Source organism: Equus przewalskii, chromosome 18 (assembly GCF_037783145.1).
Source record: "Equus przewalskii isolate Varuska chromosome 18, EquPr2, whole genome shotgun sequence".
NCBI lineage: Eukaryota > Metazoa > Chordata > Mammalia > Perissodactyla > Equidae > Equus > Equus przewalskii.
The window spans coordinates 8,778,641-9,066,998 of NC_091848.1; the positions used below are offsets into that span (position 1 = coordinate 8,778,641).

The 288,358-nt window shown below is 34.7% G+C and overlaps 1 pseudogene; it reads right to left on the reverse strand.

Annotated features, from left to right (window-relative positions):
* Window positions 1-37,768: 37,768 nt before the first annotated feature.
* On the reverse strand, window positions 37,769-38,384 carry LOC103548452 (mitochondrial calcium uniporter regulator 1 pseudogene; annotated as a pseudogene).
* Window positions 38,385-288,358: the final 249,974 nt, after the last annotated feature.

Below are 288,358 nucleotides of genomic sequence, written 5' to 3' on the forward strand. Positions count from 1 at the left end.
AGTATTGAGATTTTATATAAAACAGCGTGTTTTGACCAGACATAAGAAACCTGGACATCCAATTACTATTTTTTTCTTTATTTAAATGAGTATCAGTATACTCCAATAGTTAAAAGTAAGCGAGGACTATATATTTCCTATACTTACTACCTTACTACTAGATGAGAATGAAAGCAAATTTTAGTATAAACTATTACAAAAGTAGACTTTACTTATTATCAGGTAGGAACAAAATTCAACCTTGTTAGCTTTATCAAATCATAGGTGCTATATTAGTCAGGTTTCTCCAGAGAAACAGTCGATAATCAATAGGAGAGATTTCTCCCTCTCATTCTCTCTCTCTCTCACTGCACTGTATAAACATACACAGAGTAATTGGCTCATGCACTTATGGGAGCCGGCAAGTCCAAAATATGTAGAGAAGGCCGGCAGGCTGAAAATTCAGGCAGGGTTTCTATATTACTGTCTTGAAATACAATTCCTTCTTCTCCAGGAAACCTGTTTTAGCACTTAAGGCCTTCAACTAATTGGATGAGGTCCACCCAAATTATTCAATACAATGTCCTCTACTTAAAGCCAACTGATTATAAATGTTCCTCACATCTACAAAATATCCCCACAGCACCATTTAGGTCAGTATTTGACCAAGCAACTGGGCACCACCATCTAGTCAAAGTAACACATAAAATTAATCATCACAGGTGCTAATATCATTTTCAAAAAAGGTTCATTTGAGACACCTGCAACTGTCTATTAGTGCTAGGATTTAGCTGAATATCTAGTTGGAGTCAAGTAGAATACACTCCAGAATCAATGTCTTGATAGATCCATCAAGGATACAAATGTGGTCTATCAGTCAGAATACAGTCAGAAAAACATAAGGAATTTAATCTAGGAAATTGGTTATACATATATCACAGATGGTAGGACAGTAAAAGGAATACAGAGCTAGAGGGGAAAACAGAAGAATGGGAAATTCACAAATGTAAGTAATTGTAAAAAGCAGCTACCAGCAGCTATCACGACAGGGGCTTGGGTAAAACAAAACAGAGGAGGGAGTGCCAGAGCCTTGGAGTTTACTTACTTCTGAATCTGTGAGAGTGCTCTTCGGATGGTGCTGGGACTAGAAGAGGGACCTTGAAGCCAATGGTAGGAGCAATGTAAGGATACACATACTTCCAGAGATGCTACAAAGGTGCAAAGAAAAAGAGAGAGAAAGAATACTTTTCATTCTGATGGAGTGGAGAAAAAGGAATCCTCATACACTGCTGTGGAAATATAAGCTAGTGCAGTCACTATGGAAAACAGTATGGAGATTTCTCAAAAAATTAAAAATAAAAACGCCATATGATCCAGCTATTCCATTTCTGGGTATTTATCCAAAGAGCATGTAAACACTAATTTCAAAAGATGGATGCACCCTATGTTCACTGCAGTATTATTCACAATAGCCAAGACTTGGAAGAAACCTAAGCGCCCCTCAATGGATGAATGGATAAAGAAGATGTGGCATATATATATATATATATTTATATACGTGTGTGTGTATATATATATATATATACCAGCCACAAAAAATACAAAATTGGTGGTTGCCAGAAGGGAAGGGTGAGCGCAAAATTTACATAATGTCATAAACCAATGTTACCCCAATATAAAAATAAAAGAATATCTTTTATCCACCTATTATTTCACAGCCCCATCTTCCAATAACAGTACATCCTGGCAAAACCTAGCAAAGGAGTTTGGGAAATATCGTTTGCAGACTTCCAGCTCCAGCAAATCAGAGAGGACTTATTTGAGGTTAAGGCATTATTGGTACATAACCAGAGCACCGGAAGTATCATTCTGGTTAGAAAAACATTGAAGAAGTCTTTAGACGTTTATAAGAACGACTCCAAAATATTTCTAGCCAACACCACAAATTTCACCAGTAATAGTGCAATTTTGACTCTCATTACACTGATGATACAGATAGCTAAAGTGTATTTGCTGCCTCGGGTGCATGGTCTTCAAATCTCTTGGAGTTTTATTTCTTATTAGGGCAACAGACTATTCAAACGCATAGGTTAAAACTCACCTCCATTTAGATCACACTGCCTTTACCAAAGTATTTTAAAATAAATAAGAAAACAGCATTACCAAATTGTTTTCTTGCTCTTTTAGTATCTTATTCTAACTCAGCTGTTTCACCATAGCAGTAAGAATACAACTACAGCAAAACCAATGAAATCACTTTAATTCAGTATCCACTGATATTTGAAAGATTTTAAAGTACTTTTCTTCTACTTCACAAATATTTCATCAACTTGCTCCTCCTGGGAGAATGTAGAGCGATATCTCATGTTTACTCTAATATTTCTTTAGACTACAATGTGACATACACAAATTTTCAAGTTCCCCTGCTGATATCTACACCAAAGCTAGCAGTATCACTTCAGTGCTGAAATAAATCATTGTCAAGTAACTTCCTCTGGTAAAGTGTTCAGCTCCATGTTGCTAACAGCCATCCATGATGATATTTATTATTAATATCTAATGAGAATTTAACACAAAAATTACTCTTATTTTTGCATTCCATCTTGCTAGACATAAGCAAGAGTTCACTAAGGAAAATATGAGGGACTTCAGGAGTCTAGATGTGTTCATTTGTGACTGAACCCAAAAGCAAATTTAGTAAAGAGTGAATTTGTAACCCCTAACATATTTGTGTAGCTTAACGTCTAGAAAAACCCAAAGTGGAAATATGAGTTTAGTTGTTTGTGGAAGTGACCTTTTCCTGCCTTTATGTGCAAATCTTAATCCAATTGTGAGCAATATGTGCTTTGAAGAAGAAGGTGTGATTGCTAATGAAAAAGTAGAAGGGACAAGGACATTGGAGGGAATTGAATATCTTCTCTCCCATCTGGGAAAATGGCTCTTTAATTCTCCATGTAGAGAAGGATCAAAGGCAGCAGTTGAGAGAAACTGTATTTATGCCCTCATAATATTTTGTTCCTTTAGGATAGAGCTGACAAATGCCTTAACAGAGTTGAGGAAGGGCCATCAGGCCTCCCCGCCCTCCTCTACTTCTAACAAAATGCTGAAGAATTGTGGCAGGCTCACCTAGCTGTTGTGGCTTCCCTCAGGTCTTGGTGTTTTCACATGTGACACTGACCCCATAGGCAGTTGAGGGCCTCCTGTTGAAGAAAGCAAAATGAAAGGATGTGAATGAACTTACTCAAATGCACTTGTAAGACACGCGTGCTTGGGTGTGGAGGTAGTACTTATAGAACAGAGACATCAATATTAATGTTACCCTGTTTTTCCTCATTTGCAGGTAAATCAGAATTATTAGACTTCCAAGGTCTGGACAGATTGCATACATCAACTATAGTAATGCTAAGTGCTGAATATCAATTTTACTGTTTGCTTGGAGTGTCCTCAAATAGGGTATTTTGCCAGTTCCATAATTGTATACAAAGAGTGCCTCTTTCTGGAATCAAAATCTATGAAATTAATTTATCCTAGACTGTCCTTGTGGGAAAAAGATAGAATTAGAAATTCTCTGTAGGGCCTCTAAAAAAAGACATCGTCAGCATGCAGTGAGGCAAGAAATAAACAACAGTTATCGAAGAAAATTAGTCAATCACTAGGCCACAAATGTATAATAGGGTTTTTATTTCTAACCAATTTACTAATCAAATTACCCAATTAACAACTTCTGTAGGAAGATATTGGCCTATTTTTGGAAAGACTATGGAAATGTTCAAGGAAAATTCACTTTATAAGATAATTAAACAATAAATGCTTCCTTTCAAAGTATACAAACGTGGTGTTTTGTTATGAACTTCTTTCTTTCTTAAAACTACCTACAAGATATGAAAATGCTTATGTCTTTTAGTTTGATATTAATAAAAAACCATGAAATATACAGATATCCCCTAAACTAGCATTGTCCCTTCCCTATAGAACCCCAAGGCTTTAAAAAGATACTACAAATACAATTACATGAAATTAACCATTGTGCACAGGATGCTTTACCTGAGAGAAGAGATTATGTTGGATAAAATTAGGCAAAAGTGAATCTTTTACCAAGCACTCATCGTTAGATGCGTGTGTGTGTTTGTGTGTGTTCTCACGGAGTTTGTATGTCCTTGAGTAGTTGTGACTTCGTTTAAAAACAAGAACAAAGGCAAAAGAAAAAGAAAGAGAAAGTAAAAGGGATTTGTATCTATCGAACTCTTATCGTGTCCCAGTCACTGTGATAGATGCTTTACATATATTAACTCCTTTAATTCTAACAAAACAAAATTATGAGGCAAGGAAGTGTTATTGCCTCTATTGGTTGCTCAAGAAGTTAAGATTCACTGGGGACGTCCAGCCCGTGGCTGAGTGGTAAAGTTCACACACTCTGCTTGAGTGGCCCAGGGAATTCCCGGTTCAGATCCTGGGCGTGGACATAGCACCGCTCATGAAGTCATGCTGAAGCGATGTCCCACATAGCAGAACTAGAAGGACCTACAACTAGAATATATAATTATGTACTGGGGGGCTTTGGGGAGAAGAAGAAAAAAAGAAGATTGGCAACAGATGTTAGCTCAGGGCCAATCTTTAAAAAAGAAAAGATTCATTGGTTATATTCTTGTTAAAAAATCTGTAAAAAATTTTTTGAAGTTCATGAATTAAAATAATTAGTTGCCATGTTTTGATCTATGAGATAAACCTACATTAGATTAATTTTTGTTAATGGAAGACATGAAATGGGCTCTCTTTCATCACTTGTAAGAATTTAGATTGTTCCAAACTTTTTGGAAGGCAGTTTGGAAATAGTATCTCACATAAAGAATATACATACCTTATAACATAATTATTCTCTTTCTAGAAATAAATCCTAAGGAAAGAATACAAGTATATAATCTTATTGTTTATTATGATAGCTAAAATTGCAAACATGATATGTAACACGGGAAAATTATTTTAAAACTATACTCTTCACATAATTGTCACCATCTAGTTCTAGTTATAATTTTTAAAAAGGATTATATTTAAAAAGTTGTACTTTTGTAGTAATTGAAACACATGTAAACTTTATTAATAGCATAACCTAATTGCAGAATCCTATTTTATGTGCAAAAATATATTTCAGTGCTATTTGTAATAGCGAAAGCTTTGTGGTGAAAAAAATAAACCTTAAACTGTTAAATTCAAAGGATGTTCTACGATATCATTATGAAAAAGGATATTTCCTGGAAAATCATTATATTGTTAAGTTTCTATTTTAAGATATGTACAAAAGTACATGATCCTGATTTTAAGAACTACATTTTAAAAAATAAAAACAAATTGTTACAAATGGAGGAAGGTAGGAAAATTACTAAATCTTCTTGCTTCTTTCTCTTATCCCAAATCCCTCAAACAAATTGTTACATACATGTATCTCTTACCTAGACATATGCCATGCTGGCACAGGAAAACAAGAGGAGAACCATCGACAGAAAAATTATTTTTCGGCACTTCCTAAAGATTAAAAGCAGATAGAAGATAGGATTTTATTAAAGAAGGAAACAATGGCCTAAAAGGAAACTCCTAGTTGGCTCCCAACTTGCAGGTTTTAATTATGAGTAACAGGCTAGAAACTACATTGCAGATGAAATTTAAGAAAAGTGAGGGAAGAGATCAAAATTCAAAAATCTTGCAGACAGGAAAACAACTAGCCACAAAGCAAAAGTTATCAGATGTCTCAGATTTAAAGTTGATGAAAAATTAGAATTCTGTACCCAGCCAAAATAAGATTTAATTCTAAGGACAAAATGAAAAATAAATGATAAATACAAGGATTCCATGCTGGCAATCCATAGATAATCTTCCAAATAACTCATAGATGATATTTCCAAGCCAAATTAAGATTATGAACACAAAAACAATGTATGGAGTTTAAGAATACAATGACCAAAGAAACAAATAAAATGAAGGAACATATTACCGTAAAAGATAATTTAGCACAAAAAATCAAGTTACTTTAGAAAAATGGAGAGACAAGGAAAAATGGAAAAATTCAAATATACCATAGTTCTTGCATTTTTGAATGAGAGAATAGAGATACTGATCAATTTTATATTTTTACTTAAAGGGTGTTTACAGGTGTGCTAAACATTTCAGGCTGAAGACTTCAAGAAGAGATACATAATATATTATTTTCAAAATACTAAAGGAAAATTGTGTAACAAGAAGTTGACCAATGCAATAAATCTCAAAAGTTATGAAAGTGTGTGTTTGTGTGTAACCGGAAATTATCATGTAAACAGAACAATAAGAATACAGGATTAATTCCAAACATATCGGTTAATCATAAATTAAAATTAGTTAAAATACGTTATTAACATACAGACACTCTAGTATAGGTAAGAAAACAAATACCAGCTATATATTTTCAAGGTTCACATCTAAATAGAAAATCATAAAGGGAGATTGAAAATGAAGGGATTAAACAAAAATACTAAGTGTAGCAATATTCAACAAATTAATTGAACAAAAAAGTAATTATAAATGATATAAGTTATTTACAAGGACAGAGGCATACAGGGAGTTGCTGCTTCCTGGAGCAGAGTCTCACAAGCTGAAACCTCCACAGGAACCAAAGCCCTGGGAGGAATATCTGAATGGTAATTGAAGAATTTTTGGAGGCTCAGGGCAGACAACTCAGAGTTAAAAACTCCAGGGGCACCCACTACTAAGGGGCCCCACAATATTGTGATATTTACCTCTGGGAACTTGACCAGATCCTAACAGTAAATACCAAAGAAAAATTCCCTCAAGCTTCCTGAAGGTAAGGAAAAAGGAACAATCTTGAAATATGGTCAGAGCATTCTGTTCTTCTTAAGGCCTTCCCCGGGGGAGAAACTCGTTAACCAGAGACTAACTCTGTGGGGTAATATCAGAGCCTAATTGAAGAGGGGGCCTGGAAGTACATGACTCCAATTGGCTCTAACCTTCCGCATAGGAGAATAGAAATATCCACCGCCCGCTCTAGTCATCCTGTTCCATTGAAAAGGGAGGAAAGAAAAAACAACAAAAAAACAGAACTGAGGAACTCTTGTGACACAAGAGTTCATAAATGCAGAGGGGTGGATTCAGTACTTTTTGAATACCTCATTTAAACCATATAAAATTTTTCTAAATTAAGTGCCATTGTCCTGATTTCACAGGTGAACCTTAGAGGGCTTTACATGATTTACCGAAGATCACTAGGTTATAAGTGAACCCAACCTTGAACCCAGGTCAGATTTTCTCCAGATCCAATACCTTATCCACAAAGTGGTTAATGGTTAAAAGTTATTGCAAGCAATAATTTTGGTAAGATCTAGCAGCTTGGTCAGAATTGATAAAATATAGATGAAATTTAGCAGCTATATGGTAAGATTTAAATAAGAGGATGGGGGCAGCATTGGAATTATAATTATATAGAGAAATATACTATATAGTAAGAGGCAAAGATCTGTATTTTATAATCTGCTACCGAGCAGCTGAAGTGTGGCTAGTGTGATTGAGGATTGAATTTTGTATTTTGTTTAACCATAATTTCAATCTAAATAGCCACACGTAGCCAGTGACCGCCATATTGGATGGCACAGCTCTAGATGCCCAAGTCATTTTTAAAAAATGGAAAATGAGGAAAAAAAGAAACATAGGTTTTAAAAAAAGTTTATATTTAGCTGATTAATACTTTTCATACACAAAACCATAAAGACTACAATATAATTTGTCAAAATTATTATGATCTATTTTGCCATAAACCTTCTTTCTGGGTGTTCAGTGAATTTGAGAAGCTTAAGTAGAATTTTAAAAAGACAGTATGTAATACATTGTAAGAAACAAATAGCTGAATTTTCTTAGAAATAAATAGGAAAAAAATCTGTACAAATTAACGTTTTAATTTTAAGCATATTATCTAGACAGATTTTCAATTTCAAAGCACACATAAAAATAATTCCACTCAAATTTTGTTCTGTTTCTTCTTAAATATAGAGAAATGTTGGAAACTAATTTCATTCAAAACACACTAAACCAGTATCTCATTACTGTGAGTAAAAATTCCAAATCTCTGTGATTTTGTTGCCTAGAAAATGTCATTATAACTAAAGTAGAGCATATTTGATTATCCAGTGTTATTTTTCTTTTAGTGAAATAGAATTTTGTAAAACCATTGCACAGACGATATTACATACTCAATGTATCTCCAACAAAATTCTCTGCTTATGTTATTACTCCTAGATATCTATGTATTTTATTAAATAAATCTGGCTTGTTCGAAATGTGATTATTCATTTCTAAGTTACTTTGAGGCCATTTCCTACTATTTGAAAATAGCTATTTTTATTTCTTATTTTCTCCAACATTTTAATTTAGTTTACTAAAACGTTGCATTGACATCTATTAATGAAACATTTGTCTTTTTATTTGACTGAAGACTCTTAAGCTTTTCAATTTCTCTTGAGCATCAGATTGTTCATGCAGTCATCATAGAATTTTAAAAATTCTACTGCTTTTGCAATACAAAAGGAAAAACTTCTGAAGAGGGGGAAAAAAGCAAAGACTTCCAATATCCAAACAAAAATAAAATTGTTTGGGGAAATTTTCCTCCAAAATAATGGTCTTCCCTAGCATTGGACAAGGAACTCTGAGTAATTTTACGCAGTAAATAGCAACTTCAAAGAACATTAAAAATAACTATCTCAACATTTCAGTAGATTGATTATAAAGATAGAATAAATAAAGATATATGCATGCCAGTAAAGCATAATTTATTAAAGAATAGATTTGGCAACATATTTCTGTCTGTAGGTCATTAATATATTCTTTACTTTCAGAATTTAGAAACTGCTAAAATTCAAAATGAAAACTTTTGATGGTGATTATTTTTGAGTAGCAGTTAACACAATAAGACACATTTCACATGAAATAAACATTTCTCAATTTTTCAGGTCTTAAAGTTTCTTATAATGAAGAGCACAGCTTAAAGTGTCAGATTAAATGATTGTCATAATTCACTGTTGTTGACAAGACTAATGTTCATTTATTAAACTGAAAAATGAGTCTCTTCAAATATAATTATGATAATTCTTGGAAAATAGTTTTACTTTTAATTTGAAATAACTAATAATTATAGAGTAAATTTTATTTTATGCATAGCATAAAAGAACTGTCCAATTATATATTTATCTACAATGTGATTATATAATATATAGAAGTATATATATATATATATAATGGCCTTAATTCTGTGACATGGAGATTTTAATCCTCCTAACTTATAAACTAAACTAAAATTCTTCCCATCACAATTTTAGTCTGTTAAATATATGATATATCATTCATATTTATTATTTTCAAATCCATTGTATGTAGAAATGGTTGATAAAGAAATAATATGCCACAAGCATCTAGAAAATAAGAAAGACAAGAAAAAATAGCATTCTTCACATGAGAATTTTTTTTTCCCCTGCTTTTACTCAGACAGGAGAATCTACTCTTTCTATAAACAGATCTTTCTTTTTTTTTTCCTTTAAAGATTGGCACCTGAGCTAACATCTGTTGAGAATCTTCTTTTTTTTTTCCCCCAAAGCCCCCTAGTACAGAGTTGTATACTCTAACTTCAGGTCTCTCTGGTTGTGTTATGTGGAACCCCTTCTCAGCGTGGCCTGATGAGCAGTGCCATGTCTGCATTCAGGATCCAAACTGTTGAAACCCTGGGCCACCAAAGCAGAACACCGAGTGCAACAACTCATCCACGGGGCTGGCCCCTAGATCTGTCTTCTTAATGGTGCCCTTCCTAAGTGTCATCATGTTGCTAAACTTTTCATAGCACATTTTTTTCTCTTCTATTGGAAGTGAGCATTATGTTTGAAGTACTGGATTAAAAACAAAACAGAAACACCCCTTTTTCTCCTCTCTTAAAGCAGCTCAGTTACAGGCATGCAAATGTTCCTTAGAGTTGGCAGTGATGGAACTCACTACAAAACCTAAGATTCTAGGAGACAGTTCAGACCATTATCGATTAAATCGATGCTGCCTCTCCTGGCACAGCGTTTTACTATTTAGCATGTAATCAAATTCTACATTGAAAACATTTTATAATATTTAACCAGTAAGATGTACATGCCATCTTACAATGTATTCATTCATCGCATAGGAAATACTGGATTTATCCATCTTACCCACATCCAAAGTTCTGATTCTCTCCTGTCATTTCCCACTGTTCTCTAGCACATATTCTTCACTTCAGAAAAACAATAGTCCCCATTTATTATTAATATACTATGCTTGTTCCCAACTCAAAATAGTTATTTCTATTACGATCTATCTTGAAATTTTTGTAGCCTTTTATCTGTTATATTACTATTCATACTTAGCCATCAACTGCCAATAAAAGGTTTCTGTCCACTGACATTTGTTCCAGCGTCCTCTGGCTGACATCAGTGTCTCACTTCCTGAGCTCTGATGCTCCTTTGTGTTATGACATACCCACATCAAAACATGTCTGTGTGAATTGGTTTTAAATATATAGAAAGTCAGCCCTGCATCTAATTTAGAAAATGAAAATTCTTCAGTGCTTAGAAAAGATACACATGAATGCGCTCAATAAATACCTGTGGAGATAATGTATATGGCATTCAAATTATAGAGGGATAGAGAAATGTATTCTTTTCCTTTATTAATTGTGAATATAGAGATGGCTTTGGTTTTGTCTACTTCTGAATGCACCATTGCCACTGAGAGGAGTGCATTCTAATTCCCATGCTTATGACATTTAATATTTTGTCTCTAAATGGATATAACATTTCACTATCCATGCCATCATTAGATTACTTTTATCTTAAATAGAAAGAATATTTTATTTTTGAATTTTAAAAGGTCATTTTTCCCTTAACTGACTAAACCACATCCTGTTCAAGTAATTTTATTTCCAGCTCTTTCTACTGGAGGTTGAATTAATTGAGGCACTGTTTTTTTATAACGTACAATAGGCCTGGAAGAAATGGCTGCAACTTTTCCTGCAGCTGGGGAAAAAAATGCATAGATGAGGCAGTGGCAGCTTCACCAGCCAAATATAGCTGTATGTCTTTTAAAATTTTAGTGAAGATTAAAACTTTGTCATTTCGGTACATGACTCAATTTAACATGTAGTGTAATGTTCTCTAGTGAATGATGCAGGATAATGACATGATAACTGGAAAGATATAATGACAAATAGAAGTTATCCTTGTTTGAATTATTATTTTCTTTTTTAAAATGCAAAGGGTCTTATAAACAAAGGTTTCTGAATATTGTTCTCTGGTAACCAGCTAGTGAAAGTATAGCCTCATTGGTAAACTGAGAATGATGCTACTTCAGACAAAAAATTAAGGATACCTTCTATGACAGATGTTCAATAACGCAAATAACTCGTTAATTTATTTTTTTACTGAAGCTAAACTGATATTGCAGTTACATTAATGCATCTAAAAATCAGCTTCAACAATAGAGACTAATGAATTATACTTTGAATCACTAACTAAGACATACCCCAGATTCATTTAAATCTCTTTAAATTTGATTTCAAAAGGATCTTTCCTAAATAAAAGATATTGATTGCATGCAAACACTAATTGATTTTTTTATTGAAGTTATGCATCTGTTTAATAAGCTTCTCCTGTGATGTCGAACACTGTACTTCTCTATATTTATCACCTAATATATGTTCGGAGTTCTTCCTGGTGTACACAGAAACTTACTGAGTGACAGGCTGCAAAATGACTAAGACAATATCTTCCTATTACAAAAGAAATTCAGTTAATGTTGATTAATTTTTCATAAAAATAAAAAAATACTTTTGCAGCCAATGGGGATAAAATTTTGAAGATGCAGTTCATGTGTGAAGAAGCAACATTCCTTTTCCCCATTTCACCTTTACAGACTCTTTACCCTCCCCCACTCCACCATCTCTCCATGGGAAACTTTATTGGAGTCCTCTCATTGCACTGCTCATCAATTCCTCTCTCACCCTCCCACATTCCTCCTTTCACTGCCTATAGATTTTCAATAATTTATCCTGCGCTGATATTCTAGCATTTAATTGAATATGATGTTCAATATCAGGAACAAAAGGAATTTTCCTGGAATATCAAAATGAGATACCCAAATGGCTACTGGATTCCCGTATGTCTTTGGGTACCCAAAATGCTGCTTTACGTCTTTTGCTGCAGAGAACAGTGTCCTTTCCTATTGAAAAATGATCTGTACCTCATGCCATTAAGTTTTATTACTATAATCTACTTTACCTGTGACAACTGCAAAAGATCCCAAAGACACTGTAATTGAACCACAATGTGACTCTCTACTTCTCTCACCTTGGGAAGTCATGCCATGTGATAGTTATTTATGTTAATTACTAATAAAATGCAAGACATACACAGTCTAAATGCCTGACTAATACAGGTCCTAGTGTTATGACTCAGTCAACGCTAAATGAATGCGAGCTGATGATGATAATGTTGCTATGCTTCTTTTGGCTTTGAATGGAAATCAAACAACAGGAGCATTAAAGAAACTTAGATAAAAGGTAGTTAAATTATTGCAAGTGCAACATAAGTGGGTAAAGTAGACACGTGAATTTGTGCATAAAAGCTGATAAGATTTCCAGAATCTAAATTAAGGGAAAAGAAAATGTGAGGTGGAAATATGGGTAAGAAGCTACTACTGCGTAATATTGCCTTTGAATATTTGAGATATTAAGATAAATGTATACTGGACAAAAAGTTATCGTGTGTGTGTGTTTATGTCATGAGACAAACTCCTATTCAGCACTTTTATTTGAAAATATCTTGCTGATTTTAATAGTTAGAGATCTTATCTTGTAGATGGGAGGAATACTAGGAAAATATAGAATGTTCTGTCTCTTTGTAATTCTGAGACAATTTTTAAAAACTCTTGTAATTCAGAGGAATTCATAGGAAAGAGCATCTTATAAATGAGATCAAATGATAAGAAAATGGTTGATGATGAAGAGATATCACAAAACGTGAGAAGCTTGTGACACTCAGAGACGCAGCTGGTAACTCTCTAGAACATTGCTGTAAACTCTCATTACCCCAGCTTGATGACAATTGTTCACGCTTTTCACAGATGTTTGGATTGCCAGAGCAGCTGTTACCTGTAAAAGATTGTATGAAGAGATTAGTCTCCTGTAGACTATCCAATAGCCCTCTTAAAAAGACTGAGATGTAGAGGACAAATAATGCAGCCACACAAGTAAAACAGATACCAAGTTAGGTCTGAGGCAACAATTGAAGAAACATCGGTAATTTATGGGGATTAGTGTTTTGATCTCTCAAACTTGTCTCTTTCAAGCTACTGCAGTGATTTTTGTAATCAATTTCTGACAGTTTAAAGGAAGAATAACTTTGGCGAATTTATAATTAATTGTGAATTGGTATCTAGCACGGATAAGTTGTGTTAATTACTATTGTCCCGATAAATTTTAATACTAAATGCTGATTTTTTTACGTTTTGTGAAAGAAATAAAAGAATCTTCACAAAATTATTCTTTTCTGAGAATTTAGAAATATCTTTCATTTCCTTAGTTAACTTTTAAAACTTTAGCACTGAGCTAAATGCTAAATGGCTGATGAGCTGCTGAAAACCCATTGGTAATTTTCCACCTATCGTGGAACTCTGTTTTGAAAAGACTGTAAATGGCTAATTGTTACTGATAACAGTATTATTTTTCTTATAGAATCTGTACACACTGAATGGTACTAATCAAGTTCAAAACACTTTGTCAAATCTAGAGAATTTTTGTTGTTCTGTGTGCTTACAGTTTTATGTAAATTCGATCTCTTTTCTTTCAGCTGTTTCCTTCCATTTCATTATTTTTTTTAGAAGCAGTAATAAAATATGTTATTTCATGCAAGAGTACTTTTTCTCATCTCTCTAATAATACAAGGGTGTAAGAGTATTTTGCGAAGGCTTTTCGATAGGCATATTCACTTGCTAGTAGCCTCTTCAATTTTGTACATAAAGGGTGATATGGCAAAACAACAAAGAGGTATTTTTTACTGTAATATAAAGAGACGGCAATTTGTAAAGGCTAAAATAAAATTGATTTTCAAGTGACTGAGTTTGCTATGTATTAAGACAGTGTAGGATTAAATATATCTATTTTATATCTCGGAAAGTAATTGTGTTATTATGCTTTTGTCATAAAATATCTAATACATTTGTTCCATCTTTATAATTTGCAGCTAATTTTTTTCAGTCGATAAAATTTAAAGTAAATATCTACAAATAGTGGCATAATATACTCCCTTTAATATATTTCCTTCTTATAGGGCATGTGTACATCTATGTAAAGTATTTCTTGTAAAATTTAGATATGTAATTGCTTTCAGTGGAGACATTCTGAAACGTAGATATGAAAATTTATTTATCTTTTTAAAAACAGAGTTGATGACATCAATTCTATAAAAAGATCACTTTTAGAAGTGGTTATACAGAGTTTGCAGTGTTTGGGTTTGTCTAGTAAAAGTTAAAATCGGGATTCATGTGATCACTTTATCGTAAAATAAGGCCCATTATATTGGGACAATGAAGCATTAATAATGCATTCAGCATTTCTAAAGTAACTAGTCTTGACTTGGGAATGGACTACAAAAAATAGGGAATAGACAGAGCCTAAGAGAACTATGCTGTCTGTATATTTGACTGGAATTTTTAGATATTTTCACTTTGTTATAACTTTTTGCTTGTTTGTCCTTCAGGGAAAATAATTATTTTTCAATTAATTCTAAGTTTAAGCCAAAAGCTTGAAAATGAAAATAAAACTAATCTCTTCTCTTCCATTTAAAATTTGTCGCGTTTACTATGTTTAGGTTACTCTACCAAATGTTTATATGTAATAAATTATTCAATTTTCATAGTCACCCTAAAATGCAGGCATCATTCTTTTGGGGGTTTGAATGTCTTTTCAATAAATTTGCATATATTGGAAAGCATAAATATTAAGTTTAAAATTTCATAAATTTTGACAAATGGAATCAATAAACCCCAAAATCAATAGTCCTCTCAGAATACATATATATACACACAATTTATGTACATATTTTTCATATATATATGTTTACACATGCACACAAACATACACACACATTTTTTTCTCCTACTCACAGAAATTTCCCTTATATTTCTTTCTTCTTGGTCAATTCATCTACCAGAAACAACAACCACAGGTCTTTTTTAAACCATAGGTTAATTTTTTTCTTTTCTAGATCTTAATAAAAATAGAATCATATACTCTTTTGTGCCCAGCTGCTTGTGCTGAGTGCAGCATCTGTGAGATCCATTCATGAGGCTGTGTATCAGTAATTTTTGAAGTGTTCACTAGTATTACCCTTTCCATGGATATACCCAAATCTCTTTATGCATTCCCTTGTTGATGGATGTTTGCATTGTTTCCACTTAGGAACGATTGTGAACATTCCTATGCAAGTTATTTTGTCTATATATGTATTGAATTTTTCTTGGATAAATAAGTAGAAGTAGAATTGCTGAGTCAAGGGTAGGTGCATGCTTAACTTTAAAAAAAGTTAAGTCATTCAGGTTTGGACTTTTCCTTGTGGATAGACTTTGATTACTAACTAATCTCCTTACTTGGTATAGCTCTATCAGATAATCTATTTCTTCTTGCGCTTGTCTTTCTAGGAATTTGTCCATTTCATTTAAGTTATTTAATCTGTAAATATACAATTATTCAAAATATTTCTTTATACTTCTTTGTACTTCTGTAATGTCTATAGTAACATCACGTCTTTCATTTCTGATTCTAGTAATTTGAGTCTTCTCTCTTTTTTTCTTGATTAATCTAGCTAAGTTTTGTCAATTTTCTTGACCTTTTTGAAGAATCAACTTCGGTTTCACTTACTTTTCTGTTTTTTTCATTCTCTCCTTCAGTAACTTCTGCTCTAGTCTTTAATCTTTCCTTTCTTGTTCTTGCTTTGGGTAAAGTTAGCTGTTCTCGTGTCTTTTTGTTGCTCTATTCCTCTTGTGCCACTTGATTTTGTGTTTAGTGCATATTTTCTACTATAGTATTTTAATTTCTTTAATAATTTCTTCACTATAGTTTTTTTTAATGATTGCTCTAGGATTTTCCATATATATCCTAAGTTAGCAGCATCAGATTTATACTATATTTAAAAAGGTGTCTTTTATAGTTACATAAGTACCTTTACAGGTGTTTTTTGCTTGTTGATGTGGATTCCTAATTACCATCTGGGGTCACTTGCTCCTGAGAGACATTTCTTTCTTTCTAGGGTGAGGACAGGGCTCAAGAGTAAGTTAGACTGCTACAATTTAAACTTAGTGGAGCAACCTTCCATGAAAGGAGTGGTTCCATTGCATGGTTACAGGCAGACATTTAGAATAAAAAATCCCTGTATTAAACTTCAGGACTATTTTGATAATCTTGCTTTCTGTTTCATTTTGATTTTTCTTTGATTTAATTCATTTGCTTCTCTCTATCCCACTTCAATCACTGTCTTGTCTCTTCTGTCCGCTGAAAAAGTCTCTAAACGAGACTTTGTGGCTCCAGTTTGTGTTTGTGCCCAGTAGTCTTCCATACTACAGTCAGAGTTGCTTTCAGTTACGCAAATCTGAAAACATTTTCTCCTGCTTAAAAATTTTAGATAACTTTCTATTACCCTTATGATCAAAATAAAACTCATTTGCTGTTTAGAAGACCGTCCCATATCTGATTGCTACTCATTTCTTTTCTCTCATATTTTGACTTTCTTCGCTTCTCACTCTAAGCTGCGCCTATGCTGAACTGTTTTCCTTCCTGAATACACCACATTCACACTTACCTCTGAGCTCTTGTATGTCTTTCCCCCGTGTGGAACTAAACCTCACCTCTCCTTTCTTCTACTGTCTCTGCTTACCTGGCCTGTACCAGCTTCAATATCACTCTTTCTGAGCAGGTTTTTGTAGATAATTCCCACCCTGGATTCTTACAAAAAAACAGCATTCATCTGTGGAGGTAGCAACCATTGGTCCTTTGTACACTGTTGTTTCCAGCAGCTATCACTGTGCTTAAATCAATGTTAAACACTTTTTTGAATAATGTTTCCAGACTAGTAAATCTTTGAAAAATAATTGTACATCAAAAAATGTTGAAAATAATGCGCACCTGAGAATAGATGCTTTTGAAATTCTAAGACGTAATCTGAAGTGTTGCTGCTGCAAATAATTCGTGTGATTATTTATATATATTTAAATTTAGTAGAATTTACCAAAATGTAAATTTATGCAAAATGGTGATTCAAAACTCCAGATGAATTGTTATGCAAACATGAAACCTAAAGAACAAACTTCAATTAAGTTACACTCTTACGTAAAAATTATAAATTGTATATAATGGGAAATATGGTAAATTTGTTTTCTCTTTTTTGGACAAGAATATTACTACGATAGTAAAAAATTTATTATGAGAAAATCTAGCACCATTTCACACTTCTTTGACTGAAGAATTATTAAAAGATAGTTGCAAAATGTATAAGATGGTTTTTGGCTCTTTATCAGAAACTTCTTACTTTTCCCTTTCATTTTCATTTTGAGTAATTTTATTGATTTCCCAATTGTCATCACTTTTTTTCCATGGTGGTCTGTGAGATTTTTCCTGACTGGATAAGATAATTATACATTTTATATACTGATGAATTTATTTAATACAAGATCAATGAGGTCATATTCAGTGGAATATTTACAGAGCACAATTTGTGAATAAATTTATTTTTTCAATAGAAGTTTTTAGTTTGAAGAAGAAATGAGACTTAAATGACATTCAGAGAGAAGTCTCTTAGGATTACCAACTTGTTCTTTTCAGGTTTGTAGAAACAATTAAGGCAAAGAATCTCAATAATTTCTTGTAATCAAGTGAAATCATGCAACCCATATAATGATGGAGATATAAATCAATGAAAATGCATAGTGAGTATTCAATAGTATTCAATAATAGAATAATACGTGAATAAATTCCTTTTCCCACAACATACACTAAAGAAACTGCAATGATCATAACTTACCATTTAATGTGATTTTGTTTAAAAGAAAATAGTAATTTTTTGTTGTTGCTAAGAATATCAGCAAGATATCTTATTTTTCTTTCAACATATTCATTATATCCAAAGGTGGAGTCGTTTTCCCCCAAACTAGTTTTCCTCATATTATAGTTTATAATTACATAGTTTATAATTATGATTTGTATTACTAGTTTTCCTCCTGTATTATAAATCTTGATTAATGATACTTTCATCCACACCTAACAAATGCAGCTCCTCTTTTCTCACCCTTCTTTAGTTCAGTTAATTGTTGAATCCTTTTTATTCTACCATATTAATCTTCATTGATTTCATTTCTTCTTTATCTCATCTGCTACCACCTTCTTCCAGAACTTTGTATTTCTCCTTAACTACTATGATGGATTTTTATCCAGAATATCTTATCATTACTCTTTTTTTTCACACTGTTGCTAGAGTTAGCTTCTAAATCTTGTCACTTTTCCTCTTAAAACCTTCAGTGACTCCCTACCACCATCAAGATAAAGTCGAATTTCCTTAGCATAACCTGAGATTATATTCTTTGACTATTGTATAAGCTGTATCAAGTATACTGGTCAAGTTGTTTGTTCTAAAGGAAGCTTTTCATAAAGAAAACAGGAAGAGTTATTTGTGTATAAAGGACAAAAAAGAAGACATGTTACTTTCTCCTTTTATTCCCTCACCTGTCTCTTACCTTTGGTTCTAACCTAAGGTAAGTGTACAGTCTGCTGTAAGATAGGTACCTATTCTGCTTCAGGATAGATGCGGTAACAGATATAACATTAGGGAATTCTCTTAGATCATGCTTTGACTGGTACAGGGTTCCTATTTTTAGTTGTTTTATACAAAAGTGAAAAGCTATTTCTGGTCAGGTGTCAGTGCCTCACCTGAATTCACATGGATTGCATGGCCACTGGGTTTAATTTTCTAACATGTGCCTGTTTCTGAATTGGTAACTCATTTGTCCCTAATGCATTCACTCAAGAAGTGGAATTTATTTATTGTTTGTTTATTTACTTATTTGCTGCTGAGACTTATACTTTTTATGGGGAGTCTTATTTCTTATTCATTGAACTCACTTTACTTGCACAATGAGACAATCTTATGAAAATTTGAAAGAAGAATATTCTCCTTGTTAACATAGGCTGACCAGGTTGAAGATGTACATTTTTCCTTCTGCTGCTGTCCAGGGTGCTCACTTGTATGATAGAGACATAGTTAGTTTCTACTTCAAATCGAATTTTCCCACAGGAATAGTCTTGGAAGATAGGAACAGGGGATTCCTAGAGCTCATAAATTTCAAAACATTGCAGATTACTTTTTTTAACTTATGGACGCCTTTTATTTCACCAACACCATGTATTTTGTCACAGATATTCTCTCATATAGTGGTGATGCTTTGACCTTATTCATAGTGTATTATCATATCTTCCTTCCATTCCAAAATTTATGGATTGTTTTCAGGGTTCATTTTTCAGCAGCAAGACTGGTGGATTGTAATAGATATAAAATGTTTATAGTCTAGGAGGAAGATTTTAAATTATAAGGGGGAATATTTAAATAAGAGAAAAATATTTGCTAAAATTATGGCAGAAATTCTGATTCATATAAACAGCAACCTGTTTCAAATTAAATTTACATAGTTTGGTTGCTATTTTATGTTTGCCAGCTGAAGTTCACCCTTCATATGGCAATAGTGTATGTATGCAGCTTTCAAACATTTGATCTGCCAATTTTTAGTTTATGAAATTACAGATGAATTTTCAAACGAAGTTTGGGTTTACATTATTTCAAACTTTGTGGAAGAAAGAGAGAGAGTAGAACTATAACACAGTGTTTCAAATGTGCTGTGATAGATATTCTCCAAAGTTAGCTGCCCAAACTTCCTCTCCTCCCTGTACTTCAATGCCCTGTGTTCCTTCAAGAGGTGGATTTGCTTTCCTATTTTCTTGCATCTGGATTGAACTTGCTTTGGCCACTAAAATGGGCAGACTTACCCTGTTCTTATTCTTTGCCCAGCTCATATGAAGTCTGGTGGCTTCTACTGGATGACCATCTATATTATGAAAGGAAGAAAGCCCATGGAAAGGGAAATCAAGGCTCAGAGCCAGCATCAGCTGCCAGTCATAAGAATGAAGCCTTCCTGGACACCTAGCTCCTGTTCTGTTCCAAGCTGAATACAGCTTCATGCATGGCCCAGACAAGTCATATGGAGCAGAACCCTGCATGACTTCCTGACCCACAGAATTGTGTGAGATAATATGTCATAGTTTGAAGACTCTAAGTTTTGGGGGAAGTTTGTCATGGGGGTCTGATATATGCAGAATAGGCATTCACTTTAAATGAACCTATGTTGTCTGTGCAATTCATAAGCAGATGATGTTCTTTATTTTCTCCTTAGTTGAAATAATTATAAACAAAATTATAAATATTTTTAGGGACAGTTATGAGTGGTCATTTCTTTTTTTGTTTTTTTTAAAGATCGGCACCTGAGCTAACAACTGTCGCCAATCTTCTTTTTTTTTTCTTCTTGTTCTCCCCAAAGCCCTCCAGTAGGTAATTGTATATTTTTTAGTTGTGGGTCCTTCTAGTTGTGGCATGTGGGATGCCACCTCAGCATGGCCTGATGAGTGGTGCCATGTCTGTTCCCAGGATCCAAACCAGCAAATTCCTGGGATGCTGAAGAGGAGCGCACCAACTCAGCTACTTGACCACAGGGCCGGCCCTGGTGGTCATTTCTAAACACTAAAATCTTTTAAATACAATAATTCTGCTTCCCAGGTAGTAAATTGTAGAGACCAGGTGAATAATCTGGGGTATAGCTATATAAATATAGCCTCTACTTATATGTAAACCAAAGATATCATTCAAGGAGAGAAAATCTCCAATTCTCAAAATCCGTAGGTATTAGAAGTCTATGACCAGTTTTTCCCTTTTACCTCCTATTTATCTTCTTTTTATCTACTCTGAATTTTATAACTATTTTTGTTTTATTTCCTAGACATTTGATTTACTATCTGTGCAGTACTTTGGCAGTCTGAAATCACATGGTTTCAATAAGGCCGACTTTTTGGCCGTATATCAGGATCCATTATATCAGACTGTTCTAGGTAAAGCCCCAAAATGGCATTTTGAACCAACTCCCTCAAGTGATTACACACACATGAAAGTTTCAGCACACTTATTCTCTAGACTCTGTAGAGAAGGGAAATTATCATATCAGTTTAGCTATCCTTATGTAACAGAAAAATACGAAGATAGAATTTGTGCTTTTGATGAGAAAATCGTGTGAGCCTGTTTTATGTTCTGGGTTGTGAGGCTGTCATACAGACATGCTCAGTATTACCAGAGTTTTCTGGTATATTTAATAGGAAGAGTTAGAGTTTTTAGAAATGCTGGATTAATAGTGTCTTATCTAAATTTATTTAAAAAATTGTAAGAAATCTTCCATAACCTACTAGAAATTAGGCTTTTCTGTTTTCTTTTTAATTGCCAATTTTTTTATCAGCTAGTTTATTTTATAAAAGATGTCCTAAAATTTTCCTATTGAAAGTTTTTTTTTAAGTGATTAAAATACATCATCAGTGATATTGGAGAACTTTATATTAGCTTTATATTCATTTCTCACATTTTCTTACATTTTGAGAACAGCAACCATTTCATATATTTTTCAGAATCTCTCCAAAAATACCATCTCTATACCATGTTTTATACACTGTCTTATCTGACATTCCACAAAGATTCATTGAATATCATCATCTATAGCCTCTAAATAAAATGCTGGTTTTTGCTTATCCAAACAAGTATCAGTCAGGGACCTGGAAATCAAGGTTGATCTGTTGTGGTCAAGGTTAAGGGAACCAGTAGTGAAGCCTCTCAGAATCAGAAATATCCAAATATTTTTAACACCAGTCCCTCTCATTGTCACTTCAGCCTGGATGGTAACAGGGTCTACTACGAGCTGAACTGAGAGAGGAACCACTCAATGAAAGACATGGCCATTGGTAGAGGAGCAGGTCATGACAGAGAGATGGAGGTGGGGAGATACGAGTACCTCTACCTCCTTCTTCCCTCTGACCTCATTCTTGTGCCTCCCCTTGGTCAAAGCCAACCAGATGCCAGAGAAAGCTTTCAATAAGAAAATTTTAGGGCTTCCTTTATAAAAGAGTCTGAATGATAAGGTTCGTAAAGGAGAACCTCCCAGAGCACAGAGCAGGTCAGAGAGTAGGGAAAGATGGATTTGAAGGGCAAAGATCTGTGCTTGTTCTTTGTTTAGATAGAAAAAATAATCAGGTTAACTACCTAGATAAAATATAAAAATCTCATCAGCCTCTCTATCTTTACAGGGGGATTTTAATTCAATCATCACCTGTAGATATCACGTCAGGTAGCAAGAAAAAGCAGGAGATATGAAATAATTATTGCTACACTCTCCACTTGTGTTGTTTGTCTTGACATCTAAGATGATCTTCACACAGTCTTTCTACCAGTATTCCATGTTCCCTTACCCTCATCCAGCCTTTCAGTGTACTGGCAAATTTTACTTGGTATGCTTTAATGGGGCAAAAATAACAAGAGGCAGCCCAGAAAAGGCCCAGAGTCCTAAGTATGGTCCTGTTTGTCTCCATTTGTCTCCTTATAATCAAGATCAATCACCTAGGCCAATACTTGGAGGATTTTTTCTTTCATTCTTGAATTGAATTGAAAGCTTTTCCTAATTCAATAACTGCAAATAACTGCAAAACAGGTGATGTGTTGATTTGCCATAGCTTTCATATCACATCTGATGTCATGTCACAGCTCTGATTAGTGTCACTGCCTAAATAAGTTTATGATAATCCACAGTTCTTCCCCAAGACCCATCTGATTTTTGGATTGGTCAAACAGGCAAATTAAATAGGCATGCGACAGGAATTATTATCCTAGTATCATTCCGGTTTTTGATGATTACACTAATATCTGCAAATTTCTTAAGTAGTCTTCAGTGTTGCTTTCGGTAATTATTTTGGGGAGAGATGGGAGGCAGTTCTATTTGGCCCTCCTTACAAAATTAGTCTTCACTATTCTTGTGAGATTTCTGTCTGTTAATAAGTATATGCCACCATTATACACTTTGGAATGAGAAAATGACCACAGCTTGCTTCTACAGTCCCACCAATCCCTCTGTGAGATGGACTGTGACTCAGACTCCAACTCTCACCTGAATTACATTAGCCACTGTAACTAGAAGACCATGGTAGCATTTAGGTTCCCCAGGAAATGGGAAAGAGTGTCAGTTCAGAGACAGAAGGTCTTAGTCTTTCCCTTTCCAGAGTGAAGAGTCACCTTGGTATATGGCCAACGTTCCCTGTGGCGGTAGCTTAGACTAAAACGAGGAATTAGAGTGTACATTTAGTGTTTGTATTGCAGAGTTCATTTTCAAAGGAATGTGGCCTGCTCCTTGAGGGTCTCTGTGCCTCTCAACTGGTTTAATACCACAGAAGATACGGCCAAATATGATACAATCCAAATGTTCCAAAAAAATATATTCTGGAATGGGCAGAGCCAGGGACTATAGCACGACCCCTCTCATCTCCCTCCTTCTACTCTCTTGCTGGTGCCCGTCTTTGATTAATTTCAATCAAAAGATGGATGGCAAGGGAACACTGGTGATACAGTCTTTATAGATGGGTTTCCAGGACACTAACCAAGGCAGGGAAAGGTAGAGACTGAGGAGACAATGGCTCTGGAAGAGCAAAGAGAATAAATAGCAGAAAAGTAAGACGATTATTTGCAACTGACTGTTCTTTTAAATGTGAGGTGAGGAATCAACTATAATTAAGGGAATGGCTTAGATAGATCTTTACACTTCACAGATCCCTACTCATAAGCCTAAACAAGTGAGAAAATGATTAGTCAAATTACTAGGAAATTTTCCAAACATTTGGAAGCGTGTATATTTTCTTTTTTTAGAGTTGTGCAGATTGAATAATGACATGTGATAGTAATTCTGTTAATAAGAGTAAAAACGCTATACGCAATTGAGAATAAAATGTACAGTGCAACACGCACAGCTAAAATTTGTGCGTAACAATTCACTTAATTATAACAAAAATTCTATGAGATTGCTCCTGATTTCACAGATATGTTTTATATTTCACTATATGGAATCGACACCATTTTTAGTAAGCACATATTCTCAGTACCATCTCAGTTAAAAAAAAAAAAGAAAATACAGGAACTGCCATCCTTTTCATGTTTAAATAGAACCTAGTGATGCAATGACTTTATCAAAAGCAATCCACTGCCTTAACTCAGAGACCGTCTCTTGTTTTTTCAACAGTATATCTCAGTTATGCTTTTAGTTCCATATATTTTGACAAACATTTATCAGCACATTTTAAAGTCAGTCTAAGCTACTATTCCAAATATTAATAATTCCTCATAATTTATAATGTAAAAAAGTCACTGATCCCATCTGGATAATCTGGCACGCAAAATTTTATAGAATACATTTGACCGCAATTTAAACTATAAATATGGATTCCCGTCTTCTACGCGAGCTGCTGTCGGTGGGAGTGATTATGGGAGAAAGAGGCATGAAGTAAAACAGAACAGATCTGGCATATACAGTGATTCACGATGTGACTCAAAAGTAGGAAGAAACTTATAAATCATCCCTTTTCCTTCTAAACATAAGTGTTAGCAGATTTTTACTGATGCCATTCAAAATCCTCCATGTGTCAACATCATTATCTAAACTCAGAAGCAATATTCCCACAGGTGAAACAAGGGAAAACTGCAAATAACATTGACTGTGTTTGGTTGAACGATCCAAACTGAAAGATTATCTTGGATCCTTTGAGCCTTTTGAAGCAGTAACATGTTTGTTTGAGTTCCACAGAATGGAAAAATGGAGCCCTGTGAGGACATTTGCTGAGCTTCTGAACAAAGTAAGGTATTCCTTACATCAACATTCCTGGGGAACTTCTCATTTCAGTGTTGAGCACTTAGATTTGTTCTTGTCATCTTCACTTTTCCACAAGAATTGCCTAGAGATTCACAGAATCACCTCTTTATACAAATCTGTAGCTTAAATCCATTGTTTAGACATTTTCAAAGGAAAAAAGTCATATATCATCCTTAGAAAAATAGTATATAGATTTATAATATTTGTTTACCTAAAAGCATGGGAGTCCATGTTTAAAATTAAATGTAGAATCTTTACTTTCCTGGTCGACAAGGGAACTTTTAAAACTCATAACCCACCTCCTATTATCTAAGTTGCTCTAAGCTCAAAAGAACATCTGCCATTCTTAATATATGTCTGTAATCTCTGTGATCAAAGAGGATGTTCCTGTGATGTTCATTTTTTTCAGAGAGCAAGAAGGGGACAGAGAGAGTGAAGTAACTAACTTTGCTTGCAAGGATGTGACTCAGAAGCTCCACACCTCACTTTTGCTCAGTTCAATTGACCTGACTTTAATCACGTGGCTACCTGTAGCTGCAAGGGAGGATAGAAGGTGTCATCACCAGCTCCAAGGCAATGTGCCTGGCTAAAAATCAAAGTGAATGAGAGGAAGGAAGAGAGAATGGATATTTGAGAACACGAAGAAATCCCTGAGACACAGCGCATATGCTGACAATAGGTTACTGTTAATTTTTAAATTCTACTTAAATCTAAACACATTCATGGCCCTACATGGGAATTTATTTTACAATTTACTGGAACACATCAAATCACTGGTACAACTATAAAGAAACAAGTCTATTTTAAGGGAGTTTTGAATTAAATTGTGAACCACACATTCTTCAGATCTGTGATAAAAATATATGCCAGTTGGTATATTCTTTTAATATATTTATTTTTAACTCCCTGCTTTGTTATGTCTGTGTTTATGATTAAAGTAATTGAAGAAAGGAAGTATTTCTAATACATTATCCTCCAACTTCAATTTAAATTTTATGTAACAAATGGATTTTAATTCATTCTGGGTACTAGTCCAACAGAAAACCTTACAGCCCAGATCTTATGTATATAATTGTAGGAAGTTCCTAGTAAAAAAAATGTCTTTAGGATGTAGCTTTAAAATTCCCATTGATTATTTATGTGACGATTCAGTGGGACATGGAAAATGGACTCAGAAAAATATGCTCCAAGCTCATTTTGAGGATGTTATTCCCGAGAGACATCATTGACTATATTACTACAGACTAACAGCATTGCCAGAAGATAGGTGGTTTAAAAGCACAACAGCATAAATAAAATGTTTGAAACTAACTGTAAAAGCTCTTAAGATCTGCTCTTAGAATATGCATGCAGTCACTTTCTGCAACTCTATTGCACGGCACAGAGAATATCAGATTGAAATGGAAAATGTACCAAATCTGTAGGAACTCACGGGATGGTCTAATTTGCATGTGAGACAAATATGTTTTCCACTTTTCTACAAACTTCCCAGAACAATTGGAACAATTTAGACTCTAAGTCATGTGAGACCAGAGCACAGAGTTGGGAAGCGAGAGATAAGAGGCCTGGCTCCCTTTCTTTCATTTAGTAATTGTGTAATCTTGAAAATCACTTCAGGTCTTTAGGTCTAACAAAAAGATTGAGTGCTTTGGACAAGACTATCTCCAAGGGCCATTCTAGCTCCCATAGCCTGTGATTATGACCCTCTCAGCTCTACATCCCAGCATTTCTTTCCAAAATTCTTTGCTGCCTCCATTTTTCTACCTTCTCTTTTAGAAGGTTTCTTGGGATCTTTTATTTTGTGACCCAGAGGAAAAATACACTGCCTCTTTCTACCAACAGATTTTACCCTAGAGGGGATAAACTAATTACATCTTCTTTGTATTGGAATGGTGAATTTTTCACAGGAATATATTTCATATCACTGCAGAAAGCAGGTGATATACAGTGACAAATCATTGTTTTCTGCTGTATTCTACATAACTTGTGGTTGTTTTTAACATCGTCAACTTCTTTATGACTCTAATTAATGCTTATTTTTTTGTGTTATTCTTCACATTGACTCTTTATGGTATTTTTCTTATGTTGAGGTTGGACTCCATTTTACTAAAATAAGGGGGGGATGTTCAAAATACTTAGGTATAAACATTATCTTTATACTCTTTCTTCAAATTTTTACTCAAAAATAAAATTTGATTAATCAATGGATCATCACATATAAATTGACTTTTTAACTTTGCATTATACTTTAGTAACATTGTACTTGTTAGCTTCATCTTGCCTATGGGGTCACCTGACACCCGCCTGGGGGCTCAATTTCTTTGGATCTCTTAAGCTAGGAGAGATAGGCCAAGAAACCCCCTCTTCATCAGTTGGCAGGTGAGTATACATGAGATTATTCCTTGCTATCCCTCACTGTGCTTGCTCAATCCATCTGATTGCATTTTTTTCCCAGCCTTTCCTCCCAATACACTTTGATGCTACCTCTAAAGCTGTGAGATTAAAAAAAAAAAACTTTTCCTTTTTTTGTTTTCTTGCTGAGGAAGATTAGACCTGAGCTAACATCTTTTGCCAATCTTCCTCTTTTTTTATTTGCTTGAGGAAGATTCACCCTGAGTTAACATCTGTGCCCATTTTCCTCTATTTTCTCTGTAGATCACCACCACAGCATGGCTACTGATGAGTGGTTCAGGTTCACACATGGGAACCAAACCCTGGCTACTGAAGGGGAGTGCCAAACCTAACCATTATGCCACAGGGCTGGTCCCCTCATTTCCTTTTAATCTAGCTTAATCCTACATAAAACAAAAATATCCTTTTGTAAAATGCTACTAGTACACCAATTAAAGCAAAGATAGCTATCAATGACAGATTTCTTTTCCAGAGTTTCTTTCTTTTGAAGCAAGATATGATGAAACAATCTTGTAAAAGAAGAGGGGCAAGCTCCCGAATAGTTCCCAGATTTAAATTTTCTCATATTTTTAAAATGTTATATATCATTACATTGGGCATTTGAATTATGTTTCTCAGGCTAAGTTTTATGAGGATTCTATAGAGTCAGAGATTTTGCCCTTTTGGGGAGGGAACATAGGTTATATTTTCCAAGTTAAAATTCTAAACTCGTATTTTATCCTTGTATGTTGCTAATGCACTACATTAAAAACAGGGAAAAAGGTTGTAGTCAGTTCTGAGAGGATAATTTTCTGTGCTGACCGTCCATCAAGCAGTCATTGGCTGTAGCCTCCCGCCAGAAAGGGAGCGTGATCAAGAGTGAGACATTTCTCTCCAGCGGAGGAGAATTCCTGGAAAGGTATAACAGCCAAGGGCAGTCAGCCTGCGGCACCCCGGGATCTGGAGGAAGAAGTCCAGATACTCACTGAAGGAGAATCTGGAGAGTGGATCACAGCACCAATGAAAGTCCGTTTTTGTACTGCTTGGACACATTTTTTTAAATAAAAACTTCTAGAAGCAGAAAATACAGAATTCTGATAGGCTTTTCTTTCCTGGGAAAAATTTTTAAGTTTGAATTTAGTGGGGCAGACTACAGCACCTGTCCTTGAAGTTGGTCTTGAGGCAACAATTATTACTAGACTGTTCCTTCCTCTCCCTTTACTGTCCATTTTAGACTACCCTCAGTCTCAGTTAGCACCTATGGGGTCCGAGTGGCTCATCTGGTGCAACAAATTAAAGCTTTCATCCCTGAAGGTAACACCTCAGGGTCACCCATTGTAGCCATTGGCCATTATGCCATCCTCAGGCCATCACTGCTGAACTTGTCTATTTACGATCAAAACCAGGCAGGAGGGAATTAAGAGGTGCCATGGGATCACCTAGAAGAAAGTTGATTCCTCCCTGCCTGGCCCAACTACTATGTAACAGCAACTATACCTCTTGATTATCAGGGGTCTGATTTTAAAGGGCTCAGATACAAATTTCAGCAACATTTCTGATTTGACCCAAGTCCTTTCAAAATTGTGATTTCTCAACCAAGGCACTTAATATGGATAAGGAAAAAGATGAATGCATTCAGACATCACTTTTGCTAAATATTAAGCTGGAAACCAATCAGAGACAATAAAACTAGCACCAAAATCAAACTTTGTGCTTCTAATAAAGAATGTACACACAAACAGGTGGTGCTTATTAATGGAGCAGTAATAGTGTAAAAGGTGTTCAGGCAGCTTTAAAGAAGATAGCAGGTGGTGAGTGGGTGGCAGAAAGGGAAATGCTAGACAGTGGAAGAGCCCGCAGTAAGAAGGAACTCTGACTAATGGATGAAATGGAAAGACAAATATATTTGCTCATTTGATATGCTGTTTTAGGCATTTGACAATGATTATTTCTTGTTGCCTACAAAGGTGCATTTTGAGTATCAAGTTATGACTAATTTCCCCATGTGCTGGGAAGGGGCTGGCCCCGGGGTGTAGTGGTTAATCTCAGCATGGTCTGGTTAGGGGGCCCAGGTTCATGGGTTTGAATCCGGGGAGCAGACCTATACCGCTCATTAGCCATGATGCAGCAGTAACCCACATATAAAGTGGAGGAAGATTGGCACAGATGTTAGCTCAGGGCTAATTTTCCTCAGCAAATAAGAATAAAGTAAAGAAACAACAAAAACAAAGTTGTTATCTGGAAATTTTTCATAAGTTTTGTCTTTTGCCTCCTCTTTGCTATGACCTAATGTTTGCAATCATCTGAATATTTGTAAGATAGAGTACAGCAGCAAGAGTTTTGATGTTCTGTTGAGCTATCTAGCAAGATTAATAAGCTTTCTAGTGGATAATTCCACAAATGGACAGTAAGTATAGCTTGGGATAGAGAAAGAAATCTTGCGCTCTGAAAGAGGTAAAAGAAAAGTCTCCATTACATTATAATATTTCCTAGGGAACATGACCTTTAAAAATTTTTTGTTGGAAGGAATGCAAAAAGTAACCATAAGAATAATTTACTAGGGCGGGGGGGGGGGGTACTATTTTGGGTACAAAAGTTCCAGTATGCCATTAACACACCAACCAGCTACCACTGAAACAAAGTACTCTGAAACCAAAAGTATGGTACTGAGATTGGGTAAAGTGGATTTGAAGTTCTTCTTTAGTGTGAATTATTCAGATAATGAAGGCATTGTGCCTTTAAATGGAGCACCCAAATTCTATACACACAAATAATTTTATTTTTTTTATGTTTCTTTTCCAGCTCTGTCCTTTTTTTTTTTTTTTATGACAGTAACATTGGATTATAACATTATACAGCTTTAAGGTGTACATCCTAATATATCTTGAATTCTGTGTAGATTGCATCCTGTTCACTACCCAGAAACTAATTCTAGTCCATCACCTCACATGTGCCTAATTACCCCTTTTGCCCTCCCCACTCCCCCATTCCCCGTATGGTAATCATCAATCCAATCTCTGTTACTATGTGTTTGTCATTGTTTTTATCTTCTACTTTGAGTGAGATGATATAGTATTTGACTTTCTCCCTCTGACTTATTTCACTCAGCATAATACCCTCAAGGTCCATCTATGTTGTCACAAATGGCTGGATTTCATCATTTCTGATGGCTGAGTAGTATTCCATTATGTATATATACCACATCTTCTTTATCCATTCGTCATTTCTTGGGCACCTAGCTTGCTTCCAAGTCCCTGGCTGTTGTGTATAATGCTGCAACGAACATAGGCGTGCATGTATCTTTATGCATTTGTGTTTTCAAGTTCTTTGGATAAATACACAGCAGTGGGATAGCTGGATTATATGGTAGATCTATTCTTAATTTTCTGAGAATACTCCATACTGCTTTCCATAGTGGCTGCACCAGTTTGCACTCCCACCAGCAGTGCATGAGGGTTCCCTTCTGTCCACATCCTCTCCAACACTTGTTGTTTCCTGTCTTGTTAATTATAGCCATTCTGAACAGAGTGAGGTGATATCTCACTGTAGTTTTGATTTTCATTTCCCTCATAGCTAATGATGTTGAAGATCTTTTCATATGCCTATAAGCCATCCATATAACTTCTCTGAAGAAATCTCTGTTCAGATCTTTTTCCCATTTTTTAATTGGGTTGTTGGTTTTTTTGTTGTTGAGATGTATGAGTTCTTTGTATGCTTTGGATATTAACCCCTTATCTGATATATGATTTGCAAATATTTTCTTGCAACTGTTGGGTTGTCTTTTCATTTTGTTGATGGTTTTCCTTTTTGTGCAGAAGCTTTCTAGTTTGATGTAGTCCCATTTGCTCATTTTTAATTTTGTTTTCCCTTGCCCGGGCAGACATGGTACTTGAAAATATGCTGCTAAGACTGATGTCAAAAAGTATACTGCCTATGTTTTCTTCTAGAAGTTTCATGATTTCAGGTCTTACATTCAAGTCCTTAATCCACTTTGAGTTGATTTTTGTTCTTGGTGGGAAATAATGGTCTACTTTCATTCTTCTGCATGTGGCTGTCCAGTTTTCCCAACACCATTTATTGAAGAGACTCTCTTTCTCCATTGTATGCTCTTGGCTCCCATGTCGAATATTAGCTGTCCATGAACGTGTGGGTTTATTTCCGTGCTCTTGATTCTGTTCCATTGATCTCTGTGTCTGTTTTTGTGCCAGTACCATGCTGTTTTGGTTACTATGGCTTTGTAGTATATTTTGAAATCAGGGAGTGTGATACCTCCAGCTATGTTCTTTTTGCTTAGGAATCTTTTGGCTATTCGTCGTCTTTTGTTGTCCCATATAAATTTTAGAATTCTCTGTTCTATTTCTGTGAAAAATGTTGTTGGAACTTTGATAGGGATTGCATTGAATCTATAGATTGCTTTATGAAGAATGGACATTTTAACGATGTTAATTCTTCCAATCCAGGAGCACAGAATATCTTTGCATTTCTTTGTGTCTTCTTCGATTTCTTTCAACATTGTTTTATGGTTTTTGGGGTACAGATCTTTCACCTCTTTGGTTAAGTTTATTCCTAGATATTTTATTCTTTTTGCTGAAATTGTAAATGGGATTGTATTCTTAATTTATCTTTCTGCTACTTTGTTGTTAGTGTATAGAAATGCAACAGATTTTGTATATTGATTTCATATCCTGTGACTTGACAGTATTCATTTATTATTTCTAAAAGGTTTTTAGTGGATTCTTCAGGGTTTTCTGTATATAAAACCATGTCATCTACAAAGAGTCATAGTTTCACTTCTTTTCCAATATGGATCGCTAATATTTTTTTTTCTTGCCTGATTGCTCAGGCTAGGACTTCCAATAATATGTTAAATAGGATTGGTGACGGTGGGCATCCTTGTCTGGTTTCTGTTCTTAGGGGAATAGCTTTCCGTTTTTCTCCATTGAGAATGATATTTGCTATGGGCTTGTCATACATGGAGATATTTTCCTTTTATGGCCATTTTATTTAGAGGTTTTATCGTAAATGGATGCTGTATCTCGTCAAATGCTTTCTCTGCATCTATTGAGATGATCATGTGATTTTTAGTCTTCATTTTGTTAATGTAGTTTATCACGTTGACAGATTTGCAGATGTTAAACCATTGTTGCATCCCCGGAATGAAACCCACTTGATCATGATGTATGATATGTTTAATGTATTGTGTAGTCAATCTGCTAGTATTTTGTTGAGTATTTTTGCATCTATGTTCATCAGTGATATAGGCCTGTAATTTTCTTTTTTTATGTTGTCTTCATTTGGATCTGGTATCAGGATAATGTTGGCTTCATAGAAGGAGTTAGGAAGCCTCCCCTCCTCGTCAATTTTTTGGAAGAATTTGAGAAGGATAGGTATTAAGTCTTCTTTGAATGTTTGGTAGAATTCACCAGGGAAGCCATCTGGTCATGGACTTTTGTTTTTGTGGAGGTTTTTGATTGTTGTTTCAATATCCTTAGTGGTGATTGGTCTATTCAAATTCTCTACTTCTTCTTGGTCCAGTTTTGGAAGGTTGTATGTTTCTAAGAATTTATCCATTTCTTCCACATTATCCAATTTGTTGGCGTATAGCTTTTTGTATGGTTTATTTATTATCTTTTATATTTCTGAGATGACCATTGTAATCACTACTCTTTCATTTGTGATTTTATTTATTTGAGCCTTCTCTCTTTTTTTCTTGGCAAGTATAGTTAAGGGTTTGTCAATTTTGTTTATCTTTTCAAAAAACCAGCTCTTGGTTTCATTATTTTTTCTATTTTTTTTTTTTTAGTCTCTATTTTATTTAAATCTGCTCTGATTTTTATTATTTCCTTCCTTTTGCTGATTTGGGGATGTGTTTGTTCTGCTTTTTCCAGTACCCTTAGATGTGCTGTTAGATGGTTTATTTGGGATTTTTCTTCTTTGTTGAGGTAGGCCTGAATTGCTATTAACTTCCCTCTTAGAACCGCTTTTGCTGTATGCCATAGAGTTTGGCATGTCGTATTTTCATTTTCATTTGTCTCCAGGAATTTTTTTGAATTTCTCCTTTGATTTCTTCATTGACCCAATCATTCTTCAGTAGCATTTTCTTTAATCTCCACATTGTTATGGCTTTTCTTGTTTTCTTCTTGTAGTTGATTTCTGGTTTCATACCTTTGTGGTCAGAAAAGATGCATGGTATTATATCTATCTTCTTAAATTTATTGAGGCTTTTTTAGTGGCCTAATATGTGATCAATCCTGGAGAATGCTCCATGTGCATTTGAAAAGAATGTGTATTCCGTGATTCTTGGATGGAATGTTCTCTATATATCTAAGTCCGTCTGGTCCCATGTGTCATTTAAGGTCATGTTTCCTTGTTGATCTCCTGTTTTGTTGCTCTATCCATTGGTGTAAGTGGATGTTAAAGTCCCCTACTATTATTGTATTACTGTCTATTTCTCCTTTTATGTCTGTTAATAATTGTTTTATATATTTAGTTGCTCCTATGTTGTGTGCATAGATATTTACAAGTGTTATATCTTCTTGTTGGTTTGTTCCATTTATCATTATGTAGTGCCCTTCTTTGTCTCTTGTTACAGTTTTTGTTTTAAATTCTATTTTCTCTGATATAAGTATTGTTACCCCCACTTTCTTTTCTTTGCCATTTACATGGGATATCTTTTTCCATCCTTTCACTTTCAGTTTGTTAGTGTCTTTAGGTCTGAAGTGTGTCTCTTGTATGCAGCATATATATAGGTCTTGTTTTTTTATCCAATTGGCCGCCCTATGTCTTTTGATTGGAGCATTTAGTCCACTGACATTTAAAGTAGCTATTGATAAATATGCATTATTTGCCATTTTGTTACTTTTTTTTCTAGGTGTTTTAGTAGTTCTTCTCTGTTCCTTGCTTTTTCTCTTGCTCTCTTCCATTGTGGCTTGATGGCTTTCTTTAGTGATATATTTGATGTCTTTTGTCTTACTTATTTGCTTACTTATTATATGTTTCTGATTCGTGATTACCATGAGGATCCTATATAATATTCTACATATATAACAGTCTATATTGAGTTGATAGACTCAGTATCTTGATCTTTTTCTAAAACCAATACTTTTTCACTCCCCTCCTCCCATATTTTATGTTTTTGAAATCATATCTAACGTCTTGTTTTGTGTGTCTATCCATTATCCTCTTATCATTTAAATAGATGATTTTAGTACATTTGTCTTTTAACCTTCATATTATCTTCACAGGTGTTTGATCTGCTACCTTTACTATATTTTTACCTTTACCAGTGATTTTATTGCCTGTTTTTTTTTGGTAATTTTTTTATCCTTATTTGTGTTCATGGCATCTCCACTTAAATAAGCCCCTTTAGCATTTCTTGTAGAACTCGTTTCTTGATAGTAAACTTCTTTAATTTTTGCTTGTCTGTGAAGCTCTTTATCTCTCCTTCCATTCTGAATGACAACCTTGATGGATATAGTATTCTTGGATGTAGGTTTTTTTCCTTTTAGCACTTTAAATATGCCATGCATTCCCTTCTTACCTTTAGGGTTTCAGCTGAGAAGTCTGCTGATAGCCTTATGGGCCTTCCTTTATATGTCACTCATTTCTTTTCTCTTGCTACTTTTAAGATTCTCTTTTTATCTTTAATTTTAGACATTTTAATTATAATCTGTCTTGTTGTGGGCCTCTTTGGGCTTATCTTGTTTGGAGCTCTCTGTGCTTCCTTTACTTGGATGTCTGTTTCCTTCCTCATGTTAGGAAAATTTTCAACTATTATTTCTTCCAATAGATTTTCTGCCCCTTTGTCTCTCTCTTCTCCTTCTGGGACACCTTTAATACAAATCTTAGGCTGCTTAATATTGTCCCAGAGTTCCCTTAGACTGTTTTCATTCTCTCCTATTCTTTTTTATGTTCAGCTTGGGTGACGTCCTCTAGTCTTTTGTCTAGCTTGCTGATCCATTCTTCTTTATCATCTACTTTGCTCTTGAGTCCCTCTAGTGAGCTTTTCATTTCCAGATTGTGTTCTTCACTTCTGATTGGTTCTGGTTTATATTTTGCAGTTATTTGTTGATGAGCTCACTCTGTTCATCCAGTTTTCTACCAATATCTGTGAGCATCTTTATGAGTTTTTTTTTATCTCTTTTTCAGGTAGGTTGCTTATTTCTGTTTCATTTAGTCCCTTTTCTGGGATTTTTTCCTGTTCCCTTATTTGGAATGTATTCCTTTGTATCCTCATTATGCCTCTCTCTCTGTGCTTATATCTATGTATTAGGTGAGTCAGTTATGTCTCATGATCTTGGAGAGGTGGTCTTATGTAAGAGATGACGTTTGAGGCCCAACAGTGTGCTTCCCTCTCATCACCAGTCCAAATGATCCAGGAGTGACCCCTTTGTGGGCTACTTGTGTCCTTTTACTGTGGTAGGGTTGCTCTTAATTCAGGTACCAGGGAATCTATTCTTTCCTTCCCTGGCTGGTTGTTTGTAAATGTGGTTTGGGGACCCTCAGCATCATTGGCTACAAAGTCTAACAACACACTCCTGTTGCAATTTTCCTCTTAATTGGATAGGTACCCAGTGTAGCTGGTTGCTAGGCTCAGGGGCTTACAGTTGCTATAGGCCTCAGGCCTACAAGGTTGTTGTCAGTTCTCTTAGGAGTGCACCTGAGTGGAGCTGGCCCTAGGCATGGAACAGTCCATTGTTTCAGGCTTTGGAAGTTGGGGCTGATCCTTTTTATGCATATTTGTAAAGCACAGGTTTTCTGCCATTTATAAAACTTAGCCCCTCAGAACCACACACATTGTCAACACAGTCCTGGTCTGTGCACATTTCCCAACTCCCTGAGCATACCTCGATGCTCCACTGCAGAGGCTCCCACCTCTCCACCAATTCCCCCCACAGTGGGCCTGGTCCTCACACAGGCCCTGCTTCATAGAGGTGGGCACACTCTCCTGACTGTAGAGGATCAATGCACCCAGTCAATGCAGGCTGACACATAGCTTGAGGGTTTGCTTTTGGGTAGCATCGGTCCCTAGGGTGGGCTGCCTACCCTGGATAAGCTAGATTAAATCTGCACTCTTGTGGGTGTTACACATCCTGGACTAACAGGCCAGAGGAATAACTTCAATGGTGTCTGCCTGTCTGTGTTAACACACCTGGACTAGGTGACAAGAATGGCCACCACTAATGTCTCCATCTCCAGTGATGTCTCTCCTCTCACCAAGATGCACCCAGAGCCCACCAGGTGAGTCTCTTTTCACCAAAGGACTGTCAGCCTACTTTCTTGTGATTTTAGCGTGCTGAGATGGGTGAGTTTGTATGTGGGGTCTTTTTTCTTTTATTGAGGAAGATTAGCCCTGAGCTAACTGCTGCCAATCCTCCTCTTTTTGCTGAGGAAGACTGGCCCTGAGCTAACATCCATGCCCATCTTCCTCTACTGTATATGTGGGACACCTACCACCACGTGGCTTTGCCAAGTGGTGCCATGTCCACACCTGGGATCTAAACCGGTGAACCCCAGGCTGCTGAAGCAGAACAAGTGCACTTAACCACTGCACCACTGGGCCAGCCCTTGTGTGTGGGGTCTTTGAGACCTGGGTCTTTTCAACTTTTGGCCAATGGCTTTTCTGGGGGTATACTTGCTGCAGTTAATAGCCTGCAAAGCCAGATAGTAAGACCCTCATCTCACTTGTACTGAGTCGGAAGGATGTTTATAGCAGTATCAGTCCCCTACTCAGGACCTCATTTCTCCAGAGATGGCTGTGTACCTTAGGGTGGATTTTGCCTGGCTGGCTGAGAAACTCCCCTGCTCCTGAAGGTGAACTTTTTTCTCTCCAGAAGGAATTTCTGCCTCTTCCACCTTAGTCCAGACTGTCCCTTGTTGTGGGGCTTCTTTTTATCCAGTTTCCAGTTTTCTATCCAGCGTAATTTTTCCAAAAATAGTTGTATCTTGCTTGTGTTCGTGGGAGACAATGAGTTCAGAATCTGCCTGCACTAGCACCTTGACTTCTTCTCTGCAAATAATTTTAAATTGTATGATATTATTCAAGTATTTACTACTACTGTGCACTACAGGTGAGGTGAATTTCATTTTCCAGCTGGATGGACATTGTCCAGCAACATTCATCATTATAAAGCCAACGAAGCAGAAAAGATAAGGGAACTGTTATGAAGTTCATGACATGTTTACATTGGTTTTATATCCATAATTTGCATAAAAGTAAATAGTATGAATAAAAGCAAAAGCAAGTTTAAACTTTGAAATGAGGGGAAATGATATTTCACATTTTAGTAAAAAGAAAACAAAGATTCTTTACATAGAAACTTCATTGTATCCATGGCCAATAAAATCTCAGAGCTATTGTTAGGCATGTAAATACAGACTCTGGTAAATATTTAATATTAAAAAATTTCCATGATGCCTACAAGGTTTTAAGGCCAGCACCCTGAATACACACTTCCTCTCCATCTGATGACAGCCCCAGCTTGCTGGGCATGCAATGCTACCACTTTTGTCCTCATTTCACATAGCTTCCTTTCATACAGTGAATATGATATTTTTTTAATGCAGCTCTTTCCTAGATTGAAGTTTAATCTTTTATCTATTTGGACTTTGATCACTTCATCCATTACTTTCTGTTTTCACTGATGTCATTCAAGTTTTATTTTTTCTCATTTTCTGCTTTGTGGGCTGAAAACTTACTCTTCTCCAAAATAATCATATCCTTTTTCAGAGTAGCAATCTCAGACATTTTCTGAAGAGCCATCTGCTGCATTTTGGTGATCACATCTTTGTAGATGACATCCTTGTTGTCATACATGATCTACTCAAATGCAGATACATTTCTGCTTGTTGAATAATAAACACACTAAGATCTGGGTGTCAAAGAAGAGCTTCTTTCTCCCAGAAGTGACATCTCTCCTTTTGCGCTTTAGCTGCAGTGATTGGCAGTAGGATTAGCTCACTTGGAGGAAGCAAGGGCTGCAGCTGCCCCTGCAACCACCAAGAAGCTGTTCAGACAGCACCAGACAGGACTGCGCATGATTTAGGCCACAACTTGCCTCTACTCTTAAGGTGCACACTGGCTGGAGGGTTCCCAGTCTCCAGGTCCTAACTAACTTTTAGGTCTGGTAATGCTGAGCTAATTGATGACCTTTGATGAGTGGTGGAACAAAAAGCCAGATTGCACTGGATGTCCAGAGAACAGGAAGCAAGCAACGTTCTCATGATGTTTGGTTCTAAAGTGGAACTTAGTGTTTGTCCAAAAGATAAAGGGATAAAAGATCTAGGGGGGTTTTTTGTTTTGTTTTGCAGTAAAACATAGTACATCATGGTTGTATAGGGAATAATGTAACTGAGGGGTAAAATTAATGATTCTTTAGGGAAAGGAGATACTTTGAAGAGCAAAATCTCTGAGTACATCAGAGAGTTGGGGTCCAGGTCAGGACTAGAGGAATGGATCTGGGAATGTGCAAGGCCAGTTTATCCATTGTAAAAAGGGATTGCAAGGCAGGAAATATGGGTTCCAAGTGTAGTTTTATGTTTTTAATCTTGAGTCTTTATTTTTTGTTCCTGATTCTCCCTAAAGGTCTAACAGTTCCTGGATTTGGGCTCAAATTTTAAGGAGATGATTATTAATTGGTACAGATAGTTTAAGGATGTGTCATTGGAAGGAAAGGCTGCTTCCTAGCTCTAGGGATGTGCGTGGAGTGTCTAGACTGGAGGTCTGACTGAATGGGGTGCTGGCAGAAAGCAAGCTGGCAGTGTGCCCCTCCACATTCCCTTACAATATGAGGGCGTCGAGTGTGCCATACTGGCCACTCCATCCTCACTCTGGGCGACTTGCCCAGCATATTGTTCAGTATATTTTTATATGATGTGGTTAGTTTCAGTTTTGGACCAAATCTACTTTCCCAAGACAGAGGAATGGGGAGAAGAATCCTGACATTCCTGACCTTCCATCAACTAATTCCTCTCAATCCAACATTATAACCCTACCTTTGTATGATAAAAACAACTCCACTTCATTTTCAGAATTGAGACGTATCTGGGAAACCTTTATCTTGAAAACTTCTTTCTCCACTTGTCCACCTTTAGCCTCCTAAACCTGCTGTATACTGTTTTGAATATAAAAATTGGTTACGAGTTTGAGTAGAGACTTCCTTATAAGGTTTCTGATTGACCATTTTCTCTTTTAAAATCGTGCAATAGATTTCATTTTTTAAACCCTTCCTCCTGAATGTGTTTTCAAACAGGTTGCGTTCGTTAGTATTTTCTTTCATGACTCATTTTAAATTCATTGAGTTCATTCACTGTCTTTTGTGTTATTTGTTTGGTTCTTAATCTTGCCTAATTCCTCTCTACATCTTAGATGCTATAAGAATGTCATTAAGCATGTTATAAGAAAGTTATTGTTGATCTTTTCCTAGATGATAAGATATAATATGAAAATATCTTTAATATTTTCATGAACTTTTGCATTTAAAGCAAATATGTTCTGGGTTTTGATTTTTTAAAATATATGTTGAAGAGCTTCATTGATACTTTGTATATTTTCTCTTTTTACGTGCCAAATAATTTCTAAGAAGTTTTTTTCCAAATCAAGCAACTCTTTTCCTTCATTCCCAACAAATGCTAAAAGTGGAAGTGTCCCTAGTGTCAGAAGTTTTGCTTGTGTAAACTGCCGCATCAGGTCCTGTGGGTGGAGTTTGATAGCTGTATAATGCCATACTGCAAATTTCTCGACTGCCGAGCACAGGAAGAAATTCCATTTGAAGATTTGAAAGTTCAGGAGAAATTTAGTTGAGTAGAAGAAAATTTCACGAATTGGAGTATACACAGGCTTTTCAAACTGTTTTTGTTTTTTTCCTTTGAAAAGTGTCAATTACCATAAATGATTAAGACCTCAGTTTTACATCGCAAAGCATATACTGTTCCAAATCCTTGTCTGTCTAATCTTCCAGTTTAGTGACTGAAATAATTCATGGTTTCAATAGCAATTTTAAAAGTCCTTTCTGGTAAGAAATTGATTACCTAAGATAATGCCTTTCATTTTGCATGTTAATGTAGAATTTTATATCTTGGAAAGAACATGAAGATAATGTGTACATTTCGATGTTAGAATTAAAGCTTCCATAAATAACTCCTTTTGGAAGGAACTCATACAAATTAAATACTCAATTCTTTCTCTGGCGATGCTAAAATCAATTATATTGTTCTTTCATTCATTTATTAATTATTAACTGTAAGCTATCTGCCAAGCGATAGTTTAAAAACTAGTAGTCAACCATAATAGATAAAGTTTTCGCTTTAGGATTTTAGTTTATTTCAGTCTATATCAGGAATCATCCAGGCAATAAATTTTCAAAACAATGTATAATTGGAATTATTACATATGGGCAGTGAACTAAAGTCTTAAAAATCAGATAAACCTTGATTAAAATGGTAGCACTACCACTTACAAATATAATAATTTTACATATTCGATAATGCTATCTTCAGAATGATAAAAGGTGGTGCTTTTTTGTGCTTAACAAATAGCAAATATTCAATAAATTTTATCTATTATTTTAGTATTAGCATCAGCTGAATTGTCCATAGATATGAATAATGTGCTACGGGAGTGCAGAAAAGGAATTCTTAGGATTATCTTTAAGCTTCAAAATTTGACTTTATTTCCCTGGAACTTCAGATCCTCTAATGGGAGCAAGGATGGTCCTGAACTTCTACTTAGTAATGTTGGTCCTGAGAGACTATTAAAAATACTTGAACAACTCTGCAACTTTACTGGATCTCTTGGTTTGAAAACACTAGTTAAAAGGAGCTTGGTGGACCAGTCAGGTGGCATAGTGGTTAAGTTTGGATGTTTCACTTTGGTGGCCCAGGGTTCATGGGTTTGGATCCCGGGAGCAGACCTACATCAAGCCATAGGGTGGCAGCATCCCACATACAAAATAGAGGAAGATCGGCACAGATGTTAGCTCAGGGTCATTCTTCCTCGCCAAACAAAAGGAAAAAGGAGCTTGGGGTTGAAAGTAACAAAAATATAAAGAGCTGTTGATCCTACAGGAAAATAATACAATTTTGATACTCAAATTTAATTTAAAAAGAGATAAAAGACATTGCTACATCTACAGCTGGGTGAAATAAACAATAAAAAGAGAAGAAACTTTAGATAACTGATAAATCCAAAAATTTAGAGGAAAGTGAGTTTCTCATCAATTTCTTGTGAAATTATGAAATTTGAGTTTTAATCACTATTGATATCTTGAAAAATATGAATGGAACATGTGTTTAAGGAGGCAGACGGTATTCAAATCATCAATCATCAATAGATTAGTCAGTTTATACATACTCTGAAACTAGCAACTACTAAGAAGTTATTTAGGAAATCTATTTTATAGGAAAAAATGAATACTAACCTAAGTTGATGAGATTTGGAAAAGAAAAAGAAACTTCTTTGGTTGCCATTTGGTGGAAACAAAACACATTTCTTTGGCAAATCAATAACTTCTGAAGAGTAATTCTCAGCCTCAATGGACATTGGGGCAGTTTTGACCTCCACCTCTTAGCACAACCTGAGGCAGCTATCGATGATATGTTGTTTCATAAATGGAAGAGAACATTTATTATACTTTAGTTCACATTGATTCCTTGCAGACAAAATTAACTCCTCTAATGTTTCTGTGTTTCTTGAAGTTTTCTGAGGTCTGTGCCGGCTCTCAAATTGACCTCATTTAATTTATGAGTGAATTGTACAGAGTGGTTCATGGGCACAGGAATTTAATATTGTAATAATTGTATTAAAAGGATTTTTATTATGTAGTTTCAGCTAAAGGCATGTCTGTCCACGCACTTGAGCAGGTGTCATTTTCAGCTGCCCTAGGAACAAATTGTTCTGTTACATGTCTTATTGTCAGAGGGATGCTAAATCTTGCCATAGCCGCCCAATCCACCAGGTACTCAGCATTGACAGGGAACAAAACTTGGCATGTCCCAGAAATACACCAGTTGCCACGTAGCCACCGTTAACAAAGAGACAGTAGAAGTGTTCAGAGCTTATAAAGGCAGAAGAGCTCTCAGATTGAAAAAAATAACTGTTTTCTTTCAACTTAAATTTTTCTTGAAGATAATATTTTTCTTAAAATAAAATATGTTTTTATGCAAAGGGCCACAAACTTAGAGCTTTCTACTCCCAGCAATCCAATGTGAGCATGTCTTCAGCCCATAGTTTTCTTCTTCAGATGTCATTTTGTTATGTCACAGGCTTGTGACATGTAGCACAGTCTTCCTCTCATGTGAAGTTCACAGGCTGTAAACTGTAGAGAGGGCTGCCGTAATGCAAAGATTCATCCATGTCTCTGAAAGGGCAGACATTGTTGCTTTGGCAGATCAGTATTTACCTGAACCAAGGTCACACCTAATTTGGGGGAAAATTGTGACTATGGGATGTTTGATCTGGGCCATAGTAACTATCTGTTGATGTATTTATCATGTTCTTTCACAATTTCACAAGACACAAAGAACAGAAATGTATTGAGATCATGATAATCTTTACCATAAATGGCGATACAAAATAGTGTATCATTTTCTATAAACAGTGTTGACAAGCTGGTTCAGCATGCCCTGTGATCTGTCTCAGATTTCAGTACAAGATTATATTAATCATTAGTTAGTTCATTTCAATCAAGTTTGGCCAAAATTAGCACCATGGCTTCAGGCATCCCCAGAAATAAACTCTTGGTTGCCACAAACCAGCTGATATTAATCCCATATCTACAGAAAGAGAAACTGATATATGGGACATTTTCACACAACAAAGGCAAAAACATGATCTATAAAAGGAATGTAGGATTAAAAAGACAAAATTACAAGCAGTTTGGAAAGAGTAAATTTCAACCATTTAGGAGGGTGGTAAATAATAAGCCTTTGGCTGGTAGAGGAGTCAGTCTTAGCATTCTATCCTTGATTAAGCTGACCAAGGGTATGAAAAAGAAACAATTTCAGTTGTTTACAAATTCTGTATATAACATTGATGTGTGGAAATGTCTCTGGAAGTATATACCAGGTACTTTGCTAAAATTTCCATCTCAGTTTACCTGATCTACACCAATTTCCTTATCAGAATTTGTCAGTCACATCAGGAGAGACAGAGAGACAAAAAGAGAGACAGAGAGATAAATCTTTGCATCTTGGGATGCGTATATTTAGACAGAGCCCAGTACTTTCAACTGTGGCTGCTTTTTAGACGTTACCTGTTCAGAAATTCATTCAGACATGGTTTTGTAATCTAAACTACACCTTTGTTGTAATAAATACATCTCAGAATATCAATCAAATTAGTACAAAAAGTTGTTGCAAAGTGTTAAATGAATTTGTATTTTTGATTATTAAAAAAGTCTAGAATTGCTATCATAAACTGTTTCCCTGGTCAACCACAATATCTTCGTTTTATATCCAACATACATTTTGAGTCTCAGCAAAGCAAATTCTTTGACTTTGAAATACCTTTCATGTTTCTTTACTCAACATAATAGACACAACTAGCAAATATACTTTGGGTGTTTTAATACAAAGTCATCACATTGATCCATTTTAGAATCAAAAAGTCATTTGAAAATAATTCATCATTGGAGGGATTTTACTGGGTATCTTCAATTTCCTGCTTATTCTTGAAACACAATGGTAAGCAGCTAATTATGTAGATTGACAAGCCTTAAAAATATCAATGGCGCCTTATTCAATCTCATCTTTTGGTCTCCCACCCCTAAACACAGGAAGGAAACAAAATAAATGCAACTAAATGTTGAATTAGGCCATTGAAGAATTTGATCAATTGTTCCAGTATTAATTCCTTGTTAATATGTATTCATTAACTATATCTTTCTGAAATATATTTTGTATTGGCTGAAATTACTAAAAATTAGTATCAACAATAATTCAATTCAAAAAATTACTTTATAAAAGATTGGCCTTATGGGATTGATTCTAAAGCAAATAGAATAAAGGATATGGAATTTTACCTTCCTTCAAAAATGTTCTTATTCTGTATTTTAAAAGACTTAGGAAAAAGTAAATCTGAGTTGCAGTGTATGCATGATAGATGTAAAATGAAAATGATCACAGATGAACAGTTTCTGTTGACGGTAGTAACATTTGTAATACTTCCACTGACCTCCTGCACAAGTTATTTGGCCCTTGTCTTGCTGCATAACTATCTGGAATAGCTCCTCATGGTTTTTTGTTAGATATAATGGATTATAAAAAACATTCTTATGGAATACTTGTGATCCACAGACAATCTTTAGGAAAACACAAATTTTTCATTACAATAGAAGAGCAAGCAAACAACAGCTTTAATCTAGAAAAGTATATTTAAAACAATGTATAAAATTCCAAGATATATAAAATTAATTTTCTTGAGAAATAGTTGACTATCACAAAATCAGGCAGATTTGGTAAAGACGAAAACGATACTATCGGTCAATATGCCCACATTGGCCAACAAGCAAAAGTAGGTAATAAGTCCATGAAAAACTAAAATTAAATACTCTCGTCTCTTTTTTCTTAAGTGAAAATGATGTTTTAGGGTTTTTTCCATATATGTTAATTTCCTTTCTCTCCTGTCATCAAAGGTTAAGTTTCTGCTCCTTTACTGCCATTTGATAGATCAATATCTAGATAAGTATTCTCTTTCTTTCTATAAACTCTAGTCTTGTAACTTTGAAGTTAAATGTATGCAGCTTTTGTTAAATGTATGTAAAAATCATGGTAATAAAATGGCAGAGATTCATATGTTTTATTTTACTTATTTTTCCTAGAATTATATACATATACACACATCTAATACAGAATTTTATGTGTTGTGTATATATATATATATATATATATATATATATAGTAAATTAGTGTGTGTGGCAGGAGAGTTATACACCAGAAAAAAAAAAGACAAATTGTAAATACTACCACTACTTCATTATTAGCTTGACTGTGTCTTACATCCTAAAACAGACCCTGTTAAACTAAGTCACGGTATTCAAGCCCTAAAAAAGGCCTTTCTTCCTTTTGAGAGTATAGTTGTCACCTGTTGGTTAGCAGAGAGCACACAACCTGTGCTGTCCAAAATAAAAAGCTCACTGCTATTTTTTTTTCCGCAGGAGGAGGTAGGTCCTTATCAATCTCTCCTTTCTTTTGCCTAAAAAGGGTGGAAGTGTGGCGTTGGGAGGATGCAAGAAAAGAAGGAGAGATGAGAGTGCGATGGAGAGAGAAGAGGGTGTGGGAGGGAAAGCGAGAGTTCAAGAGAGGATTTAAACGCGGGAGACAGTGGAAGTGCAGGAGTTTCAGAGGGACTGAGGGAGCAAGAATTATTGAATGAGGGAGAATTAAAGCAGCTGAGAGAGAGGGAGAGAGAGAGGTTGAGGGGGTGCGAGTGTGAGGGCAGGAGAGGATGTGTAAGAGTGAGAAGGAGGGTGTGTAAGCAAGAAACAAAAGTGAAAGAGCAGAGAGAGACTGGTTAAGGATGGGGGAGTGCCCGTAAGAGGGAGTGTGTGTGAGAGATTGAGATGGTGTGAGTGTGAGAGCAAGTGAGGAAGAGTGAGAGAAAAATCAAAGAGGATGTGTGTGTGAGAGAGAAAAAAGTGTGAGAGAGGTAGAGAAAGAATGTGTCTGAGTGTGAGAGGCAAGGATAAATCTATATTCTCATGGAGAACAAAGAAGTTGAACCTGTTTGGAATTTTCTTACATTGATGGCAATGTAATGAAGCACGACCACACCCAGCAGCGAATGCAGTCCTGTTAACGCTTATGAGCGCATGTGTGTGTGGGTGCGTGACGGTGCGTGAGAGGGTCAAAGCCAGGGTTATTAGGAAAATGACTTTCTGGACTGGGAGAAGGACTGAGAGCTCATCTCTCTCCAAGAAGCCTAAAGATATTTATTTCTGTCACTCTTCTCCTTCTTGGCTAGCTCACTGAAAACCAGAATTTAAAGAGAAATAAACACTTGTCTACGTGAATACAGCATCAAACTCTACACGTGGATGTCGAGACCAAATTTTCCATGAAGTTTTTTCTTTAATCTGTTTTCTCCTTCTGTTTTGGCTTTCTTGATATCAGGTGATAATAATTAGAACTGGTGAAACTCATGAGGTCTGAAAATGAACTAGTTTCTTGCTGGAATAACTGTAGAAGTGCTATAAGAACAAACTCAAACGGTTGAAGATCAAATCACAAAAAGAATATTAAAACCCCTTATATAATGGTGGCATCAACAAACATACCTAATTTCCTTATCTTCTTGGTTGTGCCTTACCCACCTTTTGTTGTATTTAGTTTTGTGAGGGTGAAAACTCTTTGAACAATAGTAAATATGAATCCAATAGTTAATCATTGAAATATTCAATGATGAGGTTTCACTGTATTTGAAGATTCCTACCTCCATACTCTTTGTCTGGCTTTGCAATTGCTGTGACATTTTTTAATATTACTTTTGTTGCTTAGCAGTGGTGGGATATCGAATGTTTTTTCATTGCAACAAGATATATTTTAAAATTTAAGAATAAGCAATGTAAGTGTGTAAATGTTAAAACTGTCAGGAAAATGACTCCAAAATTAGAAAAAGGAATGAAGATAACACGGGAATGGGATTTTATGTTAGAAACAACATTGAGACTGACTTGTGATCATGACTAAGATACAATCCAGACTTTGTAGAATGGATATTAATGATATTTATGAAAATGGAATTAGTTTTACTTCTTTAAACATCTTACTGTGTTGGATTTTGGCCAAACTCAAGAATTCTGGCTGAGGAAATTTTTTCCCTTGTCTGTTTCTTTTCTTCTTAGACTAAAATGTACTTATTACTATTCAACTGAGCAAAACAAGCAACTCATGCTACTATAGTAAACGTTGTGCTCTAACGCAGTCACTGACTACTTTGACTTACTGTGCAAATAGAGGACTTTTTTTTCTTTTTAATCACTAATAATTTCCACCTTTCATTAAAAATTCTAATACTCTATATTCAATAAAAACTATTTTTCCTAAGTAGGGTATTTTATATCTCTCTGTTGATATGACAGTCAATGTCATATTTCCTAATGTGTCCTTTCACTGATCACCTTCATACTCAGGGGGACAAAAAGGCACCTGACTCTAAGTTCTCAATGTAAGGGGCTACCTTCTGTGCAGTTGGGTTCTCTACAGATGTATGAAGGCCATTTATTAGGGAGTGCACTTGAGAACAACATGTGTAAGGGTGTGAGGAACACGAGGTTGTGCAGAGGGAGAGTGTGAACTGTGATGCATCTGTGACAGAGGTGTCGGCCAATCCCACAAAGAGTTCAGAAGCTGGGATGACCTCTGAGACATAACCTGAAATGAGCCACAGGGGCTAGGCCTTTGTTCATTAACATCAGCCAGTCATGGGAGGTAGGCTGCTCCCAGGAAAGGGCATAATCTCGGATGTCCTTCAATCAGGGAAATTCCTGGGGAGGAATTTAACTATGGCCTTCAACAACCAATACAATGTAACAATAAATTCGCTTTATGGTACTTATATACTTCTCTCAAGTGTTTTCTAGGAGCTTGGTTCTGGGATAAGCATAGGCATATAGAGATGAGTCAGACATGGTGATGCTTGCTTTCAAGAAGAGAATACCATAAAAGGAGATGAAACGCCTCTAAGCAAGCAAGAGCAATAGAAAAAATAGGCCTAGATCGGTGATTTAAACCAGGGATGATTTTTGTCTCTTAGGGGCTTTTAGCAATGTCTGGAGATATTTTTGGTTGCCAGAACTTGGTGAGATGCTGTTGGCATGCTAGTGAGTATAGCCCAGAGATCCTGCTAAACATCTTGCAATGCACAAGACAGTCCTCCGAAACAAGATTTATCTCGTCCAAATTGTCAATAGTTCCAAGGTTGAAAAATCCTGACTTAAATGCATTTACTGAGATATGTATTGGATGCAGTGGGATAAAGCAATGGTGATAGGAATATTGGGGTTTAATCAGGAAGTGTTTCACAGAGGAAGTGATAGAAAGATGTTCATTATGTTGAGAAGGGGAGGGATAGAATTCCAGCTATAGCAGCAAAGACAAAGATGCGTGAAACACTCAATGGCTGGAACGTCGTGAGAAGAACAGTGGTTCAAGCTGATATCAGAGACATAGTCAGGGCAAGAAAAAGTATTTAAATCTCGTTCTAAGCATTAAACAAAGTCACTGGTTGGTTTAAAGCAAATTAGCGTGTATTTTTTAAACTTGTCCTCACCAGCCACATAGCAGGTACATCTATTTGCACTTTTTGTAGGATCTCTTATCTTATTCACCCTGCTAGCTTGCTCCTGGATAGGCATTTGACCTTTCTACTACTGAAGTGGGGTGCTGGAATGGTCTGTCTCCTCAGATCTGCCATTGATAGAAGAGGAGAAAAATAATTGATAGTTCAGAAAAATTAAATGTAAGAGAAATTAACCAGTTAATTGTGGGTTGCTGTTATAATTATCTTATGCTAATCATTAATATACTACACTGGATCAAAGACACTATTTTCTCTCTAAAAACGTAGGGACTCACATCTTGACAAGCTAAAGTTTCTCTTCTCATCCCTCTTACGGCTTTGTTCCCTTTGTTTTTTGAGCTTGCACATGATCTTGTTTTAATTCTACATAAATAAATCAGTGAGACAAAGAGTTAATATTTTATTGGATAACTATTATCATCCCTCTGAAAGAGAATGTGTTGCTTCATTATCAACAGTATATTACCTTAAAAAAGTATTGTTCTCTGGCATGCAGGTCAACAGCAGAATTTCCATCAGGAAAGTGAGGAGTGGTCCGGATCTAATGCAGCACTAAAATTCATCCCATTGATTTGTGCATGTCAACAATTTTTTTTAAATTCCTCGAAATTGGTAAAACCTTCTGATAACATATATCACAGTCTTAAAAATCTACATACCCTGGGCCTCTGCAAAAACTTTGTAAACCATAATCCGTCTTACTTTTGAAGATCCCACTCCACATCAAATATATTAAATAATACATCAAGTAAATCAAAATACATGCGTTTACTTTAATTACAATATTTTGGTTATAAATATTTGAATAATTTTAAAATGTTCCTCATAAAATGGCTTGCCTGTGTGGAATGCAATTATATGCTTGTCTCTGATTCTTTTTGACAACTATGCCTACTTAAAATTTCTTATGAAGTAAGAAAATTGAAGCAACAAAGTGAGTCTATGAGGTGAAATTTTAACAATATTAAATATAATTAGTAAATTAGGAGTTACCTTTAGGGCAATTATTAATTTTGATTTTCTTGCTTTATTTAAACATTTTTAACTAACTCATTAGTCCCTTCATTACTCAAGTATTTTCACAGTCCCTTGAAAGGCTTATGGGAATTAGGTGGCTATATGTGTGAGGTGACCATAAAATTTTATATATAAAATGGCCCCATATAGATTATTTCCTTTGAAAATTCCACCCATAGGAATTTATACTAAAAATTCAATAAAAGTTAGGATAACAATTTGCCTATAAATACACTATTGCAGAGTATTTATTGTATATAATAGCAAAACTAATGTTTCAAGAGATGAGTTTAATGCATAAAGCTCATATTTACAACAGTATAACGTGTAGTCATTGAATGTGATTGTTGCAGAATTTATTCCCTATGGAATAATAATGGAAAAATAATTTGTTAAACTTTTAAAACACAGTTTATAAAATAATATTCACACCCCTAATCCTTTTATAACATATGCATAAATATATCAAGTCTAAGGAATATGCACTGACATGTGTAAAAAGGGTATTTCCTTCGGTGAGAGATTTTGTGATTGTCATTTTCTTCATTTTTATTATCCGTATTTTCTACTTTTACTGTAAGCGTGTGTTATTTTCTTTTGGTATAATCATTCAGTAAATATTTATTCAACAATAAGCACTGTCCTGTCCAGTGCTCAGAAGGAATACAGACATACTCTCAACGCGTCTGTGGCTAAGTGAGGAGACAGATATGTCCACATACAAACCTCATAGAACCTTTCAGTGAGGTTGAGAATGAGCCAAGTGCTAGGGGGGCACGTATGAAAGACGGAAACAGTTGTAGTTAAAATTACTAAAATATTTATGGGAGGATATTAAATTCATATTTTTAAAATAGCCCAATAGCTGGTCAATGGCTTCTAAAGCTAGTGTTGCATAGCATTAGCAATGCTTTATATTTGTACTTTGATATTTATGTGCTATGTCTTAATAAAATATTTTTCAAATTAGGGAAAAAGCACCCACTAACCTTCGAGTAAAATGTAATAATTAAAAATAAATAAATAAACCAGAAAACTACAAGTAAGTATACTGGGTTTAATTTGCACGTTCTAATAATATTTTCAAGCCATTCAGTTGCATATGTTGTATAAAAGTTGCACCTTTCTTTCTAAGTTTCAAATAACAATGCAGCCCTGCCTTGTTTGATTGTGCTTCGCTTTTTGTGCTTCTCAGATATTGCATTTTTAACAAGATCCTCCACTAACAAGAAATTTACAACTCTCTGAAGGCTCAGATGATGGTTAGCATTTTTTAGCAATAAAGTATTCTTAAATTAAGGTATGTACATTATATTTTTAGGTATAATACTATTACACACTTAATAGAATACAGTATGGCATAAACAGCTTTTATACACACTGGGAAAACAAAAAATCCATGTGATTCGCTTTACTGTGATGTTCACTTTATTGCGGTGGTCTGGAATCAAACCCACAAGATCTCTGAGGTATGTCTATATTCTTAAATTGCTGCTTATTGATTATTCACTCCTGCTTATTCCATTTTTTTTGTCTTGTCAGAGTATCCTAATTAAAACTGTTTATAATTTTAGTTTATGCACATTTGTTCTTTATTGCAAAGTTCACACTTTCCTTCAGGAATGCGATGCAAGTAAGACTCTATAATTAACTGTGAAACAGTCCTTGTTTAGTGATTTATTCTTCAGAGATTTACCAAGGCAGAGGCTTTAAGAGTGGTCTACTAAATTGATGAAGAAAATTGTATCACTCACATTGTTTAGAACTTATAACCTATGGTGATAATAAAAAGCAGACTGAAATTAGTAGTTTTATGATTGCTTTTAAATGGTCTCCTGACAATACTTCTCCCTTCCTGGCTGCTTACAGTATGGACCTCTCCTACCTCACTCCCTAGGTGCCATTATGCTTATTGAAAACATGTATGAATTTCAAAATTCATGAGTAAAAATGTTATATGTTAATTATGTAATGATACATAATATTGTAAGCTTTCTAGGGAAGCTAAATTAGACACCTGTAGAAATAATTAACTGAAGTACCAATCTAATAATTTGTGAATTAAAGTTTATAATAAAAGTGCTAATTTAGCATTGCCATCCTCCTGATCTGAGAGGATTCTGCTATTCAACAAGTATTTTTGAGCATCACTTTGTTAGTTTAGAAATGCAAGTATCAATATGATAACCATGGCCACTGCTGTAAAAGAAGCCTTTATAGTGAGATAAGTAGATGCTGGTTGAGAAATTCCAAGAGGTTTTGAGTGCTGTTTGTGAAAAATCTTTGATACCACAATTGTAAATGAAGAGAATGCCAAAAGAAGGATTCCTTTTTAAGCTTTGGTGAGGATAGCTATCTTCATGATATAAATATGAGATGAGACTAAACAGTCAATAATTCAAATTTTACATATTCATTTCTCAAAAATGTATTTTTATTGATATTTAGCATGAGTGTGCATAACGAATTCCTGCCATACAATAGTTTAAACAAAATAATGAGGCCATGGAAAACTAGAAGAAATGTTCAATTTCCTAAATTATATTACACATACAAGAAGGCTAGGGGCCGTCCTGGTGGCATAGTGTTTAAGTTAACGGGCTCTGCTTTGGTGGCCCAGGGTTTACGGGTTCGGATCCAGGGCACATACATACACACCATTTGTCAAGCCACACTGTGGTAGTGTCCCTCATATAAAGTAGAGGAAGATTGGCACAGATGTTAGCTCAGGGCTAATCTTCCTCACACACACACACAAAAAGAATGCTAGTTTCTTTCTCTTTTCTAAGAATAATTTTTTAAGACAAATACAATAAAGAAATAATTTTGTTGATTTTTATTCTCATTGTCTTTATGGTTCACACTTCCCTGAGGCCACAAATGTTCTTTGCTTTGGAAAAATTTCCTTCTACTTTCTCCTGGATAAATGTAAGCAGTGATGCAAGGACTTAATTAACCAGAATAGGTGACTTAAAGAAACATTAGAGCAAGCTTTGCGATTTACATGGTCTGAATGTTGATACGAGAAAATGAACTCTTTCTTAGGTGGGACAAAAATAAAATTGACAGGTTCACTGTAATGGCTTACTAATTGAAAGTCATCATAGGACATTAAAAAAAAAGAATTATCTGCTGTAAACACAAATTTAGTGAAACAACTATTGGGGGAAAAAAGCCTCTACCAAAGCTTCCCTTGTCCTGGACCATGTGGTGTGATGTGCATTCACAATTTTTCAAACTTACTCTTTTAACTACACGGGCATATATGCCACATTTTCAAATGTCTATTAATTTTAGGTTTGCATTAAAGTGCATATCACTAGGATGATGCATATCCAAATAAGGAACTATATGACATGCTTTTGAAAGCCTCTTTGTTTGGGAAAAGCCTTCCATATGCACACAAAAACACATACAGATGTCCCAATTTGTAAGTTCCTTTTTCGTTTTTTTTTTTTTTTTTTTTGCTGAGGAAGAGTCACCCTGAGCTAACATCTGTGCCAATCTTCCTCTATTTTGTATGTGGGTTGTCCCCACAATATGGCTGCTGACAAGTGCTGTAGGTCTGCATCCCGGAACCGAACCCAGGCTGTAGGGAACCGAACGCGGGCTACCAAAGCAGAGTGCGCCAGATTTAACTACTAGGCCCTGGGGCTGGCCCTGAGAATTCGTTTTTAAAGCAATCACTTCAAGAAACTATCAGTCACAAGGTTATATCCAGGGTAGAAAAGCTGTCGTGAGTTCTGAGAGAGAGATTCTGTTAGCAATGTGCTTCTATTTCTAAATAATAGACCACATAAATATATTTTAACAAATACTTTAAGGAGTATTATTTATGGATGAATGAAATATATCAAAGTATAGTTTTAAAACATTCAAAGTATGTTTTACTTATCTATTGCTGTCTAGAAAGTTATCACAAACAGATTAAAACAACACGCATTTATTGTCTCACTGTTTCTGTGGGTCAGAAGCCTAGGCACGGCATGGCTGGGTCCTCTGCCAGTTTGCTGTCCAGGAGATGGCCTTGCAGGCTGTCAGCCTGAGTGCTTCCATTTCTTGCTGGCTATCAGCTAATGGGTTCTCTCAGTCCTCTGCCATGTGACTGTCTTCCTAGGTATCTCAAAAGAAGTCAGCAGGCTTCTTCAAAGAAAGGAATGGAGAGTCTGTCCACCAAAAATATGTTTCCTTCTTTTTACTTTAAACATGAAGAATATGGGGTTTGTGCCCCTAGCACATGACATAACTCCCAAGAATTACCTAAATCACTGGATCCATTTGGGAGATACCCAGCAGTTCCTGAGTGAGAATGTACAACAGTGATTCTGAAGGAGCGTGGAGATATTGGACACGGTGGTGGTAGTTGTAGTGGAGCATAATTATTATTATCATTATCTATTTTAAGTTTAAAAACACAGTAACTGTATCTCTGATATTGTGGCAGACACTGCTGCTTTTTTTCTCCAAAGACATTTCTAATCACGTCTCTCATGACTTTCCTCTTTATTACCTCGAGAGCCATGTACTTTCACAATTTCCCTTGCAGCTAGTTGTGGCCAAATTACTCAGTTTTAGCACACAATAAATACACAGATAAGTCCTGGGATGGAGATGCTTTGGAGAAAGCTTCTACTTTTTTGATTAAAACAAAGCCATGCCTGATATATCCCTTCTCTCTTTTTCAGCTTAAAGGCAAAAACCACCTTGTAACATTACTGAATATCTAAGCTAATCAGAGAAATATCAGTAATGATGCTGCTAAGGAGCTAAAAGAATGGCAATAACTTTATATATGTGCTTCAGGGTTTTCTGTTTCTTGCAGCTAAATGAAATCTTAACAAAATAGAGGAATTTATGATGCAAACCACAGAAATAACATTAAGCAAAGATAACTTTGAAACAATCATGAATTAAAATAATTGGTAAAGACTTACCTTTAAATTATTAAAGGTCAGTATTTTTATATAATTTCTCGGTGGATGTCTTCTGTTAAGAATTTTCCAGAGCTTCCTAAACGTTACTGTGTATTTCAGTAACCTGGGGATCTTGGTAAAATGCACATTCCGATTCTGTAGTCCTGGCCTGGGGACTGATATTCTGCAGTTCTCACATGCTTCCAGGTAATGTCACTGCTAGAAGTCCCAGAATATACTGTGAGTAGCAGGTTCTATGGCCTTCATTTTTCCTGCTATCTGATTTCTATTCTTAAGAAGAAAAAAGTACTATCCATCTCATGGAGGACGAGGGCTTGGTCTGTTTAATTCATTGCTGTATCCTCACTGTGCACTATGTTTTCTTGCAAGTAATGAAAGCTGAACAAATGCTCCTTTAAGGGATAAATGCGGTTGTTCAATACAAAAATGAACTGTTGCCTTAGTGGATACAAAAGCCTGATGATAATGGGTTCAAGAAACAGTGGAAACCGAACAAGTAGAAAGTCTGTGTGTGGAAAGCTTTTTGCAGATATTTAGGAGCAATATATGGAGCGATATTAGAGTCAAGGGAGGTTTTTATTAAATTGAGAATTTATAGTATGTTTGGACTCTGATGGGAATGATCCCGTATGGAATAAAACTGATGTTACAGGAGTAAAAGGGAAACTTGCTAACGCGTGTCAACGTCATGTTGGGGAGAATGCATAGGTTGCAGTAAACAGGCAGAAAAGTTTTCTTAGCAGCAACCATGGTTCATCCATAGAAACTAGAGAGGAAAGGAGATATCTGCATACAGTTACAAATAATTTGTAGTGAGGGGAAAATGTTTAAATTGTCAATTTTGTCTGTGAAATAAAATACATGATCAGTAGTTTAGAAGAAAGAGAGGGACTGAGAAGATTTTTAATAAGAAGACTATGTAAAGAGTTAAAAGTTGAGATTAACAGGCAGAAAAGGATCTATGGGAAAAAATGCAATATACAATTTCTCTCACTATATTAAGATTGTTGTCATTATTCAAATTTGCCTAGTTTTCATGTCTTCTTCATCTTGTATAAAATCATTCTTTCCCCAAACCATTCTGTTTCATGTTATAACATTTATTTATTTTGTAATTTTTAATTTCATACTATATTAGTTTGGCAGGGCTGCCATGACAAATATCACAGACTTGGTGGTTTAAACAACAGAAACTTATTTTCTTACCATTCTGGAGGCTAGAAGTCTGAGATTATGGTTTGGTTTCTTCTGTGGCCTCTCTCCATGACCTGCAGATGACTGCCTTCTTCCTGTGTCTGCACATGGTCTTTGCTCTGTGTACACGTCTGTGTCCTAATCTTCTCTTAGAAAGGATACCAGGCATACGGGACTAGGACCCACGCTAATAACCTCATTTTAAGTCACTCTTACAAGACTCTATCTCAAACTTCAGTCACATTCTGAGGTATCAGGGGTTACAGCCTATATGAATTTTGGGGTGATACAATTGAACCTATAACACATATCCAAGGATTATAAGCCACTGTTTGGTGTTGTGTAAATTGCAAAGGTACAAATATACTAAAGAATCAGTGCATGAATAGTCTCTTTTCTCAAAAAGAGATCAAGAAAACATATATAATCCAAGTGTAATATTATACTTCTTCAATAAATCTATAATTTATTCTTCTGGTGTTGTAGGAGAGTACAAATGAACATTGCCATTGTGAACAAATAAATAAATGTCTGTGCCCCCAAAATAAATGGTTAAACAAACGAAAAAGAACAATTTTATTAATGTGGCTTTTTAAATACAGTTTTTTCAGTGTATCTATATCAGCACAGTTCCTTACAGTGATGCCTCTGGTAATTGTACTCTGTGCTTAAACTGTCAGCAAACATGGATAATTGGAGGAAGTAATTGTGTATCGAGAGTTTCCATTTCACTCGCGATAAGTTTAAACCTAGCAGTGGTCACTACAGCTGAATCCAAAACAAACGTGATAGGTGAATTTGAGAATACCTGTGTGTGACTTACCAAGCCTAACATCCATTGAAAGATTTTACGATGTTTAATTTGTTCTGCATTGTATACTTATGATTCTAAAAGGTTTAAGATCAGCATCGGGAATGTCTCCATCTGGAAAGAACAAAGGATTTGAATTGAGAACCACAATGGTGGGAGTATTTAGCGTTTTTCAAACATAGCACATGTACACTAGTAGGGGCTTTCCTAAGTCCTCACTGGCATCTAGACAGGGAATAGATTTAAATTGCAAAAAGAAAAGTCAGACATTAAAAATGCTTATTGACTTTCATGGTTATAAAATTGAATAATAGCTTTTTCTACAAATTATTCATATAGATAATTTCTATGTTCTTAGTGTTTTCAATATAGATTTGCCAAAATACCAAATGAACTTGGTCTTTTATCTTTAAATACCTCCAGGTTCATTTATCAGCAACACTAATCAAAACTAATTCAGCTAAATGCTCTCAGTCTTGAAGATACCTTTGGTTTAATATATAGTTATTAAACTATAATTAATCAAAATAAACTGATTATATTCAAAGCACTATGCCTGACATTTAGGAAGTCAAGTTTTGCAAACTTGGAAGAAAAAAGTCTCAGGATAGTTGACCATGTTATTTATTGGATGGAGACACCTTCAAATAAGCTAGAAGCCTCAAAATGAACCTAAACAAAATATATGATGTATGTAAGTAGAGAAAAGGAAAAACACTAACACAGGAGGAGAAGTTACAAAATATATTCAAGGTATAATTAGTAGATACTTTGAGCTACAGAATTTATATAAGAGAAAATGTGAGATGAAAGGTTGAGGAGTGAACAGCCTTTATTAATGTTCTAACTTCTTATCTGAAAATATGTCCATTTTTAATAGACATGTGAGGTTAGGAGAACTGATCAGTGTCCATGTTAATAACAGTAATAATAATAAAAAAGAGGGGCCGGCCCATTGGCGCTGTGGTTAAGTTTGCACATTCCGCTTTGGTGGCCTGGGGTTCACCAGTTCAGATCCCGGGTGCAGACTTGGCACTTCTTGGCAAGCCATGCTGTGGCAGGCGTCCTACATGTAAAGTAGAGGAAGATGGGCTTGGATGTTAGCTCAGGGCCAGTCTTCCTCAAAAAAGAGGAGGATTGGCAGTGGATGTTAGCTCAGGGCTAATCTTCCTCATATAGTAATAATAATGATAAAGAAATACACTGCAAAATGTATGCAAAATGAGATAATTTTAAATTTTAACTGTGTACTTCTGGTTGCCCGATATTTCTACTTGTCAGTTTTTACATTGGGGAAATACGCAGCAAGTGGAAGGAACCATATACAAGGATATCCAAGGTGGTAGTATTTGCAACAGCAAAAGTGCTGTATAAATACTTAATGCCCACCAGTGGAGATATAAATAAATAAGCTCTAATTAATCGACACTATGGAATACTATGCAAATCAGTGTACTACTGTGCCAATATCGCTATGATGTAGTGTTATATTTAAACAATCATAATAGACAAACCATTACCCAATATTGTATTACATATTGTGTTTCTTAGAGGATACATATATTCATTTAAATGAAAAGAAGAATGTAGACATATAGGAGAGTCCAGAATTGAAAGTTAAAAGACATTGTCAACTTTAATCTCATTCTAATATTTTAAATTTTTACTGTGAATACACACAAAATAATTTGTGTAGCTAAAAATTAACTAAAATTACATATTTTGAACTTAATAAAATTCACACCAATGGAAAGTAACCATTTGGATGGCAGGATAAACTAAGGTGAACCATCAGCTACAAACAAACATTGATTATCAAATTCATCTGCATATGCATTGTTTAATAATTATTTATTAATCATTTACTATATACAATTCACTTTTTGATCATTTATTTCTTTACTATTAGAGCATTTTAAGAATTTTTAAACCAGAGAGAATTTATCATAGTAACATTTAGGCTTAAAATCATACAGAAAATACTGGTTGGCTTAGATTTTGTTCTTATTTTTTACCCTTTGTGTGGTTGACTTGATGAAAATTCCTGGAGTCCTTTTCTCCATCTGAAGTATCTTTCACGCCCTATTCAGTGGAAATGATCTGCCAAAAACATAGATAAAGAGATCCATCTTTAATCTTACAAGCTTTCTCCCTGCACAGGATCAGGAAAATGATTTTTCTTTTAACAGTTGTCAGCATGCTTGACATCTGTCACAAAGGCTTAGGCTCTATTTTTATTTTTCCTATTGAAATCATGCTCCAACACCTGCCCCTTTGATACTTTTAGACTGAGGCAGTGAAGAACTGAGAGCTTTGCAGTGAAAGAACTCACCATAGTTCCTTTCCTTTTTGTTTGGTTCAAAAATAAGATTAAAAATACAACATTTTCAGTAGGATAGATATGTGGAAATATCCAAATTAAATAAAAATACACCGTTTTGCTACCAACAACATTTCCTTAAAAAATATAGCTGATCTGAACATATTCAGTCTTCGGAAAAAGTTTTAAATAACATATTCAAAATTATCTTCTATATTTACCTGAACACCATTAGTGACACTTAGCATAAAAAATGGATATATGTTTCTCAGTTGTTTCTGAGTAAAACCTAATGACTAATGCTATAGTAATCATATACACAGATGCAATAAAAGATCATAATATGTTTATGATTTTTAAAGTGTCTTTGAACTATTTTTTAAAAATTCATTGTTTTATCTGACATGGCAAGAGGTATAAAGAACTGAGGGGTTTGCATGAGAAAAAGTAAGACAGTATTGAAGGTCAAAGTGTATTAGCGTCACCTTCTAGCCACAAAACTGCCAAAATAATAAGCCTTGGAAAGGAATCATTATGTATAAGGCTGCCATTTTGTTCTACAAAGTAATAGGATAATACGTTGGAGAGTGGCATCAGAAAAATGATAGATTAGGCAGCTCTAAACTCTCATCTCCCACAGAAAAATTTTTTTTAAAAAAAGGCATAAACTTTCAGAACCAACTTTGTTAGAAGTGGAGAACACTCAAACATTTACACCAAACAAGCAAATACTGAATCAGGAAAAAGGCACCTTGAAAAGAGTAGGAAAGCTGTGGGTGTTTTCACTTGCACTTGCTCCACCCCATTCCCCGGGCAGTAGCAGTCTTGAAATGACTACAGACTCTGTTTCCAGTATGGAACCCTGATCCCTGGTCTTGATGAAGCATAACAGATCTTATTTACAAATTACCGTATATGTCTGTACTAACATGTCTCAGTGATACCTGAAGGATTAATACAAGGCGTTCAACTTTGTTTTGCTTAACTTAGAACTCAGTCCAGAAGTGGCAGGCATTGCTCAAAAAATGCTAGCAGGCAAACTTGCAACCTACACACATTTAGGGTTAAGATATACACTAGACCAGCTAAGTCTTGGAGGAAAAGTTGGGGAATATTCTTGGAGAAGTTAGGACATTCAAAAACACCTAGGTATACAGGGAAATTTAGAGAGCCACACACATACGCAGGGCAATATGGCTGCTCAGAAAAGAACTGAGAAGACCATAAGCTTCTACTTTGGGTTTTTACCTAGGCTCAGTGCAAACCTGGATAAGTGGTGAAGGAACATGCCAGAAGAGAGATAATCTGCAAAGACTAGGAGAGAAGTTTGTTTGTCATTGTTTTATTGTATTTTTATTGCTGTCTTTGTGTTTTGTTGTTTTCTTTTTAGCTCTATCTCATCAAGAAAATATCTGTGAAAACGCTAGCTAAACATGAGCTAGGGAACAGAGACTTTAGTGACCACACGTGAGAAAGACTACTGTCTTTGCAAAGATAGTTTGGAAAAGTCACTAAGAAAGTGGACTACCACAGGCTTCCAACATTACAAACAGAAAGCTAAACCTTGAGAATGGGAGAACCTGATTTCCAGTATTACCACACTATAATATTTAACAGTCCATTTTTCAACAAAAAGATCACGGCACATACAAAGAATCAGGGAAGTATAGCCCATTCACAGGCACAAAATAAACTGATAGAAATCATCCATGAGGAAGCCCAGACATCAGACTTACTAGGGAAAAAAACATAAAACAACTGTATTAATTATATTCAAAGGACTAAAGGAAAACTAGGACAAAGAGCTAAGAAAATCAGAAAAATGAAATATTAACAAAATGAGAATATCAAAAAAGGGATAGAAATCATAAAAAAGAACCAAACAGAATTTCTGGAGCTGAAGAGTACAAAAACTGAAATAAAAAAAGTTATTAAATGTGATCAAAAGCATATTTGAGCAGGAAGAAGAAAGAATCAGTGAATTTGAAGATAGTACAATTAGATTTTCTGAGTCTGAGGAGTAGAAAGAAAAAAAAAAGACTGAAGAAAATTAAATAGAGCCTAAGGGATAGGCTCAATAAGCCGATCTACATGTAAATCATCAAAGCCCCAGAAGAAAAACAGAGAGAGAAGGAGACAGGGAAAATTTTTGAAGAAATATTTGCCAAACATGTCCCACATTTGATGAAATACAAAAATCTACAAATCTAAGATTAATGAGCTCCAAGTAGTTTGACTCAAAGTCAAGGAGACTTATATGTAGACAATCATAATCAAACTATCAAAAGCCATTACAAAGAGAGGATTTCAAAAGAAGCGGAAGAGAAGCAATGCATAATGTACAACAAAATTAAGAGCCAATCTCTCATCAGAAACCACGGAGGGCATGGTAAGATGTCAAGATGTTAATACCATCCACAGTGACATACAGATTGAGCCCATCCTGTTCAAAACTCAAACAGTATTTTTTGAAGAAATGTGCCTCAAATTCATATGAAAATTAAAGGGGCCGTAGCCAAAGCAATCCTGAAAAAGAGAAAAAATTAGGAAACTTACACTTCCTGTTTTCAAAACTTCCTACAAAGCTACAGGAATTGAAACAGTGTGGTCCTGACCTAGGATAGATGTTTGATCTGTTGTCCATCACTGGAGTCTGTCTTTTAAAAATGTCAAAATATATACGGACTCATACGCTACATAACTTTTTGAGTCCAGCTTCTTTCATTCACATAATGTCTTTGAAATTCATCAGAAGTATTGGATGTAAAATGTTTTGTTCTTTTTGTTTTCTGAGTAGTATTCTATCACGTGGATGTGCCACCTTTTGTTGATCCATTCACTCATTGAAGGATGCTTGGATAGTTTCCTGTTTTGACTCTTATGTACAGATGTGATATGAATATTTGCATAAAGGTTTTTGTGTGAATATAGATTTTCATTTCTCTTGGGTAAATACACAGGAGAAGAGTATTTTCCAGAGTGGCTGTACCATTTTGTATTCTTATCAGTGTGGAAGAGTTCCAATTGTTCCAAATCTTCACCAGCCCTTTGTATTTTAAGTTTTTTGTTTTGTTTTATTTTGTACTTCTCCATTCTAATATTATCTCATTGTGGTTTTTATTTGTATTTCTTTAATAGCTAATGATTCTAAACTTACTTTTCTACACTTATTTGCTATCCTTCATTCCTCCTTGGTAAGGTATGCATTTTATTCTTTTGCCCACTTTTAAATTGCTGCTTATGTTCTTAATGCTGAGCTTTGACACTTTTTTATATATTGTTAGTATAAGTCCTTTGTTAGATGTGACTTGCAAATATTTTCCTTCAGTTTTCAGCCTTTTTGTTGTCTTAACATTGTATTTCGCATAGCAAAACTTTTCTACTTTGATAAAGGTAAATTTATAAATTCTTCTTTTGTGCATCATGCTTTGGGTATCATGTATGTGAAACCTTTGCCTAGTCCAGGTCATGGAGATTTCCTCCTATATTTTCTCCTAAAAATTTTATAGGTTTTTTGGTTTTGTTTTATAATTGTATCTATGATGAATTTTGGATTAATCTTTGTATAAAGTATCACAGTTAGGTCAAGGTTCTTTTCTTTTACTTTTTTGTATATGATAATAACAAATTATTCCTACTCCATTTGTTGAAAAGATTATTCCTTCTCAAATTAATTTATTTTGCACTTTTGTCAAAAAATCAAATGGCCATATTTGTCTGGGTCTATTTTCAGACTCTTTTATTCTGTTCTGTTGATCTATTTGTCTTTCTCTTTGCAAATATCACACTTGTTTGCTTTGCTAGCTTTATAGTAAGTTTTAAAATCAGGTAATGTGTATGTTAGTTTCCTATTGTTGCTGTAATAAATTAGCACAAACTCAGTGGTTTAAAACAACATGAAGTTATTATCTTATAGTTCTAGAGTTCACAAGTCCAAAATCAGTTTCACTGAGCTAAAATCAGGTTTTGGCAGGGTTATTCTTTCCGGAGGTTCTTGGGGTTCTGTTTTCTTGCCTTTTCCATCTTCTAGAGGCTTCTCACCTGCCTCAACTTGTGGCCCCATTGCAGCAAAGCCATCACACTGACATCTACTTCTGCAGTCGCATATCTTTCCCTCACTCTGACCCTCCTGTGTCTTTTTTATAATGATCCTTGGACCTATCCAGATAAATCAAAATGATATTCCCATCTCAAAATCCTTAACTTAGTCACAACTACAAATTCCATTTTGATATGCAAGATAATATATTAACAGATTTAGGGAATTAGAATGTGGATATATTTGGGAGAGCATTTTTCTGCATGGTTCATGGTCAGAGAACCTATTTTATAAGATTGTGAGTCTTTCCAATTTTTAAGGTTTATTTTATGACCCACAATATAATCTACCTTGAATATTCTATGTGCACTTGAAATGGGAAGTATTTTTTAAAGTACCCTACTGTCTTGAATGCAAGTCATAGCTATTATGACATAATTCTCTAATTCTTAAAAATCTGTATAATGGGTATTGTTTTAGATTCTTTTCCTGAAAACATTCACTCCATCCCCTTATCATACCTCCATGGAAGACATAGACTTCCTTACCTCATTAATGTTGGACTTGGACATATGTCTTACTTTGACCTCATGATGAGTGGAGTGAATTTCCCCACTTTTTGATTTTTGATTTGACCATACGACTTGCTTTGGCCAACTGATTTTAACAGATGCCATATCAACACAACTTTGAGCTGTGCTCATTCATTTGGGCTATATATTTTATACTTCTGCATTGAAATGAAAGAACATGTCTCAGATTGTCTCTGGTCCAGAAGAATAGGGGACAGTTGGAGCAGACCTGAACTCAACTTTCTGATTGTGGACCAGTCTACTCTAAATCATTCAAAACCCTGACTATCTAATCAGTCTACACAAAATCAAGATATTAGTGTACATGGCTGTATGCTACTGCATTTGTGGCTGATTTCTAACGCAGCATTATTGGGGTGATAACTGACCAATTCTATGATCAAATGGAAATTTTATTAATACATATAATGCCTGAAAGGAAGATCCTTTATAATAAAATGCTTATTTCAATACATAAATGCACAGGCATAAGTGTACAATAACAACATATGCAGAGAGATACAGATGTGTTGGCAACTCCAGTGAAAAAATCTTGGTAAAATTTTAAAACAAGAACCACTATTAACAGTATCAAGTAACTTTCCCTCAGTGCTTACATTCTGAATAGAAGATCAGTGTATTTGAACTTATGCAAAAATATTTCCCATTTATATGTGAAACAGCATTAAGTCTTAGGCTCAGATACATTATAAACAAGTTTATCATCCATACAGTGTCTTTTTGGCCATTGGAAAGCCCCATGGCATAGTACTTACTGTGTAAGACAGTCTTAATGCATACAAAGACATTTAGCATCATTGTTCCCTAGTTATTCGGTATGAGAACACCTCATCAGCATTATGACAAGCAAAAACACTTGTACAAGTCTTCCTAGTGGGCTGTAAAAACCACAAATGCAAATTACTGATTTAAACGTATAGTAAACATGAGACTCACTCAGTCACTTGAAGTGAATCTGGGTATACCTACATGAAGAAATATTTAAAACTGTATAGAAAGGAGTATTGTCATGATATAGTATAGGGGAGAATTCAAATTTCAAAATATTTGCAAAATATATTACAAAGGTTCCCCAAAATGAGCACAGGAAGTAGAGTACTCTCAGAACATCAAGTCTACTCCCGGCTACTGCAAGTATAAAAGGAGAATGCATCAATGGATTTAGCACTTAAATAGGAGAATGATACCTAAGGAAAATAGGGATTAGCTGGAAATTATCTTACTTAGCAGTGCAGCTGCATAAACCTAGAAAACCCTCCTGTTACATTTACACGTATCTCAAAGGGGAAGCTTAGTAAAAAAGCAACTGTGTTCCCTGACACACATTTCAATTCTAGATTCATTTTGAAAATTATATCATAAATCCAAATAACTATCTGAGCAAATGCTCTGATGTTAATTAACATACACTTAATGGATATATCCCAACCCTCAGTAGTGTTGACAGAGCCACTTTTCCGTGCAGTTGGAACAAATTGAGTAATAGAATTTCACTGTAGTCTGTGACTTCAGATACATATGAGGTGGGGGAAGGAAGGCATTTCAGAAAATAAAAACGGAAAAGGAAGAAAACTATGAAAATACTTCTTAATTCAGGTTAATTATTTAGACTGCTGAAATAATTCCTGGTTGAATAGACAATCATGCCTATGGATCATTATTCCAAGTATTGAGAGGTCCCATTTAAATTTGATTTGTCCAGGCGAGAGAGCCAAGAATAATAGCCTGTAGGATACAGTAGAGAGTGACAGATAATTTTAAGCATATTTATTAACAATCTTTTCCTCCATCTTAAAGAACTTTTTTTTTTTTTTACAAATTAATGTCTCTAAAATTAGATTTCATCTTATAAATTATGGTTTCTTATAATAGATAAAATACAGTAGTATGTCAATCTTTTCTAATTTAAGTAGTCTATTTTAGGTACTCCCTTAAGTAAGAATCTGTTCTTCTGGAATGTTCTCTCACTCCCTAAAAGGGCATACTCAGGACGTTCACGAAATTGCAGTGGAAGGGGTGTGGACACCTGGGACTCACATATAAAAGATCCACTGCTTTCCTCTTTGCCCTTTGGTTTCCACATTAGTGCCTTTCTCAGGTTTCTATATAGATTGCTGGCATCTGCTACTGAAAACTCAAGTGTTGAACCCAGGATCTGTTCATTTGGCTAATTCAAGGCTCACTGTCTGTCCTTCTATATTGCCTTGTTCTTGTCTCACAGTGCTGTAGACATCCTTGTCTTTTAGCCACATTCCATACAATCTCTGGTCCAGTTAGTGCCATACAAGACCCCTGCAGTCTCGTACCACTCCCTCTGCCATAGAGACTCTGCTGCCTGGTGCTGGATCTCAGCTTTGCTAGCTTTCATTCGGCGAGGCTTTGGGGATCATATGCATAACTTCCATGCTACACTGACAACTAAGAGAGCTCCAGGAAGGCTAATTCATTCCTTTAAGCTGATCTTCTCTGTGCTGACAGTATAGTTCTCTGTTCCATCTATGCTACATTGATATAGGTCCACTCTGTGCAGCTGTCTCCTCTCATAGTTACAAACTGAGAGTTAGTACAAAACTCTGCCCCTTCTTTTTTTACTTCTCCCATAAATATATTTGTCAGCAGCATTCTGGTTCCAAGAAACAAAGCAGCAAAAGGAATCTTAATGAAAACATATCTTTTAATCATTTCTGGGTAATAGGGAATTTACCAGCAAGATTCAGGAAGATTTAAAGATTACTTTTAGCCTTTTACCTCTGTTTCAGAGATAGATATATCCTACTGTCAGAGGTCAATGCCATACAAAATTAAATCAAGTAATTAATATTTTTATTCTAAGTCCTTTCTCATCAAGAGACTTTTTGACAATTTCCTTTTCTGTAAAGTAACCTACTCAAAATATCCTACTCAAGCATAGTCAAAGAACTAATTTCTTAGGTCCTATATTTATAATTTAGCTTAAAAATATGTAATATACTATATGGTCTGTATATTTCAGGCTTTTGTGGGTTTTCTTTTTTAGCATGAATTAACATTCTCCAAGACTCTCTGAGACACTAACAAGTAAGAATTTATGAAACTACAAGTCTGGGATCAAAACTGAGACTATAATGAATTCACAGAGGTAATATGGCTCTTCAAGGATACATCTGAGGATACAGATTCCTACAATTACCATCTCCCTGTTTACTTGCAAAATTTAATTGGTCTTTCGCATCCAAATTCTCACAAATATTTCTTATCTCTACCACATTATAGCTTGCCACAAATCTCCAGTCTAAATTGTTCCTAAATGGATTTGAGCAAATGAGAATTTAGGCTAAAGATTAAAAGTGTTTTACCATATTGGACCAATTGTTAATAAACAAGACAAACAAGTGCTCAAAGCATGCTGTTGTCCACAATAAGTAATACAATTTTCATATTTTCAAAGTATTAAAAATGATTTTTAAAAGTAGGTTACTGTAAGATAGTTTATGTTACTGTAAAAGTTTATTTTATAAAATTTAACCACAAAGAGACATCAATATAAACTAAACGGTGTGACCCAAATATTAGCTTGACACTTTGAGATTTAGCTAAACTTAAGTATTTTATCCAATGACCTGTAGGAAGTTCAAAGTCACTCCACAGTTATGGAATTTTCAAGAAAACTCACGATTATTTTTACTTAAACATCTAAGTTTCAATCTTTGGCTTCAACAGAATGTTATTGTGACCTGGAGTTTATCTCATTCTGCTATTCTCTTTACTCCACAGCAACTCAAATTTTCTCTTTTTTAAATTCCTGCTGGGTGATCATGGTGGTGGAAAACTTATAAGGCATGTGTAGGAAACAAAATTTACTGTAAGATTATGCAAACAGAGGGAATGTATATTGCAGAAAAACAAGCTATGAAAAATTGAATATTATCCATCTATGCTTGTAAAAATTGCTTAATTACCTTGCTCCTTCACCAATGGAAATTTCTCATTGGCCATTGCTATGGACTAAATATTTATGTCCCCCCAAATTCATATGTTTAAACTCTATCCACAATGTGATGGTATTTGGAGGTAGTGCCTTTGAGGGGTACTCAGGGTTAGATTAAGTCATGAAGGTGGGATCTTCATGATGGGATTAGTGCCCTTAGGATAAAAAGATAGGACATATCTCTCTGTCTCTGTCTCTCTCTCTCTGTAACCTCCGGCTCCATTGGAGGGGACAGCAAGAAGGTAAACTGTCCACAAACCAAGAAAAAGGCTCTCACCAGAAACCAAATCTGCCAGCACGTTAATCTTTTGAGAAATAAATGATTTTTTGTTTAAACCACCCAGTATATGATATTTTGTTATAGCAGCCTGGACTAAGACAGTCATCTTTTTCTCTAGGCTCCAGTATTCTGGCATATTTCATAGACTTTGTATGCTCTCCTCCACTCCTACTATGCTTCCTGCATCAGTTTTTTTCCATAACCATCTGGTAAATAAAGTTTTGTATCACATGCCAAAAATGTAATTATACAAAAATTATCAACGTACAAGTTTTTGATTTCTAAATTTATCTTGATGGTATTGGTCTTTGGCCAATTCAGTAGTACTGTAGGGCATAATTGGTCTATCTTAGACCTGTATTATAAAATAAACAAACAAAAACTAGCAGAAAACTAGAACATTTCATTACATAGTTGATGAATTTAAACATCCTGGAAAAAGTGATTATTTTCTAATTTACATGTTTGACAGTTGCCCTTTTCTATGCGCATACTGGATCAGTTGAAAGCCAGAATTACAGAAGGATGATAGAAATGATTAAATTATTAACTAGATTAACTTAATAACCAGGCATTAAATGTGAATGTATGAAGTAGCTTCATTCTTAAAGGAGAACAAATACAGTCTAAAACTTATAAATATAAACACTAAAATTAAACAAATTATGTGAATTAATTTTGTCTTTCCTCTTTCAATAGAATATTTTCATCCGAAAAAATATCTTGATTTTTTTCCTAAGGTGAAGAGAAATATAAAAAAAGTAGAGAAAACATGCGTTTATATACCACATAGGAAGTTGTATAAGCTAATACATATGTTCACATACATATCCTTCAAATGAAATTAAAAGCCTTCAAGAAATTACATTTAGGGTATTTACAAAATGAAGATTAAGTTTGAGCTCTCCGCTCCCCTAAATATATCATTCTCTTTGATCAGCGGATTAAACCCTCTGACCCAATTGGATATTGGCTGCTCCATTTCTCCATCAGCATCTACACTGCCAATGATAGATGCATCCTTTTACAAAGAGAGAAGAATTACCCTTCAGGCAAATATCTTCAAGTGGCTATTATTCCCTTCCAGGAACTTATTTCCATGCTTTGAAAAAATTCATATGTTTATTATTGAACTTCAAGAAACAATTCTTATTTCAAAAATATAAGTTTTACAAACATTTGTCAAATAAAAATATATTTCCTTTACATTTATATGCATATTTCCTATTTTTTAAGACAGTAAGTCTGTCATTTAATATTTTATACATTTATTTGACTAATGAAAGGTGGTTTCCCAAAGGATTGTCAGGTAAATTGGCTATGCATCTTTTTCTCTTTTATACATGCCCACATTTCATGCCTGTATCATGACAGCTGTGTTAGTTAGTTCTGATTATTAGTATGATCTAAGAGTAGCAAAATAGCTATAAAAGAACTGTTTTTCTTTGGAAAACAATTTTTAAGTTTTATTTGAATAGCTGCCAGCTCATTAATTGCTTTAAATACATTGTCAGAGAAAGCATGGGTTTTGGGAATTTCAATTGCAGGAAAGTAAGCTATTAATTTCTTAATATTTGTCAGTTTGCTTACAAAGAGCAGCACTAACTTCTAAGGAAGAGAATGAATTAGCAACAGGCACTCTTCCCTTTCCACTTCTCTTTTAACTGTGGGGTGAGGAGCATCATGCAGGTAGTGTTAAAGAGTCCTTCAACTGCTCACCTCTCTTTCTAGAAACGCTTTAAAAGTCTGCAGAGTACAACTGATAGGCAGATGCCCATGAGCAGGGAGGAGCAGCAACCGTGCCTCTTCTAACTTTTTTGTTCTAGTCATGAAGGTTAAGAGGCAAAGAGGCCCAGCTTTCTCAGAAGCTGTGTCTGCATAGTGAAATGAAACAAATTTTTACTGAACCAAAGTGGGCTTGCCTCCTGCGGAGTTAAAATCAGCCCCACCAGAAGTAGTTGTCACACACAGTAGAGCTTATTTGCCGTAAACATGGCATCATTTCCAAAGTGCTGGCTCCCAGAATAAAGGGAAGCAGGCACCTTTTATTTCTGGTGGGGAATGAATATTCATAATGGAGAGGTGGGTATTTGCTTGTGCAGGCTCACTTGGCATCTCTGGGCTCATCTGCTCTGGCCTTGCTCTTGAGGTGGGGCTCCGTCTGGTTCAGGGTGGGTGATGAATGCATCTCTTAATATAACAACAACAACAAAAACTATTTGGAGAAACAATTAAGTGCTCCTGAAACCGCTCTTGAGTTTCTCAGGGTGATTAGTCAGTGACAAAATCTTTTGTGAACTCGCTTTAGGTAAATTGCCCACTAGGACTATGCCTGTCCTACATTTTTTTGTTATTCCTTTTTGAATGATTTTAGGCCTTTTAAGACACAAACTATTGGTGGACTCAGACCTTTGTTTCTTAGTTTTAAATGTGCTTTATGATAATTTGATTCAGAGAATTGTTCTAAAATATGAATTGTTGTGAGAATCCCCAGGGAATAGTACTCACAGGGGTTTCCACTTGCAGCTTTGTTTCATCAGAATTTTAAAAAATTCTTAGGTTCATTTAGGATAGGGATTTTGAATATTCAAGCCATAAGGTAGTGGGAAAGAGAGTGGCCTACCCATTCTCTCTCAGGCAGTTTTAAGGTTACCCTTAACTTTCTTGAGAGCAAGCACAATGTTTTTTTTGTTTCTTGCCTCTTGTTCATTCTTCTTTTCCTTTTCCATTCTCACTTTTTCTCCATCCCTCCAAATCAAATTTTAGAACAGATGGTAGGACAGGGGACAAAGTTATAAAACCAAAAAATCATAAAAGTGGAAATGACATCAGAAACTTGATTTTTCAGAACACAGCTTTCTGTGCCAGCAAATACCTACTTTCATCTGAAATACTATGAAGAAATTGCTTTGTCTTATACAGTGAATTTTATCTGATAAGGCTTCATCATAGCATATTCATATCACTTATTTTGACTGAATTGGAAAATAATATTATTGATTATGAATTGCGAAAAAATAAGACATTAAAACATCACAAAATTAAGAAAAAAATTTTAAGAACAATAGATGCTTCAAAGTAAAGTATTTCAATATTCCTTTGAGGGATAGGGCAGAGCTAAGAATACAACATACCTCATTTTCCCCGCAATATTTTAAATCCAGTTTTAAAGTCCAGGGAGTTTGATTACAAATACCTGTGCCCAAATTCGAGGAAATTATTGTAGCATTGCTTGTTCTGCTGTTTACTTTATAATGTATTTACCATATAAATATTCTCAAAAGAGTATATGAGATTTTTACTTGCTTTTCTATATTTTTAAACTGATTTTAATTATCAATCCAAAATCACACTCTAAATTTTCATTGTTAATATTTACCGTTTTTCTTTGACACACAGTTTGGGTTTTCTGAGTGTACAAATAAAGTTTTCTGTTGTTTAACTTCTGCATGCTTTTATGATTCAGATTACTAATATACAAAGTAAGGGGCTTCCATTTTTTTGTCGATAACTAAATTGTCAACTGTAGCTAAAATAAATCATGTACCTATCAGTTATAGACAACATGAGTGAATAAAACTTGCAATTTTTTCATAGTGAAATATATATCTATTTAACCATGATTGTTTTTCACCATTATCTCCAGATTTCTCATGTGAATGTTTTTTCTTTGATAAATGTATACTAAATTCAAGGTTATTTATTACTTAAATGCACTTGCCTATCATTTAGCTCTGGAAAGACCTTTTTTTTTTTTCTGACAACTCAAATATACTTAGCATCCAATGTACTGATTGTCAAACAATCTAATTACTATGTATATATAAGTTTCAATAACAAGATAATATTTTCTATAGAGGAACTAGTATTTTCTACATCCAATTTCCAAGTAACAACTTTAATATTTTAACTGATAAAGATTACAAATACAATGTTTTTGTGAATCATTTATACATGAATTTCTGGGTCATCTTCTGCTTGTCAATTAATCAGGATAGCAGCTACTCAAGTACGGTTACTTTTGCTATCAAAAATATGTATTCTTTATCCATATCCAAATCTTCAGTAACTTCTACTTTTATCTTTCCCCTTTCCCAAGCAACCCATATTAACATCCTTTATTGGACCTGTGTGATGTTTTTGGCTTTACTCCTCTTCCTTTAATTCCCCTGGTTGTTGCCCTAGTCCAGGCATAGAGCATCTCTGCCCTGGCTTATGGCAGTAGCCTAGTTGTCTCTATTGGGAGACAATTCTCTATCGGTCCCTCACATTTCTGCCTATCTTGGGAGCAGAGGCGTGGACACTGACTACCTTTGTTCCAGACTATCTTTTCAAAGATGTTTGTATAGCAAACGGCCTTGAAATATAGAGACAGTGTGTCCTTCCAGATCAAAGAGCAGGTTTGCTTATGGTGTAGCATAAAAAAGATATGTCTCCCTGTGGAGCGAAAGTCAAGAACACTTATTGGCCTATACAAAAGATCACGCCATGAAGCTCTCCCTGTTCTCCCGTTACCGAGATAGAAGGAAACATTTCCTTCCATGCTTTCCCGATATTGAGTTTAAAACTCCTTCAAGCAAATTCTAACTTGAATTATCTCATTGCAAACATACCTATTGCTTCTAGCACATTTTGAATTTCTTCTAGAACTTAACAAATGTTTGAACTAAATCTAGCTAACCTCTCCTTTATGAACTTCAGAGTTTTAAAAGGTCTTAGATATCAATGTGTTGAGGTGATGAAAGAGTCCCTCACTGAGGCTGTTGTCCTCCCATGAGATCAATGGCCATCTCCCTCGCCTAGCGAGAACAGGTAAAGGATATTTGACCAAGAAGTATTTATCCTACCACACAGATAAAAAAGGATTAATAAGAGACAGTACTCATATGTTTGCACCTTTCCCACCTCCATCAATCTGTGACCCTGTCTTTGAAAAGGAAACACAAAGATCGAAATAGGTGGGGTAGAGATGAAATAACCATCAAGGTTCTGGGGCTGGTCACAGATACTGCGCAAGTCTCATCCTCTTTGAATCTTTGTTTTTGGTTTTATTCAGTGATGATGTTAGACTAGATTTGGAATAGATATGTCATTTACTTTTCCTCTTTTTTCCATCCTGAACTTGTTTGCTGCTGCTTCTTTTTGATAAAAAAGAAACGAGGAACTTCAATATATGTTAATAAAAAGAAACCTGCTTATTTTGGTTAAAGTGGTAACAAATGCTCAAAATTCCTGTTCTTTCTATTTTTTTTCCTTTGCTCTTTCAAAGCAATCCTTGTGGCATCTCCATTAAATTCTAGTCTTCGTTGAAAATGATTTGAAGTTCAAATCCATGAGTTTCTTTTTAGCTTTAAAAGACTTATACAAATGTCAAAAGAAAGTATTTGGGCTTTCAATAAAATCCATTTTTGTTTTTATGTTCTTTTTGTAATAAATATAAAATTCCTCTTCATTTGTATTTTTTTAAAAATTTTGTATTAGTTATCCAAATTGTCATAGCAAAAATATCTGAAACTATTTGCTAGAGCTCTGAATGTGTATGTGTATGTAGGTGTAAGTATATGTGCATATGTACATGTGTATATATATCACACATACTTTATATATTATACATTGCATATATGTGTATTATATATTATATTTAATATTTTATAACTTTTATTTTATATGTGTATACAAATACTAACTCCTTGGTAATCAGTTACATACTGGGTGACTCAGAAATACATTCTTTCTCTCAAATCTCTAACACACTAATGTAGAAGCAATTATTTAAGAATTTAAAAGCAACTTGCACATAGTGACAAATTTAAAATGATTTCCTTCTGAAACTGCCAGTTTAAGACACTTTCTGTAGTGTGAAAAAAACACAATGTTGCAAGATTTTAAGTGTTTTGGCCTTTTCTAATTCTTGAAAATAGCCTTTAGATTTCCATTTGACTTTTAAGAAGTTACCAAGATGATCTTTTCCCTGAAAACTTTGTCTGCTAAAAGGTCAAGAAAACGATAGAGATCACTTACGAAGTTGTATAGGTGAGGTACTTCATTTTAAGAGCCGTTATTAGGAAAATGATCTATCTAAGATGATACATATTCTTCAACTTGTAGAAACTGATGAGACGTTTTCAGACTTATTTGAATATTCTCTCTGTTTTTGCAAGAATAATAAAATTGCCATTGAAATTGGGGTTTAGAAAGTTCAAAAACAAATAATTTCTTTATTTACTGTCAAAGTTTTAAATTCATAGTTTAAATTATCAAATATTTAAATTGTGACCCATCAATAATTTTAAACCTTACAGGTGAGCTTGAGACTGTGATCCCTACGATTCTCATCATAGAGCACACAAGCGCGTATGTTGCAATATCAGTTTCATGGAAACTGGCTCGGTAGCTCGCCTCCTCTGTCCTTCTCTCCCGCACATCAGAACCAGGTTCAGCTGTGCATGCAGATTGCTAAGATATTTGGAAATCTGTGCTAATTTTTCATTTCTTTGCATAAACTCTAGACAGAGAAACTAAAACTAGTTTTCTTTGAGGGATCCCATCCACAATCTTCTTTCTCCAACTTTGTTAGACTAGAGGTACTGATCTTCTTTTAGTCACAGCTCAAGCATCACTTTTTCCAAAACGGCATGTATGACCCCCAAATTATGCTTAAACAATTTCATAGCATACTATGTTTGTCTTTTTTGGTATGTATTGCAAACTTTCATTTAATTGTGCAATGGCAATTTCTCATGCTACATTTTTACTTCTTGAGGCCGTAGATTATTTTTTTTCCCACTGTATCCCCAGGGCCTAGTTCAAAAGCCTAGAACATAATAGGTGCTGAAAATGGTTTGTTGGCTGAGCAAACGGCCTATGCTTTTCTTTGTTGGCCGGGACATGATCTTCAGGCTCCCTTAGGCTGCCTTCTTTCTACAACTCCCTAAACACTTGCTGTGTTATTTTTCTCTCTGCTTCTCTTGATGCTTCAATCTATGCTTGTTTTCTGAGTTCTCATGTTCTATTCAGACTATTACATGATGGAATTTATCAATGCTCTCCCTCTTTTGGCCCATCTTTTCTTCTTACTCCATATTTTTATTCTTAGATGACTCACTCTTCATTTTACTACAATCACTGTCCACAGGTCCAAACTTCTCACTATACAAGTACAATTGTCTATATATGCATTCTCATGCATGTCTTGCAAGGAATTCAAACTACTAAAGGTCAAAACTGATGTTATGGTGTCTATGATGAAATCTATTCATCGTGTTCTGTAGCTTATTAAATGGTAATTCCATTCATTTAATTTTATAAATTAGAAAAGTAATCTCATACATTTTGTCAATTTACAGTCCTTTTGACTTTATCCTTTAATATCTTTTGAATCTATCCATTTTTTTGTCACTCCTCCACATTTCAAGCTAGAATGGACCATCACACTATCCTTATAACCATTTCCTGCCATATCCATTCTTAATGTAAAAAATGGGATTTAGAAGAATGAACTTGTATGTTGCAATGTTAAAGAGAAATGGTTTGTTAACAGTTCAAGATAAAAGGATCAAGCAAGCGATATTCGAGAATAGAATGCTCCAAATAATCAACAATGTTCATTGAAAGCATGCTAGTAAAAGGACAATAGACTTTTTTAGGGCAAAAGATTAAGAAAGTAAGGTCATTAAAGAATAGTGAGTATAATTAAGTATGAATTGGAGTCAAATATACCAAGAGTCATTTGCTTCACGCCCTGAGATGGGGAGGGGAGGGTGGAAAGTTACTATGAGAGTTTTATCATCCATACGTGATTCAAATTCAAGAAGGTAAACTCATCACAGAAAACTTTATCTTGTGTCTATTAAAGTCTCATATAAATAATTAGATAAATATAAAATAACATAAATCTACAATAGTAGAGTGTTACTATTAAAAATATCATTAAAAAATTTAGGAATATAAACAGTGGATCTGAGTGGAGAAGTGGATGAAATAAAACAAGAGGCTACCTTCCAGAGTGTAGGCAAGAGAAGACTGACGTGAAGTTGGGAGCTCATCTTTTCAGAGTCCTGGAGAGGCTGGAGTCAGGAGATGCAAAGTGAAGTGAAAAGTAAAGAAGCACGTTGGGTGATCTGGACAGAAACAACTCTATCTTCGCTTTACCCTACTCCTTCCTTAGCACTGCTGTCTTCCTTTTGGTCTCCTGGCAAAATCTCTGAGGAAACTGAACAAACTACTTCAGGGGCTCGAGGAGTTTCGTGTGAGCACCTCTGAGTAAAACTCTCCCTGTTTTCACATTTTGGGGGGCTCTGTTTGCTTCTTGACCCCCTCCCCATGGCCCCTAAAGTGAAACCTGCTTGGAAAAATACAAATGGGTATTAAACTTCTAGCTAGTTACCCGTTCAAGAACTATTGAGGAATATAACAGCAAAGGGATCTCCTGCCTGCTGTGATTTTAATCAGCCTATTGTTTCCATTTTCAGTATAAATGCCCAAACAAGCATCAACAGATACATAAAAGATACACAATTTAAGAAAAACACCAAAATGAACAGTGACAATAATTGAGGAGAGTTTTTATAAAAGTAATTAGTACTCTTAGATAAATTTGTTAAAAGATAAAATCCATTAACAAAATAAGGATATTTTGAAGAAAGAAGAGAATAGAATAAGCACTATTTGACATTAGTAACATTATTTTTAATATAAAGTACTGACTAGAATGGTTAGAAGGTTGAATTCAAGAGTCTAGAATATAGCAAACAAGCAACGAAATGGGAAATACAAGAGAAAAATAAGTGCTACAGGGGCAGTTACCTAATAGTTCAGCAAAGAAAAACAAAGCAAACAGATAACATGGGAGAGGGAAGTTAGTAATGAAATAGTTAACAAAAATGAGTTATTTTGAATTAAAGAAGGAAACAAATTTTAAAATTCAAACAATTCCTTGAGTAGAATGCATTAACAAAAATAAAATTACCTGTGGCATTGCAGAACACCAAGGATAAAATAGACAACTTTAAAAGTTTTTAGAAGATGAAAAATAAACTTAACTAGACAAAGAAGGAAGATATGCTACAGAAGAGTGACACTTCATAATGGCAGCAGTCGTCTCATAAACAAATTCGTTTTTACCTAGAATTCTAAAACGTAAATTATCTCTTAAGGGTGAGATGATATATATATATATATATATCAGATATATCAAATATATATAGCACATATATATATACATATTTGAAAATTTGTAAAGAAAGCAGCAAACAAAAGATGCAACCAAGAAAAAAGAAAATATGAGATGTGGAAAACAGAACATCTAATACAAGATCATAGTGTCGGAAAATGCAATGCCAAGCTTAACTGGAATTTTGAAGCAAGTCTTTTTAACACCTGATCTGTATTGGGGCAGAAAGAAAGAAGTGTCCAAAAGGAGGAACACTTTGGTGAGAATATGGACCTTATGATTCAGAGAATAAGATCGATGATGTGGATAAACTTGAGGACACGACCAACACAATCTTCCATTATCAGCAATAAAAATGCTTAACAAAAACATTAAAAAAAAAATAGAAAGGGGCCAGCAGGTGGTGCAGAGGTTAAGTACACACGTTCAGCTTCAGCGGCCAGGGCTTCGCTGGTTCGGATCCCGGGTGTGGACATGGCACCGCTTGGCAAGCCATGCTGTGGTGGGCATCCCACACATAGAGTAGAGGAACATGGGCACAGATGTTAGCTCAGGGCCAGTCTTCCTCAGCAAAAAGAGGAGGATTGGCAGCAGATGTTAGCTCAGGGCTAATCTTCCTCAAAGAAACAAAAGACAGAAACAAGATTAAAAAGTGTACAAAAGAATTGTGAAGAAATACAAGGAAAATTAAAATGTAGCATAGTTTTGCGCAATTGACAGAATGTAAAAGAGCCTAATCCATGTAACACTGAAATCCTCTTTGGCTTTTAATCAGGATGATGACATAGGTGTTGGGAACATTTGCATAGTAATAATCATACAATTATTTTCCTTTTTATAATGAAGCTACAGGAAATCATCATTCGGTATTTTTAATTATGGCTACTATGAGGGCATTCAGTAACAGAGTAATGACAGAAACTTAAAAGACAAAGTTATTTATGTCTATGAAAGTATTTCTTTTAAAAGGTGAAAATCAAAAGAATATGAATATCTGTATATACAGAGGCAGTTACATGAAACCAGACAGTGAACATACTCCCGTTAAAGAGTCCATGGCTCCTGGAACTCCGTAAGGGACCACAGATACAATAGTACCTTCTGGTCCCACCAAGTACTTTGGAAAGCTCTGTTTTGCCATCCTCAGGTGATCTTTTTCTATCTGCCTCACCCATCCTGACTGTTTTGCAGATGCTGAGCTTGTCTGCTTAAATGTCGGGTAACTAACGTAAACAAAACTCAGCAGATTGGTGAATGCCTAGATTGAGACCAACTGAATGAAAAATTCATTCCTGGGCATACCTAGCTTTATCACAGAATCAATCTTGAAAACTGAATGTATATACTATTAATATTATCAATGTGAAAATGATAATGGAGTTAACTGAAACCTGAAGTAGAAATGGTGAGTAAAAGTCAGAAGGGATGTCTAGGATGTCAATAACCACATATCATAGATGAGGGGGTCAAGAGACAGTGTCTGAAGTTAATAAAATAGGATATGGAAATTGAAATATATTATGAAGTGTTAAAAAAGTGTTAAAAATAACATGGCAATATAACTGTCAAAAATATGGAGGGAGTGAAAGTTATATGAGAGAAATCTGCACCTATTCTATTGTTGCATTAATAAATAATATCTATAGTTAACAAAATCAAGAGACATACAGAAACACATTCTCCGGAGCTATGCAAGGATCCTCATTGGGAACAGAAGAATAAATTTAGGAATGTGGGGCAGTTGATCTCTTTTTTAACTTTAGGTTCTTCTGGGTAGATTTTTTTTACCGTATTATATCACTTAGTTACTTTTTCAATAATGCTGTACAACAAAGACTCACAAAATCAGTGGCATAGAAACAATAAGCACGTATTTCTGACTAACATAGCTGCCGTTTAGCTGGTACAATTCTACCCCGGGCTCTGGATCTGCTAGTTTGCTAGGCTGCATGTGTCTCATTCTGGAGGCCAAATTTCAGTCAGCTGTTACCCATGGTGTTCTTATTGAGATGGCAGAAGCTCAAGGGAACAATGACAGTCGTGTAAGTACAAGTACACAGCCAACCTCTACAAACATCATGCCCACTAACATTCCATTGGCCCAAACACAACAAATGGCCTAGGCTGTGAAGTATTCTCCACTGTAAGACTTTGGCAAGAATGTGTACAAGTAATTCTTATATAGGAGAGTGAAGAATCAGGACCACTAATTCAATTTATCAGACATGTACATAAATTACTTTGAAGCAAAATAATACATTTTACATTTTAAATAAATATAAAAAAATACAACTTGTCATGTCACTATTCTGACCAAAACCTTTCAATGCCTTCTCTTTTCATCTGAATAAAAAACTCCAAAAAAGTTAATGCATCCTGAAAGACATTCCATGATATGGCTTTTATATATCAAATCTCATACAATCTCTGACTATACAGTTATTCAATTTTATCAGCACAATACCTGTATGTACTTATGAAGATGGCCCAGTAATTTGGTGATTTACATCTTATTAATTTATATTTGCATAAAAACCAGTTATCAGTTTTTATCTTTTTACGGGAGAATAACTGTGCCGCTGACCATTCAGGGGATTTATAGTCATGTTTCAAAGAAGAGACTGAAGATTCAAGAGTAAAGAGAGAGATTAAAAGAGATACAAGAATATTTATGAAGAACAGATTGAGAAAAGTAGAGAATTAAAAATTGAGTAGTTTCCCATACCTACAACGTAAATGAATACAAAGAGCCTATTTGAAGCAAAAGAATTTTATTAGGAATTTACCAAATTTAAAGTGTGATTGAAATGAGATTAGGCAACCAATAAAACAAATGAAGAGAGAGAAAAATAATCAGATAACAGCAGTATCTTGAAGATAATTGCAATATAAAGACCATATAGTTTTTCTTGTTTAGGAAGATGGACATAATATGTGTTCATCCGCATTCCCTTAGAAACACACCATTAAAACGATGGCAATTTAAGAAAAAGGTAAAAATTTCAAGAATGAAAAGAACTGACATGGTTCATCATTGAATGAAATATTTCAAAAGAATTTTGTAACATGAAAGGCACATAAAAGACCATGATGAGTGAAATTGAGACACAGGTAAGAAAGTCAAAATCTACGCATAAAGCAGGAGCTCATTTGCTCTGCAGAATCTGTAGGAATTTAAGTACTAAGAAACTCCATGTCTGACAGATGGTAGGAGTAAGACGGAAGCCTGAAATTGCAATTAAAGATCTATAAATGGAACATCCCCCCACAACCACACACACATAAGCACATCATAAGATGAATGCCCATTCATTGAGGTTCATTTCTACAGAGGTAGAATAAACTCTCTGAGAAGAAATTGTGCAGATAATGTGGACATTAGTTTCTCAGGGTACAGACCTCCCGATTTACCTATTTATGGGCTCCAATTCAAACATTTACTTGGCCAATTTATAGAAAAACATATCAGATACTGAGTTACAGTTAACTGAACTAGTTTCACTATAAATTATGATAAGACAATCAAAAATCCCAAGACACCTTGGGAAAGCTTGCAACATGAAGGGGAAAAAACAGAATAAACACATAGAATACATTACTTCTTAGAAACTATGAGTTATTCAAAGAACATGGAGGAACAACAAAACAAATGCAAAAAAATCTCTGATTATCACCTTAGACTTCTTGTTTGTTTGTTTTGATTTGCATCTGCTAAATAAGTTTCTAATAAAAGGAAATTCTAGTACAAGAAAGGGTCGTGAGAAATTTTTTAAAAAGTTTTCAATAAATAGTGTTAAACCAACTGAACATTTACGTGAAAAAAAAAAGAATCTAGACACAGATCTTATATCCTTCACAAAAATTAACTCCACGTGGATCACAGATCTAAATGTAAAATGTAAACTACAAAAGTCCTAGAAAATAACATAAGACAAAATCTAGACGACTTTGAATATGGCAATGAAACAAATAATTGATAAGCTGGACTTCATTAAAATTTAAAACTTCTCTTCTGTGACAATGTCCAGAGAATTAGAAGACAAGCCACAGAGTCACAGAAAGTTTATAAAAGGTATATCTATGAAAAATGCTGTTGGAATTTTGGTAGGTTTTCCATTAAATCTATAGATGACTTTGGGTAGTATGAACATTTTAATAATATTCCCTGTTCTGATCCATGAACATGAGATAACTTTCCATTTGTTTGTGCGTTCTTCAATTTCTTTCATCAAAGTCCTGTTACATTCTCCGTACAGATCTTTCACTTTGTTAAATTTATTCCTAAGTAATTTGTTTTTGATGCTATTGTGAATGGGATAGTTTTCCTTTTTTCTTTTTCCGATATTTTGTTGTTTGCATGTAGAAAATTAACTGATTTCTGCATGTTGATTTTATATCTTACAACTTTACTGAATGCATTAATTAGTTTCAACAGTTTTTGGTTGAGTCGTTAGGATTTTCTATCTATCAGATGATATCATCTGGAAATAATGACAACTTTCCAATGTTGATGTCTTTTAGTTCTTTGAATTGCCTAATTGTTCCAGCTAGGACTTCAGTACTATGTTGCGTAGGAGGGCTGAGACTGGGCACCTTTGTCTTGTTGCTGATCGTAGAGGAAAAATTTTCAACCTTTCACCACCGAGTATGATGTTAGCTGTGGGTTTCTTATACACAGGCATTATTTTTTTGAGGTATGTTCCTTCTATACTCAATTTCTGAGGGATTTTATCATGAAAGGATGTTGTATTTTGTCAAATACTTTTCTGCATTTATTGAGATGATATGATTTTTATCTTTCATTCCATCAATGTGGTGTATCACATTTATTGATTTGCATGTGTTGAACCATCTTTCCTTCCCAGGGATAAATCTTACTTGGTCATGTTATACGATCTTATTCATGTGTTTTTGAATTCATTGTGCTAACACTGTTTTCAGAATCTTTGTATCTATATTCATCAGGAATATTGGCCTATAGTTTTTCTTTTTTCTTTGCACACAAATAGAAAAAATAATCCTAAAATTTGTATGGAGCCAAAAAAGACTCCACATAACTAAAGCAATCCCAAGAAAGAAGAACAAATCCGGAGTCATCGTGCTTCCTGACTGCAAACTATACTACAGAATGGCAGTAATTAAAACACTATGGGAATGGCATAAAAATATATACATAGGCAAGTGGAATAGAACAGAGTCCAGAAATAAGCCTTCCCCAATATGTGGTCAACTGGTGTTTGACAAAGGAGCCAAGAACATTCAATGGGGAAATAATAACTTCTTCAACAAATGGTATTGGGACAACTGTGTAAACACAGGCAGGAGAAGAAAATCGGACCCTTATCTCACACAACTCACAAAAATTAACTTGAAAGGGATTAAAGACTTCAAGATAAGACCCGATACAATAAAACTTCTAGAGGAAAACATAGGGAAGAAGCTCCTTCATATTGGTCTTGGCAGTGATTTGTTGGATGTGGCACCCTAAGCACAACAAACAAAAGCAAAAATCATCAAGTAGGACTTCACCAAACTAAAATGCTTCTGCACAGCAAAGGAAACAATTAACAAAATGAAGAGGCAACCTACAGAATGGGAGAAAATAGTTTCAAATCATATGTCTGATAAGAGGTTAATATAAAAAAATATATAAGGAACTCATACAACTCATAATAAAAAAATGTCCAGTTAAAAAATGAGCTGAGGAACTGAATAGACATTTTTCCAAAGAAGACATCCAAATGACCAACAGGTACATGAAAAGATTCAATATCTCTAATCATCAGGGAAATGCAATCAAAACCACAGGGAGATATGGCTTCACACCTGTTAGAGTGGCTATCATCAAAAAGACAAGAGACAACGTGTTGGAGAATATGTGGAGAAAAGGGAACATTTATGCACTGTTTAGTGGAATGTAAATTAGTTCAGTCACTATGGAAAACAATATGGAGATTCCTCAAACATTAAAAATAGAACTATCATATGATCCAACAACCCCACTTCTGGGTATATATCCAAAGGAAATGAAAACCGTATATCAAAAAACATATCTGCACTCCCACATTTATTGCAGCATTATTCACAATAGCTAAGACATGGAAACGACCTATGTGTCCATCAATGGATGAATGGATAAAGAAGATGTAGTATATATACAATGGAATACTATTCAGCCTGGAGAAAGAAGGAAATCCTTGTATTTGCAATGTATGTGTTGCCCGCAGCCACAAAGGGCAAAGAATGACAGGTAACGCCAAGGCTACTTGGTTGTTTAAGCAATTAGAGTTTATTGATAAAGGGGAACAGAATGAGGAGCGGGGAAGCAAAGATCAACAAATCGGTACTTATAACATCCACACCACAATCAGCCAGGGAAGTCCCAATAGTTTGTACGGCAGGCAAGAACACCAATTGTCTGAGTCTAAGGCAAAGCGTCCTTTCCTCAGTGAGACTCCCAATTGTTCTATGCTTGGGACTCCCTTTTATCCTAAACTTATCTGGGTTCTGACTCAGGGTTTAGGACATGTGATACTTTAAGTTATTTTCTCTTGTTCTCACAGATGGGATGTTTCTATAGTTCAGTCAGGTCCTGGTTGGGGTGGCTAGCCCAGACAAGGAACGTTACGCAGGACATTTTCTTATTAACTTGTGCCTTGGGGCCAGGGCCAAAGTGACCATCTCTGGCCCCAAGCCCAGACACATTCTTTCATGTAGGCCCCAGATCCTAGTGTCCCTGGAAGGCTGGGAGGTCAATGAACTCTGAAGAGTATGGATGGACCTTGAGGGAATTTGCTAAGTAAGATAAGTCAGAGAGAAAAAAACATAATGCATGCTATCACTTATATGTGGAATCCAGAAAAGCCAAACTTACAGAAACAGAGAGCAGAATGGTGGCTACCAGAGCTTTGGGTTTGGGGGAATTCTAGAAATGCTGTTAAATGGCACAAACTTATAACTAGTACATAAGTAAGTTCTCTAGATGCAATGCACAGCATAGTGATTACAGTCAACAGTATTGCATTATAAACTTCAAAGTTGCTAAGAGACTAGATCCTAATTGTTTTCACCACAAGAAAAAGATGACAATTATGTGACTTGATAGAGATGTTAGCTAATACTATGGTGGTAATCACACTGCAATATATAAATGTATCAAATCAACACATTGTACCCCTAAACTTACACAATGTTATGTATCAATTATATCTCGAATAAAAAGATACTTCAGATAAAGGACTGTTATTTACAATATACAAAGAACTCTTAAAACTCAACAATAAGAACACAACTTGATTAAAAAATGAACCAAAGACCTTAACAGACACCTTACCAAAGAAGATATATAGATGGTAAATAAGCAGATGGAAAGATGCTCTACATCATACGCCATCAGGCAAATGCTAATTAAAACAACAGTGAGATACCATTACAGGCCTATTAGAATGGTCACAGTTTACAACACTAGCATCACTAAATGCTGGTGGAGGATGTGGAGCAACAGGCACTTCTCATTCATTGCTGGTGGGAATGCAAAAATGTACAGCCACTTTGGAAGACCGTTTGGTGGTTTCTTACAAAACTGAACATACTCTTACCATATGACCCAGCAAGTGTAGAACTTGGTATTTACCCAAAGGACTTCAACACTTATCTCCACATAATAACCTGCACATGGATGTTCACAGAAGCTTTATTCACAACTGTCAAAACTTGGAAGCAGCCAAGATGTCCTTCAGTAAGCAAATGGGTAAACAAACTGTGGCACATCCAGCCAACGGAATACTATTCATTGCTAAAATTAAATGAATATCAACCCATGAAAAAGCATGGGATTAACTTAAATCCATATTACTAAGTGAAAGAAGCAAATGTTTTAGGTATATATAAAATTTATTGTATAGTTAAGAGTTTAAGACAAAAAGAATAATTTTGCAATACATAAAATGTCAAATCATTATGTTGTACACCTGAAACTAATATAATGTTATATGACAATTATATCTCAAGAAAAATACAGACAAGAAAAATAAAAGCTTCTCCCTTTTCTAGTTTTTATACATATACCACTTAAAATTTAAACAAATTATAAAAATATGTTAAAAATATTTCAGGAAAGAGGGCATGTAGGTAAGAAATCCAAACTTGATTATGTAAATAAACACATTTTCATGTACCTATATTAGTAGTATATACTCTTTGTTATTAAACTTGAAAATTTTGTCCTCAGTTGAGCTAATATTGATTATTGTTTTGAGAAAAAACTTGGCTAAACTGAATTAATGATAAAGTAGCTACGTGGTTGTCAACTCTGTTAAGACCAAATGATTGACTTTATGTGAAACTCAAACCCTCTAAAATGTCTTACCTTGAATAATCTTCTCTACAGCCTTGAATAATCCACACATGAATAACAGTAAAAGAGAATTAAAAAAAATCATAAAGCATTTAGACATAGAGGGAAAAATAAATAAGTCATCTGATCTGAATAAAATATTTTATTTCATGAACAATTATACTATAAGTGAATTATGTTTTTTTTTTTCAGTAAGATTAGCCATGAGCTAACCTCCAGCGCCAATCCTTCTTCTCTTTTTTTTTTTTTGCTGAGGAAGATCAACCCTGACATAAAATCCATGCCCATCTTCCTCTTATATGTGGGACACCTGCCATAGCATGGTTTGATAAGCGGTACGTAGGCCCATGCCTCGGATCTGAACCGGCAAACGGGGCCGCCAAAGCGGAGTTGGCAAACTTAACTGCTACCCCACTGGGCTGGCCCCATATAAATGAATTATGTTTTAAAAATTTGTCAAATATAGTCTAAATGTTGTTATATTTATTTATTTTCTTGAGTTCTGTGTCAAAACAGGTAGCTTAATCTTATTAAATTCATTTTGTTGTGAAAGTTAAAAAGTTTGATACATTTTAATATTAAACCACTCAGTTTTAGAAATAAAGTACTTTTCCCCAGTCTTCAGAAACAATTACTTTTCATAAGTCGACACAGTTTTTGATTGAGTCTGTCAGAAAAAGCTGTATAATTCTCTTGCTGTAATAAATGGTATATTCAGGTTCTAATTTCCATAAAAATAGATTTTAGAAAATAACTATTCTGGGATTTATTAGATTTTCCAGCAAAGCATTGTAATTATCTCATACGTCAACCATACCCAGGGCTTATTACAATTGCCATTTGTAATCATTTGCTGATTTTGTTGATGTTCAAAGAATACCGAAGCTATATTTGCAGTTTACCTTAAAATGATGAGTTCAGAGCCCTAAGGTTAAATTTTTTGAAAATATTCGTATAGAGAATGTAATGATTTTCTATCAGAGTTTACACAACGAAATGAAAATTTAATTGATTCTTTTTTCCTTTTGGTCCTAGAAGGGCATTTAGTATCTATCACTTTGGATGTGAAATTCCAAACCCCTCTCCTGTTTTGCTTCACACCGTCTGATTTTTCTGGGTGTGCACTTAGATGGTATGCAAATTATCTGAACTGCTATTTGATGCAGATCTCGTACCAATGAGAAAGCTAGGATCTAGGGACAAATATAGGATGACTTCTTGTAATGATAAAGTATTTAATAAATAAAGTAATTAATAGAAAGGATCCCAAATATAACGTTTCATGCACCCCTCTCACCAACTTATAAGAATCAAAAACATAAGCTACCATATGATCACTCTGCATATCGAATATTCAGGTGTGATATGCTCTATTCAAGTGGTATGTAAAGTTATACATTTGTGAACGGTGAAATAGAAACATTTTGCATTAACCATCTTCCTTTGATTAGTATACTGATTTATTTGTAATACTTTTCATAATTGTACTTATATTCTCAGTGAAATCATGTGATATGTTTCTGGATACATTGTACCACTTGATGATAACTTATATTCAACATTCCAGCATTCAAATGAAATAGACATTTCTTTACAATTCTCAGTTGATTTTCTTCTAATTTTCCTTGTTATACAGAGTAATTCTGCATTACATGATAGCAGATCTTACTTTCTATATGAATTCACTTCTACTTTGTCAAGTTTTCTGGCATATTGACAACATAATAACACCATCCTTTTCAAATTATTTTAAATCAGATTAAAAACATTTATGCATCTGTCTAGAGGAAATACTTTGTCTTCAATGCATTAGTTTAAAAAATTTAGTACAATCTTGATTTCTCTTTATATGGTGAAGCTTGTTTACTGTCTTATTTTTCTGTATTTAGATTCTTGTAAAGGATGTGAAGATGTCCCTACAAGGTTTTTATGAGTGCATGAGTCTAAAGATTGAAAATATACATTTCATTGTTAAATTCTTTGAAAATCACAATAAAAAGACTATCCTCTTGATGAGGTTTTATAGATTATTGAATAGAAGGCAGATACCCAAAATCTGATATGTGTCTTGATGAGAGGATATCACGGAAATTATATTCTTATTAAAAAAGATGAAAAATTTTCAGAAAATCTCAGAGGTAATTATCCAGGCAGCTTTTGGCATGTGATTGATAGCTTTTGAAACACATTAGTACCCCTTGAGCAGAAGCAGAGTTAAAAGCATAAGTCTAGACATGAGGTCATCATTCTTCATTATCACTTTCTATGGAAAGAAAAAGTGATATCTTGATGATTAAAATATAGGTACTTATTGATAGAGATTTCCACGGAAAACTTATTTATTCTTGCTTGAATCCATTGTGATTCCTGAATCTGAGTCTTCACGGCTTTAGCCCAACCTGGAAAATCATGTGTTCTTATCTCTTCAAAAAGTAATTATTTTCAATTCTCTCTACTCATGACTTCCAGAATGCTGTTAAATTGGTGTTGGCCCATCTTTGAGCTTTGGAAGCCTATTTATCTTGTCTTACTTCCAGGATCAACGTGAATAAGTTGTTTTGTCTTCTTTCACAGGATCCAGGACTATAGTACCTTTGCCAAGATGAAAAAGGCCTGAGACTGGCAATTATGGCAAATTAGCTGTGGAAACACGTGTGCTATTTGGAATAGTGTTTGAATCAGTTGGGAGTTTTGCTTGCAGGTAACCAGAAAACTCACTTCCAACTGACTATTGAAAGAAAGGGCATTTATTTCACAAGTACGTAACTTCATAGGTTACATGTTCTATAGGGGCCCTTGCCATTTGCTTCTGTTCTTTCCCTTTTTCCTTTCCATTTTCAGATACAGCTCATTCTTCAAACTTACGTGTCATCAGGTCTCGCCCTGTGTACATCTCTTGATTTAACTCACTTACGTGACATGGTGAAAAATGGCTGCTAGCAGGTATGCCTACATCCTCCCGGCTCCAAAAAAATGGAGAGAGTTTTTGTTTTGTTTTGTTTTGTCCTTCTGACAAGCTGTTACACATGTCCAGGATTGATTCTGATTGAAACATCTTAACGGTTATGTCTCAACAGATATGAATCAAGCTGGGCAGAGTGATCAAACGGCATGGTTTGGATAAGCACATGTCACACTGTGGCTATAGAGTATCTGTGCTCTGTGACCAGGGCAGGGTCACATGAACCAAACTTGGAGTTACATGTATAGCACCATCTAAAATACGTGCTAAATACACCACCTAAAATAAAATTCCCAAAATGGGAAAGATGTAGTTCCTAAAATACATTTCAGGCACCCTGACAATTAGAAAAAAGAATGGTTGTCAGGTGAGCAAAATCACCATATATTCCCCTTGGTAAGATATTGAGACAACTGACCAGAAATCAAATTTCACAAGTACTTAGAAAGTGTTAGAAAAAAAGGATATGTATGATATATGTTAATAGAATTCAAAATTACCTAAATGTGAAGTTAATATGTTTATTATATGTTAAATTAGCATCGTGATAGGTTCTATTAATGTTTGCTAAACATCCAATTTTTCTTCTGGTTGTGCCCTCTGTGTAGCAGGATTATGTATTTGTGCCCTGGAGATCTTGAGGTTGACTTGGCTTGGCCAATGAAATGTGAGTAGAAGTGCCATATTCCACTTCTTGGTAGAAGCTTTAAAGCCAGTGCGTGATTTCGCATGTCATTTTGCTCTCATTCACAATGACTTGAAATGCACCCAGATAGAGGCTGGGTACTAGAATAAAGATGTAGTGGAGTAAGATGCTTGATAAGGATAGACATGGTTTTTTGAGTAAAAATTGAGCATTTGTTGATATAAGCTGCTAAAGATTGAGTTTATTTGTTATTGTAGTATGCCAGTGCAAATCCTGACTAATACAATCTCTTTTTATCTGAAAAATGTTTATCAAGAATTCTTATGGTCAAAATAAATACAAAGATAAAGTTATTAACCTACCATAGAGTATTTTAAGGTTCTCTTTTATCAGTTTTGTAGGATAGCAAATTAACACAATTTAATTGTAGATTGAAAACAATGACAGAAAAAAATGAACATCAGCTGTGTCCCCAGTATCAAATTATCTGAGGATACTATTGTGGAGAATAGTCTCTGAGGAGAAGCATTATCCTGAAACCAAAAATAGTATTACATTTCTTTCTTCAGTTACACACATTTGTGTTATGCAAACCTCCACCCTGCTTGACTACAGAAGATTATTTTATTCCATTAACTTTGAGAAACCTCTACACATTTGGTCCATAAGATATTTGGTCCTTGACATTTGGTCCTGTCCAATACACCCATGAGCAGATTTAGTCCATGCCAAATGATTTTGTACAGGACCAAATATCAAGGACCTTTTGGCATAGACTCAATATCTCCACGGATGTTTTGGACACGGTCAAATATGATGAGATATCAAAGACCTGTTGGCATGGACCAAACATCTGATGTCATTTTGGACAGGACCAGATGGTCCTGCAAATATCAAGGACATTTTGGTGTGGACCCAATGTCTTATGGACATTTTGGACAGGACCAAATGTCTGGTAATCACGAATTTAGTATTTTCTAAGTTATTTCATCTTTAATCTAATTCAGTTTCAGATTTCCACTCACCATCTCATCTTCCAAAGGATGGCAAAGTCATTAGAGCTATGTGAATTCTGTATATCAGTAAGGAAGGAGTGTCTTATCCAAAGCCATCCTTGGTCTTCTCACCATCCCTGGTCATTGATCCATGAGCTCTTTTTCTTATCTTGTTACATGTGTTGGTGCCCTTCTTAGCCATTCTTCACCCTTCTGGAAACACTTACATGCTCTATCATACTCTTGTCTGCAAAGAGGAGACTCAGGGCATCATCTTGGCACAACAAACTCCCGTGACATCTTTGTATTTTCCCCACACTTCAACAGGAAAAAAAAGCAAAGCAGTCTGCTAGACCTCGAATCCTTTTTATATATCTAGGACTCCCATAGCATGTGCTTTCTCCTCCACCGGGGCTTCTAACATTTACAAGGACGAACAGCAAACCAATGTTTCTTCTATTGCTCTTTTTTTGGGATGTGCTTCATCAAACTGAGTAGCATTTACATAAACATAGAGGGTGAAGTAATCGTCTCCCATCCGTTCTTTACCAATCTATCCTTGTGGCTTAGCTGGGTCTGTATCTTACACAGCTTAGACATTCAACTCAACAGTTTCTTTTTTAATAACACACATACTAAAGAGTTTAGAACAGAGTATGCTGATGTCTTCAAATTCCTTAGAAAGAAATGCACAAAAGATGAGTAGAGTTATGTATAAATGGATAGATTTGTGATAAAGCAAATAGAGTAAAGCATTAGTGGTAAAATCTAGGAAGAGCGTATGCAGGTGATTACTATAAACTATTTTCAATATTGCTGTAAATATAAAAATTTTCATGTAAATTTTGGAGAAATTTCTCAAAATCATCATCTCTTTCATGAGGTTCAAGAGTCCATTTTGGCATGTAAATCACAAAGACTTTGGTGTCTGACTTCTGAGTACTTTCCTGAGGCAATGCATGCCTTTGACTTCTTAAGCGGAAGTCACAAGGTTATAAGAAAATGTGTGAAAAGTAACAGAGTAGAATCTTGGTTAATATTCTAAAATTGTATTGAGATACATGTATGAATTTGTATATGCATATGTCATATAGATTACATCTGATTTTTTTTAAATGTAAGCAAACTAGATTTTGAACAGCTTAAATTCCTGTTTTCTTGTTTTTGCACCATGGTAGGAGGGGGGAGTTTCCCTCCCACTGACAGCATATCAATGAATGCAAGTGTGGTTTATTAATAGTGAAATGTAATATTAAAAGGCAGCGTTCTTTCTTTGTCTCAGAATTCACCTAAATACACTCTTGACAATAGGTGTTACATATCATCTAATCTAAATGAAAAGTTAAATTGCTGTCAGACATCCTCCTGGGTTTACCAAGAGGTAGCCAATTTGATACTTAAACTGTTTCTCCTACTATGTACCTAAAAGTTATTTGCCAAGGGTTCCATAGGAAGTGGCAAAGAAGGGATTTTAATTCAATCCTAATCAATATCAATACTCATGATACATAACACTACCAAATGGTGTTTCCTATAAGACAGTGTTTCAGGTAAGTGCTTTAATTGAAAATATATTACCAAAATCACTAGTTTTCATTAATGTCATATACAAATATTTAAAATAATAAATATTAAAAAAAGACACAAATCATAGCATTAACAGGAGTATCCAAACACCATTACAATTCTCTCTATGAAGTATTTAAATGGAGAAAAAAAAGCTTAACTAGACAACATGAAACCAGAATTTAAAAATAGTTTCCCTCCTGTGTCTTTGCACAAGCAAGTCCTGAGGACGTGAACTGTCTTGTGCCCTCTATTACATGTGTTTAATAGGCGTGCCAGCCAGTCAAGCACATAGGAGAAAACACTAGGAAAGTGATAGACTATTGTGTTCCTGAATAAGATGACATAATATTATAAAGATGCTAATTTCCTATAAAACGCTATACAAATTTAAATTCATTCCATTTAAAGCTCTGATGATAAGACTAAAACTTTACAAAATTATTCTGACATCATCTGGAAGAGTAAATGGTTGATAACAGCTAAGGAAAACTTTAAAAGAAAAATAATTGGAGGGAATTGATTCACCAGATATTAAAATCTTTTATGCTAAAGTAAAATAAAGCAGTGTTTTACTGGCCCAAATATATTAAAGCTGGTAGAACAAAGTGAAGAGCAAGAAATCAAACTTACTGTTTCTTCGTTACATACCTATTGAGCTGCTAGGAAAAGGCTAAGCTCTGTGGATGCACACTGGGAACAAGATGAGGTCTCTTTTGTAAGTACTACTAGTAAATTTTTTCCAAAATATTTTATGTGCTGCAGTATCTTGAACATGTTCTATTTTTTCAAATACAAAGAATGTTCCCCACTGGTCTCTTGTACTTACTGCCATTTAAAACGTTTTTGTTGACCTAACTGGGATTACAGTGGATATATTCTCCCTGAGTACCCTGAATACCATTACTATCTACTCATAGCTAGTGAACATTCATTTCAAATAATAATTTAGAGGGATGGTCTATTTGTTCATGTACCCATCTACTTTTGACACATCTGCAGTTGTAAGGAAAGACCCCGGGACCCTACTCCACACAAAGACAAGTGCTATTTGCTCTGAAGTAGTCACAGTATTTATCCTGCCCCAAAGAGTGAAGGCATAACTCTAATACCAAGAGTATTCCAATCATTTATTCTTCTAGACTTTTCCCTATGTCCTGCCAGTTTCAGATGTCCAGACTTAACATAGCATCCTATATTTACTTCTGTTGCTAGATATGTTACTTTGCTTAATATTTTTTCTATTTTTGAAAGTAAAGAATATAGTATTAATGTAGAAAAACCAATAGACTATTCTGATTCTGTTAATACTAAGACCATTTTCAGACAACAGAGGTTTTATTTCTCCCCTGTCCAATGAGATTTCTATCTCTCTGTGGTAGAATGGATAGAAATATTATACCGTCTTTGACCTTTCTGTGGTCTTCCGTTTTGACTCATGGCAACTAAGAAGGTTGTTTAGAGGTCATTCCACCTGCTGCTTGCCAGCTTATTGATCAGTATTACTAGTTTACAAACGTTGAAATTTTACGTCTCTTTTTGTGGATCTATCAGTAATTCTGAAAAAAATTTCAGAGGGGGAAAAAAGGAATTAAGTAACATTGGCCTTCTAGAATCATTGTCTTTTAAATCTAATTTGGATGAAGAGGTTGTTCAATAACATCATATCAGCACCCATGGGGTGGAATGAAACATCCATAAGATTGAAGGAAGAAAAGTATATTCCTCTTAAATGTTATACAATGTGGTTTCCATTTATTTTTATTGGAAGGCTTAGTTTTCATCATCAGATCTAATAACTATGATCTAATGTATCATATTTGACCATACAGTATTGATATGACATTAAAAATTTGGTTCTCAATTATTTCTCCAATTGAATGCTGTAGATTTGTTCTGTTAAGTGGGTTGGAGAACATTTAAACTGTGAGTTTTATTTCTGCATTAAATTTAAATGAATTTTATTTTCTTTTGAAATTTTGAGATTTATTAGTGCTTGTGTACATTTAATGTAAAACACAAAAACACCTTGATTATTGACATCCCCAAAGAAAAAATTAATATTGTATTTCGAGTCTAAAGCTCTCTAGCCCTAATCCCTTTTTCTCTAACAACTTTAAGTATTTTAGAATCATAATTAATGTTTCATACTATAAGAGATCTTGTGTGTGTTTGTGATATATCTGAATACATGTCTATACTCTAATAAAAATATGTATACTACACACAAATTTTCTTCATGTTTATTAATAACACTGATGTGTTTAGTCTCAAATTTGTCCTATTATTCTATTCTGTATTTACTATTATGTATAATGTTGTTTACTGTATTTCTCTCTGTATGTATTTTGTTCTCTTTGTTCTTTCTGCATTCCTTTGTTTTTATAGGGATGATGTTATTTTTGCTTTATGTTTATCTTTTTGTAATGCTTTTGCCCTTTTTGTCACCTGGATTTCTTTATTTTTTTAAGTGAGGTAATATTGGTTCATAAATTTCAGGTCTGCATCATTATATTTTGTTTTCTGTGTAAACTACATCATGTTCAACACTCAAAGACTAATTACTGTCCACCACTGTACACATGTGCCCTATCACCCTTTTTTGCCCTTCTTCTTACCCCCTTCACCTCTGGTATCCATCAATCTAATCTCTTTATCTATGTGTTTGTTTGTTCTTATTTTTATTTTCCACATGAGTGAAATCATACAGTATTTGGCTTTCTCTGTCTGACTTATTTTGCTTAGCATAATACACTTAAGGTCCATTCATGTTGTTGCAAATGGCAAGATTTAATCTTTTTTTTTGACCAAGTAGTATTCCATTGCATAGATATACCACATGTTCTTTATCCACTCATCCACTGATGAGCACTTAGTGTCTGTCCAAGTCTTGGCTATTGTGAATAATTCTGTGACCAACAGGGGTGCAAATGATTTCATGTTCTTTGGATAAATATCCAGAAGTGGAATAGCTGGATCACATTCTTAATTTTTTGAGGGATCTCTATACTCTTTTCCAGTATATCTAGCTTACCTAGATTCCTAATTGTTGCTATAGAGCATTAAAAGGTAAACTTTGAATCCTACCTGTCTCCAATGTAGCAATCAATAAGTTTACTTTACTTGACCTTTTCTCTCTACTTTCTTCTTCCATTTTTAAGCTATAACTCTTCTATTATATTAGAAAACATAATATTCACATGTCATTATCTACCCCCATCCTCATCATAGTATTAGTCTTAAATAGTCAACTAAATATATAAAACATTAATGGTCAGTCTATTTGCCAGATTACCTTATCATTTCTTAGTTTAGTAAAGTTTATATTCTACTAGATATCTCAAAAAGAACTAATGATTACATTATTCTCTAAATTCTTAAACATTTCAATCTTTTCTGATAGCTATTATGCTTGAGAGATAGCTCAGCTCATATAAAATCTTTGACTCACACGTTCTTGAATTTCTTTAAAAGGGTGCCCTACTGTTGTATGATTTCCATATTGCTACCAAGATGTTGCATGCCCAACTGACTATCTTTCATTTGTAAGTGATTTTCTTTTCTTCACTCTTCAAGGATCTTTTAAAAAGTTTTGTGTCTCAAAAACTTATATTAGAGTATATGCAAAGTTGGTCGGCTTAAGTTAATGTTTCCATGCAAATGATTGATTCTTTAAATATGGAGATTTAATTTCCTTTTAATCCTGGAAGCTTTCTTGGGTTAGGATCTATTGTTTCATTCTCCTCTCCTTCTTTTCCCCCAACTTCCCTCCTTTCCCATTCTCTTCCTTCTCTTCTTCCTCCTTCTCCTTCTTTTTCTTCTCCCTATAATAAAATAGTTAGATCTTCTTTGTCCATTTATTGTCAAATCTTTACTTTCGTTTTATTATTTTATCTTTTTAGTCCTGGCAGTTTTCATTCCGCTCTTCAGGGTCCTCATTACAAGTTCAGTCAAATTTCTCCTCCCATCAGGAACTTGAAATTAGTCTTCAGTTTTTAGAGAATTCATCTTAATTTTTAAAATTTTATGTCTGAGAGCTGTCAACATTCATTTCACCCCTTCTGTGTCTTATGCCATCTCTATATTATTGTTTAGCTTTATGATCCAGTTTTGGCTTATATCCAATTGCTTAAAAATATTTAGCTTCTATAGAATATTATATTATTTTTGTTACTTGGTGGTTAGTAGTTTGGAGAATATTTTCAACTGCAGAATTTTTTTGATTCTGATTTCTCCTTTCTTTTTAAAATAGCCTTTTTCTTAGAAGTTACCTGCTATATCCGTTAATTTTGAAAGATCCTGTATTTTCTTGCAGGAGTAGTAACAGTTGTTTCAAAGTAGGCAAGAGTGATGGTTTGGGGTGGCTGACTAGGTTTCTTAGCTCATAGCAGACTTTTCTATTGCTATAGAGAAGGGTAATTTCTTAAACAGATAACGTCTTTATTGAAGGGGAAGTGAGGGATTAGAGTTTCTTTTTATGTTACGCTGTTTCTGTAGGATCCACAATTTTTGTCACATGCTTCTCTTTTTTTGTCATTACCAAGCCTTCAAGAGACATCTCCTTTCGACTTGCTTCCCTCTCCTCTAAATTTGTGCTGTCTCAAGACGCTCACCTCTGGTCTCATGCTCTTTCAAGCCCATTCCTGTTCAATTCCCCAGTGCAGGGGTGGAACCTGCACACTCTGGGCTTTATTTCTCCTCAATTCACTTTTCGGGAGGTTTTTATTTATTTTAATTCTTTCACAGTTGATGATGTATTTTACTGCCAACTTAACCTCTTTGATAGATATCTTTTTTATTCCTCCTCTATGTTCCTGAAATACTTAAACTGATTGTCGTAGAGCAGTAAATGAGATTTTAAAACTTTTGATCCTTTTAATTTTAGATTAAATAGTGCACACTGTTCACAGCAGGGATAACTTTTCTTTAGATAAAGATTTTTGGTACCATGCATAAACGGGGTCTTCTTAATTTATAGTAGATGATGTACCCTCTCAAATAAGTAGGCTCAAATTGTTGTTCTAGCTTCAGAATTGTTTATTTTTATATATTTTATTCCACCAATTTAGAGATGTATAATCAATTGAGGGTAATTTAACAGATAAAATATAGTAATTTTGGATAGTATAAAATAAATCATGAGATTCTTCACTATCCCAAATTCTTCTGTTTTGAACCATGAGATCTGGATCTATGCTTAAACTCACGAGGAATTAGTACATTATAGGTCATTTCATGATGACTTCTTATTCAAACGTTTCTACTTATTTGCCTATATCATACAAAGTAAATAAATCCCAGGATTACTACTCAGTTGTATACCATTGTGTATTGCTATGAAATATCAAGTTAATATGAGCAAAGTTAAGACAGGTCTAATGGCAGCAATTGTATACAAATCTAGTAAACTACTTTCTATCTGTCTTCATTTTACTAATTTACTTAGCAGCACTATATTCTTTAATAGAATTTAATATCCCAGAACATGAATTTCCTTAGGCAAATATAAGGGTAATGGATGGCATAAAATGTACTGGATAAGTGGAACAACTTATCACCTATTACCTAAAGTAATGTGATGAAGCTGGAGTGCTAGTGAAACTGATGACAACCTCCTTCTTCTCATATCTTTACCAACTTGTATATATGCTTTGGAACATTCTTTTGCCTTCCTTGTTTTCATTTTGCTTTTTGTAAATACTTTAGGTTTTATCTATGTTGAAAACACTGCTGTGACAGATTTCGGTACTGTAATGCACCTCTCTATTAAAATAGCTTTCTATATCTGAACAGCTAAACACAACTGCTTACAAGTTTTAGAAGTTTGGGAGGCAATACGCTGTTTTGAAATATTTCATACAAAGAAACACTTTGAGAGCTCTCATTCATCTTTTTTTCATACTATATAGATTAGGACAGATGTTACACATAAATTAAAATGTAACAACTGAAGAATGGGTTAAATTAAAATTCATTATTGAATATCAGACCTCTAAATGGCATATTTTAATGTGAACTACTTATTTTTTAATCTTTTGGAGCTTGTTACATAGGATATCTTTATAGAAACCTGTAGTTTTCCTAGAAGTGTGTGAAAAGGTAACTCTATATGGTCTTTAAAACATTAAATTCTTTCCGATATTATTTTCAGAAGATTTGAGAGGTGCTCAAGCAAAAACGCTATAGAGCCATATGCTTCTGAAGACTGTAGTAAAACATTTGATAATGGATGGATGGAGTAGTCATAAATACTAAAACAGCAGCAAGATTTCCAACTGTATCAGTAATATCTCTTCCACTGGGATTATCTTTCTAGTCTGGAGGTTCACATTTCCCTCTTTGCTATTTTCCTGGGAAGGCTCAGATGTTTTTAGTTATGTGATTTTGCTAAACATATTGAAAGTAATGGAAGCATCATGAACATAGAGTATCTCGGGCACTTCTTCAAAAGTAATTCATCAATATCTATTGAGTTCTTGCTATGTGTTATACATTTGGTTGGTACAGATTCATATGTGGCCCTAATTTACAAAGAAACACTATGAAACAGATGTACAAACATTTAGAGGGGCAATATAATGTAATGGTTAAGAGGACAGACTTTTAAACCAAATTGCCTGAGTTCAAATCCTGGATCTACCATTTGCCAGCTGGTGTAAAACCAGGTAATTTACTTCACTTTTCTGCATCTGAATTTCCCCACTGAGAAAATAGGGATAACGCTATCTACCTAATAAAAATTGTGGATTAAGTCATTTAGCTTATGGAAAGAGAAAGTACTGAGTTCATTGTCATAAAATAAGAAGTCCTGGGCCAGCCTGGTGGCGCAGTGGTTAAGTGCACATGTTCCGCTTCAGTGGCCCAGGGTTTGCCAGTTCAGATCCCCGGTGCGGTCATGGCACCACTTGGCAAGCCATGCTGTGGTAGCCGTCCCACATGTAAAGCAGAGGAAGATGGGCATGGATGTTAGCTCAGGGCCAGTCTTCCTCAGCAAAAAGAGGAGGATTGGCAGCAGTTAGCTGAGGGCTAATCTTCCTCAAAAAAGAAAAAAGTCCTCAATAAATGTTAGTAATTGTTATTTAGAACTATGAGTCTGAAACTGTGGCCTGTGCAGCTCTTAGGTCCTCAGTGCATTTTCAGGGGATCTGCATGTTAATGCTGTTTCATTATCATATCAAACAGGACTTTCCCTTTTCAGTGCTTTGATATTTTCAAGGATGGTGAAAAAGCAATGTAGACTTTTGGTGTCTTGGTCCAAATAAAGGCAGGGGCACAAAATTTAACTAGTAGTCATAACATTCTTCTTTACCATGCACACAAAGGGAAAAGAAAAATCAGTTTCACTTAGGAATGTGCTGAAGAAGCAGTAAACTTATTATTGTTGTTAAATCTCGACTATTGAGTATATGGATTTTTAAATTGGAAATATACATAAGTTCTTCTGCTGCAAACTAAAGTATGATGAGTGATTTGACAAAAATAATTTGTGCAGTTGTTTGAGTTGCAAGCTAGACTAGCTTCATTTTTTCCAAGGGAAAACCATATTCATTTGAAAGAATGGCTATCAGACATTGGGTATTCGAGAGGCATGTTCTTGATAATAAACAAAGCTTGTCATTTCAAGGAAGAAAAATAGCAGTATTTGTTGCCAGTGATAAACTTTGGGTCTTCAAGAGAAAATTAAAGTTTTGGAAAACGTGTATTTAACACCTTGAACTGGAGAACTGTCTGATACGTAAACACTCTCCTGATGAGATTGCTAGCAATATCAACATATGGCATTTTTTTACATTACATAATAAAATATGTCAGCATTTGAAAGATATGCGTAACAGTGAGCAGTGTTTTCAAAATAACTTTCGATTAATGCTACAAAATCATACATTAAATGAGTCATTCCAAATGCAGTCTAGATCAATGGATTTTAATGTAACTGAACAAAAAAGTTCACTGATAATGTTCCACAATCCACATTGCAACTAGCTTTTAGAAGCTAGCAACTGCCAAGCTTTGGAATAGTGTCAAAGAATAATATCCACTATTATCTAAAAAAATCATTAAAATATATCTATTTCTAATAAGATATTTGAGTGAGGCTGGATTTTCTCTGTATATATCAACAAAAAATATATGATGCACATATTAAATAAAGAAGATATGAAAATATAACTGTCTTCTATTAAGCCAAACATTAAAAAGTTTGCAAATAAGGAAAATAATGCCACTTTTCTCAAAACTACTTTGTTTTTCAAAAATTTAGTTTTTTAATGTAATTTCTACCAATATTTAATAGATTTATTACTGTTATTTTTATATAAATTCATAAATATTTAAAAATAACTTTCATTTCTAATATATAAATATTAATACATCTAGTCAAGAATGCACTGGAATTGGGTCATACTGGCACAGGAAAGGAAATTGTTTAATATTCTGGAATTTCGAGAGGCTGTTGTCAAAGTATTGGCAGCTAAAAATCAGAGAAGATAGAAATATTTACTTGATGCAAATCACAAATGTTACAAATCTGAGCCTTTTTTTTCAGATATCTGGTTTACCAGCCACCTTTGACACAAGTCACATAAACAAAAGCTCTGTGGAGTCCTTCATAATCTTTCAGAATACAAAGTGTTCTTGAGACTAGAATGTTTGAGAATGGTTTCAAATATAATATGATACTTATTATATTTACAATTAATCACAATTTCTAAAACTAAATATAATTCAAATTCTTTGACAAATACTAATAGTTATGGGATGACTAAGGAAGAGTATTTTAACTATAGACAGTGTCGAGAAGGGAACTAATATTTGTTGAACATTTAACAAGAGCCAAGACATCATGCAATATGATTTTCCGCAATGTACTTCGCATATGAAGTAACCACAGTTGTAAAGGAGTATATGAGAAATATTGGGAATTCAGATATAAAGCGTAAGTTTCTGGGAAGCTTCCTTTGTGGCACTAAAACTTAGAGGACTTTGAAAGATGAGAAGGATATTTATGTGGGGTTAGAGTAGAGATACTGAAATATACCCAGAAATTAATCACTTCTCTGCTTTTGATGGTATCACCTTAGTTCCATTTTATTATCCCTCATTTGGAATATTGATATTTCCTTTTAACTGGTATCTTTGAATCATTTGTGTCTTCTCAATGGATTTTTAACAAAAGTAGCTAGAGTGAATTTTTGAAAATGTTATCTAGATTGTGTAATCTTCTCAGAATTTTCCAATGGCACCCCATCATATTCAGAGTCAGTCTAAATCTTGGTAGGACCCTCCCTGCCCGACACAATCTGGCTCTGAGGTAACTGACCGCTTTTGTCACTACTCTTCCACCCGCCCAGGCACACACAATCTCCTGCTCTTATTTGAAGAAACTAGACATGATGCCTCATCAAGGCCCCTGAATATGGTGTTATTCCAGCCTTGGACTTCTTTTACATAGATAGCCTCACGGCCTTTACCACACCATACCATACCACAAGACATCTTTACTCTTATCGCTTCCTCAGCCAGTCTCACCCTGACTACTCTATCTAAATTGTAACCCTTGCCCGAGCCATCCTTCTCTTTCTTCCCTGTTTTATTTTTTCTATATTTAATTTCATATCTTCTAACAAAAATATTTCATTCCTTTTGTTTATGTTCTGTCTCCATCACTAGATGAGGTGATTTTCAAAGGGAAAGATTTTGTCTTCTTTTAATTATTTGTATGTAAGTGGTGTTTACAAAATATATTTTGAATGAATGAATAAACAGACAAGGATATAACACCAAAGTCTTAATCTAATATAGTGTTTAGGGGGCATCCAACAATACAAGGTTAGTAGAACTTAAGAATATATGTGTGCAGAGGGATAGGGATGGGCAGACAGAGGATGAAGCAGACAAGGTAAAATCACAAAGGGTTATTCCTACCATATCTAAGATATGAAATAAGGACAGTTTGAATCATGGGAGTGTGAAGGGATGAAAATTAAATCTTTTTTATTACTTTATTTTATTTTTTTTTAAAGATTGGCACCTGAGCTAACAACTGTTGCCAATCTTCTTTTTTTGTTGTTCTGCTTTTTCTCCCCAAATCGCCCCAGTGCATAGTTGTATATTTTAGTTGTAGGTCCCTCTAGTTTTGGTATGTGGGATGCCACCTCACTGTGGCCTGATGAGCGGTGCCATGTCTGCGCCCAGGATCTGAACCAGTGAAACCCTGGGCCGCCGAAGCAGAGCACGTGAACTTAACCATTTGGCCACCGGGCCGGCTCCAAAATTAAAATTTTTAATATTAAGAAGGAGGAGAAAGAGAAAGAGGAGAAAAGTAAAGCAGAAGAAAAGTGAGGAAAGAAGAGGAGAAGAAGGGAGAGCTAGAGGTCAGGAGGGCAGAGGGCTGTCTAACTAAATTGAGTGATGATGAGGGCATAGATGGAAGTTGAAGATGTAAGATGGATAGAATTGGTTCAGTTTCCATTAAAGCAGAAGGAAGATAAGTCTGAGAATGGAACCCTTGGAAAATACGTTTAATAGATAACTAAAATAGTAAGAGCAGGGGTGGGGGGAAGACACAAAGAGCTGTGGTGGCATTGTCAGGGAAGCAGATATTGGAGGCAGTGGTCCACCTGGTCCATTTAGTTTGGCATCCAGGAAGTCACGCATACCCTTGAGAGTGGAGTTCATTAGTGTGGCAGAGAGAGAAATACCTAATGGGAATGACTTATGCAAGACTGCTCACAGGTTATTTCCCAAGATCTTCATTTTGTTGACATCTTGCTTCTCGTCATTTGTCTAAGGGTTTTCTCTATCTAGAAATCCTTTAGGTGTGTGGATAATAGCAATAATTGAAGCCAGGATCTCCCAACAATACTCATTATGTTATATTAACCTCAACTTCTGGGCAACCTAGTTGTAGCAGACATTACTGACATAAGCAAGTTGATGACGGTAAATGAAGTAGAAGCAGCAAGACTGGACTTTATTGCGAGAGGTATAGAGGCCATGGGAAGGATAAATAAGGAATGATATTTTGAGAGAAACAGTAAACACCTTTTTAAAGGCAAGTGTGCTTTAAATTATATGTGTAGTAAGTGTGTATATATATATTTGTATGATTGTGATATATTGATCAGACATCTTATTCAAGAGAAGAGAGGACACAGTACAGTGTCTCCTTGGCAAATCCTTTAAATGTAATTGTGTTACTTAAGAAAGAATTTCATTCAACTGTGAAAAAATGATATTATTTGCTACATATATTTCATCTACAACATCTCCTCACCATAAAGCTGGTTATAGGCATTAGAGTTAGTGAGGGAAGTCAAGGACAACTTTATTGAACACGTTTCACAAACAATCCATTAGACTGACAAGAGAAGATGCTTCTCATTACCTCATAAGAGCACTTTGATATTACTTTAGTGCTGTGCTAATGAAAAATGGGAAACGCAGCATAAGCCTATATTCCCAAATAAGAAAACCTAAGTACTGATGACCAACTGATTGAAAAAGAAATGAGCACTCCACCTTTTGTCCATGACCTGAATTTCACAGTCTGTTATTCTTCCTCCCTGCCCCCAAATAATAGGCGTGTGAAAATATAACAAAATGAAATCTTTCACAACAGGCTGACAAACTAATAACCACTCCAATTCCAACATTAATTTTCCTCATTTGACACTACTTGCAACCTGCCAAAAGAGCTATGAAGTTGAAAGATTGATGGAAGAAAAGAGTTTGGAGAAGCATTCATCTATATCACTAGGTAACTGCAAAGAAAAAACCTAAAGATTTGTTGTCTTTAATTCAAAATCCTACTAAATTAATTTAAAAATCATTTTCCATTGTCCTTTTTATTTTGTTTTATGAGCTATAGTAAAGGGCAGTGACTTTGATCTGTATAAGAAAGAAGTGGATGCCACCAACACAATTCTTCTCATGGAAAAATCTATGTGACCCTGCACAATAACTGTCTCAACAGTGACTAATGTTTACCACAGGCCAGTAGTTCCTCCCCCATTTTACTTTTGGTATAAGTCCCAGGGTCTCAGAATAAACTAAGGGAATGGGATAAAATATACCAAAAGGATACATATTATGGATTTCTCACTAACCTTTGCAAGTGGAAAGCTAGAGCCAAGTGTGATTTAAATTGAATAAATAAACGCCACAAATTTTGCAACTCAAAAATAATATAGTGGGGCCAGCCCAGTGGCACAGAAATTAAGTTCCCACATTCCACTTTGGCAGCCCAGGGTTGGCCAGTTCGGGTCCTGGGTGCAGACTTACGAACCGCTTGTCAGCCATGCTGTGGCAGGCATCCCACATATAAAGTTAGAGGACGACGGGCGTGAATGCTAACTCAGGGCCAGTCTTCCTCAGCAAAAATAGGAGGATTGGCAGCAGATGTTAGGTCAGGGCCAATCTTCCTCAAAAGAAAAAAGAAAAATCATAGAGAAATTTATGCCTGTATCATTAAAATTCCCTATAGTCATCTAGTACTTGTTATTCTGATTATAGGTTACCAGGAATAATTTTTTATAGATAAAGTCTTGTAATAAATTTAACCAGAAGTGAAAAGTTAGACAAGACCGAGAATGATAAATTAGAAAAGCTAAGAATCTATTTTATTTCAAATGTTTCTTTTAAAGCTATTGAGCAAATCATTTTTAAAAAATCCACAAAATGTCTATTAATAATATGACTTGGTACAATAAAAAATATAGCAAATAGTTTGAGGATTTTTCATTAATGAAGAAACGGAGGAAAGAGATTTTTTCCTTTACCCATTAATCTTTGCTGATACAAGAAAGCAAATAAATTCACAATCTTTGTGTTCCAGCTCTATGCAAATTCAAATATTCAGGCTTTAATTAACAATGCTAAAAAATATCACATCAAACTGAAATAGAGGTGATTATTTTGCATGATTTAGGGTGGAAATGTAAAGAAAAATAATCTTATTATTTAAACCTCTAATTATGTTATTTGGAGTGATATTTTGCATCATTGTTATGAGGAAAAGATTACAACATTTTAGAGTAGAAACTGAAGAGGCTCTTCGTAGATCCATTATTTAGCATGTAGGTTTAACTTCATTGAACAAAGGTCCCAAATAGCATCATCATAAGCAGTATGGATTATTTCTATCTGATAGGGTAGCCTAGAGCCAGCCCTGCTGGTCTGGGGGTCTGGTGGTCTCACCACCACAGCCAGATTTGTTTCCCAGTCAGGGAACCACATCAGCTGTCCGTTGTGATGCTGTGGGGACTGCACATTGCTGTGATGCTGAAAGCTATGCCAGCAGTATTTCAAATACCATCAGGGTGACTCATGATGGACAGGTTTCAACGGAGTTTCCAGGTTAATACAGACTAGGAAGAAGAATCTAGTTACCCACTCCTGAAAAAATTGGCCACGAAAATCCTATGAATAGCAGCGGACCATTGTCTAATCTAGTGCGGGAAGGTGAGAAGATGGTGCCAAAAGACTGGGCAGGGTTCTGCTCTGCTGTGCTGAAGGTTACTAGGAGTTGAAATCAACTCAATGGAACTAACAACAAAAATGATCGTGTAGACTCTGGAAGTATGATATTTTGACATACTACACAAAGTTGACTAGGAATTCAGGCTCCTTCCATATGGTGGCATTATCATCCCCAAAGTGGTTACTTTGTCCACATGGTCTAAAATAGCTCCACCACCAGAACATGGTCCAGAAACCTGAAGAATGGGTAAAGAAGGACAGACATGCTCTTTTCCTTTAAGGAAACAACCTAGTAGTTTCAAACAGCACATCTGCTCTCAACCTATTGGCCCAAATATGACACAGACCTACATACCTGCATATCATGCTGGGAAACCTATTCTTTATTCTGGGCAGCCACGTGTCCAGATAAAATTTTCAATACTATGTCTATAAAATGCAAGTGGAGAGCGAGTGCTGGAGAACAATAGCTATCTCTGTTACATTGTCTCTGCATCATGTTCCCTTTCACTTTTCAGTTTTTATCCTTATGTAAATAATCCTCTGGAATGAATTCATTTGTATAGGAGAACTGAATTCATAGCAAGGACTTTTCACATTTTTAAGCAGGTGAATAAAAAGCACTTTGCTTTCTTGAAAGTGAAGTGTATAGACGTTAAATAGGGAAAGAACTAATTAAGAGAAAATCAAGGATACTCTTTAAAATTAGGAATTAATTTAACTATGAACTCTATAATATTATGCTAGATTAGTCCACAGTGGAGATTAAAGTTAAGTAGTTTGAACACATTGATTACTCTCTGCCACTTTCCACAAAAGGCTTAAATGTGAGTTACTTAAGCTTTGCAGCACAATAAATTAGACAGACAGACAGATGATATAACACCCGGATGATGAGACATTAAAGTCAACATTCTGGACAGACTAGAGAGCCAGTTGATACACAAAACTTATATTGTAGTATTCTTTATAATTTTAAAATGAGAGTTTTGATTAGGATTTGGATTATTTTTTTCCGTAAAAGTTACAAAGTCAAGCTGGAAACAAGATCAGTAATGTGATTTATATTGTCCATAAAATAAGGGCAGATTGCTTTTCTAAGTAGAAGTTATGATATAAATCTATCTTAAAGTTCTTCAAGATGACTTTTGTGTTTGTGTGTGTGTGATATAGTAGAAAATATTTTCAACAACATTCATGATGAGGCAACATGAATAGTCGACAAACCCTAGAATTTAAATTTCAAAGTGGTGAATTCACACATTTAGCCACTGGCCAGCTGTGCAATTGAGGCGAGCTGCTCACCCATCCAAAGGCTGAGATTCTCAATTTTGCAATAATTATACCTACCAGGTCATTGTGGCAATTTAACAAGATATTTTATATAAAAGACAAGGCAATTCTCTCTCTAATTGGTATAGCTAATGCCTTATACAATTTAAAATATAAAATTGCCTAAATAAAAACATTTCATTATCAGAAGCTGTGGAACAAGAATAAAACAAGCATGTGGAGTGCTTAAGGTGGAACCAGTAATTTTTAATCTATAATAATATATACAGGCTGTACCTAGCACATTAGTTTACCAGATGCTGACAGGTACACTTCACGTAAAGTAACTAAATTCTGCGGGGTAAAAAAATCTTGAGGTGATATTGTCATTGTTTCATTATTAATTTCACTCTAAATATAATCACCCCTCTCAATGAACATCAACAAAATAAATAACGCTTCTTGACCACCCACCCTTCAACATTTTCATTTTCTATAATCACTTCCTATTTTCTCCAAAGTTTGCTTTACCTATAATTAGCCCTATTATTTTCACTTTTCACTCAGTATCATCTCTTATGCTTTTGACACATCTATCATTTTCCACTCTATTATTACTTATCATGTAGCTTTCAATCCTTTTTTCTTTTTATAAACCGCTTATTTTGAAATAATTATAGATTCACAGGAAATGTTGCAAAGATAGTAGAGAGATGTTCCATGTACACTTTGCCCAGTTTTCCTTTATTATGACATTTTATGTAACTGCAGTACGATATCAAAACCAGGAAATCGTCATTGGTACAGTGTGTGTTTATAGTCCTTGGCATTTTATCACACGTACAGATTTTTATAACCACCACCACAGTCAAGATACAGAACTGTTCCATCATACGCACCCCCCTTCCCCTACCATCCTTAATCTCTGCAACTACTAATCTGTTCTCCATCTCTAAAATTTTGTCACTTTGAAAATGTTATGACTTTGATTTTGGCTTTTTTCACTCAGCATATGCCCTTAAGATCCATCCAAATTATGGCATATGTCAGGAGTTCATTTCTTTTTATTGCTGCATGTAGTAGGATTATGATTTTTAGTTTTTAATCCAATCTGCCTATATTTGTCTTGTAATTGACTTTTTTAGAGCCTCTCATTTTATTTTTCTCTGTTTTCTATATACTTCTGTTTTTATTTTCTGTTCTCTTTTTCTTGCCTTCCTGTGGACTATTTGACATTTCTAGAATTTCATTTCAAATTATTGCTACTGTATTTTTGGTGTATCTCCTTGTATGGGCTTTCAAGTAACTGTCTATGTATTATTATACATGCGTAATTTAAAGTCTGCTTGTGTCAACATTTTATCAGTTCAAGTGAAGTAGAGAAATCTTACCCATTTTATCTTACTTCACCTTTCCCTATTTACAATATAATTATCTTAAACATTTCCTTTTAATAACTTAGAACCACATAAGGCAGTGTTATAATTTTTGTTTCAAAATCAAATACAACATAGAAAACTCAAGAAGGGAAAGAAAATCTATTATACTTACCTGTATTTCTACTCTTTCCTTTATACTTTCTTCTTGACCTTAGAAGATTCTTTCTTTTTTCATTTTCTTTCTGTTTAGAAAACTTCCTCTAGCTATTATTTTTGGTCAGTCTGCTAGCAACAAATTCTCTTCTTTTCCTTTTATCTGAAAATGTCTTGGTTTTTCCCATCTTTCCTAAAAGATATCTTTACTGGTTATAGGATTTGGGGTTGACAATTCTTGTTTAGCATTGGAAAAATGTGTCACTTTCTACTGTCCTCCATGGTTTCTGATGAAGAATTTACTGTCATATAAGTTTTTTTTCTTCTATAAGTAAGATGTTATTTCTCTCTCCTTTTCAAGGTATTTTTCTTTGTCTTTAGTTTTCCTAAGTTTGATTTCGATAGGTCTTAATTAGACTTCTTTGGGAAGATCCTCTTTTGGAGCTCACTCAATTTCTTGAGTCTGTAAATTTGTACATTTCATTAAATTTGGGAAATTTTGGTCATGATTTCCTTGAGTTATATATTTTACAGCCCCACTACCATTTTACTTTATTTCCAGGACATTGAGGACATGAATTTTAGATCTTTTCTAAAAGTCTCACTTTTCTTTGAGGCTGTATTCATAATTTCTCATTCTGTTTTATCTCAGTTGTTTAAATTGTGTAATTTCTGTTGTGCACTCTTCATATTCACAGATTGTTTCTTCTGTCTTCTCTATTCTGTTTAGCATCTATTGATTTTTAAATGTCAATTATTCTATTTTTCTGTTATAAATTTCCATTTGGTTCTTTATATCTTCTCTTTCTTTGCTGAGACTTTCTATTTTTTCATTTCTTTCAAGTGTGTTCATAATGGCTCATTGAAGCATCTGTGTCATCGTGATCTTAGCATCTGTGGATCATCTTTTCTTATGCAGGTTGGGTTTTTCCTGGTTCTTATGATCAGTAATTTTCAGTTGAATACTGGATATTGTGGGTATTATGTTGTAAGACTCTGTATGTTAGTTAAATATGCCATTTTATCAGTTCTTGTTTGACATCATGCTGGCATGTAAAGGGGGTGCAGTTGCATTACTCACTGATGAGGAAGAAACTCCAAGTTCCTTCCTTGAGCTTGTTACTGCAGGTTGATGCTCCCAACTTGGCCTCCAGTGATACCACTCTGGCTTAAAAGGCTAGGAGTGCCCCTTTACTGCTTCCCATGTCATCTCCATTGAGGTGATATCAGCGTCATGGCAGAGTGAACCTCCCCAGGTCTCTCTCCCCTCCAACATACAACAAAAAGAGGCAACCATTCTCCAACAGAAAACATCTTAACGACACAAAAAATTCAGAGAGACATGCAGCCACATGATGAGGGCAGAGAAGCTGGAGCCCCCCTTGCAGGAGCTGGAACAGGGTAAGAGAGAATTCGCTCCCTTCCCTAAAGACTGGGATCACAACCAAAGGAGGGTTCATGAGGGAAGGAATTGGGCAGAGGTCGCTCATTCACAGGATCACCAAGGACTCCCTAATGCCTTTGCAGCCTAGATGGAAGCCCTCTAACGGAGTGAAAGCTTTCCTGGGGTCTGACCTCATCAAGCCAACACCCCAGGAGACCATATAGGGAGAGCTGATTGAGAAAGTCCGAAGTGTATGCAGGAGGAAGTACCCCTCCCCCCACACACCCTGCTCCATGCTGCTTCAATGCCTGGGATCTCAGCTGAAGGTGGATGGCTCAGAATATGTGGCTCTCGACCCCCACCCAATGGCGATAGGGGCTAACTGCAACTGAAAACTATCAGAATGCATAAGACCTGACCTTCCAACATCAGACACTACAGCAAATCTCCAGACCAGAGAGAAAACGACAAGTACGCAGAATTCACTCCTGAGGACACATAAATATGTAATCTAAATGACAATGAATTCAAAATAGCTATCATCAAAAAACTCAATGACGTAAAAGAGAATGTACAGAAACAATTCAATGAGTTCACGAGTTGCTTCACAAAAGAGATTGAAACTATAAAGAAGAATCAATCAGAAATATTAGAGATGAAAGACACAGTGGAAGAGGTAAAACAACATACAGATTCCCTGAATGCTCAGGTGGACTTCATAGAGGAACACATCAGCATAATCGAGGATAGACATGCTGAAATGCTCCAGACAGAGGAGGAGAGAGAACTAAGACTAAAAGGAAATGAAGAAAATCTCCAAGAAATATCCGACTCAATGAGGGAATGCAACATAAGAATTATAGGTATTCAAGAAGCAGAAGAGAAGTAGAATGGAGCAGAAAGCACGTTCAAGGAAATAGTAGGAGAGAACTTCCCAAACCTAGGAAAAGAGAGGGAAATCTGTGTGGAAGAGGCTTCCATACCTCCTAGATTTGTCACGTAGAAAGACCTACTGCAAGGCATATACTAGTAAAACTGTCAAAAATGAATGACAAAGAAAGAATACTAAGGGCAACAAGGCAGAAGAAAATAACCTACAAAGGAACCCCTATCAAGCTTTCAGTGGATTTCTCTTCAGAAACTGTACAAGCTAGGAGAAATGGAATGACATATTAAAATCTTTAAAAGACAAAAATCTTCAGCCAAGAATGCTCTATCCAATGAAAATATCCTTCAGATTTGAGGGAGAAATTAAAACTTTCCCAGACAAACAAAAGCTAAGAGACTTCATAGCCATGAGACCCTCCCTACAATAAATCCTGAGGAAGACCTTAATACCTGAAAAAAAAAGGGGGGAGAAAGGGGACACAGAACACACAGTAAGGAGAAAAATAGGTAGACAGAACCAGAGTAAGATAGCAAATATTCAACTATAGCATTAAGCTACAGGGAAGGAAAACACCAAAAACAAACATAATCCTGTCATTTTATCCACAAACTTACAACACAAGATGGAATAAGATATGGGAAAAACAATTTAGGAGGGTAGGAGGAAAGGGACTGAATTGGTTTAGACTAAGGAATTAAAAGGCCAACAGAAAATGGACTATCTTCTACACAAGATTCTGAATACAAATCTCAGAGTAACCACTAATCAAAAATGCAGAACAGGGACACAAAGAATAAATAAGGAGAAAACAAAGAAACCCATCATAGATAAACTATATAATTCAATGGATAGACCAAAACACACAGGACAAGAAACAAAGGAAATGCAGGAAAACCAGAAAACAAGTGGTAGAATGACTGCATTAAGCTCTCATACATCAACAATCACCCTAAACGTAAATGGATTGAATTCTCCAATAAAAAGACAAAGAGTGATGAGATGGATTAAAAACCAAGATCCAACAATATGCTGACTCCAGGAAGCACATCTCAGATCCAATGACTAACACAGGTTCAGAGTGAAAGAGTAGAAGATCATACTCCAAACTAATGGCAAATGAAGGAAAGCAGGTGTCATGATACTTATAACAGACAAAGTAGACTTCAAGATAAGTAAAGAGAGACAAAGAGGGTGGTGTATAATGTTCAAAGGGACACTCCATCAAGAAGAAATAATGCTTATGATTATCTATGTACCCAACACAGGAGCACCAAAGTTTATAAAACAACTATTAACAAAACTAAAGGAAGATGTTAACAATAACAAAATAATAGTAGGGGATCTCAACACTCCTCTCACATCAATGGATACATCATCCAGACAGAAAATCCACAAGGAAACGTGGAATTAAATGAAAAGCTAAACCAATTGGACTTAATAGACATATAGAGAACACTCCATCCAGAAACAGCAGAATACACATTCTGCTCAAGTGCGCACAGAACATTCTCAAAGATAGACCATATGTTGGGAAACAAGATAAGCCTCAATGTATTTAAGAAAATTGAAACAATAACAAGCATGTTTTCCAATCATAATCCTATAAAGCTAGAAATTAATTACAAGAAAAAAGCTGAGAAAGGGACAATGATGTGGAGACTAAACAAGATGCTATGAAAGCAATGGATCATTGATGAAATTAAAGGAGAAATCAAAAAATATCTGGAGACAAATGAAAATGATAATCTACTATACCAACTCATATGGGATGCAGCAAACGCCATATTAAGAGGAAAATTCATTGCAATACAGGCACACCTTAACAAACAAGAAAAATCCCAAATATCAATCTCAAATTACCCTTCACTGAATTATAAAAAGAAGAGCAAACAAAGCTCTAAGTAAGCATAAGGAAAGAAATAATCAAAATCCGAGCAGAAATAAATGATATTGAAACAAATAAGGCAGTAGAGAGGATCAATGAAACAAAGAGCTGGTTCTTTGAGAAGATAAATAAAATTGACAAACCCCTAGCCAGACTTACAAAGAAAAAAAGAGAGAAAGCTCAGATAAACAAAATCAGAAATGAAAGAGGAGAAATAAAAACAGACATCACAGAAATACAGCAGATTATAAGAGAATACTATGAAAAACTATATGCCAACAAAATGGATAATCTAGAAGAAATGGATTAATTCTTAGACTCTGACAACCTCCTAAAGCTGAATCAAGAAGAAACAGACAATCTGAATAGGCCAATTACAAGGAAAGAGATTGAAACTGTAATCAACAGCATCCCAAAGCATAAAACCCCAGGACCGGACAGCTTCCTTGGGGAATTCTACCAAAATTTCAGAGAGGATTTAATACCTATCCTTCTCAAGCTATTCCACGTTATCTCCATTGACATGCTGAGGGTATCCTCATTGCTTCTGGGCAGTGTTGAAAGCCTGAACTCTCCACCAGACCTTTTCTGACACTGCACAGCAGGTAATGTTACTGCCAGGTGAGAGTGAAACTTTGGGCTCCCAGCATAGTCTTCAAGGACACTGAAAGTGGACAGTTGCTTATTGCCAGTAAGCAAGAATGAACATTACAGAAAAACATTTTTCTGTAATGTTTCCCTAAAGTAGGTTACTGTCTGGAAGTTTTGTGTCTTGCCACACTTGCCCCTCCTTTTTCTTTGGCTAGAAAGATCAGTCTTTTGGGGAGGCCTTTTTAGCCTTTGGTGTTTCCAGGTTGCCAGTTTCTTTAGTACCTAGGCCAGGATATACAAAGCAAAGTGAAAACCCAGGGGACTCACCATCATGTTGTTCCTCAGATTCTGAGGTCCCCAGCTGCTCTGCCTGCTTCTCTCTGCCTTTGAGAGTCTTCTTATGTCTGTCTTATATATGATGCCCAGGGATTTTAGTGATATTAATGGGAGGAATGGGGAAAAGTGCATCTACTCCATTATTCTAGAGGTGAAAGTTCACTCCTTAATCTAGTAAGTAGAATATTTGAAAAATACAAAATAATACTGTAACAGTTATGGAATATTTAAAGCACGTTAATATAATTAACATATATCAATTCATGCCCAGTCCAAAAAGCACATAAACCTATACCTAACCCCTGCTTACTGGTGTAAAATAAGTTTTGTATTTTCAGTCCCTTCATTTTAATAGGTTTACCGAGTTTCAGCTATACTTTATCCATTTAAAAATACTACTCTGTTCACATACAAGCATATATGTGTCTTTGTTTTTTTTTCTCAAGTTAATGGGATCATCTCTGCATACTGTTCTATAATTTGCTCATTAAAGTAACTATACTTTGATGTCTTTGCAAGCTCTTCCTGCAAAACATATATTCTGGAACCATATTATTCTTGACAAAACATTTGAAACTGAGAGTTAATATTAATGTATTACACTTGGCTATAGTCACCCTGGCAAACATACTGCTGTTTTTCATTTGACTTTGCCTCATTTGACTTTTTTGCATGTCCAGCATTCCTTTGAGACACCTACATAAACTAGATAAAGAATTAGGATATGCTAGTTTTTGTTCACTGCTGCTCGTTTTCTGGGTAAGGCAGATTTATCCAGGCATAGTTTTAGCTGGCTTAATATTATTCACATGTGCACTCACAAGTCATAAATTGTATCCTGAAAGAGGTCATGGCACTGAACCTATTCCAAATGCCACTTCTCATTTCAGCCTGTCGAACTGTGGCGTAAATAAACTTGTTTGGATTTCTCACCTGTCACACTTTTTAAAATCAAAGTCCAAGAGCACATTCTAGTTAATGAGCACAAACTTTAACCAAATAACTTCATGAAATTCATAGACAGTGTTCCTCAGCTCCTGCTTCTTCATACACCTGCTAACTCTTCGTTCGTTTAAACAAAGTCTGCAGTGCAGGGAATTCAGAACACAAGCACGCATCAGAGGCTGGGACATAAAAGACCATTTTTCAACCTTATTAAAAGTGAAAGGACCTATGAATCTTAATTGTTTTTTTGATTGAATTATAGTATATTATCCATAGTTACTTCTATTAACACAGAGCATAGAGCTATAATTTATCAAACTTTGAAGTTTAGATAAATTTATAAGAAAAGTTTATTATGATTAATATTTAGAATATTGATTAGGAATAACATGCACATTGGTTTTTATTTTATACTTTTAGATAGAAATATAATTTGCAGGAGGTGTTAATAAAAGAAGTAGAAATGTAATATTAATGAGAAAAAATGTAATTTTTGCCATTAAAATCATTGTTTACAAAATTCTATAAATCCATTTAAGAAATACATATATATATACATATTAGTACTCACTGTGTCAGTAACTTTTTAAATATTCTATAAACATTAACTTAAGCCATCTTCATAGCAATCCTTTGAGGTAAGCACTATTAAGATCTCCATATTATAGATGAGGCATAGAGAGGTTAAGTTCTTGCCAGAGGACTCACAGCTAGTTAGGGGTAGAACTAAGAGACATACACAGGCAATCCGCCTCCAGATTCTTTGTTTGTTACAATTAATCCATGCTGTTTCATTTATCCACACCCCCCAAAATATTGAGGTGATATTAAAATTAAAAACAAGAAATTTGATTATTTTTAAAATAGTAAACAAGCAAAGTTCTTAGCAACACATTTTTTGACTCATATTTTTGTTTTTTTTATCTTTATGCATAACTTTTCAACTTCTGGTTAACACCAAATAACCAGTTACGTTTCTGATCAATATTTGCTAATCTATGTCTTTATCTCCATTGAAATTTGACTATAGGGGCCGGCCCCGTGGCTGAGTGGTTAAGTTCCCACACTCTGTTGCTGTGGTCCAGGGTTTCTCAGGTTTGGATCCCGGGCACGGATATGGCACTGCTCATCAGGCCATGTTGAGGCAGCGTCCCACACAGCACAACTAGAAGGACCTACAGCTGGAATACACAACTATCTACTGGTGGGGGTGGGGGGGCTTTGGGGAGAAGAAGAAGGAAAAAACAAAAGAAGATTGGCAAGAGATGTTAGCTCTGGTACCAATCTTCAAAAAAAAACGAGAGATAGAGTATAATCTTAAAAAAAAATCTGACTATAATTACCTTTCTTATTCAATATTTCCTGAATAGTTTCAGTCATTTCTTTACTATTCTGTAATGTTTCTTCCATATTTTTATCACCTGAGTATGCACTGGTTGACTTTACTCTTTGAGTGAATTTGTGTGAATGCTGATGTCAGTTCAGCATTTACTTAAGACTGTTCATGACAGGCACTGATTAGAGGGACCGTGGGAAAGGCTTGCTCCACAGTCTCACTGAACAACAGCTAGATCATGAGAACAGAGAGAAAAAGCAAGTGGAGCTCATTTTCCCTGCCTGAGGGTTATTTTATAATTTTTCTTTTCCTTCTGTGAGAGGAAAGACAACTTTTCTTGGCTACCTACAGAAGTGGCTTTAGATTTCTGGACAGAGAGAGTACACAATTACAGCAATGTCCTTAAGAACTCATATGTATAAAGGTGGTTCTTGTTAGGCAAGAGTAAATAGGCCTGTTGATTCATAGCTGCACTTCATATTCACCAGTCAATTGCAAGTAGTTTATGTTCAAACAAAATCTTAAAATAGCGTGACAAATGTGTTTATATTTGAAACCTGATAGTTTTACAAATTTAGACAAAAACGTATTGACTATATATAAAAAGGATAAATGAGATTAAAGCTCAAAAGAGAGTTTAACAGTATATCTTCCAAACACAGTATTTATTTCAGTGATTTGCATTTGGGAGACAATTATCTTTTTGAAACAAATAGTGTTTGAATCAATAAATGGATGTGTGGATAAGTAAATGAACATTATATAGCTCAGAAATGGTTTTTGTTGTTGTCCATTAGCACTTGTCAATAAAATTATATCTATAGACAAATAAGCACTTTTTGGGGTTAAATGACACAAGGATAGAATGTTCTTCCTGTATTGGATTCCCCCACCCCCCCGAGTATTAGTTTCCTATTGCTGCTGTAACAAGTTACCCCAAACTTAGTTGCTTAGACAACACAAAGCATTCTCTTTCAGTTCTGGAGGAAAGAAGTCCAAAATGAGTCTTACAGGCTAAAATCAAGATATTGGCAGGGCCTATTCCCTCTGGCAGCTCTAGGGGAGAATCCACTGCTTGCTTCTTCCGGCCTCTAGACGCTGCTGGCATTCCTTGGCTCCTGGCTATATCACTCCAAATTCTTTCTCCTCCCTTCCACTTGCAAAGTCTTTGTGATTACCTTGAGGCCACCTGGATAACCCTGCCTCCCATCTCAAAATCCTTAACTTAATCACACCTACGGAACCCCTCTGACAAGTAAGCTAGCATAATCACAGGTCGCAAAGATTGGGATGTGGAGGTCTTTGGGGAGCCATAAGTCAGCCTATTCCCTCCCCCTACCAAAATATACCCAAAATACATGTGTTTCCAACATGTTGGCGATCATTAAAAATCATGGAAATTAAATATGTTTCTGCCTCAATCAAAGAAAAATCTTCAGGAATCTAGAGTTTTCCAAGCTTTTGGGCTCTCCCATATTAACTGCAGGTGTAGACATGACTCAAACACCACTGCGCATTTCGGTTCTGCCCCTAACAATACTGTACAAGTTATTAGTTGTAGAGAAAGATCAAAGGAAGGCTTAAGATCAAATAAAGACAGCTGGCAGGGGAAATGGATATTAAAAAATAGGACAGTGAGAAATACAAGAGGAACAGACCCTATTTTGAGATAAAGTGGAATTATCATGTGATCTTTCAAGAATATAAAAATATTTTGTCAGTGTATTACTCAGGAATATATTTAGGTGTCTGTAACAAAAACCTGATAAGGTCTTAAACAAATGAGGGCTTTACTGTCTTTACTTAGAAAGCAATCTGCAGGTGTAAACTTTAGTGCAGGATTGACAGCTCCTTCTCTGCCATACATAGGTTTGTCATAAGATGGCTGCTGCATCTTGCCGGTATCCTATCTTCATTCCAGAGATCAGACAGAAAGAAAGGAACAAGAGCATAAGTATGTGCTGGTTTTACCTGTTCCTTTTTATCAGGAACACAAAATTTTTCCCCGAAGCACACACTGCCAACTCTTTCACATTGCACTCTCAAGACACTGTCACATGGCCACTCCAAAATATCACAGAATATAGGAAGTAGCTGGGCACACTGCTTTCTCCAAAGTAAGAGATTAGATTTTCACCAGGCCATGACTAATATCTGACAAGGTTTGTTAATATTTTTCTTACATACCTGTTTTGTCGTGTAATTCATAATCAAGGCTGGTGGTCCTCAAGAGAAGTTCAGTGGCCAGCATTTTTAAATCACACAGGAGGCTTGATCAAAATACATGACCTCCAGCTTCCCCATTATGATTATGGCTTTATGAGATACACTGTGGGCATAAGGGCATAAACATAGGTATGCTGGAGAGAAATTCCCTACCTCCTATTCCACAGCCCCCAACACTTGAGAACTATCACACTATACACGTGATAAACAATGAATCTCCCACAAGCAGTGCACCAAAAGTATGAGTCTCTAATCTTTGTACAAAGATCTGCCCTGAGAAAATTCAGAAGTATTTCCTACTCTACTTTCTACCTTTCTGTTTAGCCGCAAACTAAGGTGAGAGATACCTAATTAGTGAAATTGAGGAGATGTAATAACAGATTCAAAACAGGTAACTCTATATTACTCAATACGAGATAATGACTCTTTTAAAGGAAGAAAAACTCTAATGAAAGTCTCAGTTGTTGAGGAGAACATCCAGCTTAAAATGATTTACATACCTGTAGCAAGAAAGAGCATGTTGTGAAATTCATTAATTATTATCACTTTTATTTCTTCAAATTTAACTTTGGGGGAAAAATGGCAGTCCATTTTATGGTGTACTATATTTATAAAGGATAATTTGCAGTTCTTGTTCAAGGAAGAACATGATACCTTGCAAAATGTAGCATATGTTTGGCTATGTATACTTTTTACCTATTTTATAGGTAAAAATATCTACAATATTTTCCCTGAAATAAGAAAAAACTTGACATATTCTTTTACTAAGCTTTAGAGGTAATAGCAGGACCTATTTTAACTTCTTCCTCTAATTATCTCAGCAATTTCGTAGTGTTTAATATAGCAATAAATTAATAAATAAATAATTTTATTTTATGTGACCTGTAGAAACTATGGTGAGTGACAAAGCAAATGCTTCTTTTCCCTAAATGAAGCAATTTAAAGCTATCTTCATTTTTTCCTTATATGGGAACCTATAGAGTAGGTGAACTTTTGAGATGCAGTGCTACACCTTTGCATTTCTATTCTGTTGGCTTGCTGAGAAGGGAAAGAGCAATCAGAAGAAAATGGAAACTGTAAGACTTACAGTGGAACAGAGTAAATTCTAATTGGGATAATGAACATTTTTTGGCACCAAGAAGATTGTTTCTGCATTTCCGTAACTTTTGACAAGGCACTTTAATATTTTAACAGCTTTGTTGTTCATGAATGAGAGACACTCCTTAAAGCCATTAATTTTTATACCAAAAGACATTTAAAAATTCTCATTTACTAGAGGTACTATGTCTGAGCAAATAACATAATGAATTTGAACGGACATACTATGTCATATTAGAATATTACAGGAGATTTAAAAACATATTTTAGAGTTAAGTTTTCAGAAGTTGACAGTGGTCTAGAAAGGGGTCTGTTGGGTTTCATTCACTTATCATAGTTTAACGTTCCTTCTGAGGGGATTGCCTTTGCAGCATCCTCAAGAGAGAGAAGTTTAAGTTTGTACTTATACACGTGTAACTAGGTTCTATAATATGACTCCATTACCAGGCTACAGCTATTTTTAACCAATGATTATATGAATCATTGAATCAATGATTCAATGAATATATATATATATATTCGTTCAATGTATTCAATGAATATATATTCAATATGATCAATGAAAATATATACACACATATTTATGGTAACATATATACATAAATATGGTAATAAGTAAATTTAACTAATCATATTGGCTTGCATATTGAGTCATGTTAATGATGTAGTACTAAGTGTGCAATCAGAGACTTCAAGCTTCTCTGGGAACAACTATTGTTCTTCAGAAATTAATCAGTAGAGTTGTTGTTAACATGTTAGGACTATTGCTGTGTGTTATAATGATATCACAGCCTCTGTGAGGCTCAACCAAAGGGTCAAGTTTCCTGCTACTGTCATTTCCATAAGTATCCATATTATTAACCTGAATTTCTAGAAATAAATGGAGTGATTCTCTGTTTCTCACAAACTGGAAGCCTGTGTAAAATTACACAAATACATGTCATTGTAGCAAACTCTCATTGTGACTTTTCAGGGTTTGATGTTAGTTTAGATAAAGGCAGACAATGAAGAAATTTTGTGCTTGTGGTTTAAAGTAATGGAAAATGTCTTATCACATTTTTGAGAATGCCTATGTACCAGAAATGTTGTAGTCTCCAGATAACAGCTTGGTAACAGTGCCCAACGATTGTGTCTATGGTACACTAATAAAGAACATCATGTGGAAGCTGAGATTTTCACACATTCTATATTGTTAAGCTTCTTGAGAGAAATAAAAATGAAAAGGACTGATTTTGAAATATGACATGGGGACTCTGAGCCTCCTACTAGAACTCACACAGTTGGGGACCTGTGGCTTTGCTGTTTATTAACAATAATGCTGGTTTACATGACACTTTTATGTAGAAGTGGGAGGCTATCTGGGATTTTAAAATGTGAATTATAGTTCCATTGTACTTCCACTGAATTATGAGCCAGGGAATTATTTAATATTACTGGAGTTGCTCACTAAGAAGCTGGTTATATGTTCTCTTTGGTGTGTTAATGAAGTAAGGGATTTCTTGCATCTGCAGGACAACTTAAATGTCATTCTGGGAATTCTTTCGCAGGTAAATTGCATATTTCACTGTTAGTTTGGTAGAAAAAAATCTGATATGAAGATAATATTATTGACACTAAAAAAACCAAGGGAATACTATAATTTCTTAAATTATTCTCAGACTTTGGAAATATAATTAAATATTTGGTGACTCTTAAGTAGCTATAGTATAGGAGGAAGATATAAGGTACATTTTCAGAACTGAATGTGGGAGGAGTGATTATTCTTAAAAATTAAAAGCTCTGAGTATTAGATACAATACAACTTGGTCTTAGTTTGCAACCCAGTATAGTTCAACAGAAAGACTCAGAGCTGATTTGTACACCGTAAAATGGCATTCCATTCATCTTTGCCTCATTGTATCGTGTTCCCATGTTACAAACATGTAGCATTTTTCTCTTCATTCTGATTCCTTTTGCTCTTTATGCAATCCTATCATTATATTGATGATGATAATTACAATTGTAATTGGTATTATTATACCTGGAGTATTTACTACATAGCAGGCAGTCTGCTAAGCTCTTTATATGCATGATTTCATTTCATACTCAAATCAACCCAATGCAACAGGCATCCACAGAGTGGTTAATTCGATCGGCTCTGGAGTCAGACTCACATGCTCTATTTTCTGCTCTACCAGTAATGAGCTCTGTGACCTTATTATCCACCTCTCTATGTGTTAGTTATCTCCTGAATAAAATTAAAATGATAATAACATGTACTATTAAGACTGTTGTGAAGATTAAATAAGTGCTTGGCACATAGTAAGCAATTCATAAATTGGAATTATTATTAATATAATTAGCTCCATTTGGCAGTTGAGAAAACTAAGGTTTAAAGATGTAAAGCAGTTTCTCAGCATCATATAACTACTAAATGATTTACACAAGATTTGCATCCAGGTCTTCTTTCTGACATCAGAACTACACTTTCAAATCCTATGTCTGTACTGTCTAATATCACTAGTCTAATTTTGTTAAATATTTTCGATATTTTAACCCTTTATCCATGGAGAGCCCTAAACTGTCTATACAGAGAAGTTGAGTGTTTTAACTGAATACAATTGAAGATGGGAGTATGATGCTTCATGCCGGATATAGCAAATATTGACCAATATGGTATGCGAAAAATGAAGAAGGTATAATCTTCATTCCTTGAGAAATTCCCCTTTGCTAGTATATATGCTTACTAAAATATTTCTTGTTGGAATGAAGAAATAACCACAGGAACAGATGCATGTGCTCCAATGTATAAACTGAAGAATGAATGCAAATTAGCAATTGTGAATCATGGGATGGAGGGAACACGCCAACTGATATTTATGGAGCAATGAAACTAGTGAGTACTGACAAAATACTGTGACTCTACACATTCGTTCTTATATCAGTTATCAAGTGACTCTATAAATCATTATTATTCCTGTTTTAGAAGTAATAAAACTGATTCTCATAGGTGTTGGGTAACTTGCTCAACATCACAGTAATGGAACAAAAGATTACTAGAGACCAACAAAAGAAAGAGAAATAAAGAAAAGAAGGAAAATTTGGTTAAAAATACATATGTCTATTGCAATTAAACCTGAAGGTCACCTAGAATGGTATTCTGACCTCTGGTGACAGTTTTAAATAAATACCTTCCAGCTGCGTTACTTGATGGTTTTGGCTGGTCCCATATCAGCACTGAACCAATGATGAGCTCCGTTTTCCCAATACCACTTTGTGAGATAGTTCTTTGATTCAGGAGGCATTTCACTTATCTTAATGTGCAATCCTTATATACTTATCACAGTTTGATTGTGTTTTTAAGATAAATTTGTTCCTTTTGGTTAACTTGATCTATTTTGGGGATTGGTTAATAAATTTCTGAAAACAAAACAAAAACTGCTGAGATAGAATCAGTCATAGCTGGTCCTGGTAAAAATCACAAAATAAAAATAGGCCAGGTAGGTACATTTGTGCTGAATAAACCCCATATATGAAGCCTGATAATATTACAATGAGTTTGAAGGTGTGGGAGCATTGTCTCCAATTCCTGGACGGAAAAGTCATTCAGCAGAAATGTAGGGGTCAGTTGGCATCCCCTGAGAGAGTCCCCTGGAACCCAGCCCAGTTTGCTCTGGTTGAAAGATGGAAGAAGGCAAGCAAAAGACCATAGAATAAAGTATTTAAGCTGTTGAATGCATTCCTTCAGTTTTGGGAGACAATATCCATTTTGTCCCAAGAACAAAACTATTATTGAAAGAAACAGGGATGCAAAAGGGAAGATGAGTTTCAGATTAGAAAGGAGGATAATCAAGGCATGAAGATTACCCAGTATTATTATCCTTAAAATAGAGAGAACTATATACTCATCACAGGATTGTCCAGAAGATTAACTTAATCACATATAGGATAGTCCCTAGCACATAATGCAGACTAAAATTTTATTTTGTTTTCCTCTCTCAAACCCCTCTACACAGATCAAAATAAAAACACCCATTTATGGATTCAGTTAGCTCTTTAAGTCTCCTCTCAGGATTATCAGTAGAACCACAATTTTTAAGCATTCTTGTCTTTTGTGATCTGCTACTTGTAGTAATATCTCTTTTGCAGAGCCAGGATTCTTGACAGGAACTCTGCGTGTACTTTGGGACTAAGAGACTCCAAATTAAAATGTAAATCTCCTTTTCAGTAAAACTTGCAATTTCTGTAGGCAATAAGAAAGCTAATGGCGTGCTGACTTTATCCAAAATGGTTCAATTTTTTGTGTTGCCCACAGATAGTCCTTACCTTGAGGCAGCTGGGATCCATTCCCCCAGATGAAATGCCTGAGCTGAAGCCTAGGAGGACGGAGACAGAGACAACGGGGAGTCTTATTTCCTTCTCTATTTCTTGATTTGAAGTCAGCTGCGGTTGAGTGGATGCAGACTTCACAGATGGTCCACTGGCTCAGAAACTTTAGGATCCTCATTGAGGCTATAATTTGGAATAGAGATGGCTTGTGTTATCAATTAAATAATAAGAAAAATAGAAAGCTACCCATCTTTACATTTTAAAATAGAAATACAGTAGGATGGTTGGAAGACAGTGGATAACTTTTAATTTGAAAAATTTTCAGTATTTGTTTTTGTTTTGAATGTGGCTTAAAATTTTTGATCCCAAATATCTTAAAGTATATATTGTATTGCTTTTCTTTTCCTTCTGTGCATGTTATATTCCCTTGCTTAATCATTTTTATTCTTATAAATTTCAGAATTTTTTTTTAAGAATCTACATTCTAACTTCTTATTTTTCGTATTCATATGTTTCAACAAACCCATGGAACTTGACTGGTGTTTGTTGTAGTATTGATGTATTTTATATATTTCTTTTATTATACAACATTATTTTCCATGCAATTCATTTAATGTACAAACTAATAGATGTTTACTCTGCTAGGTGTGAGAAATACAAAGATGATTGAGATATTAGGCTCTTCTTAGTAGGACTCATAATCTGGTGCATCACTGTTCAATAGAAATGTATTAAAAGTCACACAGATAATTTTAAATTTCCCAATGGTAACTTTAAAAAAGTTGAATTACATATTACTATAGGTAAAATATTATTTCAGAAGATTATCAATGCAAAACTTCACTAAGTTTTTATATTTCACGTTCTTTTTTTCAAACTTAGTCTTAGAAATCTGGTATGAGTTTTATAATTACAATACATCTCAATTTGGACTATCTTATCAGGTGCTCAAAAGCCACATGGGGCTAGTGGCTACTGTATTGGACAATGCAAAACTAATTGGTCAATAAAGATATATGTAAATATATATGTGCTTTGTACATTTTGATACAAAATGTACTTCAAATGAGTTACTTTGAAGAGTGCTAATGGTATATTGAGGGGAAATTGTAAAACAAGTTTACGGTGGAGAGAAACTTCAGTAGAATAAACATGTCTGTATCATGAAAGTGTTTTCTTATATAGTCATGGAAGCAGGATGGCCAGTAATGAAATGGAGTCAGCTTTAAGTTATTTAAATTTACTCCCACAGCAGCAGATGAAGAAACGCTGAGTCAGTAAATTTGGATAAACTAGAATTTAGAAAGTCTAGCTTGCACCTTAGCCTTTCAGAAACTTAACTTTGGAAAGGTAAAACAGGCACACTCATGAGTGGTCATAAAATGGAGGAAATTATGTTTGACAGAACTCTTACATACTTGGCAAAATATACCAGCTTTCATAGGCTACTTCCCTTGAGAGAAACCTGTAGATGAAAGTGAAATTGAGCACTGCACAAATCCATACTCTGTGATGCTGCGACTCCAACACTAGATATTGTTCCTAATGAAATAATCTGACATATATCTGACAAGAAGATGCTGAAAAAATGGAGATAATTATCAATTCTGCTTTCTACATAGTAATGTGTAAATATTTCAGTGTAAGTGTTTTCAGAGCTACTATCTTTTTCTCTCCTTTTGGAAAACTTGTCTTTGATGAATATTTTTATAGGACATTTGTCAAATAAGTAGTCTTTATGTATGATTCTTTTGGCTGTTCACTAGATGGTTCAAAATCATAGGCCTTAATTTCATTCAATTCTGGAATAAATGAGAAATTTTTCCAATGAAAACAGCGTTTCTCAACCTCAGTAAACTGAGATTTCAGAACAGATCATTCTGTTCCATGGGGGTCTGTAAGTGAATTGCAGGATAGTTAGCAGCATCCTTGGCCTTTACACACTAGATGGCAGTAGTACCATCTAAGTCATAACAATCAATGGCTCCAGACATTGCCAAATGTCTTCTGTGGTACAAAATCACCTTTGATTGAAAACTGTGAATATAAAGTAGTAGATTCATCAAGATTCTTTCAATATATTGAAAAATTCCAAAGCTTAATTATAGATTTTCAAAATTAAACCTTGTCTACTATCTGTTCTATCAGCTTTTAATTTGGTTAGTTTTACTCTGTTTTGTGGAGATAAATCTCAAGGTCTGTCCCATTTACAAACTTTGTTTCCAATCATTGCATTTCACCAGAATCTACAAAAAATGAAGTTTTTTAAACTCCACAAATTGAATAATTGGTTTCAAAATGTTCACATACTTTTAACAAATTACAATCAAATTTAAGAAATTTATGAAACTATCCAATGCCATTGTAGACTTACATTTAGTAAAAACATAGCTTTTCAAAACCTCAAATGTTTGCACAATCTTAATGAAAGGTAGTAAAGAGACCAAGTGAATGCTGATCTCTTAAAATATACATTTTTTAGATTAAATATCTAATTAGTCACAAAATTTTTCTAGTTAAGATACTCTATTTCTCTATATTAATCACACTTAATTTCAAAAACTATGCCTCCTATTTTGACTGATTATCATGTCTTTATTAGATACAATTATAAATTATGAATGCATTCCAAACAATTCAATATACATTTTATGCTATATTGAGGTTCATAGTATAATAAGAACATTATCCTGACCATGATTTCATTAAAACTTGTATTTACTTTAATGTTGAATTTTTTAGATTAATTTTCAGTAGCATTTATAATATCAAATATTTTATCATCAACCAAATCTCCTTCCAAAAGCTTTGATTACATGAATTATATAAAATGATGGAACCATTATTAGAATAAATTAATTTTCTATTGGAAGTAGATGACGCTGCCTTCATTTAAGTGTTTGCAAAGCTTTTCCTATGCTAATAAAGCCGACACATCACAGCTATGGCTTCACTTTTTGTGAAAACAAAATCAACGGAATAGAAAATTAGTAAAACGTTCAAGGTGATATGTCAATGTGATTCCTCTGCAGCTAAATGTGTTAAACCATCAGTTTCCAGCAATTTTCACCATTCCTCATTATACTTTCATCATCAAATTTCTTGAGAAAAATATATTTAGAGTGTAATTGATTATTAAACTTTCTCTCTTGTTTTCTTAAATTCATTGCTTCCAAAAGACTATTTATTTTCCTACAAAATAAATGCTATCCAACATACAGAATGAAATAACGATTGCTGATTTATTTCTGTGGCAAATTTCCTGTGACACAAATAAAGCTTAAGCTTCAAGTTTCTTGAATTGCACCAGACTCTTACAATGTTCTGGAATTAGCTCTAGCAATGTATTCACGTATTTTTTTTTAGTTGCAGAACTAGGGAATTTTAACCACCATACATTAAAATCAATCTTTGTTTCTATTCCCACTTATTCTACCCCTTTTTTCCCCTCTTATTGGGCAATGTTGCTGAAGCTACATGCTTTTCTGGGATCTAGCAGAATTTGCACTCCAAGCACCTTTAGTTAAGTTTTACTGAGCTACATTTGGATAGCTTGAGGCCCTTTTGTGTATATTGTATTTTTTTGTATATTTTCATGGTGCAAGGATGAAATTACAGAAAATCTGCTGCAAACTGTTCAGATATATCTGATATCATTCTGTTAAAGTGAAGTGCCAAATGCTGCATTCCATTGTGAGGAGGACCTACAGAGTCAAGCATCAGAACAATGTGAGGAGTGGAGGAGAAACAGGGGTTGACAATTGAGGAACCAGAAACTAGTCTATGAAAAATTCTTCCAGTCATCAGCTGTGTAAAATTATAAGTGGAGGGGGCCAGCCCGGTGGCACAGTGGCTAAGCTTGCATGTTCTGTTTCGGCTGCCTGGGATTCACTGGTTTGGATCCTGAGTGCAGATCTATGCACTACTTGTCAGGCCATGCTGAGGCAGCATCCCACATACAAAGTAGAGGAAGATGGGCACAGATGTTAGCTCAGGGCTAATCTTCCTCAAAAAAAGAAAAAGAAAAATTATAAGTGGAGGATTCAGCTTTCATTGACATTAGCCAGAATGGAAATTCTTTCCAATCAGGAATATAGGAATATACTCAATATAAAGTGTACAGCAATAAATATCACATACACAAACAGGGTTTATTATAAAGAAAAAGCTTATCAGAATAGTATTTTAGAGAAAAAACGGGAGAAGTTCCATCAGCAGCAAGCCTGTCTATGCATGGAGTTTCACGCATTTTGCATTTTAACATATCATATCTTGTCTTAGTGTATCTAATGCATCTCTCTGTAATGAAGACTGCTGATTTCAGACAAACAACATGCCACATGTCCACCATGCGTGGTGATATGGCTTGAAGAAAGAAGTACTCCAATGACAAATCTTTACATGGATTTATCAAGAAATCAGTGTAGATAGCATAAGATACATTGATTAAAAAATTATGTAGCTCAAAACAACAAAGTAGCAATTTAAAAATGTATTTGAACTATTCCTGTGTATGCTATAATTTGAGATTAATTTTATATATTCATGCAGAATTACTGATTACCTTCACATTCAAAATGATTCTTGTAAAAGTGTATCATACAGTAAATTAATAAATGCATTATGCAATATTTCTAGATTTTGAAAAATGTTATAATTCATTTTCCAATAATATAAAAATACTGATTTTGTACTTAACTTTTTTCATCATGATACATTTTTCTGAAAGAGGCTCTATAATTTTATAGATTTCCTGTCTCACAAATCCTAGATCCATTCCCTGATTTAAACTACAGAAGATGACAACCCTTTTGCCAAGACCGTTTGTATTTCTCTCTCTCCAGCTGGGCTGCTCAACCTCTACTTCCCAAGTCTTTTATGCCTATTGTATAATTTCACAGAAACAAGCATAAACCATTACCTTTGTGAGCAAACTAGGGAGTAGAATCACTCCTTCTGGAACAGCAGTAGCCTTGCATTTCTGCCCTTGTGAGTTTTCCCATTTCTATAGTGGAGATGATAATAATAGATGTTTAACAGTGATGTTTGAGAATTACATTGAATGGAATTATTTTTTACCCTAAACTTCAAATGAATATCACATATTACTGGTAATTTCTTGTTGTGTTTATTTTTTCTGTCCATGAGATCTGCTTTCAAAATAATTTAGCACAACCTAGCCTCCTACAGTTCCAAATCCTTTGACCCAATTTTGTCTTTCATTGCCCTTTACGTACTCCAGGCAAGAACCACTTATGGCATTAAAAATTGTTCCATTCCTTTCTTTTTCCACCAGCATGTGTCCATCAAACAAGAAAATATTTTTCTCTCTTATCCTTTGGTTTGTTGGTTGAATGCCAGGTTACATTAGGGTAAAGCTAACTTTAACCAACATTTTCTTTTAAAACTGTTATTTTTGTTTGTGAGGTAAAAGACTTTCTCTCTTTCTAAAGTGAATCAATCTGAATTTACCAAGTATGGGGAGAGTTTCTTTTCTTTTTTTCTTTGTTGACTTATGTAGTTCCCTGAAATGATGCTGTGTTTACTTATGAACACTTTATTCTCTTTCCTATTTGTCCAGGGAAAAGAAGTTGAGGGTTGCCCTGGAAATATTTATTTGATACCTGTTTCTGACTTCTGCATGGAGGCAGTGAGGTCTGTATCTCTTTCTCGTAGGCACCTTCTTTTCAGTGTCCTTTCCTTCTCTTCAAAACTCCTAGTCTAGAAAAGATTTAGTTAGATTTTCAAATATGTTGGTTTCTATTCTTCTATAATTTCATATACATAGTATATCAAAGTTTACCATCTTTTGTTAATGGATGTGAATTATTTAGACAATTCATTCATTTAATATAATCATTCCCAACTGAAAACCAGTGTGTCAGACACACTCTAGAACATCATGAAGGTCTTCATAGTATAATCCAGAACAGTTGTCCATACTTGTTTATGTTTTCTGTTCTTTTCCTGAATGAAATAGTAGACACTTGTATTAGCCTGTGCTGTTTGATTTTTCTTCAAAATCACTGCAAGGTCCAGTACACTTCTCATATCCAGTACACTTCTCCGTGTCTTTAAAAAGAAAGGATGATGATGAGTCCTAGGTACAATTTTAAAGTTAACTTTTGGTAGACTCTCTCTTGGGATGTGACCAAGCCTGGCCTGTAAAATTCCTCGGACAGTGAAAATTAGGCAAACCTGGGAACAGAACCCAAGAACTATTTCCAGCCATGTAGACAGATGTCTAGAAAAGATATTTGAATGTCTGTTTTGCTGGGAGATCAGTTCTGTTGTAGATGAAATAATATGGGAAAAGATACTTTTGTTGAAGCCGGGCATAGGTGTTGGAGCTCAAGTCAAAGGACAATAGAGGATTTCCTAGAAGGAGGGGAGAACACAGAGACAGGGGAATCAGTGGCCAGGAAATTTATAGGTTTAGGCCAGCAGGTAACAGTATCTCATCCATTAGACTTGAATTTAGGACAAATTTAGTTCCTCTTTGGGAAGGAAATTAAAAAATAATAATAAAAAAAGCTCTGACTTGGAGATCTGATGTATTTTGTAATTAATAAGGCAAAAACTGTGGCCTAGAAAAGTGATGCTGGAAAAGGAAGTTACTACCAACCTACCTACAACCTTTACTGTACTAAATATGCAAGGTATTACTTTGGTTTATGCATAATACATATATATATATGACTTCAGATCTTTCTTGACTTACAATGGGGTTATGTCCCGATAAACCCACCATAAGTTGAAAATGTCATGTCAAAAATGCATTTAATATACCTAAACTACTGAACAGCATAGCTTAGCTTAATCTACCTTAAACATGCTCAGAACACCTACATTAACCTACATTTGGGCAAAATCATCTGACAAAGCCTATTTTATAGTAAAGGGTTGAATATCTCATGTAATTTACTGAATACTATACTGAAAGTGACAAACAGAATGGTTGTCTGCGTACAGAATGGTTGGAAGCCTATTGGTTATTTACCCTCGTGATCAATGGCTGACTGGGAGCTGTGGCTTGCCGCTGCTGCCCACCATCATGAGTAAGTACTGTACCACATATGACTAGCCTGGGAAAAGAGCACAATTCAAAACTCGAACTACGGTTTCTACTGAATGCCTATCACGTTTGAACAATCATAAAGTTGAAAAATCAAAAGTCAAACAATTGTAAATAGGGGATTGTCTGAATATATATTTTCAAGCATGTGTTGCATATTACTGTGTCTATTTTATCATTTTATAAGTTAAGTTCAAATAAAATAGTTAAAGTACTATGTGGAAGACCTGCAAGTTAAATAAATGGCTTCACTGAACAAAGATGCATTATGTATCATGCTTTACACACTGGATTACGTCCTCATTCCTCTGAGGATAGTAATGCACACTCACTGCCTTTAAGGAGATCAAAGTCCAGTGGGAGAGAGATTAGAAGAGAAAAATTACACATGGAACTAAGAAGAGGGTAGATTTTTGAGGACCTCAGGATAACAAATTACCAAACCTTGATCGTTGGAATAGTCACGAAATAGCTCTTGATCAAATCAGGAGGTGATATGAACCTGGATCTTTTGTGAATACATACTAATACTTTTAAGAGTACATACTGTACCTTTAAGAACATTACTCATAACAATACTAAAATCCAATCACCATTTCTAGGATGCAAAGAGGAAAATGAAAGAGCATCACATGACAACTCTGAGATCAAATGTTGGATTGAGACTATTTCGGACCCTCTGTCTCAGAAAAGCTTTGGTCTTAGGGACAAGACCGGGTTCAGGCTAACAGAAGATTTAAGTATTTTCAGCTATGGAGAAAGGGGAATATTGTGCCTGGAATTTAATTAGGGCTTGCCACCGACTCTAACAATAATATGTAATCTTTTTGTCTCAAAAAGATATTTAAGTTGTCACTAGTTTGGACTATTTTGAAGCTTAGACTTCACAAAAAAAATGTGAATAAAAATGTGTCCCATTTGGAATGAAACATTTAACAGCTGGAGTGTGATTCTTTATGATCCATTCTCCTATTATTGCAAATGAGGAATCTCATAATTCCCAGGGGAAGACAAGAAATAGTGGAACTTTAGTTCACCTGGATCCTTGAGTGTGTGAAGTTTAAATGGACCCTGGTCAATCCACTTTGCAAATGTAGTAAGAACAAGATATAAACTTTTGTCGTTTTAAGGGACAGAACTTTTAGAGTTGGTAGATTCTTTGGCATAAACTAGTCTATTCTGGCTGATTCACATGGTTTCCATCTTTTTTCCCTTCTTTTCTGTTTTTTTTTCTTTTTCATTATCATATCAATAGGTACACATCATAAAAAAATTATACAATCGTCAACTTCCAAAAATTGTGACTGAGTGACATGATCTCACAACCTTCCTATAGATAATTATTGCTAAAAGGTTGAAATAAAATTTGGAGAAAAGTATCATTCTCCTTTCAATGTGAAATATACCCACCTAGTTCCACAATTATTGCCTTGCTTGCTCTTCTTGGATAGACAAATTTGTAATCATATCATGTATGTTTTCACTGAACCCAATGTTTCAAGATGTGGTGGCCTGCTGGGGTCTAATATGGCTCAAAATATGTCCCCCACAAAAAATATGTTGGAGTCTTAAAACCTAGCATCTCAGAATGTGACCTTATTTTGAGATAGGGTCTTTGCAGAGGTAACCAAGTTAAGATGAGCTCATTGGGTGGGGCTTAATCCAATATGACTGATGTCCTCATAAGAAGGGGAAATTTGGACACAGAGACAGACATGTACAGAGGAAATACGATGTGAAGACTCAAAGATGCCTTCTACAAGCGAAGGAATGCCTAAAGCTACCAGAAGCTAGGAGAAAAGCACAGAACAGATTGTCCCTCACAGCTCAGAGAAGGAACCGACCCTGCTGATACTTTAATCTAGAATTTCTAGCCTCCAGAACTGTGAGACAAATAATTTCTGCTGTTTAAGCCAGTTTGTGATACTTTGTTACGGCCACCCTAGGAAATTAATACGGGTCCAGAGAAAAAATTCTCAGCCCTCTTGTGTACACAATTTTCAATCAATCTCTTAAACTTGCATTAGTTTCTGTTTTGTTTTACTATCTCTTGGAAATTCTTTTACTAACTTCTTAGTATGAAAAAGGAAAAGAAGTTACAAATTATTACCTTGGAATTCACTTTAAATCTTAGCAATTGATATTATGTGTAAACCATAATACAACTTTAAACTAAATTATTCTGTCCAGAAAAGACTGTAACTGTTAAGAAATAATGCTGTACTATGGAACTAATAAAAGTTTTAAAATACATACTGAATACAGATTGTGAGTCAGCACAGATCCTTTATGAGTTATGTCACCAGATTACTTTATAGGATACATTTTTAAAAGCTTGAACAGTACAAATAACTGATTTTCAATGATGCTATATATCTTTTCTATGCCTGATTAGCTGCTTGCATTATTTATAGCTCTGAGTTTGTGATGGAAACATAGGTTAAGAGTCATGAATCTTTATGCCTCAGTTGACAAGGTAACTAATACATCACTAGGCCTCCCCATTCTTGTTAAACTTACCTGTAAACCAATAGTGTCAGTCCTGAATTATTTCTGATATTGAATCTATTGATGGACTGCAAAGGTTAAAATTAAAGTGTGATTTATTCTGTGATCAAGAGCATGGTGCTAGAGCACCAAGTGATCTGTGTAGATTATAACCATAAATACTCTTCAGATTCTGTTTTATAGCTCTGGTATGAAGCTCTAAGTTCCTTTCTTTCTCCCTCAAGGAGATTCCTTAGTTTAGAGTGCTGATCAAAATCAGTCTCTCAGATCCTGATGACTTTGTGAACAAAGCGTCTGTTTTTCCCCCTTTGTAGTTTCATTCAGCTGGAATTTTAAGACTTTGAACAGATGAATTTGAACAATATGATCTGTTCTCTATTACCGGTAGGCAAGTATTACAGATCAGAAAAGCACTCACTGGATTTCATGGTAGTTCAGAAGAACTTGATATCTCTCCTAGTTAAGGGAATACGTGAGTCATTGAAAGCTTTACTTTTCCACATCTCTAGGCTTTATTTGAAAGCTAGCATATCAATTCTTTCCAGCTTATCTCAGTTAAGCAGACAGGTTTCAATGATAGCAGGTTATCAGGAGACATGTAGGCACAGATGAATTCAAAAATGAAAAATAAGGATGAAGCCCCTAGGCTGAGATGGCAGAATATCAAAGGTTGTTTATTAAGTGGGAATTTCTATTAGATTATCTTAAATGTAAATGATTAAATATCACCAAGCCTGAAGATGCTGACAGCAGGAGCCCCTGAAATGCCATTACTTCCTCCCAAATATCAAATATGACCTAAGTAGCCCATGAGATTGTATTAATAGCTTAATCATTATATCTCACTAACAGATGAAAGAAATGAGATTTTTGCCTTCAATTTCCTTTTCTGTTTTTTGATCTTGAAATAAAAGTCAATGAGCAGCATTTCCCTTGCATTAAGTACTTAATTTGTGCCTACTGAAGGAGAGTATTTGATGAAAATTTTAAGTTTAAAAAGAGTCATTTCTGGATTTATTCATATTTATGCATATGAAAATACACATGCAAATACATTTTAATTATTATAATGAAATCACATGATGTAATGGGCTTCCTTATCAGACTGCATGAATAGTAGTAAAAAAGAAGTATTATTTACTTAGCACATAAGTGGTCAATTGCTGTGTATCAAAATGGTTTAAAAATAAATTATTTTCAATTCACTTGGGAGACTTGGGATTAAAAAATATATAACATTAAGAATCCTTTTGCAAAGTGAAGAGGTCTATCAATTAAAGTTTTAAAAATTTTTCAACAATGAGGAAATTTATATTTTCTTGCAGATATTATAAGGCTTTGTTGAAGGCAAACAAATTCTATGGAGAAATGAGTCACAAAAAGATTTTTATTGAAAAAATATATAGCATTTCAATGACCAATTTTATAATTTGTGGTCAATAGAAAGTTAAGAGGGAGAATAGCTCCTCAGAGAATGACACCTTCAGAGTTGTTTCTTCTCTGCCTTAAATGGGGTAATACATCTTTGATTTCTTGAAATAAACAAATTCTCATCATCCCATAAATGCATAAGACTGAATGGCTATATAAAATTGTAGCATTATTTATTCAAAATTTACATTTTAGGATAATTAATATTATCCTTTTCAGTGATAAAATGTTTAAAAATTTTGCTGTACGTACCTGTTCATTTTAATCCTCAGAGGTTTCCCTTGCATTTTCTCATAGGAATAAAGTTATATATAGGCTAATAAAGTGATTCTTTATCGCTTGTTTGCTGTAATATACCTTAATTCATCCTCCTGTCAGTAATATTGGCTCACTAAGCAGTGCCAATCAAACCAAAAATGAGGGTTGTCAGGCCACATCCTCCTCCTTTCCTCACAAAATGACATATGTTTCTGAAGAAGTTTCACATTGCCTGCCCTCATTCCTCACTGGAAATCACTGGTCTATGGAACAGATGTATTTATATGTGTGAATATGCATAAATATAAGCTTTAGTGTAGGATAAACATGTCTACGTTTTTTCAAAATGTGTTATGTTTAAAATGTGTTTTAGTTTTTAAAGGGAATGTTCTTTCCTTATATTACAGATGTTTAAGTGAAGCTATTCAATTAGGACCAACATTTCCTAAATTTTACTTATCTCACTAGATGCTAGAGACATAAACATAAATAAGACAGTATCCCTCTTCTTTAAGAGAGAGGGGGCTCACCAAATGTTCCATCTGCTTACCTATTTTTTCAAGTTTCTCTTATAGTTAGGTTGGGGGCCATATGACTAATTTTATCAAATGGGCCTTGAGTAGAAGTGATGTTTGCCACTTTTAATTCAAGTGCTTAACAGCTCTTGTCAGTTCTCTGTGTTACTACCTCAGCTGTTGGAGTGACAGCTGGATCAATGTATTAAGATGGTACTGAGCATACGGCTGAAATGATCTGAAAACTTGAATCACCACCTGGAAGGGAAGGGCCCTGGGGAGACTTTGGGCCTTGCGTCAAGCCGCTAAGACAGAGTGATTTGCTAGTTATTGCAACACAGCTTGTTCTATTCTAACAAATAAAGTCCAGACTACTTTAATTGCAAGGGATAGAAACCCAATTGGATTTAACATAAGCAAAATAAATGAAAAGTATTGTAATGATGCTGAATTATTTCATCTGAAACCTGTATCACCTCAACTATAGGAAACGTGGGGCTACAGATGGGCCTTAAAGAGAACTGGAAACATGTTTTGGAGACCTCAAAGAAGAGTTTGATCTCCAATCTCTGCTTCTCTGCATAGTGGCAATATTCATTTCACTGCCAACCAGCTTCCTCCACATGGGAGTAAATATGGCTCTGGGAGCTCCAAAACTTTAAATGCACAATGCCTGTCCCCAGATGCCTCCTTTTCCTTAGTAAAATAATGAAATATCCAAGAGAATACACTAATTTAGTACCTCTGATCAATTGCACATACTGAGACAAATCACTTTTAGCCACTTGAGCGGAGTTCAGTTTGAGTCACAAAATCAAGTCTTGATAAGAAAATTATGGCAGATATGTAGACTATGTTATCTCACATTCAAATCACTTTTCTTTTTCCTTAGGAAGATTCACCCTGAGCTAACATCTGCTGCCAATCTTCCTCTATTTTGTACGTGAGCCACCACCACAGCATGGCCACTGACAGATGAGTGGTATGGGTCTGCTCCTGGGAGCCAAACCCAGGTCACCAAAGTGGAGTGCACCAAACTTAGCCACTAGGCCACTGTGGCTGGCTGGCCCAATGAATCACTTGTTTGAAGTGATGAGGTAAAATTTTACCAAGAGAAAAAAAACCAGTTATTTCCAGGAGTGGAAGTGGGTGGTGCTTTAAAAAAATGTATAGTTTTCCTCAACAAATAATTTTTAAATTAGAAAGATCTAATTCATCTGATTTTTTCATCCTACAAATGTTAATGCAGCTTCTACCATATGCCAGATGTTGTTGTAGGTATTAGGTATAAAGTAATACACAAAACAAATAAGATTTTTGCCACTACTGATTTTGTATTCTAAATTTTTGTCTTTGATTTTCTTTTGGAATTAAATTTTGAGAAAGAAAGAATAATCATGACATTGTCAGTTCCAATGGGGTTGAAAAAGTTCCTTAGATAGTTAACATTTAAATAAAACTATTATATAAACCCAAACAAACTTCCTCTATTAAATATCCACACTTCTGAGCATCAGGAAAAAGAACCAGGTAAATAGTCATGCACTGAGAAAACATGAGAGCATGAGGCTTAAGATTTAGCATGGCTTCTGAATAAACAGTAATTTTAGTACATTTTTCAGTCAGGGTTCAGTCAGGAAAGTAATGTTACCATGAGTGAGGTAAGTATAAGCGATTTATTATGAAAACTACACCTTACACAGATGTGAAGAAAGCAGCTGAAGGAAGTGTGGGAGGATCAAGAAAAGATTCAACAACAATCTGACTGAAGCACTGGTATAAGTAGACAGGTAACACTCTCAGGGAAATCTGAGACATCCATCACTTGTTGCCCCTGCAATGTGTTCAAGAAAGGGAGCTTGTAGAAAGATCTGTGGGAAGCTGTTGCCTCTATATACCTACTGCATCTATGGACTCCATCCAAGCATCCAGTGATGAGCCTGGGGACACAGTTGGATAACAGATGCAACAGTTGAAAAGAGATGGAACAGTGTGACTTGCCAGGTACCTCTGTCACCATATTTGACTACAATAACCTTCCAATAATGAAGACTGCTACTTCACCATCCAAATCTTCTGTGAGTATTTCTTTTGGCCAACTCTAATTCAGAACCATACAGGGAAGAAGATACTGGGAAACACAATTCTTGGTTATATGTATGTTGATAAAGAAAAATATGGCAAAGTAAGAGAATAAAGTAGTATGAATTTTCCCATAATAACGATTAAGGGCAAATAACTGATTAAATAAAATATAGTGTGTTAAAGTACCTCCACAGTGTCCTCCGTTTTATTTAGAAATGTAATTTTATTTTTATTTGAAAATGTGTCAGACTGACCATCAAAAGTATATAGAATGTTGACGTAAAAACAGTTCAAATCATATTTGTATATTTAATCGTGTCATTGAGGTTTCATTGCTGCATAGATACTACATCTGAATACACTTTTGTATTACTGACACTTTGCAATTATCAGTGTACCTGAGATTTTGCCCCTGACTGGTCATTCAGGAAATGACTTTGGGCAGATCATGTCTTAGTTTTAGATGCCAGAAATCCAAGCCACACTTGTTTAAATGCAAGAGGGGAATTCATTTATTTATAAAATGGATTGTTCAGAGGAAAGCTCTCAGGTACAGATAGATAGAAATTATTAAGTGTATCAGAACGCTCTTTTTCTCTCTCAGTGCTCCAATTTTCTCTGTGTTGGCTTCATTATTAGTCAACCTCTACTCAAATGGTAGAATAAAGAATTTGGTCAAGAGTTCTTCTAAGATTTCATTTTGACATCAACCACATGAGGGTCTCTTGACCCATACTTGGAGCAAAACTTCAAGCTATGGTGCTCATTAGCTTAGCTTAGTCATATTCCAGTCTCCAGAACAATCACTGTGGCTGGAGATGCAGCACTGATTAGCCTGGCTTAAAACATATGCCTGTTTCTGCAGAGGTAGGTGAGATTCATTCATATTCAGGCATCTTAAATGGGTTCCCAAAAAGAAAAAGAGCTAATGTTGCTAGTACTAGCAGGAATGAATTGTGGGAAGGTGTAATGGGTTGAATGTTGTCCCTCCTGAAATTCATGTGTTGAAGTCCTCAGAATGTGACCTTATTCAGAAATACGATCATTGCAGATGTAAATAAAGTTAAGATGAGATCATTTGGTTGAGCATTAATCCAATATGACTGGAGTCCATATAAAGAGAGGAAATTTGGACAAAGAGATATTCACACAAGGAGAGTGCCATGTGAAGATAAACTCAGAGAATGGGGTGATTCTTCTACAAGCCAAGCCAAGGAATGCTAAAGATTCCCAGAAAACCACCAGAAGCTAGGTGAGAGGCATGGAACATATTATCTTTCATAGCCCTGAAAAGGAACCAACCCTGCTTACAACTTGATCGTGGACTTCTAGTTTCTTTGATTGTGAGACTACAAATTTCTGTTGCTTAAGCCACCCAGTTGGTCGAACTTTGTTACAGCAACCTAAGCAAACTAATACAGAAGGTGAAACCAATAATTCTCCATTACAGTAGCTATTCTAGATGAGCTTTCTTGGATACATGGTAGTATTTACTATAATATGCTAAAAGCCTAATTATGCTATTTTTCTAAACTTTTTTAAATTTTAACATCAAAATGTGAGCTAGTAAAGTTTCAAATCTTTATTTGTGTGGTAGCCTATAGGAAGTTTTGTGTCTGATTGATCTCATGACGTCCCCCAGAGTCTAATGGAATTCCTTTCATAACAAAATAGGTGTTCAATAAATATTTATCGGTTTAAAGAACTATATTTGTAGTCTTTACAATAAGAATCTACTAACAGCAGTGTTAAGGTCCATTTCCTTGCCTTTTCCAGCTTCTAGTGGTCACCTACATTCCTTGCTTCCCACTGGGTCCCCTTTCTCCATCTTCAAAATCAGCAGAGTTGTATCTCTGATCATTCTTCCATAGTCATATCACCTTCTGACTCTACTCTGCCTCTCTTTTCCACTTTTAATGACCCTTGTGATTACATTGGATTCACTTGGATAATGCAGGGTAATTTTCCTATTTTAAGGTCATCCGATATGCAAGTTTAATTCCATCTGCAATCTTAATCTCACTTTGTCATACAATATGATGTATTTTTCACAGATCCAATGGATTAGAATGTGGACATCTTTGGGTAGCCATTATTCTACCTACCACAAGAAGCTCACACTCATTTCCTAGGGGTGAGGTAGGGAAGAGGGAGAAAGTAACGATAAATTTATTTAAGGTTTCCAAGGGACTAGTATAGGTTTTTCTCCTTTTCATTGACATAATGGATACTTAACTGAGGTAGTGTGATATAGCACTGCCCTAGTTTTCCATTTCTCCTTTGGGAGTTGTTAGCAGAACAAGAATAATTATACATTTGTGTTGTCTCTTTTCTACAAGGCAACATATTCAAAATTTTTATGTCTGTCATATTTTATTAATTCTGATACTTTCAGACCATTTTAATAAATCATTTTGAATTCTACTCATATCCTCTAAAGTGTTAACTTTAAGTCTGTACTATATTAATATAAAGCTTAATTGTGAATTATGTTCAGGAGTATTCTTTTAGTGTTTCAACGATATGCAAAATCAACCAAAATATTTTCCTAATCCAAAGGAGTACTAAACTATGCAGAGTTAATTAGATGAGAGATGTTAGAGAATAAAATATGGCCCAGAGACATAGTAGGAAAGATGGAAACTAAACCTTTTACTTATTTTCTCTACAGTATTTTTAGCAATTCAGAAAAGCTGCAACCAACAAAATGCCCAATGGACAGTAAGACAGAGTGTTATAGTTCTTTTGCCCTCAAAGATGAAGTTATGATGAGAAATCACACTTTTAGGACTTTGCAGAATCAGGGTGACCTGAAGTGCAGGACAATATAATTCCTAAATCTTCTGGTTAGAAACCTTTTTAAAAGAGTCTAATCCATGATAGGTGAGTAGTCAGGGTTTTCTATAAATAAATGCCTTGCTATCAGGGAGTTCAAAACCAATCACAGACTCCGAAGGGTTAGATGAGTTGAATTTGGTCTAAAGTTGTGAGGAAGATTATGAGCCATTGCTTAAGACTGTCCCTGCTTCATCCTTATTATGATGTATGTTAGATCTTACTGTTGAGATTTATGATGTGTAAGAAAAGACTCTTCTAATATCTTGAAGACATTTTGTGCTAATTTCTTACTCCTGATAGAAATTTTTTTTTAATTCCATAATCTGATTTCTGAGCCAAAAGAGATCAATATATTCAGGTTAAGGGAAAAAATAGCCAGCTCAACCTTTTACTTACTCTCTGAACTAAAGCTTCAGAAAACATTTTGTGAATCATATCCCTTCCACACTTTTTCACACCTTATAATATCAACCTTTTATAACTCAACAGAGTAGCGTGACTGGTGTTTATAGCTCCCTAATAATTAGGACAGCAAGATAGATTGCTTTGCTTTTATAGGACTTTCTGGGGCTTTCTAGGGTCATGTAGAAATATTGCATTTTCTCTGTGCTATGTTTTTTTGAGGGCAGAAGCTGAATAACTGCTATGGCAATGACAGTGATATGGACAATTCTGTTCTCTGAACTTTGCCTCAGAGTCTCAATATAGATTAGAACATAAAGTTTTCATAGGTGACAGGAGCAGAGATCATGGAGAGGGGGAATTATGATTCAATTTAGTCTCCATTGATTCCCATTGGCATAAAACTTCAATCAACCTATTTAATCACAATAACTAGATCTTTCTGGTTTTCACTGAATTCAGGTTGGCTGGTATAGCTTTGATATGTTAATAGCTGGCAATCAAAAGATGTTCAAATATTAATAGATTGATTTAAATTTGCTACATGAATTGGAGGAGGAAACAATGGATTTGGCTATTTATTTGGGGTCTGGAAATGCAAAACGTATTATTCACATACGTTGAATACCCGATCATTTCCTGTAGCTGAAGAAAGTAAAAATGGCAAGTTCTAGTCTGTACAATCTACTCATTTCTTTTTTAAAAAAGTAGAATATGACTTAAAGTTGAATAGCAACTTCTTAAGTAAAGACTTAACTTTGTCAAATAAGTGTCTCCAAATACTTTTTAAAATACATGATGTAACACAGGGAAAAAACACACACAATAGGTTATAAAATGTCACTAAAATGTTGTTGTTGTGTTAAATTCCAAAGCATCAAATGTTGGCTCTGACATCCCTTTCTGATCAAAATGACTAACCTAAGGGACTCGCTGGTCTTTAATGTATGCTTTTAAACATATTTTTCTTCATGCAACAATAATTATTAAATGCCTGTTATCTTAAACTTTGGCGGAACAAAGATAAAGAAGACATGGCCATGTTCGTTAGGAGCACCACATGTGATGAAAGAGGGAATGTGTATAGATATTATTTCAGTACACTTTGACAAGGATAACAAATGTATGCACAAAGTGAATAAAGAAGAGTAACGGACTCTGTTTGTGTCCCACTCAGACACAGAGGGAATTTAGGTCCGGAAGAAATTGTCAGTTGTATCTTATTGATGTGAGCATAGAGGGGAGAAGATACCAGGCAAAAAAAAAGTCCCTCTATATTCATCAGAGTCTAGTCAGGAGACAGAAACAACATTGGTTAATGTGAACAGGGAAATACAAAGAATTGTTAACTACACAGGTACCTAAGGGAGGAAAAACAAAACTCAAAAGTCTACTGAAATAGCAAATATGGAAAGCAGCTACTACCTCTAGAGCTGAGGGAGAGTACCCAAAGAAGGAAAACATTTGAAGAAGTATACCTCCTCTCTATTCCTCAATGCTACCTCAGGCTGCAAGTCAGGCCTCTTTGGAGAGAGTGAACAAGCAACTTTCTGATGGGGAAAGAATCTGCCACAAGGTGGGGGCTCAAGCTGGTTTATGGGAGCAGACTCCTGTGAGGCTAAGAAATCTCACAGCGGATGAGGGTAGGTCAGAGTTGGTTCACAAAAACCAAGGCCGTGTGGCTGAGATGTTCACTGGGGTGCCTGCGAGCAGGAATTGGTCCCAAAGACGGAGAGTGAGTGTCACTGGACCTCCCTCAAGTCACTGGCAGCTGTGCTGGAGGAGCAAGGAGTAATGCCCTTTGGACCAAGAAGAGAAACCCATTCCCCTGTTCTGGCCTCGCAGTGGTCTTCCGGCACTCTTTATTGACAAAGCCTTATATTGCACCAGCTGGCCAAGGAAAAATGCAGAATCAAGTCTCACAAAGCAGGGTAAAGACAAGCGGATTGGAGCTAAGAAGTAATATGAGTTGTGGATTTTGGCTTCTGAGGAGCATGGAAAAGCATGGAGAAATTGGGAAACATCAAATAGTTAAGCATGGCTTGAAGGGGGTCACTTTGGTAGGGTGTATGTTGGGGCTAGGATAGTTGAAGCCAAGGAATCCAAGAATTGTAGAACAATTCTGAGCAGATATTAAGGTCAGTGACTATGTGAGATTTGTTCTTCTGAGTGCTGTCAGAGTGGAGGATGCGCTAAATGGTTTTAAAGCCTTTAAGGAAATGAATCTCCCTCCTGAAAGTGCATCAGAATCACCTGGGAAGATTTAACATCTCACGGGATCCTCTGTTCATTCTACAGCTCCTGTATCAAAATCTACAGCGTGGCACTCTTAACCCAGGAAATCCTAATGCTGATTGAACTGGTTTTTCCAGCAATGGTGAGTATATGACCATGACCCAAATCAAGGCAGTAGTAGTGAAGGTAGAATTGGGAAAATGTGATCCTCTAAAATTGCATATTTTTAAGTGACTTTTTCTTCTCATAAGCAACTTCATATATGAAATACATGTAAAGCTGTCTCTAGGCAAAATTTCGTCTTCTGTACCCTTCCTCTTTGCTGTTCTCTCAACAAATAATTCAAATACTCACCTATCAAGATCTGTCAGGAAAGGTTTTCATGCCAATCAGTTCTACATTAGTGTGAATTAAAGCCCAAGTGTTTCTTTTTCCTAGGTGTATTTGAATTTTGTGCCTGACTTTTCACTGCAGAATATAAGCCATGGTTCATATTAAAGGAATTCAAGCATCATGAGACTGAGAGCCAGGTGGCCTCTTCTGGTACACCAAAATTACCTAAAGAAGTGATTACTCCCTCTGCCACCATTTAAGGCCGATTTCAGTGTTGTCCAAAAATAAAGAGGAATATTAAAACTCAGAACCAAAATTCTCATGATCCTGGATTAACAAATCATCTTGTATAGATAGATAGAGAGAGAAAGAGATTTCTTTTCACTTTAGTTAATTCATTTGTCATTTTCTATCTGGTAAGGTTTATAAAGAAGAGACAGTTTACTCTAATATACCTGGTGTATTTGAATGTTTGGTCATACTGAAGCTGGTCTCCTGTGCTTAAAGAAACAGAAAAATAAGATCCTAAAGAAAGAGTAGACGCTTATTTAATGATTAAACTTAACAAAGTTTGAGGATCTTGAAGCAAAGACTATGTTATCTAAAGGTTTTTTTAAGTACTCTGGTAGAATAATTAACAAGTCATTACTGAAGCAAAACTCACACGGCATTTTCTGACATTTAATTATGTTTAAGGTCTGAAATAATGTGGTGTGCTATGTTGACAATTAAAAAAAATAGATTTGAAAAGGTTCCATGCTTCAGTGCAATTTACTTTAGTGTCTGAAAAATTAGTTTAATCAGAAAATGGTTCCTCCCTTCAAAACGGCCAGTACTAGCAATTAAAATGAAAATAAAAATCTGCTTGGTTTACTTACATGTGAAACGTATTGAGCAGATCTGCCTTAGAAATTAAACGGCTTTCAAATCTGCAGGAAATGTACTGCACTCTTGATACCACTTTATGTATTGGCTCATTGGAAAATAGCTCACAAGGTTTGGAATCGTAGTTAATTAAAACAGAGGCAAAAAGGAAAAAGAACTGCTATTGAGTTGCTGTCTGGAGTTCCCAAACAGTTTCTGACTCATTCCAGGAGCAGAACTGCCACCACCCAGCACTTCACGAGCAACATGCAGAACAGCTTTCAGGACTACCCAAGACAGCAGAAACCAAGGCTGCTTATCATATGTTTTATCTTGACCAGCTGTTCAGAAGTCATATCAAAGCCAAATATATTTCTATCACAGACCCATTTGTGGTCACTTGAACTAGTTATCCTTTGGCTTAATCTACAAAGGGCCCAAACTAATATGCATCTGTGAAGGTAACAATGATTGCTTACTATTTTCATGAATTCTCTGATGTTTCCTAGTCCATCATCTTTTCAGGGTCTCTGGATAATGGAGCCAAGGTATGGTTGGTGTTGATTGAAAAGGAATAAATAAAGCTTACCACCACAGGAGGTAATCTGTGTTAGATAAATAAAGGGAATCCTAGAGTCTGGTTGAAGGAAAATAAGACTGATATTTAAAAAGTGAAGAGATATTTTGAAGATATATTTAGTTAATTAAGAATTTAGCTCAAGCAATCTATGCAAAAGGCACTGTCAATACAAGAAGGATGTGGAATGAATTGAAAACCATTGTGCAAATGGCTAAAGGCACACCATTAGTGAAAATATAGGGAAAAATTATTGGGAAAAAAAATGTAAGCAGACATTTGCACAGCACACATAGCCCTTCTCGCCCCAATCCTCAATACCCCATGGTTTAGGCCAGGCATATATGGTCAGCATTCATCATGACCACCATAGCGTGTCCATCAGAGAGTGTCCCTGTTTCTTTAATACTCTCTATATTTATTGTATCAGAGGGAAGACAACATCTATAAAACTATAAAATGGGAACTCACTGGTCAAAGAAGTGGACATGTGATAAAGGGAAGGTCTCTGGTGTTTACTGTCATGTGTCCACTTGTTCTTCTGTTGACTTCACCGAGACCTGCTATGCCAGCTCTCCTCTAAGTGGGGAGACAATGAGTCTCCAAACCTTCAGTGACTTTCTTCAGGAACCCGATTGTGTTTACCCTTTATTCCCTAGCCATGTACTTATTACATCATTGCTTACTTCCATCATTGTTAATTTCTATACTGGGTAGGTTTTGTGTGTCCCATGTGTGCAAAGCTCTGCAGCAGGCTCTGCTTTCTAGTGCCATCCTTTCTTACTTTCTTCTCTTCGTCACAAAAGATGTATTAATTACCTGTCATTCCAGAAGCTAGAAGGACCCTGCTGTGGTGCTAATTTATCTTTTAATCAAGTGCTTGTGGCAAGGTGATCATTCTGTTCAGTAGATCTCTTCAGTGGCAGTCAAAGAACTAACACTTAGAAATTTGGATGGCCAGTCTTCCACTTGTATTTCTAAGTGCTATGTATTTGGATTATCCTTGAAAAAAATGCTGTGCTTGTTTTCATCATTCTTCTCTAATGCCTTAAACCAACGTCTCTTTCAATCTCACCTCAGTTAGGGGCCTAATATTCTCCTGGTATAGCTCTGGGACTGAGTATCTCCTTAGTGTTCCTCATAGTGTAGGCATGTAAAATCATGGGCATGATTTTGATTGAATCTTGGAATATGTGTGTTTCAGGCATGACTCTGGCCTGGCTATATTTTAGTCCATATGGGCTAACACCATGGACTGATTTATTTCTCACAGTTCTGTAGGCTGTGAAGTCCAAGATCAAGGGTGCCAGCAGAACCCTCTTCCTGGTTCAGAGATGTCTGTCTTCTAACCTTGCATGGTGGAAGGGAGAAAGCAACAATTTTAGGATCTGTCTTATAAACGCAATAATCTCACTCACAAGGGCTTTGCCATCATTACTTAATTACCTCCTAAAGACCCCACTTCCAAATACCATCACGTTAGGGAAACAGGTTTCAACAAGTAAAATTTGGGAATATGAACTTTCTGTCTATAGTACACAATCTGAGGGTAAATTAGTTAACAACTAATTAGTCTCAGTTTTCTTAACAAACTGAGTTTGAGGTTTTCTGTTTCTTAAGGCGGAATAATGATTTGGTTATTTTGAGGATAAGTTAAATATTTCGGAGTAGAAACTATTGATGTCCTGCCCCCTCTCCCCATGGACCACCTCTGAATTCCACGAAAACTGCAGTAGACATTCCCTCTTCATGCATCTCCCTGCTTCTGTGCCTGAAGGTTTTTCCTTGCCTGATACCACAGGAAATTGCTCAGCTTGTGGGAAGGGTTGCCCGCAGAATAGGAAAGGATTTAATTGGACAGGTAGCTCAAATTTCCTGTTTCATTAGAGTGAAATATTAAGGCATACTTTACATAGATCCTCAGAGAGTCTCCAGCAGAATGAACTCTATTTCCCACACTAGACACTTGCTTGTTAATGCACCCCTTACTGTTTTGTTCTTCTGTCCCTGTCTCACTTGCACCACTCTCTTAGTTATGCTATTTACCTTTACTTGACTCTTTGTTTTAGGGTCTGCTTTGGTTGGAGTCAAAACTACAATATACTTCATATAATGTACACCACCTCGTGCCTAGCCCAGGGGTTCTTGAGCAAATTTCAGCTCCCAGGCTCCTTTAGCTCTCCTTTGGCATCGTGAATGTGTATCTACTCTGTGTTCTATCTCCAGATCTTTGAAGGGGTTTGTTTATAGTCCCCTCCCCAATAAACTCATTTCAACTTGATTTTATCTTAATATTGTTAGACCTTTCCTCTAGTATATTTTTACTTAAATAGGGAATCATGAAATGAAAAGCCACAGGCTAAAAGAACAAATCTCTATAATGCTTTATCTGTTCTGTGGCTGGTTCATTGGGAAAACAGTCTTGGGTATGGATCCTTTTTGAAAAGTTCCTAAATAATTCCAAATAGGTAATGAACTGTTCTGAACTTTATCTCCACCAATATATACATGAATAAGTGAATCATTAATGTCATAATGGCATGGCCCAATAATTCCAAATAAGTTTTATGTGAGCCCCACATTGTGGGTTTTCTTAAAACATTTTGTTGCAAAATGTAACAGAATAAACCTGAATTTGCTTCACACTTAGCAGACATACATTTTAAATGTGTACTTCACTTCCTTAATTGTAATAAAGTAAAGTTCTTGGTAACAAGAATATATCTTGGACTTGACATAATTCTCCAAACATCATTTCCATTTATCGGGGCCATTTAGGGGGAATATAATTATCATTACCTTTATGTAAAAAAAAATCATCAAAAGAGGTTTGAGATTTCTGTTTCTTTAAATGGTTATACAATTGGCTAAGCAGTTAATTATAGAGAAATATTTGGATAGATTCACCAATAAAATTACATAAAAATATATAAAATGGTAATTTTTAAAGAATATTATTACAGTTTTATGGTGCATAGTTTGTCAGATTTATTAGGCTGTAAGCCTCATGAGGAGGCACTGCTGATATTTATCCAAATAATTCATTGCTGCGAGAGGCTGTCCTGAGTATTACAGATGTTTGGCAGCATCCCCGGCCTCTGTCAACTAGATGCCAATAGCAATCTTCACCAGTTGTGACAATTAAAATTAGCTCCAAACATTGTGAAATATTCCTGGGAGGCAAAAATCATTCCTTACTGAGAACCACACATATGTGTGTGTGTGTGTGCCTGTGTGTGTGTGTGCCTGTGTGTGTGTGATATATATCACACGCACACACATATACATAATATTATATACACAGATTTTCATCCCATAGTAATAGCATAAACCCCAAAATAAACAGATGTTTACTACATGCTGAAGGGAGGAAGGGAAAGAGTCATGGTAGGAGGGGAAAAAGGAGGGAAAGGAAAGGGATTAAAGAAGAAAAGAAAGGATGATTTACTAAAATTTACTACTACATGTGCTATTGTTTTCAGTTATATTATTCTTTTCAATAATTGACGAGTAAGTAACTTATGGAATCTCTCAACAAACTAAATACAGGCTACAAATATATATTCGCTCAGAATTCCCTGAACATGTAGCATCTTCATGTAAGTTTTACAATGGGTATTGTCTTGACATCTATTTTTATTTTGTCCCGCTCTAGTTGGCTAAAATAACTTACTGCAAAAACACTAAACCTGACATCCTTGCCTTGTCTCTCTCAGAACTCTAAGTCAGTCCCCCAGGTTCTCTTTTGTTTTCTAACTCTCGCATCTTCAGTTACTTCTCTATCTCCTACTATTTCCCTGGCCCTCAGTTGCCATTCATTGCTATCAGAGTCTATATTCCCAAATTTCTTTCTGCTTCTAGTTGACTCTGTTAGTTAAAAATAACTTGAGAGTTGCCTAGATGAACAAGATTAAATTACTGACAATTCCTTCAAACCCATTCAAATTGGTTGAAAGTACTGTTAGTATCAGAGTCTAAACAGCAGGCCTGTCTATTAGGGCCACAGTAGATGTGAAACTGAGTAACTCCAAAATTCCATATTTATGTCCCAATAGAGTCATGGTAGGTCATGCATTCTCCTATGGGGATAATGCACCTGGTGGTGAATGCAGTGGTAAGAATTTGTCAAAGACTTTGGCTTGTCAACTACTGTGCTCCCAACTTGTCACTGCTTCAAACGGGAAGTCAAAGATTCTAGTCTCAAACATCTGATCAACATGGATGAACGCCACAATCGTGCAAGAAGATGTTTAAAGCTACGCAGGGTCTCTACTCTGTTCTATCACTAGAAGCAGGACTCACGGGAAGCAGGGTCCTGCTTTTTTTTTTGTTTGCTTTATCATTTGCTTATGAACGTCTAATATCTACTTATTAGACGTCTGGATCTACTTCCCACTGGATCATTAACTTTACCTTGCTTAGTGAGGAAAATTTAATCACCCTAGGAAGTAAAATTTGGGTGTCAGCAGCTGCTGTTCAATACAAAGTTCTTACTTTTGCCTGCTTAGCACAGTACATGATGTCAATAAACTGAGAGATATTCATTCACTGTCTCTTACATCCCAAGGGGGAGTAAGTGAAAATCATTTTAGGAATCCTCTGCTTACTCCATAGCTCAGATCCCAGCTTTTGTCTTTCTTTTCCATTCAATTAACTGAAAAACATAGCAGTAACAACTCAGAACAAAGGAATACTGCTTTTGCTTTTAGGGTAATCTCTTTTCCTTTGCAGACACGGGCAACTCCCTAACTATGAAGACTGATATGAATCACATAGGCTCACATGTATTTTCCATAGAAAAAAAAATGAATAAAAGCTTGGTGCTAATACTAGTTGGTGTTTGTGTTAACTAGACTTCTGTTTGGACACAACATGGACTAAATTTGTTTTGATGGAATTATCTTGGACTCGCTCATCTCATATCTCATTGTTTCCAACGGAAAATATTTTCCAAGTTTGAAATAACTTGTATAATAAGCAAACATTCAGAAGACAGTCTGTTTGAAAATTGATAAGAACAGTTCTCTTTTCCCGTTTCTGTCACTCTCAATTACACATTTACATTTTATATAGATAAATATGTATATGTATATAAGCACCTTGTAATGTTGTCAGATGAAAAATATTAGCATCAAGTCAGAGATTCTATAGTGTTGAATTATACAAAAATACATTTTATGGAAGATAAACGCAATATTGTAGATACACTTTGGAGATGAAAAGGGAAAATAGCCTTGGACAACATCATTTAAAGAGCATCACATTGTTAAAGTGTGCTAATAACACTTAGTAAGGATATATGTTCTATATGAAATGTGAAACACTGATAATGCCATATTCTATAACTTAAATTTTAAATTATTTTTGTGAATACGTCTAGAAAAATTAATTTTGAATTGTTTTGCAATTTTGATTCGTGGTTTTATTGATTTGCAGTTTATCATTCTATGCAAAATTCAATATTAACTCAATTATCTTTAGTCATTACCTGGGGAACAACTTCAAAAACCCTCTTATTTCCACTATTAAATAAAGGCAATGCTAATGATATTCTGTCAGCTTCAAATTGACTGATTTATCACATCATTACACAGCCATCCTGCATCTGCATTTTGTTTGTGGAATGGCATAGCTTCAAGATAACAAATCACTGTGCTCTCTGTTGTTGAACTTGTTAGTAAAAAGGCAACTCACATGCCAAGAAACAAATGGTGCTCGGATGTTTAGACGCTTTGACTTACATGTTAGCTATGCATCAGTCACGCTTCTAATCCTTTACAACTGCCCAGTCTCTAAGATTTCAGATTCTCTCCTCACTCCTGCCTATTCTCTGCTTGGTTTGACTGTATGATAGGTACACCACAGAAATCAATCTACCTATATAAAATATCAGTTTCTGGTTGGTTCTGACCATTGATCTTATAGAGTTTTATAACCGCAGCTTGTAAGTTGATAATAGTCATCTATTTAGGATGTTGATGGTCAGAACAACAACTCGAATTCCTAAAAACGCTGAGAAATTCTGTCTGGTAAACTTCTAAACTTCTGACTCAGACTATGGGTTTTTAGTAAAAATTAAAAAAAAATGTCAAACAATTATCTATTCTAGATTCAGAGAGACACTTTTTTCACTTCCTTTTAATTTCCCAGTTATGGAGATATATATATATATATATATATATATATATATATATATATTTCCAGGTAAAATGTAATATAAAAGTGTGGGGTTTTTTCTTTAAATGATTAAATTATTATATCAACCATATGCTTGCTTTTGGTTTTAGACCATTCTTGAAAGGATCCTGAGTATTCCATTAACCAACTCGAACTTGGATTTGGTTAGATTTCATAAGAGACACATTATTACCTGTATTATTTAATAGTTTAGAAGAGAAGAAGATCCTGAAAACTTAAATTGAAAGAAATCACTAAAATTTCCAATCATTTTCCTATAGTAAACTCTGTTCATTAATTTGAAAATAGGATTGAGTCTAGCTAGTATCCTATTCTAAATAATTTGTTCACCATATTTGGAACAATTTCCAATTGACTTTAAGGAACCAACTTGGAATTATTGAGTAGCTTTTAAAAATATTACACTTTTAAGAATTCACCAATGTTAACTGTTGTTATCTAAAACATCAGTCTTAGGCTATAACTCTAATTACTATGTATGGAATATTTTAATGGAAGCGTTTACTCTTTATTTTATTAAACTTTCTCATTATGCTGTAGACATCTCCCTGAGTATTTAAACATTATCTGAAAAAAATGCACAGTATTATGTAAAATTGTTGTTATGGCAACAATACCAGCTGGAGTAAATTGTTTATAGAGTGTCCTCAAATCTTCAAATATGAGGTAATTCCAAACCACATTTGTTGAACTATACCTGTTTCTGTTTTCGTCACTTATTTGCTTTTGTTCAAAAGTGATTCTAAAGAGAGACAATTTCCAATAGCAAGTATGGTTATATATATATATATATATAATATATATGTGCGTGTGTGTATGTGTACATACATATACAAATATATATAATTAAATGTCAGATTTTAGGTTTATTAATGGGCACTATTTGTAGCTGTGTTAAGAAAAACACCTGTGGACTGAAAGACAGCACGTGTATGCTTTACTGTTCCACAGCTTTGGAATTTGTTCCTCCCGCTCATACACTCATGACACTCATTACATAATGCAACAGACCATCATTTGACTATCACCAATTGCTAAGAAACTACACACATCGAATTTTGCAAACGCTAACAAACATTAATATTAGCTTGGCTGAAAGATAAGAGTGGTTAAATCACATGAGAAAACAATCTCAAAATGCATGGCTCCTGCCCTATCTCCAAGAAAATAGAATACACTCAATGTTCCTTGAAATATCTCTGAGTCAATATTGTGACATGACATTGATCTGAATTATATGGCAATATCCATACTGACACTTAGATTCAAAGCATAAGCAGGCCACAGAAATTATTCTAACAGAAATTGTCATATATTTTTAGTTTTCTTTGTTTCAGTCCTTCTGCCCATTTAAATATATATTTCTCATTCTCTTCCACCCTATCCTTTACAAATGCACATGAATGCACTCACTCTTGCCTGTTGAACAACGATTTGATTGTACTCACCAAGCTGGGGCTCCATCATGCCTCTTCCTTTGTGACAGAAGGCTATATATAATTTGCTTTTTTCCTTTTCTCTTTTCATCCCGTTTATATTCACCAGCTATCCCAAACATCCCAGAATGGGAGCAGTCAAAAATCTCAGCTACTGTATGCTTTCCAATTTTTTTTTTTTTGTCTGGGGAAATGGAAAATGGCACATTTCCTTAATGCAGGACTACTGACATTGTACTGGGGATAAAAAAAGATAGAGTCCCAATTCTATTTGGTTGTTTATGTGTGTACATATGCATGTTTGGATGCATGTATATGCTCATGCATGTATTTTGTCTTGAACTCTTGGGGGAAAAGTGGGTTGAGAAACAGTTATACTGAAGGTACTGGCAAAAGGAGTTTACATTTGCTTGATACATATTCATGGTTAAGGAGCTTTAAGAAGAAATAAATGAAATTTAGAGTCTGAGAAGATCATTCTTTAGAAGCTTAAAGAATAATTTGGGTGTTTAATTCTTTAGAACTTTTCATTTTATTCTATTGAATGATATATCCTTCATATATGTGTTCTCCAGACGTAGAAAACAGAAATAACAATGTTCGAAACACCTATATCTTATAAACTTTGACTACTATTTTATTTATATAAAGAAAATTCTCTGGCAATTTTCATTCTCCCTCACATTTCAAAAATCTAGAATTGATTAAAGAAAGGCAGTGTAAATGAAATGTCACAAAGTTTATTCAACAAAATTTACGCATATTACTTGGTCAGAATCTCTCAGATCCCCAATAACAGATAATTTGATTTTATAAACTAAATACCCAAATAGTAATAACAAAGATAATAATAATGAGAAGGGAGATGAGGAGGAGGCAGGAGAAGAATACTGGGGAATGAAGAAAGCTAGAACCAATTACAAAGGGGCAAATTTCCCAAGACAATTCTGAGAATTTTGAGGACATCAACGTATAAAAGGTAGGCTTCATGAATTACGTTTCCTATAGTGTGTTGTAAAGATAGAGCAGTATGCATCACAAGGTGTTAATATTTCAATATACCTTGCTAAAGTATGCTTTGTCTTCTGTTTGACATATGCTCGTTTAATTTATATTCAAAATCAGCCCTCTTGGGATGTTTGTTTCTTGAATAAGTAAGATAAATGCCACATTTCTCTTCAACAAAGTTAAGAGATTTCCTGGAATCTCTGATTCTGGACTTTAAGGAGAGTTTTACATGGTCAGATGCATTTTGAATTTGAAGAGGAAGGTACTGCATAGCGTCTCCAAAATTATTTGCCCAAAGAACTCTCTTTGTGGAGTTCTCTGACTTCACTTTGAAAAATACTGCTCTGTTGTTTATTTAGCTGTCTTTAATGTGTCTCTTTTGAGCTTTTGTGTGAGAATGTGAAGTATTATCCAAGAAATTACTAAATCATTTAACATGTTATTTGTACCTGTTACTGGTCATGCCTGGGGCATGTTTCTGAAAATACAAAGATGGATGAGAGAGCTCCTGCTCCAAAGAGCTTATATTGTGGTGGAGGAGAAAGGTAGGTAAATAGGCGGTTGTCACACACACTGGTATGTGCTGTACCAGAGCATGAACGTGGAACTCTTGGGCACAGGAGAGCATTTAACTCAGAATAGTAGGTTCAGGCCTGTAAAGCATTCTCTGAGAAATGACATGGAATTGAACCTACAAAGTCAGGTAACTGTAGTCTATGCAATGTGGAGAGGGTGACAGTGTAGGGAGAGAGGAGAAAGCAGTTCCCAGGCTTCGGGAATAGCACTGATTGAGCCCTGGAAGTGAATGAATTGGTCATGGAAGTTTCTTATGAATTAACAAGGAGGAAGTGATGAAATTATAAGCCAGGGTCTGATCACAGATAGCCCAGTGCACCAAGCTAAGACTGGTAGACTTTGTCTGAGGGCTGTCAGGAACTAGAGATGTTTAACTCGAGGGTAATGTGATGAGATTTACATTTCAGGAAAATCACCCTAGACACTGTTTGGATATTGGCGTGTAAGAGCCAGCTGAAGAAAGGGAGGCAGGTTTGATGAGGTAGGCATTCATTCAAGAGATGAAGAGGACCTGGAAATGAGATCAAAGTCCTCACACTATTTACAAACATTTTGCATTGTGAAATATATAATATAGCTCTGAGACAAAAAGGTGTAGGTAAAATACATGATGTTTTTCTACAAAGAAAAATCAATTTTAACACTCATTTATAAAAGGAAGGGTTTTAAAATTTTGAAATTTTACAATCTTATTGGGTTAATTTGTTTGGGACCTTGTACATAGAAATTGGAAGAAAGATGCTAAGTAGCAACGTAATGCAATATGCCATGATTTTGTAATTAGAATATACAATTGAAATTTTGTTTTGCCCAAATCAGAATTACCACTGTAAAACATATTCTCCCCATGGCAGGTTTTTAATTACTTCCTACTATAGTAATCCTATTAAGTATTCCTTTGTAAGGTAAATAAGAATATTTTTAAGTCTATGATAAGATTACTTTATACAAATTTGCTGTATTTTTATTTTTATTTAACACTCTGAAATACAAAATGAATTGCTAAAACTATTTAGATATAATAGTAAGATTTAATTGTATGCTAATTACATATATATATGTGTATCTATATTTGTATATATATTTTCTATTGATGGAACTCCTCTGAAAAATGCATATTTATATTTACTGTCAATAGAACTCCTCCAAATAGATGCAAAATAATTTAATTAATCTGCTACTGATGCATAGTTTGTTTTACATTTTTTGCTTTTAAGAACAATTCTACAATAAATTTCATTGTCCCACCTGTATTTGCATATATATGAGATTACATCTACAGGTAGTGTATGGAGACAGAATGGCTCAGTCAAATTATACATTTTTTCTTAAATTTTGATAATTGCCAAAATTTCCTTCACTTACACCAATTCATTGTACCATCTACCCATGCTAAGAATGTTTATTTCCCCACAATCTCACCAATCCTTCCTATTACTAAGCCTCCTGTTCTTGCCAATATGATAGGTGAAAATGTCACATGGTTTTCATGTGCATTGTTTGATGATAGGAGAGGTTGAGCATGGTCTTCAGGACAGCCATGATTATTCACTGCCCAGTGACGCCCAGCTGAAGGGATGACTTAGAGCTGAAATCTAGCCTGCAAATAGCTTCTCAAGCTATGTGCTGTGATGGGGACTTTTGCTGCTGGAGGAAGGAGAGCTTTGTTCTAATTCACAGCAAGCTATCACACTGGCTAGTAGGGCACTGATTTGCTTAAATATTCTTGGGCTCTTATGCTACGAAATTGTTCAAATTGATCTTATTGATATAATTTATTTAATGCTAAGCATATTTATCCTTTGTCATATGAGCTGCAAATAAATTTCAAAGTTTCCTTTTGATTGGTTGTTTTATTCTTACCTTTGGTATTTTTTTTTACCATATGAAGTCTTAAATTTTTGTTTGTTTGTTTTGAGGAAGATTAGCCCTGAGCTAACTACTGCCAATCCACCTCTTTTTGCTGAGGAAGACTGGCCCTGAGCTAACAACCACGCCCATCTTCCTCTACTTTATACGTGGGACGCCTACCACAGCATGGCTTGCCAAGCAGTGCCATGTCCATACTGGCCAACCCCGGGCCGCCAAAGCAGAACGTGGGAACTTAACCGCTGTGCCACTGGGCTGACCCCAAGTAGAAGGAATTCTTACACAAAAATACATTTGATAAAAAAGAGCCATCAAATAGGAAATATAGACTATTTATAGAAGAGTTGGATGAAAGGAGATAATGCTTAAGGAGTCCTACTGCTCATCAGTGATGCATTACGGAAGCTTTTCTCTTTCATGAATTCTAACCTTGCTTACTATCCAGTTTTTGTTGGCTTAACTGCACCCATCCTCATAGGTCCTGCAAGATCACCTGATGTCTTGGCAAATGTAGTATTATGGTGATGTTTGACTGGGTTGTTGAGGTCACACGCCTTTTACTCCCTTGAAGTGACCTATTTGTAGACTTATTTTACAAATTCATACCCTATACTTCTGTCTCTAAGTATTTATGCCATGCCCATATCCTGACATTTAGACTCCCAGATTTTATTTCACCCTGCAGATTATCGTAGATCCCACCCCCAGGTCCCCCTGTCAATGCCAACTCTCTGCTACTAGACTGGGTGGTACAAATCATAAACGTAAGCATGCTCCATGCTGAAAAAGACAGGGGATAAATGCAAGACATAAAACTTATAAGCAATTAGTTGAAAAGCTTGCACTAAGGAAAATTTATTTCTGCAGAATCACTAATTTGTAACAGCTGTATTATACCTGCACATCAACTCAGCTATAGGTACTGAAAAAGTTGACAGCACTGATATTAAATCTTACTCTTGCATTTGGGCCATCAAGTAAGGTAAAAACTAAAAAAGAGAAAAATATTTGAATTTTAGGATTTAATTATGATATATGGGAACGACTTGAAAATGAAAATTATCACCAGGACTGCCTGATCATCCTCCCCGCCTCCCAACCTCTCATCAAGCCCCTTCGATCTCCATTTCTGGATCCATTTCCCATCTGCCACTAATTCCTAAAACTCGCTCACCATGCTCTGTGGAGCTCACAATAATGAGTTATGTCCTCAACCTTATCTTTAGACTTTCCCTTCACCTTCTTGTACTAAAAGATTGATTGAAATCAGACCATTTCTTGAAGACAACAAAAGCAACAACAGTATGTAAAAACTCTTTCCACACATATTTCTCTCTAGTTTCTGCATTATTTCTTGCTCCCCTTTATAACAAAATTGCTTCAAAGAGTTGTCTACAGAATCTCAGCTTCTAATTTCTCTCCTTTCATTCTCTCTTAAACCAATTTCTATGAGGCTTTTCATGGAAAAGCCCCCAGCATTTCATGGAAAGTACTCTTACAAATGTCAGTATTTGACCCGTCATTACCATTTGACAAAGTTGACCCACCTAACTTGGAGTCCTGTTTTTGCTGTTCACTCCTCATTTTTCCAAAGTTTTGTCTTTGGAATAGTCATGCATTTATCTGTTTGTTTATTTCTTGATCTATCTGCACTCTCTCTCTTGATGATCTTACCTGGTCTCAGGGCCTTCCTCTGTACACTAATGGCTCTCAATTTTGTTTTTCCAGCCTGACCTGTCTTCTCAACTCCAGGCTTATACACATAACTACTTTATATTACTATTTCCCATTCTTAAAAGGAGTTTCAAACTTACACGCCCCGAACAGAACTCTCCATGCATCCTTCTACCCTGCTCTTTGCCACTCTTCCCCTCTCAGTAAACTACAAGTCTGTTCTTATATTTGCTTATGTTATAGCTCTTGCTATCATTTTTTATTCTTCTCTTTTTCTCACATTTGTTATCCAGGCAATTGAAACTATCTTCAAAATACCAGGATCTGTCCACTAGTAAACATCGCCACTGCTGCTACACTGGTCCAAGTCACTGTCATCTTTCACCTGGATTAGTGCTATAGACTCTTCATTGTTTTTGGTGCTTCTTGTCCTGCTGCTCTGTGTTTTATTCTTAGAAAATAGTCAGACGATACACTAAAAACCTTAAGTGTTGTAGTGGTCATATGAGTCTCTAACTGTTACAATTTATGCAACTGTATACAAAAAGAAAACATCTTTTTGTGTAATAATTTAACATGTGTATATATGTACATATATGCACACACACATTTATACATACACATAGATATATATTTAACTTAGAAAAACCTTTTCAGATTATGTCACTTCTGTGCTCAAATCTGCTTAATAGCTCCACGTGTCTTTCCTAGTAAAAGTCAAAGTCTTCCCAATGACTGAAAGGTCCTCCTCCATGATCACTTTCCCCATTACTTTAGCTCATTCTTTTCCTAACTCATCTTATCTCTTACTATCCTCTGCCTCACTTACAAATATATAGTCACATTAGTCACCTTCTTATTCCTGGACCATGCCAGGAATGCTCCTATCTCAGGGCATTTACACTGTGGTTCCTGCATTCTGGAACATTCTTTCCCAGATATCATCATGACCCATTATCTCCTCTCCTTTAGGTCTTTGCTCAAATGCTCAATGAGGCTTTCCTGACTCCTTTAAATTGCAAAATGCATCCCTCCTTCCTCATCACTCATTTTACTCTGCCTCCTTTATGTTTTTCCTGTAGTTCTTATTGCCATCTCCTCTGCTATATGGTCTACAGATTTTCCTTGTTCATTTTCTGTCTCCATAATATAAACTTCACATGTTTTGTTTGCTGGCATATCCCAGAGCCTAGAAGAAGCTTTCTACCACACATGCTTTATGGTAGACGCTCAACAATATTTAATGAATAAATAAATAGACAAGGATCTAACTTTTGGAATGATTAAAAGATAGTTTATTTTAAATTTTAATGATTTTTGAATCTTAATGTAAAATATTAGAACTTTTATTAAAATAAAAATCAATATAGTACAAATAAGGGTAAATGTTAAGGTGAGAACGTGTAAAAACGAGTTTTCCTTATGTCATATGAACTCTGTTAGAGAAAAGGACTCATCTATTTTATAAAAATATATTTCTTGTTTAATGACAGTGTATCTATTATTTTTATGTAATTTAATAACTCATGGAACAAATAGGTGTTATGGCTGTTGAAGGTATCCTATCGAATAGCACACACATGGCTGAGGCCTGCAGAGATCACATCTACTGATCTATGTCTGGTTCCGATGGAGATTGTAATCTATCTTAGAATGTCTCCAGTTTCCCACATATAAAATGTTTTTCATAAGACCAAGGAAATGGAAATACATACAAGATGGAATTCACAAAAATTCAAGTATTCAGTTCATCTTAGCTGGGCCAAATAGAACTGATACAAGACGCAATTTTAGCAAGATTGTGAAACCAGATCACAGGAAACTGGACAAACTTTCTAGCTTGTCTTATCAGCCTGTTATATGAATAAAGTGGTGAAAGAAGAATTCATAATAGATAAATCCAAATGAAGCCCAATGAAGGTGTAAAAACCTGGTATCAATTTTTTTATTATTTTAAGAAAAGGCCTGAGTCCTGACAACTCCATTTTCTCAATTTGATGACTGGGAAATAGTTGTCATCTGGCCAAAAGACTAATTTAATCACTTGGATGTGAATGTCCCCATAGTGAAGCCATTTCAGTATTGGCACATTTTTAGTTCTCTGCTTATAATTAAACTTATGCATACAATTTTTACATAATTTAAATCTATTTTTTGCTTCTAGTAATTGCATATCTAATTTACTGTGAAAAGCCAATACTGCATCTGCTAAAATAACTAAAAAGCACAACTGAAAACATCATCCACTAATGATTTTTATCACTTAGCTTTACTCTGTTAACTTTTGGAACTTTGAAAAATGTAGTTACTTTTGGCCAGAACTTTGAATTATTCAACTTCGATTTGGAAGAGGAATTTCATCTTGGCACAAAAGAATATTTTATTTTAAACACCACTAGTTTCTTGTTGATAGTTATGTAAAGAAAGCAATCCAATAACCACCACTGATGGAAAACATTATGCTTAAATAAAGCTGATTTTCTTTTCTTCTAGCTAAAGCCCAAGGGACAAATATGGAGCAGTGGAAAATATTTTGAACAGCAGTGTAGTTGTAAAATATGCTTGAAGAAGTGCTTACTTCATTATAGTTAGTTTCTCCTTTGGTTCTAAATCATCCTGCTCCAAGGAAAATTATCTTGAGCATAATGCTGACTTCTGGTCATGTCAGCATAAGACTCAACAGGTTTGCTCCATGAAATTAAGGGTTCATTGGAAGACTCACAGGAATTTGTGGCCAGGTAACACCCAATTCATTTTAATAAAACTTCCTGATTTTCACAGTACTTTCAACTTTTCAGAGAAATTTTTTTTATCAGCTATTTCATCTGGCTTTCTTCAGTCTGATGTATCATCAAGTAGCGGTATCAAGAAAAGAACTTGGTTCCCTGAAAACCTGTCCCCCCAAATCGCTAAGTAATTTAATGTATATTAAATTATGCTAATGGGTATAATTTGCTGGTATTATCATCATCAATCTCAAATTCACAGCAAATTAAGGATCTATTTACTCCATAGATTTTGAGAAATAAAAAATTACGTTTGTTTCATTTTTCTCTATAGAATCAATAAACTTAATATGATTTTTTTAAATTTATTTTTTTCCTTTTTCCTCCCTGGCTGTAACATCTCCCTGCCCATTTATCTCCTAAGTTGGTTTCTGATGTGGCTACTTGATTTCCAGTGCTGCCTAACACTCTTTGAGTCTTTTACTATGTGATGATTTCTTGCCAGACAGAGTAAGATTTTCCTTGGTAAGAGATATTCTGCAAATTCCCACTGGAAAGCCCAGTTGAAATCCTGAGGTTCCTGTGGTATCAATAGCCCTCACATCAAGTTTCATCAGGAGCATTTGTTTTCTCACAAGTTTACTACTCAGGGTTTCCTCACCCCAGAGCAGCAAGCTACTTCCGCTTGTGTGAAAATCTTCATTTTCCCATCTTTTCTTCATTTGAATAAATGGTAGTGATTTTTGAACCTAGACAATCAGCAAGGAATTTCTTTTAACTTTTTGCTTCATCAGACTTCATATGATATAGCATGGACTAATCAGAACCTTGATAAAGATTTTCCATTGGTCATAATTCCTAACTATTGCTTAAATTTGAATTCCTGCTTCTGCCTTAGCAAATTCTTCTATAATTTATCTTGGCTTTCATTATGGGCAGCAGGATTTGGAAAATTTAAATTTCATAGAATGTGTGAAGTTGTAAATGAATTCCAGTTTGAGATGGAATGTCAGATCTACTAGTTATTTACCTGATTTTTCAAGCCCAAATTCAGACTAATAGATGATCTTGATTTCTTGTTTCACGCGAGAGGTTTAGCAGAAGAGATTAAAATACCACATCAAATCCATTATATTCCTATTTGAAATATTTTCAAGTAAAGAAAAAGGGGTATACTTTACAAATTCATGTGAAAGCATTTATTCCAGTGCTCGGCTAAGTCTTTGGTTTGATATTTGACTTCTATGTGACCTTCAGCCTAAACTTTATGTTATAAGTAGGCGCTATGATTTCGCAAAGGCATTCTGCAGTTTATCCTCGAGCTTTATGGATAGGCTTCTGTGGGAGCAATCAAAATAATCACCGAAAATTAGTTATGTTCTTTTGGATCATATGTCACCTTCTGAATTATATTCTATTATTTTCTCATCAATAGGAAATATTATCCCGTGACCCAATGATATAAGACAACAAACTTTACAAACCCTAGATTTCTACAAATATATTTTTCCACTGCAACACAGAATGCGAAATATGTATGCAACGTATAGTTTTAATATCTATAAATGTTCTAAATAGCATAAATTCTATGTATAAGACTTATCACTTTATAATTTTAAGAAAGTGATGGAAACTTTGTTCACATCTTCATTTCCACATTTTGAGTAGGAGTGTAGCATGTTTTATTAATTCAGAAGAACTCAGAAGTATATCATCCCTATTGAGCAGACATATCAAAACTTGAGTAAAAATTTCTAGCTATATATTGGATTATTTTAAAGTATTCTGCCCATTAAAAAAATCCCAACTGTTAAAATGTCAGACATCCCTATTTATTTCAATTTTAAAAACGTATACTAATATTATGGATTCAGAGTTAGATGTTTGCTTTACCTCTGTTACTAGGACAAAAGCAAAGTCCTCTAGATTTATTGCAATTATTAGTGACTTCATAGAAGAGCATACTCTAAATTCTTAAGCATTTGGTTACTATTTTACTTTATATTTCTTAGTATAGACTCATAGTTTTACAATATTTTCATAATTTTATTGGAGCATAGCATCTAAAGTAAATATATACATTTACCTTTTTCCATAAAAATTAAAACATAGTCATAATTAATTTGTTAAGATTAAAATAAGGACAGTAGTCAGAGTTTAGCTTTTACTTTAATGTTGTTCCGATTATGTTTCCTATCAGTTAATGTTATAAAAAGATTACAAACATTTTTAAAAATATATTCATCTAATTTTCTTGTTCTTCCTAATGTATCTTGTAATTATCAGTTTAGAAAATAGTTGTAGACCCTTATAATACATTTCTTTATCTTATTTATTAAATTCATATGATTAATTTAAATGACAATCTTGTCATTATGGAACACAGCAATTCACTGTTCATTTTCACCAATTTTTACACATTTTAGCCATGAATTTTAAACAATTTACCTGCTCAATTTAATTAGGCTGACATGGGAAGGAAGTAAGGCTACTTGTAAGATTTCTTTCATAATAGATCTTGAATTATTTGCTCCTTCTAATTATGAATCTCTCAAAGAATTTTTTTCACCTACCATACAAATATCATTTATGAAAATACTGAAGTATCTTTCTCTGGTATATAATATTTGTTCATGATTTGAACATGATCTTGAAATTGTCCCTGGAATTCAAATATACTTACTTACTTACTGGTGTTTTAAAGCTGCTTAGTGGGAAAGATGTGCAACTAAATGCTCATGCTTTTCAATAATTGCTTTTGGCTTCTCCTTTATTCAACTTTCTCCCTCATTTTAATGTATGCTCTCTGCTTCTGCACCAGCAGAGGCCTCTCCATTAGTCATTTGGTTAAATTCCAATTCTCCTGAAGCCTCACTTATTTAATAACACTAATTTCAAATTCAGTTAGCAGATTTCCTTTTGCAATGGCCAACTCCAATCTGCGACATGTTGTTTATTTAATCCAGCGATCAACGCAGAATGCTCAGAATAAATCTCTGGTCTATTTCTAGTCTATATCCTGTCATATCATATTCTGATTGGTTGGTTTCAAGCAGGTAGCATATTGTGTTCTTCTTCATTTCTTGGGGGTATATTATAAACTTTCTGAGCAATTCTGTTCCAGTCAGTCACTGGCTTGTGTCCACTAAGACAATTTGAATTACTACAGTTTGATACTTGGACTATAACATTAGTTTTTGTGGTTTATAACAATTGGATCCTGGCACTCATTCTATTTTCTAATCATGAGTTTGACCTTTGTTGACCTTTGGCAATAAATAACTTCAGAATGAGCTGACAATGAATTCACTGGTGGTCAGAGTCAGCTCTGGTTAGCAGATCTGCTAGATGGTACGCGTGTTTACACATAGGTGAATTAAAGTATTACTTGAATTTAAAGTTTTACTTTCTAGTATCTCATTATTATTTAACCTATATCTCTATAGCTTATAACTAATATGGTTTTCTTGACTTATAAGCCATATACAATATGACGCATTTCACTTTTAGATATCCTACCCTATTTCCTAATGGCATGAAAATGTCTTCAAAATTTTTTAGGGTCTTATTGCATTGAGTCACTTTCATAAATGAGTTATTTACTTAAAATTTAAAAATAGCCTATCAATTAAGTTCTAATTTACACAAACAAAACAATGTAGATGCATGGGATAAGTGAAACTGGCTGACATATGTCAAAGGGCCTTATTTATTTTCTTTCAAGGTACATACTGATGCTCATTCTGTTATACTTGAGTATTTATATTGTACACATCAATAATAATTTAATTTTAGTTACATTAATTTATAACAAAATGCATGCATAAAAATTAGTCTTTTGCTTGGCCTAGAATTCAATTAAATTTTCTTTGCCATCAGTGCTAATAATTCATTGAAATAATACCTGGAAATGTAGCTAGATATTTTAGTAAAAAACAAAGTCTTCATACAACTCATTTTTTCCTAACAGAGACTCAAGTAAATAAATTGTCTAACACTTGATTTCTGAAAGTTTGGCATTTCTGCACATCTTTTGAGCTGGTGAATTTCCTTCTTTATTTGGTGACAGGGTGAATTGTTGCAATGAAATTGAGAAGATTGGTAATTTTTGTTTCTAGTATAACAATATCTAGCTGTTTTTAAAGAATGTGAGTAAAAGTTTTGTTTTGATCCTATTCAATTATATTGCTATGACAAATACAGAACAGAAGCAACTTCCTGCTTTGCCATGCTTTTCAAGTCATAACATAGTCTGCAGCCAGAAAACAAATAAGCAGTAGGACATTCAGTCTGTTCAAAATTGTTTAAACATTGATATTAGGCATTTTCACAAACTCTTCATTTAGTCCATGAATAATATAATCAACAAATTATTGTATATATGTGCATTTATACTTATGGTTATCTTTTAATAAAAATAATGTGTTTGTAATATATATGTTTTGGGTAGTCTTTTAAAAAATAATGTAAATAAATAAAATTAAAAATTAAATTAATTATTTAAAATTGTTTACAACTAAAATTTTAATAAAATTAAAATTAAAATAATTTTTAAAAGAAACATGATTATCAAATATTAATAGTCTACTATTTAGCATGAACTGTTCCAGGCACTTTATTATGTATTTCATTTAACATTAACAGCCACATTAAGTCTAACAATTTCAGAAAAATTTTTTAAGATTTACTAGCCGTCTTATGTGAAAAATTATTCTGATTTTTATATTTGGGATTTTTGTTAATTTAACTTTTCTTTATTATGATGTATAACTGTGTGTCAAAACTAAGATAAAATGAACAATTTTAATGATACTTTTGTATTTAATTAAATTAGCTCTTTAACGATTTGAAAAGCATTACTAATATAGCAATGTGTTCCAGGACAGTTCAAATCAAAGTATTTATCTATTAGAATGTTTACAAGAATCAAAGTTTAATTATGAGGATTACTCACAACAAAGATTTCAAATTTTGCTCATCTTATAAAAGGCAAAGCCAAAGGGTAAAGTGTAGTCAAATGATTATTAGAAAATTTGTTTCTCAAATCCCATAAGTACCACAGCATTCAGATTATTGCGTTATATGTTACTCCATTAAACACTTTCAGCCTTCACACAATTTAAAATGAGTATTTTATTTTTTGCTTATCCTGAAAATACTGTTTGAGAAGATATTATTTGCTAGATAAAATACATATTACTAAAAATATTTTATATGGCTAGTGTAAATAAACTTGTAGATAAATAATTAAAAGTTTTGATAATTATTTTCAGGGGAGGAACAGCGTGCTATAATAAAAAGAAGTACTTTCCTAAAGATTAAAACCAATAGTAGAGAATAAGACAGAACCTCTAAGATGTCTAAAGACCCATTTGTAGGTGATCTCCTTGAGTGAATACTGGAGAGGATTTCTAAAGTGATACTAATTTCTGTCTGTCAGATCTTAAGCAATACAGATACTAGGGTCTCTTCCCATAGTCCTGATGGGAGTGATGAAAGGGGTGATGCTGAAGAGGATTAAAGAGCATTGCAAAGTTCCAAATAATGTCAGGGCCAGAAGGAAACCAGTGATTCGTGTTCAAGTCAAGGAAGCAGAACTGAGAACCTGGACATAAATGAAAGGTTAGTGTATCAGTCTGCTTAGGCTGCCATAATGAGATACCACAGACTGGGCGGCTTAAATAACAGAAAATATTTTTTCTCATGGTTCTGGAAGCTGAAAGTCTACGATCAGGTGTTGACAGGCTTGGTTTCTCCTGGAGGCTTTGTCCTTTGCTTGAAGATGGCCACTTTCTCACCGCGTCCTCGCATAGCCCTTCTTTTATACACACATATCCTTGGTGTGTCTTCCTCTTCTTATAAGGACACCAGTCCTGTTGGATTAAAGCCCTACCCTTATGTCTTCATTTAACCTTAATTACATCCTTAAAGACTCTATTTCTTTTTTTTTTTAATTAAGGCTATAAAAGTTAACATCCTTGTGAAATTACAGTTGTACATCATTATTAGTCATGTTGTAGGTACACCACTTCACCCCTAGTGCCCTCCCCCCACCCCCCTTCCCCCTGGCAACCACCGATCAGTTCTCTTTGTCCATATGTTAACTACCACCTATGAGTGGAGTCATACAGAGTTCACTAAAGACTCTATTTCTGAATGCAGTCATGTTGGGGATTAGAACATGAACATATGAATTTGGCAGGGACGCAATTCAACCCATAACAGTTAGTAATGTAAGAATCAGTATAAAACCATGCTGAAATGTGACACACTCTTAATCTTCATCCATCAATTGTATTCTCAATGGACTCTTGACACAATCTGAAACTAAAATGTATATCAGCTACAAATACCAAGGCCAGGAAGCAAAAGAAACTATGCAGCTAGTGGAAAGCCATAAAGTGAAAAAGAGTTGGAACTCGTGTCTTCTATGAGATTTTCAGTGTTAAAATCTCTGCATTAATACCAGCAATGAACAAGTGGAATTTGAAATTTAAAACACAATACAATTTACATTAGCAGTCCCAAAAATGAAATACTTTGGGATAAATCTAACAAAATGTGTATAAGATCTATAAGAAGAAAACTACAAACTCTAATGAAAAAAATCAAATCACTAAATAAATGGAGAGATAGTCCATGTTTATGGATAGGACGACTCAATGTTGTCAAGATGTCAGTTGTTCCCAACTTGATCTATAGATTGAGTGCACTCCCAATCAATATCCTTGAAGGTTATTTTACAGATATGAACAAACTCTAAAATTTAGATAGACAGGCAAAAGATCCAGAATAGTTAACACGATATTTGAGAACAAAGTTGGAGGACTGACAATTCTTGACTTTGAGACTTACTATAAAGCTACAGTAATCAAGATTGTGTGGTATAGGTGAAATGATAGACAAATGGATCAATGAAATAGAGTAAAGAGTCCAGAATTAGACCCCAAAAATATCATCAACTGATATTTGATAAAGTAGCAAAGGGAGCAAAGATAGCATTCAACAAATGGAGCTGGAACAACTAGATGTCCACATGCAAAAAAATGAAACTAGACAGGGAACTTATCCTCTTCACAAAAATTTACTCAAAATGTATCATAGACTTAAATGTAAAATATGAAACTATAAAAGCCCTAGAACGTAACATAGGAGAAAATCTAGACGACATAGTATTTGGCAATGCCTTTTTGATGTAACCCCAAAGGCATGATTGGTGAAAGAAATAATCGAAAATCTAGACTTCATTAAAATTTTAAAAATTCTGCTCACTGGAAGACAATATCAAGAGAGACAGAAGACAAGTCATAGACTGGGAAAAAAAATATTTGCAAAAGATACATCTGATAAAGGGCTGTTTTCTAATATATAAAAAACATCTTAAAACTCAGCAATACAAAAAAAATCTAATTAAGAAATGGGCTTAAGATCTTAACAGTTTGGTAGTTTCCTACAAAACTAAACATGCTCTTATCACATGACCCAGTAATTCTGTTCATTGGATTTACCCAAAGGAGTTGAAAACTTATGTCCACATAGAAACCTGCACATGGTTGTTTATAGCAGCTTTACTCATAATTGCCAAAACATTGAAGGGACTAAAATGTCCTTCAGTACATGAATGAATAAATAAATTGTGGTACATCCAGACAATGGAATATTATTCAGCACTAAAAAGAAATGAGCTATCAAGCCATGAAAAGACATGGAGGAAATTTAAATGCATATTATTAAGTGAAGGAAGCCAATCTGAAAAAGCTCTATACATTATGATTCCAACTATCTGACATTCGGGAAAAGGAAAAACTACAGAGACAAGAACAGATCAGAGGTGAGATAGGAGGAAGGGATAAATAAGCAGAGCACAGAAGATTTTTATGTCAGAAAACTACTCTGTATGAAATTATAATGATAGTATATGGCATTATATATTTGTCCAAACCCAAAGAATGCACAACACCAAGAGTCAGTCCTAAGGGAAACTATGAATTTGGGATGATTATGATGTGTCAATATAAGTTCATACTTGGTAATAAATGTGATCTTATAGAGAGTGATGTTGATAATGGAAGAGGTTGTGCATGTGTAGGGTAGAAGATATATATGAATTCTCTCTATCTTCCTTTCAGTTTTGTTGTGAAACTAAAACTGATCTAAAAAAGTTAAGTCTTTTGTAAAAAATCTACTACTCTTCTGACCTGGCACTAATGATGAAGACATAACTGTATATCCTTTTATCTTGGCTGCCTCCAGTAGTTCCTTTCAATGAACAGATTAACTGCCTTTATCAACATGGCAACCTAATTGAGACAATTAATGCTTCCAGCAACCTGCCAAACAGAGGGATGAGCTTATCTATGGAGAGGTAACTAAAAAAAAAAAAAGTTCTGAAGTGACTCTTTTTGTTTGATGAGTAAACTCAGTCTCTAGGTGTCTTTTAAGCATTTCAAAATCAAGGAGACAAACATGAGAACATATTTTTCAAAACTCGATTTTGGTGTTTTGTAAGAATGTAGATCTCTTTTACTTAACTTAAATCCATTTATAAGATTGATTTTAAAAGTAGAGAATTCAAACACAGGTTTACTAGAAAGGAAGCATCAGAATGGGAAAGATTGTGTCTACTTTTTCCTACAATATCCCAAACTCCCAGGATAGCAGACAATTGGGTATTTATAAGTATTGTTCAATAAATCACTCAGGTTAAAATAGATAGAAAATACTAAAAACATGGTATTCATATGATTTGTTCATTTATTAAGAAATTTTTGCCAAGTATTTTTTAATCAAATCAGGTAAGGGTGAGTGTGGTATTCCCAAAGCAGTGTTCGATACTGTGGATGGAGCTCATGAGGGAAATGCTGTCATTCTGCAGTCATTCTAGGCATAAAAGATGGCTTCAGAATTTCTATTAAACAGAGACAGAATTAATCATCACTTACCACATTTGTCCATGCTAAAAATGATTATGATTAACGAGAGAAAAGGACCCCATTTTCTGAATATGGGGGCTTTGGTATAAATGACCCATATGTTGGCTGGGAACTCATGTTCAATCCCATGCTCAAAGAAGTCACTTGTCTTTTTTTAAAGATTTTATCTTTTTCCTTTTTCTCCCCAAAGCCCCCGGTACATAGTTGTATATTCTTCATTGCGGGTCCTGGTTGTGGCATGTGGGACGCTGCCTCAGTGCGGTTTGATGAGCAGTGCCATGTCTGCACCCAGGATTCGAACCAACGAAACACTGGGCCGCCTGCAGTGGAGCGCGCGAACTTAACTACTCGGCCATGGGGCCAGCCCCCAAAGAAGTCACTTTTAAACAAAACATCTCCAAGAATATTTCTATATTTCAAAACTATTAAGATCTCACTTGCATTTATAGTGTACAGGCATGTCTTTTATATTGAGAGTTGTTCGTAAGACGGGAGAAAAAGAATTTGCAAGAAAGTGGCCTAATAGGGAATGCAAGTCATTATTTATAATTTCCTGGAAATAAATATTATAAAATTATCCTTAAAAACACTGCTCCTATTGGATCCTGAGATCAACTGCTTATGAGAGGGCCTCCAACTAGGAAGAGAGTATAGTTTATAGGGAAATTAAGGCTGAGTATCTTTCTCTCCATGAATTTAAGGAAATAATGAGGTCATCGAAGTATGAGATACTATATAAGAAACAAAGAAAAGGAAAGGAAAGAAAACAACTCCAGAGTTCCATACCAAGAGTAATATAAATAAGAATGTTATAAAATTCTAGAGGCTTGCCATTTTCCATGATTCTTTGCAATTTGTGTTGGCCCCTATCTGTTTCCACAATGTGATTACAGGAAAAGCCACTCTTCTGTGAGAAAACAAATATGTAGTGTCTCAGCAATATACAAGTTGGCCTTGTCCACTTGCATAATTTTGAATAACTGGTCCCTAAAGGCAGAAACACAGCTCTAAAGCATGCGCTTACAAATGTGTGTGGAATCACATCGTAGTAATAAGAGAGTTAAGTTGAATACTTTCAAGTGACATACATTATAATCTGAATTGGAGAAATCAAGTATGGGACCCTTGCAGTAAGCAAAATAATAATCATATATACTGAATTTTAAGATGCAATAATGCAAGCAAACTATTAATGGATTCACATTAATGTGGGAAGGCTATTCACAGAAATGATAACATCACCTTCAAATTAGCATCAGTGATGTTTTTTGATGTTAGTTTATATGCCAGATATGAAGCCTCTAAGTACCATAAGGCCTGCCAAGAATTTCAAAATAAAAGAAGAGAAAAGAATAAAATGATTTAAGTGATATATAGAGAAGTAATTTATAAACAAGGTTATGAGGGGTTATTAAAATACCATAAAGTAATTAAGCACATTCCAAATTATTAATTGCAATGAATTGAAGTATACCTGTTTTGCATTTTGAAAACTGAATGAATATTTTTTTTAAAAACTGAAATGGCTTCTCTAGTTGTTCAAAATGGGAAGGCAAAACAAAGGTGCTATGATAGAATGAGCCACGCTAATGAGTTCCTTCCAGGCAAGGACTCCGTTGTATTTGCCTTCACTTCTCTAGAACTGAAGGGTCTGTGACTAAGACATAAAAGACGGTAAGTAAATGTTTAAATAATGAAATTGAACTGAGCCCTAATGAACATCATCAGAGTCACACAGTTTAGTTTAATTCTTGGAGCCATTATTTACATGCTGGGCTGTCTTGAAAAAAGTTATTTAATCTATCTGACTCTTATTTTCCTCTCTTGAAAATAAGAATAATTGTCCTCACATTGTCAGGACATTGTAATGATTAAATGAGGTTACGTAAATATTGAACAAATATGACACACAGGAACATATGGTCAGTACTGAAATAATGACAGCTGTTGTTCCTAATCCCCTCTGGTTTTTGGGGCATGCCTATTCCCCAGGACTGCTCTCTAAGCCTCAGCTAAAATGCTGCCTGCGTCGGGGGGCATACCTTGCCTATTCCCAGGTTAAACTGCATCTCCTCTCTGTCACTTCCAGTGCATTCATTTCACTTATGTTAATTCTTATCAGTGCATATACTGTGATGCTTACAAATGATCTACTTTTTCAGAAACCTGCTCCAGTAATATGCAAATTTCTTAAGAAAAGGAAACATGTTGTATGTCTTCATAACTCCAGTGACTGATACAGTTGTATTACATAGTAGGAGCAACCATTTGATTAATCAACTTATTAAGACACAGGAAATAATCTTTCCTTATATTTCTCTTTTAGTTTTTATAGATAAATCCTTGTTTTAGAGCAAAATTTGATTTGGGGGCATTATACTATATATTATTAAAAGAAAATACATTACGATAAAGAATATTGTTATCAATTCACTTTGACTATGAAGTTTTGTATATCTTCTTAAGGAAATTGTAAAAGAACTAGAAAGGCCAGAGAAGTACTGCTAAAATATCAGTCCAGATATAGGAAGACTTCTTTGGTTATTCTTATACATGAATTTTGATTGTGTTTACCTAGAGTTAGATTAATGCAATGCTTATTAGCCATGAGATCCAAAAAGAAGGAAGAGGAACCTCTGTCCTGACTATGTGGGAATCTAGTCAGCCTATCACATGGGATAAACACACTTTGGTGCATCTTTAGAGGTCAAGGAAAAGAAATTTTAATTTACTTTGTGAATCATAAGCTTCAAAAGGTATTTGAGCTCCTTATAAAAATGAATTTAGGGAGGAATTGGGAAAAGCCATGAATCGTAGATGCTCAGTAGAATATTAACAGGAAACTTAGGATCAGTGAGGAGGGAGGATATTCCTCACCTTTGGAAATTTTCCTCCTGAAAGGCTATTTCTATGCTGTTCTACAAAACTGTTTTAGTGTTACATTTAGATAAGTTTAGATTAATTTCATCAAGCGTGGTATTTCTTGTATCTTTACATGAAGAAAATTGGAATATTATTTACTCTGTTTTGATGTTTTAGAGGAAGAAGAATCACATGACTCAAGTCTCTGGAATACATTTAATAGATTTTAGAGATTCTCTTATGATCAAAGTTCTCAAAATACAGAACCTTAGGACAAAATAAAATGAATAAAGAAAGGAAGGAAGGAAGGAAAGAAGGAAGGAAGCATAAAGTGTCTTGGAATAGTTTTGTTAAGAGTTTTGTATAGATGATCTGTGAAAATTGATATTATATTAGAACTCATCTCTAAGGGAGACTTCAGGGAGATTTCAGGCCAATTCACTAGGAAAATCTCAAAAAAATTATACTTCAAATTTCAGATGTGCAGAGTGTGGTCATTGAAGGAAGTATTCCAGGGGCCTGAAAGATTTCAGCTCTGTTTTTATCTTGCTTAATATAATCTCATTATACACATTCTATACAGGTATGTGCTGCATAATGACTTTTTGGTCATTGACAAATGGCATATACAATGGAGGTCCCATGATATTAATACCATAAAGCCTAGGTGTGTATTAGATTTGTCTAGATTTGTGTAAGTACTGTAGGGGAGGAAAAATTATCCTCTACGCTTCTAGGTTCTTCAGGCTGGTTTAAGAGTTAAATTGACATGAGACAGATTAACAACAGAAAAATAAGCACAAGTTTAATAATATGTGTACATGGAAGAAGCCTAGGAAAATTTTGTAACTTGGCAAGATGACCGAAGCCCTCGCCTTAAATACCATCCTCAGCTAAAGACAAAAGAAGATGCTGAGCAGGGAAGAGTCAAGGACTTAAAAGGGAAGGAAGGCAATTCACAGGTAGGTGAAAAGGAGCAAAGGTATGAAAAACAAGTGTTTGGCCAGGCAGAAACAGAAGAACACAGAGGGGAGCCCAAAAAACAAGCTTTTCAGGTCCTCCCTGTTTACCACCTAGTTTATGTTATGCTAAGGTGATAGCTTGCTTCCTGAGATAGGTTTCTTCTCTGAATTCTTTTAGGCAGTTAAGGGGGAGGTAACAATAAAAACTTTCTGAGTCTTTTAGTTATTAAAAATAATCAGCCTAAAATAATCTTCATGTTAAACAAGCACATTTTTGGGGGGCAATTGTGTTCCCCTTCAGTACACTCAGTGATGTTTGCACAACTAGGAAATCCCCTAAGGATGCATTTCTCAGAATGTATCCCTGTTGTTAAGCGAGGCATGACTATATAGAAGCATATTTCTCAAACTGTTACAGCTCTCACACAAATAGACAGTGAAAATGTTTTGAATTTTAATTTAATCCATTAAGTGATAATCTCAGCAGAATAACATGAGATGGTCCAAAAAAAGAAAATAAAGAAAAACAGAGATGCACACAGTTAACTAGGGCAAGTAACAAGATATGCGTAAACTAATTAATGTTCTGTAGGCTAATTGGACTGTAACTATTGAGGTCATCTTCCCTATGGGAAAGAAAAAATAATTAACATACCTTACACTTTTCTGCAGTTAACCTGTAACTACACAGAGTTGTAAAACAGCAGAATCCTAATCAATTGTGAAATTATTCCAGCAAAGTTCAATTCCCCAAGAGAGACAGATGGCCATTACAGAGGCTCAATAATAGAGCATGATCTAGCATGATATTAAAAAGTCTCACAATCATCATTTGTTTCGTTTCCAATTATTAGATAATTTTTTGTGTGTACCAGCTAAAGAAGATGAAATAGTTCAAGGCACAGCTCCAAATTATTGATTAAATCAAGGATGGGGAAGAAAAAAATGCATGGATGGAAAAAAAAGATTCCAAATATTTGGAAGAAAGTAAAATTCCATATTGATACTGATGAGTGGAAGGACAAAGATGTGTTTTCCAGAAAGCAGTTTCCAATTACTACAGAAGAATCACAGGGATTCTCAGCAGATATGGGAATTCCACTAACATCTGGTAGATGAAAACATAGTGGTGATTTATAATTCCTTCCAGAAAATCAGATAGACTTGGTCAGACAAATCTGGTGGTGTAATGCTTTTACAGAATATGTATCAGATTGACAAACAGGCCTGACTTACCATCGTATGTTGAGACAAACGACAGAGAGACTTTGCAGAGATAGAAAGTCAACTTTGCCCTACTTAGAATCCAACAACTTGTTCAGTAGCATGAATGTTTCCTCTGTTTACCTCTTAACACTAGCTTGCTTCAATCCTTGTATTTCTAAACCAAGCAAGAAAGTTGAAATTTCCTCCCTTAGTTTATTCTTGGAAATCTTTATGGCACACCCCTCTTCCTTATTTCTCTCTCCTTCTGCTACTTCCAGTTCCTAGAAAATCACTTCTATCTTTTAATCAAAACTCTACATTTCCTCACCTAAAGTGAATCCAGTCTTTCCCTAATGCTGTAGAATTCTCTGCACCCTCTCCGGAGACTCTGCACTCTTCCTGATCTGTGCTGAATCAGGGGCATGTGGCAGATTGACAAAGTCCTCTTCCTCCGTTGCTGCTCCCAGACCTGTGTTACTTTGCCCAAATCTCTTATCATTCTCAATACCTTAATTACATACCTACTTCGATGCATTCCTAAGGAACTTTGGTACTGCTTCATAATTTTCGTCTCATGGAGTTTCTGACTTTATCATCAATAATATTTTTCATTAACCAAAGATTACCAATTAGGCAAAGAGGGGTCTTAAAGAGACAAGTTCCTGTCAGAAAGGTATTCTGTACATCATGCTCCAGTAAAATCATCTAATGGTGATTTAAGGAATTGCACATCTAGAAGACAAAGTATACTTGCTAAGAACAATAAGCAATACTAATCCATTTGATTTTTGGTAGGGTTAATGAACTGGGAATTGCATGAGGATAAGGATTACACTATTGTGCTCATCACTGAAACCTCAGTAGTTAGCAAAACTTCTGTCATTACATAATAGGCATTTATTAAAGTTGCATTGTATGAATGTATAAATGACTGAAAGAATGAATCATTAATGAGTGAATCAAAAACAACTTTCAAGCATCATATGCATGGATTTATGCCTGGTATTTGAAACAGCTTGCTAATAAAGTTTCGGTAAGATAGATGTTATGAACCAGCTGGAAGATAACTGCTGCCTATGTTCTTTTGAGTAGCCAAACCTAGGACAGCTCAAAAATAGTGCACATGTTATCTATTTCATATTATTTTATTTGGTTAGAATATGAACTAGGTTAATATTGAGGTGTCTAGTCTTTCTAACATTCTGAATTCTTCTGAAGCTTTTAGGATATATTGTTCAAAATTAAAAATTAATTGATTAAAACTGAATTTATTTTTGAATGCGTGATTCTTCTTTCATATAAGAAAATTTAAGTGATACTCGTTTTTAATGGCTCATTAAATGGAATAGAAATGTCAACTATATGGTACTGAGAACTCTATTCCCTCTTGAGAAATTAAGAAAAACACGAAATTTACATATTCTATCATCATCCGAATATCTCACTCAGATGCCTCAACAGAACTGAAATTTTTGAAGTTCTGAATTCTTGCGGAAGTTCTGTTATTATTTTATCACATTTCAAAGTGAGAAGGTTACTTAGTTTGTTCGTTGGTGTTTTGATGTAGAAGTCATTGATTGTAAGCAGAAAATTACTCTGTTTAAAAAAAATACAGTAAAAGTAAAATAAAAACCATATATCTTCCTAGAGGCCGAGATCCGTTTTTATTGTGGATAACATGATTTCATTTTGACCTTTTCCCAAGTAAACAGCACATTCATTGTTTGAAATTCTTCCTAGATAGTAGATACACATGATGTTGTAAAGCCATAGGAAAAGATATCAAGGACATTTCTTTTTCTTGTTTGTCACTTTGAAATATGAGTCATCAAATGTCATCAAAGCTAATTAAAATATTGAAACTTCTGAAAACATGAAACAATCTGAAGTGGAATCATGATTTTCTTCTTTAGACTAATGACTTATTTTTAGGAAAAGCAACATATTTCAGAGGAATTTAATATTTTTATAATACTAGGTATATTTAAATTCTAATGATACCATATTGATTAATTATAATATTAATGCAAATATGCGTTATGTAAGATGTTACATTTTAAAATACTAGCATATTAGATTTATAACACTATATAGATTACTTTGAGGAAACTTGAAAATTTCTGCTGTATTGCCAAATAAAAAATGCATGATTTCTGTAAATAAATTAATTTACCATGCCTTTGCTTGATCAGTTTTACTCATTTTTCAGTAACATCAGATGAGGAATTATGTATTATACCTTCATTATGAGTTCCTTTGAGAACTGAAAACTGAAAAGTTATCCACAATAGTGTCGCACAGACTGGTCTGTCAACAGAGAAAAAGGCATTTTAAAAACATGAATTTTCTGGATTATGGAATTTTAATTATTTAAAAGCTCTGAAGTCCAATATTTTTGTCAATGATTTTTATCAAAATCTTTCTAAAATGCTAAATATTTCTGTACTTTTTTGAAAAGTATTCTGAACATGCAATTGACTTCTATTGATGAACATTGCTTATAATGATTTGCTAGGATATGTGTGTGTGTGTGTGTGTGTGTGTGTATGTAGTACAAAAGAGTAGACTTAGACTTAATCTTAGTCCACTTCAGTGTTTCTATAATTTTTGAAGCTGCTTTCTTTTTTCCCAACTACTGATTATCACTGTTCTAACTTCTGTGATAGTAACTTCTGCTTATATTAATTTGCCTTTCCCCAATTCTCTGCCTCTATGATATTCTATACTTGGAAATCAAATAAAGCTCATCATTGATTTTGTATATAATCAAGTTAGAATCTCTGGATAAGATTTTGAAGGCAAATTCTATGACCAGAAAGAGTATACATTTTCAGTCAATAGGTAGGCTTTTTACTAGCTTTCTTCGATGCTAAAAATAGTTTTCTATTTTTGGGTTCTTGCCTCTGTTGTGAGGTTACTGCTGTCAAATCTCAAGATAAATGAGGTGTTTGTATACACCTTAGTCATTGTTACTCTATAAGGAAACCAAGTAGAAGCATAAACTATTGTAGAAAGGAATCTTCAACACACAAGTTAAAAATATCTTATTTAAGTTACTATTGGTATTGTGAAAGAAGTATATTGAACTTTTAGCAAACAAATCTGTCATTTAGAGGTTCCAGGGTCCTAAAAGGATGATGCACTTGGAAAATAAAATAATAACGGAAGATGAACTGAATCAACAAATATAGAAAATGCAAATAGATGATAAAGAAAACCTGCTTAAACTCACACTTGGTTGGATGCCATGTGAGTCAGTTTTGGTCAATAAGATGAAATAAGGAGTTTGGGAAATTATCTGCTTTTCTGATAAAAGAAATAGACTTGACTGTCATTGCCCCTTTCCCCTTCATCCTTCCTTGAGCATCAATCAAATGTCTGTTTGCAGCCAGAAAGGAAAAAATAAGTTGAGGGGAATCAGAAAGATACTGTAACTGACATCATCAAGGTGCTGAACCAAGTTCAATTACAGGGTGCCCCCGACTTCTTGTCAGTGCTGTCGGGCTGACTCTGTATCAACCCTGCATACAGCAGAGCAGAACCATGCCCGGTCTTCCTGCACTGTCATCTCACCTTCCCACGCTGTATCAGACAATGCTCCACTGCTATTCACAGGGTTTTCACAGCCAATTTTTTCAGAAGTGGGTGGCCAAGTCCTTCTTCCTAGTCTATCTTAGCCTGGAAGCCCTGCTGAAACCTGTCTAGCATGGGTGACCCTGCTGGTATTTGACATACCAGTGGCATAGCTTTCAGTATCACAGCAACACACGGCAGCCACAATCTGACACCCGAAAGACACGCTGTGTGGTTCCCTGACCAAGAAACGAACCTGGACCAGAAGTGCGAGCGCTGAATCTTACTCTAGACCACCAGGGCTGGCATATGACTTATTAGGCATTTGTTAAGGGCTTACAAAGTATCGGAAACTACCAATTTCTGGAAACAGAGAGATAACAGATAACTAGAACATAATTCTTTCAGGAGATCTGGAATATTAGGAAAGACAAAGTTGAAAACATACCATGGTAAATGCTAAACTACAGTTGTGGACTAGGTATGGAAGGAGTAAAAAGAGACATATACTTCATTTTCCTACACACACCAAGGCAGGACCATCAGATATCTGTACTGAGTATTAAAGGAAAACATCGGATAGAGGGACAAGGGAGAAAATGACATTTCAGGTAAAGAGACAGCTCGCATAGAAGCAAGGAGATACACAACACAGTGGCACGTTTTGGAAAACAGAACAATTTATGCATGGCTGTGACAGAGGCTTATGTGGATAAGTGGCAACGATGAAATAGAACATATTCCTGGAGTCAGATTATGAAAGTCCTTGTATAGCGCTTGAAGCTTGGATTTCAAATCAATATAGAGAGTGGTTTTCAAATTATGTTCCATAGAATCCAATTATTCCACAGAAGCCTCTCAGGGCCTCTAGCTTGCGTGAGAAAAAGGACAAACAGGTGCAGTTTTAGGATTTGCTCCTCAATTTAACCAATTTCTGCATTATTTTTATTAAAAACGTACACACGCACACACACGTAGATAGGTACTCGTGCATGATTGCAAAAAGGAGAGAATGCTGCTGAAAAAATAAAGACCTGATCATCAAATGACATGGTTACATTTTCGTATTTCCTATGCCAAAGTTTACTCTGGCAAGGATGTGAGGAATGTTCATGCAAGGGACATTAATAATCAATGTGAGAAATTAGATAATGAGGATTTAAACTAAAGCTCTGACAGTGGGAATGGAGAGGAGTTGGCAGTTGTGATAGATTTAGGAGATAGAATCTACCATTTGGCAGACTTAACACAAAGATCTTCAAAATCTTTTCTCTGGTATCTCCTAAAAATAATTATGAAAATTTTGCTATGTCTTCATACCTTATTATTTTGATTTCTGTTTTTTGTTTGAGGTTTAAATGGTTACAGAATCTAGATCCCATAGCAAATTGATTCCAGCTAGTATTTACCTCAAATGAAATGAAAAGATTTTCCTTAACAGTTGTAAATTTTATCTCACTACTGTTACTCCTTGAATGTATTCTAATAAAAATATTACATACTTGAAAGTCTTTTGGGTCATCATATCATACTTTTTGTACAATATTGAAATTTAAAAAGTCTCTTCGTTTTTGGTGGCCACAGATGCTTAGTGTCATATTTTACAGAATGAAATAATATTTTGTCAAAAATAAATGAAATGTACCAAGTTGTAGTTCTGTAGGATGAAGAAGTCTAGAGATCTAAAGTACAGCGTGAAGACTATAGTTAATAATGCTGTAGTGAATACTGGAGATTTGCTAAGAGAGTAGATTTCAGTTGCTCTAATCATGCAAACACGTTGGTTACTATATGAGGAGATATGTTAATTAACCTGACTAGTAATCATTTTGTTATGTATATGTATATCAAATCATCATGTTGTACACTTTATATAAAATTTTATTTAAAAAATAAAATAAAGAAAAAATATAAATGAAAATATTTCTCTATGAGTATCAGTAAATATTTAAACTTAAATATTCACACTAGTGCAAAATTAGCATTTGGACATATGCCTAAGAAGTCAATTTGTTTCTAAACTTTTTCTAACGGCATATTATTTTGTTAATAAGAAATGATAGAAGTTTATGATTCTAATAGTACAGCAAAACTGTGCATTTTTAGCTACCAAAAATTTTTAACTAACATTGCACCATTTCTTTAACTTCTGGACCATTTGATTGTAAAGTAAGATGCTTTTTTCGTTAAAATGAGGGAATATTCAAAATTATTACTTAGCATTTAATAAGTCTTTGTAAAATATCACATGTGGCAAAATAACAGCTAAATGATCATTCTAAATAAAATATATATTATATACCCTGCTAAATAAATAATAATTTAAAAATTATTAGTTTAAGTACTTTTTTTTCATGTTTTTTTCTAAGGAGAAAAGTTGCTTCTACACAACTTTCAAGGAGAGGGATGGACTAATTCTTTACCTGCCACAAACCTTCAACTACAAATGATCACCGAGGATTGGATGAAAGATGTAGCATTGCTGAACACCCACTGTGAGGGGCAAATGGAGGAAAAGAGAACTTCCAAAATCCTTGCTAGCTGGAAGTATCCAGTGGGTTGTCTCCTGGGAAATTCATTGCTTTAGGGAGGTAGGAAGAATAGGAAATCTGTCTATTTGAGTGTTTTTCTCCCTGATGTGAGCAGGAAGCTGTTGGAACCTAAATAAAAACCACAGAGGCAGAGGTGTGTAATTTATGTGAGAATAAAATTGTAATTAGCTATAGGAACCTGACAGCTGACTGTGTGTACTTTTCGAATGGCTGTGTTTTATACTGCCATTTCCCCTACGACAAAAGAAAAAATCATAGAAAGGATGGAATGTAATTAAAGGATGTTATTAGGACATAATAAATGAGATTCTCAATAGCTAGATGTAGTCCTTAAAGGTTGTTGTCTTATTTCATGAATTTAATTTTAGCGAGGAAGAATTTCTACTAGTGAAGTTGATTTAATAAGCAGGAATATAGCCTGTGGTGAAAGATAGGTGCATGTAACACAAAATGTAAAACTAGTGATGCTGAAAAGAATGTTTTAGAAAATACTGACAATTGTGAATACATATTCAAAATACAATAGGATTTGGTAGGATTTTATACATAGAGTTGAGGCAAAGTTGCAAATCTCACAGGTTAACAGTGAAGAGCATTGACATAGGATGTGGACTCTGTGCTGATACTATATACGCTTTTTCACAAATATTCAGTGTCCTGCATTCACTTCTGAAATCATTCCAATCTGAAATGACATATTAATTATTTTAAAGGTATTTTAGCAAAGTTACATATATTTTCATATATTTTATTTAGAAAATTTATGTTGTATTCATCGATGTTATATCTGTATCTCCTAGAAAAATTCTATTAAACATATTTGAAAGAGTAAAATTTAATTACATTTTTCTCTTCTTCATTAGCAACAGTTCATGATTTTGTGACTGCACACGTGCATTTGTGTGTGTGTGTGTGTGTATTTGAATATAAATGATGCACACATTCTACTTTCGTAGGTTTGTTGTCGCTTCTAAGTTTGGTTTACTTCTAAGAGTACCAAAGGTGCTATGACGCGAAGTGATATTCGGATTGTGGCAACTGTTAACGGTCTGAATACTTGCGTTTAAACTCCATTGAAATTAACTGTGATATTCCACCATAAATTATTTCCAACAAAATCCCACTGCAATGTAAACACGGGGTTCAATTGGTTTTCAAGGATGTATCTACTTCTATACTGGAGTGATTCTCCTTATTCTCTTTCTCCTTCTCCTTCTTATTCTTATTGGAAAATATTCTTGAGGTATGAAAAAGATTATTTAAAATGAATCTTTCTAGGTTAAGGGGTATATAAATGTAACGTATAATGTGATTTAAAAGTGGAATTTTGCAAGCAATACTTTGGTTAGTATGATCTTTCCATTAATCCATTTGGATTACAAAAACTGGTTAAGTACATGGAAATTAAGAACCCTAGCTTTGGAATCAAATTGGCTAGGTTCCATTTTAGCACCTCCAATAATTTTTAGGCAAGACACTTAATCTGTCTTAGCCTCATTTCTTCATCTGTGAATAGGAGATAATAATAGCGGTAATTACTAATGTTAGTGTATATTTGAATCATTATGATGACTACTCAGAATAATATAGGAGATTCCCTTGATATAGTGGCTGGCGTATGTTTAATAAATTGCATCATATGTAAGAAGCAAAAAAGTATGACAATATAAGAATAAATAGTAATAAAATTAACATGTGTAGTATATATCGGCGATCAGGGAAGAGCAAACTGAAATATTCACAGTACAACTGTACGATTGGTTAAACTATATTTTACTCATTTATAAAAATATTGAGTGCCTATTTTATACAAGGACTATGCTAGATCTGCAGGTAATGTGTGAGTATGCAGTGGTGAATAAAACAATCATGATTCCTTAGGAAGTTTTTACCTCTTGGGGAAACAGACATTAAGAAAACCCACATAATAAATACATAATTATGAAAAATAAAATAACTAAATCAATGTATAAAAAGAATCCCTTTGTCAATGGGTAGCTTAAGATTCTTGGGTTTAGGCTCAAGATTCTTGGAGAGGCTCATTTGACCGTAAGACCCCTAACTGCAATTATTATCTGTAGTTTCTTTGTTTGTTTTCACAACCAAATGTTGCTTATATGTTCCTTGGAAATAGGACTTTCAATAGATACATACCATTGGGTTTTAAGGAGTAAGTAGCTACAAATATGGAGGAGGGCATTATACTAGTTAACAAGGAAATTTCTCATACCATTGGCTAGCTTACAAAGTATGTTAAATAGGAGATTATTAATCAATACTGTAAGATTAATCTAAAAAATAAAAATATTAAATGAGATCACAAGGAAAATTCTCTCCACTAGAGGAGAAGAAAGAATTAAAAGGTGAGGAGAATATAAATCAATTTTAAAAGAGAACTAGTGAAATTGAAACATAAGAATATTAGATGTTGAGCAACAATTTTGGTTCCACATGTAAAAAGTAAAAGTAACTCGAGTAGTGCATAAAACTTTGTAGCAAACATCTTTCTCTAATTTTTCTTTGCAATACTTTGTACCAAAACAATGCAGAACTCTTTCTGTATTATTGAAAATTTGAATTCCTTAGTGTCTGTTTAAGGTGAATGGATGGTGTTTCTCAGAGTGCGTTTGCTACAAATCCACCTAACATAGAACATTTGAGTCCAGAATTTGGACAAAAACCATTCTGAAACTAATTACTGGAGTTTTATTTTTAAGAGCCAGAATAAATGATTGCTAGACAGTTTCTCTCAACTGTGTTTCCCTTAACACTTTAGTGGGTAATAATGGCAACACTGGAAAAACCTGTGCCTGGCAGAAGACCATTGTATGCATCCATAAGGCATCCAAGGTTGGCAGTGGCACTTGACTAGATGCCATGTAATTTTCTAAGTATGAAAAATGGAACACACATTCCCAGAGACTGCTAAGGACTCTAGGTCTAGGACTGCTACACTCCCTTTAGATTCCCCATCTTAGAGGGAGATTATTGGAACTTTGGACTTCTTACAATTCCTATGTTTTGATATGTCAAGCATTTTTTAATGTATCCCTTTATATTAATAAATGAGTCATCCCATTAACATCTACAGCAGGCTGAGCTAGCAATTGGCTTAAGCATTTTACTATTTCTGTATGATCAGATAGTTTATTATTCAGAAACAGCAAGCACTGAGAAATCTTTCTTTCATTTGCTTTAATTTATTCTTTAAACATTTACATACATCCTCTGGATGGATGGTTAATTCTTTTGTCAAATTCCCTTTTTCAGGATATCTTTTCTATTCCATTGTACTCTAGATAAGAGATCTTCAACTGGGGGAAATTTTGCCTCAGAGGACATTTGGTAATATCTAGAGATATTTTTGCTTTCTTAAATGAGTGAGGGGGGAATGCTATCAGCATCTAATAGGTAGAGGTCAGAAATGCTACTAAGTATCCTACAATGACCAGAACAACACTTCCAGCAAAGAATTATCTGGCCCTAAAGGTCAATAGGGCCAAAGTTGAGAAACTCTGATCTAGAACACAGCAGACATGGCAAAGAGTAGACACTGAAACTGGAAAAATGGAATAAGTAAAACTTGTGAAACATTTTGTGTGACAGGGTTTGTTTGCCTAATGAATAGCCATTCCCATTTCTTCTCTCCTAACTAAACCCAGTGTTGAGGGGCTAGCAAATTGCTCAGCCAAGGAATAAATTATAATTGGTCTAAACAAAATATAGTACCCCTTTCCTCTTGGCTAGTTCTTGGCCTAAAAGAGGAGGTAAAACTTTTCTGACCAAAGTGTCTGCTGAGCCTCCCGAGAATGCAGGAATCCTAATCACAAGAGAGAAATCTACAAAGTAAAAGACCCTTTCTGTTCTCTTTTCCTCCATTTTGGCCTTGGGTTCTGTTATGAGAGTCCATAATACCTGATGCTACATTAGGTAACTTATAATCATGATGTGGCAGGATGATGGTTCAAATCCAACACTCAGAAGATTTTAGAGGGGAAAGATTCTGTGTCCTTAATGTTCTGCTCGTGGAACCAACTTAGGGACCACTTATTTACGTAATGTAACTAACTAAAAAACATGTGAGGTGGTCATATTCAGCAACAGCTGAAAATGGTTGATATCAAATAATGCTCCTGCTGATAATACAAGTAAAATATATAAAAACTACTAAAACAGCTTTTTGAATGTATAAGAGAGAAACCAAGGCATCGAGGAATGGACAACCCCAGGTCCCAGAAAAAACATAAGTCCAACTATGTGGACCTTCTGTTCACAGCTACTTGTTCTTCACAGAATGTTTGCTGCTAAACAGCAAGGACAGGGCTAACAATATTGTAAGATTCAAAGTTTTAGAGAAAAGGAAATTGCAGAGAAATGAGTCAAATATTCTGCACATGATTCTAGCTCAAGGTGTTTACTAGTTTCTAATCTCTATGTGGACCATGACAAGAGCCTGAAACAATTAACAGAAAGTAGGTGTTAAAAGACTAAAAAGCAAAGATGAGACTTTTTTAGTCATCTGTTATTGTTGAGAAGTCAACAGTTGGGGTTAAGAGTCTACCAGCAAAAAGTGTGCCTGGTAAAAATTCCTGGCTTTCAGTTGAGAACACAAAAAGCCTAAGTCCAAGGGGAAAGGGCAAAGTGGAGATATATCACCCATCAAAAAAGCCAAAAAGCAGCAACAAAATATTTCAGTTTCTTGTTGGATCAAGCTCATCTGTCCATTTTCCCTGCTTGCCAGAAGAAAACTAAACCTCTCTGGAGGAATATAATATATCTCCAGAGATACCATAATTGTTAATCATAATACCCCATATTTAATATAAAATCATCAGATATGTCACAACAGCAAGAAAAAAAAAGAAATCCAAGAGAAAAAGCAAACAAAAGACAATAAATAAACACATAGTGATCCAAATATTAGCATTAGTAGAAATGAGCTTCAATATAACTCTGACTAATGTGTAAATAAAAGTAGAAGAAAGCATAAAGCAATTTATTAGAGAACTGTAATGTATAACAAAGAAATTCATCAAAACAGAATTCTAGAACTGAAAATAGAATAACTGAAAGAATTTGACAGATATATTAAAGGCAGTTGGACATAGCAGAAAAGATAGTCTTTTAAGTGATAAACCAGTGTAAAATAAACCAACCTGAAATGCACACAAAAAAAGGGACAGTAAATACAAGGAAAAAGCACGGAACACAATATGGGTTGTTGTAAAGTAAAAGCATACATCCAATTTCAGTATTAGTATCTAAGTTAAAGATAATGTGGCAGAAGTAGTAATTGAAGAGATACTGCCTAAGAATTTTCCAAACTTCAGATTATACCAAATCATATATTTAACAGTTGTGATAAACACCAAAGAAGACTTTAAAAAATTAAAAAGCCCTAGGAACATTATGGTCAAGCTGCTGTCAAACACAAAAGGAAGGTTGGAGGAAAAAATGTTCAAAGGCACCAAAAAAAAAAAAAAAAAAAAAACCCAGACATGTTCCTTTAAAAAGAGCAACAATAAGTCTGACAAAGGACTTCTCAGTTCAACCAATGGAAGCCAAATGACATTGGAATGATATCTATAAAGTAAAGGAAAAACACTTTCAACCTAGGTAGAATTCAATAAATATTTTTTAAAAATATCCTTTTTTCTTTTTGAGGAACATTAGCCCTGAACTAAAATCTGCTGCTGATCCTCCTCTTTTTGCTGAGGAAGACTGGCCCTGAGCTAAGATTCATGCTTATCTTTTACTTTGTATGTGGGACTCCTGCCACAGCATGGCACACCAAGTGGTGCGTAGGTCCACACCCAGGATCTGAACCAGCAAACCCCAAGCCACTGAAGAGGAACATGTGAACTTAACTGCTGTGACATCGGGCTGGCTCCCTAAAAAATTATCCTTTTAAAATAAATTTGTATGCACTTAATACATTATCCTTAGGATATATAAAGTAAAAACTGACTGAACTGAAAAGAGGAATAGTTGCATTCATAATTGAAGCTAAATATTTTAACATGTGTCTCTCAGTAACATAGAAAAAGACGCTAACAGATGAGGAGCTGTATGAGAGATTTAACCATACAACTAACAAAATTTACCTAATGGATTTAAATAGAACATTGTACCCAACAACTGGAAAATATAAAATTCTTTCAACCTCAATTCGGGAGAGGGTATTTAGAAAAATATTATATAGATATATGTGTGTGTATATATGTGTGTAATAAAGAATTCATATCCAGATTATATGAAGGATTGTTACAAATAAATAAGTAAAAGAAAGACAATCAATACAAAATGAGAGAATACCTGAAGAGAGACTTCACAGAAGGGAGAGTGGAAAAAGGCCAATTAGCACACGGACACATATTTAATTCTTTAGTCATCAAGAAAATGCAAAACAAAACCACAATGAGATTTCATTACACATACCCCAGAATGGCTAAAGTTGAAAATATGGATATTAAAAAAATAAAACTAAAAAGGCAGGGATTAGTTAGAATGTGGAGTGCTAGAACATTAGGGGTGAGAGGGTAAAACTGGCAAAAAACCTTTTTGAAAACCTTTAGGCAGCAAGTGCCTACTAAAGCTGAATATGTTATTATGATGAATAATATGAATAAAGCTAAAGATTCAGCAATTCCATTCATAGATACATATTCAACATAAGTGTACTTATGAGCATTAAAAGAAGTGTATGAATAAGTAAATATGATTATAGTAGCCACAAACTGGGAACAACCCAATGTCTATCAAACGTTAAACAGATAAAGAAACTACTACTTCCATAGGATGTCATAGTCTACAGCAACGAAATGAACAAACTTCTGCTATGTGCTGGAACATGGATGGAACTCATAGCTATTACACTGAATGAAAGAAGCCAGAGACAAAAGAAAACAGGCTACTCGATTTCACTTATAAAATGTTCAAAATAGACAAAACTGTTGATAGAACTCAGAATAGAGTTTAGTTTTTGAAGAGTGAAAACTGGACGGGCACCTGAAGAAGGCTTCTGGAGTGTAGATAATATTCTATATTTTGAAGTGGCTAGTGATTACACAGATATATTCATTCTGTAAAATTGCAACAAGCTGTAGACTCAAGATTTGCACATATTACTTTCTATACATACCTTTCTTCAATTCAATGATTACCAATGAAATGCCCTCAAATTTTCTGTAATTCATATTCAAAACTTTCCAACATACAGATATTGAATGACATATCAGTAGCCCTGATACCACGTGCAGATGGAATCTTGAAAATTAAATTGGCATGGAAGTAACATGTTTATGCCTTTATTTTAGAAAGGTAATTAAATACTTCGTGTGTAGGATGGATTTACATGGTGCAATTTTGTTGGCAGAAGGAGTAATTTGAAATTGACCTCTTTGTATGCTTAAAAATTTCCTTGTTAACTTGGCAATGAGTTTTTCTCAGCTTGGCGTAATACAGTGATTTGCGTTGTCAATGCCCAATTACCAAAGACAACCAGGAACTGCCGTAATTGAACAAATTGGGTTGACTATTGATAACAATGAAGGAACATTCACCATAGAGAGCCATGGAGCATCTCTGAAAGAGGGTCTTATAAAGAACTTGTTATAGGATTTGTGATTTTGTTGGGCAATTTTGGGGAGAGTCCATGCATGTGAGGGATTGCTGTGGATTGGGTGGTTTTAGAAAGTGGGGCCAATTTTATGACTGAGTATCTCAATAAATATTATCTCTAGGAAGAGAACAAAAGGGTAAGGATGAAGTCATGATTGCTTAAGAAGTAGCAGTCACTCATTTAGTGACAGAAAGGGATGTTTGGCATTTTATGAGTTTCACACAGTGACCTCAGTTTTGATGCACTTTATCATGGTTTCAGAGTGACCTCATTTGCTATAGATGTTCTGTGATATTGTTTATGTCCAAGAGGAGAACAATATAATTTAAGTATAGGCCTCATATCATTTGGAATAACATTGAGTCCTAGCTGTGAATGCCAGATTACTTTGTAATAACAACACTTTAACCTTGAGGTCTAGCTATGAGGTCAGATCAGTTCCCTGACATCAGAGGCTGTTTTGCTCTTTCTCAGCATCGAGGCCATACTGTACAGATTCCTGGGTTCTTTAGTCACAATAACTCCTTAGAGTTAATTAGATTCACCAGAGGGTAACCATAAGCTCATGTGACTAGCAATACAAGAAAGAGAGGATGGGCTTCAGGAAAAGGTCAGTCAAGAAAGGGGAAAAAAACGCCTTATGAAAATATCAAGTTTTAAGAACTGACAAATAGATTATACAGATATAGTAAGAAGAAACAATGCTCTCTGAATCCTCGATCCTCACTAAAAAAAAGAGACCAACAGTTTGTTTCTAAAGAACAACTGGAAGAAAATAAATTGTACCCTTCCACAGAAAGCCAGAATAGAGAGATGTGGCTGGAGGGGGTGGATATAGAAGCAATAGAAAAGGAAAAGGGGAGATATTCTCAAGACAGATTTGCTCATTGAGGGAGATACTGTTGGGAATCAGGACTCTCAACCCTGCTCCAGTTTAGCATAACAACTCAGAGCCAACTGAATTTATAAAACCATATGGATTTGGACAAACTGATCCAGAAATAACTTACATGGATTAAAGAGCAGAAGGAGCTTCCCCAAGTGTTTGAATATTTTAAATCTGAGATCTTCATGAGAAACAACAGAAGGCATAAAGATAACTGAGATTAAAATTTTCACCACAATAGAATTGGTGGTCTAAAGTTAGATTACATATGATTTAGAAAAGTATGGTTTCGTTTATTTATTTTAGTGTGACAACAAAGTAAAATCTATAACTTATATAGTCATTATTTCTTAGCATGGGAATACCAAAAATGTGCAAAAACTAAATGTTCTGTCACTAAGCAATTCAAGAGAAGCACTGTTCAGTCTGCTGCCACCTTTCTTTAGGATTGGCATGACACCAATATTTCAGCTATTTCTATATCATGATTTATTCCTTTATATCCTTTGAATTTTATTTATCATGGAAAAGAGTTATTGATCAGTGGTACAAAGTATGTATTAAAATACTGGATTGTCAGGCATCTTAACTGTGGGTGGGTAAAATTGATTTTAAACCCAGGTCACTAATTGTGGCCTAGGTGACAAGGTGCGTGAGGCAGACGTAGAAAAATGCCAAAGACAGATTGAGAAAAGATTGATGTATTCAAAGCCCTAGACTTCAAAGCTGCTAACTTAAAGGATCCTGCTGTTCACAGGAAAAAGCTTTTAGCACTATCGTCACGGGAATAGGATCTATTAGGGAAAGCTGTGAAAAGAAGAGCTGCACAGATTATAAATATTTGATGCTCTTTATCTTTGCTAAATATATGAAGACAGGAAAGAGAGTAAATGAAAACCTTGCCTATGTCATTTATACTTTTTTTTTCACTGAGGAAGATTCACCCTGAGGTAATATCTGTGCCAATCTTCCTCTCTTTTGTCCGTGGATCTCCACCACAGCATGGCTGATGAGTGGTGTAGGTCGGTGCCTGGGGTCCGAACCTGTGAACCTGGGCCACCGAAGTGGAGGATGTTGAACTTAACCACAAAGCACTACACCACGGGGATGGCCCCAATCATTTATACTTTTAATATATTTTATTTTTGGTTTAATCATAATAAAGAATCATTGATTCTAAAATAAAACAACATTGGAGAGTGATGTAACAATATGCACTAGATGAAGAGTGTCCTTCCAAAAGGGTATGTCCATCTGAAACCTCAGAATATGACTTTATTTTGAATAAAGGTCTTTGCAGATGTTATTAGGTAAGGATCTCAAGATGAGATCATCCTGCACTGGGGTGGATCCTAAATCCAATGATGTGTTCTCATAAGAGACAAAAAAGAAGAGACACAGGGAAGAAGGCTGTGTGAAGACATAGGCAGAGAGTTATGCTGCCACAAGCCAAGGAATGCCAGCACCACCACAAGCTAGAAGAAGCATGGGAGGGTTTTCCCCTGGAGCCTCCAGAGGGAGCATTGCCCTGTTGACACTTTGATCTCACACTTCTGGACTCCACTACTGTGAGAAAATCAATGTCTGTGGTGTAAGCCATAAGGTGTGTGTTAACTGTTACAGCAGCCCTAGGAAATTAAAACACAGTATGAGAGAAAGTCTAAAATAGCTCATAGTGTTATAGCTAATAATTAAACACAAATAAATTATATTAAGTGACTTTCACTCCCGAAGATAATGTATGCAAAAGAATAAAAAGAACAGAAAATAATTGTGCTTGAAAATACATATTTTTCAAAACAATTGTTTTAGAATATTTTGTCTAATTTAACTGGTTCTATTTAGAGTGGTCTCTAATGGCTGCCATGTAAATAGAAATATGTTCTTTATTCCGTGCCCTAGGTAAGAAGCTCTTTTAAGGAATGATACGGCTTTCACTTTGTTTTTCATTTGTTTGCTATTTTCTCTTTGTTTTTTAATATTTGGTCCTCATCAAAGCATTCGGGGGGAAACTGTCAATTTTATACACGGCCATCCACACACTGACATGATCCTTCATCAGTCTCTCTCTCTCTCTTTAAGGCAATCACTTCCTTTTTTCTTTCTTCATGAAACAGCTACAACTTAGGCCCCTTTCTAAGTCAAATTAAGGGACAGGGTGGATAATACAAACATTTCTACTGTGGATAATCGAGTCCTATGGCGCATTTTCCCCCACTGTATTCCCTACTGTATTCTCTCTCGCTCATTCTCTCCCAGAGGCATTGGTGCCCTCACTAATCCCTCAGCAGATGAGACACACTCCTTCTGTGCCTCCTTCCTTCCTGGAAGACTCTCCAGGTAGTCTCCTTGCCCTCCACTCTATCTCATTTAAACTCTTGATTCAACATTGCCTATTTCAAATTCCAAACTCTTCCTTCTCTGCACCTCCTCTTCGTGCTTGCTTTATCTCCATCCTACATATTGCTGTTTGATGCATTATGTATAATTCACTTATATGCTGATTGTTGTATGCATCCTCTCTCTGACATGCAATCTTCATGAGGGTTAGCATTCTGTTTTATTAAATACTGTATTTCTGATACTTAGAATAGTCTCAGCACATAGTAAGTCATCTAAAATATCAATTGAAAGAATAAGTGAAAACATGCTCTGAAGTCAACTTCAGAACACTGTTTCATGTGTTTCATGTATCAGAATGCAATATGTCCAGTTCAAGCAAAATAATCAACGGCTGTGCTTTGGGCATAATACATGTATGCATGCTCAGTGTAGCTTATTGACCCTCATACCCTAATTTTTCTCCAGTATGATTTCTCTCTTGCCTTCTTCTCATCAGACTTTTGATTATCTTTCATTAATAGAAGTCCCTCATGTAATGTTTGGAAGGCCCAAGAGGGTGAAAATCCATCGCTGAGCAGTGCTTACAGACAGGTTCAGGGAGGGTATGCAGTTTCCATTCACTTCTGTGGATTGGTTTGTGAACTACCTGTTTCAGTGCTGAAGAAGACAGCTGAAATTATTTGTAGTTTTCTGTAATTCTTCTATTTTGTGATTTCTTAAATTCTAACTGGCTTTTTTTCACTTACCTTCTCTAAAACACTTTGGAATATTAAAAATACATAAAACTATTTACTTCTCTGGCAATGTTGCATTTACGAGGAAACACCACCACTCTGATTAAATGTTATTGTTTACCTCCTTTGCCCATGCACCACACAGTTGAAACTGGATGAAGAAAAAACACAACCATGCTAAGAGATGTAGTACAGATTAATGACCTTGAATCTCACATATGCCAAGAATTCTGCAGGATATCATAGTACAGTTTATGAGTCTGTTTGCTCTCTCACTTTCCTAGATAATGATTGCAATTTCTTTTCAAACCAAGAACAACTGATGACCTTTATTTACTCCTTGCTGAGAAACTTAAAGCAGAGGAAAACCTTGACTTCCATCACCATGGGTACCGTCATACCAGCAACTGCCTTCCCATTTCAGCTATAACCAAAGTCGACATATCCTCTGTCCTATATAGACCCAATCTTTTCCCTTATGCGTCTCTCATCTACTCAAGGACATCACTCCAGAAATTCTCTCCTCCCTTCTCTATACTTTAATTTGTTTTGTTTCTACTAATACTTTGTGTTGGCATATAAACATAATTATATTACATCCATCTTGAAAAGTCTTCTCTTCTCCTGCCACATTTTTAGATACAGCAAGATATCTTTGCTCCTCTAGCAAAAATAGAACAAACAAAACCAAGCTAAAAGCACCTCCTTGTAAAGTCATTTACATCTATTTGCTTTTGTAAAATTTTCTCTTAAATCTACCTCAATCAGACTTTTGTCTCCAACTATTGACAGTTTCTCTTATCCTAGTAACCATGATATACACATGGCTAAATCCAATGGTCAATTCTCACTCGACTATCAGAGCATATAAAAGTTGACCTCATCTGTAAAACAAAGAAAAAATCATGCCATTTGTGACAACATGGAGGGATCTTAGGGTGTTATGCTAAGCAAAATGTCAGACAGAAAAAGACAAGTACCATATGATTTCTATCATATGTGGAAGATAAACAAACACACACAGAAAAGGAAAACAGATTGGTGGTTACCAGAAGAGAAGGGAGTGGAAGGAGGGCAAAAAGGGTAAAGGGATACATATGTATGGTGACAGACAAAAACTGGACTATAGCTGGTGAACACAATGCAGTCTACAGAGAAACTTAAATATAATAATGTACACCTGAAATTTACACATTGTTATAAGCCAATATGACCTCAATAAAATAATTTTTTTTAAAAAAAAATTGCTCTCTCCCTCTTTCTCTCTATTTTTAACTAGACTTCCAAGACAATAAATTTTTGGCTTTATCTTCTCTATGATGGCATTTTCTTTGTTTTCTTTGCTGGTTCATTTACTTCTCTATTTATTAAAATTGGAAAATTCAGAGGACAATCCTTGTAACTCATTCTTGATATCTACACTCTCTCTACTGGTGATCTCATTCTGTCTCATGTGTTTAAATACCACCTCTATACCCCAATTTTACTTCTAGACAAGACCTCTCACCTAATCTCTATATTCACATATCCAAATGCATGCTCAACAAAATCACTTTAAGATCTAATAAACAACTCAATGTCAACATGTCCAAAACTGAATATTCCATCTTTCCACACAAACCACCTCCACATATATCTTTTCTTATCTCAATTTACGGCAACTCAACCATCCAGGTTAAATCCTTTGAGTTATCCTTAATCTTAAAATGAATCTACTATAAAATCCCGTAGGCTCTATCTTCCAAATATATCTGGAATTCAATCACTTTTTATCATTTTTATCCTGATCAAGACACTATGACATCTCATATGAATTACTGTCATAGTCACCTGATATTTTTTCTTTTTTCCCTTGCTTCCCTTCCCACAGTCTAGCTCAAATAAGGCACTTAGCATTATATTTTAAACCACAGTCCACGTTAATTTTGCTCAGCCCTCTTCAGTGGCTCCATATTTCACGTCTGGTAAAATCAAAATACACAATTTTATAAATTCCCTATGGTTTGTGAACTCAAAGCCTCATAAGCTTCTGACTTTATCCACCCCCAGCAGCTTCTTTTCTGTTGTTTGAATGTGCCAGGTGCATACAGGTCTTAGAGAATTTAAACAACTGTTCTCTCTGCCTTGAACGCTCTTTTCCCAAGATCCCTTTGGCAAATTCCTTCACTTCCTTTAAGCTTTGTTCAAATCTCTCAAAGAAGAATTCCCTGATTGCCCTAATTAACTCTGCAACATCCCCCTGCCTACTTTTTTTGCTCTAATTTTTTTGATGCACTTATCACTATTAACATACAATATAATTTAATTATTGACCATATTTCCCTATTTTTATCTGTCTCATCTGCTAGAATGCAGTCTCCGAAAGCACAGCAATCTTTTTCTTGTATGTACACTGATAAATAGAAAACACATAAAATAGTACCTGGCTCACTGTAACAACTGAATAAATGTTTTTGAATAAGTGAAAAATGATTGTATAAGTGAATCTTTCTTAATCCCCACAGGAGGCTCATAAATACTAAATGGGATCCTTTCTGTACACTGCCCTCTTGAATGGTAATGGTAAATAAATGAACAAGATATTTTGCCTCCAGGGTGATAATAATATTATAACATCCATATCTGTAAAATCAAAAACTTTAATTCAAAGTAAAATGCTAACAGGAAGTAATAGAGCTACAAAAGCTCAGAAAGAAATGGAATCAAAGGTATTCCATATGAAAGGCGTGACAGATTTAGACTCTAAGGTAAAGAATATCTGACATGGCTGACGCATTTGTCAAGATCTCTAATATATTTAGCAAACATTTTAGAGTGTCTTCAGTAAGATGGAAAATATACTGGACTCTGGAGCTACAAAGATGAATACTACCAGATTACTTTTTCAATATTTTGGTAATATTTTAGCTGGTATCCTAAGAATTTATAAGTTATGACGCTGAGAGTATTTTATTGACTTCTCTTGAAAATGTATATCCCACACAGGAACAAGTGAGTCTTTCAGGCAGGCTATAATACCAAGAGTACTTAGGGTCTTATAGGCACAGAGCACGCACACCCAAAATGTTATCCTTCAAGATAAAACTCCTACATGTTAATCATTTCTGTGCAGTTTGTATAACTAAAAAAAAAAAGCATATTTAGAAATATGTTCTTGTATTTCAGCAGTGTTAGAACCTTCCGTATCAGTGTTCACAAATTGAATTTCACAAGCCCAAGAGGTTCACCGAGGAAGTGCACTCAAGGAAAGACCATTACACAGATGACCTCACCACCCACACAAGACAAAGCAGAGCCCCACAGATCGGTCCCAGCTTATTCTCTGAGGTGGATACATTAAGGATATTATGACTAGGCAATGGCTTTCTACAGTTTGGGAGGGAAAAGAAAACAGGGGTTATGTCAACACTTGATACAATTCAACATACCATTGACTAAATGTTTCATTTTCAAGCCTTATTTTATTCTTTTGCTTTTCCAAACAAAATTTATAGAAACATTACAGTTAAAGACATATAAGCAATTCCTAGCACCTAGTAGGTACGTAGTAAATATTGTTGATTGATGACTAAAATAATATATGCAATAAAACCAATAAAGTATACAATAAAATCATAGAAAATAATAAACTAATATACCAAAATGTAGGCTATTTCATTCATATTTACATCTATAATTTCTGATAACCTGGGCAAAAAGAAATAATGTAGTACAGTATGTAAACCTCTTTATCATACAAAAGGAAGCATCCCAGGGTCTGAAGAGAATTTCCTATTTAACATTAATTTTATTGCCACTACTTCCATCTTTGGATCAGACTTAGAGCTCTTCCAGTGCAGATGGGGTTTATGGAAATGCTTACAGGACCTGATGGGTAACATACCTATGCAAACAGGGGCCAGGTGTTTGGAAAGCTTGCCTGACCCATTTTTATAAAAGCAACATTGCTATTCAGCTCAGCTGAAAGACACCTGATAGAGGTACCAATTCAATGTTACCAGATTTTTGTAAAGACAAAGCCACAAATTTAGTTTTTAAGTATAATTTCCTTATATTAAATGTTGACATTGTTTTTAAAATAAAGTTGGGACAAATATATGACCAGCAGGCTACTAGGTTACAAGTTTTGGTTTATAAATGACTTTTTAAGTTGAACATATTTCCTAGCTCAAAGAAGCATTAGCATAAGTGCCAACTCAATCAGTGCCTGTCTCAATGACAGACCTGATCACTGCAGCAGCAGAAGCATAAAAAGAATAAAAATAGAACAAAAAGAAGGGTCTTCATTTTTTCATTATCATTAACCTCACATATTTTATATGATGTAGCTTTAAGAAGGTTGAAGTTTTTATTTCTCAAGCATTATTTAATTTTATGTTGACAACTCTTCATAAGATAAGAGTAATCATTTTTTTTTCATGGTTGTATAGATTTAAAAAAACTAAGATTGGGCATGGAATTAATATCATCCGGGAACCACACTAAGACTAGCGAGACTAAGGTTTGCTTTTTCTACTAGGCACACATCTCTTTAGAATTCAACATGTGAATACATATAAAATTATTATACACAAAGAAATATGCTTGATAAATTCATTTATTAGATGGGTAACATTTATAAATAAACTGTAATTTAGCTAATTTCAGTAATATTGTATCAGAGATATGAAAAAGACCTCTGCAAGTAATCTGTGTTGAGCATCTTTGTTAATGATGAAGAAAATGAAGTCAGGATAGAGCCATTGGCTTGCCTATTACCACAGAGCCACTCCATAATCTTACACAGTTGTATAGAAACAAAAATCAGAAAACACCAAGAGAGTGATACTAGCTAAGAAAACGTCTCATGTGGACTATTTTATCTCCGTCTACATTAAATGTTCAAATTCTGAAAGAAATGTTGATGTCATATTCATCTCTCCTGATTTTTCTGAAGAAATCAGTATACCAGTAAAAGCACAAGCCAGAGACCTGAAATATATGCATTTACTCCTTGGATTGACAATAACATCAAAACACAATACTTGTTTCATGAAAGCATTCTGCAGCTATTTTGGTTTTATCTGTGAATATACTGGATTTTGAGAGAAATGCACTATGCAAACATTATTAACATTATACATAGTTATAATATTTTAAAGGTAGCTTTTAACATGTCTAATTTATTGGTTTAACAGGTATCATCTTTCATTTTATAGCCTCATGTTATAAGCACAGATTCTTAGCATTAAATGATTACAAACCTTGTGCTGAAATTCCTAAGTATAGAACAGATGTATTATTGCAACTTAAGTTAAAAGCAGTGGAAGCAAAACTGTCACCATACATTTCCCAAATCTATTTTACTCTTAATCTATGGGAAAATGCCTAATTCTTTAGAAATATTCTTTACAGTTTTCATTTAGTACTAATGCGGATCTTTTACATGTTTATAATTTCTAAAGAAAAAATCATACCCTATGTTTTTCTTATATGATTTAATCCTTTCTGAAATATCGGTTTTATTTTTTAAGTAATTTATCATTCTCAATCCCAGTTCTTGACCCAGATTCCGGTCAGAGTTGATTTCTGAGGAATTTGCTGTTCTCTTTAGCTTCTTCAGATGGTCAAAGAAGAAGAATACTTGAGAATACTTATCTTTTTGTAAATACTTAAATGATAAAAGAATTGCAAAAAGGCTTCGTAAACTAAGAAATAAAGAGTCTTGTAAAGGAATCTTTCATTTCTCCAAAAAATGATCTATCATTTGAGAACTGAGTCATCAGTCAGGATATTAAAACATGAATTTTCACTCATGTCCATGGAAATAAAATATATCTTCATAAAAGGCCCTTGGCCCACCTCTCTAATTCTCTTTGTGCAATATGCTCTGGCCACAGTGTTTTCTTTCAGTTGCTCTAAGAAGATGCGCTCACTGCTGTTGTGGGGCCTCAGCAGTGGTCCTGCCTCTCTGGAATGCTTTACCTCCTTAACTCCTCACCCCCTTATATATGGTTGGCCCCTTCGTGCCCTTCTGTTAACAGCTCCAGTATGGCTTCCTCATTTTCTGTCACAACTCATAGCACTCACCATCATATACAATCATCCTGATCATTTATTGTCTTCATGCCCATTGTTGATTTCTCTTTTATGTTGTTTGTTCCCTGAGGACAGAAACTTATTTGTTTGATTCACTTAACTACTAGAATTGCTCAGGGATGAGGAAGGAGGACCTATAGACGTATTTGAGGCAGCTGCATGCCTTTGAAGAGTATAACTTGGTGAATGTTTGCAATCTAAACAGAGTGTTCTCAAGAGGAGGACTAAATGGTTTTATAGGATATGCATATACTTGTTTGCATACACTTTTTATTATTCTATTTATTTATTTATTTATTTAGAGGAAGATTAGCCCTAAGCTAATATCCATTGCTTCTTTATGCTGAGGAAGACTGGCCCTGAGCTAAGATCTGGATCTTTCTTCCTCTACTTTATATGTGGGATGCCTGCCACAGCATGGCTTGATAAGTGCTGCATAGGTCTGCACCTGGGATCCAAACCAGCAAACACCAGGCCACTGAGGTGGAGCGCACAATCTTAACTGTTACACCACCTCCCTGGCCCCTGTGTACACTTTTTTTAAGCACAGAGTATTATCACTAGTGCCAGTCCTTGTGTTACAATCAGTAGAGTTTATATTTGAAGGTTAATTTTTTTTCCTGGTCTCATTTTTATCTTTTACCATGGAACATTCTATGCCACCATTTCAGTCACAAAATGCATGTGTCTCTTTGTGGGTGCTTTATTTTGTCTCCTAGAGCAAAATAAGGATGGCACTTGTTACAGAATTTTTTGACATTTGATTTGTACTTAGCTCAACATAAATGATGGCTAATGAGGAACAAAAGTTTGTAATCATTAATTCATTCATTCGCTCAACAAATGCTTATTAAGCATCTGGGCCAGATCCTGATGTAGGCACTCAGGCTCCAACAGCGAATGAAATAGACAAAAATTTTGGAACTCAGAGGGGCTGGCCCCGTGGCCGAGCGGTTAAGTTCGCGCGCTCCGCTGCAGGCGGCCCAGTGTTTCGTTGGTTCGAATCCTGGGCGCGGACATGACACTGCTCATCAAACCACGCTGAGGCAGCGTCCCACATGCCACAACTAGAAGGACCCACAACAAAGAATATACAACTATGTACAGGGGGGCTTTGGGGAGAAAAAGGAAAAAATAAAATCTTTAAAAAAAAAAAAAAATTTCGGAACTCACAGAGCTGACTTAGATTTTCATGTGGGGAGCTGATCAATTGCAATAAATATGAAAATGAGTAAGCCATCTAACATATTCAAATTAAATTGTATTATCTAGTACAATAAACAGAAAACTGCTATAGACAAATAGAGTAATATAAGTAGACTTGGAAATACCAATGGGAGAGTGTTATAATTTAAATAGGTGGTCAGAGTAGGTCTCCTTGAAAAGGTAAGATGTGAGAAAAGGTTTGAAGTTAGTGAGGAAGCAAGCAATATGGATAACTGGGAGTAAAGCATTCAAGACAGTGTAGGACAAAGTTTCTGAAATGCCTGCCATGTTTGACCAAAAGCAAGGAGGCCAGTGAGGGTGCCACAGAATGAGCTAAAAGCAGAGATAAGATCAGAGAAATAACCAAGAGCCAAACTGTGCAAGGCCTTTTCAGGTACAAATAAACCAATGATAAGGAAGCCAACAGCTGATATAATTATCTTTGAGTGAATGGATTTGTGATAGTCCTGGATAAGCAGCAGAATTGGAGAGAAGGGGCTGGAATGATCCTTTAGAATATAAGTTCTCAGTGGGGAGAGACTTTGCCTTTCTCCCCTAGGGGACATTTTGTAATGTCTGGGGATTTTTGATTGTCATGACTCTGGGGAAGGGAGGGGTAATATTCACAGAATCTAGTGAGTAGAGGCCAAGGATGCCTGTAAACAACCCACAATGCAAAGGATAGCCTCTCTCATAACACTGAATTATCAGGCTCCAAATGCCAACAGCACTGAGGTTAAGAAATCCTCCTTGAGAGAACCAAAGTCCAGTCATGAGGTATGTGCTCGGCACATCATTAGCGTTTAAAACTATATTGTAAGTTTTATGTATTTTAAAATTTGGATAAAGAGTTAGGAATTGCCAAGATGAATGCAAAAAGGGCAAACATTTTTTTTGAATAAGCACAATCAAGCACAGAAAAGCATTATCTCAATAATAAAAATCTTTGAAGGAATATCAGGAATAAAAAAAGTAATTCCGTGAGGACTAATTGCTTCACATTCTTGCTGCTCTGGGCCATATTTTACGTAATGAATGAAACTAGGCCAAAGAAAAACAGTTGTTCTAAGAAACGAAGCTAGAATTCAAAAGTAGAAAGCATTTATATTCATACAAAAAATAATCTCTAAGTCTGCCTGCTATGGCAGCGTGTGAGGACTATCACAAATTAAAAGAGATGTTTGTTCAGGTCAATATAAAACTGTCTCACCTACAAGAAGCACTATTGTGTATATATACCACATCTTCTTTATCCATTAGTCCCTTGATGGGCACCTAGCTTGCTTCCAAATCTTGGCTATTATGTATAATGCTGCAATGAACATGGGGGTGCATGTATCTTTATGACTTTGCATTTTCAAGTTCTTTGGATAAATACCCAGCAGTGGGATAGCTGGATCATATGGAAGATCTATTCTTAATTTTCTGAGGATACTCCATACTGCTTTCCATAGTGGCTGCACCAGTTTGTACTCCCATCAGCAGTGTACGAGGGTTCCCTTCTCTCCACCTCCTCTTGAACACTTGTTTCCTGTCTTGTTAGTTATAGACATTCTGACTGGAGTGACGTGATACCTCATTGTAGTTTTGATTTGCATTTCCCTGATAGCTAATGATGTTGAGTATCTTTTCATATGCCTGTTGGCCATCTGTATGGAAGATGTGGTATATATACACAATGGAATACTACTCAGCCATAAGAAATGATGAAATCTGGCTATTTGTGACAACATGGATGGTCCTTGAGGGTATTATGCTGAGTGAAATAAGTCAGAGGGAGAAAGTCAAATACCATATGATCTTATTCATAAATAGATGATAAAAACAACAACAAATAAACACATGGCAATGGAGATTGGATTGGTGGTTACCATAGGGGAAGGGTGGAGGGGGGAGGGCAAAAGGGGTGATTAGGCTCACATGTGAGGGGATGGACTGTAATTAGTTTTTGGGTGGTGAACATGATATAATCTACACAAAATCTGAAATATATTACGATGTACATCTGAAAGCTGTATAATGTTATAATCCAATGTTACTGCAATTTAAAAAAAAAAACAGAAGCACTGTTGTGATCCTGCTTCTACCAGAATGGAATGGAGCTAACTGGCTTTCCTAGATTTTTGTTTGGCACTGCAGAAACTGGAATTTATCTTCATGCCTTATCAATTTTTCAGAATCATTAATGGCTCAGAAAATCCTATTAGACTATGTTAAAACCCAGGGCAATATGCCATTCCAATGTTTGAGCACCATTATTTTCCATGAGTCCTCCTGCACTATTACTGCTTTGTTTTCTCACCTGCATGATCAGTTTCTATCTTCGAGTCTCATTTATTCTGCTTGTCCCAAGGAAGCAGGTACTCTAAGGTACCTTAAAAATAATATATAAATGTATAAACTATATAAATGACCTTATAATATATATAGTCAACTGCTATATACCTGATTAGAAGAGTTACCATGAGCTTAAGAATAGGTTTGAGACTCATAAATGATACTGTGACAGTTTGTCATTTTTTGTCTGTTTGAAAATAGTTATCTGTAAATTACCAACCTTACATATAAAGACTATATTTCTGATTCTACCTAAAAATGTTTCCTCTGAGGAAAAAATGGGTAGTGTGGTCCATGGAAGAAAAATAACATGAAGGAAATGTCAGGTCCCAGAGAGGTAATTTAGGCTTCCTCTGCTGCCTGGCTGCCACATGACCTTGAGCAACGCCTGGCTTTCCTGGCCCTTAATTTATCCATTTCTAAGTGAGCATAACACCACTAGTCCAAGTTCATAAGATTGTTGTGAAGAGACTCTAATAAAAATGCACTTTTCAAAAGTGCTGCATAAATGCTAAATAGAGTAAAATATGTCTCATTTCCATCACATTTATGGGAGCTTTACGCATGGGCTCTCCTTTAATGATGAGCATCTCACTGAGCTCCAGCAACCTTTTCAAATACCATAGAGGCAATCCTTTTATTTATGTGGATGCGAAGGACATTTAGATATGTCTGTTACTGACACAGAGAAACCAATTGATCATTCAATATATATTCTGCTATACATTCATAAATATGTTAAATCTGTTGATAACTGCTACTAAGGTAAAGGATATAACATTGTGTTTTACAGTAGAATAAAATAAGATATTTCATATTTGGGTGCAAAGGGAAGCATGGTAGTTTCAATATTTATATTCTAATTCATCAGACTTTTTAGGGAGACTTCAGAGCAAATATAATATGATGACAGCATAATTAAATAACGCCCTTTTAATGGACTTGAGTGGAAATAGGTGTAGATGAAGAAACTACGCTCTAGGTAAAATTAATTACATGTTTTCTTATTTTAATTTATTTGTATATATGTAGTTACAGGTAAGTGGATTCAAATAAAGTAAAAAATCTTATTATTAGTATTTTGTTGATTAGGCTAGGATTGTCAAATTGTCATAATTCACTCCTTCAAATGTGAAATATTTTTAACAAATTCTTTAGTATTACATACTTTGAATTAATATTAAATTAATGAAGTGAAATTATAAAAGTATAATACCTTGAGAGTTTCAAAATCCTATTGGCTGAAAGTAGGTGTGCATTGTGTGTACACACAGTTCTCAATTTGCAGACTTTATGTATCCTAGAAGAACTGGGTCTAAATCAAGTTGTATATATAAACATACAATTTTCTTATCACTGTTTTTCATTTCAAAAACTAAAAGGAAAATATTGTGACTCCAATGGTACATGTGTGTGAAGAATGAAATTTTAACATTATTGTGATATACATTTTTTCTCATTTTTAGCACACCCATTGACTCCTAAAATGTCGAATAGATGAGATAGTAGTAGTAATCTAGTCTAGTGATTCTCAAAATGGACTGCTCATTTCAATTACCTTTGAAATTCAAAACAGTAATAATAAAGTTTACTGGGTACTACTTAATTCAGTAGATCTGAGTTTGAGCCTCAAAAAATCAGTTTGTGGCTTTAAAACATCAGTTCCTCAGTGATTATGGTGTGCAACCAGTGATAGAAACCATTAATCCAATCAACATATTATTTAATAAAGGAGAAAAGTGAGACCCAGAAAGGTTGACTAATTTAGTAAGAACATATTGGCAGAGCCAAGTCTAGAGGCCTCGTTTCCAGGGATGAAAGCTGTATTATAACATTCTTCCCTGAAAAACAATATACTTCTAGGCTGAAAATTCTATCATTTTCAAGTCTATAAGTGAATTAGTATTTGGCCTTCTTCAATTCCACAAGTGTACATGTGTGTGTTGGGGGGGGGGGGGGGAGTGGTATGTTAGTGTGTATATTGGGTTTTACCTTTTTCCTGCATCATGTTCCTTTTCTCCTAATTTTGTAGCCATGAGATTGTTTCTCTCAATAAATAAACTGCACCTAAGTTTAGACTTAATTTGTGCAAAGTTGCTACTCTTATTCTGAAAATGTTTAAAATAATTTTGAATAGAAAAGATCCCCTTGTCATTTCCTAAGGTGTCTTATAGGAGCAGAACACCAGGGTGCTGGCCAGGAGCATGATCCATGTGGTGTGAATGAGGACAGAATGGTGAGATCCGAAGGCTACTCAGACTTCTCAGAGCTGCCCATCTCACAGAAATGGGTCCAGAGAGACGTAGTAGTATAAGAAATGGCTTAAGATGGTAACTGTGGACATTGTACTGAAATTTATTAATAGTACATGAATCACGTCATTAATGACATCCTTAAATACAGCAGGAGGATGGTTGTCAGGTTCAACTATCATCCAATATTTTCCTCAAAGTTTGGAAATTCTGTCCAATTAAAGGAGTGAACACAGATGCTATTAACATTCTCAAAAATTTGCCTGTACTCTAAACATTGAACAGTCTTCTAATTTTAGATTAGTCTGCTAAACCTGTATGCTATAGTACATGATATATTCCTCGCTGTGAAGTCAGGGTTATTGATGTGGCAAGTTAAAAAAAGAAAATATATATATATATAGTTTATCAACAATATATAACATCAGCATCAACACAAATGTCTATATTCAGCCTGACCCTCTTTTCTGACCTGGTATTTGTATATTTAATTGCCTATTTTACATATTCACTCAGATGTCTAAAAGGCATTTGAAGTTATTTAGTAGAATAGGTTTTTGACATGTTAATGTATATTTCTTTTGACTTTCACCCGGTATTGGCCTACTTCCCCTCCCTCATTTCAAGCAAAAATGCGCGTTGCCTAAAGTGAAGCATCAGGAAAGCAGAAAGGGGAAAAAAAAAAATGTTGATTTCTCTTTGCACTTTGTGTTCACTTTGCAAAACTTGGAAAAGTCAGGGTATAAATTTAAAATGTGTGAATGGGCGAAACAGAATTTTCCCAGGAAATACTACGCTCCCCCACAAAATAAATTCCCCTGAGTTGTGATAAAGTAAGAGAGAGTTGGATCCTAGAGAGAGGCATCAACACTCCACTCTTGCCTGCAAGCTGGATGAGGTAGCAGGACCCCAGAGGGAATGGAGGCACGCGGAAGTTGAGGGCAGATGCCATCTGAGGCCTACTAGCGATTCCTGAGTACCTCTTTTCTAGACTGTTCTCTCATCCCTCTCTGATAATTACTCCCACTCATTTTCGGAACCTAGTCACACTATCGCTTCTTCATAAATGCCATCTGTTATGTGCTCCCGACCACTTTACTCTCTAGCTCTTAATAGTATTTAAAAGTGGAATTTATTTCAACGATTTTATGACAATGTCTATCTCCTCCTGTACTGTGAAAACTTTGAGGGCAGGGCCTGATTTATTGTTTGTTTAGTGCCCAATGTATGGTAGGAGTTCAGAAAATAATTATTCAAAGAAAAAATATATGAATGGAATTATTATTGTTATTATCATAACTCCTTTTGTGTAGTGTTTCACAGTTGTGTTTTGCTGGACCAAAAGATCTTAAGAACGTACCCATACATCCAGAAGAATATCTTCTTTTAGTATTCACCAATCTTCAAGGCAATGTATTTGCAGCTACTTGAGGGTCTTATTCCTCTTGCTTCATTCCTAGATATATTGATCCTACAAAGCCCATTTCTTATATCCACCTGAGATAAAATAAATAAAGCCAAAGACAATAAAGGCAGCCCCAAAACTAAATCACGGGTGAACTATATTTTATATGATCTTAAAAACCTGTTCTGGTTACTAGATTAATCTTCCTCTGAAAGTCCAAAGCTATAAATACAAAATAGCATTTCCAAATGCCCTCCCTACCAATTTATAAATTCCTGCTTTGTTAATCTTCAGAGTTTCATATTCTATCACCCATCTTTTAAAAACTTTCTTAATTCTTAAAAAACTTCACCTTTAATAATTTTTAAGAGAATTTTAAACATATAATGGATTTCAATTTTCATAACAGCTCTCTGAATAATTATACCATGTATTATTACACCCACTGCCATTTTAAGGATAAGGACACCAAAGTTTAATGAGATCAAATCACATGTACAAGTCTGTACAAGATGTACGTGGTAGAGCTGAAACTTACACCATCTTACAATGCCAAATATAATTTTTCTATTTCATTATAATTCTTTCCTATGAAAAATATAATATACCGAATGTTAGTAATTTTCAGAGCAAGGTATCGCCAGTAGATAAACCTTCAACAACTTCTCTTTGAGTTACAAGTTATCTGCAATTTTACTTGTCACTGGGTTCCTATCAAATTCTGTAAATGTTTGGATATATAAGTGATTACAACATCAGAGATTTTAGAGCTGGAATTTTACCTAATCTAGATTAAACAACATTTAGTTCAAACTATTTATTTTGTGCATAAGGAAGCTGAGGCCAAAGAGCACTGGTCCTGACCAGCCCAGTGCCACACACCTATTTGGTAGCTTAGCAGATTCTAGTATTGCTGCCTCTTTTACATGTTTCCTACTATACGGAAATTTCCAGGTAACTGTATAGCTTTGAGAATGACCTCAGAGAATAGTTCTCAACTCTGCCTGCCATTGGCTCCCTGCCTAGGGAGTTTCTAATAAAGACCTTGGCCCAGGAACAAGGAATCAAAACCTCTGGCATAAGGTCTTGGCCCCAGTATTTTTATAAAGTTCCTCAAGTTGATCCTAATGTGTAGCATGAGCAGACAATCAACAGTTTAAAAACTACCTAGTTGTCAAATGTTGTCTTCAACATTTAAACTGTGGTTTTCTCTATTAATTCAACTGAATTCCCTGTTCCTTTTTCATTTTCTTCATAAACGTCATTTTCTATTGTTCCTCCACTGAGTATTTGTGTATGTATGAGTGTGTGTCTGTGTAATTTCAACCACTTCTATGTAAAGGAGATAACAGTTTACCTTTCTTCCATGCTGTGTGTATAGTTTCTTTTAAGCATTTAGATGAATGAATGACTGTGGGTATTTATCTGTGGACCTTCCAAAATGAAATTGAAAACTGTTTGAATTTAAAAATCTTGTCATTTTTGCCGGCTAAAATTTTCATATTTGTACTATCAGATATCTGTACTTCATTATAAATTTATAGATAAAATAAGAGAATGCTATTTCATTCTGATGTGTTTACCCTACTTCCCATTGTCAACCATGATTTTTTTAGGTAAGGAATCAGAATTCAATCACTTGTTTAAAATTTAAATTAACAGTTATAATTCTTTACACATTTTAAGCATCTCATTTGATGTATCATTTCATTTCCATGAGTGAAATTTTGCTTTCTCCTTACTTTAGGATTGTCTGAAGGGCAAATGATTAATCAAGTGAGACTGCATGCAAACTGCCCCATGATGCATACATTAATTAGAATAATAATAATAATAACCAAGAAAATAAATATACAAGGATAAATCACAGTGTGAATATACATGTGAATCTATAGGTAATATGGTTGAGTAAATGTGTTTATTACAATTTGTATGATACCATTAAAGAATCATTTGTCTTCATATGGAATGTGATTGATATCTCAATATATTAAGCATATATAACCAGCTATTTTTATTTTCTTCAAGTTTTAATGATGATTTCATGATTAACAACTGTATGAGTCTATGGTTAAAACTCTAGATGTGCATATATGCTGAAAAAGTGAAAAGTCTAAGCAATAGATCATAATTGATTTGTGAAGAAGTTCTGAAATTTAGAAGCTCTGATTCCAGATTTGTTTCTGCAAAACATTTTCTGGAAAAAAAATCTTTTTTAAATATTTACAACCTAATTATAAAAGATAAGTTTATAATACTTACAATATATTCAGTATAAATTTAAATTATAATCTGAGTTCCTTTTATCATGAGTTTATAACAATCATGACACATCAACCCAGTGGATTGGAAATATTGATAAAATATCAAAACTGTCTTCATTTACTACAGTTTCTGTTTTCCAACCTTTCTTTGACAAGATATGTCATCTCTACAAGCGAGTTAGCATAAATGACTTACATCTCCCTGAACCCTTGTATTTAATACAGTCAGGACCCTGCACTTCAAATTGTCAGATACCATTGTCATGTTTCAGGATATCAGTTTGTTATCTGAAATAACTTATCTCCCCAAAGTGTAAATTCTTCTGATATTTGTCTTTCAATGTCAGCATCAAAATATGTGATCCTAGATCACTAATATAATTCTTTATGGAACTGTAAACAGACAATAACAAAGCAAGAATTTTGTTTTGATTGATAGATTATTATTTGTAAGCTTGGGATTCAGAAAATGATTTCAGTGATGGCTCATGTCTTGTATAATTTGGGATCAAATCCAAGCCTTTATTCTTGCAGAATTTAAATGGAGATACTTTAATTTTTTAGCCATTTATGCCCTTCAGCGGCTTTCAAACAATTTTCAGAGTAGTTATTCTCTACAGGCAGAGTAAATTAATAAAATTGAGTCGTGTATACTTCTTGTATATGATAAGCAGTAAAATCTCACAGGCTACATGCATAAAAGAATGGCTAAAGAACAGTTTAGGAAAACCATAAAAATTTTAGACATTTGAGACCCAGCTCCATCCATGAACTGTTCTGAATTAAATAAAATTGGACACACTGTGGTGCGAACCTCTCTCTCTCTATTGCCCAATAATACCAATGGCTGGAAGGCTTCGACACAGCAAGTCAATATAGCTAAACATTTGTGTACACATATGGTTATTAATCACAAAATTATCTGTAAGAGCAAACTAATAGGGAAAAAAAGTACATATTAAACAGTAGGGAATGATGTAACAAATCATGCTATGGCTATGTAGTAGAATATTACGTCATGCCACTATTTTACTTTTCATAAAGGATTAGTGCTTTCATGCATTTTATTGTGCTGTTGAAGAGTTTGAAGTTTATGGCTCATCAGCCTGAGGCATTCAGAAAACGAGAAGCCTTTCTTAAGCAGAAATTATTCAAACATTTAATTTACCGTATGAATTTAGTTATTAATGAAGAAGAGAAAAATATATGAAATCCAACGAACCTACATAACAAAAATCTCTTGCTAAATCTCAAAAGACTTTCAAGTATTTAAAAGAAAGTCATATACATCACTAAGCTATCTGCAAGAGATGACTAGTGACAAGACTAAACACACGTTCTTCATTCTGTACAAGTTTGGATCATCCAATACATGCAAACTCTGCTAGAAATTGGAGACACAAAAGTTAGGTTCATGCCTTCATGAAACTCATCACTTGTGGAAAACACAGGGGATAAGCAGATACATCAGAACAGGATCCATGGAATATTTGAAGACTTAGTAGGAGACAAAAATTCCCAGTTTTCACACAGCTAGTAAGGAGGTTATGGACCTGGAGGCATCACTGAAGAGACTCCAAAATTTTTCATATGTCAGGAATTTGAACAGACTAATCCCTAAATCACACTTTGTATAGAAGGACCAACGCATTATGAACTAAGAACCTGAATCTGAAAGCATTCCACTGGAAACAAAATTTTCAGCTGAGGAAAGCAATGCATGAAAGAAAAAGTTACCCCATCAAGTGAAACTCAAGGATTCAGTTTGAGATTATCATTCTTTTAAGACTTTTTTTTAAAACTTGATTATAATTCTGGTAACTCCATAATGCATAAGCAGAGAGTTTTAAGAAATCAGTTTCTGTTGTACAAACAAGTTTATTGATGTATATATAGTATTTGGTGGTAGAAAAAGACACTTGAAAGGACAACCTCAAAGAGACTGAGGAAAGATTCTAAAATATCATTTAAACTAATATGTAGTTCTTTGATAGCCTCTAAAATAACAGTATATTTTATTGAAATACAGAGTATTATAATATTTGCTTTCATCAACTCTAACACATTTGATTGACTCTCATTTAAAAATAAGGCAGTAAGAGTAGGTGATGGCAAGTTAAACTCCTCTAATAAATCTTATTCCAGTGCAAATTTACATTCCACTGCTGTATATATATTGGGGGTAATTTGCACAGATGTTTAACTGACTTTCCTTATTAAAATTCACCATTAGTGAACTGACAAATTCAAATTGCTCTAAGCACAAAAGCCAACAAAGTCAAATTAAAGGAACTAACAGTAAAAAGGTAACTGCATCTTCACGAGGGAAAAAATTAAAAGTAATCAAGTGAAGGGTAGCCTTGTGTGTGACAAATAAGATGAAATAATAACTTGAATTTGACCTCCCAAGTACTTCTTTTAAGAATACCTTTTTTACATGGAGAAAAAGAAAAAGTAAATAATTTTTGCTTTTGGCTTGTGTTTTTCTTCTGAAACAGGTCAGTATTTTCTCTTCACATATGACAGAAGACATGTCTTCCTCGCATTTACATATTGAGAAGAAGGGATTTTTCATTCCCTTTTAGGAAAGAACAGCAGGAGAGGAGTATTCCAGACTCTAAGCCTCCTCAGTTTTCCCCAGGAAGGAGGAGTGATTTAGCTGACTACTGCAACTGGGAGAGGGAAATAAATATGAAGACCTTGCCCTTGGGAACTCTCTCTTTGGGAACTGCCTGCCTGCAAAGAGGGTAGTTGGGATCTGCTGATGGCAGTCAGCTGTCTATCACTGCCTGACACGATAGGGCTTTCATCCGGAAAATAGAGTAAGAGGTCCATTTGGCCACAAGTCCCTCCCACCTTCTCCAGTTTAGATTTACCAGGAAAAAAAAATGAATTTTGATTTTGAGTCTAGCTCCAAGATGATTCCAACCTTGGGCATTAAGGAAGGGTGCTATTTGTCATTCCTCTGTAATCTACATAGGCATGATGCCAACATGTGACACCAATTCTATCAACTAAATCTCTCCTTTAAAATTCGAATAATGTATGAAGTTCATCTGCCTATTCATGGAATTCTTCATTTTCTACCTCAGATTACTCCTTATGTGTCATAGTTTTATATATATTACATTATTTCATGTATTTAACCTGTTTTTTTTGGTTTTTGTTCATTTAGTATTTTAAGTTGTTTCACCTGGGAGGGTAAATCTGGTCCATGTCAATCCATCTTGGCCAGAAGTGGAAGTGCTCATTGTTTCTTCATTTGTGTTGTTTCTAGGTATCCACTCATAATTATTCTCCAAAAAGCTATCAAAAAACATTCAATTATATTTTCCCGGTATTGAAGGACATGAGATAGTTTATTCATTCAATTTAATTTCCTAGAGAGCTCCTTCTAAGAGCCCTTTATCCTTCTAATCCAAACTGGCCTTGTCACTTTTTTTTATTAATTGTATTTTTTAGAGTTTTATGTTCACAGAAAAATTGAGGGGAAGGTATAGAGGATTTCCACATACAGCCTGCCCCCAAACACACACAAATTCCCCCATTATAAACATCCCTCACCAAGCTTTAGATCTGTTACAATTGACAAACCTACAGTGACATATCATAATCTTCCAAAGTCCATAGTTTATATTAGGGTTCACTCCTGATATTGAACATTCCTTGGGTTTCGACAAATGTATAATAACATGAATCCATTATTATGGCATCATATAGAGAATTTTCAATGTCCTAAACATCCTCTGTGCTCCACCTACTCATCAATACCCACACCTAACTCCTGGTAATCACTGGTCTTTTTAGTATCTCCATAGTTTTACCTTTTCCAAAATGTCATATCATTAGAATCATATAGTAGGTACCTTTTCAGATTGATTTCTTTCACTTAATAATGTGCATTTAAGGTTCTTCCACATATTTTCATGGCTTGATAGTTCATTTCTATTTAGCTTTGAATAATATTCCATTGTCTGGATGCGCCATAGTTTATTGATCCATTCACCTAATGAAGACCATCTGATTGCTTTCCAGTTTTGGCAGTTATGAGTAAATGTGCTGTAAACATCTGAGTGAAGGTTTTTGGGTGGACCTAAGTTTTTCGCTCCATGGTGTAAATACCAAGGAGCATAATTGCTATCTCATATGGTAAGAGTATGTTTAGTTTTGCAAGAAACCATCAAACTGTCTTTCAAAGTAGCTGTGCTATTTTGCAAACACACTAGCAATGAATCAGAGTTCTTATTGTTCCACATGCTCGTCAGCATTTGGTGTTTTTAGTGTTCTGGATTTGGGCCATTCTAATAGATGTGTAGTACTATCTTGTTTTAATTAGCATTTCCATGATGACATATGATGCAGAGCATATTTTCATATTCTTATTTGCCATCTGTATACTCTCTCTGGTGAGGCATTTGTTAAGGTCTTTATACCATTTTTTAAGTGGATTATTTGTTTTCTTATTGTTGAGTTGTAAGAGTTGTTTGTATATTTTTGATAATAGTCCTTTATCACGCGTGTCTTTTGCAAATAGATTCTCCCAGTCTGTGGCTTCTGTTCTCTTTCTCTTAATGTTGTCTTTTGCAAGACAAAGTTTTTAATCTAATGAAGTCCAGCTTATCAATTATTTCTTTCATGGATAGTGCCTTTGGCATTGTATCTAAAAAGTCATCACCATACCCCAGAATGTCTAGGATTTCTCTTATGTTATCTTCAAGGAGTTTTATAGTTTTGTGTTTTACCTCTAGTCAAAGATTCATTTTGAGTTAATTTTTCTGAAGCTTATAAAGTCTATATCGAGATTCATTTTTTTTGGATGTGAATGTCCAGTTGTTCCAGCACCGTTTATTTAAAAGACTTCTTACTCCATCATATGGCCTTTGCTCCTTTGTCAAACATCAGTTGTCTATATTTATATCATTCTATTTCTGGCTTCTCTATTGTGTCCCTTTGATCTATTTGTATATTCTTTTGCTAAAACCACACTGTCTTGACTAATGTAACTTTATAGTAAGACTTGAAGTCAAGTTGTCTCATTCCTCCAACTTCCTCCTTCTCTGTCCATATTGGTTTGACTATTCTGAATCTTTTTCCTCTCCATACAAACTTTAGAATCAGTTTGTCGATGTCTACAAAATAACTTGCTGGAATTTTAATTGAGATTGAACTCAATCTATGGATCAATTTGAGAAGAACTGACATCTTGAAAATATTGTCTTCCTATCCATGAAGATAGAATATCTCTTCATTTATTGAGTTCTTCATTGATATCAATTCACCACTGATTTGCAGTTTTATCACCTTTATTTTCTATGTATTTTGTTAGATTTATAACTAAGCTTTTCATTTTTAGAGGGTGCTAATATAAATGGTGCTTTGTTTTTAATTTCAAATTTCACTTGCTCATTGTTAGTATATAGGAAAGCTACTGATATTGTATATTAATCTTGTAACCTCTACTCCTGCTATATTTCTTTAATAGTTTTAGTGATTTTTTTGTTGGTTCCTTGATTTTTTAATTAAATTAAATTATTATTATTTTTTTTTTTTTGAGGAAGATTAGCCCTGAGCTAACATCTACTGCCAATCTTCCTCTTTTTGCAGAGGAAGATTGACCCTGAGCTAACATCTGTGCCCATCTTCCTCTACTTTACTTGTGGGATGACTGCCACAGCATGGCCTGCCAAGCAGTACATAGGTCCACACCCAAGATCTGAAGCAGCAAACTCCAGGCCACAGAAGTGGAACTTGCGAACTTAACTGCTGCACCTGCAGGCTGACCCTTGTTGGTTCTTTTAGATTTTCTACATAGATGATTATGCTATCTGAGAGCAAAAACACTTTTATATCTTCCTTCCTTGTCTGTCTACTTTTTATTTCCTTTTCTTGTCTTATTACATTAACTTGAACTTCTAGCTCTATGTGCAACATTGAAAAGGAGGGGTGAAGAGACATCTTGCTTTCTCTCTGATCTTAGTGGGAAATCTTCAAGTTTCTAACCATTTAATTATATGGTAGCTATAGGTATTGTGTAGATATTCTTTATCAAGTTGAGGAAATTCTCCTTTATTCTATCTTACTGAGAATTTTTATCATGAAAGGGTATTGGATTTGATCAAATACTTTTTCTATCTGTTGATATGATTTTTTTTTCTTAACCTGTTAATGTGATAGACTACATTAATTAATTGATTTTCAAATGTTGGAATGGCATTGCCTACCTAGGACAAATTCCACTTGGTGGTGACGTACAATTGTTCTTATAATATCGTTGGGTTTGATTTGTTAATATTTTGTAGAGGACATTGTATCTATGTTTATGAGAGATTTTCATCTATAGATGTCTTTTCTTTTAACATCTTTGTTCCTTTTTGGTATTACATAATGCTGGTCTCATAGAATGAGTTTGGAAATATTCCCTTAGCTTCTATCCTCTGAAAGAGATTGTGGAGAATTGATATAATTTCTTCCTGACATGTTTGGAAGAATTCACCAGGGGATCTGGGCCTGATGCTTCCTCTTTTGGAAGGTTATTAATTATTCATTAAAATTTTAAATAGATATAGGCCTATTCAGATTGTCTATTTCTTCCTGTGGGAGTGTTGGCAGATTATGTGTTTCAAGCAATTGGTCCTTTTCATATAGGCCATCAAATTTGTGAATATAGAGCTGTTCATAGGATCCTTTTATTATTCTTTTCATGTACAGGGGGATTTGTAATGATATACACTTTTTTATTTCTGATAGTAATTTGTGTCATCTCTGTTTTTTTCTCCTTAGCTCTGCTAGAGGCTTATGAATTTTATTGATCTTTTCAAAGAACCAACTTTTGGTTTCATTAATTTTTCTCTATTGATTTCTTGTTTTCAATTTAATTGATTTCTGCTCTAATTCTTATTGTTTCTTCTACTTATGTTGGATTATTTTGCTTTTCTTTAAATAGTTTCCTAAGGTGGAAACTTAGACCATTGATTTTAGATCTCTTTTATTTTTTAGCATGCACATTTGGTGCTATGAATTTCCCTCTAATTGTTGCTTTTGCTGCATCCCACAAATTTTGATGTTATACTTTCAGTTTCATTTAGTTCAAACTATTACTTAATTTACCTTAAGATTTCTCCTTTTATTCACGTGTTACTTAGAATAACGTATTTAATATCCACATATTTGAGGATTTACCAGTAATCCTTCTGTTATTGATTTCTAGTTTAATTCCTCTGTGATCTGAGATAACACGTTCTACAATTTCTGTTTTTTAAATTTGTTAAAGTGTGCTTTATGGCCCAGAATGTGATCTATCTTGATGAATATTCCATATGAGATTAAGAAAAATCTTAAGAAAATAGGATGAAGTAGTCTATAGATGTCAATTACATCCAGTTGAATGATGGTGTTTTTCAGTTCAATTCTCTTCTTACCAATTTTCTGCCTGCTGGATCTGTGAATTTCTGAGGGAGGGGCGTTGAAATCTCCAATCATGATAGTGGATTCATCTATTTTTCTTTATAGATCTATTAGTTGTTGCTTCACATAGTTTGATGTTCTCTTACAGGTAACTACAAGATAAAGATGGTGATGTCTTCTTGGAGAATTGCTATTTTATCATTATGTAATGCACTTCTTTATTCCTAATAACTTTCCATGTATTAAAGTCTGCTCTGTCTGAAATTAATAGCTAACCCTACTTTTTTATTTTTAGTGCTATCATGGTATATTTTCATTCATCCATTCACTTGTAATCTATTTATGTCTTTATACTTAAAGCAAGTTTCTTGTTGATAAAATATATTTGGATAGTGTTTGCTGATCCACTTTGACAATCTCTGCCTTTAATTGATGCATTTAGACCATTGACATTTAAAGTGATTATTGGTATAGTTGGATGAATATCTAGCATAATTGTTACTATTTGTTGTTATTTTTCTTCATTTCTATCTTTTATCTTCCACTCTTTTTCTGCCTTTGTGGTTTAAAAGTTTCTATGATTCCATTTTCTCTCCTTTCTTAGCATATCTCTTATACACATTTTTACCTTTTTAGGTATTGTTAATACAAGTCCACTTTCAAATAAAACTATACCACCTGATGGATAGTGTGAGTTCCTAATAAGAACAAAATAATCCTAATTCCTCCCTCCCCTCCCTTGTTTCATTGCTGTCATACATTTCATTTACAATAAGCATATTTCTGATACACAGAGAATATATAATCAAGTACATTGTTGGTATCATTATTTTGAACCAATTGTTAATTGTTAGATTGATTAAGGATAAGAAAAATAAAAGATTTTATTTTACCTTCACTTATTTCTTCTTTGATGCTCTTCCTTTATTTACATGGGTTCAAGTTTCTGACCCATAGCATTTTCTTTCTCTCTAAAGAAATTTTAATATATTTTGCAAGGCAGGTCTACTAGCAACAGGTTCCCACAATTTTCGTTTGTCTGAGAAAGTCTTTATTTTTTCCTCATTTTTGAGGAATAATTTCTCAGGATACTGAATTCTAGGTTGTTGTCTTTTTCTCTCAACACTAAATATTTCACTGAACTCTCTTCTTGCTTGCACAGTATAAGGAAAAGTCAAATGTAAGTCTTATATTTTTTCATCTATAAGTAAGGTTTTTTTTCCTCTGACTTCTTTCAGAATTTTCTTTCTTTATCTTCGAGTTTTTAATAGTTTGAAAATGATATGCCTAGGTGTAGTTTTTTTTGTCATTTTTCCTGCCGATGTTCTCTGAGCTTCCTGGATCTATGGTTTGGTGTCTGACATTGATTTGGATAAATTGTCAGTTATTATTTTTTCAAATATTTCTTCTGTTCCTTTCTCTCTTCTCCTTCTACTTTTCCCATTACATGGATATTACAATTTTTGTAGTTGTCACTCAGGCTTTGGATATTATGTTCCTTTTTTTCAGCCTTTGTTATCTTTGCTTTTTGGGTTTTAAGGATTCTATTGATATATCCTATAGCTCATAAACTCTTTTCTCAGCTGTGTACAGTCTACTAATAAACTTATCAAAAGTTTTCTTCATTTCTGTTACATTGGAAGGAATCAGTGGGGAGATAAGACAACCTCCTTGCTGCAAGTTCCTTAACCTTGGGGTACAAAAATTTCACACAATTACCTGTGTTGGTTTGCTAAGGCTGCCATAAAAATATACCACAGACTGCGTGGTTTGAACAACAGAAATTTATTTCCTCACATTTCTGGTTGCTGGAAGTCCAAAATCAAGGTGCCAGCATGGTTGGTGTCTCCTGAGGCCTTTTTCCATCCCTTGCAGATGGTTGCCTTTTGCTGCCTCTTTTCATGGCCATCCTTCTGTATAGACATCCCTGATATCTTTCCCTATGTCTGAATCTCCTCTTCAAAGGAGCACATCATATTGGATTAGAGCTCACCCTTATGGCCTCACTTTAACTTAATTACCTCCATAAAGGCCCTTTCTCCAAAGACATACACATTCTGAGATACTGGAAGTGACGGCTTCAACATATGAATTGTGGAGGAATACAACCCAGTCTATAACATCACCTAAATTTTTGAACCCTTTCTTTCATTGTTCACCATAGTGACTGATGCCTCAAATTTCTTAAAATTTAGAGTTATATAATGTAAATGGACTTTAATATCTCCTTATAGGTATGTTTCTCCATTGTGCTTGTCATTTACAACCTATTCTTCCATCTTTTACATCTTCCCAACATTTATTAAAATTTGTTTTCTCTCCTTTTATATTAAACGTAGTGGATTTCTACCACTTTATTATCATTTACCATTTGCTGTGAAGCAAAGTCTACCCCAGGATGTTATTGAAAACAATACAACAATTAATCAACATTATTGTTGTCAGAGAAAAACAGAAAAAGATGCTCTGCCAAAATCACTGTCATCCTACATTGACTATGGGCATATCCAAGGATACAACTCTTAGCAGCAACATCAGAGGGTTCACACTGTGGGGAGTTGGGGGAGGATAGAGTTGGTATAGATCTCACCAAAATGTCAGTCATTAAACACGTAAATAAACAACTAACAATATCAAGGCCCGGATCGGGGGAAGAATAGAACCCAGAGTTGCTATGATATATTATATAAAATGCCTGGTTTCCAATAACAACAACAAAAAATGAGATATGGAAAGAAACAGGAAATTATGACCCATATGCCAAACAAAATAGCAGACAACAGAAACTGTCTTCTAGAATCACCCAATGTTGGGTTTGACAGAAAGGCTTTAAAGTAGCAAGTATAAATATGCTTACAGAAATAAAGGAAAGCATTGTTAAACAGATAAAGTAAGATTTAATCACAATGATGTATCAAACAGAGAATATCTGCAAAGAGCTAAAAGTTATATTTAAAAGAATAAAATGGAAATTGTGGAGTTGAAATGTACAATAACTGATATAAAATATTTTACTAGAGTGGTGAATAAGTATATTTGAACTGACAGAAGAAAGAATTTTCCAATTTTATAATGGGTTGACAAAGATTGTGCAATCTGAAGAATAGAGAGAAAAATGAACAGAAATTCAAAAAACATGGGGCACCATTAAGCACAACCACCATGTACATAATGGAAGCAGAAAAGAGGAGAGAAAGAAAAGAGCAGAAAAATAGTTAAATAAATAATGGCTGAAAACTTCCCAAATTTATTGAAAAACATTAACCTATACATCCAGGAACTTCAGCAGAGTCCTAGTTGGATAAATGCAGATATCCACAAATAGAAATATCTCAGTAAAAGTGCTGAAAGACAAAGACAAAGAGAAAATCTTGACAGTAATAAGAGAATAATGATTGCTTGCTCACTGACAAGTGGACCCAACTAAGATTAACAACTGATTTCTCACCAGAAACTATGGAAATCAGGAAGCAGTGGGTTAAATATTCAAAGTGCTCAAAAAAAGAAGAAAAAAGAATGCTTGTCAAATAGAATTCTATATTCAGAAAAGCTATTGTTCAAAATGAAGGGAAAGTAAAGACATTTCCATCTAGATAAAATCTGACATAATTTGTTGCTAGCATATCCACCATACAAGAAATACTAAAGGATGCTCTTCAGGCTGAAAGCAAGTGACCCCAGATAGTAATATGAACCCAGATGAGAAAATGAAGAGCAACAGTAAAGGTAATTATATAATTATAATAAAAGACAGTATAAAATAATTTTTTATTTATTCTTCTTGTAACTGATTTAACCATAATTTGCTTAAAACTACATGCATATAGTATATTCTTGGGGCTAGAACATAGAGAAATGTAATATATTTGCCAATAACAGCCCAAAGATGAGTGGGAAAAAAACTTCACTGTTATATTTTGTGTGGAAAAGAGATAAGATTTATGTGTGAGTATCAGCTTATTCTGGACTACTTGAGGAACTATAAACAAACTTTTAGAGAATAGGCTACAGACTAGGAATATGCATTTGAAACAACATAGTAGGGAGGAAGTAATTTTGTGCAGTTTGTACCATTGTACCTGTTGGAGCCATTTGTTTCAAACTTTAGAGTTTCTTTAACCAATACAGAAATTGTTTGATGGTTTGGGTACTGTTGTAATTGATATAGATGTAACTAGCTACACAGTTTAGTAGTGATATGTGAGGAAATTGATGTCAGCAGTTAAAACTAAAGATCCTTTTCATGCAGAGACAACACACTTGGCAAAACTGTTATGATTGATAACTTGGAAGCCAGTCCAGTCCTAACAAGACTGCAGCTCTGTGGGAAGTGTTTGGAAAGAAACAGAATGACAGTATTAGTTGGCATTTATTCTCTGCTTTTACTAGAGTCCTAAACAAGAAAGATGAGTTCAGGCACAGGGAAGAATTGACAGTTTTCAGGCAGAAATGTAAAATAATAAATAATGTCCAGAAATGTGTAGCTTTGCCAGGTTTGAAAGCCCAGGTGCTTCAAGGCCTTAAAATCTAGTAAATGTGGGGCCTGCCTGGTTGCATAGTGGTTAAGTTCATGCACTCTGCTTCCATGGCCCACTGTTCATGGCTTCAGACCCTGGGCAAGCACCTATGCACTGCTCATCAAGCCATGCTGTGTCAGCTTCCCACATACAAAATAGAGGAAGCTTGGCATAGATGTTAGTTCAGTGACAATCCTCCTCAAGCATAAAGAGGAAGATCATTAACAGATGTCAGCTCAGGGACAATCTTCCTCAGCCCCATCCCCCGAAAAAAAAAAAAAAAAAAGATCTAGTAAATGAGACAAAAATTGTTCGGGTGATAAATGTTCGCTAAGTTTCACATTAAACAAGGTCGCTTAGCCTTGTGACAAAGTACAAACTAAGGATTTTCCTTTCCCACCCATGCCTATAATTTCAAATAATCTCATGCTGAAAGAGAATTAATAGACCTGAAGAAAATGAGAAATAAAGCCAACTTAAGACCTATGTCTAGAAAAAAAGCTTTGAGTGAGATTACTGGAACATAGACATTTCTGGAAGAAAAAAGATCAGAAGTCTGCTAATTTTTTTTTTTTTTTCAACGAAAGTCTTTACCATGGAAGCATGAGCCTAATGTAATAGTGGCTTTGTCTATTAAGTATTAAACTATTCTGTTGTCCCAAAACTTTTAACAACAGTATATAAGCAGTGAAAGCTGTGCAGACTCCAGTGAGAACATACCTCCCAACAACCACTTTAGATGTTGCCATAGGGGATGAAGAACAAGGGAAGACTTCACAAAGGTGGGCACACACACACTTTTCCACACAGGACATTGAAGGGACTCAACAGGGCTTTTCTTCCAAAGAGCGGAATCTGAGTCTAATTAAAGACCTTCTCCCACCCACAGGGAAGGAAGCTTTCAAAGGCTGTCCAGTATGATTTCATGATTGTTATAAACCAGTGCTTGCTGTGTTATTTCCTATCTCCACTCTTCTAAAAGGGTGTGTTTATAGTGGTCATTTTCTCTTGTTCACCATGATATATTAGACGAATAGGGCAAACAACTTTTCTTTTTAGTTCATAGCTTGACAATCATGAGGAGCCATTCCAACAGTTACCTGGTGGAGAGGACTGCACAGCTGCTGGATATTTGGGACTTTGAGGTGAACGTAATGCCTGGAGTTGTGGAATAGTCTTTAAGACCTAACACACACATTGCATTTCTCCTTCTTTTGGATACACACTTCTCTACAGTTTTGGAAGATGGGATTGACAAGTAGCTTGCTTTAGCCAATGAGATGTTGGCAGAAGTTGAGCTCCACGTTCTCCTCCTCCTGCCATGGTGAACATGGAAGTATGTGCCATGATGGAGCTTTCATCCAGCTGGCATCTTAAAAGATCACCATAATCAGAGCCTCTCTGCTGAACTGTGTTGGGCATGTATTATGCCTAAGAAATAAACTTAAGTGGCATTAAGCCACTGGAACATTGATTTGTTAGCTAGTGAGCATAACCTAGATTATTCTGATTGGGATTGAATTCCTTTAGAGTAACATGACTATCATCTGTATGGGAAATAACTTGGCCAGAAAGCCAAACGGGCAACCCAGAGAAGAAACTGAACAGCTGGTCATCTAGTTGTCTTCTTCTTCTTTTGCACATAGTTTTCTTTGGCACTAAATTTTAAGCTAAATACCACTAACACCTAAATTTTATGTCTGTCTTTACTTCCATTTAAATGCTTATCTTTTCCTCCATGTAAACTACTCCAACTGAAAAAACAAAACAAAACAAAAACAAATGAACTTCCAAAATCAGCATCCTTGAGATCTTATGTTCTTGAATTTGTTCTGATGCTTCTGGTGCCCTCATAATTAATTGCTTTGTAAACTTTTCCTGTCCCCACTGTGTCACAGGGTACGTGAGGAAGAAGAATCACGTCTTCACTTTGCATTGCTATGAGAAGATCCATGAGTACATGGGCACATACATCATCACGGTGTAGTATAATCACTTATCAATATGAGTTAAGTTCAGGAAAGCATATTTCATTTCCAATCTTGTGATGGAGAAAGTAAAACACAATTTTATATTTACCATTCTTCTAGGAATAACAATGAGATATAGTGGCCATCAATATTTAACGCACTGTAAAGAAAAAGACATTTCAAGAAGACAGACCTTCTGGAAATACTATAGTGAAATTCTTAAAAATGAGTAATTCTCACTATAGATTAATCACTTCAACACAAGTAATTATTCACTTTTAAGATACATATTGTGAACTGAATATTTGTATCCTCCCAAAATTCATATGCTAAAGCCCTCACCCCCAGTGTGGCTGTATTTGGGGATGGGACCTTTATGAAAGTAACTAAGGTTAAATGAGTCATAAGGCTGGGACCCTGCTCCCATAGGATTACTGTCCTTATAAGAAGACACATCAGAGAATGCTTTCTCAGTCTTTCTCCCTCTCTCTCTCTCTGTGTACTTGTGTGGTTTATACTCCAAGGAAAGGCCATGTGAGGACATAGGGAGAAGGTGACTGGCTGAAAGCCAGAAAGAGAGCTGTCACCAGAAACCAAATCAGTTGGAACCTTCATCTTAAACATCTAGCCTCCAGAATTGGTGGAAAATAAACGTCTGTCCTTTAAGTGACCCGGTGTATGGTATTTTTTATGGCAGCCTGAGCAAACTAACATAACACACTCTCATATATATATATTCTTTCTGACACAGTATTATTTTATTTGATAGAATTTAAAATTGAGAGAAAAAAAGAATTAAGCATTTTCAATGCTCATCTCGTAATGTAGATTCCCATTATATATTTTATGCCATGCCTTGTGCTTTCATAATAATACCATAAAATATGTTTTAAACTTCTTTCCTCAGGTAAAATGATATAAGTTCTATATTCAGAACATAGATATGGAAAATGTCAAATCAAAGAGTCATTTAGATTTAAAACATATAACAGGTAAAAATTTCTATGTTACATTTTAAAAATGTGAGCTATTTTTTTTCCATAAAACTGATTGTATTTGTCTTCCCACTTGCAAACTTTACAAAGGAGTTAATACTACCCGTTTGTGTAGCTTCTTTCCTGAGGCCAGTGTAGCATGGAACTTAGGAATGGGGCAAGAAGTGAAGCCTCTGGTCACTAATTGACAGTGGCCATTATTGTTGGGTCTCTGCCAACTATTAAATATAACCATTGAGTCCTGTCCTGGTCATCCCATTTCAGGCAATGAGAACACAGCAGAAGATAGAGATACAGCTAACAGGAGTCCTGACACTTCTTCCTCTATCCCTGAGGCCTGATAAAATGTCTGGCACAGATTAGGAATGCTTTAAATACTTGCACGATGGATGAGTGAGTGACACATTTAACCATTCCTCTTCCTCTCCTCGTCCCAACTTTCTTCTTTTATTTACTTCTTATATCATTTAAATTTTCTGATTGTAATGCAATTTCAAAGCTACCTTCAAATACTCTCTTTTTCATCCCCACTCCGGTCCAATCAGACGTCAGTTCCACAATGTCTATTGGTCAACTATATATTTCCGTTAAATCCTAATTCAGATCTCACTATTTTACAACTCATTTATAGTAATAATTTCCTCACTTAACTTTATTTACCCAAACATTCCATTTGCCAGTATTTTATCGACCCCAGTTTGGTAGTTACCAAAAATACAAAAGCTCAGATCTTGCTTTTTAAATTCTCAGTAACTCTACATTCTTTATAGAAAGATGTTTATAATCCTTGAGAAGACATACATGTCCATCTACCAAATAGACATACACCATATCTCTGAAGCTAGTCCACAGTGTGATGCAACCCATACCCTCTCTCCAGCTACACCGGAATTGCTCTTCTCTGGATAAGCATTTGTGCAACTTCCTGCCTTCATTAAAGCCTTACTCTCTCACAATGGATTGTCCTTGTCTCTTTTCTGTTCTCTCTTCTATTTAGCTATATATTTTTTTAGTTTTCAAAATCTAGGTAAATGTTCTTAACTTTTAGGAAACATTTCTTTAGTTCTAATGTTCAAAAATAATGTCTTCTTAGTCAGTGGTATTACAGTATACTTCATAAACCTTTATTTAGCAATTCTGTCACTTGAATTTATTATTATAATTATTTACTGACATATCTATTTTCTTCATCATCGCTTACCTAGTCTCTTCAGTGATTTTGGAGGTAGCAACACGTTATTCAAGATTCTTTTTTACTCTCCCAGTGCCTCATGGATCTTCAGTAAATGCTTTTGAATTTAATTCAGTGCTCATATATTTTCCTTCAAAAATAACCATGGAGGCATGACATTTTATTAAATCCAAACCATACAATGAAAATAGAATCAATATATTTTAAAACAAGATCTTATACTAAATATACTCTAAATTCTCTCTTTTGTTGTTATTTCTATAATACAGAAGTCATTAAGGACAATGGAAATTTATTATTGATAAAATTTATTACTGACTACTTGTAGCATCTAACAATTACAGAATTTTTTATACATTATTTCATTTGGTCCCCACAAAATCTTTTAGAAAAAATATAACAGATTCTGCCATCTTCGTCTTATAGAAGAAACAAAGACTCAGAATTACTCAAGGTCACAGAATTAATAAAACCTATAATGTAAACTCGATTCTGTGACCTAATGGGCTGCTCAATTTTTTCTCTTATAGCACAAGGACCAACATGGGAATGTAAAATGAATATAAATATGGAGATTTTTTCAACCAAAAACATTGGGCTTCACTTAATAAATTACAGGTCTTGAAGTTAAAACAATTAAAATATCAAATTTTGAAAATTTAATGCATCCACTTTATTAGTATTAGTATCCATGTGACATGGTAATTATTTCTTTGTGTGATTAAAATATTTACTTGAAAAGGTTTCAGATGTTCTCTCCTAGTAGAATTTTTTTATGTCATTCTATAATAAACTTTAAATTTATTATAAGTAGTTTTGACTTGCAAAAATTATGAAACTCAATTATGAAGTAAATATATGTGTTATAGTATTGAATTTACTGTTGTTTATTCTTAGGGATGAGAGCACTTAGTTATTCACTGGAATTTAACCAAAAAGAAAATATATGACAGATTATTTCTATTAACTGTCATGGAGTCTGGATGTTTATGCCCTGGTCTACGAAATGTGACAAGGAGTCAGTATGTAAGGGGTAATTCCACCTTGTTGAGGACTAGGGACAAAGCCCCATATATATTTAAACAAGTCTTGGTGATAGACACAACATGCCATGTCAATTTTTATGTAGATATGGAGCAATGCAAACATATAAAAAACACCCTCAAAATTCATTAATACTTAGAATTTTGACATAAATAAAAACACATGTTCCTCTTCCTAACCTGTCAAAGTCTCTAAATGAATTTCTGTTGCACTGTGACTACTATCGACATTAGGAAGAACAAAGCACTATTGTCTTGTAGGTAAATTATCCATGTTCATTTTCAACATTTATAATTCTTTTGTAAAACGTGTTAATTAAAATATATGGTGTGCTCTGACGATCATATAGCCAGTCGTTGTTCTTTAATTTACCTTATAAAGACATGATACGTAATCATTTATTTCTTGTCAAACTAAATTTTAGATAATAATGTATGCGTATGGAAAGGCAGGGTATGGGAGTAGGGGAAGTGGGAGGAAAGTGAAGAAACAGAGATATACACACAACATGTTTTCAAAAAATTCAAAAGGGACACTAAAATTCTAGATGAAGCAGAGTGCTGATACTGTGACAGCTATCTCATTCCAAGAACAAAGGCCTAATGAGTCAAAAACGAATTAAGCTTTATAGAAACCGCTTATTGATCAAGAATGACACCAAGTTGTAAAATCAAAGGCAATGTTTACTTTTAAGCTTATATTTTGCTGGATACGAATATGAGAAAAACAGAAAACTAAATCTCAAAGCAGCCAATGTAAACAGAACAGTTCCTATTTTACTTACATTAGGGCCTTAGGGAAGGCAATATGGGTAATGTTCTAAATCTGAGATGTGAAAATGAAGAAAGTGGTCATAAATACAGAGAGAGAGAATATATGTATACACATTTTAATATATATATATATATATATGTTAAAATTGTGACCTGCACTCTTACATAGATTTATTAACAAAAGATTTTAGTATTCTCTTGTGGAAACAAATAACATTTTGCTGTCAATTATACTATTTTTAAATAATCATTCATATTAGCATAAAATAAAAATATCTTTGACATAAATGTTATTGAGAACATTCATAAGAATATTAGACATTAATGAGATCTATGTTTTATCCACCTCAGGGTTGACAATAGCACCAACATACACTGTGTAATTTAAAAATGTGTAATATTAGAGTTAAATTTTAAATTAATTTGCTGAAAAACAAGAATACTTTTATGGGAATGGCATATTAGGTAATTATGACCAGCCCTCCTACTAATAGTAGTTAGAAAAGCTGAACAATATACTTTAAAATTCTGTTTGAAGGTATTGAGAAGCTGATAAGCCAGTGTAAGATTTAAGATTTAGGCAGCAAGATTAGAAAGAGAAGGCTGAAACCTAGCCACCTTCCCATAACCATTCCAAAATAGTTAAACTAGAATCTGAGATGCTGACCTTCTCTTTTGACAATCTCTGTTTCAAGCTGTGTTCTTGTAAAAGTGACCTCTGAGACAAATTAGCATGTAGACTGTTATGGAGCTGCACATTTGAAAAGGAAGGCAAGTAAGAAAAATTAAGCAGAGTGAAAAGTTTAGCTGTAATGTAGTCCCTCCTAAGGTCTCAGTTAACCTCATGAGAAGCTCTCAGCTGGGATTTTCCTGATTTGGGAGGAGTCTAGGACTTTATATGCCGGGTTGATCAGTCATTGATGCAAGACATCAGTTCTTCCAAACTTGATCTATAGATCCAATGATTCCAATCAAAATTCTAGCATGCTATTTTATAAATATCAACAAAATGATTCTAAAAATTTATATAGAGTGGCCAAAGACCAAGCATAGCCAAAAACTATTGAAGGAGAAGAATAAAGTTGGACAACTAATGATATCTGATATCAAATCTTACTATAAAGCTACTGTAATCAAGACTGTGTGGTATTGGTGAAAAAACATAGACAAACAGATTGGTGTAGCAGACTACAGAAGCTGAAATAGATCCATATAAATATAATCCATTGATCTTTGACAACGGAGCAAAGGCAATACAATGGAGCAAAATTGGTCTCTTCAACAAACAGTGCTCGAACAACTGGACATCCAAATGCAAAAAAGTGAATCTAGACAAAGAACCTATCCTCTTCACAAAGATTAACTCAAAATGTATTTCAGACCTAAATTTAAGGATCAAAACTATAAAACTCCTAGAAGATGTCAGAGAAGACAACCTAGATGACCGTGGATATGGTGATGTCTTCTTAGATACGACACCAAAGACACAATGCATAAAATAAATAGAAGATAAGCAGAACTTCATTAAAATTAAAAATATCTACTCTTAAAAGACAATATGAAAATAATTAGAAGACAAGCCATAGACTGAAAGAAATATTTGCAAAAAGACACATCTGATAAAGGGCTGTTATACAAAGGACTCTTAAAACTTAGCAGTAAGAAAATAGCCTCATTAAAAAATGGACCAAAGACCTTAACAGATACCTTACCAAAGAATATATTCAGATGAAAAATAAGCATATGAACAGATGTTCCACATCATATGTCACTAGCAAAGTACTAGTTAAAGCAACAATGAGATACTACTACACACCTATCAGAATGGCCAAAATCCAGAACACTGACAACACCAAACACCGGTGAGGATGTGGAGTAATATGAACTCTCAGTCATAGCTGGTAGGAATGCAGAACAGTACTGTCACTTTGGAAGACAGTCTGACAAAACCAAACATGTTCTTACCACTTGATTCAGCAATTGCACTCCTTGGTATTTACTCAAATGTATTGAAAACTAGTGTCCACACAAAAACCTGCACACATATGTTTACAGCAGCTTTATTCATAGTTGCCGAAACTTGGAAGGAACCAAAATGTCCTTCAGTAGATGAATGGATAAATAAACAGTGGTACATTCAGATAATGGAATATTACTCAGCACTAAAGAGAAAAGAGCTATCAAGCCATGAAAAGATGTGAAGGAAACTTAAAGGCATATTAATACTTGAAGGAAGCTAATCTAAAATGGCTACATACTGTATGGTATGATTCCAACTATATGACATTCTGGAAAAGGTAAAACTATGGATAAGAATAAAAAAGATTTGTGATTGCCAGATGTGAGATTGGGGAGGGATGAACTGGAAGAGCACATAGGATTTTTAAGGCAGTGAAAACATTCTATATGAGATCATAATGGACATATATCATAAGACATTTGTCCAAACCCGTAAAATGCACAACACCAAAAGTGAACTCTAAGGTAAACAATAGACTTCGGATGAATATAATGTGTTAATGTATGATCATCAATGGTAATAAATGCACTTCTCAGGTGAATGATGCTGAAAATGGGGGAGGCTATGCATGTATGGGGGCAGAGAAAATCTGGGAAATCTCTGTACCTTCCTCTCAATTTTGTTGTCAACCTAAAATTTCTCTAAAAGCTAAAGTGTTTAAAAAAAATGAAAAGGATCTTAGGACTAATCACGTAGTTGTTTGGAATCAACATAAATTTTCATTTCTTTAAGGTAAATATCAAGTGAACATTTGCTGGTTTTTATGGTAAATGTATATTTAACTTTATAAAAAAACTACCAAAGTGTTTTCAGAGTATCTGCACCCTTTTTCATTCTCTATCTAGCAGTATTAGACATCCCGTTGCTCAATATACATATGAGCATGGCGTATAATTAGATTTTATAGAATTCATATATTTTATTCAAATCTTATCAGATGATAAATATATTTTAAAACTAATTTATGTTTATAATCTCACCAGTAAGCAAATTAACTAAAATCGTAATATTGTATACCTGAGATGAGTGACTTATGATAAGTAAAAATATAAATTAATAAAGTTGTTTTTAAAATATTCTCTTAGAATTCACCAATAAAACCATCTGGTGTTAGAGATTGACTTTTTGGAAGGTTTTTAACTACAAATTCAAAATTTTTTAATAGGTGAAAGACTATTCAGGTTAGCTATTTCTTTTTGAGTGAATTTATATTGTTTAAGTCCTTCAAGTAATTGGTCCAATTCATCTAAGCTGTCAAATTTATGGGCATAGAATTTCAATAAGTTTACCTTATTATCCTTTTCATGTCTACTGGATCAGTAGTGATGCCTCTCTTTCAACATGACTTGGTAATCTGTGTTTTCTCTCTTTTATTTCTTTATATTTATATTTGTATTTATAGCTATCTAGTAAGTGGTTTATCAATGTTACTGATCTTTTGAAAGAACCAGCCTATCATTTCATTCATTTTTCTCAAATTGTTTTTCAGTCTTCAATTCCACTGAGTTGTGCTCGAAGTTTTATTATTTCATTCCTCCTGCTTGAATTGATTTAATTTTGTCTTTTTTCTGTAGATTCTTGGGTGGAAATTAAGTTTACTGATTTTAAGTCTTTTCCTTTTCTTATCTAAACATTTCATGATGGAAATTTCCCTCTGAGCACTACTTAGCTGTACCCACTAAGTTTGATGTTTCATTATTTTAATTTTATTTGGTCTGAGATATTTTATAATTTCCCTCGTGACTTCCTTTTTGACATTTGAATTATAGAAGTGTGTTGTTTATTTTTGAAATATTTTGGGATTTTCCAGATATCATTCTGTTTCTTTTACGATCTGAGAACATACTTTGCATAATGTCTATTTTTAAAAATTTGTTAATTTTTATTTTATGGCCTAGAATATGGTCTATTTTGGATAATGTTACTTGTGCACTTGAGAGGAATGTGTATTCTGCTCTTGCTGCATGGAGTGTTCTCTAAATGCCAAACAGATCAAGATGTCTGATAGTGTTATTCCGGCCATCTATTTCCCTATTAAATTTTCGCCTACTAGCTGTATCAACTATTGAGAGAGAAATGTTGAAGTCTTCAACTATAATTGTGGGGTTACCTATTTCTCCCTTCAGATCTACCGCATTTTGCTTCACGTATTTTGAAAGTCTGTTATTAGATTTATATGCCATTAGAATAGTTCTGTGTCTTCTTAGATAATTGGTACTTTTATGATTTTGTAATTCCCTCTTTATCTCTGATAGTTTCATATTCTGGAGTCTACTTTGAAAATAAATTACTATTCTTATCTTTCTTATGGATAGTGTGAGGATGGCATTTCTTTCTTCATCCTTTTACTTTTAACCTGTCTGTGTTTAGACTTTGCAACCACTGAACTCTGCCATTATAGCATGAAAGTAGCTGTAGGCAATATGTAAGTTAATAACCTTTATTGTTTCCTTGCATGGTTTCTGCCAGGCAGTTGGCTTTAATTCTTACTTCTGTTCCTCTGTAGGTAATATACCTATTTTTTTTCTGGATATCTTCAAGTTTTCTCTTTGTCTTTGGTTTTCCACAGTTTAAATATGGCTAGGTGTTGTTTGCTTTTGTTTTAATTTTGCTTGATGTTTTCTGATCTTCTTATCTGTCACTAATTTTGGAATATTCTTGCCCATTAGTCTTCAAATATTCTTCTGCTCTATTCTTTCTCTTTTTCTTTATGGACTCCCAAAATGCATATGTTAGATTGCTAGATATTGACCTACAAACCTACAGCTCTTAGATGCTCTGTTCTGTTTACTGTTGTTCACCCTTTTTTTCTCACTTCCTTTCAGTTTGAGTAATTTCTATTTATCTATTTTCAAGCTCTCTAATTCTTTCCAAGTTGCTTTGGGTCTACCGATTGTTTCTCAAAGTGTTCTTCCTCTCTATTACTATATTTTTGATTTCTAGCATTTATATTTGGTTCTTTCTTATGGCTTTAATTTCTGCGCTGGAAACACAGATGTGATCTTGCATTTTTTTCTACTTTTTCCCTTAGGGTTTTTAACATAATATTTATCCCTATCTAATAGTTCCAACATATGTTATATTTGACTCTTGTACTGTTGATTAATTTGCCTCTTCAGACTGTGTTTTTTGCTTGCTTATTTGTATCCCTCATGCTTTTCTGTTCAGTGGGGGACCTATTGTTCAGGATAGAGATTATCAGACTGTGGCCCTCAGGGCAAACCAGGTCTGCCAAATCAGAGCTGTCTTTGTATAGCCCATCATGTAGAAATGGTTTTTCAGTTTTAAATGTTTGAAAAAATCAAAAGAATAATAATATTATGTGACATGAAAATGAAATAAATTCTAAGTAAATGAAGCAATGATATTAAACCTATTTTCAAAACATATAAAACACTGTTTTTTAAAAAAAACAAACAAATATTTTAGTAAATATTTTCCTTGACATTAATCTTCAACATCTATAAAGCTCACCATTTGGTACTAGACAATATTTTCCTTCCATTAAATTTACTTTCTCTTTCAGTATACTCATTATCTATTCTAAAGGTTAAGTCTTAAAGAATTACAGGAATCCTCTCTAGAAATTTAATCTCCAGTAATTACTGTCATCTTCTAATATCCACATAATTGTCCTTTATTTACAATCACAGATAATTTTAAGAAATTATGACATTCAATGAACTCCTGAATTTCAAAAGCTCTCTGTATCCGGAGAGATAGTTGAACTCCAACCTCTAAACATTTAATCAAGATTTTGAACAATTTAAAACCTTTCATTCATTTGCGTTCCTCCAAACTCATTCAAGAATCTAATCATATTAAACCACACAGACATTCTTGTAGTTTTTCCCATAAACATGTTTGACTACTAAGTGCATATTTAAAGTGTACAGGCTGAAACAGAACTAGCATTCATATTTTCAAATTTTCAATCTTTCCAATCACCCCACAGATCTCAAAATTCTTAAGCAAAATGAGAAGGCTGTTTTAGACATTGAAATTGGAATGCCACATATTTTATTTCCTTCAGCAACCCTTATGTCAATTTCATTTACTAGCAAAAGCAAAGTCATCTCTCTTACAATAAGCATTTGAACTGCCAGAGTCTGAATGATTATACTGGACATAAGTAATTTAGTGCCAAAAAGCTATTCTACTCTGTACCATCAACACCTATTGCACATACTATTGGGAACTATGGTTAAGCCTTTCTAATGCATAGATTGATATTCAATGCCAGCCACATATGAGATAAATGATAGCTCTTTAGATCTTTATCTTTTTTTTAAAGGTTGGTACATGAGCTAACAGCTGTTCCAAAATTCTTTTTTTTTCTGCTTTTTTTCTACCCCAATCCCCTTGATAAATAGTTGCATATTTTTTAGTTGTGAGTCCTTCTAGTTGTGGCATATGGGACTCCCCTTCAGAGTGGCTTGACAAGCAGTACCATGTCCACGCCCAACTGGAGAAACCTTGGGGCGCCGAAGTGGAGCATGAACTTAACCACTTGGCCACGGGGTCAGCCCCAGTTCTTTAGATGCTGACAGTTGGAAGATTATAATTTCTTAGTCTATCGCCTTCTATTTTATCCAGTGAGGAATGTTTAGATAATATTTATAAGATTATTGTTATACAGTGTGTGTGTATATATATTTTTTCCCTCCTTATCTGTACCCCAACACTTAACTGGCTTATATTACATTATATTAAAGAGTGGAAAAAGGGGGAAAAAAATCTACATATTATTTTTTGATGGGAAAAATTGCCAAAGAGATATACATATATGTAAATGCACCATGAATTACTCTCATTTTAAATGTTAAATTTGAAGTAAATTCTGATGTATATTGCTTTTAGATCACCCACTTACTACACCATATGAAGGTAGAGTGACAGCATACCAAAAAGCTAGTGAAAGGATTCACATGTAAATTACTTAACTTACAAACAAAAGAAGTTAGTTCCCAGAGCAATAATCTGATGAGGTAGAAATGTAGAAATTTCTCTCTTCCCTAAAGAAAAGCAAATATTAGAAAATAAATTTATGAGACTGGTCAACAACAGAATAAACATAATAGTGCCAGTCAACATTTCATTGAAGCAGAAGGGGAAAACATGTTCTCCACGTGAAGAGGATAAATATAAGGAAAGTTATTTGCTCTATGTGAAAATATAGGGTTCACTAAGGATTATAAAATTAATTAGATGTTTTGATCTAGTTAGACAAGACATTATTTTTCCTTCATCACTTACACAGTCTTTCTCCTGCTTGAAGCTTTTTTATTTTAGTTCTTTTCTTCTCTCCTCTCCTTTTGTCCTTCCACTTTTCTATTCTTTAGACTTCCTGCTATTGTAAAAACATACTCTTTTCAGAGGGCTTCATTAAAAGTTTACTACGAGACATATATAAATATATTCTGCTTTTGTTAAGTGAATAAGGGAGTTCCATACTAAGTGAAGAATAAGAAAATAAGACAATTTAAAACATCAAAAAGTAAATAATATTCAAATATCACCTTTTCATCTTTAATTGTTCATCAAAATTGTTTATAAGATTTCCATCTTTTATTTTCTTCTCTCTCCTTTGAAAGAGTAAATATTTTCTTTTACTAAAACATATGATTTATTTACTCCATAAGCTTCCTCTTCCCTAGTTATCCCTGAAGGTATTCAGTAAGTTACTATTTGGCACACTCAATATATGTGGAAAGTGAAAATGCAATTCTTATTATATAGATAGCCCTGTTCTAAATATTTTAGAGCATTTTAATATAACACAATTTAAAATTTATTTAGTAGTTTCAAAAAAAGAATAATAAAAGATATTTTTGAGTATTTAAATAATGATTTTAGACAATAAAGATTTGTATATAAACCAAAAAGGCATATTTTGTCAATCATCTAGGTGAACATATGGTAAAAGTTGGTTTACATATAGCCTATACTAGCTTTTTCTTTTTTAAGGAAACGATATACGTCTATCTTTTTTATTTCTCATTGCATCAATATGAAAAAAAATTCTATTTCTAAAAGTAAATTAGTTTTTCCATGCTAAAGATCAAATTTAGGCTAGTATCCACAAGAAAAGAAAATAGATCAATTGTGTTTTGTTTGTGATGCATATTCTGAAAGCTAGCTGTCTAGGTAAAACTTTTGTGCTTTCATTGACATGATTGTGTTTTAATCCTTTTCTATGACCCTTCTAGGAACTAGCTTCAGTAAGTACTTTATAATGTTTCCAGCTCTAATAAATGCAGAATTTGGGATCAAAAAAGACAACCAAATCAAATAACAATTAAATATGGAGACTGAACAAAATATTGCAGATATAGTACTCTATATAAAATCAGACACCAAATAAAACTGCAGATATTTCATGCATGGAGATTAGATTTCTCACTGCTTCTCATCACACAGTAGAAACTCTATTTTATTTCATGCTAATAAAATTATAAGGAGTTATGGATAATATCAAAGAAAAATTACACTGGATAGAGTTAAAGAGGGACGGAAGACTTTATTCAATATTATTGCAATATGGAGTGAGACTATTGCAATAAAGGAGAGAAGCTGAACTCAACTTCATTGAAGCAAAATACAGCACAGTTTTTAGACCCTGGGGTGAGCTGCTGAAAAAGGACTGAAGAACGTTAGGGAGGAGATTGGTCAATGTGATTAGGACATCTGTGTTTGCTAATTGATGCTTATTAAAGTTAGACTCCTGCTCTCACACAGAGACTGAGAGATAGGAATCCTATCTTTTTTGATGATTGTATTACAGTGGGATGGCTTCCATGTCTTTAAGAAAGACATACCTGAGTTGTAAAACTGGCAATAGACTTCATAGAAGATTCATCTGCATTTCACAGGAGCAAAGAAAGAACTTGCAACTACAAGTTTTCTAGAGTGAATGCTCTAAGAAAAAGGGGGTCAGAAGTCTACACTCAGGAAGAAACTAGTCTAAAGTTTAGTCAAGCTGAGAAGGATGGTAAGGCCATCTTATTTTAGTTTATTACAAATAAATTATTTTAGTTTATTACAAATGGCTTATGCTATCTGAATGCAAACACATATGCTAAGATACTAAGTGTTCAATGATAAGCAACATTTGAGGAAAAAATTACATATAAAAAGCTAAATAAAAGTAATTTACTACTTAGAATATGTAAGAGACATTTCCATATGCGACTCTTTTTCGTAGAGAATCACTAGATACAGGACAGATGTTACATTTATTATTTTAGTGATTTTGTGTGTTATTGCAAAGAGGCAGAGGGTAAAGAATAGATTGAGTGGAATAGGATGTATTTGCTAGAAAACTACAATCAATTGTTATATACAATTCTAATTGAGTAAGTTACATGCATCTATCATGCTCTTTCTTGCATGTGTAGCAGCATGAGTGCTCATCAAAATCCTATTGAAATTATATTAATCTGCAGGTAATGAACAATGAGAATGTAAAAAGACATGTAAATTAGAAGACTTCGAACAGTATTTTCAAAATCTGTCTTGGCATGCTTGGTGAGCAAATAGCTGGAGAATCTAGGCATGACAGAGAATGACATCATCATGGTGAGAGTGTAAAATTTTGTGGATGAAATTCCTCCTAAACTTGAACACAGCATTCATCTCCAGACTTTTATAACCCATGCAAGATAATTTATCCCAGGTTACCATTTTAGAAGTGAACACACTGTTGGAGTTGCTTTTGAAAAATTAGTTAGAAGCAAGTTAATTTCACTATAGGTTTGAAAGAGTGCATGTCCAGGGAAGTGCAGGATGATCAGGATTTGAAATGGATGCGATAGTCATGTTTTGGGGGAAAATAAGTTCATTCCTCTCTTAAGAAATTTTTCTCTTAATGATATCAAAGTAGATAGATGAAAATAAACTAATATCATTGTTCAATGAATCCTAAGAAAAGGCCAAGTCCTTGTGTTGTGCCAAATTTTTCCCTGAAGGAAGAGTATTGGCTTTAAAAGTTTAGGATCAGAAGGATAAAGCAAAACAGGAATTGACGAGACCCGAGGGCTGTGCTGTTGGCAGTAGTTGGAGTGGAAGAATAGTGTGTGGGTTCTTTAAACAGTTACGTCAGAAGTTTCTATAGATAGGCTATTTCAAGACAAAATGCAGATATCACCAGCTCTTGTGGTGGTGTATGTACCCCATATTTGTCATCAGGGAGAAAGTTCAGGTAGCGGGCTAACATAGTGTGTTTTCTCTTTTCTGCTTTGAGAAAGGGCCCTGTTTTAAAAATAGCATATCCAGGTCCCCATCAAGGCTTCTGTTTGCTGTGTATCCACCAGTGTTAGGCAACTGGAAATTCTAGTCACTCTAGTCATTGAGTGGATGCATGGGTAAGGGGTAGGGGAAGAGCCTATCATTAAAAAGGTGAGAGTTGAAGAAATCCATTGGCTTAGAGTCCCTTAAAAACAATGGGCATTTTGCATACTTATATCACTATAATTATAGTAAAAACAAAATAATCGTAGTATGGCTTCTGCCCACTTCTGATTTTCAACACAGGCACAGAAAGTCGCTTAGGTCAGTGTTGCCAAAACACACAGCACCAACTATTCTGCTTTCACATGTTTTATTTGTAGTGTAAATATAAGCATCTAGTCATGGGGCTCTTCTGCCCACAGCAAATTACTTTCAAGGGAGATGGATTGGAGAATGGCTTACTCTCAGAGAATGATAAGAAGATTTGGAATCATAAATTATAGGGAAACAACTCTCTGAATTCCCCTTGTAGCCCATCTGGCAACTGGCGCAGTTCAGAAAGAATGGGGCTTGAAGTCAGGAGGTTTCTTCAGTGACAGCATGCAAATATGTAAAATCAAGGTGATATGATGCTATTCTGGAAATCAAAGTCTCAAGAAGTTAAAACAAAATTCTCAGTATATCATCAAATTAAATGGGGCACTGAAGGAAACAATAAGATATAGATTAGAATCAAGAACCAAGGCCAGAAAGACGAAAATAAGCACATGAGAGTCTAAAGAGGTTCAGGCTTCTTTGTATTTAATAGACATGAAGTCTGGGTGAGTGGAATGGGTGTACTTAAACAGTAGAAATGATGCTAGTGCCTGTATTATATCCCTAAAAATGTAGAAGGATCTGCTTCCAACTTCACTCAAGTTGTTGGAAGATTTATTTCCTTGAGGTTTTTGGATTGAGAGCTTTAACTTACTCTCCAATTTATCTGCTGGAGGCTACTCTCATCATCTAAAGGCTGTCAGCTTTTAGAGGCTGTCTGCAGTTCCTAGAGTCCTCCTACATTTTCTTGCCACATGATGCTTTCTCAACATGATGACTTATTTCATTAAACCAGCAAGGAAAATCTCTAGAGCAAGCTTACCATAGCAACATGGGGACTTACATAATTTAATGTAATCATGAGAGTGCATCTCATCACCTTTTCGATATTCTATTAATTACAAGCAAGTCACAGGTCCTGCCCACACCCCACAGAAGAGGATTACATAAGTCATGAACACCAGGCAGTGGAGATCATTGCAAGCCACCTTAGAATTTGTCCACCACTGACACCAATATTCAAATAGAAATCCAAATCAGAACTGTAAAAGAAGAGATAAACATAGCCTGAAATAAAAACTATAGACAAGAGGGGCCTAATTTTCTCAATAGAGAACGGAAGGAAGAAGAAATCATGAATATCAACCTAGAGAAGTTGGTATACGAAGTAACTACCCAAAAACAAAAAGTAATCTGGCAAGATAAGAAGACAGCCAAGAAATTATAAGAAAGCAAACATAATGAGTAGTAACACAAAATTTAAACACAATGACATATCTAGGATAAGTACTTTTAAATAGTGAAATATCAGATATAGAGGAGTAGAAAAAATAAACTAGAGACAAGGATCAGATCATGGACACTCTGCTATAGCTTTGCAAAACTTGGACTTCATTTAAAAATCACAGATTCATTAAAGAGTCATTCTCAAGCAGATTATCAGTCCAAAGTTGGATCACAATCTAAGAATGAAGGGTGGGAGCAGGTAAGGAAGCAGAAGCATTTTGAAAAATATTCCAAGTTTATTCTGATATACCTCTTGCTCCATTACTACTGAAAACCATTACGTTAAGTGACTTATGGTAGGGATTTGCCATGTTTAGCTTTGTACACTTGATGGTTATTCTGCTAGCAAGGTAAAACTATGTGGGAATAATACAATATGGTAGGGACATGATGAGGACTAGAATGAGAGCAATGGTAATAAAAAGAAGTGAAGAGTGTGGATTCAAGAAATATCCAGTAAGTGTGTAGAACGTGCTGAAGGATTGGTCAAAATCAGAAGGGAGTGAGGAAATAATCGGGACTTATTCCTCAAGTTCTGCCATTGGTAACTGATGGTAGTATTACCAACTTAACAGAGAAAAGAATGGAATAACAGAATTAATGGTGAAGGTCAATACTTCACTTTTGAAGATACTGATTGTAAAGGTCTTTGGTAGACCAAATTCTAAGAATGACTGTCACTCTTGGGTAAGGTCTTGCCCTTTGAGTGTGATTGGAACCTATGAATATGATGAGATATAACTCCCATGATTATGTTACATCACATGGAAAAAGGAAGATGCACACCCTTTAAAAGAAGGCTATTCTGGATGGTGGGAGATGGCAGGCGAAGTCAAAAAGATTTAAAATAGAGGAAGGACTTAACGCTACCTTAAAGATGAAGGGGCTACATGACAAAAATGTGGGCAGCCTCTAGAAGCCTCTAGAAATTGAGACCCTGACTGAAAGCAAGCTAGTAAATAGAGACCTCAGGACCACAACCACAAGGAACTGTAGTCAGCCAACAATCCAAACGAACTTGGAAGCAAATTGTTCCCAAGATCCACAGATAAAAGTCCAGCCCAGACAACACTTCGATTATGGTTTTGTGAGAACCTAAGCAGGGAACTCAGCAGAGCCAGCCAGGCTATAGAACTTTGTGTTCTACAGAACTGTGAGATAATAAATGGATAGATTTTAAGGTATTAAAATTTGGTGATTTGTTATGCATTAATAGAATACGAAGACAGTGCCTACAGGATATCCAGATGGAGATATAGAGCTGACATTAGACATTTAATATTGTGGCTGGAGTAAAGAAGTTGTAGATAGAGATAAACATTAAGATATCATTTAGAATGTACGTCATATAGTTTGAGCCATAAAAAATCACGAAAGTCAACTGTTTTGACCTATAAAAGTGGAAATTTCATATGATTCAATCTGATACAAAAACTTAAGATCCCCAAAGCGCATTAAGTTGTCGAACTTCTTTTCCTATCAGATAGAGCTGGAGGTACAATGGTGATGGTCTGCATTCTGAACTCTATTTCTTGTCATAAGTGCAAAATCACAGAATTTGCAATCAAGTAGATACCCTCAACGAACAGAGAACATTTCCCCTGATTATGAGTCAATGTACTTATTCAAATCCTCAGCTTTATAAAGATAGTGAATAGCAGTCTGTGCAGAAGATATGAGATGCTGTGACCTTGCTAATGTGAGAGAGTGGAGGGAAGGTGCAGTGTTTTGAGGAAAAATTGGGCAGATGCAGTGATTTTCATAATGATTCCCAAGCATGACTATATTTCAGTATCAAATTAGAAATGGTTATAGGAGCTCAAGTCAAAGAGCATGAGCACATGGTCAATAAATTGGAATTGTCAAAAATTCATTGGGTTACAAAATTGAGAGGAAAAATTTGGAGTTATCAAATCAGAATCGACCCATGACCCTCCATCAGGAAAACAATATTGTCAAGTACACAGCTGAAACAAATAAATGGGAGGACTTGGCCTTTTTAAAGGTCAAAAAATAACAAGCAGCCCTAGACTAATTGATATTGGTGTGTTCACTGTAAATGGCGGGGAGCAGGGGAAGGAATCAATGATGAGCAGTCTGAGAGAAACTTCCAAAACAGATATGTCAAAAGAGATGACAAGACAGACAGTAAGCACTGAGAGAAGTTTAAAGGAGGAATAAGAATAAGGAAACTTTGGCTGTTTGCTTAGGACTTGGGTATTTTCAGATTCCATGCAAATACAGAAGGAGGGAGAAGGAAGTAGAATTTTGTCTATATAAAAAAATGAGGAAAATGTTGTATTTCTTTTTATGTTAATTTACTGTGCATTAGCTCCCTCTGAGTTAGACTGGAGTCAAATTACAGTACCAAACCTCTGTGAGGGCTAGTAAAGAACATTAGCAAGGAGGAGTAGATAAAAAGTCAGTAACTCACTGAAATAGAGAAGTCAAGGGCTTTAGAATCAGTTAACCCAGGCCTGGCTCCCAGTCACTTCTAAGTTTTGTGAAATTTGGCAGCTATATAAAATTTCTAGGCTCTAATTTCTCCTATAATGCATAAGGCTCAGTTTTGTGATATAAAGTACAAAGTAGTTGATTTGATGATAACAAGTAAGGACTTAGTAAACATTATTTTTTATTTTTATTTTTCTATCTTTTAGAATGATAGAAGGATAAGAGAAGGAAGTTTCTATTGAGCACTATGGGAGAGCTTGTGGCTGCATGCCACTGATCATGACTATTTAACATCACTTTATAGCCAGGAGCCAGGTGGTAACAATTTAAGGACTCACATAAGCCCAAATCTTATGCTCTTCTATTTCTCATTTCTTATGTTAACAAGAAAACTAGATAGATACACATAACAAATAAATCTAAAGTAGATGAAAAAGATGAGATGGAGACAGCCTGTTTTAAAAGAGAACTGCATACACAAATACATACAAATACAGCCCACTGTTACTTAGATATTTAGGTCTTCCACTGAAATTATTCTCTTACTATATTAGTTGAAGAATTAACTGATCGTTTTTGCTGACAATATCTTAACCACTTCAAGTTGACACACACACAGCCAGTTATTGAACTGTCAGTTCAGGGAAAAATGTATAATTCATATAGCAATTTGCTGTCTATTCAGAGATGCCACATGAGGAGTATTTTTGCGAAGAAAAGTAAGAGAAATCATTCTCATCAAGCTGTTCTCAGCTGTAAGTCCCAGAGTTGTCAAGAAAAATATTGTTCTATAAAATAATAAAATGAAACATAATTTAACTTTTCAGATGAGAGTGAAAATAATGAGTAATTTTTGCACTGATCATTAAAAATGCAAACCCTGACAGAGATTTGCAACATAACATCTTAGCAAATTCTGAAATTCATGTTCCAATTTCTTTCTAGTCATTTTCAGTCAGGAGTAGATAACAATACAAACCAAGATAAACAATGCCCTAGCTTTGAAGTCTTGGCCTGTAAATGAAATTTCTAGAATGACCAATGACTTTTGCTAATTGCAGAACAAATTGATCATATTTTAGAGGTTCTCTATTTTTGACTGGAAACTGAAGTAACAGAAAACCTTAAAAATATGTATAAGATGTGTATTAAAAAGTATTGCTGGTTCTGAAGTATTGTTTTCTTTGCTATTATTACTAAAGCATAATAGCAAATAGGTAAACATATGGTTCTCAAACTTTGGAGTGCACCAAAATTAATAATACTGACAGCAACTAATATAGCCAGCGTATTGAATGCTTAGGGGACAGGATATTTATTTGAATTAGCTACATAATGTGTACAATAATATTACTAGATAACTCTAATAATTATCTTAATTTTTACAGATAAGGAGGTTGTAATTCTCTCACTTGGGACAAGGGCCCAGTCATCTGTATTTTCCATTAGATTCCCAGATGGCATTGACGTAAATCAAATTTTCACAAGTGGCCTAAATCTTATATTGTATGAAAATTAAACATGTTGTCATTAAAGCTTTACTTCAAAACCTCTTTATGAATTCTGTCTACATGCATGAAACATCTCTGCTTTTCTTGTTTTCTTGTACTATAAGTTCATTTTATTAACCAATGATCTAAAGAAACTCCCCAGTTCATTGGGTATTTCAAAGTTCTGAATATATTGGCCAAGCTTTCCAGAAATAAGCTGAATTATTTTTAGGGAGCAAAATGCTCTAATCAGGAAATTCCAGGAATCTTCCTGCCTCCAACAGATTGATTTTTTCCTAGTGATTTGAGCACATTTTTAAACTCTGTACATGTTTAATCTGAAATATGATACATAATGCACCTTTTCTTTACAAACAGAACATGAAATGCTTAACTTTCACTCTGTAAATAAATCAAGTCAGTATATCAATAAAACACATAGATGTCCACCTACGCCAAATATTAGTCAATTAAAATTTAATCAATAAAAAGGAGGTAAGTGTCATATGTTAAGATAGCCAACTAAATTTCTGTCCCGTCAGATTCAGATAATTCAAAAAGATGTCAGTCTTCTCCTGTGGCCTAAAGTTTAGCAGGTCTACTGCCTTGAATCCTTAATCCTTTAGAACATGCATTATTTAAACTCCCTAAATATGCAATATTTCTTCTTCCTTATGCCTTACATTCTTACTGATGTCTTGACCTAGCAATTAATATAAGAAAAATAAGGAAAAAAAATATTTTCGCTTCTAGTTTCCAAAGCCAGCCTCTCTCTTTCTGTTTCTCCCTTTCTTTCTCTCTCTATATCTCTCTCTTTGTCTCTGTCACACACTAACCACAAGGTGAACCTGAAGGATGTTTCAGCAGCTATTTCAGCACCTAGAAACAAATGCAAAATGTAAGCAAGTAAGAGTAAAATAACAGCGAATTGTTTACAAAATTCCAGTCAAAGCAGATACATATCTTTATTTTCCATCATAGTGGCACAATTTTATATACATAAATAATCTATATATGACATTTTGATGGAGAATAAAGATATGTGCCTGCTTTGACTGGAATTTTTAGAGGCAACCATGATAATTAAAAGCATATTTTGATCCAACTCTTCATTCTAAGTTGGGTTATTCAGTGATGCTTGTTTCTAATCTAATAATGGTAGCTGCTAAGATTCAAATCATTGTTAGGCATCTTTTTAATTTTTTCTTCAAACATTGCAGCATGCCTAATAGAGTGCTGAGTACATTTTTCAGAGAGAATTTCATAATTTAAATTTTAAAATAAATATACATTCTCAAGAGATTTTTACCTTTTATTATCATTTTAAAAACTGTTATAGGAATGCACCATAATATCAGAAAAAGTTAAAACATAAAGGAGCTTTCAAGAATGTCTTGTCAGAAACCCTCAGGTTATAGATTAAAGGACTTAGATCATTACAGAACAAGTGAGCTACTGTGGGAATGAACACTCTGACACTCAGGTCTCCTGTTGGATTTATGCTGTTCTGTGTGCCTTTCTTTTTCCTTTGTCTGTGGTTGAGAACAGCAATAAAACAAACCAAACCTATTGCTTGGCCAACTGCGGTTGTCTTCTAGGAGTTATCCCAAGTTTGATTCTTGATATGTAAAAAATGGATCAGAGAAACTGCAAATTTCAGAGGGGCTATGTGGGTAATCATGTTTGGATCACATACCTGTTCCTGATTTTAGACCATGGCTACTAGACGACTCCACTGGGTGTGAGATAATAAGTTAGCGTTTATTCACTCTTCACTTTGTGTAACGCACTGATCTAATGACTTATATGCTTCAGTCCATTTAATTATTATATAAAAACTGTGAAACTCATGCTATTTTTGATTCTTTTAAATAAAATTGTGATACAGACTAAAAATTTAAATGTCCACTCTCCCTTTTTCAAAACAATATCCCTGTCAAGGATACATTCTTGTAGCAGGATTCTGAATTTAAAGATTTGTATTAAGACCATGTCAATAAGAATAAACAATTACATCATAAGACACTTATTCTGAAGGCCAATTCAGCCACCTGTGTGAAAGATATTAACTATGTAGCAAATGATCACTATATCAGCCTTAAATACCTAACCAATTTGAATCTGAACAGATTCAGACTTGACCTTTGCTTTGGGTGAGGGGTTGACATGAGACCATCTTGAAATCATATCCTTACCCAAGGTCAACCAGATTACTTGACAGAATGGTTGAAAATACTTTTTATTTCCTTGTTTTGGTTGTTTTGTTAAGTTAGAGAATCAGAGCTTTTAGGAAAGCAATTTATGACAGGATATATGTCAAAAATAACCTGTCTCTAAATAGAGAAAAAGTGTCTGATGCAGACACTGGCAATAGTTTAAAGGAGCAGTCAATGCTTCAAACAAGGAATGGAAAGTTTCCAATGCTTCTTCTCCTAGGTGACTCGTGGTCATGAGCAGGTAAGAATGTGTATATCTACTCCTTTACCCTGTCTCTGGAGCATGGGCCTGAGGGTAAAAGAGCGACCAGCAACTAACTGTTCTTCCTTATCATAATATAGGCTCTGTGCCTTGCTGGAGATCGTCATTTTCACATGTGAGATTTAGATGGAGATTTCTAGCAGTGGATCAACCACTGGTGATTTTACCTTTTGTATAAACACCATAGGTGATGAATCTCCAATTTAATCTATACATTTCCTTATCCCATAAACATCATGATGAACAGGTTAAATTCCCCTGAACTGATAAATGATGGCAGGGAGAGGTGTCTTAGTTGACTCTGTTACTCAAATAGATGAAAAACTTGTTTGATAATTAAACTGAATTTAGGGATTTCATCTTAAGTACATTATGCCTATTGCAACGAACTAAGCAGAGTGAAGAGAATTGCGACTCACTTAGAAGACAGTAGAGAGCCAGCCCCGATGGCCTAGTGCTTAAAGTTCAGCATCCTCACTGCTTCAGTGGCCCAGGGTCTATTCCCAGGCATGTAATCACACCACTTATCTATCAGCAGCCTTGCTGTGGCAGTGGCTCACACAGAAGAACTAGAAGGACTTACAATTATGGGGAGGAAAAAAAAAAGATTGACAATAGATGTTAGCTCAGGGCAAATCTTTCCCAGCCAAAACAACAAAAAAAGACGGTCCCACATAGCAGAGAAATTTTCCAACAGCTTCAATTTCATGAAATGGCTTATAGTATACATTTTACTTCTAAATTCATTTTTGTTTGATTTAGGCAGATTTTTAATGAGGTAAGACAAGATTTTCATTAATATATATTTACTATTGGTGACTAGCAAAGAAGTTGTAAGGTATAATATACATTTTTAAAGTTATCTCTATTTAGGGGCCAGCATAGTGGCATAGTTGTTAAGTTCATGTGCTCCGCTTCAGTGGCCCAGGTTCTCCGCTTCGGATTCCTGGTATGGACCTACACACCGCTCATCAAGCCATGCTGTGGCGGCATCTCACATACAAAATAGAGGAAGATTGGCACAGATGTTAGCTCAGTAACAATATTCCTCAAGCAAAAAGAGGAAGATTGGCCAACAGATGTTAGCTCAAGGTTAACATCTTCCTTAACAACATCAAGAAAAAGCTATCTCTATTTAGACAGATTTTTTTCATTAATTTCAAAGTGATTCCAAAGTTTGTTTTCTTTGGGCTTTGATATACGTATTTAAATAGAATGATTTACCTCTATGTTTTCCAATCATATGGTTCTTTTCTAAACTACTTGTGTAGTTATTTCTAAAGTTTCATTTGACTATGGTCATTTTAGCATGAAGTCATGAATTCTGCTTTCCCATTTGTTTTTACGTACACCTAGCCTGATGCTTGTAATCCTGTGTTATTAATTTCACTAGAATGTTTGACTTTCTGAAAAACTTAGTATAGGTGGATAGCATAATCAATATTTAGTGTTGCAGAAAATCATTGTTTAATAACAATTTGCTGGTATACTTTTTTTCCTGCTTTTGGTTAATTTTGACTCATTTCTCAGACCCTCAATTAACTTAATGTGAACAAAATAAAATTTACAAGCTTAGTTTATGTGTGACCTTGAGTGAAGAATTAGTGAGGTAGCAGAAAGAAAGAAGAGCCTTGAACTGTCCATCTCAAAGCTCCGCCCTCTTATGAAAGAGGCCCCCATTCGCTGTGTGATCTTGAACCTTTTACATTCCCTGACTCTGGGTTTCACTGTTGATATAATGAAAGTGTTGAACTACATAATGACCTGAATTCCTTCCAGCTCTATTATTTTCTCTAACAGAAAAATTAACATTATGGCAAAAAAAATAATGCAGCTGGAATTTGTTACACTTTTTATTATATTGGGTTCCTCTTGGCATTTTTCAGAAACAATTATGTAGCTGACACAATGCCAAATTGCCACCTTTTAAATAACGCAAAATAATATCCGCAGAAATCCAACAGTAGTAGTTAATGTGAAGTAGCCCATCAACAGTATTTTTAAGTGTTATTTTCCAATTCTTCTGTCCCTTTTGTAATTAGCCAAGAAAACAATATTAAAAGAAGGTAGAATGTTATGAATGAATAAACATCACTATCATTGACAAAATAATATGCCATGTATTCTTGGCTGTATTAGAGTTACCCAGGTGGACAAACAGCAATTTAAAACATATAGATGTTAGAAAAACAAAAAGGGGCTGGCCCAGTGGCTGGACGGTTAAGTTCGCATGCTCCATTTTGACCCCAGGGTTTTGCTGGTTAGGATCCTGGATGTGGACATGGCACTGCTTGTCAGCCCATGTTCAGGTGGTGTCCCACATGCCACAACTAGAAGGACCCACAACTAAAATATACAACTATGTACTGGGGGGAATTGGGGGAAAAAAGAGAAAAAAAAGAAGATTGGCAACAGTTGTTAGCTCAGGTGCCAATCTTTAAAAAACAATTTATCTATATATAGATGTAAACTTTTTATGGATTCTTTTCCAGATTTACAGAGGATAACAAACTTGAATCCTCAGTTTGGATCTCTTCCCTTCCCCTCCTTCCTTCCCTTCCCACTTCTTTCTCTCTCCCTTTCTCTCTCTCTCTCTTTCACATGCATAGTTGTGCATGCCCACAAAACCACAAAGGCAGTTTGAAGAATGTTTCAGTAGCTATTCCAGCACTTAGAAACAAATACAAAATGTAAGAAAGTAAATATAAAATAATAACAAATTATTTTCACTTCTGCACTCTCTATTTAAAGTATTAAAATATTAGAAACATATAAGTAAGTATGATATGTCCACAGGGTGAGTATGTGGCTATATACAAATCTAATATAAAATACTTCCCTATTAAGATCCTTTAGTTGCAGAAGAAGGAGGCGGGGCATTAGCAGGAAGCATATGTAATTTAACGTTATACTTATTTGTACATCTAGCTTCATAAAGTGAAGAAAGCACAGGAAAGAAACGTATTCATGAGTGACGCAATCTAAAAGGGAAATAAATGACTTCCGCAATTCTCAAAGGAAAGTCAAAATGATGAAATTATTCTCTTCGAAAATAAGCTTTGTTAATATTTTGACAGTTTCCTGAAGTTGCAACTTTTCATGGAGAAGAAGTTTTTTGATTTTATGAACTGAAAAAATCTAATACAGGTTAGTCGTCTTTGCCCCTGCTTTTTGCAGAGACGAAAGAAAGTAAATGCCGCAAAGCTGGTTTAAACAGGAACATTTCCAGGGAGCTCCTTTAGCTAGTCTTTCTTCAATTCAGATTGTGTAAAATATTCAACTTCAAAACTATACCACACAAAGATATATGAAATTTCTGAAAAGAAAGAATGGAATATAATTTCACTGCACCAGAGTAAAAGAAAATTTAATAAACTAAATATCACCACTTGTTTCATTGTCTTTATTTTATATTATAGCATATAATTTGTTTTGATTTTATTCTGCTCTTTTGATTTTTACAGTAAAATTTTTTACAATCATGATACCTCTTTTACATTTATCACATACTTGATTCAAAAATATTTCAAGTATTATTTCAATTTTGAAAATTAATTGACCACACATATTTAGACACATAAGCATTTTTGACAAAGTAGGAGGAACAGTTTTATAGATTATGGTCAAAATTGTTATTTTGGTTCATTTTGAAGATGTGGTCTTTGAAAATAATTTCCACATATTCCAAAGAGGATGTGGATATAATTCTAGTGTGAATGGAAGGGGTAGGAAAGTATAACTGATTCTACAGAGAAGCTGATACAAGAGTAAATTCTTGGGGGTAGCAATACTTTTTGAATGTTCTTAAAATATGTATGATGGTAAATTTAGAGACATTATGATGTATATCACTTACCTTGAGACCAATGTGCTCTGGAGAGAGAATATGCCGGGACATTTCTAACGTGGAAAAAATAGCTTTTATTTTTCATATTCTTTTGCTTAAACTGGGAGCAAATATATATAAAATCACTATGAGCAATCTGAACACAAGGAACTTTGGCATATTAGTAATTAACAAATAGAAGATTCTGTTTGCTCAGAATCTACATAGATATATATATTTCCTTTTTAACTTCCCTGATTATGCCTTTCTTTGAAGAGAAATGCATTATATACCTTGAACTCTGATGTCATAACCATGTTAAAAACATAATCATTAGCTAAAGCATTTCAAAAATTGCTGCTAAACTTCCTATTTTGTTACTTTTAACTTAAATAGCCAAGAATGTTGACATGTTAACCATAGTTTCCGAGAAGAAAAATGTGACTCATTGCTTGCTGGTGTATGCTATACATAAGTGCTTCATCATTTTACATGAATAAGTACACTTTTTATAGACTTTTTTTCAGCATCTGGGAAGCTGATTTTCTTATTATTTAATTCTCTATGTCAAATGGCCATTTTACATTATAATTATAAGGATAATTAAGATAAAGAGGTTAGCATTTCCCATTTCCATGCTATGTGAATCTTTGTGATCCCATCAGCTAGGCAGCGACCTTTGCTGTAGTGTTTGGAAGTTAATTAAAGGACCACTTGCTAAAACCTGTTTTAGATGAAAGCCAAGCATATTTCCTAAAATTCCAAATGGCCTGCTCACTTTAGTCACCGGAAAGCACTCTTAAAAATGGAACCAGGTTACATGAGAACCATGTTACATGAGACATTAACCTTCAACTAGTCACAAGCTCCTAACCATTTTGTATTGAAAAGAGACCCCATCTTACAGGATCAGGGACAACATGGAACAATCTGTGTACATGTGAACTGGTAACACTGGGATGTCAGTGAACCTCTTTAGATCCTTCACTTTGGCTATCATTGCCCTGATCTGCAAATAACAATATAAGCCTCAGAGAATTAGTATTAAGATTAAAAAAAAAAGTGTACCTGAAAGTGCTCAATTCATTATCTGCATAGTAGACATAATTTTTAGATCAATGCATATATGAAAGACAAGTTTTGTTGTGGAGGAAATGGTCTCAGTTTTTTTGAAGCATGGGAAGGGTTATTGAAAGGAGGAAAATTTAGCATATTAAAGAGGTGCTCCCCTAAAGCGGGGAAGAGAAGGGTGAAGACAGATTTTCGCCTACCATTGTATATTGTGATTACACACACATCTCTATCTATGTCCACCGACTCAGATGTTATGTTACCCTAATGCTCTAGATATGTAGTACAGCAAAAAAATTCTAGACATTAATACTTTTAAAATCATATTGAAGTATAATTTATATAAAAAAATTCTCCAATTTTAATTTTACAGTTAGATGAGTTCTGTGAAATGTGCACTGTCATGTAAATGTCACTAGAATCAAAAATAAAATATTTCTGTTCACCTAAAAATCTTCTTGATATTCTTCTGCAATCAGGCCTCTACTGTATTTCCCAACCTGAGGTCCCTTAGCAACCACTAATATCATTCCTGTCACTGAAGTTTTAGCCTCTTCTAGAATATTCATATAAATGAAATCATACAGTGTATTGCTTTTTGTGTTTGGCTTTTGTCTCTTAGCATAAGGCTTTTGCATCCATCCGTGTGGTTGCATTTATCAATAGCCTGTTCCTTTTGATTGCTGAGTAATATTATATTGTATAGATACAATTGGTCTAACTATTTGGGTTATTTTCAGGGCTTTTTTCTGTTAAGAATATAGTTTATCATGAACATTTAAATACAATTCCTTGTATGGATATTGTTTTAATTTTTTTGATGAACCTATAGAAGTGTGATTGCTAGTCATATGATAATTGTACACCAAGTAAATTTACCAAAATCTTTTCCAAATTATCTGTGTCAATTTTACTTCAACCAGCGATGTAAGAGAGTCCTATATGCTCTACATCCTCTCCAACCTTTGTTTTGGACTCTCTCTAATTCTAGCCAACCTGAGGGATGGGCAGGGTCTCCATTTCCAATCCCCTAATGCCTGATGATACTGAACATATGCGCAAATGCTAATTTCTGATTCCTACTTTTCCTTGGATGAAATATCATCAAAATATTTTTGAAGGCTATTTTTCTTTCAGTGCTTTTGAGGGGTATTTTTCTTCCAATATTTAGTTGCAGGAATTCTTTATATATTTTGGACTCAAGTCTTCCTAAGAATCATGCTTTACAAAATTTTCTGCCAGCTTTGAGCTTGCCATCTAATTTTCTTCAAAGTGTCCTTTGGAAAGAAAACTTCTTAAATGTTTCAGAAGTGTAATTTATTCTTGTTTCTTTTATGATTTGTAGTTTTTGCTGTTAATCTTAGAAATCTTTGCTAAAGTAAAGGTCACACAGTTTTCTCCTATGTTTTCCAGTTTTAGCTCTTAATTTAGGACTAGGAGTCATTTTTATTTATTGTTGTGTGTGTGGGTGGTAAAGATATAAGTTTCTTTTTTCTTTCTTTATATATGAAAATCCATTTTTCTAACACCATATGTTTAAAAACTATCTTTTCCCTATTGAATCACCTTGTCAGCTTTGTCAAAAATCAGTTTACCATACATGTGTGGATCTCTTTATTTCGTTGCATTGATCTACATGTCTATGTATATGACAAATATAACAGTGTCTTCACTACTATTACTTTATGATAAGTGTACTTCATCTGTCTTGCTCTTATTTTTTGTAATTGCTTTGTTTATTCTCAGTTCCTTACATTTTAATATACATTTTAGAATGTATCAGTTTCTATGAAATGTTCTGCTAGAATAATAATTGGAATTGTCTTGATTGTACAGATGAACACAATTTGTCATAACAATATGTTGTCTTCAAGTCCGCGAACATGTTTCTCTATTTACTATGATCTTCATTACTTTTTGTCAGTAGTATCATATAGTGTTCATAGTATAGCTCTTGAATATGATTTTTTAAGTTTATCTTTAAATGTTTTATATTTTGGTGATATTTACATGATTTTTTTCAATTTCAATACCCAATTATTTGTTGCTAGTGTAGTGTGTGTACGTGTGTATATCTTAAATATTGCCCTGCTAAATTCATCTATTACTTCTAGGAAATTTTTGTAGATTCCTTCAGATTTTCAAGATTCCTTAAGATTTTTTTTCTTTTCCTTGTCTTAGTACACTGCCTAGTGCATCCAATATGATCTTGAATAGGAGTGATAAGAGAGAACATGCTTGCTTTATTCCAGATCTAAGGGGGGAGGGAACTCAGAATTTTACCAATGACTATGATTGGAGCTCTAGGTTAATGCGGACCCCATTTACCAGACAGAAAGTTGCCTTATATTCTTAGTCTGTTAAGAGTTTTTGAAATATATGGGTATTAAAGTTTTTCATATGTTGTTTTCTGCATCTATTGAGATGATCATACGGTTTTTCATTTGTAAAAATGTGTTAATATGGTGATCATGATACCGACCCTGATATCAGTTTCCCCACATTAAACCCAGCATATATGGGGTTAAAACCAAAACACTCATTCCCTGCTCACTCTCTGGCTTTCTGGCTCCAGAATCTACTATCCTCCATGGAGACAGACACCGTCAAAGACCAGCACCTGGACTATGTCCTTCCGCAAAAAGATACGGGCTGGTGGGAAAGCTGCTGACAAGCAAGGTCATGAGCTCCCTCCTGTCTACAAGCAGCCTCAAGGCCAAAGACAGGCTGGTGGGAAAGCTCCGACTAGCAAGGCCATATGCTCCTCCTCCCCTACCTAAAACCCCAAATAAAATCCCTTCCTTTTAGCTTTTCGGGGAGTTTTGGATTTGAGCGTTAGCTGCCCTCCCTCCTTGCTCAGCGCTGCGCAAAACTAAAATTCCTACTTTCTTCCACCACACCCAGTGTCAGAGATTGGCTTGCTGTGCAATGGGTGAGCGAACTCACTTCAGGTTCGGTAATAATCACATTGATTCATTTTTTTAATGTTGAGCAAGCCTTTCATTCCTGGGATAAACCATACTTGACTATGTTATATTATTTCTGTATAAAATTTTATTGACGATCTTGTTTGTGTTCCAGAGGGATACTTGTCCTCTGGTTTTTTATTTTGGAATGTGTTTGTCTGGTTCTGGTGTCAGGACAATACTGACCCCTTTTTCTACATTCTCTTATCTGGAGGACTATGTAGAAGATTTGGTATTGTATCTTCTTTAATATTTTGCAAAAGTCATCTTACCGATGTCTACAATTTCTCTTTAAGATTTTTTTCAAAACATTTAATTTCTTAGATATAGGGCTATTCGGGTGATAGATCTCTTCTGGAGTGAGCTTTGGTAGTTTATGACTTTCAAGGAATTTTCATATTTCACCCAAGACTTTAAATTCATTGTTTAAAGTTGTTCATAATATTTCCTCTTCAGCCTTTAATGTATATAGAATTATAAAGATGTCTGATTTTTCATTCATAATAATAATAATCTGTATCTTTGATCTCTTTCATCTGATCTGTATGTCTAGAATTTTATCCATTTTATTGAAACTTCAAAACATTTTGCTTTCCTTGCCTGTTATTTTCTACTTTCTATTTTTACTTAAAGATTATGTGTTAAATATCTTCAATTGGTTTACAGTTTTCTAGATGCTGAGGGAAAAAAAGTGGTAAATAGCATCAATTCTCTTTTTCCTGAGAGAATTTTTAAAAAAAATGAAATATAAAACAACAATAAAAACAAAAAAAATTGCATTAAACACCTTGTTACAGATTATACCAAGTATTTTATATATATGTGTCTTCTAATTGAAATTTATGCATACTATTTAAATTTAAAAATAATATCTAGGTCTGATCATAGCACATATAGGTATGCATTATACATAAATATTGAAAAGTAAGAATACAACAATACTAGTTGTAGCCTTTGTGAGCTTTGAAAAGTGTAGGTGAAATTGTTTCTTACTCCAGTAAAATATATTTATTAAGTAAGATTAAAGGTGATGACCCAAAATAACTTCCATGAAATAACAGTGTCTATAGTTTATCTATTTAGCTCTCTGTGTCACACTTTAAATTTCACTCATCATTATTCTACATCGTTGTAAGACTATAGAGATTATTTTCCTTTGGAAACATTCTGCTTAAATTCAGGATTCCTTTAACATCTTCTAAATACTTTGTTGCCATGCAAATGAATATGATAAGTATAATTTAAAGCTTGTATTTAATCATCATTATGCAAACAAACTAACATACATGATGTTAAATTGATATTTGAATTTTACATTATATTTATATATTTTTATATTTGTATATATAATATACATTTTATGCTGGTACTAGGCAGTCATAGACTACTTTCACCTCTCTTTTGCCTCTCATTACAATTATTGTGGCCCTACGCTCCCTCTCACCAGTGAGAAAATAGGTTCTGCATGTAGTACTATAGCTATATTCCATTTAAAGTCTTTGTAGTTGTTGAGGAAATAACCAGTCAATCTGTTTATCTGACTGTGTAGCAACAAATGAGATTAGCTCTATGGTGGCTTGTTCAACCACTTTTGTTCTTGTTAGGCAGGTAGCCTCTAATTCTGGAAACATCATGTGTATTTTGTTATTCTACGTGTTCAGAGACTTTTCAAATAATGAACAGAGCTTCCTTTAATCCAGTTAGATTGAAGAACATTCTTTTTTATGTTATTGGGTGTCAATAGGACATAGAAATCTGGCTGCAGATAGCTAAAAAGAAGCATCAACAGTCCCAGGAGCTGGGTAAAATAGTTTTCTAATATTATTTGATTCAATATTTATAAAATTTACCCAACAGTAGGCACAATTGCCCTTATACAGTCAATGTAACTAAAATATAAATATTAAATTAATATTCTTTAGTTTGTATATTTAATAAGTGAACTGGATTCAATCAGTGTATCCCCGGCTCCCAAATCAATGCTGATTCCACTATAAGTTGAGCTTTTAGGCAAAAAATTGAGATAGATGGGACAAGGACAGCTGATCCTTTGAAACATTCTAGGTACTCAACAAAAGTTTCCAGATTATATGAACAAAGGGAAGTATAAACCAGGAAAGCTCAGTATCCACCACCCCTCAAATGCAGAGAGAGGCTGAGAGGTTTCACAACAAGAATTAACTCAACTTGTAAAGTAATTATTATCTATTAGACTCCTTTCTAATTTAATAGGTTGACTCATTTAATAATCAAAATTCTGTGATGAGGTAAGTCGTTTTATTATTACTCCCATTTTATTGATGGTAAAACTGAATTCTATAGAAAGAGAAATAGAGTTGCCTAGAGTCCCTCAGCTATAAATGGGTGATGAAATTAAGCAGGAAGTTAAGTTTTAGAGTTCAGTTCTTTGAACCAATATATTATGTTGCCTCTTCTTATAGATACACATAAGTGAGAGGTTAAGAAATATATTTGCTTGTAAAAAATTAAAAATAAATCAGTGTGGGACACTATAAATAAGGAATAAGAATGAAAATCCAGGCAAATGCAAGTCATACCCCAATGTGCATTGATAATCATGATCATCATGACCATGGCCATCATCATCATCTAACATTTATCAGCACTGTTCTACACATTTTACGTGTCTCCTCATTTAATCCTGTGAACAACTCTATTTCCTTTATGGTACCTCACAGCCTGTCTTGTATTGTGCTTTTAGAATAAAAGTATAAAAAGTAAAATATGGTCCTCTCCTTGAAGTCAGAATCTAACCTCTGATTCATCTTTATATCTCCCTACAACATGTAGGGGAGAGCGCTCCAAATATTAGTTACTTAATAGTTTTTATTAAGTAAATGTGTAAATGGCTGGGTGATCCTTGAAGTACAGTATGAAATTAATCATTGTATACAAAGCTAAAGAGAAGTTTCAATTTAAGAGATACCTAAGTATGGGAAAAATAAATACAGTGAATATCAAAATTGAATTATTATCTGTAAAATGGTACCCTCCTAGCATAGTACTTTGCATGTGGCAATGAATATAAAATTAGAAGACAATATAGGAAGACCTAAAACCCAAAATCATTTCATTCTCATATATCGTTTTGGTCGTATATTCATATTTTCATTCAAACAATATTTACATTAACATTCATCTTCTTTTCATCACTGCTAAGATTGGGTATTATGATTGGATTAATTTGATTTTATTAGATTAGAATAATTGGGACAAGACTTTTAAAATTCTGGATGCTGAGTTATTTTTTAATTACTTGATTTATGTCTGTGAAATATGTGTGTTTCATTAGGATTGAATTGGAATATAGAAATTTAAAAAGTCAATATGACAGCATAGGTAGCCATAGGCAAATGGAAAAATAATAACAGTTTATAACTCTATGCTAGAGGGATGTTTAAAAACAATCAAAACTGATCAAGGCTAGGGGGACAAGAACAACAACGTCAACAGTTTTTCCAGTACAAAATAATTGATTTTCATAAAAATACATTTCAAGGTTGAATATGAAAATACACTGTAATAATAGAAGGGTTTACTTTGGCATGATACATTTCTTTTGTTTGTTTTTTATTTGTGAGGAAGAATATCCCTGAACTAAGGTCTGTGCGAATCTTCCTTTGTGGCATATGTGGCACGCTGTCACAGTATGGCTTGATGATCGGTGTCTAGGTCCACACTGGGGATCCAGAATCCAGAAATTCTGGGCTGCTGAAGAAGAGTGTGCACACTTAACCAGTACACCACGAGGGTGGCCCCCTACATTTCTTGATATTTAATTAGCATAAGTGCAAAGATTGATTGGGAAGATATTCAATAATAGAAAATTGATTAAATATTATGTGTTAAGGGTGGATAGAGGACAACATAATCTCCTGACTAAAGTACACTTGCTGAGCATTTTTAATACTAATATATATAAATAATATGCACACAGAAGCAAGAGATGAGGTGAGAGATCAATGCCAGATATCTAAAGCTTATAGTTAATAAAACAGAATTTTTTACGTCAGACAGAATTGTTTAGATATTTCATATGAAAATTAGATATGAAGTAAAATCCTATGCAATATATAAATAAGTAAATATCACAAGTATTTTTTTTTTTTTCCCGAGGGGGGCAGTTTCCTTTTCACTTTTTCTGAAGCAGAAAGTCTATTTTAAAAATGTGTGGGGCTAAAGGGAAGAACTCCAAATTTACTGTATCAAGTCTTTTGTCTAGATATCTGAATGAATCATTCTGCAAAGGTGCAGTTTGACATTCTGAAACTAAATTAGCACTTAAAATGGAGCATTTGTATTCCATCAGTATATCCCAGAATTTAGAAAAGAATGAATGCAGAGAAAGGTCATTGACGTATTAAAAAGAATATTGAATATACACATGAATAAAACACTATACATTTTATGTGGAGTATTTTGGAATATGCAGAATATACATGTCACATAACCAAACAGCTTTTAAACACACGCACAGTCATTCTATTATATTATTAGAGACTATTCCTTTACCAAGAAAATCTGATATTTAAGGGATCACTCAGATATATTTAAATATATGCAAATATATAAATGTAAATGGATACACATATATCTATAAATAAAAGTATATGTTCATGCATGTACATTTATATGTGCATATCTGGACGTATAGCATGGCAGTAACAAAACTTCTCAGAAGCAAAGTAAAGATCATAAATGGGTAACAGCTCCCTTAAACATAAACAGGCACTGTTACCAAAAGTGCCTGAAGATAGAACTTCTCCTAGCTCACATAGATCTGTTTTGAGCCTATCTTATCAATAACGTCATCTGTCCTCCATTGAAAGAAATTTCATCAAAATCTTTTTCCATTTTTCAATGTGAAAAAGAATACAGCATGAGTGAGATCTGAGAAAACAGAAGCTCAGTGTTTGATAGTAGTTTCAACTCTAATCAAAGCCAGCAGTATTTGGCATATTGTCTGTAATTTATTTTTCAACTCTAAGAGCTGTTAGCTGCAAATAGAATAGATAATCGGGCCTCCACTACATTTGCTCTAAATTAAGAGATTATATACTGTCTTATATTGTTTCATGGGTTCCAATTCATAGACACTAAGATACATTACTACAAACTTTTTTCAAGCTTCCAGTATAGATGTTTGTTCAAAAGTAACTTTGAACATAAGCAAACAAACTAACATTTATTCAGCATTTACTTTGCACTATGAATATTGGTGAAATAATCTGCTCCTTATCAAACAGCTGGAAAGTAAGGGAGGTGAGAGAGAAACTTTAAAATCAGATTGCTTGACTCCAAAATTGACCATTTTCATTATATTATAACCTCATTATGTTCTCACTCAAGTGTGGAAGAAAAAAGGACACTGGAGTCTGAAGAAACCAACATTAACTTGATAACGACCATGTAAATACTTTGTATTAGTTTTGGCTTTTGCTGATAGTTCAATTAAATGTAATAGCAATACAAAATTAGTTTTCTACTTTATTTTTATAAAATATGAAAACTACAGAGATTAACTCCTGTTCAAAGTATCATTGAAACACTAAAATGATGTTTTTAAATAACCACCCATCTCTTCATATTCTCATCTTTGTATCACCACACTGCCAACCTCAAGCTGATCAAATAGAGATCCTGGTGTGTTGTGTATATATTAGTCTATAAAAAATCTCGAAAGTTAAAAATAGAATTATGTGATTGATTTTAAGTAGGAGAAATTTATATCCATGTGGCAAAAAACTTGAATACTCATCCAGCCATACACACACACCTCGTTTCTGGTTGTAAGAATTATGATTACTTTTAAAATGTACCTTTAATATTTTTATAATATAATTTATTTAAAAACTCGTTACATATTTTTTCTCATTAAATCTACACAATATCCTATAAGACATAAAGAAGTGAGGAGACTTGCCGAAAATCATAAACGGCAGAACTGGAACAAAAGCCCAAGTCATATTGTAAGAGTATTCTCTCTCTCTTTCTTTAAAAAGCATCAATTACTTCAGTGGAGGAAATCTTGCTGTTCTTTGGAAACTCTTGGAAAAATATATCATATCTGCCTAATTTGTCAAGTGTTTATTTCTTCTAAATCCCTCCTGCAACATTCTTTGGATGGTAATGTGCTTATTAGCGTTGCTGTAGCGTTAAATCTGTGGCAACCTGCTCTACTATTAATCGGAAAATGTCTACCATTAGCATGCTGTTAGACAAATTGCAAAGTTCAATACTAATCAAGAAAACATTGTAATACTTGCACCAAGATTATTATTAAAGCGAGATTTTTTTGTTTTAAATAATACTGAATTTTGCAATCTATTACATAAACACGTTATTTGAGTTCACCCTATGAAAAGATCATTATGGAGAAAACCAAGCTGTAGGTTTGAAAGATATGATTGTTAAGCTATTAAATTGGGATGAGATCCTCTCACAAAGCATGAAGGAACACGTGATGATTGTTAAATTTACTTCTAAGAAATGGGGAGTCCTCTAATGTCAAGGGCTCTGAGGGTTGTATTCTGTGGGTAATTTGCTCAGACCAAGGGAAGGGACGCAGAGTATCACTAACTGGTACTGTTGCTCTATTCTTTACTCAACATTATTCATGATTAACAAATATATTTTTTTTGAGGAAGATTAACCCTGAGCTAACATCTGCTGCCAATCCTCCTCATTTTGCTGAGAAAGACTAGCCCTGAGCTAACATCCATGCCCATCTTCCTCTACTTTATATGTGGGACGCCTACCACAGCATGGCTTGCCAGTGGTGCCATGTCTGCACCCGGGATCTGAACAGGAAAAGCCGGGCTGCAGAAGCAAAACATGAGAACTTAACTGCTGCGCCATTGAGCCAGCTTCAAGAGATATTTTTAAAATATGGTTTTGAAGAGACTACACACTCAGTCTGGGGTGACATGGCTCCAGAACCTAGAGGTCTGTAGTGAGAGACCTCTATCGTGATTTGCCAGGAACCTCATAAGGCATATTTCTATAGTATAGATGCCTTCTTGGACCACAGCCTGGACCTGTTGCAGAGCCTTCTCAAAAGTGGCAACCTTCTGAGTCACCTGGCAAATAGATCAGAGGCGTGTCCCCAAAGAGTATTATACGTACTCTTTCCAAAACTCAAAAGAAGCTGATCAAATTTTGTGTCTGTTTTAGTTGTTCAAGGTTCAAGATGAAATATATTATCCCTTTTATTTTTGATGAGGTATCCTAGAATGCTCAAGATCACTCAATTCACTTGAGCACAGAATACTCAAGGTCACTGTCTCACTGATCATGAAAGACCTCTGGAGAATTTATCTTCCAATCACTAGTATGTACATGCCTTAATAGTGTATCTGGACAATTTGCTGGTCATCAAGTCTTATCAACATGATGTCACTAAACTAATGCATCAGTAGATGTTTTGTCAAATGTCGTCAGAAGAAAAATTTATTTGGACTATATAGTGACAGAGAGCAGGAGAGTTAATTCTGCCCCAGGGCAAGACTAAAAAGACTGAAACTACAGTCTGATGTTCTTTCTTGAGGGGACTGAAAAGAAGGAATCTGCCAGATCAATAGCTGAATATGAAATGCAGAGGCTTTGATAATATGTTCTAGAAAAAAATACCACTTCAAGTGAGGCAGTGCAAATTGAGACTACAACTCTTTTTTAACTTTAAATTAGTTCATCATCTTCTGCCATAATTCAGCTGGTCTTTGCAGATATAAGTCTGATAAAATAAAAGTGCATATGATGGGCATCATCTGTGCTGCATTCTTTCAGTCTGTTTGAGTGGTGCTAATTTCTGTCATTGAACGGATACAACATTGCTTCTCTTTTGGTAATTTGGTCAAAGAAGGGAAGTTTTAAGGACTTACACTTTGCCTTGCCCCAATAATGGATCTTACTGGGTCAGAGGACCCAATGTTATTGTTCTGCTAACTAGGTCTATTCCAATTCTACACTGAGGGATAGGTGAAATAGCCACAGGTTGGATCTGTAAATTCATAGACTTCCTGTGAAATGTTCTTGGACCAGGACCAAGTCCTTATTACAGTGCTTCTGTACAATCCCACTGTAAGAAGGCAACTATGATGGTATTCTAGTTCTCTTGATATTAGTGTTCCCCAGATCCTATATGCAACAGTCCTTGAAAGACGTCTTTCCTCAGTATGTAGTTACTTGATAAATAGCCATCAATTTCCTTGGGAAATAACTCCTGCTTACATTTGCTGTAACATTACAAGATCCTTCCTCAAGGAGCCACAGCCTCTTCTTTTGAAATTCTTTGTGACTTTTATTTTTCTCCGTCTTGTAAACCCCTTTAACATATAGAGTAGATTAGCCATCATTTAAAGCATGTATTTTGCTACTCAGAGTGTGGGGCCAGGGACCAACTACTTTGCTATGATCTGGAAGACTTGTTAGATCACTTAAACTTACTGAATTGGAAATCTGCACTTCATCAATATCCTTAGGATCTCCCTAAGTATATTAAAGTTTGTGATTCACCAATTTCGCACAAATATATTGGCTATTTGTATTAACTAACATTTTGAATTCTATCGTTTTTATCTCTAAATCAAGATATGAAGTTGGTTGAAGACAAAACCTCTTTTGTGTCCTGAAAATAAGTCAAAAGACCACAAGTTACTGAATTGAGAACCGAGACTATAATTTTCAGCTACATGCTACTAATGTGTAGTAACCATCAAACTGGAGCTTTCATTCATAAATTATGGATTCATGCGCATGTTATCTCCCTTATATGAGATTTCTTTTAAGACATTTCACAGAAATTAGCCCTTTCTGATGCCTATATTCTTATGGGTTCTGTGCTATACCAATTTTGCTCACAAAGTGTTCTGTTAATATAAGATATATAATTGTGTATAGGGAAATATAATTATTGTCCTATCTCTAAGAGTACTTGAAGTGAAAGATCCTTTGCTCAGAAAATAACGTCTGAAACTCACTTTGAATCACAAAAACCAATTGTCAGTTGTACAAGACAATACAGATTCTACAATATCCACAAGATAAGTAGATAATTTTTCTACTTAATGATATGGTAAATTAGATGGGGATTCTTGTTTCCCTCAAGTTCAATTAAATCAGATGGTTTGTTTTATGCTTTTTAAATTATAAGGTAATTTTTGTTTAACAACATTCAAGCATATTTTCTGAATAAACCATTGAGCATTTTTTAAGCCTCTATGTGTTGTGAAATGAAGTTTCTTTATTCGTTATCATCCTCAAAAGGCCTTAATTAGAGAACAAACTGTGCAATATGTTCCAAAAATAAAATTATAGGATAAAGTGATACTCTATATTAAACACTCTTAAGCTATATCACATCTATGCAGACAAATGTAAATTCAAATACATTTGGATCTAGATAAACATATATAGGGGTACATGTGATAGCACAGAGATACAGCTGGCTACACACAAAGACAGAGAGGTAATGATATAAATAATAGATATACTGAATGTCACTCTACCACAAAATTTTTAATTTGGTAATCATCATTGAAGTTACAAGTCAATTCTCTTTATTTGATTCATTGAGGCTCAAAGAGGCGAACTACCTCTTCAGAAAACATTTAGGCAGCAGAGGGGAAAATCTGAAATCGGGCATTCTGACTCCTAGCACAGTAAACTCTTTTGAGGTTTCCCTTTTAGTTAGTGACTTTCTACTAAGGCTCTTCACATTGCCTGATTAACAGACATTTTAAAAGTTTGTTTAAAAAAAAAGTAGGTACTACCAATAAAACATGTGCTCATTTTAATGTCAAATAATCCAACACTTTTTGCAGTGTTCTTTGCTTTTAACAGCCCAGTGGGATTCATTCTGCCACTTTATGCTTCAAAGTAATAAGTATCCCAATTGCATGCGAAATGTTACACTGCATTAGTATGAAGGTATAATCAATAAATGTCCCGTTCATTCAGCATCTTGGAGACTTTGCAGAACGGAAGGTCATGCCTGATGAGAACACAATAGCAAAGTGTCGCCAAATGATTACAAGGATTCGACAGTAATTATTAGATGCAGTGCTTAACTTGGTTACTACCTAAAATGAAATTTAATAGCAAGCTCTCTTGCTTTAAATATTTTATCAGCAACCCAGTTCCTAATTAAATGTAAGATAGGTACATAACTATTAATGTCCATGAAGTGTAGTCCATTTTTATGAGCATACTAGATCAGGGAGTGTACATCTGTAAAGAGGTAATACTGGGAAACACAGCTAAAGAGGCATATAGTCAAATTTCTAATGATTTTTTTTAACAAATATTTATTGTGTATCTGAGCAGTGTTGAATTCAGTATAATAGTGGAAGGGAATGAATGCTATGACTGATAAGTTTAAAGCAACAACAACAATAATAATAATATAAACAATAGAGTTTAATTGTTCTAACAAGACTTTTCCCTGGGCATTATAATCTCAATTTCATAAATGTGCAAATTGAGACAAAGAAAAGTTAAATATTTAGCATTATATAACTATATGAAATTTCATGATTTTAACTCGTTTATCTAAAGAAAACTACTCAACATTTATGTCAAATTTGAGCGCTATTGGTTCCCACTAACAAAGCGTTCATTATCTAGTAAGAGACAGAAGAAAGTGCACAATTAGCAACACAATCCAGCACATTTTGGTGAATGCATAAAGGTTTACACAAAATGATAAGAGGACTGCATATAGTTTGTATTTAATTCTGACTTTGGCAAATGTAGAATGATTCTCAGATAGAGTAAATTTGACCCTGAACTCTGATGATAGGTTTTGATGGATAAATTTAAAAAGATTAGGCTATTTCAGCAATATTGAAGCCTGAGAGTAAAGGCAAGGCATCATGAAAGACCCTGGCATGCCCAGGTATTAGCAACAGTTTGTTACCTGCAAAACACAAAATACATAAAGAATAGCAACAGAAGAGGGTTCAGGAGCTAGAGATGAGATTATATGAGGTTATAGGAAGAAATCTTATGAAGTACTCAACTTGCCATGCTACGACATTTTAAAGATTTTCTACTGGCAATGAGAAAAACATAAAAAATGATCAGAAAGATTAATCTGGCAACGTTCTAAGGTGAAATGGCATGCAGAGGGATTGAAATCATGGGTGTTATTTGGAAGGATATTGTAAGGATTTAGCTCTAGTTAGATACACTTCTCCACTTACTCATATATCTAATAAGTAAGTGTGTATCTCCAGAATCATCCTCTGGTTGGTAATATTAATCATGATAATGACATGCATTTGAATATCACTCTATAGATAAATTTGTTTTGTGTATTATCATATTCAATCCTGGAAGTGGGGGACGTGAAAAAGGCCATGCTGGTATTCTATCAGCATTTTGGAGATGCAGAATTTGTATTAGCGAAATAAAAATACCTGCTCAGAGTCATACAAATAATAACTGGGAAAAAAAGACTTTGGGCCTCCTGACACCATTCCTCATATCTTACAGCAAATTCTAAGTAACAGAGGCAAAAGACATCACATTTTAATCAGCATTTATAAATGTCAATATTTAAATTATATATCTAATTTTGAAACACTGAATAGATTAATACTTCATACGTGTTTGTTCATTTATGTTTAGAACATCATAGTAATAACTACTTCAACAATTCTTTATTTCTAGCACAAATGAATCACTGATAAGAAAAGGAACACTACCCATACCTTAATGAAATCTAAAGAACAGGACAGAAATCAATCTAATTACTAAAAATAGTAATGCCCCTTTTCTAATTACTTAATTTTAAAAATCAGAGTGATATACATCTACAATTTATACCCTTTCATCCATAATGCAACGGAATACTTTGAGGTGCAATGTCATTGTTTTCAATTTTACAAACTACTGGAAATCTTATTATGGGTGCAGTTCTTATAATCTTTTTTGGATTCAGTCTGGTAGCAAGACTTTTGGAAACATACTTCAAAAGCTCTGAAATCAAAGTTTTACTGAGAAGTAGAGATGGCTTATGGAAGAACAAGAAGAGGATGCAGGATTTATAGCTCAGCTTCCCTATATAACCTCACAGAAGAAAATCAAGGAGCTTTTCTGTCAAACAAAATAGATGGGGTTCAATCATGATAAAGCTTTATGAAGTATCTCTAGACATGTCTAGATCAAAATGACGCATGGCTGATATCCATCAGTGTAGGGTCTCCCAATTTTAATGCATGGATATATAGAAAAATGAAAACTCTCAGCAAGTTGGAAAAAGAATACTGGCAAATAAAACTGACAGAATATGGGGGGAAATCTCTCAGTAATAATAAGCCATCTGAAGCTGAATTATGGAAAACCTAACTAGACTCTAACTTATAGCACATGCCAAAATTGCTTCATGAATACACACCAAGAAAAAAGTTAGAAAAACTTTTTACTTCTATATCTGTCACTCACTATCCACTGACCCAGAAACTTAGGACACAGACTGCTGAAAAACGATGGCAGACATTTATTTCCTCACTTAGGAAATTGACTTGAAAATTAAGATCATCTCTGCTTCTACCTCTGAAATTCCATGTTCTCCATATTCACAATATATTTTAAAAGTAGGATAGGTAGTTGCAAATATCACAAGTTGAAATTAGGAGCTGACTGGTGGTAGTATTATAAAATTGGAGATGTCTAGTCACGAAGTGGAAGGGAATCATAATTTTCTGTATACCATGAAAGCTTTGAGAACTTGAAAGCCAGGCAAAAAGAATAAAAGGAGAAGATCAGCAGAAAAGCAAAAAGATTAAAGTGCTAAAATGAAGAAGTTTTACTAGAAATTCAGCATTTCTTGAGTTTATCTCTAGGTGGAAAATTGAAAAACAGAATTAAAAAGCCTTGCTAGAAGACTAAACGGTGAATGAAGGGTACTTCCCATTTTTGGATAATCTTTGTAGTCTTTTTTTATATAGAGAAAGCAAGAATATTTTGCTTCATTGCATAACATCTAAAATCACAAGAAGAAAACTACCTAATTCTAAAAAGCATGAAAGTATAAAATATTCAATAGAAGAAATAAGGAAGAATGTCATGGAAATGGCAAATCCATTCAAATCTACACTAAAAAGTTAAAGAGTGGAATTAATTTAGTCAACAAAAAAACAACCTAAAAATAAAAGAAACAAAGAAAACCACAATAAACCAAGAGAACAACTCATTAGTTGAAGAAAAGCTCTTAAAATGGAAAAGACAAAGCAATTAACGTTAGAAGAAGCGGAATTATCATTAAAGATAATTAGGAAAAGGATGCAAAGTGTGGATATTGAAAGTATCAGATTATATTATACAGAAAGCCAGCCTTGGTGGTGTAGCGGTTAAGAGTGAGTTCTCTCATTGCTGTGACCCAGATTTCTTTCTAGGCAGTGAACCACACCACCCGTATGCTGTGGTGGCCTCCTGCCACTGTGATGCTGAAAGCTATGCCACTGATATCTCAGATACCAGCAGTCACTCATGGTGGACAGGTTTCAGCGGAACGTCCAGACTAAGACAGATTAGGAAGAAGGACCCGGCCACTCACTTCCAAAAAAAATTGGCCATGAAAACCTTATAACTAATAGTGGAGCATTGTCTGATACAGTGCCTGAAGGGGAGAGGATGGCGCAAAAAGACTAGGCAGGGTCCCGCTCTGCTGTCCACAGGGTCGCTAGGAGTCAGAGTCAATCAAAGTCACCAACAACAAATTATACAGAAACTAAACTACTTGTGTACAGGAGAGATTGATGGAGAGCCAGGAGAAAACAATAACAACAACTGTGCGAGCAGATTTTAAATATTAATACAGGCAAGTTTTTTGCCTACAAAAATACAGCAGCTAATTATACAAAATGCCCAATGTTAAGCCAAAATTACTACCCTTAAACAACACCTCCCTTGCAACTAGTAGGTAATTAGGTCTGGAGAGCTAATGCACAGCATAGTGAATATAGTAAACAATACTGTATTATAAACTTGAAAGTTGTTAAGAGACTAGATCATAGTTGTTCTCACCACAAAAAAATGATAATTATGTGACATGATAGAGGTGTCAGCTAACCCTATGGTGGTAATCACATTAAAATATATAAATGTATCAAATCAACTTGTATACCTTAATCTTATGCAATGTTACATGCCAATTATATCTCAATAAAAAATAATAATAAATAAATCAAAACTACTACATATGCAAAGAAATAGAAGTGTGTCCCACCTTCAGGAGGAAAAACCAGTTAATAAAAACTTGATTTCAGGAACACAGATTTTGAATTTAGCAGTAACCTACTTCAAAGAAGCTAGTGTAAATATGTTACAATGACACAAGAATGAGTGAAGAAAAAAAAACAAAAGGCATAATTATTGGAAATGAAGAAGTTTTAAAAATTTGTACTTTCAAAATACATTAGTGTAGGGGCCAGCCAGGTGGCATAGTGATTAAGTTCACCTGCTCCATTTCAGCCGCCCGGGATTCAGAGGTTCAGATCCCAGGTGCAGACCGCACCACTCATCAAGCCATGCTGTGGTCGCATCCCACATATAAAACAGAGGACTGGCACAAATGTTAGCTCAGCAACAATCTTCCTCAAGGAAAAAAGAAGAAGATTGGCAATAGATGTTGGCTCAGAGCCAATTTTCTTCAAGAAAAATTAATTAAAAAATACCTTAGTGTATGTGAAGACAATTACAAAAATTCTACTAGAATAAATTAAGTGGGTTTGGTAAATTTGTAGAATAGTTCAATTTAAAACAATTAGCTTATTTCATATATACTAGGAGTGAATATTCAACATCAATTTTTAAAAATGCAGTCAAAATATTATTAAAGGAAAATAGGAATAATTTTAGCAAGTATGAAAGTCCTATACACTGATAAGCACAAAATATTATGGAAAATAATTAAAGACATCAGCAAATGGAAAATTGCATCATGTCCATGATTTATAAGACTTGATTTTGGTAAAGTGGTAATTCTTCCTAAAGTAATTTATAGACTTAACATTATCACAAAGAAAATCTCAGCATCCCTTTTATAAAATTTAACTAGCTTATTCTACAATTTATATACATAAACAATTGACATAAAAAAGCCAACATAAATTTAAAAATAAGAAAACAAAGTTGGAGGACCCTCAGTAGACTGCTGCTATACTATAAAGGAGTGTAAGTACCGTATAACTAGCAGTCTAAATAGTAGTAAAGTCACAGTAATCAGGACATAAGCACACATATGTAAGCAACTGGAACTGAAATGAGTATCCACATCTTGACCCACACATATACGAATTCAATTTATTTTTATCAAAGTGCCGAGGTAATTCAATGGGAAAAGTTCAATCTTTCCAAGAATAGATGTGGAAATAACTGGATACCATCTGGGGGTGGGGGGGAAGAAAGAACCTGCATTCTTACATCATATCTTATGCAATGAGTACATAGTATGTGCCAACGCCTTTTAGATATGAGAGATAAAGCAGGAAACAAAGCACAAACATTTCTGTCCTCATGGAGCTATAGTCTAGTTGAGCTGGTGGTGGGATTACAGACGATAAAAGTGGTAAATTCTCCAAAGAACATTGACCAGAGAATAGACTGTGAATGTGTGGGAAGGAAGATGAAAGATTTGAAATTTTAAATAGAATGTCATGAAAAATAAACATTTAAGTAAAACCTGAATGAAGCAGAGCAAGTGAGGGAAAGGATAGTAGGTGATGTCACAGAGGATATTGGGAACCTGATCATGTGGAGCCTTTGAGGCCATTGTACGTAATGTAGATTGGGTGCTAGTCAAACGGGAAGCAACTGGAGGGTTTTTAGCAGAGGAATAGCACTGTGTAATCTTAAATGTCTTCTGTGTGTAAGATCTCCAACTCTATTTCCTTCTAGTTTCATATTCATTTAAATTTGTATCTTCTTCAACTCTCCACTACTATGTTTTTAAAACTCATACTGAACCTAAATTTTCTAACCCACTAGAAAAATAAAATACGTGGCACTAATGCTATCCTCTCCCCTCCTTAATTTATAGCAGACATCACTAATCCGGTACAGCAACAATAGCTTGTTTCGTTGAGCCTGACAAAGTATTTGAACCCTTTCCATCTCAATTGTTCAGGTAGCTACTAACAACTGATTGGAATTAGAACCCGAAATGAAACTTCTCAGCCTACATTACAAAGCTTGTTCTATAATCACGTGCCACCATTCCACTTTGCATCCTATGGCTTGGCATTCTGTCTACTCTAGAATTCCTGAGTTCCTTTGTGTACTTCAGTCTTGTTGCTCAGTTTCAAAAGTTGGTTAATCCATGCTATTGAATAATCTTTTCCATTATCCCTAATTTGGCAGATACTATGAGCGATAGTCGGAAACATGTTGAGTAATTTCACTTAAAAAAATCTTATACCACCACACATCTATTAGAATGGCTGAAATCTGGAACGTTGACAACACCAAATGCTGGAGAGGATGTGGAACAACTGGAACTCTCATTCGTTGCTGGTGGGAATGCAAAATAGTACCGCCACTTTGGAAAAAAGTTTGGCAGGTTCTTACAAAACTTATGCTGAACCTAAATTTTCTAACCCACTAGAAAAATCATACTCTTACTGTATGATACAGCAATCACACTCCTTGGTATTTACCCAAAGTAGTTGAAAACATATTCACACAAAAATTCATACATGGTGTTTATAGGAGCTTTACTCATATTTCCAAAGCTTGGAAACAGCCAAGATGTCCTTCAGTAGGTGAATGGATTAATAAACTGTGGTAGATCCAGACATTGGAAAACTGTTCAGTGCTAAAAATAAGTGAGCTCTCAAGCCATGGAAAGACATGGAGGAAACTTCAATACATATTACTAAATGAAAAGCAAAAAAGGCTACATACTGTATGATTGCAACTATACAACATTCTGGAAAGGGCAAAACCATAGAGACAGTAAAAAGTTCAGTGGTTGTCAGGGTTTGGGAGGTGGAGTGATGAATAGGCAGAGCACAGAGGATTTTTCGGGCAGTGAAACCACTCTGCATGATATTATAATAATGGCTACATATCATTATACATTTGTTCCACCCACTGAATGTATAACACCAAGAGTGAACCCTAATATGAACTGTAGACTTTTGATGATTATGATGTACCAGTATAGGTTCATCAATTGTAACAAATATACCATTCTGGTGGGGGACATTGCTAATGGGGGAGGATATGCATGTCTCAGGGAAGGTGATAAAGGGGAAATCTATGTACCTTCCTCTCAGTTTTGCTGTGGACCTAAAACAGCTCTAAAAAAAATAGTCTTTAAACAATCTTATAAGCTAAACTCAACTGCCTCTTTAAACATTTTTTATACTGCTGTTAAATTTTACATTTTTCAGTTGTTCTGTTCATTCTTAAAGTCCCTAGTTTCTCAACAGATCTTAATGACTTCCCACTTTATTGATAAAATGGAGCTTATCTGATATGAGTTTTCTCAACTTTCCACAGCTCCACCTCTAAACCCTATATATAACGCCTCTTCTCCTTCTCTTCTCTTTCCTTCTTCTGGACAAAATTTAAACCATCACTTCTGTTCTGTGACCTCAAGTGTCTTGTCACTGGTGACTTCCTCATCTTGTAGCTCTTTTTTGTCTTTTATCTGCAATAAATTAAATTTTGTGTTCTACATTAAAAACAAACTTAAAAAGAGATGTGTGTAGTATTCCTTTTTTTGAAAATAAATTTTTATTGTAGAATACTTTCAGATTTACATAATAGTTGTGCAGATAATGCAAGAGAATTGCCATATATTCCTACCCAGTGTCCTACATTGTTAAAATCTTACATGCTATATTTTCACAGCTGATACACCAGTAATGAACATTATTATTAACTAAAATCCATACCTTATTCAGATTTCCTTAGTTTTTACTAAATGTCTACTTTCTGCTTGAGGATCCCAACCACGATATTATACTACATTTGGTCACCATATCTTCTTAGGTTCCTCTTTCTATGCTAGTTTCTTAGACTTTTTTTGTTTTTGATGATCTTGACAGTTTTGAGGAGGACTTGTCAGGTATTTTAAAGAATGTTTTTTAGTTAGGGGTTTTCTGATGTTTTTCTTATGGTTAGACGGGGGTCATGGGTTTCGGGGAGAAATTCTAAACATTCTAAAATGAGTCAATATTGTTGGTCTCAGTAATGCCTTTTATTATACCTTTCTATAAAAACAACAGGAATATATTTTCTCACAGTTCCAGAGGATGGAATTCTGAGAGCAGAGTTCCAGTACGGTCAGGTTTGGGTGACGACTGTCATCATGGCTTTCAGATGGTCATGTTCTCTCCTTATCCTCACATAGAGGAGAGAAGAAAAGAGCAATGTTGATGTCTCTTCTTATAAGGGCACTCATCCCATCATTAGGGCCTCACCCTCAAGATCTCATCTAACTTTATTAACTCCCGAAGGCTCTACTTCCTAAATACCATCATATTTGGGGTTAAGTTTTTAATATACGAATTTTGGGAGGACATAAACATTCAGTTTATGACATTCCCTCCCATCCCTCCTCCCAATAAATGTCCTCCTCACATGAAAAATGTGTTCATTCCATCCTAACAGCCACAAGAATCTTAATTCATTTCAGCATCAACTCTGAAGTCTAAAGTCCAAAGTTTTATCTAAATATCATCCAAATCAGATAGAAGTGAGACTCTATTTATGATTCAACTTGAGGCAAAATTTCTCTCCAGTTGTGAACCTGTGAAACCAGACACGTTAAGCGCTTCTAAAGTACAATGATAGGGCAGGCATAGGATAGATATTCTCATTCAAAAACAGAAGAAAACGGTGATGGGTCCCAAGCAAGCACGAAACCTAGCAAGAAAAATTCCATTAGATCTTAAGGCTAGAGAATAATCCTCATTGGCACAATATCCCACCTTCCAGGCCCAGTGGGGTGGCAAGGTCACCCCTATGTTGGCGTCCTTGGGTTGTCCGACCCCCAAGGCTCCACCCAGTTGTCCCACCCACAAGGCTCTGGATGGAGGCCACCCAACCTGTTGAAACTGAGGCAGTGGCCTTGATGATCTCTGAAACACCTTCAGGGTTACTTTTCTCTCTTCTTGAATAATCTACATTTGCAGTTGATTAGCTCTATTGTCCTGCCCTGTCAAATCTAAGAAATCTGACATCATTCCTTCATTTCATCGCATCTCTATCCCCTTCAGCTTAAACTGTAAGCGTTTCTACTCATATAATTCCATAAACTGTTTATTGAACGGTTATTTAGCCACACCCTCAGTTTTCTCTTCAGAACAAACTTTCTCATTTCTTTTGCAATATGAATAGCCTGAGAATCTTCCAAATCTTCAAGTTCTTCTTTATTTTTGCTCAGGAATTTCATCTTCAATTTATCTCTACCGTTTCTCATTTTACTATAGATATTCAGGAGGAACCAAGCTCGTCCTTCAACACTTTGCTTAGAAATCTCCTCAGCTAGACATCCAATTTCATCACTTCCAGGTTTTATCTTTCATAAAACATGAGAAAACAGTTCAGTCAAGTTCTTTCCCACTTTATAACAAGGATTGTCTTTCTTCTAGTTTCCAATAGCCTATTCTCATTTTCATCTGAGACCTCATCAGAATTGCCCTTAATGTCCTTATTTCCAGCTTAAGTGCTTCCACACTAAGTTCTTTTTTTCTTTACAGGGTGTTCAAATGCCTATTCTATTATCAGCCTTTCAGTACACATCAGAAAGAATGAAAGGCAATAGCTGTAACAAATTGTAAACGGTTTGAATTATTTTCAATTTATTCCATCAATAGTAATGTTTGTGTGTGTGGTGCATGTATGTGTGTGTGTATGTGTGTGTATGTAATGCTTTAAGCTTATAGATGCGTTAAAAAGACTAATCCATAGACTTGCGGATCATCGAAACATTAGAAGTGTGCTTCCTGTTTGATAATTTCTTGATAAATTCAATTTCAATCTACTCTGACCCTAGATGAATTAGTTTTTCAATGGGACTCATTTTATAAATGACTTCACAGTCCTTAAACACTAGGTGATATAGTATTTACTGCTGAATAAATAATTGTAAATCTTAAACTTTGATGAAATCGGGTAGCTGTGGATAATGCTAACAAAGAACTCATGTTTTAAATAAGAAAGGTCCAACTAGATCACAATGCAGTTAGATTGGACAATGCATTTTTAAAATAAACTTATTGAATTTAAGTTAATGTCTCAAACCTTTTAAGAGCTGACATCTATAATATTGTTCCATTATGAAAATGGAAATAAGTTTAGTATCATAATTTATAATAATGTAAAATAAATATACAAAAACAATTCACATTTTACTTCATTTTAAAATTACAAAGAGGACAGAGATCTTAATTATCGTAATTTCAAAGTAGTTTAGGCTGATTTTATTATCCCAAATACCAGTAGATTTTTAAACACTCAAAATAATCTCATTCTTAAGCCATGTCACTATAAGTGAATTAGAAGGCAAAAATGTGGTGATAGTTTGCATTTGTTTATAATCTTAGCTTTATTTAAATGTGTTAATCTACTTCAGACATTAAATCTAGCTTTATAAAATAAAATGTTAACAAATGAAGGTGAAATATTTTGATGTTTGCTCTTCTGAGTAATGTTGAGTGAAATCACCAGATAATTAATTATTTTGCAGTCGTTCTTCATTTTGAATAACAAATGTGTTCCAGAAAGCATTTGTGAGCAGACAATTTTTGAAAATATGATCACACAATATACTTGGTATAATTCCTAGTTAAAAGAATCCTGAGATGATTCATTTTTTTCTAAAGCACAACAAAATTCGTATCGTGATTAAACCCTTATACTTTAACTCTACATTCATGACCCCATGTGACGTACCCTAAATTAGCAGGTGAGTTTCAAAACACCATGTTTTCTTGCTCCAACACCAGCCCTCACTGCTCTAATGCAAATCACAGTTGTGGTGCTGTGTATGAAGTCACTTCAGCTTTAGTAAAATTGTTTTTGGCACGGGCTTGGGAGAAAGATTTTAGATGACATGTAACTGCTTTCAGATATTCCTAAATTATTCATTTCAACAAGTGCATTGAGTGCCTCATATGTGAAGGTCTGGACACAAGGATACATAGGAAAGATTAAAACATTTTCTGCTCTTGTGGGACCAAAGTAGATCTTGTTTACCTGGAGGCAGAAGTAAATCACTTCATTGGATCCCCTGGCCAAATTGATAGTATCCAATGGATGCCTTGATTAAAGAAATTTTATTATATTAAAGTGTTTCTTAGAAGGACAAGAAAGATTTTAAAGAAGACTCTTACAAATTTTAACAAAAGTATCCTTTCAGGACATGGGCTGGCAAAGACTTTGAGAACCTCGGAGAAAGGCCAGGTCAGCAGCCATATGGAAACATCTATCATGGCTGCTGATAGGGACAATATGGAATCTCATTCCTAGAGAAGCATTATTTCCAGAAGGAATAATTTGCTGCTTTGTAGGAAGAAGACAGTCTTTTATCCATGCTTTATATACATTCAGAAGCCTGACTCCAAAGAGAAAGCTCTGATTTCTGTGTGAGAAAATTTCTCTCAGCTTGAGAGAGATAGCAAGATAAACTTTGAGGAGAGATTTCTTATAGCTAGAGAGAAGGCACACAGCCCTTGAAGGCACATAGCCATCAGAGGCCGTGTGCCTGGTTATAGATAGCATGGTTATAGATGCAGAGATTAAGGCTAAAGCATAGAAACTTAGCATATATGTAGGTTTGTAACAGTAGCTTTGAAATATCCTACAGAATATTACAGAGTGACATAATAGAACTTTATAATTTTATAATGCAACTTTAAAATTGGAGGATCTTTAATTTGAAAACATTATAGTTCCTTTGTTCATATACGTATTCATCTAAAGTAAGGGTCAGCAAATATTTTCTGTAAAGTAAATGTTTTAGTCTTGGCAGGTTGTATGGTCTCTGTCACAGCAACTCAGCTCTGCCATTCTAGTGTTAAAGCAGCCAGAGACAATACGTGAACCAATGGATGCGGCTCTGTTCCAATAACCTTCTCTGCTAAAAACAGGATATGAACTGGATTTGGCCGGCAGACCATAATTGCCTCCTACTAATCTCGACTATTATTTACAAAGCACTTTTCACTAAAACCTGCTTTAAATTTTAAACCACATTTTTAGACTATAAAAAAGTAGCATCATACAAACCATACAAACATATGTTGACTGCTGCATGATTTGTTTTTTCCATGACAAAATAAATGTCTTCTTGTTATAGTTAAATGTGGATATGTATAAATTAATTATACTACTTCAACCTTGGTTTACCTTTGGATACCAGTGTCTGTATAAACAACGAATTTATGCAATGAAATAATCCATATTTTTCCATACTTGTTTTCATAGTATAGTGACAGCAACATGCAGTTATCAGGGGATGTCCCCAATTCTTGGGATCATGGGCAAAAGAACAGAAATGTAGTTCACAAAGAGAGGACTCCATGAATTATGTTGAGTTGGGGTTTGGAAAATCTTTTTGTCTCTCTGCGTTCTTCATTTCTCTATGATTACCTTCCTCTGTGTATAAATATCTAAAAGAATCTTCTGTAACTTTCTAAGGTCAGAACGATGCTGACTTTCTTAGTCCTTAGAGAGATGTGGTCTGAATTGACAAGTTCTAGGAAGTCATAGCACTTAGGGCCACACATACAATCGATGGCTTTTTATATCTGCAGAAAAGATTGGTTTCTTCTTTTCCAATTAAGACAGAGCACGTATTATTTTAGGTAAAAAGTGACTGTAGTTGGCAAACAGGAATGAGTCTACTTTCTTTGTGTCCATTTAGGTTCTTTTTTTGCAGAACTCCTATTGGTTGGATGTTGGACCTCTTGAATTGATTCCTTAATTGTCTTCTCCCTCATCTCTTGCCTTTTCTCTTTTCACTCGATGTGTGTTTATTTTACTTCTGGGAAAATTGTGTTTTTACTTTGTATTGGATTTTTGGTGGAGCTCATATATTTTTAATTTCCAAGCCCTCCCCTTTCTTTCCTGCTCCCATTTGATTGTAGTCTATTCTTATGTCATGAGTACACTATCCCCTATTTATTGCCCCTTTAACAATAATATAGACTTAAAGTTGATGTTTTTCTGCTCCCTACATTGCCTCTTTCTTTCACATTTCTTTTTCATTCCATTGTTCTTTTGCTTTTTTGGTCACTTATTCACTTTTCAGTCTTGATAATTAATGAATTAGACCATAGCGGGATCAAAGGACAAGCTCCCTTTCACTAGCCATCTCCCACAGCCATTAGTTTCCCCAGGAATTCAGGAATTCCCCTGTTCCTATTGTTATCTTCAGAGAAGTGTCCTCCTCCAATAATGTGCCTGGGGAGTAAAATCCTATGCTTCTGTTCCTCTAGCAGCTGGGACTAGACAGGAAACTTTAAGTTACAAGTTCCCCACCTTCTGTTTACCTTAAGTCAGTGCCTCTGCTCACATTTCCCTGAAAACAAATAATCTGTGTTGATGGAGGGAGAAGTGTGCTTGGCCTTGTGGAGTTAGATTGAGCACCTAGAGTTTTAATGCCTTCTCGAGTAAATTTGCTTCCAGACCCTCTGTTTTACCTACATGTGTCACCACCACTTTCCACATTATCTAGTGCCCTCAAATTCTTAACCACTACGCCACCGTGCTGGCCCCCTAAAGGTTTCTCTTTCATACTGGGGATGGAGAGAAATATATGTTACCATTTTTAACAGTCTACCATTTTTTTATACATTTGTGTCATCAATTTTTAAAAGCAAAACATCTGACTTGCACCCTGTGTTCCCATTCCCTTTTCTGCAAAGGCAAGCACTCTTATTTAACTTATCCTTTGATTTACTTCCATACCAGTATATAGCATACTGGTATTTCTACTTCCTAATGTCATATTGTATATAGTGTATGTAAATTTCTGTATAATACATGTATGTACTCATATGTAATATGTATATGTGTATATATATGTATGTATACACATACATACATATACATATATATATAATAATTTAAGCATTACTTATGGATTTTTCAATAGGGATAACAAGGATTTTGCTTTCTCTCTCCCAATCCCACTGCACATTTTCATCTTTCCCTTCTGTTTTTTATTCCCAGAGAATTACATTAAAATGTGTATTAGACACATGTTGAGTGTTTACACAGTTTTGACCTTGTAAGTGTTATTCACAGCTGTGAGGAGCAATGGATTTTTTAATTTCAGGCATAAATTTGTGTTCTCCTTGGAGTTAATGATAGGCTCTTTTTGGTTTTCAAATTTTTCTATGCACCTATCACTAACTGAAACACAATATTTCACCAGCATTCTAAATATCTAAATCTCATCAGGAGGGTCTCTCAATTGTATTCTCTTGGAGAATTTTCTCCTGGAGTTGTCTAACATTCACTTTTCTGCACTGCTGACTCACCGTCCCTGCTTCCCACTGCCACAGTTTGAATACCCTTTCTCCAAGGTCCTGGGCATCTCCATTTTTTTTTCTTTCCTCATTTTCAGTGTTCCATGTTTTTCTCTTTCTTGGTTTACTCTTTATTTGAGCAGGGTGTCTCACATTGAGAAAGGTTGAATGGAAGTTACTTTTTAACACTTTCAATTTCTGAAAGTCTTTTATCTTACTTTCATTCTAGATACGTGATTGGGACTCATCAGTAATGTGCAATTAGTAAGAGAAAACTCAACTAAATTGGAGTCGGGAACGCTTAAAGGTGGAGCTCTCACACCCTAGCATTCATCCTCAACTATACCAAACAGGAATAGACAGACGTTTGCATCTTGGACAGAAAATAAAACTACTTTACTACTGACCAAAAATTTCTCTCCCTACCTGGCAACAGCCCAGCCAATGTGAAATGCTGCAGCTCAGCCAATGAGAAGCTGTTGCCGTCCTGAACAGTTACTTAGCTCCACAGGATTTTCATTTAGAACTGCTCCTCCCCAATTCCTCTTTTTCTCTATAAAAGCAGCTCTCCTGCTTTCTTTTCCTGATTTGCTTATTGTTTCTCATAGCATGCACATTCCAAATTGCAGCTCTCTTTTGGCTATTCCCAAATATTCCATTGCGCTTGATGTGCCCCAGTCATTAGACACACTGAGCTTTAAGAAGAACGTTTGATTCTCCTGCTGGTGGAGGAAAAGTTGACTGGCTGATTTGAAAAGAGGAACATATCTGGAAATCTAATTTTTTAAAAAATAAGAAAGTAATCTTCCCAGTCAAGCCTCTTACTTACCTTCCCTTTCCAGAGCCTCTTCTGCAGTCACTTCTTGAACATTTTGGGAGTCGTGTGGTGTAAACCGAGTCAGATTTAGTCTTCTTGCTGTCAGCTTAGATTTTAGGTATCTCAGTCCTCTGCCTCCCACCATGGATCTTCTAGAGGTTTCATTACTCACGTCTGCTTTTCAGCTTCCAAAACTGGATTGCTACTTTTCAGTTCTGCTCATCCACGTGGGTATATGTTTAATGTTAAACCAAACCAAGCAAACCAGACAAAAACAAAACAACACATTTCTAAAAATGCAAAGTAAAAACACTAATAGTAATAAAGAATAAAACAAGGATAAAAACAGATGTGTATTTAATATGCCATCTTTTGGCATTCCATTTTTATTTTTGAAATTTAGCAGTTTTAACAGGACATGTTTTGGCAATTAATCATCATTTTATTAATTTTGCCTGGTACAAGTTGATACTGAGATTCAGCCTGTTATCCAGTTCAGATAAATTTTCTTCTCCTATTTCATTAAAGATGACCTGTGTTTCATAAATTTTGTCTTATTTTTTCAGAGTGATTGAAACGTCACCTAGATATTGTGTCTTCATTAGCATATTGAAGAAAATTTAAGAGAGAAAGAAACGTAGCACGATTTAGTTTTTGCCGTTATACCTTAGTGAATTATTTTTAGAGGATTTCTCTATAAGGTGATGACATGTTTAATAATACTTGAGAATGAGGTAACCATGTCTAAAAATCTCTGTCACTTAAAATATTGGCACATGGCATTAAACCTCCTGTAGCATGAGACTTGCATAATTTTTGGATGAAATCTTCAAAAACATAATGGAACTTCTGTTTAGGAGAATAATAATTTAATAACTAAAGTCTTGCCAAGTATTTTTAGGGATAGAGGAATAAACCACCATCCTTTTGACTTAATGATATGTCATTTATTATGATATGATATCTAGGGGTTTCATTTGTTTGTTTATAAGCTGATTGCTCACATGTGTTACTTTTACCTTTCTTCAAGTCCCTTCAATGTGTCAGTGTTTGTGACTTGGTTTGATTTGTGCTACATTAGACTAGCCCAGATTAGATTCACCTGTTTATATATATTTAGAGAGAGAGACAGAGGGAGAGGGTATTTAGAGAATTTATTTTAGGGAAAAAAAATCTTGGCTCAGGCAATTGTGGAGGATGGCCAGTCCAAAATCTGCAGGGCAGGCCAGCTGGCTAGAAATTCTGGCAAGAGCTGATGTTGCAGTCTTGAGTCTATAAGCTGGAAACTAAGGCAGAATTTCTGTGTTGCAGCCAGGAGAGCAGAATTTCTCCCTCTTTGGGAATTTCTTATGGTCTTCAACTAATTAGATGAGGCCCACCCACATTATGGAGAGTAATCTGTTTTACTCAAAGTCTCCTGATTTAAATGTTAATCACATCTAAAAATATCTTCACAATAACACTTAGACTGATGTTTGGCCAAATACCTAGCACCACAGGCTAGCCAAGTTGACATCTAAAATAATCAACCATCACTATGCCTCATTAGGAGGAGATATATATATATATATGTATATACACACACTGAGGTATTTTCAATTAAATAAATAAAAATAGATGTGGTCTTTTATGCATGTACTTTCATGTCGCAAGTCATTGGAGAGAACATTAACTAAGCATAGCAAAAATTGATCCCTTAAATTAATATCCAATTGTGGAAAGCTGATCAAACAAAGTTTGAAACTGCTTCAGAATTAATTAAAAAGAGCCTCTATCTGAAAGCCAAATTGTTTTCAAACATTTTATCAGACAAGTTGGATTTACAGTATTAGGTTCTTAGATGTGAATTATTTAGATAGGGACTAATCCTTATTCCTTAAACATTTTCCTTATCCAGTGTTATGGAATGATGTGTTGGCCTTTAGTTTACTCACATTTAAAGCCCCTTAGAATGTTAACACCCAATCTCTGAGTCCTATCTTTTCTTCTTTTTAACTGATGTACCCAGGAAACAGCCTTTTTAAAAAGTCACTCAGTGTTTTTGAAGCTACTTTGTTCCTCGTGTATCTTCTTTTCATTTAGTTTTTTTGTTATATTTTACTACTTATGAACTCCAGTTTTCTGATATTTAATTTTCTTTTATCATCATCTACTTGTAACATACAAATCCAATTATCAGAGCTGCCAGGGGTGGCTGATTTACCTGGGGGTAAAAAATAATAGTAAAGTAGAGTAAAGAAGCGTGCAAAAAATGTACAACTTGGAAAATATGTAGGGAATCCTCACTGAAAGCAAATTTGCAATTATCATTTGCTTTTATTTCCCTAGGTTAATTTTACATTTGAGACTCCTTTTCCCCCAATTTCCTTGCGTAGAAAAAGTTTTAATGCCAGTGACAGTTGATCTAATGTCCTTTTGGGAAGTCCACGCCAGATGTGTGAAATCTGCCTATCTTGTCACAGGGCTCTAATCAAGTCTTTGTACAACAGTGGGCAGAATTTCCTTCCTGCCTCTAGTCGCTGTTTAGTTAACACACAGAAGCAGGAGAGTTGACAATCTGAGTCACCTAAAATAATGGGAATGCAGCTATTAGTCATAGAAACATTTCTTATAATGAATTTTATATGACTAAGTATCTTTTAGCTTTATATTTGAAAAGTTGCAGGTCAATCAACTATACCTTGGATATATTTCTTTCTGTTTCTGTTTTTATACTGCCAAGCAGATGCCAATTTATGTTGTCTTATTTTCCATTGGTTATTTTGATCAGAAATAAATAGAAATTCAATTTAATCAGTTGCATTAATTAAAAAATTGAAATAGAGTTCTCCCTGAGGGCCTAATGGTTAAAGTTCAGTGCTGTCACCACTTCAGCAGTCTAGGGTCGGTTCCCAGTCATGGAACCACATCACTCATCTGTCAGTAGCCATCCTGTGATGGTGGCTCACATAGAAGAACTAGAAGGTCTTATGACTATGATATACAACCACGCACTGGGGCTTTGGGGAAAAAAAGGGTTAGATTGGCAACACATGTTAGCTCAGAGTGAATCTTTCCCTGCAAAAAAAAAAAGAAAAAATTGTGGGGCCAGCCCAGTGGCACAGCAGTTAAGTTTGCATGATCTGCTTCAGCAGCCCAGGGTTGGTCAGTTCAGATCCCGGGTGCAGACATGACACTGCTTGGCATGCCATGCTGTGGTAGGCGTCCCACATATAAAGTAGACGGAGATGGGCATGGATGTTAGCTCAGGGGTCAGTCTTCCTCAGCGTAAAGAGGAGGATTGGTGGCAGATGGTAGTTCAGGGCTAATCTTCCTCAAAAGAAAAATAAAAATAGAGCATTTTATTTTGTTTATTAGCTCTTAGCCAATAAAATGTAAATCATGATTTTAAATCTCAAGGCTGTGATAGACAGCTGCATTAATGGCCCTAATCCCTTGCCTCTACTGAATGCACAACCTTTGGAATATGGTTTTCCAGATCCTTCTATGAAGCATCGAGTGTAATTATCCACATCTTGATTTTGAGTATAGGTATGTGGCTAACTTTGGCCTTTGTTATATGTGCAATTGTTATACAAAATGGCTGAACAAGAACTGGTACAATTTTTCCTTCATTATGAAACACACTCAGGCTACGTACTGGAATCATGTAAGAAAGAAATGAAGCAGAAGCAAGTGGCCCCTGAAAATTGTCAGCCCACTCTCAGATTCTTGATTCCCCAGACAATACCTGGGTGATATTCAGACATGCTAGGGAGCCCAGGTGAGACTCCAAGATTTGCCCAGCTCAGCTTGCTAATCCACATACTCAAAATAAAATAAATTCATGTTGTTTTAAGCCACTGTGTTTTGGAGTGGTTACTTATGCTGCATTAATATGGTAATAGATAACTGATATAGGAGTAAAGAATTAAGATTTTTATATTTCTCAGTTAATAACTAATCATGTGTATAACTTCTCTCATTTTTTAGAAGCACGTATGTGTTTGTGGATATTTTAACTAATTTCAATCTCATTCCAATTCCCCTCCCAAATAAATTTAAGTTTATGTACGTTTGAAAAATAAGTCATGCTGTATCTTTCTGTGTGTCTATGGTTTTAACTTACATCTTCGTATTGTCTTGAGGTTATATCTGTCTCTTTTTGTTTTACTTGCCAATATGTTTTTTAAATGTGTCTGTGTCTTTCTGTGTACATATTGCTTGTTGACCATAAGTGCTACATAGTATCTTACAGCATGCACTAGTGATGTTTTACTTATCCACTGTTCTAGACATGGAAGTTGTGCTGTTCTCCATCTTCTCACTAACACAAAATCTTTGTAATGAAAATCTCCATGTATATCTGTGGAAGAAATTTTCTGATACCAATAAAAATACACACATGAATTTTAAAATAATTTAAAAATATTTATATATTTATATGTCTTTATATATCTATATATGTCTTTAAATATTTTTATATGTATCAGAATATCATTGCATAAATTTATTTCTGAAGAAGAAAATTCTGCTCTTTATATGCTTGTTTCATTTTGTAATATTTATATTATAATCCTCTATTTTTTCTACTTTTGTCAAGATTTAGGCACTCTCTTCAAATCCTTTTTCTTTTTTTTTTCATATGGAGATGATTTGTATAACCCCCCCCTGCTCTTTTTTATCTAAATCCTAAATAAGAGAGAACTATTTCAAATTATAGTAGGAAGGATTTTGGTTGTCAGTCTCTGGAATTGTTATAAATTTAAACAGCCTCCAGGACAATAATTGACAGTTTGTATATGTGATGGTCTTCTTGAAAAGTACTTTGCAATTATCTGCCTCAGACAGTTTGAGTATATCTAAGGATGAAAATAAAAGTTGGATCAAATGGTCAGCTTGCTCTATTCAACACTCAGTAATAACCAAAACCATCGTGAAAAAGGTAGTAACATCATGGCCTTATTTTAAGAAACCAACATATAAAGTGGGGACATATTAAATAAGAAAGATAAATGCATATAATCAAGCATATATGATCATTATAAATGTTAAGAAGACAGAGACAATCTTTGAGAAAATTATTCATAATTCTGTTATCTGGAAATGACGCCATTAATATTTTGGTATATATGTTTTTCGATCTATCCTTATGCATTTTTTTAGAAAAATATTTACAGAAATTTTGTAATTAACCAAAAAGAAGATGAAAGATTACTCTCTTGGTTCATTTTTTCTCGACAATAAAACTACTGCTATTCTGGAAGGGACTATTTAATTCTTTGTTTGGCCAGAATTTCTCTCAATCTTTCAATTTATAGAATGTTTAACACCCTGGACCACAGATCCAAAATGCTTTAAAAATGGAAGAGCATCTCAGAATTGAGAATATTTTCTGTGTAACCATTTCTCTGCTTGCAAATAAACACTTCAGTGTAGCTCAGTAAACCCAGTTGTGCAGCAGTACAGAGTCTAATAATCATCAACAATGGAGGGTAAAAGTTTATCATTGTACAGGGCTCAGGAAGATTTTGAGATGTCATCATTTATTATCCTTTCTATGCACTCAACTCTCATTGCATGATTTTAAATGCTATCTTCTGTTGAGTTGAGAAGTTTTATTAGGTTGGAGGGGGTGCCAGATGCAAACTTGTTTCTGTACAAGGCTGAGTTTCCTAGAGTAGAGGAAAATATAAGCATAAAGGGAATAAAAAGCATAGATTCTTAAATCATGTTCTACAGTCTCATCATTTATCCATGTTCTTTCTTTAGGTTCCTAAGTGGGCTCACTTAGCAATCAGTGAAACCCAGATAAGTTATAACATATACTATAATATGATATACTATACTATTTATTATATATCATATAGTATAATATATTATTAATATATATTAATAACTGATACATTTCATATCATTAATACATACTCAATTTAGTTACAGGACAAGCATGATTCCCTTTGTTCTTTTTTAGTAAATGGATTCATATTTGAATAATTTTACTATGTAGAAAAAAATGTTAATTGTCCTTAATTTTGCATTTCAAAGATTTGCATAGAGAAGACAGATAAGTTGCAATTATCCTTAAATGTTCACTAGCTCGTCTTTTTTTCCCAGCTTTATTGAGATATGACTGACATATAATATTGTGTAAGTTTAAGGTGTACAGTGTTACAATTTCATACATGTATATATTGCAAAATGATTACTATATTAGTGTTAGTTAACACCTCTGTCACCTCACAAAATTAACTTTTTTGTGGCAAAAAATTTAAGATAACTTTCACTTAGCAATTTTCAAGTATATAATACAATATCGTCAAGGATAGTCACCATGCGGTACATTACATCCCCAGAATTATTCATAATATAATTGGAAATTTGTGCCTTTTGACTGGCATCTACCCATTCCCCTCCTCCCACCTCCAGCTCCTGGCAACTACCATTCTACTCTGTTTCAAAGAGTTTGACTTCTTTAGACTCCACCTATAAGTGAGATCAGAAAAAATTATTTCACTTAACATAATGCCTTCAAGTTTAATCTAAGTTGTTGCAAATGGCAGAGTTTTCTTCTTTGTCATGGCTGAATAATATTCCATTGTTTACATATATCACATCATCTTTATCCATTCATCCATTGATGGGCATTTAGATTGTTTCCATATCTTGGCTATTGTGAATAATCCTGCAGTGAACACAGTGCAGATATCTCTTTAAGATCCCAATTTCATTTCCTTTGGAGATATATACAGAAGTGGGATTGATGGATCATATTGTAGTTTTATTTTTGATTTTTTGAAGAACCTCTCCACTGTTGTCCATAGTGGCTGCACTGATTTCCATCCCACCAAGACTGCACAAGGTTTTCCTTTCTTTCACATCTTTGCCAAGATTTTTCTTTTGTCTTTTTGATAATAGCTAATCTAACAAGTGTGAGGTAATATCCCATTGTGGTTTGATTTGCATTTCCCTGATGATTAGTGATACAGAGCATTTTTTATGTACCTGTTGATCCATTGTACGTGTTCTTTAGAAAAATGTCTATTCAAGTCCTCTGCCCATTTTTTTATTCAGATTGTTCGATTTTTGCTATTGAGTTGTATAAGTTCTATAAATATTTTGGATATATAATTTTTCAGGAGCCTCCATACTATTTTCAATAGTGGCTATACCAATTTACATTACCAACATTGCACAAGGGTTCCGTTATATATAGTCGTACATCACATAGCAACGTTTCGGTCAATGATGGACCACAGGTACAGTGGTGGTCCCATAAGATGAATACCACGTAGCCTAGGTCTGTGATAAGCTATACCCTCTAGGTTTGTGTAAGTACACTTTATGTTGTTTACACAATGATGAAATAGCTAACGATGCATTTCTCAGAATGTATCCCTGTCATTAAGTGACGTAGGACTCTATGTATATCATGTAGATGGTTTGCAAATATTTTCTCCCATTCCATATATTGCCTCTTCATTTTATTGATTGTTTCTTTTACTATGCAAAAGCTTTTTAATTTGATGTAGTCCTATTTATTTATTTTTATTTTTGTTGCTTTTGCTTTTGGTGTCAAATCCAAAAAATCATTGCTAAGACCAATGTCAAGGTTTTTCCCTATGTTTTCTTTCACAAGTTTTACAGCTTGAGTTTTTATATTTAACTTTTTAATCCATTTTAAGTTAACTTTTGTGAGAAGTGTAAGATAGAGGTGCAATTTTATCTTTTGCCTATGATTATCCACTTTTCTCAACACCATTTTTTGAATAGACTATCTTTTCTCCATTGAGTATTCTTGTTTCTCTCGTCAAACACCAATTGACTGCATATGTCAGGATTTATATCTGGGCTTTCAGTTATTTTCCAGTTGTCTCTGTGTCTATTTTTATGCCCGTAAAGATATCGGCACTGATATCAGTTGCCCTACATTAAACCCAGCATATATGGGGTCAAATACAAAAGTATTCATATGTAAATATCTGTTTCTTCAACCTTTGACTCCCTGAGCTTTACAACCAAATAGAAGTTACAAATTGTTAAAGCCCAGGTGGCCTCAGCTGGGCTCACACTAAAGTTTTGACTAATCAAAGACCTCGAAGTTTATTACAAGGAAATTGGTGTCCAGAGAATATCAAGAAACTGAAGCTTCCCAGAGCTTCCTGGAACTGGAATCTACTCTCCACCAGGGAAATAGACATGCAAGGATAACAACCTGTGGAATTCCTTATCTCTCTCTCTCTCTACAAGTAGCCACATTCCTCACAAGCCTTTAAAACCCTTGGCTTCCCAACTTTCGAGGAGACGAGTCGAAACTAGACAAATTTGAGGGCTCTTTCTTGTCTCCCGGCTAATGTTACCTAAAATAAAAACACTTTCCTTGCCATAAGCCTGGTGTTCCAGTTTTTATTTGGTCCCTCTCATGTGGTGGGTAAAGAACCTATGTTTGTAGCTGGTAACAGTACCATACTGGTTTGATTACTATAACTTTATAATATAATTTGAAATCAGGAAGCATGATGTCTCCAGTTTTGTTCTTTCTCAGGATTGCTTTGGCTATTCATGGATTTTGTGACTTCATACAAATTTTAAGATTTCTTTTTCTACTCTGTAAAAAATGACATTGGAATGTTGATAGGGACTGCATTGAATCTATAGATGGCTTTGGGTAGTATAGACATTTTAACAATATGAATTCTTCCAATCCATGGACAAGCATATCTTTCCATTTATCAGTGTCTTCTTCAACTTCTTTCATCAAATTCTTACAGTTTTCAGTGTACAGATCTTTCACCTCCTTGGTTAAATATTCCTAAGTGTTTTATTGTTGTTGAAGCAATTGTCCATGGGGTAGATTTCTTTATTTCCTTTTCAGATATTTTAAGTCTAGTGTAAGGATAGGCAACTGATTACTCTATGTTGATTTTGTAGTCTGCAACTTCACTGAATTTGTTTATTAGTTCTAAGAAATTTTTGGAGGAGTCTTTAGGATTCTCTACATATTAGATCATATCTTCAACAGAGACCAATTTCTTTCTTTCTTTCTTTCTGATTTATGTGCTTTTATTTTCTTTTTCTTGCCAATTTCTTTGGCTAGAACTTCCAGTTCTATGTTGAAGAGGAACGGGAGAATGGAGATCCTTATCTTGTTCCTGATTTTAGAGAAAAAGCTTTCGACCTTTCACCATTTAGTATTATGTTGCTGTGTGCTTGTAATATATGGGCTTTATTATGTTGAATTATGTTCCTTCCATACCCAATTTGTTAAGTTTTTTCATGACAAGATATTGTATTTTATCAAATAGTTTTTCTGCATCTACTGAGATGATCATATAATTTTTACCTTTCTTTTTATCAATGCAGTGTATCACATTAATTGATTTGTGTATGTTGAACCAAGCTTTCATCCCAGGGACAAATCCCACTTGATCATGGTGTGTGATCCTTTTAATGTCCTGTTGAATTTGGTGTGCTAGTATTTTGTGGAGAATTTTTTCTGTCTATATCATCAGAGATATTGTCCTGTGGTTTTCTTTTCTTGTAATGTACTTATCTGGCTTTGGCATCAGGGTAATGTGGGTTTCACAAAATGAGTTTGGGAATGTTACCTTATCTTAATTGTTTGGAAGACTTTGAGAAGAATCAGGATTAATTATTCTTTAAATATTTGGTGGAATTTACCAGTGAAGCCATCTTGTCCTGGGCTTGTCTTTTTTGGGACGTTTTTGATTTCTGATTCAAACTCCTTATTCATTATTAGTCTGTTCAGATTTTCTATTCATGATTTAGGCTTGTTAGATTGTAAGCTTCTAGGAACTTATCTATTTATTCAAGATTGTCCAGTTGCTGGGTTTATATTGTTCGTAGTAGCCTCTTATGGTTCTTTATATTCCTATCATATCAGTTGTCTCCTTTTTCATTTCTGATTTTATACATTTGAGTCTCCTATCTTTTTCTTAGTGTAGCTAAAGATTCATAAATTTTGTTTATCTTCTCAAAAAAACACAGCTCTTAGTTTTGTTGATCTATTTTATTTTTTTTCTGGTCTCTATTTCATTTATATCTCCCCTGATCTTTGTTATTTTCTTCCTCCTGCTAACTTTGGGCTTAGTTTGTTCTTCTTTTTCTAGTTTCTTGAAGTGTGATCTTAAGTCTATTTGATATCTTTATTCTTTCTTAATGTAGGTGTTTATTGCTAGGAACTTTCATCTTTACAGAGTTAGAATTTCTTTCTCTCTTTCTTTTTCATAGAAATTGCAGAATTTAGAAAATAAGGCCAAACTTAACTTGACTGTTTTCTCAGCTAACATGTGGTATAATCAGAGGAAGGTGGTAGGTTTGGGTGAATAGGTCCTCTGATAACTCCAAATTTAGTCTGTTATATATTTGTGGGAGATTGTCTTCATTTCTTTTTTTAAAATTTTATTATTACTTTTTAATTTTTTCTTTTTTCTCCCAAATCCCCCTGGTACATAGTTGTGTATTTTTAGTTGTGTGTCCTTCTAGTTGTGCCATGTGGGATGCCGCCTCAGCATGGCCTGATGAGTGGTGCCATGTCTGTGCCCAGGATTCAAACTGGCGAAACCCTGGGCCACTGAAGCAGAGTGTGAGAACTCAACCACCCGGCCACGGGGCTGGCCTCTGTTTTCATTTCTTTTAATTGACAGGCTTTCTCCAAAGCCTTAGATTGAGTAGGGTGGTAATTCACTTTCAACAATAATATAGACCATAGGAATGGAACATCATATAAGGGTACGCATTACTAACTTTGGCAGCCAGGAATTTCCCTACTGACTCTCCATTAAAATGTGTACTTGTAAATGCTTCCAATTCTCTGAAAGCTATTTTGACTTTCTCCTACAATGATATACTTTCATCAGTATAAGCCTAAACTTTATGTTATAAAGATATAGTAAGTTATATCATTCCTGGTTATTTACTTCTCCTGTTAGAACAATGTTAACATAATATATAAAACCCCTGTCCCTTGACTTTCCATGCCTCCCTATATTTGGAGCATCTTTTTTCTGTCTTATAATAAAGCTTAACCACCTGACTTGCTTTGGTCAGTATAATGTGAGATGGCTTGATATACGTCAAGAGCTTTAAAATTTCTTGCATGGTTGCTTCAGCTTCCTACTTCTGCCCTCGAATACAAGAAAAAAAATGACTGAGGTAGGAGTTACTATGTCACCCTGGGGCCCCAAATAAGAATATATATGGAACAAAGCAGAGCCACGCCAAGCAGAGCTCACCAGGGATGTAGCTGACGCATAGATTCATGAGCTAGAAATGACATTTGTTGTTGTAGGCCACTGAGATTTGGGAGTTGTTTGTTACCAAGTAAAGCTGACAAACCCTAGTTTTGAACATCTTGAAATATATTAGATTTAGTAATTAATATCTCCATTTGAGAAAAAAATTAAGCTAAAATTATTAGCAGTTTGTTTAAAGCTGTAATTTCAAACTGTATTCTAGAATAGAGGTTCCAATGATCCTAGAAGGTTTTTTTTGCCTAAATTTACTGAATACGCAGTAAAGTGAAAAGAAATCTATATTAAAGAAAATGTTTCAGATATTAAACACAGAGTTCATTTGTGAATTTTAAGTCCTTTAGAAAAGAAATGACAAGGAAAGTTATTAGAATTAGATATTTTCTACTTCTTCATTCAAGTTGCAATTTTTAATTATAGAGCTAGCATACTGTAAACATGACATCAAATTTCAAGCTTAATGATGAGTACTTGGTTTTAATTTTCAAAATAAAATTATACTAAGTACAAATATTTAATGATTATGTGGCAATCAGAGAAGTGATCAAGCTTGCAAAAGTTTTATTATCTCAGGTTATTTATATAATGTCTTCATACTATAACCTTTCTTAAATATTTATGCACCCTCATGTTCTGCTACAATGCACATTAGTTGGGGAACAAAACCAAACTTTGAATTGCATAGAACCTATTTGACAATGTAATTTTAACATTTAACATTTAAAATTAGGCAAAAATTATTTATAGAGGAAGTTGGAAAGCAAAATAATGTACTGTCTTGAGTAGTTATGCTGTTAGTGTCGTGCTTTATAAGGCATTTTCTTGTTTGTTTTTGCTTGTCTTCTGAGAACTATATGTGTATTATACTATACTATATATACTTACTATACCTATACCTATATGATTATATAATAAATTCTAAAAGTTTAAATTACAATGTAAATAGGAATATCATCTGCATACAATTAAGTACAAATCTATCAATTTATACATATATATCTCATATAATATTTTATACTATCAATTCATTAATATGTTTACGTGACAAAGTC